Source organism: Symphodus melops (assembly GCF_947650265.1).
Source record: "Symphodus melops genome assembly, chromosome: 11".
Classification (NCBI taxonomy): Eukaryota; Metazoa; Chordata; class Actinopteri; order Labriformes; family Labridae; genus Symphodus; species Symphodus melops.
The window spans coordinates 15,965,824-16,215,897 of record NC_136701.1 but is presented as its reverse complement, the minus strand read 5'-3'; the positions used below and the strand labels follow the sequence as shown (position 1 = coordinate 16,215,897).

Sequence of the window (250,074 nt, the reverse complement as noted above, 5' to 3'; positions counted from 1 at the left end):
GTCAACTACTGAATGAGTGAAATAGCCCATTTCAACACCTTTTAATAAACCATTTTGTACGGACAGATGAAGTGAAGCGAGCTTTGTTTGTTTGGCTGCATTAAAAGCCTTTTGGTAAAAAGAAATCATTAAAAAAAAAGAATGTTTTTGATGTTATGTTAGTTATTAATTACAGTGTCCAGTCATACAGTGTTTCTAACAGTGTAAAAGTCATTTTAAAGAGACGTTCACAGAATGATTGTTCGCCCTTTCGCTGTGTGGAGCAACCCGTCTTTACAAGCGTTGCTAATGTGCATGATACATCATCGATTAGAAAAAGAAGGTGACCTCTCTTGGAAAGAATTTCTACTTTTAAGTACACAACTCGAGCAGGGAGGGAGGCTGCTCCTGACCTTCCCAGGTTTTTAAATATTTCAGCGTGTTTGAGATTGTGTGTATTCCTATATGAGTGTGTACTCCACTTTAACAATGAGTCAGTCTCCTATCTATTTTCGCTGTTCCAGGACTACCACATGCAGAGTGGATTTGCTTGTCTGGCAGTATATGGGAAGGGGTTTTTGCTAAAATGCAGCTTACCCTAGTCTGACATCATTCTACTTTCCATCTATGAGCACGTTTGTTACAGCAGAAGCCCCTGGCTCTCTGTCTTTGGAAACCCCATGTTTCATGTCAAACTGTAGCATCTTTTGTTAATGTTTCAGCTGCACTAATACACCGTCATTGTGACATTTGCTATATTTTGTACAGGCTGTTGGTATAAAAATATGCTTTGTATACAAGAAATGTATTCAATAGAAATCCTTTTTTTTGCCTGGTTTACTTTGACCCTCCTTTGTCTTTTCCCCCACTGTATGGAATTCTCTTTTTCCATGTAACTTGTTTCATCCTGCTTTCATTTTATCTCCTTCCAGGTCCCCCCACCCCAGACGATATCCCGATCAGGCCTGCTGGCCGGCGTATTGTAGTGCCCCCCGGTGGTCGTTCCAACATCACATCCCTCAGCTAAACAGCAAGAGCTGGAGGAGGGGATGCATCCAGAAAAAGGACAGCAGCCAGAGTGCAGGGTTAAGGGTGGGAGGGAGTGTGGGAGGGTAAGGGTAAGGGAAAGGGAAGGGGGTGGGGGGTGGGGAAGGAGGAGATGCATAGGACCATGATTAGTTCAAAGTTAAAAGAGCAAAACACTGAATCCTCATGCCTTACCTGTCACAATGCTACCGTGCTCGGATGAGAACAGTATCCCTTTTCCTGGGATGGTGGTTTTAAATTGGTACTAAAGTTACCATCAGAGCACTTAACACTTAACAAGTTGTAGTCTCACTTTTTACCAGTATAGAAAACACCAAAAAATGCAGTTAAAACTCGTCACTTGGTGCTTCGGTCATGGGAAATGAAACCAGTAAAGCTCATGTAATCACATTCAACCAGAAGACAAAAAACGAACTGTCTTCTCAAAGGAAAACAGATACTTCTTCTCTGACTGTTGCTGCGGTTCTTTCATCCTGGTCAGCTTTCAATGTCACCCCCCTTTTCAGTCACCTGCTTTCTCCACTAGTCAGTAACACATTAACACTAGATCCCACATTAGCCAAGTAATATCATGCAGTACCATTGGTTAGCACTAGGTGGCATTGTATGTATGGTGTATGTAATGTAGCTTTGTGACTGATGTTGTTGCAGCCTGTTTGGGTTTACTGGAACATGTTCAAGGTTTTTATCAAATCTTCCAGGAGAAGTGCTTCTGGATGTGGAGCTGCATGGACCACAAAAAAAAACATGGGTGATGTGATCCATGATCCTTTTGCACCAGACTCCTCCCAGTGTTTGATGAATACCTTCCTCATGATGTATTGATTGCATAAATATTGATGTTAAAAACTTTCCCTAAAAGGATTGTTTTCGTTTTCTGCATCCATCCATGGCTCTACAAAGAAGAACATTGTAAGAAACTGTCCTTTGCATATGCTTCTAGCTTATTGCATCCTGAAATGTCATCTTAAAAAGGGGAAAAGATACAAAAAAAAAAAAAGAAATAATAAAAGGCCTGTTTACAGAAAGTAACAATAAACCGTCCCTTGTAGCTCAGCCCTAACTTGTAATGAAGAGCTTTGCAGTTGGAAGAAAACAATGGGAGAAAAAAAACCAAGAAAAATCAGATGCAATGAAATGATAAGTAACAAAACCTGCTTAAAGATAACTTCACCTCCAGCTTTACTTTTCCATTACAAACTGGGCTCTCATTTAAGGAGAAGAGGAACACCGTCATACCCGTGTCATGCTAACACAGCCGTCTAATGCAATCCTGACCAATACTAATTCAAGGTCAGCCTGAAATAGCTGTGGGTCCACTTACGTTTACCTTAATAACTCTGGATCTCATTGTGTTTAGGGTGTTAAGAGCTCTTTTTTTATGACACTGCTGTTTCCCCAAAAGGAAGCAGATTGTGGTGCAGTAAGGGAAGCTTTTTTTTTTGCCGCTGTCCCGCTGCTGGGGAGGGAGGGAAGGAGATGGTGTTATTTTTATTTTTTGGGGGGGAGGGAGGGAGGCAGTGGTGTGGCAGACTGAAAGGCAGGAACAAGTGGTGATTTGTTGTATTTATGTTAGTTTGACAACCTTTGTTGTTGTTGATTTTTTTTTTTTTTTTTTTTTTTTTTTACTGATGTATCAAAACCCCGAGATGGCAGGTCAAAAGTTATGGTGTGTTGTGGAGGTATGATTTGTTTCCTGAATAAACATGAGTTGCAACTGATTGACTAAGAACCCTCATTTCAATTATAAAATTAAGAATCTTAAGGTGTGTTTGACGGGCACCTCTGAATAAATCAACGCTTCTTTAAGAAGTCTCTATATATTCATGAAATGAAGAAGTGCCAATAATAAAATCAGCAATGCTTTCAACACAGTTTCCATTAAATTGTAGTCCCTCTGATTAGAACAAAAAACAATCCAATGTGTCAGTAGGCTACTGTGACTAACTGTGAGAAATTCATACAGGTTTTTAACCACACATAATCCCAAACAACACTTGAGGAGAGTCCAAACTATGCCTTTTTCGAAGGGCAGGTGAGAAAAGAGTCAAAGATAAGACTAATGAAAAGGCACGTGTTCAAATATAGCTCTAATTCTCTTTTTAATGGGGGGTCAGCTTAACCTGCTGTAACTGTGGCAACTCTTAACCTGGTGGTGACATTTTCACATTCGTGAAAGGTTCATATTTCAAACATTTGTAAAATGACTAATGAGCCACTTGACTAAAACAAAATGCCACGAGCAGAAAAGGTAAATGATAGTAACAAATGATACAGCAGCTTTTTGTAGTTGAAAGTATTTAAGCTAATAAAGCATTAGGCAATGTTGAGGTCGCCTACTGACTTTCCTTCACAAGAGTTTTCATTTTAATTTAATTTGGCTGTGGATGAGGCCTACGTGATTTGTTTACATCCGCAAACATAATGCAATGATGCATCATTTTAGTCTGGCAAATTTACAGTATGCCTAGGCCTATTACATGGAGATTTTTGAAATATATATATATATTTAATAGCTCCGTATTAAGGTTTTGTCTTTACAAATTGCTGCTTTGCAATTTAAGCTCATCACTGGATTTGCAAGAGTCATTATGTAAAGCAGTTAGATATAGCAGGGTGTTGTGGTACACAAAAACAGTAAAGTTGAAGTTAATTTGCATCTGCAACTCTGTGATGGCCGTCTTGGAGGTGAGAACTTCGTCAACCAAATTAAATCACTATTTCATCTCCTATGTTTCATCAGCTGGGCCGCTCCTTATCACTAAGTGATTACATTTGGAGTATATTATTATCATTTGAAGTTAGATGATGGGGTAAAAGCAGAAAGAATTTCAAATGATCTCACCCTCACTGTGAGCTCCTCCTGAAAACAGGGTGCGTTGTTTAACGGTGAGTTGATGTCTCGTGAAATCTTTGGAATCAGTCAGACGGCAGAGATGGCAATCGTTGGATGCAGACTGGTTTACGAAAAAGCTGAGTCAGCAACCTCAATCCAAACAGCAGGAGTGTGTCTTTGTAAAGTGACTCAGTAAAAATAAGTGGTGAGGACACTGAACATCAGTGGTTATTGTCATGTAGTTATATTAAAGCTTTGCCTGTGCATTCTGTGGTTTGCTGCTCTTATCGGTGGTGTTTCCAGGCAGATTGCGGACACATTTATCAACTGAACTCCCCTTCAGATCGGCCATTAATGCTGTACAGTAATTAAATGCTGCCTCAGCAGAGCCCACTGAGGGGAGAAGTGACTGTGACTTCTAGATGACCGAGGGAAATTGTCGACAGATCTGTTAAGTGTGGAGATGTCTGGGTGAGAGACAGAGAGAGGAATAAGTAAAGCATATGGAGGATGACTCATGCTGAGATTGCATTATCCAGGAATACCCCAAGATGCATGCAGAGTGGAGGGGGAATATTCCTGCCAACACTTTTCAGATTACACCTGACAATTAAGATGGAGATGATGAATGAGTTTTGTTTCTCCTTCTGTTGCCTTTCATAAAAAATATATATATATATATATGAGATGCTTGTCCATGAGGAATGGAAAGGTTTTTTTTCTGTGTTTTAACATCAGTATTAGGACGCCATCCTTATGTATGCTACTAACTGCACTTCATTTCAGCAAACACTAGGGGGCAGCATGACATTTAAAATTTTAGTGTATTCATACAGCACATATCATTGGCCAAGTCAAGGCCAGCTCAGGGCTGAAGACCCGAATTGTAAAACATCTTGTTTATAGTCTGTAAAAAGACTTATACTTAATTAAATACAGTCGTTTGGCACGAAATAAAGAGCACACAATAGTCAGATTGGTTCAGAAAAAGAAAGTCATTATTTAAGGCACACCTCAATAGTTTGCAACTCCACCACATTTGAATACAATGAACACACAGTGACAACTCAAGGACAACAAATAGGAATAAAAATCACAGGTGTGGAACAGTTCTGTCCCCTGGCTAAATAATTTTCTTAAATAGAGACTTTGTTGAAGATGGCATTACCTGGGTAAAATATCAATGATTACTATGTTGTTTACTTTTTTCAAGTTTGAATCTGCCTCATCAGATAACTTCCATTAACTCTCGAGAAAACCTTTTTTTTTACACTTGAAAGAGTAAGAGCTAATCAAAGTACTATTTTCTCCCAGGATAAGTCCATCTACCTTACTATCTCACTATATCTTATAACTCATACAGGAAACCTCCTTTGGATGTGTAAAATTACATCAATGACAACAACAACAACAACAGCAACAACAACACAAAGGTAAGTCAAAACATTGTATCGACTTCAAATAGAAAAGTTCCAACAATTCTGAACTGAACAGAGTGAAATATGTCTTAAATATAATAAGTATGCTTAAAGTGTTGAGTCATGTTGTAGGTAGAAGAGTTTCAGATCGAAAGTATGACTAAACGTTATTATAGGAATCACATTTACTCACAGTTTGTGAAAAAAGGTTTTTACTACCTACAGGTGACGTTTAAGGGAGTTGTGTTCCATTTGATGTTGTAAGGCCGAAAACTGAGAGGCAAGTGTGATATCTTTGACATGGTGTGAAAACAAGTCTACAGGAAGGATGAAGGTTATTGCTGTGTCTGGTATCTATTCATTACTTTCATTATTTCAAGTATCTGTAATAAGAATTTTCCCACCAATCGGTTGAATCCAGCGTTTTAGTTGCAAGTCATCGTTAAATACATTGCAGTTACAAATCTACAGACTTAACTGTTGCCACTTACAGTATGTAGTTGGTTGAATCCAACAACAAAAAAAGAAAAAAAAAGAGGGAAGAACTAGGGATGTAAAGATGGATCGTAAAATCACAATATCCTAAGTGTCTGCAGCTGTGGACCAGAGGCGGTTGACAGCGGCAGAGGTGGAGGTAAGGGCTTGGCTTCTCCAAGACAGAACATGAAAGAAGTTAGAAGATAACAGACGAGACAAAAAAAAAACTGTGCAAATATTGTCAGAAGACAGGGGACTACAAATATAGCACAACCGACATGATGCAGCATTTAATGGACGAGCTCCAATCACCTCCCCTTGTTGGGAGAAAAAGCCACACCGCACTGACGAGCAGGTTAGCGGCCCCTTAACCCTTTATTGGGCAAGTGGTAATTTATGTACAGATTACATATGGCCACCCTTCTGCACCTCCGTAAGGTCGAGAAGCAAGTGATCCTCACCCAGCCAATCAGAAGAGATCACCCTACATCACTGATCCTGCTATTGTGGCATTTGAACCAAATATGGTAACTTTGTACATTTTTCTACATGGAAAAAAAATGTTGAGGTCTATGAAGGGTTATGGAATCTTTTTCACTCCTAATTTGTCTAAAGTCTCCTTTTGTAAGACAAATCGTGAGAGAATCGTATTGTGAGTCTAGTGAATCGTTACATCCCTAAAAAAGAACGTCTAAATCAATGAATAAAAGTTAAATTTGAACGAGATGGTGAATAAATAAATGTCTCTTATCTGGAACTCACGAAATCCTTGCCTCGAAAAAAAAAATCTCTAAGGGAACATGTATTCACTCACAGTTTTAGATTTTTTTTGTCTGTCTGTGCATAAATGCTACAGTAGATGAAGAAGCATGTGCAAAGCAAGGTTCAGTGCAGACCATATAACATCTGCCACGTACAATTTATCGATGTTTTTGTTGGTATAAACGTTGATTTCAAGACGCCATTTTTTAAAGGCAGAAGTTAATCTGAATAGTCAGTGTTTATTAAACAGCATTTATCTACTTAATTTTTTTTTAACCTTAAACAAGCATCGCCATAGAAACACAGAAGGTAAAGAATAGATCATAAAGCTTAATATTTGAACCGTTACTTTTAACTGCATTTAAAAATGTTGTTTTGGCTCAGTGGTCACTTAAAGCATACACAAATGAAGGAAACGTTTTGCTTCTATCAGCAGCTGATGCAGCCTGGCCATCGCATCCACTAAAGTAATCCTACTCTCTGTTAAATTGACTAGCAAAGCTACAGTGTGCATAATGGCCATTGCAACCAAGTATCTGCCGCTATTATAAAGTGAGTTCATTCATGCTCAAGCCTACAGTTCATCTCTGTGTTTTAAATGCTGGAGGAATCTGTGGTTGCTGTCTTTTTACCTCTCCATTTGAATGTTTTGTACTCTTTAGTGTCATGCTCCAAACCTCTGGTCAAACCACACAGGACAAAACAATCCATTTGTTGTATTCATACTTGCTCCTGTAGTGCTGTAAACAAAACAAAAAAACAAAAAAAAAACATTGTTGCGTTTAAATAATTCTCCAGGAAGGCCAAGCTAGCTGAGATTTCAATCTGAGTGTCCCGTCCAAAGCAGCAGCAGCGGCAGCAGCAGCACATCCAGCTTCCAGCATTAGATGACCACATCAGAGTGGATTTCCTGCTCGAGCGGGGCAGGGGTGGCCTTGTTTCTTTATTGGCAAGGGAGTGTCCTCCTCTTCAGGTCTGCATGTTGTCCCCCATTTTTTTGTTTTTTTTTGTAGGTCAACCAGACTTAAGAGCACCAGAGCGATGTCCAGGAGTGATGAGTATGTTCGTGATGGCAAGAAAGCAGAAAGCTGGGCTGTTGCTTTTAGGAGTCCATACTGTATCTCTCCTGGAGTTCTGCAGCTTCTCGTAATGTCGGGGGGGGGGGGTTTTGTGGACAGTGAAGCACAAGCACATCATGTATTTGTGTTTGTATAGATGGTAGCGTGAAGCATGAACACTGAAGACTGATTCTGAGTGCCTGTGCTGATGAAACAGGAAGTGCCTGCGTGTTAATGTCAGATCTACAAGCTGTGGAAAGGTGCAAGTGATACAGGGCTTAGAGGGGGGGAGGCGGGTCAGGAGGACTATCCTGATAAGAAGGCAGAAGGTTCAACATTGTTGTTCTGGCCGTCCTCTATTGCCTTGTTCTTCTCACTCGTGGACAGTTCCGAGGACTCTGAGTCCACCACTGCTTTCTTAGACCTGTTGAGTAAAGAACACCTCATATTAGTATCAGAACAGATGCCAGCACCTGAAAGAGCATGAGAAGACGGCTCGATTAGAAACAGAATCAATCATAGTCCTCATCAGAGATTTTTTTTTTTCTCACATTCTGCTCGAGTTCTCTTGAAACAAATGATGCCCAAAGTCTGCATCTGTTGATTTCAGCTCTGTGTTCACGTGGACGGAGCTTCCTTCTATTCCGTCCATGGTGATCTGTACCCAATACTTTATAATGTCTTACTTATTATAATATTATTTTATTACAATTAAAAATTCACATGACAACTTCTCAAACTATTTGAAACACTAGTGTACTGACATGCCTTCTGTCTAGTGCTAAATGCTAAGCTAAAGAATGATGGAGACAGCCAGCAAAAGGTTGCCATCGGCCTTAATTTTGTGTTTTTCTGCTTTTTTTTCTTCTGCTTTATTTTCGTTCCTGGCTCCCCGTTGCATGAGTTAACATTAACACCTATTTTATAATGTGCTAATGCAAATCAGTGGTCTATGTTAACCATGACTTGCCTTTAATGTACTCATTTTTGGATGAACTTCCATGAGTGACTCATTTTCATAAACAGGATCTTGGTAGTTTTGGGGGATGCTACCTCTGCCAATCGCTATTCATTTGCTTTAATGCTACACCCACAGAAGGCCATATCTTTAGTCATAAATAGATGGATACTGTCCTTTCCTACATGCTGTCCTACACAAGCCAGCAATGGAAACGAACAAAAAAAAGTCTACAAAACACCAGTAGAGTGCTCAAAGTATATGTTCAATATTTTGTAGACTGTTCTTTTGAGCCAAAGCATGTTGAAATGTTTCTCAGCACTGACAGTTGTGATGTTCCTTCAAAGTTCATACTGTCGCTACAAAGAATCCGCCACAATTTTTATAGAATTATTTGTTGCTGAGTCTGGAGGGCAGGTAATGAAAGGATTCCTTACTTTTCTCTATTGAAGACGATGAAGTCTCTCTGGACGTTATCCAAACGCTGCTGCAGCTGACCATTCTGGAAGAGAGACGGACGTTAACAGCAACGTAAAAAAAAGAAAAACGCAACCGCTGACATTTCTGTAAAGGCAATTTTGATTAATCATATGTCCTTTTATTCTGAAAAAATAACTTTCAAACAAAAAGCAGTACACACATTTCTTCCCTCGGATCATGTTCTTTAGTGGACACTTGTGCTCTGATGTCTCCACCTGCTCCGTATACTCAGACATATTTTTGCCCCTTTAAACACCCTCTCACTTGGCTCTGCTGGGCCAGGCTGTTGTCGCAACAACCACTGTAGTGCCAGTACAAGTAGAAAGGTGCTTTCTCACTCTCTCAAGGAGGCAGCGAAGAGAGCGATCATATGTACATCGTGATTACGACACGGTGCTCTGTGTCCGTCTTTGTGTGCGTCCAACTAGCAGACAGCCGAGAACATGCGAGTTAATTTTCTTGTGTTTCCAAGAACAACCAATGTTTACCATCGTGCATATGTGCACACACAACACCCACATTTAAACAGCGTTAAAACTCTCAAAAGATATAATCCCCTTCGGTCCGCGAAAATATTGCTCAGACTCTTGCGGCGAAGCTCCACATCGTCAAGGACAGCCACACGTGAAATAACACAACGCAAAGTTTGGGGGGACATGCTGCTTCCCAGCACAACCCTCCAGTCAGATCAGCTCTTAAAACTCCAAACACACGCAGGCTCCTGGATGCCTCCTCAGGGTAAAAGTGGCTGACTCCCTGCCCAGAGCTGTCAGTCACACGGCCCAGCAGAGAGGCTATGTACAGGTGCTGTCACAGCAGGGGAACAGCCACTGGCACACACAAAAAAAAGCCATCGACTAAATGAGAGCAGGAAAATAGAGGGAAAGAGAGAGACGAGAGGGAGCTGTGTATATGCATATTAAATGATGAAGGGAAGGAACACAAGGTGACAATGTGCATTGTGTTGGTAGTTATCCATGCATGCATAAGATAGCAACAGAAGGAAGAGGTCTATGATTAGCATTTATGCTAATTTTAAGTGAAAGTTTAGTTTTTTTGGAGGATTTAGGTGAAAGGATTCAGTCACAGCAGTATCACAGCGAGAAAATGGCCAATTACCATGGAGGCAGTCGAACCACAGCGTCACAAGACAGACACACGTGAGAATAAGGTGTCCTCGTGTGTGGCTCGATAATGCATGTTACCCAAAAAGGACTAAGCATCATATCAGCAGACAAAGACAGAGCAGTGCTACTGTGTGCCATCTGTCAAACATCCGTGATGGATTTCATAAAGACCAAATGTGACTGATAAGAAACCCATTATGACGAAGCTTCGCTCTCATGCTGTCAGGATGACACATTATCAGATTTTACAAGGAATGACGAGACCTCAAATAACCTTCATATAACCTTTACCTGTGAACAATTTAATGCCGACGTACATTTGAGGTTTCTCTTCTCTTTTTATGTCGTCATTTAAAGACTTTGCTTTTAAAGTTAAAATATGGTGATTGGTGCCTGTAGCTTCCTCAGGTTCGCCTCGCGTTTTTGGTCACAATAAAATACAGTAAAGTTATTTTAAGGGTATACAAAGGATGTTTTGTCTTTTAGAATTCTAAAACAGTTTTTAAAAAAGTAATCATTTAGAGGTTTAGCCCTTAGCTATGTTTGAATAGCATGGCTTCACTGGATTGTATACGTTGTAGTGGAACACAATGCTATAACCTATAAGCTTTCACCTGCACACAACACGAGTCGTCGTGCTGTCGTAAAATATGTCCATACCCCCTTCTGATCACTTCATCCAAGAGCTAATACACACATCTATCTGGGGAGTTATGTCACTGTTCGTGCAACTTCAGGTTTCCTCCCCTAACTTGGCACACTGAAATCATAAAGGTAATTTGTGAGGGGGTCAAAGGGACTTTGGAGAAAGCGTCTCAAACAGCTAGATGTCGCCCAAAATGAAAACAGGAGCCTTAAGAAAATTACAAAACACACTGAATTGACTTTCATAAGAATTGAAAAAATGTCCTCTGTCTGGACTTTCTCTCCTGGTGAGTCAACCAGGCTTTCTTAGTGCTGATGTACCATTTTGTTCTGATTCAATAACTTTCACATCTTTTTGATGTCCTCTCTTGATCATTGTAATTTAAAAGGAAGTAGCTTCTGCCCTTTTGAAAATAAGTAAGGAAGGATGGGTGGAAGAAGGGATGGAAGAACGGTAACAATGTGTTAGCTGTAAACACCTCAGCGCATATTTCTCTCTCTCTTTCACGACTGCTCTCTCTCTCTCTCTCTCTCTCTCTTTACTTGACACTGTTAAAAAGACAGTTCAGAAGCTAATTGCTCCAACTGCCAGATTAAACTTTCCTTAATGAGTCAAACCAACAGGGAGTGCTCTACTGGACGGGAGCCTGGCAGGGACATTTCTCATTGTCCTGATCCAGTCTTACTGTGCGTCTGAAGCTGAGTAAAACCTTTTTCATTTATTATATATTAATTAAATTTCACTGCTTAAATATAGCCTGAAAGAAGTACAAATCAGTTTACATTTAAATGATCAAAAAAAATAATATATATATATATATTCCTGAAGAAAATTGTTGTTTAATGTAAAAATCTATGAAGAACAAGTTGTACTTTCTGGGCTTCAACTGTTTCACTGCTTGTGATCATATTTCTGTTCTAAACTGCAGACGGCTTCTGCTTCTTCTCTTTTAATTAGTGGCAAACCCGGAGCTGTACCCCTGCGGTCCACATGCTGCCCTCTGTGTCCTCCACCGTCCACCATTGCTTTACACGAGTCTAATATTTATTACTTTTGTTTCCAAACACTTCAATGCATCACAACTAACTTTTTGAAATCAAATTTCCATTTTTCTTTAGGAGAGTGACACTAACAAAGCTCAATCCTGTCATAAAACTCTGTCAAATGTGAAGCTCAAAACTTCCCTCATTTCCCTTTTTGTGTGATTTGAAGTGATTTGAGTTTTCTTCTTTTTAGTGCTTTAGTGCGTTTAATACTTTTATTTCACATCACTGCTTTGACTAATGTACTATGAGAGACTACAAAGTATCAAACCACACCCTGCCTGACAATCCAGAAACAATGCTACAATCCTTTAGGACTCTCAATATGATGACAGTGTTAAGTACATATGACATGACTCATTTCTCTTCATGATTAGGCTTATCGGTCAGTCTAGAAACCTGTAACCACGGGGAGGTTTGAGCCTCTCAAACAGCCACAGGATCCATCTCCCTGTCATATCTGCCACGCCCTTATTACCTAATGATGCATAACTCTTTGTCCCAATGTAATGAAAATAAATTAGTTGTATAAAGCCCCTGTACAGAGTTCTACTTACAGTACAAATGAGCTATAGAGAGAAGACAAGTTTTAGTAGCAGACTGTAGGCATGATCATTTTTTCTGTAAAAATGGGCTCTGATGGGGATTCCTTGTTTAGTGAAACAGTCAGGTGGATACTCGGTAAAGCACCACTCTGGGGGTTACAAAGCAACCACCTGCCAGCAAGGCAATACTCTATAACTACCACCAACAATTACTCTGCTGCAACTTTTAAAGAGCAAATAATACTGTCATGCTTTTGTTTTGGTATGATCCTCTTGAGTGTTCTAAATTGATGTGAAATTCAGTTATTTCAGTCATTTGTGCAAGCAGAAATGTAATATTATACTAGAGCTGGGTATTGTCCACAACCTCACAATTCTTAGGGTCATGATTCGATACTAATTCGATATTGATCAATATCCTTCGATATCGACCTAATAATGACAGAAATGCCCAGGTTACTAATTACAGTACTTTCTGATTTTTGTTCAATCATGATGTGAGTATTATTCATATTAGTTTAGGAAAAACTGACTCAAAATTGTATTTTATCATTGCGTTATTTTTTAATAAAGAATAAAAGTACCGTGTGCGGAACTACAGCAGGACCCACAGTGCCCCCTGGAGTGGGGTGTCATTACAATCAAAGGATTTCCCTGAATAGATTATGAATTGGGGGAAAAATAATTTGAGTGCATTGATGAATTGTTAATTTTACCAGCCCTAAAATCTACTGAGTAGCAATTCAGAACAAAAACTGTCCTACAATATCTTAATGCTTAACAGTGTTTCCTTTTTTATGTTTAATTTATAACCGTATATAGAGAGACTCATGCATGTGCATACATCGACTATTCTGTACTCGTCTCTGTTAACAGTTTTGAGTGATGTGTGTGTGTGTGTGTGTGTGTGTGTGTGTGTGTGTGTGTGTGTGTGTGTGTGTGTGAAGAAGTCTGCCAATTTGTATTGTTCACACAGCACAAGTGAAATGTTCTGCTCTACATTATCTGTGATTTAATTGAGCCCATTTTATGCTACATTATGAGCGACAGGGAGGCAGAGATAAAAGAGGAGCTAGAGAAATGAGTGAGGATGGGGACTTAGGCTGGATGGTGGTTGGGTGGGGGTGACAAATGCAAAATAGGGGAAGGACTTTGAGGATAAAGAAGGAGAAATAAGGTCAGAGAGGAAAAAGGAATGAGGAGGGACAGGAGAAATACGCAAAGAAAATACAGAGCAGCCTCAGGGTAATGAGTAAGAAGCTGGGATGGGACAGACATTAGTGCAACTAGCTTTTTTCATTTCATATTGATCGAATTCAGAAATGCTGCACAGACCTCTCTCTCTCACTCTCGCATACATCAACCTCTTTCTGAGACTCTCTCCTTCATGCATCCATCACAAGTGGCCTCAGAGGCATATGGTAAATGGTTTTGGAAAAGCTTTGCACAAACATATTTACAGACAGTAAAGCAGTTTTCTTTCTGATAGAGAAGACATGAATCCAAACATGTTAATCAAATGACTGGGAAAGAAAAAGATGTTTTTGGAAGTTGGTATTTGAGACCAACGGTCGATCTTTTGGATAATAAAACTTCCTTTGCTAATGAGGAGAGAAGGGTTTTCTTAGCTGAATGTCTGGATACCACTCACTATAGTTAATGTTGAAAGAGAAAATAGTATGTTAGAGCAGGATGGGTAAATAAATAGAGGATACAAAAACAATCCGGAAAACCAATGAAGTAAGACAAATAGCAGACCTGGAGCAAATGTTAAGAAGCAATCATGAATCCGATAACAGAAAAGTGTTTTTTTTTTATACAAATCTGTCAGGTTTTAGTCAAATCAAGAATGGGTTGAAAAATCTACCCGGACTCTTGCAAAGAGAGGAAGTAATGATCGGTTTTAAACCATAACTTAATGCGTCACAATCTTACCATACTCCTCGTCAGCAAATAGTTTAAAGATTTTTTTCCCCAAACCGTATTCTCAATCTTTGTGAAGACCTGCCAACAAGCACCAGTATAAGTGGGTGATCTAATCAGACATTTTTTTAACACAAGTGATCCTTTCCGTTTGAAAGATTTACCGCTGGTTTCCCTTATGTCTAGTACCTTCACTTCCTCTCATGCCATAAACATAACAAATGTTTCCCTGAAAGGCTGCTATCATTACTCTATTAGAATAGGACTCTTTGTCTGAACGGGCCGGCGGATGACGAATGTTGTCGGGCTGCGCGGTGAAAAATCACTCATATATTCACACAGGCAGGTTTCCACAAGCAGCTGTCAGCTTTCACAAAGCATGGCGCACTTCGGGCCAGCTGTGACTTCTTATTGAAGGCCGGTAAGGTATGGGAATTCTACGCCACACAAATTGCTTCCCCTTCTAGAAAGAGTCACGTGAACACTTTTAATGTGCAAAGAGTGGGAGAGGTTCCAAACTTGTTGACTGTCTAATGAAATGGGCTTGTGTTTCGTGTGCGCAATAGGCCTGGTTGTGTGTGTGTGTGTGTGTGTGTGTGTGAACACTTTGTGCAGTGCAAGTTTTAGCTTACTGATGAAAGCAGGCTAATAAAAGAAGCCATTTGATTTTAGCTCAGTGTTCAGTGCAGGATCTCTGAGCTTTTACTGTCTCAGCGGGATGTCTTAAGATTTAAAAAACTGGACAGGAGCCCAGAATACAGTGTGGCACTCACCCCATTGCGCTAATCAATTTACTGCTCTACTCTAAGTACACGTTTGCAGATAAACAGTGCTGACTTACTGCTGAAAGGTACTTAATGTAACCACTCCTGTGGCAGTAAAAAACTAGCAGAAAATTGTTTTGGTGTTGAATGCTTAAATAATAGTTTGATCTTTCATTGTATCTCTGCTGCTCTGATACAGTGGCAGAGAATCAGGACTGACACAGTGAAACCAACATGATTTTGTCACTTTAGCTTTACAGTAAGGGGCAAATTTATGAAAAGCTGTGTATGTGTCACCAACAGTTCCCGGTGTAGTGGATCTGACTTTGTGGTTTTTAAAAGGTACCATAAAACATCTCCAGATAGTCTGCAAGTCATTCCTTCGCATAAAAATAAAACAATAGTTATTTTATGCTCACTTCAGGCTTTCTAGCAGAGCTGTTTATTTATTTGTTTGCTTATATTTAAGAGCGACTGCAGACCTTTAAACAGCTACAGTATATTGTGTAACTTCTGAGAAAGCATAATGACTATACTTAGGGCCATCCATGTGAAGTCCTAGAGACAGGGATGAGGTTAGGCAGCAGAAGTGCAAGAACTTTTTTCCTGTGAGATGTCACAAGATTTTCCTGAAGGCAAAGATGTCTCGCCCTAATTTTTAACCCAATATATAAACATTTTAACCCAAAACCTACAAACATTGATTTAAAAAAAAAAGAAAACAGCATGTCAGAAAAATCATAGGAAACTAAGAAATGTGCATAAAAAAATGCTCACAATTTCACATGATAAAAGTCGGTAACTTAAACGTTCGATATGTGGAATCGATGCAAATGTTCACGTTAAAATATCTCATTTAGAAAATGACTAAACACATGATTTTGTTGAGTACTTACATTAACTAATATATTTCCAACAGTTATCAAAGCCAGAGAAATCCCATCCAATGATTCCCCGCCAGCCTCAACATCATCTTTTGTTGCGATTAAGAGCCCCCTGGTGGTGGAATTTATTATTATATATTTATATATATATATTTATTTATATATATATTATATTGTGCCTTTAATCCACATAGACCTCTTTCGTAAAATTCCACACCCAAACACGAATGCAGCGGCTCTCAAAAAAGAATAACAAGTGTTTATCTCAATAATTTAAAATATTTCAAAGTGCCCAAATGAGGAAGCCTTTCCACAAACACATTTTCGCAACTTTCCTTGTCATATGTTTTCCTTCAAGCTGACGGCAGCAGAGGTCATACTTTGTACTTTACATGCAAGGAAACGCAACAGAGTTGAGTTTTTGTTTTAGCAAATCTTAAAAAACAAAAAAAGACTACCCTGTCTGTCTAGGTCCCACTGACTGCTGCAGCAAGTCACAAATAGAATGTTTTATATGGATGTGTTTATGCATGTGTAATCTATATGTGCTCGTATTTCTCCCACGTCTCTCATTTAGCTGAGTGATCAAATTAACCTTTCAGAGCTTTTCACTCTGTTTTGGTATAAACACCCAGAGGACAACAGATGATTTATGTGGACAGAGTAAAGGACTGAAAAAACAAGAGTGAGGTGATTGCATTCATTGCCTTCCCCCAATACGCTTAGCAGTCAGACGGGCCATTTGTTCTGATGAAGGTGAGCGAGGACAGAGCTCTAAAATGTGTACTCAATATTCTTAATAGCGCTCCAGACACACTTAAAAGACAAACTAAGGAGTAACTTGTCAACTGTAACTGGGCCAAATGGTAGCAGCGGTCAGCTTTCTTTAATGAATAATGATGAACACTGAGAACAACACCTTCGAAGAGAATTGTGATGCACTGGAGCCAGGATAAAGCAAACTAAAAATGGGCTGAGATTCACGTTTCGTCTCTCAAACAGAAATCCTTTTGTGATGGATTCAAGTTGCAGGTGTCTCTTTTTTTTTAACCAAAGTCTTTATCCATCTTGATGTGTAATTATTGTAGTTTATTTCATTCCATTTAAAAGCCGTACCTGTGGGGAGCCATCAGATCCCTGGTCCTTGGTTTTCCTTGCTAGCCGTTTCTTCTTCTTGTGAAGGGGTTTAGACTCCAGGATCATTTCTTCCAGCTCAAATGTCGGGTCACAGTTTAGTCTTCGCCTCTGCGGACAAAGAGAAACATTCATGCATACATTTAAGAGACAAACCATTTATCTTTTGAGAGTCCATTTGTTATATTTGATGGTAACATTTTACCAAATAGCAATTTTGAAATAAACACAAGATGTGCCCCAATGAAAGGACAAGCTCTATGACACATTGTTGACACTGCAACCAAAACAGCACTGCCGCCTTCAAAAGAGGCTCCATTAATGCAATCTCCAGATATTGACAACACCAGTTATGATTACCTGACAACGTGGCCCTATTGGTCTACACAACTCAACCGATGGGCAACAAGAGCCAGGACATCACCAGGGTTGTCATGTTGAAAGTTCCCTTCGGCATTGTTTTGCACAATTGTTTATCTGTACTTTTTTTTTTTTTTTGACATTACGAGAACATACTGTAAGTCATTATGGACTGCATGAGTCATCTTTTTTTCACGCTTGTTTTGTCCATCTCAAAGTTTACCTTCATGTTGAAGTGGTGTGAATCATGCACCAATGTAGGGAATGTTTGAGATGTTAACATCAACTGGGATAAATACAAATCCCTCTGCATCCAACTACCAACCATTTTGATGTTTATACAGCTCCACCATACAGAGTGATGAAATCCACACTTCAACAGGAAAGATCGAGGCTCAAACAGCATCAAACAAACAAGCGACACAGCAGGGTGAACTCTGGGAAGTTGGGAAACAAAACATAATTGGTGAGATCGTCCTGTCTGTAAGGGACTAAAGGAAGAGGATCGGCCTATAATTAGATTGAGAGACACTGTCAATTCCCCATCGATCCTCCGTGTTTTTCCTCTGCTGTGCCAGCCTGGCCCCTGGGGGATACCCGCTGCTCTGCAGGCGTTATAGACTGAGAATTAGATTAACTCATGGAGTCCTCTAGTCACTTGTGTGTGTGTTTTCCATCTGCATTTATGCAGTTCTGGCTTATAGGTGTTGTTAACTTGCACATACAATATTGTACGTTAACAGTTTTGTATTATTTTGTTGTTGCCTTGATATGAAGAAACAACAGAGACGGCTACATGTATATAATTTAGTTCTTTACTAAGACTGAAAAGGGAGACAACATGTTGCTTTCTTAGTCTTACAGATGCCTTTCAATGGCAGGGCTTAGTTGGAGGGAGTGTAGGCCAGGATTAGAGAATTTAAGTAAGGAGGAGCCGTTTTTTGTCGCTGTTCTGTAAGCGTGCAGTGGTGTTTTGAATTGAATACGAGCGGTAACTGGGAACGAATGGCGGCAGATGTACAAGTTATGTGCGGTTCTGGTTTTGACCAGTCGCACTGCAGTGTTTCAGATCATCTGCAGGGGTTTGATAGCTCATGCAGGAAGACTTGGGATCTACCCTGTCCAATGAATGGATTTGCATGCTGCAAGTATCTGATATCTGATGAGTTTTTTTTAATAGTCCAGGTTGAGTGCTGTGCATGTAAACAGCTGTTGCATGTCCTACTAAGTGGGAGGGGGTGGTGACATTTATACCCTGCGACCATTGCACTGTGCAAAGACTGTATACATGCAACATTTTCTTCTTTTTCCTCAATCTTTGAGTAGTCTGTAAGAAGATTGCTCTGTTTGCTTGATCTGTTTGTACTGAGACACGACCACAGAAGGATATAGATTGAATCATCAGCATTTGGCCAAACAGAAGTCAAGTGAATGTACTGATTTCATTGAATCTGTGATAAATAGGACTATTCAGTTTCATTATAACACACTGTAAAACCAGGAAGGCAGACTTTGCAGGGTTTTATGTAGACGCATAAACAAAATCTATTGTCCTTAGATGCCGAGTCATCATTATTCTTTCACTGTATTGACTGAGTGATCTTCTGAAACTTAAAGTCTTAATTTCCCCCCAAATAAACAGGTCAAAATGAGAGGATGGAGAATGGAAGGGATGCCAGATTACATCCATCACTAACTGAATGCCTTTAGGCTCACTGATATGACGCAAAAAGGATGCACTACTCTAACTGCATAACAGTGCGGTTCCAAACGCTTTTATATACAAATGACATCAGCTGAGGATTTATACTGCCGATATGGAACAAACTACATTTTAACTGTAAAGACGCCACTTTTCAGCTGAATGAAAGCCATTCCCTGATGCTACTTGCATAAGCACAACCAGCTGACTTAAAAGGTTAAATGGTAGTTCTTGCTAGGTGACACGAGAATTACTAGTCGAATCATAAATGTTTGTGTGAGTTAGCCGACAATGCTGGTCAAATGTTTTCGCTCAAACTTCAACACGGCCACCAGCCACTCGCTAGGTGCGGTCTCTCTCCTCTGGCTCTACTGCCTCGATGTAAACAAGCACAGTCAACAGATACGAGCAGCATGCCAGGTCGTATTTTGATTTGGCAAAATTATGATTAAAAAAGTTCGTAGGCTGTATGCGGTTAAAGTGGCACATCCACTGAAGCAAACAGACTGGATGTTAATTTGCAAGGCGGAGCTGATACTGTAGCAGCGCTAACATTAGCCACAGCGCAACACCAAATGACATTGTTTACCCACAGATAACTTTGAATAAACTGTGCTGACTTTGAAGTGCTATATAATAATTTCTTACATTTAGACTTGTCGGTCAATCTGTATTTAAATTTCCATTTAACTAACTAGGAAACAAGTTGCTAGGAACATCCTGACTAAAAGCTTGTTAAAATATATTATACTGCAATATATATATCTGCAATATATATATCCAGCTCCACTTTTCTACTTAAATAATTACTACATGCATCACCAAACTCATAACAATGATCCAGGGACCACCTGTGGTGCTGCAGGTCTCCATGCAGTGGCCTTTTCTGCCTTTGTCTGTGCCTAATAAGTTCCATTAACACACATGAGCTGCTTATTTTTTCTTAAGTCGATACACTCAGTGGGAGACCCAGCACAGCCCAGCAGGGGGTGGTGTCGACAGCTCGGAAAGATAAGATAAAGGGTGGGGAGTTCTGGCTATGTCTGTTTTTTTTCACTGCCTTCGGGAAATACTGGTACGGGAATACATTTGGGAGAAGGCTAAAAAGAAGGAGACGTTCCAGGGATTTTTTTGTTTTTGTTTAATAAAAAAAAAAAAGAGCTTACGTAATATAAAAGATGGAACCTTGTTTAAAATGTGGCATCTGTCTGATATGTTTTCTGCTTAGACTTGAGCCTTTTATGGGCATCTTACTGCGGTAGCCTTTAGTTCCTTCTGTGTACTCACATTGGGAATAAAGCCTGGAGGAAGCAGTTTGCTGAGCACAGCGTCCCAGTTGACATCTGACATGTAGTCAAGATCCTGGAGCTCAGCTAGACAGGAAATGCGCTTCTGGACATCTATACACAGCAACTGAAGAAGACAAAAAAAAGAAGAAAAAAAAAGGATTAGAGTAAGAACATTTATCCATGTGGGGTGACATGGATAGAAAAGTTACAGGCAGGAATCCCACTGAGACCCCTGAGAGGACATTGTTGCCCTACAGGATCCATCCGTCTGAGAATGAGGATACTGGGGCAAAAGAGGAGGTTGGGGTAAAAAAAATATTTTGGGAAAGGACATTAGAGGATGAAGTCGCAGGAGAAAGTGAGATGAAAATGTGATAAATACACATCGGGAGCAAGTGGTGATGAGGAGAATTCAAGAGGCTGTGAAGGATGAAGGACAAATATATTGCGATTGGAATTCCTCGACTATACTCTCACTTTCTGTACACCCCTGTCTCACTCACTTATACACTTTTACACACACACACACACACACGCCCTCCTGGTCCCTCCCACATACACACAGTCACATGTGCGACCAGAATGCCAATGAGGTTCGTAGAGTCTGAGCACGCAGCAATGCAACAGTTAGACTGCAGTGGATGGCTGCCGTGACAAAACCAAACGCTACAGCAAACAGCATCGCCAGCAGCATAACAACGCAATAAGAACAGATTTGGGATTTTTATTGTGTATCTTAAAGATTTTACAACATGCCCACCACATCAAATGACAAAGAATAGTTTTGATGTGAGTGCCGAGCTTTGAGCTGCCCTGAGTGAGTTACTTTCCTTCACTTTATTTACCTTCAACCCCTTCACCTTGTACTCTGCGTCTGTTGTTCCAAAAACACATATTCCTCTTTTGGAATACCAATTGGACTGTTATTTTGATTCCGAAGTTGCACTGCATGCTCTCAGATATTCATAAGCAGATAAACCAATAGTGTACCAAGTGGGGGTTGCAACAATGAATCTGATCCCCTTATTAGAATTCTGAGTACACACCTTGTTAGCTCGAGTGAGGTCCTGTTTTCTCAGGCCTGCTAATTGTTTTCCCACAGGGATTAAATAATTCAAGCCCAAAAGCGAAATCTACACTATCTCCTCAAAAAAAAAAAAAGGGCACCATAAAAGAGTTCACTCTTTTCTGTTCAGTATTCATGACAGCTCCTGTCAACGTGAAAAACAATTCACGACAGTATGCTCATATACATGGCGTGATATTGTTAGAGTAGTCGTCTAATGTGAGAATATGATACTGCAAGGTTTCAATAAATGACCAAATGTTCTTGACCGAAAACAAATCTGTTGTATGATGTGACACTCTTATTCACAACCACTTGACAGAGGTGACATGAACAGTATTTAAAACCTGTGGGGCATGTTCACTTGAAATACTGAAGAGAATAACCACAAACAGATGCAATACATGTTAAACAACTTTAAACTAATGGTAGCATTGTATGACTTTAGCTTACATAGAATACATCATTGGCAAAACTGAAGGATTTTTTATTTTTTTAACAAAGCTCTGAGGATTTATGGCTAAGCTAAATGTGCGCGACATTAAAGGCAGGGTTGGTCATGTTCTCCAGATACACTTTTTAAGAGTTTGGTTAAAATTGTCCTGACAGTAATTAATAATTCACGTGCTCTGAAAAAGAAATGAAAAAAATCTGTCGTCTGTAGCAGTTGTAAACGCATAAAAACTTTGACCAATGTCGGCACTCGGTACACATTTTATGAACCAATTAAGCCTCAACTGCTTCTGGTCCAATGGCGCAAGTGCATGTAAGTGAGGGGCGGGGCTTTTAAGGCATCACAGAGGGTGAGTGAAGATGGAGCACGGAGCAAATGCTACTTTCAAAATCATGCTATTTTTTTTTATTTTTTAACTGTAAATAACCTACGCTGCCTTTAACTTCTTTGAAATCTCACTTCCTTTCCTTGTGCTGGCTAATACAGCATGTAGATGTGGATAGGGTACAACCTTTGTAACCTTTGACCACAAATCCTCAAGCCGAAGCGAGGAAGGGTGCGCACACGTGGACACTATTCAATCATGAAAGGAGAATGAATCTGAAGTCAGTCAGTCAGTGTGCCTGGAAGAGAACAGACGTAATCTGAGGAAGATATTTCTGGTGTTTAAAAGGCGCAAGGTTTTTAGATTAAAATGTTTAAAATAATCTTCAAAAATGGTCATACATCTGGCCTTGAAATTGGGCGACGTAGAGAATTAACTTTATGTCATGATGGGATATTGGGTATAGTCTGCCTCCTTGCTGTCAAAGTATACAGTACTTGCAGTGTATGCATACTGTGTTGCACACATAGCTAATAACACCCTGTGTCCTCTTGTTAATATCAGATTCCTCAAACGCACTCCTCCCACTATTACCTTTCCTTTCCCCCCACCTCTCTGTATATTTTATGTTTTGAGGGGATAGCAATCATGAGATCACGTGAGATAAATTCATACCCCTATCATGCATGTGCTGCTCATTTACCTTTCTGAGAAGAGACTTCATCTCCAAAGACCAGGCTGCTGGGTAGCAGGGATGGACTTTGTGGAAGGTCTGAAGGATCTCATTAGACGGTGTGCTGGATCTCATCACATAGGGACGCTGAAAAGAGGAGAGGAGAAGATTCAGTGCAGATTTCTTATATTTACAGCGATGCACTGCCTGGAGGCCATTCTTTGATAAAGTGCTTGTCTTAAAGTTTGTTCCACAGTCGGTCCTCCCAACCCTCTCTTTTTTTCCCCCTCCTCTCCTTGTGTTCACCTTCTGTGAACCCATTTACGGCACTGATGAAAACAAACGGTGGAGGAAACAGGGAATAATGGGCTGTTCTCAAAACACTGCTTAAACTCTCTTTTAGTACGAGAGGCCTGTATGCGGGTCAGAAAACTAGGCAGAGTCTGCTGAGTGTCCTTCTTCTGCCTCCAGTCTACATCTCAGACACTAAAGTCCTTCCACTTGAGTTGGAGATTGAAACAGGGACAAGTATCTTCAATATTGGGCTTTTTGGATTGTATGTGTATGGTCACATATTCACGTTTTGACCTAATCCAACATGAAACAAATGTCTGGGATATGTAACAATATTCTTCAATATTGGGAAAATACATCTGAAGTGGGATATGTACAAATACTTAAGTGTGGTTGCTTTAACTTACACTTTTACTTTACCACTGTGTAGCTGTCATTTTACGGCTAACTGTACATTAATTTGAGGGACGATGACACTTTCATGGGACTTCTTTTGATATGAAAAAAAATGGGTGAAAGCATGATCTGATAAGTAACATTTACGAATGCAAAACAGAAAAAGCAAGCTACAAAAACAGGTTTTTCTAATTCATTGAGTCCAGGATTTTTTTTTGCTCATCTGCAATAATTGAAACAATTAAGTAAGGTCCTTTACCTGCTTTTTGTAAACATAACAATGAGCATGGTCTTGTTACCTGCTCTTTTGTTAATGTTAACAGACAAACAGTAAGGTCCTTTACCTGCTTTTGTAAAGTGTCTCGAGATAACGCCTGTTATGAATTGACGCTATATAAATAAAGATTGATTGATTGATTGATTGATTGAAACAATTGCAATTTATTGGACAGCCCAAAATGTAATGTCATGTTTTCGATTCATTTAAAGAGAAATCTAGCAAAATCCCCAAAGATACTCTGCCAATGTTAATTAGATGACTTTTTGAAATACAAGACACCCATTACTGTATATTCCACTCCATACAAGGCATATATACTGTAAGGTATCAGATAATCAGAATAAATAATCCCTTGCCACAATTGCTCAAAATTTTCCGCAGCGTCTTAAAAGATTTGATAGCGTCTTTTACTGTTCTTTGTAAGCCCAAACAGGGGACTAACTTTATTTGATCTATTATTTATTTCTGTAAAGCAGAGAGGTGGATTGTTCTGATCAGGATCCAGTACTCTTTGTCTCTGTCAGAATCTCATTAGATGATTTGATGCAGTAGCAGCAGATGTTATTTTTGAAAAGCACAATGTGCTCTCTGCCTTCCCCTCACTCGGGCCGGCTAATTTTAAAAAGAAGAAGAAAACAAACCAAAGGCAGGACGTGGAGAACCAAAGTGACAATGATTGATTTGTGGTTCAAAAGAATTGTTAGGCTTCCTGGATTCAATCTAATGAGAAGTGTTCGGGCTTGGCAGGTAGGCGCTGTCACCTTGCGAGGAGTTAAATGGTTGGAGAGAAACATGAATGAAGTGAGAGGAGTGCTGAAGCTTACAAGAGAGAGATAAGATGAAGCAAATGTGTGAGAAGGGATCGTTGGGTGCCCGGAGCTGGATAATAGACAGCTCGTTCTCCATTTTCAACAGCCAAATAATTCTGCACATCCAACAGGCCAATTTTTGAACGCCTGGAGACAGATTCACGTTTTGGAGACGGCGATGAAATGTGCCAGTCAGAGAGAGGTGTCGAAGAATGTCCCTGAGAGACAGAGGGGTGAAGCGATAATGAATTTTCTGGGTGGGAGTGAAGGAAAGTTTCGGAGAAAGGTTTACATAAAGGTAAAAGTGAAGACTGAGGAAAGGGTGTACATGGGTTTAATGTCAAAGTCAGCCGAGGTGAATGTGGAGACATTTACGTGTTTGCTCAGCAAACCATCGCTGAATGAGTGAAGGATAAAACTTAAAAGCACTTGAGAAATGAAAGTACACAGCTTTAAGGTAAAAGAGAAGACTAGGTGTGTATACCATGTAGGTCAGGGAGAGGACAACGCCTATTTTAGAAGGGTTAAGAGAAGGATTTGAGGTAGAAAAAAAGAAAAGCCCTGGGGGAGGACTAAAGATATTACTGTGGGCGTGAGATGTAACTCGGAGGACAGAAAATGGGCTGAATGCATTTTGCATGTCTGATGGAAAGTTATGCAAAAAAAAAATAAAAATACTAATAAGGAATTTGTTTCAGCAACACTTCACAAAAAGCTCAGCCTCTGGATGTTTTAATCCTCATTGTTTCAATTCTTCATGTATGGGCAGAAATTCTGTATCTACATTTCAAAACAAACAAATCTGCAGAACTCGTCAAAATGAATGATAAAAAAAAATGTCCAGTGTTTATTAGCATAAAAGGTTTCACTTCTCCAGATGTGGACAGCGCCAAAACTAAATAAATAATATGCTGAAAAAAATCCATTCCAACTGTATTTTAAGTCCCATTCGTTCCGTGAAAATACATTTAAAAACCTATCCTGGGTGATGTCAGCTCACAGGTCGATTTAATCAAAGCTTCTATTCCTCTGGATTGTACTTGTACTCTTTTTTTTGTACCTGACATGTTATATGTAGTGCACTTGCACTGGGGCCGGTGTATGTGTGCATTCAAGTTACCTGTCCTCTCATTAGCTCGTACGCTGTGATGCCCAGAGACCACCAGTCCACAGAGAAGGAGTAGCCAGGATGGGACCCCTCGAAGCTCTGGAAGAGCTCCGGAGCTGACAGACAGAAAACGTAACACAAGAAAATAATCAGGTCTGTGCTGCTGCGGACACCTTTAATTTCAGATTTGACCATAGTGTGTTTTGATCCCCTCGTTTTATTTTTATTGGCACTTTTGTTGGTGATAGTTGATTTAACTTCCACCATTTTAGGTGAAAATATTTACCTATGTGTTAAAGTTGGATATGGAATTGGCTTTGATGACAACTGAAAAAAGTGAGGGAGACTCGAGCTGATCAAAAGGTTTTGGAAAGATTACAAGATCTGGACGTTTTAGTGAGGTGTCACGTTAAAGAAGATGAAAGTGAGACTCTGAGAGCAGCTTTAAGTTTTTGCCGTTCGTTCGTCAAAATAACTTTTACATTTTTTGTTGCTCTGGGATGAAAAGAGACTTATTGTAATAATTGATCCCTGATTTGGAGCCAGTATATAAATCGTAGTTTCTTCTTCTATCATGATTAATTAAATAGATTCTCTTGGCAGGATGAGTAATCAAACCCTTTCAGCAGTTATTTATGCATCTTATTTGTGTGTGTGTGTGTGTGAGTGACAGTGTACACACTCAGGTTCATGCACACCGACACACAGAAACACACTTCCTCTATGCGTCATGACAGATTTGCTCCCTCGTGCTGAGGAGAAAAACGTGTAGTTTATCTAAAGAAGCCTCAGAAAATGGTTTTCTTCTCTCCAGAGTCCCCATGAATAATCTATTAGACCTCAGAGTATTCTCCTGAAATGTACTCGCATGCGGTTATAAGATTAGTCTTCGTCATGCGCACACACTTAATGTTCAAAAAAGACAAACGCACACTCTCAAAGACGGGCTGCCCTGTCATTGTTTTCCTTAAAATCCTTTTAACTGATTGCTCAGAGGTTAGACACACATTGACCTAAAGGCTACCGCTCATTAAAGTTCTGAGAGCATGACATCTGAAAATGAAAATATATATTTTTTTTTTTCTGTGCAGGTTTTTTGGGCCGATGCAACTTTAATAAATAAGTCTCCTACTGTAAAAGTTATTGCAAACTATTATGCTTATTTACTCTGAACCATTTTTTTAGGGAAAAAAAGTTTAAATTTGGAAATAACGTCATATCAATAACTGAAATCAAATCAACGTTGAGAATATAAGCATACAATTTAAAGGCCGACTATGTGTCATTTTACACACAAATACAGCAGAAATCCAGTCCTCTGAAAATAACGCTGAGTCATGACTGTCCACAATGAGTGTGACACCCGAGTCGCGCTGTCGGTGATGCTGTCTGAGCTGTATCTACACTGCGATTAGATAGACGGGACAGCCGGCTTATCCCCTCTTGTATAGAAGTTGTGTGAGTGAGGGACGACAGAAAAGAAGAGTAACATGCCAGACTCACTGCTTATTTGAATGTCATGTAAGCATTTTTAAATCATGGTCATTTCTTGTAAATTGCAATGCGAAGCTACGAGCAAACGAAAGAGCGCTACCGTTAGCCTGCTAGCACAACAATGCAGCTCGAGTTGTTTTGGTTTCATGCTGGTGCTCAACGGCGACATCTACTGGATGAAAAAGTTGCATATTCTTCCTTTCGGGGGAGGAAAAGAGGTGATGGTGAGGTCTCCATTTGATGTCCCTTAAATTAAAATCTTTTCAACTTGAAAAGCCTCTGAGGCTAAATAAAGCCCTCTTAATAGTTAACCTTCACTGTGGAGCATTCAGTCAATACACCGCCCACTCAGTTTCAACTGTGTCTGGATTCATGTCAAAGGTTAGTTACCATTGAAAGATGAATCGGCCCAACGTGCTGGAGGTGTAAAATACGTTGTTCTTTAATGTAACATTGGAGAGAATAATCTGCCTCTTCTACTTAAATCTCACATAACCTCTACCAGTTTGCCTGCTCTCAATCCTTATTTATCATCTCTTCATCAATCATTTCATAATTCCTAATGAATCATGGGGGTTATTTCAAGCGACTCTTGACAGGATTAATCTTAGAAATAAAGCCATAATCCCAGAGTGGAGATACATGCTGTGTTTGTTGTATGTTCTAAACACTGAGTGATGACACTGGAAAAAAATTGAGAGGAGTAAAAGCTGATCTCAATTCTGATTTCTAAAAAGCAAAAAGGAGGATGTGTCCTGCAGTGAAAGCTGGCCTCACTACAGTCCCTTGACTGTTGGGATAAGCATTTATAAGCCTGCTCAGTCGAGTTTATTGTTGTTACGTTCCGTGGTTCCTGTAGATTAATTGTCAACCGTTTCCTCCGGCTCTGTCTCTTGACACACACTGGTCAAAAAGTCGTTTCTTACCCATGTACGGTTTGGTCCCAGCGATGGACGTGGCTTTCAGGTCGTCTTTGACAATGGCTGCGATGTTGAAGTCTGTCAGATGGACGTGCCCTGAAAAAGAAAAAAAGGAGAGACTTCGTGAACTCAAAGTGGGACAGAGGTCGTTCTTGATAAACATCTAAGTACATCACTTGTGCGATCCATGTACAAGCTGTACATTCACAGATCTGTGTTTACACAATCATTAGTGACTGTGGCCCCCCCCTTAAAGCTGAAAGCTTTTTGAAATTCAATTAGACAGCTTGCTTTCCCTTCGAAAGTATCCTTCTTGGTATGTCACTTGAACACAGCAGGATATTATCAGGAGAATTCACCTCTGGGGAGTTGGAGTGGGTGGTGACGTTTTTATCCCTGCGATCGGTGCACGGTCATAGATTGAATGTACTGTATGTGACAGTTACCATCGGCGTACACATTACAATGCTGCAGTACCTTTTCTATTCACCAGTATGTTCTTCTCCGCTCTTTAGTTGTAATTGTGATACTGTAGAAGGACACGTAGCATTGACATAAAGGCAAACATTCGCACCATTGTATAGTGGACTCTGTTGCTGTGTCGTGTTTTTTTTTTTTTTTTTTTTTTTTAAACATCATAGCTTGAGTCAGGTTACCACCTCCCACAAGTCCAACAAGTATTGTATAGAGTCCGACTGTGAGATCAATGTGTGACCAACCTGATCCGGAGAATGTCAGCTGCAATCTTTACATCAGAATTTTCAAGGGTGCATGTGTGAAAATGCACAAAGCAAGGATGAAAGGGAATACGAAAACAACGCAATCCATTGAAATGCCCCTTTTTAGATCATACTACTCTGACATCGGCATCATTAAAAGGCATCACATTCAAATTAAACGCGGCTGAATTAATGGAATTAAGCGTGTGTGGGATGATGGTGTGTCTGAACTGAAAGTGTGTTTTAACTCAACCTCTCAAAGTCAAATCACTGACCTGTGCCTCGCCGTGCTGCAAGATAGCCCAGAGTCTGCCATGCACACTGAGCCACCACTAATGAGCTGAATATACAGTTTAGGGGAGTGTGTGTCATACCGGGTGAGGCAGCAATACAAAGCAGGAGAGTTTTGCCGCAGAGTGATTGTTCGGACGGATGGTTGTCCCAGGTAACCACACAAACATATATAATATGACGACATACAACCTTTAATCTTTATATAAAAAAATCTATACTCACCCTGAGATACTTAGCCTTAATGATAGCATTCTAGAAAAATCCCAAACTCCTCTTTATTCTCACCTCTCTGGGTTTTTTTTGTTTGTCATTTAGCATTAATAGGCTTTTTCAATCTGTGGACCTTTTTTTTTATTCCGCCCTTTTCTCTCGCTACTTCTTTTCATTTCGCCTCCCACACTTTCCTCTATCCTGTCCTTATTTTCATGGTTTTGATTTTTTTTTTTTTTTTAACCACAAAAGCCCCTGAAGCTGCTCCCTGCTGCTTTATGCGCTGACTTCTTCTTCCTTCTATGTCCTCTCCTCTTCGGAATATACACACAGCATACGCCGTTTTTAGTGCGCCGTTGTATGAGTGAAGCTATACGTGATGCAAAATATGGAGAGACTTAGCTCAGTGCAGTGCCAGTAGCAGAAGCATAGTAGAGGCTTTCTGAGGTGCAGCAGGACTATAAAGCCAGTTTAGACTCTTAAGAAGAGCTTGAGTACGAGTCGTGTTTTCATATTTAATGATCCCTCCTGTCCCTGTCAGATACTGGTCTTCTCTCCCTTTCCCTTGTTCTGCCTTCCTATTTCTCAGCTTCGCAGGAGACAGATTTAGGACAGGAGTTTTACAAAGTCGCCAGCGGGGGGAAACAGATGACTATCATCAAAATGTTCAGATACTGAGCCAGAAGTATCGAGGGATAATATCACGTTTTAATACCACACACAGGTGTCATTTTAGTCAGTGTAGGATGGCAGTGATGAGTCATTGCTATGTTTGTTCTAGTTAGACGTTAGCAGCATCAGTCTCCAGTGGCCTGTTGCCGAAGCTTTTAGGCTCATGGGATTCGTCTTGTTTAATTAATTTGTTGACAGTGTTTCTTTATATTTGACATTTTTAAATTCTGTTATATATTTGTAATTGCGTCTTATATTTGATTTGTATTTTACCTGCTTGCTAGTTGAGCTTTATTTTCCTTGTTAGCTATTTGTGCACCAATACACCAAGACAAATTCCTTGTATGTTGTCAAGTACTTGGCAACAAAACCTCATTTTTTAATGGCGTATATGTAAGGAGCTTGTGGGACTCAAGCTGTACTCTACACTGTGAAGTGGCCTTAGACACACGAAAGTTGAACCCTAAATAACTCAGGGTCAAAGTCTTTTGAGCAACTGTGTGAATGTTATCAGCGCAAATCATTGTGAACAATTTTTTTTAATGCATAGTCAGAGTGTATAGAATTATTCAGCGTATATTTGTGTGTGTGACAGAAGGAAAAGCTGCTGCAATGCTATCGACATTATCGTTTCAAAGCACGTCATTCTTCCTTTCTCGGTAGCACTTACTGAGATTTGCTTCAAATGTAAAGTGCGTTATAGACGCAATGTATTCATACTTCTAAATATTATTCTCAATTTTAAATGTTGCCCTCTTCACCAGACTGCGACTTCAAATCCTGAGTGTACATAAAAAAAACAAATGACATGTATTTGAATACACCTGGTCCAAAGCAGGACCAATTTCCTAAATTCATATAAAATCTTTTAGCTCTGTCAGCTGATTAAATCTACCCCGATGACATTTCATGAGATTATGTTTTTCAGCCTTCAACTCGTTTCCTGCTTGTGAACGTTTGACTGAGTGCAGCCTGAACAATGGCTCAGCAGGTTTCCTGATGGCTTAGTTATCTAACATGTTTTACAGGGATTACCTCCATAAATGTTGAGGTTTGTCTGATCCTTCCGACGTTTCACTCTCTGCATATCGTTTCTATTAATAATTTCTCTTTCCTCACTGCTGACTCAATACACTCCCACCACTGATAACTGCAATGTCATACTGTGGATACGGTATGAGTAAGTTTATTCGGTCATTTGAAATATTCAGACTAAATCAACTTTATTACTCTCAATAATAATACAACTAAATAAACTCCATTACTCTCAACTGGAACTGAAGCAACAGAAGTTACTTTAAATTGTTCTGTCTGCACAGTTTCCAACTCATGTATTGAGTTTGCTTTAACAAAAAAACTGTTGAGTGATTTCACTTCAGAGCTCAAAAAAAAAGGAAGAAACAATTTCTTGCTTCTTTCAGGCATGTAAGCGTCTACACACTATCATGGATGAACTTAAGCAGTAATAGAAATGACCCACTGCTCGGGAAATTGGTGGGCAGTCCGTACGGACTTGGGTTGGGAACCAGAGGGTCACCGGTTCGAGTCCCCGTGCGGACAAAATGTGGACATTTTTCTGGTTGCTGGAGAGGTGCCAGACTACTTCCTGAGCACTGCTGGGGTGCTCTTGAGCAAGGCACTTCTCCTCCCCACCCAGCAATAAAGCTCCTGAAACATTATATAGTAATGTTGAAATTTGAGTTTGAGCATTCCCAGTTCTGTCCATCAAGTCAGCAGCGAAGTTAATTGTTTACTTGGCACATGTACATGGGGTCATACTTATTTCCATGTTTTTTTTAAATAGCCAAAATCCAACCATCATTTGTCCAAATGGTATTACACGATAGACCAGCCATCATCAGGTCTTCCTGTCATAGTGATAACTCATCTCAAGTCGGATTAGGTATTGACAGGCAGGCCAATAAACTTCACATTTCAAATTCATATAATGTTGTTTTCTGAAGGGTCCCGTGGGTGTCGTTGTTGAAAACATGTTCAGACACCTCTGTTGTTTGGGAGGGGAGAGGGAGAAGTGAGCCGAGCGTCCCCTCGTTTCACCTTCAGTTCCTGCGTGTGTGCATGCAGCTCACGGTGACTAACCCAGGAGCTTCTCTCAGCGTCCTGGGGGCCACGCGGCGGTTTAGAAAAAGACGACGTCACACGTGCGTGAGGAAATTGTTTTTCTCTATTTCACAGAAGCTCCCAGAGGAACCCAGGAGGAACGGGTCAATTCTCGTTTGTAAAATTGACCGGTGAGCAGAAGCAGCCTGCTTCCCCCTCCTCTCGTACCTCGTGTTGTTTTCAGACATAATCGGAAAAGGAAGACTACAGGTCTGTTCGGAAAAACAGCAAGGGTAGAATCCATGAGGGGAAAGAGAAGTGCTTTTTGAGATAAGACGAAAGGACACCAAGACAAAATAGAGAGAAAGAAAGAGAGAGAAAGTACAGTTGAGTGTTGTCCTTTACAAACCAGCCTGAAAAAGCTGCCTCTTCATCTCTTTTCTGTTTCTCTTCTTCCAACAAACAGTATCTTTCTTATCCACAAATGATTGCTTTCTACCATCACTTTCTGTTGCCTGGTGGCTCTTCTCGCTCAGTTTTATCTTTTCATCTCGGCTCTTTCGCTCTTTGTTTTCTCTCAGCCTGCACCGACAGCAGACCTGACATCGAACATGTCTCTGTTTCCTAAACTCCTTAATGCAGACGTGCAGTGCCATCTGATACTGTGTTTATGTACCCTTTAGAGCAAAGCATTCGGACACTTCAAGTTTTGGAGGTGCTCTCTTTATGCTCTGTTACGACTAAGTTACAACACAGGATTGTTTGACGCTGATTTGATACTACAATTTTCTTCGACTCCATCATTTAACACAAATCTATCTATCTGCATATCTGTTGTATAACCCTTGCATGGTTTGCTGCTACAGTCAGCTGTTGGTTAGCTTTAGTCGAACAAAAAGACTCTGAACAGACTGTTCAAAGGAAAGCACATGGCTTTTTTTTTAAAGGAGTTACTTGCTGAATTATTAGATTGCTGGGTCGCAGTAACTTCCTGTAAAAGTCCTCTTTGCTGTGTGGTTGCCAGGACAACCAGCAGCAACTCATTTTGTTCACGTCCTCATTCAAAAAGGTAGCTGAAATGATCTTTGTTTAGTTTGTATTTCACATTTTTAAGATGTTTATTGGCGGTAAGAAGGTGCAATTGAACAATCATAACACATAGTCAAGCCTTTCTTAGAAAGCTTGTATTTTTCAACATCATTACATGAATGACTTCAATGTTTCACATACTGATGAATACATTTATGTGGCTTTGATTTATAAGCGTTCCCCTCCCTGTAACATGCGTGTAGCGTTGTGTGTTTGCACGTGTGTCTATTTATGTGAATTCAAAACTAGAAGCTATGATGACACTTAATCATTCACAACAGGAGTTTCACAGCACAAGGAGCCATGGTCATAAATATCACCCTGTTCTCTTCGCTCACTACATCCCTCCATTTTATTTCATCAGAGGAAAAAAAAGAACAGCATCACAGTGGACACGACATAAATGTGAACTCCGAGTTGCATTTGTTAAAATGAGGTGTGAGGTATTTATATTAATGCTGGGTTGAAGCCCTGTCTGGAAACACCTGCCAACTCTTTGATCCGTGCAGAAGTGACCCCAGGGATTTTTTATTTTTTTTAAATCCTCGTTCATTAGCAGCTTAGTCGTGAATTTAAGGCACTGAGTCACATCACATGACCTTATGTACACAATCATAAAACCAGATTCATATATTAAAGGTTTACAAACTCTGAAAAAAACCCAAAACATGCTTCTTTATTTATCCGAGAATGAGAGAAGGGGTCTTACCATACTCGTCCAGTAGTATGTTGTCAGGTTTGATGTCTCTGAAAGAAAAAAAAACACAAACACAGACCAGATGAGGAAGTTGTTTTCTGTAATTTCTGATGAAATGTTTAAAATGTGTGTCATTCCGCTATAGTTTGATAGTCGTGACATTTAAAAAAAAAAAAAAAAAAACTCTTAAAGAAGACGGGCCCAAAGTCTTCACAAAGTAGTTCTTAAAGTATGGGCCGCTTAGACCACTGCACCTTTAAGACTCAACTATGTAGTCGTGGCGACACGGCACAATGATTAAATAAGATAATGTGTGGATTGATGGATTTAGTAGTCTACATTAGAGTAGCGTGTTGAATCAATATTTGACCATCCAAGCTTTCAGGATGTACACAATACACAAAATCTGAATGAATTGCACTAAATTAGAAATATTATTATTGTAGTTGAGAAGCAACGCTTTCTCACTCAACATGTGAGCGTTTAAACTCTTGGACGGGCCTCACTGTAAAGGCAAATGTTTGGTTGAAGTAGAAACGTGTTGTAAATAAAGGTGCTGTGTCAAACATGAGGAACCACGGATAGTCGTAGAGAAACAGGGACTTACAGCAGCACTGTAAAATGCGCTCGTGATTATTCAGCACACATCTTGTTGTTATTGTATTATTGAGTTCATTGATCACACTGTGTGTTTTGCTCGTATCCCACAGGCCTCTATAGTCAACGTCAAAATACTTATTTTGTTGGTGTTAAATAATCAAATCAGTTATTTGTTGCTTGTTCTGCTTGTAAAGATTCAACACTAAACACCGAGCTTTGCAGCCTCTTTAGGGAAAAAAAAAAAAGGGTTGAGAGGTTTGATGTGTTTGCAGCACTGGATTCTTAAACTACTCATTAAATCATATAATCTCAGATAGGACATGGATTCAACTCCTCCACTTTAAGTTTGAAAATGAAACTATGGCCGGCTAACGGCACTCCTGTGTCACCCTATCGACACACATATCATTTAGTCCCATGAGATACTTTATTTTAATAGCCTAACATGTAGTCACTTGCAAGATGATTTATTTTGATTTGTTGCAAGATATATATATATATATAAAATAAAAATAAAAAGGATGCACCGATCGTAGAGAGTCATGGCATCCTTGCTCTCCATCTATGGAGAAATGAGGAGTAACTGTCCAGGGGTGTCTTGTTGGGATCCGCCCCCTCACATCGCGAGGTGATAGTGACCAATGCCCCCCCCCCATCAGGTTTGGGAGCAGTGTGGCAGGACAGAGCATTGACTCAGAGCAAGAAGCTACATAGCACGTACATGTGTACAATAAAGAATAAGCACACATGGCTATTGTGTTCCAGAATGATACTTTCTTCAGCTCATAAATAAAACCACGCGTGTCAGTCTGATGTCTTACTGACTGCTCATGACATCTGAGTTTCTGTAGGTGGCGCTCTCCTCTTGTTCTGAGCTGTGAGACCGGTTACACTGCTCCTATTGAAGTACTGGGATCTGCCCCCACTTATTGTAAGCAAAGCCTTTTGTGACGTGAGGTCAACACATACTGCTTCATCTCGTGTGCCAGAGTAATAACCAGAATTGTTTGCACGGGTCACCTAAATGAAAAGCGTCAGTGAACAGCCGGCTGACTCATGTGTTGAATCATTTTCACTGACTCACAAAATATTGATGTATAACGCGACAAATAAAAACTTCAAAATGTTGCAACCCTGTACACCATGGTGGGTGTGTGACGATAAACAATGCATCGCGAATGCTGCTGAGGGTTCAGAGGGGACAGCAGGTTAATCTGTGGGAGGAACGGAGACACCTGAGAAGAGGAACAGGTGCAGACTTGAGGCTCACAACTTTTTTTCTTGTTTTTATTTCTCCATTTGTGTTTTCCCCTCACTCTTACACAGAGCAGCAGCAAAAAAAAAGAAAAAAAAAAGAAGGTCACTGGTGACAATGAACCACTTCAAAGAACCATCCACTTCCCAATGACGTCCCTGAAAGCTGTTATACATTATTCTGCTCTTTCTGCTCATTGTCCCTGATCTGTCCTTTCTGTCTTTTATTCATCGTCCAACATTTTACTAGTACATAACTGTCCATTTGCACGCAGAAGACTGGAAAAGGCATCCGTAGCCACCGTCAACGCCTTCATTATACGTACTGTGTGTGTTATTGTCCTCCTAACCGTCCATTACTTGAAGCCCTGCGTGTAGCTGGAGCCTGAGTGAGTTCGTCCTCAGCTCCTCCCTGTTCTCTCGTCTCTGGAGCGTTCACCCACAGCTCTTAAAAATGCTTTGAACTGGAGAGATGATATTCAATATTCAGAGCCCTTCTCAAATGTTGCATTTGTGCTCGATGATCAAATAGCATTTATTTAAGGAGTGGACACACCCTGAAAATTAAAATCGGCATTACAGAACGAAGACGTGTAAAGTGCAAGACTGTGTACAGAATTATGGTCCGGAGTCGAGGAAGTACCAATCCCACAAGCACAGGACCCAGCTGCATTCACATTATGCTGGATGCTGGAGGCAGAGGCACATTTTTTTCGACGTTTTTTGGCACCTCTGTGCTGGTTGAACGCTGATCAACACAACTGTAAAGTTTAGTATCAAACATGTCACTTTACCTGAACTCTCTCCACCTATTGTCTCTCCGTGCGGCTAACAAGCCTGCTGTCAAAAGGCTCGCACCAAGCGTGGTGAATGTGAGGGTTTGTAAGAAGAAAACAACGAAAAACTAATTAGGTGATTTTAATTGGCAGGAAAGGTGAAATAAAGTTTAGCACAGATTTAAGGTTTTTCTTTTTTTTTTTTTTACCTGTTTGTAAACAGGCCAGTGGGGGATTTTAGTGATTGACCTGTACCTGTACAGTTGGGATTAACAGAGTGACCTTCTGTAGTAGGAGAAAGTAAAAAAAAACTCAAAGCATATTTTAACAAAAATGAAAAAGACATACTCTCAGCGCCAAGAATTGAAGGATGCTGACTGGGATAATCAAGAGGACAGAAATGTGCTGGTGGAGAACAACTATGCGATGACTGCAGCTCTGTAACACACACATATCATCTTTATAGCAGTCTCTTATGACAGCTGAATCATTGTGCATCCTCACTGTTGGACAGCCAGCGTCTCGTCTAATTAAGTCCACCTCCCTGTTGGAGCCCAGCAGTATTTAGCATATCAAAGGCCACACTGACCTGTGTTCCGTGTGTGTCTGCCTACTGCCTACACCTACACTGTCTTAAAGGCAACCTGTGGCATGAGCTCGGGTAGGGGGTAAGAAAGGTCGATCGTGTAACCCTTAATTAGCTGACATTTGCCTCAAAGGCTGGCACCGTGTGTGTGTGTGTGTGTTGGGGGGGGGGGGGGGGGGGGGGGGGGGTGTCGCTGCTGAGAAAGAAGACTGTGGGCGAGAACAAGGAAGTGTCTTTTATAGCTAAAGGCCACTCTGCCATTGTGAAGCCAGCAGACAAGGAGGGAAGGGTACAACGGGCTTCGGAAATTAAGTGTGTCACAACACCCAGTCTGTTGGCATTGAGTTGATTCTGATAATGGCCACGATTGTCCAGTACCTATGGTAACTCAACATCTTCTGTACTGCACTCCAGGCCCCTGTCAGATTTTCAATGCAGCCATGGTTGAGAGCTGTTCTGGTTTCAAAGAACCGCTAACACAAGCAAGGCTGCAACAGATAGAAAGAATATGACCCAGCAAACACGTACAGTTGGGGCCCATATGGGCCTCACTTGGGCTGGTTGGGCTTTGGGTGGGCATGGGCTTAGAGTGGGCTTTGTTGTTGGGCCCCACATGGGCAGTAGGTGGGCAGTAGACCCTGTCAACACACCCATGCGGGGCCCATGTGGGTCAGATATGGGCTGGTGAATGGGCCCCATCTGGGCGGCCCAGCTGGGTCCCGGTTAGTTTTATCCGGGGGTTCCATGGTGGCCCCATGTGGGCAAGCCCAGATGGGATCAAGGTGGGCATTACATGGGCCCTAGCTTAGACCCACATGGGCAACCCAGGTTTCTCCCATCTGGGGCCCAAACTAGCTGGGCCGATGTGGGCTTATTATGGACTTTTTCTAATAATTGTTTGGTTTATGGACAGGCTAGGGACACATATTGGTATTTGAAAACCCTGTTAAAATGTATTTTGCAGAATATGAGACATTTAAAGGAATACCAGAGCTTGAGAATGAGAGCCAATGTCAAGAAGAGGAAAACAACAATTTTAAATGTGTTTCAGGGAAGTGGCTCTGACATTAAGGTGGTTCATTACAATAGAAATATTGCTTGGTTTCATTAATCTAACCCAGGCTGATTTATCTTACAAAGACAGGATATAGGCCTACTCTAATGTGAATGTAATGCAAAATGTTCTGTTCTGTTTTTAAGTTGGTGAATTCAAAAGCGGTTCTAGCCTCTCCAGCTCGCAAAACTTTACACATCCCACTTCTATTGTTGGAGTTGTTTATCATACAGCATATCAAGGCAAGCAGTGCCAGCCTCCTTCAACATTGTTAATGTGGTTATTTTCCTTTAAGGGGAGATTAAGTGGGCATGACACTTTGACATTTCATTTTATATGGGGCTCTTTGTGAAACTTTTCCTAGTTTAAGATGAGATAACACTTTATTTTCACAGAAATGTGTCTTGCATTACAAGCTCAGAAATCCCCGCATGTCAGTTAGCTCACATCATACTCAAAAGACCGAAAGTAAAGAATAGCATCAGTTACTTTAAAAATCACAATTCAGCAGTTAACTAACAAAGCCAATCGGACAAAGAAACATAAATCAGTCACTACACCTTTTTTTTTTTTAAAGTAAAAATGAAGATAATTCCATCATCACATAACTATGACAAAAAAAGGACACCAAGAGCAAGTTCCAAACTGTGCCTTAAAATTTATTTTGCTGTGATCTTTTTTGTGCCCTATATGGATTTAAACCAGCAGCTTCAATATGTAAACTACTGTACCTAGATAAGACAATAATTAAAACAATTTGAATAAATGAAAGTCTCCAGCCTGCTTCATGGGCTCAGCACTGTGTAATTCACAGCAAAATAAAAGTGCAATAATTTATAAACCCCAGAGACTTACAAAGCCTATTCCAACACTCACAGCCAGTACAGTCTCTATGTTGCATTCAACACAATGATCCGTAAATTAACATTTATTCTCCTTTCCCAGAAGCTCACTAGACGAATTACCCGGCGATTAGCGACTAAAGTCTCTACCCACAAACAAAGTCCTAATCTAAAGTAGGTCAGATGGCTTTGTTATGCTGGTAATGTCTGGGGGAAGGAGCAGTGCTAATATTCACAGGATATTTTCCTTTCCTTGTCTCATCAGGAGACTTCTGTTTACCCTGCGTTCATCGCAGCAGCAGGAGGCCTCGGATTTGATTATAGCTATTAAAAAAAACATTAACAACCTGTGCGACAACGTTTTCTGAAGTTGTCAGATGGAGCAATTCCATTCATGTATATTTCCATTGATAATATTATTTTCCTGTACAGCATATTTAGTATTAAATGACTTTTACAGTTTGTTACTGTATTTAATGTGTTAATGATTGAAAGCTTGATTCTGCATTTCTAACTTGCTCTACCCTCTTCTAGTAAAAGCTAGAGTACGCACTTTTAAATCATTGAACTGCATGTTTTTCATTCTCGTCTGTTTTTATTATCCTGTTTATCTGCCATACAGAATAAATTAGTGCTGCAAAACAGATGGATCTGCTGCAGCCCCGGTCACAGCACCTCTGCGTGAGGACGGGACAGTTTGGCTGGGTGACACCTCAACCATCTGCAAGCGTTTACCACTGTGAACAGAATGCTTTCAGGGATGACACAGCAAAAAGGTGAACGTGTTGAAAGAATTGAACTACTATATGAGAGCGTTTGGGTCCTAAAAATGTTGGTTAATCAAGATTCTGAAAGGCACTTTGAGGCAGCAATTTGTAATCATCAGCCATTCTTTGTTACTTTGTAAAAACTGCCCGCCTTTGTAGATGCACATTTTCCTGAGTAGTTCTCAGAGCGCCTTGTATCTTATTATCTATCGGAGTGGAAAGAAAGTGAGGAAAACATCATGAAAATGAAAAGCTTTACATATAAATCGACAGCTTGGCTGAAATCACAAGGTCAAAAAGAGAAATGGAAAGAGAGAGAAAGAAGTATCTAATGAATAAAGTATACAGTATGAGGAAGAAGAAGAAGGGGTAAAAGCTTTAGAGTAATTAAGTGAGTCGGATAAAACGCTGAAAAAACTGAAATTGTCCCTACTGTACAGGGGCAGTGAAAGAAAAAAAAAATGTACGTGGCAGTTCTGGATAAAACGATTAAATGGGGAGCTGAAAAGAGATTAACAAGTGAAGGGGGGCAGTGATGTTTGAGTTGAGGGTAAATTGAGCGTGTATGGGTGAAAGGAGTAAAAGGAGCAGTAGAAAATGAGAAGAATAAAGGTTAAAAAAAAAATTAAAAAAAAGTCGGGGCTCTCATGAGTGAAGGGTGACAGGGAGGGCCAGGAAAGCTCAGTGCAAGTTGATCCCCTCTGCTTTTCTCTCGGTTGACTGACCCTACAAGCTATTAGTAGGATCTAATGGCCTCATTACAGCCAGCCATCAGAGGCGCAGGGGTAACTGAACCCTGTACCTGGTCATGTGATACTGTACTGATACTGGAGAGGGACAACACACCTGAGAGCAGAGGCTTATACGCACACACGTCATGTGACGACACGGAATAACACTCCATTTGTTTAAAGAGCTTACAGAAACATGTCCCCAAACACTCAAACGCAATATTTCCTGCATTAGATCCAAGAGGCTTTTCATGGAATAGTTCCAATAATAGAAACAAGTTATTATTCACATTTGATTACAAAGACACTGACAAACATTATGTCCGTCCACATGTCAGCTCAGTAATGGAAAGCACGCCAACCACGCTTTACCCTGCAGTTCCATCAGGAGAAGTCTGACCTGAAATAAAAGCTGCATTTCTGTTCACACACTTTTTTTTTTCTTCAATGGTGTATTTGAGATATGAGCACTATGTACATGCTTTTTTCCCCTGTAATATGACCTTTGCTTTATTTTATTGCATTTCCTGCAGATATTGTTGTCCTAAGAAGCAACAAGTTAAAAAGAAATATGATTCACAAGAGGTACAAACTGCTTTAAAAAAAAAAAAAAAAAAAATCTTTTATCAAGACAATGAATGCAAAAGGCATTAATCTCGCTATAAAGTTCCATGTTATAATTCTATAAACTGTGAAATGTATATGAATGAATGAATCTTGTATTTTTCTGTCTGGCCTCAAATGGCCCATTCCTTCTGGGGTTATTCAGACACCTTTTAGCGAAAACATTTCCTAATGGCAGCACACTGACACAAAATGAAACAAATTAAAAATGATATCAAGATAAAGGTAACAATTCAACACCAACACACTGGTATAACAAATTCGCTACCTCATACGAAAGGGGAAAGAGTCAGAGATGTTTATTCAAATGAGTCTTTTGAAGGTTTGTTTGAGGATTTAAAATCCTGAAAGAACTCGACGTTTCAACAGAAATAACAAAGAAAGACTAATCTTCACATTTTGAGGCTTTTTGATTTTGTAGATTTCTTTCTCTCCAATAGATGAAGAATGACACTTTTTCCACTGTACCTAGGCAATTGTTATAATCTGACACATTTCAGACTATACAGTAAAAAGTAATCAAAGTAAGCATTATGCTTGAATACCCAGCCCTGCTTACATTATGACAGACCGTTTCTGCTCAGGCTCAATGAGATATGAATAGATTGTTCTCAGTCGCATGAAAATCATTGAATACCCACTTTAGTTCATTTTTACAGAATTCATAACTTCTGCAGTGGAATTGGAGTTACTGGTTTTCTGAGCTCAGATTGCCGGCAGTCTAATCAGAGCCTCTTTCATGGCTCTGCTGCTTTAGTAGCTCTCTGCTCCACTTCAGAATGAAAGCGCGGCGCTGTTTGGGATCGTGCCTCTCCCTCTCTCTGTCACAAAGGAGAGCTGGAGGAGCTTGCGGTGGCCCCAGAAAGCCCGAAGCTCAGCTCAATCATGCACTCCAAACAAGCACACACACACACACACACACACACACTAGTGCTTGTGCACAGAAATATGCACGCTCCCAGATGCACGCAGTGTCAGAATCCCTTAGTTCTTAGTACCTACGCCCACCAGCCACGGGAGAGCGAGTCAGACAGCCGCTGCCTTTGAACGTGAATTAAAAGCCCAACCAGACCCTCGGAGGGTAAGAGCTCCCGCCCTGCAAAACTACTGTGTGCCTCACTCACTCTTTCTTCTATCTGTTAAAGAGAAATAGCTCTGACAAGTGTGACAGCGGCGCAGGTGTACATGCGTGTGTCTTTCTCCTTGTTTGTGCTCATGGGTAAACATTGTGTGTTTGCGCGCGTGACAGTCGCAGCTCTCCAGAGCTGAGCGATGTTCATTCCTAATTCATTATCACAGACCAAGTGTGTCAACGTGACAAAAGTCGGATTTTTTTTATTTAATTTTGGGGGGGGGGTCGATAGAGGCGGAGAGTGCAGAAAGCAGCCAATCGGCACTAAAATGCCAAAGCTCACATCATAATTACGGGTGATGAATAATTCACTGAGTCAGAAACATTCAACGAGTGCTACACAATTTTTTTTTTTTTAAATTAGGTAAGCTCTCTCCACCCTCTCTGCCTGTAGCTCCATCTTTCGGTCTGTCTTCCTGCCAAAGTCTCTCTCTTTTGTCCTACAGGCAGACTCGTGAGTCAGCTTCACAAGCAGGCAATTACTGATGTTTTTGAAACAGACTAGCTGGTAAACATTCTATCATGTTCGAGAGAGAAAAAAACATCCTCCCATTCAGCTAATGTGCCGCTTGAGCTGAGGAAGATTTTGGATGAAGTTTACTCCATTTTTTTTTTTTTTTTTTTACTGTCTGGAAAATCGGAGCACAAGAACCAGCTGGCACCTTAATCTGTATTTATGAAATATGAGGGAATAGTTCACCCCACTGTTTTTTTTTCTTCTTCTTTTTCTCCCCCTGCTGGAAAATAAAACATTAACGCACACCATGAATAAGGAATACTTCACTTGAAGACATGACAAAAGCTTGAGGAGCTGATGCAGAGTAAGAGCAATGACGTATCCCCTTCTCTCCATGCAATCTGAAGAGCACATTTTATCTCTTTGTTCCAAGAACTAGACACAAGCAGATCTATGGAGACTGTTCACCTTCAATTAACCAGAAAGGTGAATTAAGACCATATTCCCTCTGGGCAGCTTGGCACAAATCCTCTCGAGGAGAAGGGGATGAAGGAGCAAATAAATTATTTGAAGCAGAGCCATGTCTTGCGTCACTTTCCCCAGAGAAAAAAAAAAAGCCCTACCCAGCACGACTGACAACTAAGAAGTCAGAAAACGGGAGAGCTTGGCAAAGAAGTAAAAAAAATACTGTAGTAAGAGAAAATTCTCACAAGAGGGAAAAAAGGGCAGAGTGATAATGAGAGAGATTAGGAGGTGAAGAAGGGCACTGTATATTGTGTGTGTTTGTGTATGTGTGTGTGTTGGAAAGAGAGAGGGAGGAAAGAAAGGGGGAAGAGATCATAGTCATCCTTGGATGAGAAAGGATTGGCGCTTGCTACAGCGGGGTCTCCTCACGCTTCAGATAGTTTGATTGGAATAGGAATCTGAACTGAACAATTTCCCATTTGTTTCCCCAGACCGTTTGTTTCCGTCTTAAGTCCCTCCCCCCTACGCTGTTTTTATCGTTGTTATTTTTGAACACTCCTGGTGCTCGAGCAACTATTAGCTGGAAGATCAACAGCGTTGATGGAACTCCAAACAACCCAATTTAAATGCTTGCGAACATATAACCAAGTAAAATCCAAAACTCCCATGGCATCCTGTCAACATACGTTTACAACAAAAAATAACAAATCATCGTATTACCTGCTCTAAACTAATACCTTGATACAAGCAATAAAAAATGCATGGCATCATAGCACCTCTCAGGGTTACTGTGTAAAGTATTGAATATTCAAATCCATGTACCACAACATGAATGTATGTTTCGTATGTTCCCTTCTGCAATCATGACTTACTGAATGGCTTCTGTCTCGGTTGTTAGACGTCTGTCTCCATCGATCAATCATCCATAAATTAGCCCCTTAACCACTTTAATTTGCCTTGTGGTTGCTACAGTACGTGAAACTCTGAGGCATAAAGAGCGTCTGCTCGCTGACACCATTAGGCATTTCCATTACAGAGTTTTCAGGAGGCAACATAATGCACTTGAGAATTCAGCCGGAGATTATTGTTGTTGATGTCAATAGGCTGTGGTGAGGCTTTCATACGCACATATACACACACATACACACACACACACAGACACACACACACACACACACACACACACACACACACACACACACACACACGCGTCTTCCCTTGTCACACACTTGCCATTTATCTTTCCACTTGTTTAGAACGAGTCATCGAGCCTCTGAGGAGGTCGTCTAATTGAGACTCATTCTGTTGTTAATAATTCAAACTCCACAGAGAGCATAGGGTTAAAAAAAAAACACACAAAAAAAAAAAAAAGGCCTGAATAAGATTGAACCGGACGTATGAAACCGCTGGGGTTGATCGTATTGTAAACATAATGACTCAAGTGAGGCGACATCTTCAAACATTAAGAATAAATGTCATCTCATGCTTGAATACAATGAGATGACATTTTGGCTGAATTAGAAAATCTATGAAATTACCTTCTTTTGGGGATGTAATGTCATCATGTAATGGGAAATTATGGGTAATAAAATAGCTAGCAGGTTTCAGATATTCTGTAGCGATTTTATATGTTTCTCCTGTTAATATTATTTTAACCGAATTTAATCTCTGCCCTCCCGGAGCAGTTCAAAATGTCTTTGAAAGAAATCCATGAGAGAGAAAAACATGAATAGTCCCATATTTTTGTGCACTGTTTCTCCCGAATGCATTTGTAAAGATAATCTTAAGTACTAGTTTGGTAGATCATTTATTGACCCTTTACAAGTAACAGCGGTGGTGCCACACATTTCCCTTATGTCAGCACTTTAGCTCCTTACATAATTACAAACTTCATCAAAATGTTGTTGTAACCAATGTGGATGGTAGCCAAAAAAAATTGGTTAAGTTTTCAAGAGACAGTAAACTTCCAACCCTAACTGAGAATGAAGTAAATCAAGTTGGCAACAATATCTGAGGAACTTTACACGTTCCCTGATCCTGTATTTTATGCTAATGCTAATGCTAGTTTTTAATACCATCATTTGTTTTCCCTAGGTCTTCCTTTTCAAGGAGATAGTTTGATACCACTTTATTACCACTGCACTTATAAAGCTAATGTAGACATCTGGCCACCATATTGAAGCAAACTACTTCCATATATATTCTGTCATAGCCATGATCAAAGTCATAAATGAGATCATAACAGCATGATCTAGTTCCATGTCATTATCATCATTACTTCCCTCATCATCTTCAAACTCGTTGAACGGAAATAATTAAGAATGTGTAAGTCCATCAGGAACCCACACACACACACACACACACACACACACACACACACACACACACACACACACGTCACTCATGGTACCAAAGTCAGCACGTCCACATCTGATCTGAGTGAGGATATTATACATTCAATTTCCATAGAGATGAGCTGAGTTACTTTCAGCTCCTCTTCCTATCTGAAACTAATGAATGCAGATTGAAAAGATGTTGATTCCATCTAAACAAACACTCCCAACACCTGCGCATCAAGTGGGGAAGTCTTTCTCTTTTAGCACTAAAATGGAAAACATGATTTAAATATTCATATTCCTCCATGGACAGGATGAATAAGAAAATTAATAATGCGTCCAATTTATATCCTTCACTGTCTTTTTCCTGTGGACAAGAGCAAGTGGTCCACTTTATGTTAAATGGCGTAATTTGTTATCTGGGGGTGTTGATGAATGACTGTTCTCTGCTACAGTGAAGTTTCCAATTAGTCATGATCTGAGAAAGCCTCTATTTCTGTGTTTACCTCTTCGCTCCCTCATCAGACTGGAGGAGTAAGCTTTGGCCAGTGGAAGGAAAATGAATATACTATAGAGATTGAAGCAGAGCACTGGCCAGGCATTACTCAAGTCGGCTATGTCATAAATATCTGAACAGTGAACGTCATTAAAAGGCGTTATGTTGTGCTTTAATAGCCTGTGGTTGTTTAAGAAGGATTTTTATACCCCAAGTCCGCCTACATGTTCTAACTAATTTGCATCAGCAGCTTTTGTTTAATTCTGCATTTTAAAATGAAATGCTCTTCAGTGTATTTCATGGATCCTTTCTATAGTCTACACTAAAACATAATTTCTGTTTTTTTCTGGGTTTTTTTGTTCCCAGGAAACTGATTAAGGTTAAAAAGGTCATGGTTTTGGCTTCATTTAAAAAAAAAAATCCATTAACATTTCCTCACCTCATCAAGTGGTTCAATGGCCTAAAAACCCGCCTTTGAAAGTGGTTCATTGAATATTGTATAGCAGCAATCTGTGGAAAAAAGCCTGTATTTTTTTGAAAGAGATGAGATACTAGGATCAACTTGAAATGCATGTTGTAAACCAGGAATCAATGTTGTGAGATGTCAGAGTGCGTTGGCTCCCAACAAAAGTAATCTAAAACAAGTCTATTTAAAAAAAAATAATTTTCAGAAAACAAACAAGTTATTTAGGAAAAGACACGATTTTCATTTATTCAGATTAGCAAACATCAAGCATAAGAGAATTCTCAAGTTGTGATTCTTGTCTTCACTGTTTGTATATAACTAAGGTACTGGTGTATACTTCAAGGAAAAAAATACAAGGAGGGTCTTTTTAGCTTTGACCTTACTCAATATATTAAATGCTTTTTTGGCCCCATCATTGGCTGTAATAAGATTTTCCAAGCCCTTCAAGTCACTCCAATAACTTAAAATAATAATATTGGGTTGTAGCCATGTCTTTCTTGGCCAAGCGAGTCTGTGGTCCTGCCATAGCAGCAGCTATTTCTGCCTAAAAAGCACTTAAACTGCATTCTACAAATGAAATGAGGCATCGACACAGCAGCGTCGACAGAACTGGTGCACATCCTGATGGTCATGGTCTGCAGCTCAAGGTAAACTGTTGTGTCAGGTGTGACCTTGATGTCAAGATAGCTTGACCTTTCTGCACAGTGGAGGAGAAGTCATATTATAAAATATTATTGAAGTGGACAGCCAAGGAGAGAAGAACACCGGGTTACTTCATTCTCAAACTGTGATGATGGAAAACAAGCGAGAGAGACTGAACGAAAGGGTGGCGGGGGATGCATAATCGGGAAGAGCAAACCAGTCAGGGAGTATTTCTCCAGTGTTAGTTGTGTAGATAGAAGTAACCAAAAATCAGTATCTGTAGAATTAAAACACACTGCAACATAATAAACTACCCAAAAATGTTTAAGAGGAGGGGAAATCCCAGAAAACATCCCACCTGTGTATGATACGCTTGCTGCGGAGGTATCCCAGTGCCAGGGCCAGCTCGCAGACGTAGAGCTTCACTGTGCTCTCTGAGAAGTGGACATTCTGCTGGAGGTGATATCTCAGGTCTCCTCCCAAGAGCAAGTCCACCACCATAAACATGTCCTCCTCGTCCTGGAAGGAATACCTGCACGGGGAAAAAGTAGATCAGTCGAGAATGACAATTCAAACGGTACAGCAGGGACTGCCATGGACACTAACTGCAGAAGGAAAATGGTCGATGATTATCACGGGGTTGAAAGAAAGAGGGGAGGAAAAATCAGAAACGAGACAGAACAGAGATGAAAAAAAGTTATGAGAATATGAGTCAGCAGAGAGTGATGTTTGGTAGTTTAGTGAATAAAGAGATGATAGTGAGGAAGACTTAGAAAGTGACAAGACGGCCACAACTGAGTCACATATTTACCCACAGCGTGTATAAGATACCTCCCCAAGAGTTAAAAATAGCACCTTTTGGTTTTGTGGTGGGGTAACCAATGCTAGAAGACATCTGAGCTAACATTTTATTTTGTTGACTGTCTGGATGGCTGCAGCATTAAAGACACAACAATTCATCATCGATAGAACACAATGACAGGTGCAAGCTGAGTTCACGTCAGCCGTGCACTCCTCAGGCAAATCAGCTTTTAGAAGACAAGAGCAAAAGCTCATTGAAAAAAAAAAAAAAAAAAAAAAAAAAAAGATTGAACAAGAGCACACTGTTGTTTCAACCTCATGATGATCTCTGATAACACAACCTCTTCCCCAAGTCTCTAAGGGATAGACGTTGCTCTACTCCGCGTAACTCGAAGCTAGACATATATGCCGAGTCATGCCAGAGGCAAGGCAATGCTCATTATCTTGTCTTCAAGGCAAACAAGCTGTCGCAATCCTTTATTATCGGGTACACAAGTCGCTGAGACAGTAAGGCGACAGCTGAGACAGGTAACACGAGGTTATTGTCTGAGCATATTTAGTAAGCCTTAAAATATACGTTTGCTTTTCAGGTCTGCAGAGACCCATTTGAACGACTGTACCTTCAAGAACCTGCGCAAGTTCAAAAGGTCACGTAAGTCGGAACAGTTCCAAATAGATGCCTCGAAAGTGCATGAAATAAAATACAAAAATATCAAGTGTTTTCTTCCAATTTTCCAAAAAGTATATTGATGAAAATCAAAACAGAGTTCAGAAATATGAAGATGCTACAATTTAATACTCAAAAAGTGATTTATTTTTAACATTGTGCACAGGGTTTTATTTTTTCTGCGTTACAAAATTAGTCCTGAGTTCCTACCTTAGTTTGTTTTTCTACTTAATGTCGTTTTCTTGAATATTTTTAATCGCTTCATAGCCTTAATTTATACCTACAAACCTATAGGGGCGCCAGTAGCTTAGTGGTATGATGCCATGTGAGGTCATCCATTTATTCCTCCATCAAGCCCTGGCATGTAAGGGCAGCCGCACACTCCACTGCAGAAGCTGTTGCACAAATCGTCATTGATTTTTCACACTGAGTGCCCCTTTAAGGCATCACTTTCTCACTCTCTCTTCTTAACGACGAGCTAATTAGTTTCTTTCCCACAAGAAAGTAATTCATGCAAAAATCATATTTCAAAAGTTGCTGCGGCCAACATTTCCAACCTTGCCTTGAGCAGTGCTTTGTGTGCAACACGAGCCGTAGATCTGCTGTTTCAGATCTGCCGTCAAATTTGGGAATAATACCGCCGCCCCTCCACATAGTCCTGATCTGAGGTGGGCTACAATTCTGCTGAATGGCTGTGCATTTTTACAGTCCATTACGGTTTCCACTTGCAGAGACTTCCCTGTTCGGACCATAATTCAACCTTCAGTGACCGAGGGTAGTTTTCTGCCACGTTGGTGAACTCCCTTCCTCAGGGGGCCCGACTCCAATAAACTGGAGGTGGTGCTTTTCTTGCGGTGGATGGATGGGCATTGATTGAGCTGACTCAAAACTGTCTGCTAAGGCTCAGATAATGCTGAGACCACTTAACATCTGATTGCAGATGGCTTCCGTGTTTGGAAAGACTATCTGTTAGATGCCCGTCCTGAAGATGCACACACATTTGCCAAAGTCACAAAGAGGTGTATGAGACACACTGGCACACACACACACACAAGCACACACACAGTGCTGTCCTCCTTCCTGTCAACAGTGTTGAGGAGGGAAGGAAGGAACACATATGAACCAGTAAATATTATTCTGTGTTATTACATGAGCACATCAACACACTGTTCTCTATTCCCAAATATCAGCTCTGGAATCATAATCAAAAAAATGAGAGGAGGCCAGCCCTTCCCACTCAAAGTGTATAATACAAGAGAAGCTGAATGGAAGCAACCAGCTGCAATGTTATCTATCATTCAGACAAGCTGCAACGGCTGAGCCACGAATGCCGACGCAGAGGTTTCTTCAAAGTTTGGCAAAGTATATATATGTGTATTTAAGTGTGTGTGTGTGTGTGTGTGTGTGTGTGTGTGTGTGTGTGTGTGTGTGTGTGTGGCATAAGAGAAGGAGAGCATATTGGGAGTATACTGATTTAAGTTTATTTAAAGGATCTTAGTACATTGATGGCAAAATTGCAAGGATAGCTTAAGTCAGGGCGTACCAGCATATACTACAATTTCTCTTTCAAATGAATTAATTGAAGCCTAATGACATGATGTGATTATAGTTGTACACATGTCCTGAAAAAAATCATTGTGACACATACGGCCTGTGTGTTATACAGCACAGTCTGTATGTTTATGTACACGCCTCACTATCATGAGCTACTTTCCAGTAACGTTTCTGTCTGACAATCGCCATGACAGTTTCTGACATTGAGCAGGTGACACTGAAATGAAAGCGAATCTGGCAATATTCGATTTGGCCTTTTCACATTAGACAGGATTGTCTCCGCTGGACTGTGTTCACATTACACACACTGCTCACTGCCTGAATACACTTTAATGACCATGGACTGTAAATGGTTATTACACAGTGCGATACAGCAGGTGGCAGTGTGCACATAGTTGGTTTGCAAATCTGCCAAGAAGCAGAAAGAAGAAGTAGCAACTATGGCAACCACTCGTTGACTGCTAACTGTGGACAATTGTGTAATTTATGAGACACCATCAATGACCGTCTTCCCACTTCCACTTAACCCGTGCAGCTCAGAGGAAAAAATGGGTCCGCGCTGTGTGGATAGTTAAGAGACAGGAGCCATTCAAAATGTTGTCATACAGCTGTCCACTTCCTTGTTTGAGCACGGTTGTGCTCACATCTCCTGCAGACTGTATTGTCGGGCACGGTACCCGAGTATGGCATTCACACTTATCAAATGAAACAAACTTTGGGGTCAAGTGTACTCATATCGGGGGCCAAGGTCACTGTAGTCAAACCACTCTTAAAGTTTCCATCTGTGAGATGATGAGCTTTGAAATTCCGAGTTTTAAGTTGCAAAACTCCTATACAGCGTCTTTGGCATCAAAATGACGCTCGACTATTTAAAAAAGTGTTTCGTTAGAAATCCTTTCAAAACCCGCAAGAAGCAAGAATGAGAGCTGGAGCAACTTAATACATTAAGGAGGCAGAATTACTGAAAAGCGACGTATTCTGTGGAGAGGGGTTCCCATCGAGAGTCTCCAAAATCTTGAGTGAGAAAAATATCAAAGACCTTCTTCCATTAGATGTAATGGAGAGATAACTGAGGTGACAGAGTGGATCTGTGTGTGTGTGTGTGTATGTGTGTGTGTGTGTGTGTGTGTGTGTGTGTGTGTGTGTGTATGGAAATGAGAGAAGTGTGTTGAGAAATTATATGTGACACTTAAAATAGACCACATTGTTTTAAAATGAAAGCAGTGCTTCCCTTTGATTTAAGATTTGTAGTTTTTGGTGCCGTTCAGGACTTCGCTCAGAATTAGGGAAACTTAATTTGAAGCCTCGTTTTAAGTTGGACAGATGAACTTTGTCTACACAGTGAAATGCTCTTTTGACGCTCTGATAATGTGTTAGATAACTGGAAATCTGATGGCCAGAACCAGGCTGGCAGAAAACTGTGAACAAAGATCAGTAAACAAGCTTTTAGTGATTTAATAAGGGCACTTTAGTTTTCTACATGGACTACATTTTATTGTCTTTTAGCCGTTTGATTAACTCTCTTTGTGTCTCTTTCTTCTCTGTCCTCGCCTCTGTCACTCTTCTCATGTCTCTCTCTTGATTTATTTTTTTCTCCATTTCACATTATCTCTAGAAACTTCTCTTCATCTTTACCATATAAACGTGTTCTTTTAAATGATTCTTTTATCACTAATGGCTCATATTTTCACCTTACATTTATCCATTCCTTTTTTCATGAGAGTACATTTTTTACATGTCATAACATTGTCATTTTCTATCAAGTTAACTTGAGTTGTCGTTTACTGATGATATTCCCTTTTCATAAATTTCATTTTGAAATCATGTTTACCAAAACCATTATTCTTGCTCTGAACTGGAGTTACTTATTTGCAGACCTGTGCTTCATTTCTCCATATTTGTGTTCAATACAGGATTAACACCGTGCAAAGCCATCTTTCACTGGGTTTAAGAAAAAGTAAATGTCTGTATGAACTTTTTAAGAGTCCACATTTTATGACTCTCTCCACAACTACAGGATGGTAGAAATGCTTAGGTTGGGGTTGTTAAGGAAGGGGCGCAGCAAGTCCATCCAGTCTATCAGTACTACACGTGTCCTCCAAAGACACAGCTCTAGTGGAGTAGAAAACCAGCTCTCATGCTTGGCTGATGTTTGCGTGTTTTCTGTCCCACAAGTCTTTGCACCAACAGAGAAAAGCCATGGTGGTAAAAGCAAGGAGGGACTTTGCTGTTGTTGTCAGGGGAAGTCAGTGTTTCTGACGACCAAAAAAGATGAACTGACTCCGACTGTTCATCCCAGACCCTCCGATAATTGTAATAAACACACCTCACAAGCAAGAACCCAGACCTGCTCTCTGCCACTCAGCAGCATGTCTGAGAAGTAAGATAACCATTTCCTTTTCTGATCAGAAAGTCAGCAAAAATCAATCAATCAATCAACTTTATTTATATTGCACTTTTTATACTGTACATTTAAATGTAATGAAGATGTGTCACATGTTTAAAAGCAATAGAGAGACACATATTAAACAAAGTCTACTTACACGAAATGTAAAAATACATCCTTAACCGTCTTTCTGCATCTCATCCCATCTCCCCCTATCCCACTTTCAAGCCAAGCGCAGTTGAGCAGACGGCTGTTCATGCGTCATGAGCCCGGGTCTGCTGAAGATTTCTGCCCACGCTCTGACAGATTAAACTGGGCTGTTGTAATCCAGCAATGAGTAAGGTCTTTTACCTGCTTTTACAAACATAACAATGAGCATGGTCTTGTTACCTGCTCTTTTGTTAATGTTAACAGACAAAGAGTAAGGTCATTTATCTGCTTTTTGTAAAGTGTCTTGAGATAACACTTGTTGTGAATTGGCCCTATACAAATAAAGATCGATTGATTGATTGATATGATTGTGAGACAATGATACACGCGATATCTGATTGACTGAAGAATATCAAACGTCCATCAAAGTTCAGAGGACAGGATTCATGTTCGCTCCTACGATCCGATGTTCCTTTCATGCTTCATCCTTTTAACTTCTTTTCACCTCGATCCACCATTATCTCCCTGCCTTCCTCTTATGACTCCGCCTTTATCCTGCTGTCAAGAAACGTCTGTTCAAGTTCCCCTCCTTCAAGTCGTAGACACCAGCATGAGTTAAGAATGAGTCAACTGGGTTTTGAAAAAAATAGTATAAAAATGACGGTTTTTGGCAACCAGCAAATGTTCCTTTCAAACAACAATTTTATTGCCATATCTACATTTTGTCACACCTTTCATGTGTGTGGGATATAGATGACAGCGTTACTGTACTCAATTATTTGCTTTTCATGCACAATATATTTGTATTGCTTTACATACTGCATAAACGTTATTATAACCGTAAATCAAGCATCCTCCCTCTGGTACGGCTCACCTGCTGCTACAGAGTCTTTATTATATGCTTTTACAACAATACAGTAAATTGGTCTCTTATGATTATAACACATTTTCTTTCTGTCTCTGTGTTTCCTTCCCCTCTCTCTTTCTCTCTCTCCCTGACATGGCCTTACAGCCAACGCTGAAGGTGTTGGAATACGAATGAAGCCTCCGCTGGCCTGCTGCCACTGCTGTCAAAATGAATTAGAAATAGTAGTTATTAGGTTGTACGTCTCAGGTGGAGGTCATCAAAGTCCCTCTAGTGACATTTAATATGACAACATAGCGTGTAACAGTGTGACGAATATGATTTAAAGGAGACTCGCGTCACGTAGAAGTCTTTTGTCCAATGTCGACCGCCGTCCTCGGTTTTGTTTCTCAACAAAGATTGGAGGCGGCGCTGACCAAGGGAGCCAATTGAAACTTTGATTCTGTTACCCACTTTAATCTTCGGACACATGTTAACATTGTTACACAATTACCCAAATTGAAACGAACGCCAGGGTTCATGGAAAATGGTAGAACACATTGTCGAAATTTTAGAGAATATGGATGAACGCATGAGCAGGCAAAAAAAACTGTCAAAATCCATTTAAGCTCATCTTTTTAAAAAAAATCTATATATGCTGGGCTTTTTATAGTCTGAAATCAGGGAGAAAGAGAGTGGGGAACGACATGTGAGAAAGGAGCCACAGGTGGGATACACCCCCCCCCCCCCCCCCCCCCCCCACGTCCATAATACATGGGGTGCGAGAACTAACCATCAGTTACTGTATGAGGTAATCCTTTTTAGACAGGTTTTTTTAAAGATTATATTTCGTGATCTGTTCTACCTAAACTGCAGCTGTATAGTGTCATCGCCAAAACGGCGTGTCCTTACTTCATAGCTAAATAGAAGGATGATGGATCAGACTTGGAACAGGTTGTCAAGCATCCATTAGCAGCTGTTGCTCGATGCCTCCACCAGCTTTTTGGATAGACGGCGAGGAACAGCAGTCAGAGTGCAGATTAGCACCTGTGCATTATGTTGAAATGGTGCAGACTGTTCATTAGACCTGAGGGCACCTGGTGTCTCACTTGTTCTCTTCTTTTTGCCAAACACTCTCTCTCTCTCTCTCTCTCTCTCTGTTTGTCTTTTTTTTTCAGTTTTTAATTCAGTGTCTGCATCTGCTCCATCAGACATGCTTTTCAGTGTGACCTTTCGCTGGCCTCCAGCTCGTCGGCCTGATGGGAGAGCGTGCTGCACTGAGCTTTTAGAGACACAGACACCCGAGGGCCACTTCAGTAATGGAAGTCTCAGGAAACCGCAGGGGCTCTGAAGCTAATGGTAACACGTCTTCACGGAGAGAAAAAAAACAAAAACAAAACAACACTTTTTTTCCCCCTTCTTTTCAAAGGTAGCAGCTGTGACGAGCTACAGCATGCACTTATTTAAAAACGGAACGCTTTCGCAGTTTTTAATTCACAAAAAACATAGGATGCTCCTCCCAGAAGGGAAATGTTTCAGACAAACAATTTATCCATTGTTTTAAGTGAATTTTAAGGTTTTATGTCAAATCAGCACAAGTTTTCATGCAGAAATGTTCAACAAAAACATTCTTAAACAATAAGCTAAAAACCAGATATCAACATCTGTTTCCCTTCTTTAAAAGTCAGAACATGTTAGTATCCGTTTATACAATGTAATATCAATGGTCTCCTTAAGGGGGACTTACCTGAACACTGTTAATGAGGTAAACTAACTAAACAGCCTCAATGTCAAATAACGTTTTGTTTATAGAATTCACTTTTTTAGTACCCAAAACAGAAAATCATTCCAATCTGAGAAAGAAAGTGACACGAGACTTTGCTGTCTTGTATAGAAATGACAGTGATGAAATATTGCATCCACCTTTAACACGCAAACAAACCTGTGCCTGACCCAACCCAAGCACAGCCGGCCACCGTGACGTGGTAGATCTATGCTGACAGCCCCATCGACCTTCCTCCCACCCCATCTCCTGACACCTCCTTTGACTGACAGCTCCCATCACTCTGTGGTTAATGCTGCCTGAGCACACAAGCGTCGATGCACATTACGAAATACACACACACACACACACACACACATACACAATTTCCCAACAAAGAGCCATAAAAATGAAGTTAAAGCCAAGTCTTATCATCCTGCGTGTATAAAAATGTTTCCTTCGGTAAACATCACCTTCCTCCTTTGTTTTAGAAACTTTCCGTTAATTGGTAATTCAGAACATCATCAGCATGTTTTCTTAGTCATAACCACCACTGAGTCTGTTCGCTTTCATTCCAGCAGGTCACCTTGACATCATGCCAAATATTCGACGTGCTGCTTGCCTGCAGTGATTAAAGTATAAGGAGAGTGTGATGTGCACATTTTGCAGATACAGTTTGTACCTTAAGTACAAGCAGATGTTCTTCTTCTTATTATTCTTATTGCTCAGTATTGCTGGAGGCTAGACATAGCCTTTCTTTCAAAGTCTACGCTATACTTCAGCAGAGTGCATTGCCTTGAAAGTACAACATCTAGAACATTATCTTCTCGACTTGACTTTTTGTATTTCGGACGCTTGGAGGATTTCTTCTCTTTTGCCTTTGTGAGACGTTATGTCCTATCTGTTTAGTTTTTCTTTTGACATAACGCACACAGAGAATACCACTGACTGGTGCATCATTCTGCGTGGAAATGAAACACATTTTGAGATTACATCATAACTGTGCAAAATGGGGACGCCCTGAAGCATGTATTACTTCTGATGTTTCAGACCTTTTTATTACTTGTCCTTTTACGCTTCTATAACATTATTTTTTTACAATAACATGTTACATCACTGCAGTTTTAAGTGTCCCATAGAATCGTTAAACACAGCTTATGTTATTTAATCTTAACCTAGCAGCTATGTTGCATGCCCCATCACAGCGGACTGGGGTTCAAATCCAACCGTGGCCCTTTGCTGCATGTCATCCCCCACTCTCTCTGCTTCCAACACTTCCTGTTTCTCTTCAGCTGTCCTATCTACTAAAGGTCAAAAAGGCCAGAATAATAACTTTAAAAACAACTCTTCACCAAGTTGCCACTGAATGTAATTATTCTGTTTAAAGTGTTTGCCAGAAAATCAATTTGGCAGAAATCAATTTGGTTGAAAATTTAAATTTGCATGAAGTTCTAAATCAGTCCGGTACAACCCTTACTGTTTATTCTCACAGTTTCAATCCCTGATTGTGTATTAATACCATTTCTTTGTCTGTGTGATTAGCAGGAGCAGCTCAACCAACAACTCTCCTATTAAAACAACAATGGAAAACAAGAGTGGGAAATGATGGCTTAGCAGCATCTCTTGAAACAAAACTATTGTGCCAGTTTGCATTTATGGAAATCTAAAAACTGCAGGAACCAATTTATTTTTCTTAAACCACTTCTTGGCTTTTTTTTGACCCGCACAAATGTTCTACCTAAGTGAGACCAAACACAGTCGCTACCAAACCAGAAGTTCTCTCACCCTGACATTTCCTCCATGAATAACCACCTTAACTCAAAAGTAGCAAAAAAAGAGTTCAAAAAACAGAAAACTTAAAATGCTAGCTAGCTAGCATTGCCTCCTCTCTCCGCTTCGCTCTGACAAAAAGGACAGAAAGAGAAAATTTTTTCCATGAATAACCACCTTAACTCAAAAGTAGCAAAAAAAAAAGAGTTAAAAAAAAACAGAAAACTGAAAATGCTAGCTAGCTAGCATTGTCTCCTCTCTCCGCCTCGCTCTGACAGAAAGGACAGAAAGAGAACATTTTTTCCATGAATAACCACCTTAACTCCAAAGTAGCAAAAAAAGAGTTCAAAAAACAGACAACTGAAAATGCTAGCTAGCTAGCATTGCCTCCTCTCTCCGCTTCGCTCTGACAGAAAGGCCTGAAAGATACTTACTCTGCATTAGAGCAGTGCACTGCCAACAAGGGCTCCCCTTGCACTAACTGCAGCGCAGGCACAACGGGCTGCCCCTCCACTGCTGGCACATCACTACACTGACTGTACCACAAACACTTGACACCACAGGTTAACGTCTGCAAAATCTGAATACAGTTTTGTGCTTTGTTGTTTACATGGGGGGGGGCAAAAAAACTTAGTTTATTGCACCTGTCCCCCAAGTGAATTGTCATCTGTGCTGTGTACAGTGAACAGACACCTGAGGTCAAGCTGAAAGAAGATGAGGTGAAGCATGTGGTGAAGGAGGACAATGAGAAGAAAGGAGGAAGGGGGGGGGAAGAGGAATGGGAAGGATGGAGAGATGGAGGTGGATGAAAAGAAGACAGACGATGAAGATGAAGAGGGACAGAAAGAAAAAATCAAGCCCTCGCTTTTGCTGCGTGTGGCTGCGTCAGTGTGGTTCATACGCCTGCAGGTAATCTGTCCCTGCCTCTGACCTTGAGAGCTTACCTCAGGACAATCATAACTTACGCCAACTCAACACAGCAAGAGAGAGAGAGAGAGGAGAAGAGAGAGAGTGGGCACAGCGCTGATCCAAGCACATCTCTGGAGGAAATCTCTCCCCCCCCCCCCCCACACCCACCCCCTCCCCTCACCCAGGATGGTTTACGCTGCCAAAAGCATTAACTTCCAACCCTTTTTTTTTTTTTTTTTTGGTCCAACACAGTATGCAATCAAGCAGGAAAGCAAGCACTGGCATTGTTTGTCTGAATGAGTCTCTGCACTGCACTTCTCTTTATCCTTACATTCCCCTCCTCTCTTGTTATCCCTCTCTGTCTGTGCTCCATTTTCCAGAACTATAATGTCTTTTCCAATCCTCTTGTCTTGTTCTCTTTTCTTACTCATTTCCACCATGTGAGGATTTAGCTTTGTTTCCCCTCAAATGAGTAATTAGAAGACAAAAGCTATTGATTCTGCTATGGCAGATTTTAAATGATATGCAATGAACAATTGGATGGAGGACACGGCTGGGGTGAAACTTCTTTGAAATGGTTCATACTGCAAGGCTCGTATTTAGCCATCCTACATGCCACCGAATAATCCTTATGTTTATATATCAATAACAAACAAATAAGTGCCATTAAAGACCTAGTACGAAACAAAGCACCGTGTCCACCTAGCATATTTTCTGGCTGTGCGCTCGAGAGCGCGTTTGCTTGCAGAGAAGAAAAGCGCTACACGTCCGTCCTGTCTCCATGACAACAGTTTGTTGATAACTGCCACTGTATGAACAACACGGCTCCGTAACTTTTTACTGCTTGTTTTATTTTTGAATTTTTTTTTATTTTTTTTTACCCAGCAGACACAGAGTATAGAGGATCCAGCGACAAGATACGATCCATAGGAAGCTAAAACACGAGGTAATCTCATACATACTCTCTTCCTGCTCTCTCTCTAACCTTAACATGTACAAGCCCACACTCAAAGCATGGGCTGAAATCCGCTTCTGGACCAATGGTGCTTGTGCATGTAATTGAGGGGCGTGGCTTTTAAGGGAGCACAGAGGGGATGCTACTTTCAAAATCATGCTAGTTTTAGAACACCACCAACCCTGCCATTAAGTCCTTAAAGCATTTAGCGTGGAATAGTGTATATGGTGCCATGCTTTAATTACATTTCTAAACTTTTATGAAGTGATATTAAATCTTTAAGATGCCTTAATGTTAGAAGTTAAACTACACATCCATGAAGGCAGACTGCATGCACATTCTTCATGTCTGTCAGTGCCCCAGTTAGCTGAACAGGTGGGCAAAAGTCTAGACGTGTCTCTGGGTAAAACAGAAGAAGAACTAATGATTCATCCTCCAGTTCTATTTTAAAATGGACTTCCCTATTGTAGTTATTATCCGTAAGTTGTTGGAAATGAATGCCATTCTCCCTGTCATTCTGCTCAATGGTTAAAAACCAGAGTGGCTTGATCCCAAACGTGACAGAGTGGAAGCGTTTATCAAGAATTGATGACGCCTTTCAGCTGGAAACTCAACAAGCCGTACTTATCAGGCATCTCAAAAGTACGATTCTCTGGTGTTTAGTAAGCTCAGGCTTTCACAGTGTGATGAATGAAGACCTGAAATTACCTGATGAGTCATCTTAGATTAGTTTGAATGAGCGTGCACAGTGTTGAGGGAGAGGCTTCCTCAAACCCCTGGATGCGCCAAGGGGGGGAAAAAAAAACGTGAAGAAGCTGCCAGGAGAGAGGAAGGGTCGTGCCCGAAAAAAGTTGAGCTTGGATCAGTGAGCAAACTCGACTTTGCTTTTAGTGACTTCAAAGGGTGGGATGGTGCAGATGGAGGCTTGGGAGTTCAGTTCACAGGAAGACACCTTCCTGAATGCATCTGCAGCATTGGCACAGAGTTCTTTTTTTTTTTTTCTTTTTTTTTTAATAGGCGATGATATTTTGCAGTCACTGATGATGGACGGAATACAATCACCATAAAAACAAAACACATGACACAGAGTGCACCACAAAATCATTCCAAATGGCTGCTGTTGGCTGACAATTATAAACACAATCTTTTGTAGAGATGACCTGCTCAAGTGGAAATGCCTCTTAGTGTGCTGCAGAAGCTTTTTATATACATATTTTAGGAAAGGAAGAATATGTTCTGTCAAAGTCACTTAGTGCTGAATTAAACATCACCTCGGTTATAAGTCAGAAAATAGCACACTTCCTCAAGTCTGTAAGATTCGATTCACACAATCCTACAGACTTCAGCACATGAGAAATGATATACTGTACGGCAGCAGTTTGTATTTGCTTACCAGAAGTTCACCAGGAAAGGATGTTCAAGGTTCTGCATAATCTGCAGCTCTTTCAGGACATTCCTCACTTCATTCCGCTCCACGCATTTCAGCTTGTTCATGTACTTCATGGCGTACATCTTCTTAGTGTCCTTCTTCTGCACAATGCAGACCTGACGAGAGCACAAAAAGGTACATTTCGTCACTGTCGGCTTTTAGAAGCGTCCTAATTTGGATTTCTGAAAGCTCTAAAACAGCATCACAAACACAAAATGCTTAACACTAACTGGCCCTATGATTAACGACTACTTCTCTTTGAGATAGTAACAATATTGGGCTATTTATTTTCCTCCATGTTTTATCAGATTTATTTATTAACGTGCACGATGCAAATATTCGGACACTCTTGTCCATCTTTGCTAGCCTACTCCAACAGTGGTGTGTTTTCAGCCCTGTGCCCCAGGTTTCCCGTGAGCGTTACCGCCCAAGTCACACAAAGTGTTATAGTGCAACCACCAGAAATGTCGGGCTATAACGAGGCCGCGAGGAAACTTCAGGATTTCTCTTTAATCTCTGCGATCAGCGGTTTAATCCTCTTGTAAGGCGTTCAACTTTTCACACCGGTATGTTTTTGCATTTAGATGGGAAACGTCGTGTGAGCGTTCATCAAAACTGCCAACGGGGATATGTAGATGTGTCTTTTGGAATTCATCGAAACGCTTCCAAACGACACTTAATGATTCTCTCATCAGTTGAAATCGACTGTGAGTGTGATGTGAGGTAGGGAAACGCAGAAAATGACACCTGCTGCAATCTGGGAAGCTTTCTGACATTCAGTAAGAAGCTATACACGATTACCTCTACTACAACGTGAGTGAGAATAGACACTGTTTTTCTTTTTTTTTTTCTTCACGATGCAATGGTGTCACACCCTGTATTTATTTGTAGAGCCTGTCTGTTCTACGGGCGTCAATAAGCCAGTGATTACTGCCATCTAAGAGAGTGATCTGTGGACCAGCTGGCTCCGTTAATCAGCCAAACCCTGATCACATCTCTCCTCCCATTGAGCGGCTTGTTGTTCACTGTGATCATACTTCTTATCTGCTGTTGGACGGAGTGAAGATGTGTGTGTATATGCATGCATGTGGAAGTGTGTGCGTGTGTGTCTCGCTGTATGTGATGTAGATTACTCTGAACCGTATGGATTAACAGCACGTGGAAACATTTGCTATCATCTCCAATGTGTATCCGCGGGGTTCTACACTATTTGCTTTCAGCTGTTTATTATTATGACTTTAGATTTTGGATTCCTGGTCTTAGAAAATTCATTTGGTTATATCCACATGGGTTTGGGAAGTCATGATTGGAAGGCATTTTTCTCGAGTAGGAAATCTGGAAAGAGCGGAGAATGACTGTTTTTATTTATCACGCGTTTGGAGTAGGTCTTTTGTGAATGACTTTTCAATACTGGATCAGTTTTCGACAGTTTGAAGGATTTGATGGGAGACGTTGAAATCCTGCTAATATGTAATGTGTCTTGCATTACAAGTAATGTATGTCCTACCTGTACTCCTCATCCACATGTAAACCTAATTATGTTCTTTGTTTTGTATGGAACACTTGACTGCAAATGAAGTGTTTTTTACCCCTTCCAATTTAAAAAAGAGTACACTTTGACAAACATGGACTTACTTTTCCAAAGCTTCCTTTTCCTATTGCCCTCAGGATCTGGAAGTGGTCGAAATTCACTGGAAGGAAGAGGAGTTGAAAATGTATGAATACGAAACAACAACAACAACAACAACAACAACAACAACAACAAAGGGAAACAGTTTCACAGGATCAGGACAGAGTCTCATATTTGCTGCATATCTGAAACTGGACTTCACATACATTGACTTTAATGTTGGCTTATGAAGAAAGAAAATAATTATGCACAAAAGTGTAAATATGGAGTCCCAAAAGTCCCAATAATTCAAAACGTTGATATTGTGTGCACAACTTATTATCCTGCGATGACAATGTAATTACCATGTGGGAACAAGTAAGATGAAAATGAGATAATTAGTGTGCACAAGTTCTTTTGTTCACACAATATAGTTACAAAGATAATAAGTTGTTCCCAAATGATAATAACTTGTGCACACAGTTTAATTACATCGTGCGCGCAAGAAAATATATGTTTTACTTTTTGAGACTTCAGGGCCTCCGTACTTTTCCGATGGATGCGAAAACCAAATAGAAATGTCTCTCTTTTGAATTAAACTAGGTCTATAAATCTTTATTCATGGAAGTCGATGAATGGATTGCATCAGCGCACAGTAGGCTCACTCGGTGGCTGGCCTGAACAATGCATACACTTAAGCTGGAGCAGATGGAGGTCTCCAGGGCAACTACGGGTCACTGACATTATAACGCAGAAAATTGAAATAAGCTTCGGCGCAAAGTACTCTTTTATGATTGTTGTATTTTTTTTTTTTTTATTCTGCTGAACAAAAGCCTTTTTTTTTTCATTGCAGCTACACTCTGCATCATTCTCTTTTCTACACACTTATAGAACTATATGGTCTCATACACACAAGCGTGCACACACAGTAACCGAAGCTTAACTGCCTGTCTCGCTGTCCTCCGTCTATCGGCGACATTTATCGCCAATTGAGAGCGGATGGGGCTGTTTGTTTCTGGCTGCCATGGCAACCAGGACAGAGGATGCAACATCTGCTGGCCATTCCCTGCACTTATCTCGCCATGAACACACACACGCAAGCACAAACAGAGAGGCGCACACTTCCATTCAAAATGCGTTCAAAATCCCCCCCCCCATAAAAAAAAAACTTGCTGACTGAAAGCATCACCTGCTTCTCTTGCAACACACACATAGACACACACACACACCCTTTGCCTGCAGTCACTGGATCTATCGGATGTGACAGTTAATGATATGCTCTGTTAGTCACGTATCACTGGTGCTTCCTCCATACACACCATCTATGCTGGAGTGTTTACACAAGCCAGTCTGAGAGGGACCATATGAGGCGCAGGTTATTACGCACACAGCCACACAGTGTTGCAGATGACAGTGTGTACCAATAACGTACACGAAGACGCACACTTCAGATAAACATGCTAATTTTCCCTGCGAAGCTACTGAGAGATTTTACTCTGATGTTTTTCTTTCCCATTAGAGTTCGATGTGGCCATGAATGAGAGAGAGAGAGAGAAAGAGAGAGAGAGAGAAAGAGAGAGAGAGAGAGAGAGGGATAACGACACAAAGGGAGAAAGGGAAAAAAAAGAGAGCGAGAGATGGAGATTTAAAAGGAGATATAAAAAGTGCAATAAAGCAATGCAGACGGAGAAAGAGAGAGATTTTGGGAGATGGATTCATATTTTACGAGCACATTTATGAATGGTTTTTTTTTTTTTTAATGCGGCTGTATTAGATGATGGACACATGAGTAACAGAGCGTGTAATGATTGAAATCTTCACGAGTGGAATTGACGCATTGACAGCCTTTTTTCACGGCTTGAACTAACCGAGGAGCTCATCTGCTAGTCAATCTGAATGTGACTGACACATGCTAATCAGTTGGGATTAAACTATCCACGCTTGTTCAGCGTCGACTCTCACGCCGTGTCTTATTGAGTACGTACAGTACGTCACGAGTAGTTTGCCTCCTTCTCTGCATACGCTCACACAAAGTCGACACAAGTTGAATGTGCTCGCCCCTTTTTTTGTTGCCCTCCTGCTCCTTATGCTTTCTGTGATTCTCTCCACAGAAGTCCACAATAACCCTCGCAGACAGGTGTTACTGTTACGCAGATCCTGCTAAGGTACTTTCAACACAAATGTTTGCAGGCAGTCAGTCAGTACACCATAAGTGACCATAAAAACGTCAGTCACATGTGACCCTCTCTGTAATTAGTGATTTTAAATTATTCATCTGGCTGTTTTCCGGGGGGTTTTTTTGTCTCCCCCTTTACACAAACAAATCCCAAGAAAAAGACCAAAACCAACAATATTTCATTCTGTGCCTCAATGCTTTCCCCTAAAAAAAAACAAAAAAAACAATCAGCCCCAAGCACAGTTATCCCATATGGACACATTATTTTTTGAAAGCACACAAACCAAACAAACTGAAAAAAAAAAAAAAAGTCAGTTCATTCCCCAACAGCTTGATATCATTTTAGTTCAGTTGTTTAAAAAAAATCCGAAACATTTGTCGGGGAGAGTTCGTCAAAGTCTTCAGAGATCTTCCACGTACGAGGATTTGACTGAAACTCACTTCATTCTACGTCAGAATAAAAAAACATTTTTGTCCGTGTCTTTAAAGATCATGAAATACTGATTTCATGGACATCTCACTTAACGAGGCAATGTGTTGGCTTTGGTCAAATTATTCGGGAAATGTGTTTACGGACGGGCATATAAACTGTGATTTTGGCTGTTGCGATTAAAGATGTGGCCATTGTCCTATTGCTCCCATGGGAACAAAAAAACAGTTTTCAGAATTAGCTGGCTCTTCGTCAGCATCCTTTCTCTCTCCATTTACCCCTCTCTCCTTTCATTTCATTCCCGTCGCTCACACAGAAGCCTGTAAATCACTTGAGGAACCACTAACATCGGAACATCAGAGCTCCCGCTGTTGCTCCGACAACTGAAACAGAACCCATGGGTCGTTGTGTCCCTGCCACGTGAATTAAGCATGATCAGCAGTAAACAGGACCTTTTCCATTAACCAGAGACCGCCACATACACAAGGTGGAGGGAAAGTCTGTGGCACACAAGGAACACACACACACACAGCTCCCAGAGGAGATAAACGTGTCATGACAGAGTTCACCTTCATGCACTCATGTCTCTGTAAATCAAATATTATGGGCGGCTGAATATGAACTACGCTGTATGCATCTGTCTCTGCAATGACGTCAGCAGGGTAGCAGTGAATGGTTAATTAACTCTGCACATACATTTCCTGAAGAACCAATAACAATGTCACAAGTTCAAATGGTGCAGCAGTATGGAGTGCAAGGTGACAGTGGGTAGAATTGCTCTTGAATTGTCACAGTCTCACACAAATGTATCTTTCCATCTGTCCATTTCCCGTTTGGGGTCGCTGGGGGCCGGAGCCTATCCCAGCTGTCATTGGACGAGAGGCGGGGTACAAGCTGGACTGGTCACCAGTCAATCACAGGGCACACACATGTATGACTTTGAGGGAAAAAAAAGAAAAGAAAAAAAACCCCTTCTGTATGGAAGGCTTAGTCTGCAACCAAAGATTATATTTTATTTAGAAAACCTCGATTGATGGTGGTACTGTGTTTCATCACTCCACCCATCCAGTCCATCCATTTTCCAGCTCCTTCTTGAGGGATAGGAAGGAGTTCCCAATCAAGAGGAAACGTTTAATGTGGGTCCCCGGTCTCCCCGTGGGTCTCCTGCCAGTTGCTAAGGCCCCCCCCAAAAAAACCTCTTAGGGAAAGACACCAAGAGGCGTCATTCTTGGAAAGAGAAGCTGCTGCAGCTCTACTCATGCTCCCCTTTGAAAGTTTAAGCGCGTTTCCTCGTATATCAAAGGGAGCCACTTTTACTTTTAATCCTGAATAACTTCATATTTAAAAGTGTCATGCGGTTTTCTGAACCTGCAGAGGAATTTGTGTTGAGAAATTAAAATGTGTGTAGATACGCCAACAGAGTGTCGCCGGTGTCTCCCTTTGTCACACTGATGGCAAAGAACAACGCTGCTGCATCTTTGAACATCTCATTTCACTCCTAGAAAGCTTAGCTGATGATCCAAAAGTAATAGCCGCCTTCAGACATTTCACTTTTTATCGTTCCTCTCAGCTCTCGTCAATCACTTTGTGATCTATAACACGTGATGAGATCTACCGGAAGGTCCTTTTTTTTTTTTTTTTTTTTTCTTAAATAAAAGTGGGATTTAATTTCAAACAGCAAGTTAAGTACTCTCGGCTTAAGACAGTACAAACGCTCAACTAAAAGCCTTCGAATTAAAGAAAAAAGCAAAAATATTAGAGTTCTCAAAAATGTCATTAAAATGTCATTAATCAGGATTAACTATTGAAACATAATTAATTGCGAAGTAAAGCGATTGACAGCCCTAACACTACAGGTAACACATACAGGACACTTATTGAAACAAACCAACATTCTCATATTATAGCCTCTGTAACCTTGATGCAACCTTCCTGAAGTGTGAGTATAAACGTCATTCTTTATAGCTGCTCAGATGGGTGAGTGCATTATTTAAAAAAATAAAAAAAATAAAAAAAACTTGAACTGTCTGGCTGGAGGATCCTGCCTGTGCGCTCTTCGTCAGACAGGGTTTACTTTATTGCGTATTTTTCTTCTAACTCAAAGTTACCTATGCTCCTGCCCTCGTTGAAACCTCCTCCTCTGCTTTTTTTTATGAGTCAGACAGGTGTAGCGTTGCATTAAATCAGAGTACAGCAAGCCTTCGTTATGAGCAACTTTACCAGAGCAGCACGCTGTATGAATAAGCAGCGAGGGGTTAAACATGAATAATGATTTCCTCACTGATGGCGGTCGACTGCAGTGAAGAGGAAAAAGCCACACATGTGGATTTCATTAGCGACAAGAGGTAATTTGACACAATCGGGGTGAAAAAGTGTGTCACCGAATAATTAAATACCATTTTCAAAAGACAAGCAAATAAGCTAACTCTAAAGAAGATTAATGGAATTTTAACTTTCGTAAATAACTCAATCATGTAGGATAAAAAAAAAAAAAAAACACCTGTTTGCTCCACAGTGAAGTCAAACGACCTGACTTCTGACTCATGCGCTTCTTTGACGTCTTTGGAATGAAGCCAGAGTGGAATTCATTTCACAGAGATCAATACTTTCACATTGTATTATCTACTCCTGCCACCAAGAAAACAAGGAAATACTTCCAAAACAACTACTCCTCCAATTAAATTATTTCTGCTTTTTTTTTGATTATCAGCTCAACAAGTCTGAAGATAGTTCAAAAAGAAACGGCCTCACAATGATTCCAACAGTTTCCTCTAATCCCAAATCGGAAACGTTACCACCAGAGCAAAGCTTCAGAGAGCGACGCCTGAAGAGTTTGAGTCTGGACATAATAAATAGTAATGTTGTCAGAGGGGCGGATCATTTGGCTCCTACAACTCCCAGCAGCAGCCGCTTCAAATACCCCTTTAGAATGTTAAAGTTCAGTCATATTAAGAAATGGGCTGAGTTGTGGGTGCTCATGTGTTATGTAAATGGTTTGATGTTATTACGTCTTACACAATCCAGGAAACAATGGATTCACGTCAAGTTTGGTACAAAGAATCAACAGACTATAAAACATTTTTTGGCTACATACTGTACTGTGTATGTGTGATTACTTCTGATTTGTTCAAAGTAGCATCACCTTCACTTCATATGAATATCCCGACATACTGATGATTAAAAAGTGTGTCACGTCAGGAAAACCGATGTCTAAAAAAAAGGGACGAGGCACTTGATAATGCGACTGATAAATGATTAAAATTGATAAAGTTCCATGGACACATTTCTAACATATCTAAAGAACACATTATTGGCTCACCCTTTTATTACGCTTCAGATGAATTCACCACGAGCAAAGTACATGACAAAGGCTGCAGAAAACACCCTGGACACTGTCAGACTGGGAGAAGTCTGACTACAACTTCAAATTACGTGTTACCTAAATTCACAAGAATTGAGCCACAAAAGTAGAAAAAAAACAAAAAAGCCAGAAAAGAAAAATTGTGTTTTTCTTACTCACCATCGTCAGTGTCGTCAGTGACCGGAGCCTTGCTGGACTGTCCGAGCCCCATGACTGCTCCTTGCACTTCTCCTTGTCCTCCTTCTTCTGCTCCTTTAGCTCAGTTCAGCATCCAACGGCCCCTCTCTCTGTCTATGAGACGCACTCATTGCCTGGTCAACACTAGCCCATCACACACACACACACACACACCTATAGTCTCACGTGCTGGACTGATCAACCCTCTCTCTCTCTCTCTCTCTCTCACACACACACACACACACACACACACGCAGCAGCTGGCTCCGTTTTGCTGACTTGAACAGGTCCTGTCTCCCTCTTAATGCTCCACCTGGACACAATCACACATCATTGCAGACACACACACACACACATACAGTAGAGGGCTTGGGGGAACACTAAAGGCACTGAAGCGCTCAAATACACACACACAGCACACTCAGGCAGCAAGTCTGTGTTTCCTGTCCGTCTTCACTGCTGTTTAGATGAACACAGGCAGACAGATGACTCCTGCCCGGAGGAGGAGGAGGAGGAGGAGGAGGAGGAGGAGGAGGAGGAGGAGGGTGGGTGATGCGTTTGTGGCTGTGACCCTCTGTTGAATGAGAGTCTAACCTGTGAGGGAGGCAGGAAAACATGACACCATCAGCAGAGGGAGGAACAAGTGGAAAGATAGAGCTTGTGAGAGAGCACCTTATCATCAATGTTCAGATTGATAATTATACACAAAATGTTCTACCGGTAGATGAAAAAAAAAAAAAAAGTAGAATCAATAAAAACGAGGCTAGCAAACTTTGAGAGTCTGAAAAAGTATCAGAACAGAATTGATGTTCATAAGGACTTCTTTCATTCTTCATACTTAATAATAGTAGGAGAATACACAACCAACGCTGAGCTAAGTGCAGGATTTATTCCCTCTAGTTGTGTTTCAATTTCATCGCACTGCATCCTTTATTTTCATACGACATCTTCTGTCTTCTTCTGTTTATCAACCTCGTTCGTGTCATAGGCGCCACAGTGTTCAGTACTGTAGTGATGCCATGAGTCAAATTGACAGGGAGATCTGTTTGTTGTTTTTTTAAATGTACATATCAATACTTGGCTCCAACAATTTGATAATTGTATCACATGAGCCAGGGTAACAATATGGCAGTATTGATATTTTAGTTTTGACATATTAATCCTTTATGCTTTCGTTCCGCCTTTGTTCCTTCCCTCTTTCCATCGTCTGTCCTATATCAATAATTTAATGGTTATATCTTAATAAGAAGCTCTACCAAGTGCAGCACTGTCTGCAGCACATGTGTGATGAATGGTATGATTTGTTTTTCCCATTATGAGTACTAAACTGGAGGCTTTTTGATTTATAGTTGGCTGCTGTTCTGGCTGTGCACTGAATCCCTCGGGCTGTCCTTTTCATTATGTGACATTTGATGAGTTTTGCACCTATGCCTCAACACATTCTATCTCAAGTATAACATTAAGCCTTGATGTGATGTTGAGAGGGATGTCAGTGCATCACGTCAGCATCTTAAATATCAACCTATAAGAGTTGAGAGTGTGAAAAACTAAGTTTTTATAAGTTTTTTTTAATGCATTTTATCCCCTATTCTACAGTACTGCCTCCTTTTCCATATTGGCCATCGGACACACTTCTAAAGCAGATTCAATGACTGCATTTTTTTTTTTTCAGGTTTTGAAAGGCAAACTTCCTGTGATCGCAGCAACATTTAATTCACCAGGGTAAACCTTTGTCATAAACGTCATTCCCCTGACTGCATGATAAGGTCATCATGAGCATATAAATACGAATTTCCCACAGGGGTTGAATGATGTATTCAAAAGTTCGGGAAACCGCAGTGCTGTGCTGAGCTCCCCGCAGAGGACGTTGTGCTCGGGAACCCTTATCTGATCATTTGGGAGCGACATGCATTGAATAGAAATAGTTCTCCTCTTACACACACACACACACACACAACCAGACACGCACCACGCACCCCGTCCGCCTATATCCATGCGGGGCAGCTGTGGACACCTACCTCTGTGAATGGGACCATGTCCAGCCCGGTCTGCTGCAGAGCCGTGAGGAGACAGGGGGGGAGCAGCAGCAGCAGCAGCAACAGTGCACCTCACAGCGTCACTTTGTCCAGATCAGCTCGGACGCAGACGCACCGGGACACCTTCCTCCCGAGAAACGGAAACCACACGGCGAGACGTGACGGGCGAGAATGGAATCGTGCGAAATCCGATGTTGCTGAATGAAGACAGGAGAGAGGAGAGAGCGGGAGCTGAAATGGGGTTTAATGGGGATAAACTGCTCAGCGACTGACCTCCTCATTGCAGGCTGGGAATGAACTGACTGCTGCTGGCCACCCGCGTGCGTCTGGCGGGCGAGGCACGTGTCACAGGCTGCCCTAAACTGACGTGCTTTTAAGGGAGAGGGTCCCCCCCCCCCCCCCCCCCCCCCTTTTATTTTTATTTTTTATCATTCAATCATATTTCATTCATACGTATTTTATCAATAACAATAAAAAGATAAAGGCGAATTCGCATTTGTGTTTTCAGAGCTAAACAAACTGTTTGATATTTGAAATCGTGATTGACCTACGAGTTATACTAGTTCACTCTTTTGGGTTTTCAAGTAGACCTAAAGGTGTTTGTGGTACCAACAATCAACTGGAATTACTTTACAGTCACATATATCCCCGTAGATATTTTTGATTTAAAATAAAGCAATAAAATTGCTTTAAATACCAACTTTTCTTTTCTCGGAGTCTTTTTTTAGAACTGCGCCCCCTACAGCTGATACTAGTGAGCCCCCCCCCCAACATCCAAATGCACCATCTGTGATATTTTTCTTAAAAAGTATCTGAGCAAGTGTTGTACAAATTAAGTAGTCATTGATTTCGAAAAGGTATCAATTATATTATTTAGTTTTTTTTACTTATAATAGCATAGAGGAGGAGCAGACTGTACTCTTAAACTTTTTTTTATTTAAAAAGAGCCAACGTTAATCTCACAAGGAGCATGAACTTGACAAGAAAAGAATATACTTTAAACAGGCAGGAACGTCAAGCAGAACCAGACTCACTGATGGATAGCCATCTGCAAGGACTGGTTTGTCTCAGAGGGGAGATTTAAAGATGCACTTTCAAAACAGACTGATGCCTAGATTTGCTTTGAATTTCTTGAAAACAAAAAAAAACCCCAAAAGTTTATGGGATAAACTCACTCTCTCCCCCTTGCCTTTTAATACTACTATTTCTATTTCAGTGTTTGGTCATATAGAGGAAGGGACTTTGAAATAGAGGATCATGGTGTTGTTTCAGAAATCCCACAGGGATATTAGAGGATAACTACCAGAATGATCAGTGAGACAAGATTTTCCCAAGAAATGTGTAATAAAAAAGGACTTCATTTCATGTATGTTAGATCTATGAGCTCTTGTGCATTAATGAGCAGCTCTTTCAAACAAGAAAACGTGACTTCTGGGACGATTTCTGTCGTCCAATCTCTTATGAAACATTAACTTCAGAGGCCATTAAGACCTCACTGTAAAACACATTGGACCATTCTAATGACTGCATGGTCACCGGCGTCCCCTGATAACTGAGCAGGCCAAGGTCGAGGAGGACGTCTGAGTGTTGGGACTGTGGGAGCAGAGATATGCTTACACTGCACACTGCACATTTCCTTCCTTTTTATGCCTCTCTGTCATGCCAAGACGCTCTCAGTATGGGCCATCCATCTTTATATGAAGGGTGGAGACAGACCTTCAACTCCCCACACGCGCTATGAGAGGTGACGAGCATCAGTCAAAAGCAGGCCAACACTTTATCCTGTGTTTGGCATCATCAGGAAGTGTGCTGCTTGGTTAGATGAGATGAATGATGACAGTGTCATATCACAGCTGGACAGAGACCGAGGAAAGCTACTTAACCTGCAGGAGGCCTCTGCCAGGGCCAAGGCTGTCCTAGTTTTATTAGAAATGACATTTTTCTTTTACCTGTAAAGAGATCAATCACAGAAAAAGACGCTTTTGAATTGATGTCGATTGTTATCAAGGAATAAAACTATGTGAAAAACTTTTAACATGAAGGACAAACCCTTCGAGGATGCGCAGGAAGATAAGTTTAACTCAGTGTAATTAGCCCCATCTAGTGGACATGGATAACATTGCATGACATGAAAGCAGCCAAAAATACGACCATTCTGCAACATTAACCTGGAACCATAGCCCCCCAATTTGAAAAAAAGCCTCAATATGCCATATAAAGGTATTGGCTTTTAAAATGATTATGTTCTAAATTTTCAAATTCCAACAGAGGCTATTTGTACTTCGGTAGACTTTCTTTAATTCAAGAAATATTTAAAGTTTTACAAACAGGAGTTTTATTTAACATAATTTCTATTTCTTATGTGTACATGACACTTCCTTGTAATCAGCTTCTTGGTAACATTAAGATAAGCAGCAGTGCTAAATGTTATTTTAGACACGAGAAGCTAAAATATAGAACTCTGGTGGTTTATGCATCAACTTTCTGTATGTGCTCATTTATTTGTTTTGCTTCCTTATCTTCTCCCTTCCTCTGAGGTAAAAAAAATAATAACTCAACACTGAAAGCAGCACACCTGCATCTTTATGATAAAGGTCCACGTATACTCTGTGGCGTAGTAAAATGAAGACAGTCGTTTAAATCTTGTGTTCTGTTTTTGGCTTCAGGAATGTCTGAATCTTTAGACACCAGGCAGAGTTATTTATAAAGAACATTTGTCTTTGAGTTATCTCAGTGTGCTCTGAATCGAAATGCAACCAGCAACAAAAAAACATATCTGAATACAGAATATAGGAAGTATTAAAATGTCTTTATTTCAATTGTCTATTTAATTCAGTGTGCACTATAAGGATATACAGTCATATATATATATATATAGCTGCTTCCTTTAGATGATGATTCACATTCTGAATATTTCATCTTTGGGTACTTTACAGCCAGTGTTTGGATTTTTTTGTTTGATTAGTTTAATTTAGTAACATTTGAATTGAGGACTAAAAACATCTGGGCACATGTGCAAAGAAGATCTTGTTAAAAAAATATTCCTTTGCCCTCCATCTGCCTTCCACTACTTTTTTGTTATCTTAATAGTAAAATATTTGGATTGAAAAAAACAACAACCCATATTTATGTGTTAATGGTATGTGTAAACGCTCCTCCCCTGAACCTCTTACAAAGAATAGTACTTTCTTCTCGGACGTATTGTGTTGCCGCCTGTCATTCCTCAGCAGTGTCTGTGTCAGTCTGGAGTAAACAGGGGGGGTGTTCAAATCTGTCTGAATGCATACGTGGCTGCATGTGTGACATTTGGTCACACAAACAAACAATCAGAGGTTTCTGTCAGAGCTGAAGGTGACAGGGAGTCATGGCAGTCTTTAATCACTTGTTGCTCTTTTCCTGCTTGGTTCCGCTGGTTCTGAGCTCCCCTTTCTTCCCACCAACGTGCTACTCTAAGGTGCTGAGCATGGCACGGGAGAGCACCCAGTGGGCTGCACACCTGAAGAGGGCCTACGAAACTGTGAGTCAGCAGCTGTATTATCAGTCTTCATTGATTTCAGTTCTGTGGTTATTGAAATGAACAATTTCAAAGCGTTGATGCTTCACTATTTCTATGTGCTGCTGTCATGCTGTATTTTCACTTTTTAGGTCTTTGTGGTGTGTTATTTGTTGGGTGTTTTGTATAGTGTTTTGGGGGCGGCACTGCGGCAGTAGCTCAGTCTGTTGGGACTTAGTTTGGGTTCAGTGGGGGTGGGGGGGGTGGGGGGGGGGTGGGTTGCCAGATCAAGTCATAGTGAGGACTTAATATGGAAGTTGGTCTAGTATAGCTGAAGAGGTGCCAAGGTAGTTCCCTACCAAGGTGCCCTTAAGCAAAGCATTAAATCCTCAACAGCTGTGGCATGCTCCTGTGCAGCAGCCCCACTCTGACATCTCTCCACTAATGCATATCCACAGTTCCTGTTTTTTGCATGTGTGTATTTTGGGTCTGTGCTTGTAAGAAGCATGTCTCTCAATAACAGAGAGAGACCAGAATTTCCCTCAGTGAGGAAAAAAGTATGTCAAATTAGAAAAGAAAAAAGAGTCATTCTAAGGTTAACATTGAGACCATTTATGTTTCATTTATTTATTTATTATCTGAATAAATAGAGATTAGTTTATTTGGAAAGGAAAACTAAATTCTAAATAGCCTAAGAGCCTAAACCTAACATTTCTCAGACTATAGGGACATTTGGAGTAAAGGTTGGTGTAATATCTCGCAAATTTTAAATAGTTGTTCCTTCCAGGGTTACTGCATGGCCCACATGCCAGATCTCTACCTGGATGTCCATGTAAGTATGACTTTAAATGATCTTTGATTGTGACCAACACATGTTTATTGTGATTACAGATGTTTAGAATTGCCAAAGTTAAGAAAAAGTGAAAACACACACATGGAAAGAAAATGATCCTTACATTTAGTCCGTCTTGAGATCTCTGTCTGTTTTTAAAACTCGACACAAACATCTGTGGTATTTTGACTGCAAACCTCAGCTGTAAATCAGACTCGGACACTAATTACTACTCCTGCCCTCAGAATGCGTGTGTGATGTACAAAATGAGGACCTACATCTCCCTGATAGAGGAACTGCGACAGCGGCGCTGCGCTTACACCCAAGAAGTGAGGAAGCTGGGGTACACTCTGAAACAGCTCTTCATCTTCATGTCAGAGAAATGTCACGGGGTAAGACCGGACTAATGGTTCAAGTTGAAGAAACTGAGGTGAATTGATTAGGATGTGCACATGACTGCAAATAAATAGAAATAAATGTGCATAAAGTGAACTGCAGTCAAAGATGATGTAGTAAATAAACTTTTGTACATATTCGCTGTGATTGTTGAGTAACAGGCTTTATGATTATTGCCTCATGTCTGCAAAAAACTAGTTATGTATAAATGTGCTAATGACAGTTTTATCTTATCATTCAAGTCATGTGTGACTGTATCATTATTATAAGCTAATAAGTAAAATTCTTATGTATAGCTAGCTGTAGTCCGTTTTTCTTATGTTGTGTTATTTTATTCATAATCAGTATTTTTTATATTGTGCAATTTAAATTTAATGAACATGTGATCACACAAAAAGAAGCTATTAACTGTATATCCACTGAGTTAGAGTCTAGTTGACTGCAGCCTGACATGGAACAGAAAAATGACAGAAAAACAACGATGTGATGCATTCACACTGCCGGCTGGTTAATGGGTCACTCAGTGGGTCATTTCACAGGATTAAACAGGCTTTATGAAGCAGATTATGAAAAATGTTTGGTTCTCGGTGGATTTTTGATCCTGCAGTGCACCTGAACCATCACGTAAGGCACATCTGGGTCTGTGCCTGTTTTTTTTGTTGTTTTTTTTCATAACAGACTGACATGAACTGTCAGTGCAGACCAGGCCATGGTGTCTGCTCACAGTGACACAGTTAATTCCCTTTAATTGTGGTCAATTAAGTGAGCGACGATGATGATAAAATGAAAAGCCTAAGCTCTGATTTAGGTCAACTACAGAAAGGAAACATTTGCACTTTACACATGCCATGTGGTGACCTGGAATTGTAATGGTATACTAATGTGAAGCCTGAAAAGATAGTTTATTGAATCGTTAATACTTCATAATCTAACATGGGTTTTTTTGGTTTTTTTTTTATAGGACCTGGTGTTCACCAGCTATGACTGTGCAGCGTTGGAGCGCTAAAACATTCTATAAATCCAATATTACAGCGTGCTCAGAGACCTTTACACTCCCTCTATGTACATCCTTTAAACATCTGCCATAATTGAAGCACCGGTGGCCTTGCAGTTAGTGTGTGGGCCTCATGTACAGAGGTATCATCCTCCAGGCAAGCGGTCCCTGTACGAATCTGACCAGTGGCTCCTTTCCTGAATGTCGTTCACAATTCACTCTTTCTCTCTCTATCTCTCTTTCTCCCTGATGTCTGATTTTATACTCTGTATCTCTAAAAATAAATGCATAGCAAGCCCAACCTTAAAACCTCAGCAATGGGTGAAAGACACAAGGTTTATGTTACACTTAAATATATAATTATTTTATTTTTTATCATCTTTTTAACACTTATTAAAAACATATCCTCTGTTTTCTGACTCTGAGAACATTTCATGTAATAAATATATAAAAAGGCCTTTTTTCCCCCTCATTATATCTCATTATATTATCCTCTCTGTCAATAAAAGAAGTGCATTAAGAATCTCTGCTCAGTGATCTCAAGATCAGTGATGTATGGAGGAGCAAGGCTGTGTGTGTAAAGCTTTAAAACTTTCAAATTGACAGTGAACTTTCTATCATCGGATCTTCTATTTTGCATTTCGTTTGTTTCTAAATCATCATTACTCACTATTTGCTTTTGTCTGAATGGTAAAAAAACCAAACACTTAGCTATATTAGTTTTGTATTCATTGAAAGTATCCACACAGATTAGAGCTAAACCTCTGTGGGCTTGTATGGACATGTTCCATCTTGTCTCTTTAGTGTATCTTCTTTGGGGATTTACAGGAGTTCGATCAAATCAGTTCTAGATGGCAGAGATCATTTGACAACACCTTTTTAATAGGTTTGAATAACTAATGTGTACATACCTCATGCCAAGAGTGGAAAACACACATACTGATGAATATTGTGAAACAGAAGAGTCAAACAGACTTTTGTTTTCCAGCACATTAAAACAGCTCAGTGATGAACTGATGAGCAAGAAAAGCATGACATCACCTCACACTGCCACCAATCTTCCTTTCCATCACTGGTGATTTAGTACTTCATTGTTTGGCCTATCCTTCATAGAATTGTAAGAGAAAATGACTCATGCAAATGAGATGTGATGAAGGTCAGTGAGTTTCACTCTGAAATATTAAATGTCAGTGGAGTTCACAGACAGATATTCCAGAATTGAAATATTCTGTAAATGTCAGTGTTGTGTTATATTAAGACGGACATGAAATGTCACAAGACTTGGACTCAATCTAAATTGTAATATTTATTCTACTCTTTTTCTAGTGCATTCTCAAACCTCACTCATTTTATAAACAGCAGTTTATAACACACGTGAACATCAGCTGTGTCCCACCCTCATACTTTACCTTTGTAAAGTTGTAAGTGTGCAAACTGATGGCCTAGGACGCTTTTGCCCTTACTAAATATTACAATAGCCAAGAGTTGTACTTGTTTGTAAAGTGCAACTGAAGGGGAAGGACTGAGGGAAGGGAAGGAAACAGGATCATCATGTTTAAATCTCTTTCCTGTTGTTTTTAATGATATTGTGTACACTATAGATACCAAGGTAGCTTCAGGAGAATAACCTTTGGATCCACACACGGTACATGAGTCCTTTCAAACTACAAAAACACCATCAGCCAAGTCAATTTATCATTGAGTTGACCCTGCCACTAGAGGACGCTACAACTCAAATGTAAACCCCTTGGCTACTGAGCAAGTTAATGAGTCAGCAAGCCACATTGAAATAATAAAAAAAGACACCATGAAGAAGCAGCAGGACGATAGGTTGTGGTTAAAAAAGCTTCAGGCTACACATGGGTTTTGGATTTTCAGTAGCCTACACTAAATTGCGAAACTGTCACACACAGTCTCAACTGTTTTGTTCTTTAAGAAACGTAAATAAAAACAAACATTAAAAACGACAAAACAAGAACAAAAACGTATATGTAGGGAGCAGCAGCTAAAGGAAGTAATCATAAAGAGCTCTGAATGATGTCCAGCGTTTGAATTGACGTCCCAGCTGTTGGATGCGCCTGAGTGCGGAGCCGCCCATCACAGACCCGGACGTGAAGTCCGTGTACATCATCAGCGCTGCAGTGACTACGACCTGCTCTTTTCAAAGGAACTACATTTCCATGATGGCAGTGGGCTGGTTTGTTGAGTAACGAGGTGGGGCTTTTGCGCACACTTTGAAGCAACAAGTCACCCTTACTGACTGACTGACTGACAGACAGGCAGGCAGGCAGACGGAGAGGAGGTCACTCCATCGTGTTTCAGCGGCAGGTGGTCACCGCGCATACAGCTTCACCGCAGACTGTGAATGGGAATATTACCACCCTGGAGACAGAAACAACATTTGCGATGGACTGACTAGAATAACGACGTTGATATAGATACAGACTCTTGCTTCATCGGTAGAAAAGTGTTGTTGATTTGTGTACGAGCCACGCGTCTCTGCGTGCGTAATGCTCTCCGTTTAGAGCCCTTTGATAATCTTGTTTTTATTTTATTTTTTAAGTTTCAGCTGGATGCGTTTTAGTTGTAAATGATGGCATTCGCTAAACTGAGCAAAATACTGCGTATTCCTACGATTGAAATAAAGAAGAAAGTGAAGCAGTACGAGCACGTTCACCGGGACATCAACCCAAACGACTTATGGGAAATAATCGGCGAGTTGGGCGACGGTGCGTTTGGAAAGGTTTACAAGGTGAGTGAGACTTCAGACACACGAGGCACCTGTAACCTCGCAACTCTACTTGAGAGACCTTTTCGTGATTCTTCATCCAATCTCATGTCATGAATTTTGCCCACCTGTTGCTAAATTAAGCTGTCAGAGAAGCTTCTCTATTCTTGAGCCATCGTCTCCTCCCAAACTCACAATCTAATGATAAAGATGTTTGGAGATCTTCTCCAATAAGATGTATGTGATAGCCTCCATCTCAAACGTGAAGTATTATTAAACTGTGATGCACATATCTGGATCTTTCTCATCTTAAAGCACTGTGTCTGATTGTCTGTTAATGTTCCACCATCCCAGCATTGCTGAGACTGTGACTACTATTTTAACAATGTTGTTGGTTCAGTTTTACACTGCATAATGAACTCAGGTTGACGTCACACTCTGGCTTTGGGTGTCATAGAAAAAAAAAAGTGGTATACGTCATATTGACTAAAAGAAAGTTAATGTACTTTATTTGTGGCTTGTGAAATTATTTTCAGACAATTTTTACCATTTTTTTTCATCGTCACAGTTTTACTTAAGTACATCAAATAGAAACTCCTTTCACGTCTTTGGTTCAATACAGTAAAAAAAAGCTGTTTGCCTACTTTTTTAAAAAAGAGGATCCAGATTGAAAACAAAGTTACAAGGTTGAAGACAATTACATAAACTGTGGATTGAAATGTTTCAATACATCTCTTTATTTTTTACAAGACATTGGTATCAACAATCAAACTCCTCTTAATGGAAGAAACTTATTTATGTCAGCACTTTATTTAAGGATAACCTAAAGATATGTTAAAAATACCAGATTGTTGCCATAAAGGGCCCGGTTTGGCACCAATGTAGGTGATTGAATATAGTTCTGATCTTCAGTCCAGAGAGGAGAGACACATCTCCCCCCCACGCCTTGCTGTGAGTGTGAAGCAGCCAGAGTCTGTGAAAGCTCTCTTCATTAGTTCAGTCCTTGACTGTCAAAGCCCTCAGCAGCAGCAGCAGCAGCAGCAGCAGCAGCAGCAACACTTTTGGCTCTGAGGAGTTATTTAATTTGGATGTTGGCTGCTCCGTCCCCTCTGTGCAGCCTGGTACAGTCACTCTGTGTGTGAGCTGCCCACTGCAGCACAGTGAGAGTCTTTGACACTTCAGGGGCCTCAGTGGAAGAAGTGATGCTGCAGAACAGAAAACGTAGCCTTTTAGTAGATGACTCCACCTTATGCAGGTATTCAGTTTGTGCCGGACTGCATACAGTATGGAAAACAAACTGCAGCATATATACCTCCACAGTCCATCGTGGTCTGTCGTGATCTCCCACGCTTTATCTCCACGTTCAAAGACAGCGACTTGGAGATGGAAGAGTGACTTGTTAGCTCTCAAATGAATAAGAAATTGTAAAAGTGATGCATTTAAAGCATGTGGTCTGCACATTGATTTACATAAATGTACCTTTTTAAAGGTTTCACTTGGCCTCTCAGATGAGACTGATGGAACTTGAGGTGTTTTTATTTTGCAGAAAAAATGAATTTGCCACGCTGCTCTCAGCTCCAAAGTTGTTCAAACTGTTTTTTTTTCAAACTGAAAGCCTTAAAGCAACAGTTGAGCTGCTGCTCATCGATCTGTCGGACGTCATCCTATTTGGCTACGCATTCTAGTGGCGTACGTATCCCCTCGATGTTTGCACTTTCTTACACAAATATACAGCCTCCGCTTTGGCTCCTGTTTCTGCCCCTCGAGTGCCTCGGAGGAAGTCAGATCCACACCTGCGTGTGTCAGATGTAGCAGGGAGGGCGGAGGGCGCCGAGTGGGAGCAGATGACAGCCAAGAGAGGAAGTCGTGGGACTTCTTCAGGGGGGGGGGGGACAGCTTCCTCTCGCAGCTCCTTATCCCCCTTAATTATCAGCACATCTGTGGGACGGGAGAGGCCTCGAGTGGTGAATCGCACATGTTTTTCCGTTGTTCAAAGTGTGTGATAGAGAAGGCGTATAGAGGGGAGGAGAGTAAAATGTGAGTGAAACTGTTGGGGGTGTGAGACCAAATGTAAAGTTGAGAAGGACACAGATAGTGTTTTTATAAAAGCTAAAATCCTATCATGTAGTACATGGCAGTGGATTACCGCTCTGGAAACCTAATCTGTTCTCGATTTCGTTCAGAAATAGATGCTGCCTCACCCTAACCCTAAGAATGTGTAAGTAATGAATTTAATGTAAAGCAGCCCCTCAGCTGTTAAAGTACAACAGCAGTAAAACACAGTATCTGTTTGTTGGTATAGCCTTGCTGTGTTAGCACACAGCTAACTGAAATGCAGCTTCCTTTTTTTGGAGTTGTTCATAAACTGCTGCTTTTATTTTCACATGAAGCTGTTTGGTTTACAATTGAACATTTTTCAGACAAAGCTCATAACCGTGCAAAACAGCACAACTTTTTTTTTTTTTTTTTTTTTCAAGATTTATTTTTGGCCTTTTTGCCTTTTATTATAGAGGAAAGTGGACAGAGGCGGAAATCAGGGAGAGAGAGTGTGGGTAGTGACATGCGGTTAAAGGAGCCACAGGCCGGACGTGAACCCGGGCCGCCCGCGTGAGGACTGAGCCTCAATACATGGGTACGCGTGCAGTGCCTCTGTGCCACCAAAACACCACAACTTAACTTTAACCCTAGACCCTCTCCACTTTCTGCTCATGACAGATGAACGTGTCACTTCCTGTTCCCTCAGTGTGTCAAAGGATGCTTTCTGTGCTATGCTTTCCGAGCTGTCTGTGCATGCTTGCACTCGTTGGAGAAGTGTGTGAAGGTGTGCGGCCGAAGCATGAAACGGAGAAGTTGCATGGTTCCCCCTCTCTAATTAATAGGCCGCGTGCCGCTGAGCACATTACCCTGCTGTTGCCGCTGAACTGTTTCCATAGACGCACACATGCTGTGAGGTTACACTCTGTCACACTCCCATTGTGAGTTGGAAACTCGGGCCATTTTATCGCCGTAGATGTGTAATGTGAAAGACAGTGTGCTTAACCTGGACTTAAACTCTGCAGGGAACTTTGACATGGTAACGGTACAGAAATGAACTTGTACTGTTTGAGATCAGTTTAAATAAAATTCAGCTTCCAGTCGTTCTTTACTCTGCGAACCAGGATTATACCTTTCAGTCTTTTTTGTGTTAAGACTATCCATTATCCATCCATTATCTACACCGCTTGTGGGGTCGTGTGGCTGGGGCCGATCCCAGCTGTCATTAGGCGAGAGTCGGAGCACACCCTGAACTGGTGGCCAATCAATCACAGGTCTGACAAATGGAGACAGACACACTTTCACACTTACACTGACAGGCACCGATTTCTAAAATCTCTCCCGTGTGTTTTCAAAACTAATTTTAAGATTCTTTTATTGGTTTTTAACGCTCTTAATAGTCTTACTCCCACTTATTTATCCCATTTGCTTTTAACTTATGAGCCTACCAGAGCCTCCAGGTCTTCAGGAAGTGGTCTTTTAGTTGTTCCACATGTCCAAACTAAAACCTATGGCGAGGCCACGTTTTATTACAACGGCCCTCGTCTGTGGAACAGTTTACCTGGAGACCTGAGGGCAGAACACGACGTAAACCGTTTTAAAAGCAAACTCAAGACCTACCTTTTTCAGTCTAGCGATTTAACTCAATCTCATTATCTCAATTACCGGTAGTTTTATTACATTTTTAACCTCCAGTGTTTCCTCATTGAACTATTAATGATGGAGTTTCCTCGGTCCGTCAGTACCTGTTTTAATCTCGTTATTTTACCTTAGTATTTAAATTGTGGGATGGAGTTGGGGAGGGAGTTGTTTTTGCTGTTTGATTTTTTTTAATGATGTAAAGCACTTTGTGATGCATCTTTGTATAAAAGGTGCTGTACAAATGAAGTTTCACTGATTGATTGACATGTCTCTGCAATTTCGTGCCACCAGTAGAAGGAAGCTGGAGTACCTGGAAGGGAACCCATGGACACATTTGGGGAACACAGAAAGGCCTTGCCTGCTGAGGGATTCAACCAGCAACCAAACTTTTGCACCATCTTGCAGCCCAGACTGGGGATTTCAAACACTTTTAGTTGTCTCATTGAATGCACAAAAGGGACTTATACTGCTGCCCGGAGTACATGTGGGGACGATTGGAAGTCACACAGACGCACATGGTAGCAATCTGTTTTCTTCCTGTCTAACGCGCCGTTAATGTCAAAATGTCTGGTTGGATTAAGGCCCGAGAAAATGACATGGTTAATGTGAGGTCAAATATGAGGGGATAGACTTCTACCTTTGATTACAGACAATATAATAACTCTTCTGGGGCGAATTGTTGTTTGGACTACTCCTTGTAAAACTTTTGTTTGTTGTACTACATGACTAAAGGTTCTTTCTCCGAGTGTCTCGTAATGTTAGGGTAGGAGCTCTACAGTTACCTGAAACCACTAAGGAAGGCAGACACTGAAGGGTTGCTTGTTTGCAGGATGAGATGAGTGACAAAGCATTTCATTTTTGATGCCTTTGGTATGAGAATTTTATTTTTGTTCAAGGATGTAAATTCTGCAAAGAAAAAAAGAAAAAAAAAGCATGAAGTGTTTCAAGAGTATGTCCGCTTACCAGATGTTGAAGAGGAACTTGAATGCACTGTGTCACTAACAGGAAAGAGGTGTTGAATGTCTATAGCCATGACAGATGGTGGAATGAAAAGCTTATGGAAAAAGATACTCGGAACACGATTATCTTCTTCGGTCAAGTGAAAGATGAAACACTGTTGGGGTCAGAAGTGAGGAGGAGAGGGAGGAGGAGGAGGAGGAGGAGGAGGAGGGGGCACAAGGTTGCAACATCCTCTTTGCGATTGGAAGACCACGAGGTTCATGTCGAAAGCTACTGTCATGGCAGTGCCACAAAGACGTTACTTCACTGAGACAACCGTCAAGAGCTGCCGACGCTCTGGGTCTAATCTCACGGAGCAGCTGTGCTGACAGTGACTGATAGGAGCCGTGACACGGTGGGCGTGTCCTTCGTCGGTGGGATGACAGGGTTTGTGGCAGAAAGTGTGTCCCTCTGTGCTTACAGGCGTTTGCAGCTGCTTGAAAATGACCAGGGTCCGACTTGAGATCATAAAACTTTTGATTACACCGACAAAAAACATTACAATCAATGCAGTCACAAAACACTCACAGTGGCCGAACATTTTCACTTGGTAATTTTCTTCATTGGTCTTGTCAGCCATTTCACAAGCTGTCTCAGGTTGGTTTTTGGTTTTGGTTAGCGAGCTGTATCCATGTCAGCGGGAACTCTAATGTGTTGCAACTTTTCTGCAAACTGTATACAGGAAAGATGTCCCCTCTTGTGAGATCAATGCTGTGACATATGCTTCACAAGGTCTTGAATGAGTTTGGCTGCACGATCAGAGAGAATGTAAGCCAGTGGTTTCTTTTGTGTTGTCGTTCCTTTCTTTGCTCGCAGTGGTGTATGTCATGATTTCCTGCCTCACTGACCTGCTTTGGTTCATCTGACTGTGTTCACTTGGAAGGTGTTTTTTTTTTTTTTTTTGAATGTGGGACATTTTTGCGATGTTGATTGAAACGTCCACATTCCAAGTTGGTCCGTTGCCCAGTCTCTGGGTTGAACTCTGTGCTGTGACGCCCAGTGACTTTTCTGTGTGTACATTTAAATGCGGACAGAGAGAGTTAGCGACATTTACTTTTGAAGTCACAGGTACCATCATTTAGGTGTGCTTTTCAGATGTGGCCCTTCATTCTCACACAGCACCAACAACTGACATTCTCCCCAGACGAAGAACAAGGGTCGCTTAGGCAACAACTATTTTGTACCATGTTTTGCTCTTTTGGGTGTAGTGAGTAATACCTGATGGCCTAAGATGAGCATTTTAATCTTTTGATGAAGTCAAATCTTTCTAATCTGAATATGTGCTTGTTCAAATGTAGGGCACGTTCTTTGTGAATGAATCAAAGTGAAACTAGGTAGGCATGTCTTCTCCTGCCTCCGCGGCTATTAAACACCCTTCATGGACTGAAAGTCTACACGAGTTTTTTTTTTTCACATTCGTTTTCCAACGTCCTACTAAAACCTGTAGCCAATTCACATTCTTTTCTTGCGCACCTTGCTTCTTGTGAATGAGAGATCATCACGCCCACAGGCGTCTCCTGTCAGAGCGGAGCTTTTATCAGCTGCCATCATTATGCAGGAGCTGAGAACCACATTCCTGTTTCTTAGACACACGAGGAAAGCTTGACGGAGCAGTGGAGGTTTAAAGGTTTATGATGGGGCAAAGGTCTTGAACATAAACATTCCCCCTAAAGGGAGGGTGTGGAGTTCTGTGTGTGTGTGTGTGTGTGTGTGTGACTGTAACGCAGCATTTAAGAAGAGAACTTGCGTGTCCCAAGCGGTATGGTTGTTCAACCTGTAGGTGATCGACCTCAGGGACAGTTCTGTGTTTTCAGTTACAGAAGGTCATCTGGTCCATTGACATCATGATTAATCATTCAGAGTTATTTTTAAAGATAGCACCGTTGAAGTAATTTCTTAAAATGAAAAAAAAAAGGTGTCATTGCCTTACCTCTCCTCTGTCTTTTTTTCCGCGCTGTACTTTTTAGCAAACACGCCCACAGTGCTCATTAAGCCAACATGGACACGGCATTTAACATTATAATTACCAGCGTGATTGATTTGGAAAAGTCTGTTTTTAAAAAAAAAAAAAAAAAAAAAAAAAAGGTTTAACCTCTTTTTATATGTTGTGTGTTTTTTGTGTTTACGCTGGCAGTGTATACAGTGTGTTTGTGTACCGACACGTGGCTCTCCTAACATCTGCTTTTCTCTGAGAAGCCGGGTGCTGTGCTCGTCTGTCATGGGTGACGTGCTGCAGACGGACTGTTACTGAAAGCAGAAGGGTAAATAAACGTGATCGTTTCGAGGGTGACGTACAGGCCGAGCAGAGACGACAGGAAAAACTTGGTGCGGGGGACAAAAGATGGATAGTTTCACTGACTATTAAACAGGCAAAGAGAAGAAGAGGTGTGCTGTACAAGTGAGAGAATATGTGGATATTTTGAAATGAGACGTTCATGGTGCTTTTCTCAGTTCCATAAAATAAAGGACTTGGGATCCAATTATTAATTCGTATTAGATTGAGCTGCATTGTACTGACTCTATTTAAAATAAAAGCCGAAGTATCAACACTCTTACTGGATGATCTTGTAAAAAAGAGATCCACACTTCTGAAAATGTTCATGAATTCAGAGAAAAAGAATTTGAGTTGAGGTGCAAATCACTCATTTCCTCTTTTGAACATGATTTGATTCTTTGTTAGTTTGGGTCCGAGCGTTTCACCTCTGTATTTGTCAAATCGTGTGTTAAACATTAAATGTTCCCACTGCAAGAAAAAAAACAAGTTGTTTGGAACTATCGCATTTGGTTAATCCAGCATTTGTACTGTAGGCGTTATATTCAAGGGCTGTTGCCCCTAGGTTTACAGCTTTCGTTTCATGCACCCCCCCGTAATGTAATGGTAGGGGAAAGTGTACATTATTAGCTATAACCTGGAGTCACATACAAAGGCCAGCTGTCTATAAGCACTATCAATTCTGTCTCCGAAGAGTGTGAATGCATCTCTTTCTGTGCCTGATGGGGCCCTCCAGATAATCCCTTTTCAATAAACCACATGAAAGCAAAACCAACACTTCATAGCAAAAAAAAAAAAAAAAAAGAAGGACCACGCAGAGATCTTGTGGTGTGAAAACTTGAGAAATGGAGCAGAAACGAGTCCTTCGAATCGCCATGGAAACCAGACCCAAACAAAGCCGAGGACTGTTGTTTGGTCGTGGAGTGAATGGTAAGGAGTCAGGGGATTAGAAGCTGTGACGTGTTGTTTTCCTTTAAGGATATGTCCAGCACCTATAGAACACTGCCTGTAATACTGTGTATAAATATGGACGATTAGTCGCCATCTCCTCCCGTTGAACAAGAATGAAGCCAAAAATACTTCCTGCGATGGGTGCTGAGATAATGCTCTGGCTCATTTGGGGCCAGAGATGTTGCAGTCGACTTTGGATGATTGGGCCACGCTCCGCTTGTTCTTCTACTCAACTCGTGGCTAAAAGGGCAGAGATTCCTCAGGTCTGCGCGATCTACACCAGAGCAGGTTCTTCTGCCTGTTCGAAGCTGACACCCGTCGTGATGCAAAGTTCAGTGACTCTTGTGTTAGTATTCATTACATTTCACCCACCTTTCCTCCTCTACTTTTGCTAATCCAGTCCACACAGCGCCACAGGAGCAGCATTTAACAACGGAGCTGTCAATCATGGCATTATCCCTCTGTTCAGCTTCAAATAACCAATACAATCTAAACTGCTCAGAAAGTTGGACTGTGTTCATGTGACTTATATTACAGTCAATTTGTTGGAGTTTTTTTTGACTCCATTTGAACTCTTGATCCCGGTTAATCGACGATGACGATGCTTGACTTACAGATCATCAGGAGGCGTGCGTTTCATTTGAGTAACACCGTCTCTCTGCTCGCCTCTACGGTTACCTATAACATGATTCAGAGCGGAAATTTGAACATACTTTCATCTTTTATCTCTTAGAGGAATGATCGGAGTTTCCAGCCTTTTCTATTCATCCATTCATTCTCAGATGGGATGTCTGGCAGTTATAGTTGTACATGCTATGATACTGCAGGTTAGCTTGAAGCTTCATATTTCCTCTCGTTTTACAACGCATGACATGATGTCCAGGGTAAAATCAGACTTTTATGAAATATCTTTTATTGAGAAAATATTCCTTTTTGCTTCCTTCAAATGCTGTGACATAAAGTGTACAAGTGCGTCAATGATTCCAAAATGTCAGAAAACATTTCCATGCTAAAAAACAAAAAAAAACAAGTTTAGGCTACTTGCTGTTGAGTTTTAAGGAAGAATGATCCCACCTTCTTGAACCATTTCCTGATTTGTGCACGTACGCGCAAACGACAAATACTTCCAAACATCCAGACACACACACACTCTTGTGATGTCTTGGAGGAAGTCAGGGGTTCCCACGTGAGAGACACAATGAGGCGCCTCGCTGTAATTTCCTCTCTGTGCGGTGTATACAGTCGTGAAGGTGCACACACGTAAACAAACAAGCATGTTTTGCAGACTACACTTGAGGACCTTCTTTGACGCAATGCATTCCTGGCTCCTCACAAAAAAATGCACCATTTATAAATGCACAAGTTCCCTCTGTCTCTAGTACCCTCTTTGTCCACTCCCTAAACCATCTGAAGGCCGGGAGCGCATTCCTTAGCTGTGTTCCCACTGAGATGTAAAAGTCGTGTGTGTGTGTGTGTTGGGGGGGGGGGGGGGGGGGGGGGATGTATTGTGAATGTCCTTCTTAAACTGGGTGAAGGAGCTGGCCACAAAAAAACGACAGAAACCGATGACAACCATCAGGCTGTTAGGTAGCCATCATTCGTTATGCTTGTTAATCTGACGCATGATAAGATATGAAATAAAAAAAAAAAGTTTCGTGTTTTGTATTGTTTGTTTTTAACCCTGCTTCTGAGGTGCCTATAAATTAATAAATGTATGATTATTATTATTCACAAGGAGCGCATTTGATCAGAGAGGAGGCGAAAGGAGAGAATCTATAAGTTAGTTGTCATGGTGCCCAGTTTTTTCTTCGATTAATTTTTGGTGTCTATCACATCTATCAAAGAGGATGGTGGAGAGAATGACAAAAAGGCAAAGTGCTGAGGGTGAGAGTGGAAGCTGCCCGCACTTTGATGACTTTAGCCTCTGCAAAAGGACTTTTCATTGCCCCATCATAGCAAGTTAAATGCACCTCGTGTGTTCAATATAAAATCGTCAGTTTTTTCTAGATTTATTGTTGGGCTTTTTATGTCCTTAATTTTTAGACACGGAACAGTTGATAAATCCAGAAATCAGAGAATGACAGACAGCAGGGAATGACATGCAGGATGATGGACTCAAAGCTGGGTCGCCCACCTCGACAGCCACAGCCTCTATACATGGGCGCACCAAGAACTAGGTTACCAGCGCCCATTTACAGAGTACATTGGGGAACATAAGATAATCTCTAATGTTGTCTTTGTGTCGGTTAGCATAATTTTGTTTTCTTTTCCGTCCTCTTTTTTTTTTTAATCTGTAGCGTAAATGGCAGAAGAAAAAATGTTAAGCTAGCCTTGTCATATATACTGCTTTATGTCTGTAGCCACCTCAACTGGAAATCAGCCCCTACACAGTAAAGATGTGGAGACTGACAGTCTCGGTGCAGGAGCGGAGCGACTAGCAGAAAGCTGAGATGTTCGCAGGGAAGTGAAAGTGTCTGGTGTCTCTGTTTACTGTCGGGGCTTGTTAACCAACTGACTGATGGTTTGATGGCAGGAGGAGACGTCCTGTTGACTCACACTTTGAGTTGCTCTGGTGGTGAGGGGAGGGGCGGGGGACAGTTCTATTTGACAAAGTCACACAGGCACACATAGTTTCAGTGTTTTTTTTGTTGTTTTTTTTTTCTCGGACTAAGATGACTTGGAGACTGTGCTTCGATTTGTTTAGTCAGATGTTTTCCCACAGCCTGTGTAAAGCGTGGTGGAAGCGTTACAGCAGGCTGGTTTAGTCTGCCATGTTTCTACAGGTCGATGAGTGAACACAAGTATGCACACAGTAATGGTGTGTCTCCTTCTATTCCTAAAACATGACATGTCACTGCCCACACAAGTTTTCTCATCGTTGCGTCAATGTTGAAACTGACTGTTGCCTTTGATTAATTTCACACATTTATCTTTCTAAGAGGGATTCTGTTAAATTCATAAATACAATTTAAACCATTTCATGTATTTTACCGGAGTTAGCTCGGAGCGTATCGCCGTTTATTGTCCGACAGCAGGGCCCATCCATGAAGTGACGTATCTGTACATTTCAAACACACATACACACAGAAATGACAACATGTTAATAATGACTATAAAGCTACAGACAGAACGTGTACCATGTAGCTCTCCGTCTAATGAGACTGTAGTTGTCAAAAATCTGCAGTATTAGAGCGTCCTCTTGACGTCGTCTTTGTGTGACGTGTTTTTGACAGTAGTGCATCTTGGAAATCAACAGTTTGACTGTTTTTAAATTTAAAGTGCATCTCTGGTCTTGCTGGTGCATTTACGGACCTACATGTGTTGTTTTTTTTTTCCTGCAGGCGAACATTTATCCACATAATCTCATCAGTCAGCATTCACAACATTCTGTCTCCTTTTGTTTCGTTCGCTCGTCTTTCACTCTGCTTGTTCTGGAAACCGTCGAAAACACCCAGAGTGACTCAAACAGCAATCTCTCCATGTTTACGTTCAGTTCCCTCTATTACTCAGGATTTCTAGGAATTCTGCGTCTCTGTGTGTGTCCTTTTAGTCGCCACACTGATACTTGAAGCTTTTTGTGGTTCCTTCTTTCCCCCAGTTACTGCAGGGAGGGTGTGGAGTTTCCTGTTTTGTCTCTAAATGTTAGTCAACATTTTAATTGCTGTGAAAAGGTTCTTTACATTTTGGATTCATGTTGGTTGCAAGACCAAATTTGTAGTCTGGGTTCCATCATTTCAAATTTATATTATCTTCCCACAGTATTAGGGGGCAGCACTGTCGAGGTGCCCTTGAGCAAGGCCCCGAACCTACACCAGCTCAGGGGGCGCGTCCCATGGGGGCAGCCGCCGCACTCTGACATCTCTCCATTAATGCAGGTCGTGCGTGCGCGCGCATGTGTGTGTGTGTGTGTACCCCTCTAAAAATATATATATATATATATATATATATATACACTCAACAAAAATATAAACGCAACACTTTTGTTTTTGCTCCCATTTGTCATGAGATGGACTCAAAGATCTAAAATTCATTCCAGATACACAATATTACCATTTCTCTCAAACATTGTTCATAAATCTGTCTAAATGTGTGATAGTGAGCACTTTTGCTTTGCTGAGACAATCCATCCCACCTCACAGGTGTGCCACATCAAGATGCTCATCAGACACCATGATTAGTGCATAGGTGTACCTTAGACTGTCCACAATAAAAGGCCACTCTGAAATGTGCAGTTTTGTCTCACAGCAAAATGCCACAGATGGCGCAAGCATTGAGGGAGCGTGCAATTGGCATGCTGACAGCAGGAATGTCAACCAGATCTGTTGCTCGGGCATTGAATGTTCATTTCTCCACCATAAGCCGTCTCCAAAGGCGTTTCAGAGAATATGGCAGTACATCCAACCGGCCTCACAACCGCAGACCACGTGTAACCACACCAGCCCAGGACCTCCACATCCAGCAGGTTCACCTCCAAGATCGTCTGAGACCAGCTACTCAGACAGCTGCTGAAACAATTGGTTTGCATAACCAAAGAATTTCTGCACAAACTGTCAGAAACCGTCTCAGGGAAGCTCAACTGCATGCTCGTCGTCCTCATCGGGGTCTTAACCTGACTCCAGATCGTCGCCGTAACAGACTTGAGTGGGCAAATGCTCACATTCGATGGCGTCTGGCACGTTGGAGAGGTGTTCTCTTCACGGATGAATCTCGGTTTACATTGTTCAGGGCAGATGGCAGACAGCGTGTGTGGCGTCGTGTGGGTGAGCGCTTTGCTGATGTCAATGTTGTGGATCGAGTGGCCCATGGTGGTGGTGGGGTTATGGTATGGGCAGGCATCTGTTATGGACGAAGAACACAGGTGCATTTTATTGATGGCATTTTGAATGCACAGAGATACCGTGATGAGATCCTGAGGCCCATTGTTGTGCCATACATCCATGAACATCACCTCATGTTTCAGCAAGATAATGCACGGCCCCATGTTGCAAGGATCTGTACACAATTCTTGGAAGCTGAAAATGTCCCAGTTCTTGCATGGCCAGCATACTCACCGGACATGTCACCCATTGAGCATGTTTGGGATGTGCTTGACCGGCGTATACGACAGCGCGTACCAGTTCCCACTAATATCCAGCAACTTCGCACAGCCATTGAAGAGGAGTGGACCAACATTCCACAGGCCACAATTGACAATCTGATAAACTCTATGCGAAGAAGATGTGTTGCACTGCATGAGGCAAATGGTGGTCACACCAGATACTGACTGGTTCTGAGTCCCCAGACCCTCAATAAAGCAAAAACTGCACATTTCAGGGTGGCCTTTTATTGTGGACAGTCTAAGGTACACCTATGCACTAATCATGGTGTCTGATGAGCATCTTGATGTGGCACACCTGTGAGGTGGGATGGATTGTCTCAGCAAAGCAAAAGTGCTCACTATCACACATTTAGACAGATTTATGAACAATGTTTGAGAGAAATGGTAATATTGTGTATCTGGAATGAATTTTAGATCTTTGAGTCCATCTCATGACAAATGGGAGCAAAAACAAAAGTGTTGCGTTTATATTTTTGTTGAGTATATATATATATCAAAAACATATGTTGAATGAGGTGTTTCTGCGGTTCTTTTTTTTTCACACCCTGTTTATATCACACAGCTGCACCCTTTATCAGCTCTGCTATTTATGGCTCCTGTAGTTTCGCCGTGGAAAGACTGAGCTTAAAAAGGAGGAGCTAAAATGCAAGAATCAATTTTTACTGCCCTTGCTTGTGCATGCTGAATTATATATTCTAACTCTCTGTTGTTGTTGTTTTTTTTTTCAGGCCAGGAACAAGGAGACAGGAGTTTTGGCTGCAGCAAAACAGATCGAAACAAAAAGCGAAGAGGAGTTGGAGGACTACATTGTCGAGATTGACATCCTGGCTAAATGTGACCACCGCTACATCGTGAAGCTGCTTGATGCATTTTACCATGACAACAAACTGTGGGTAGGTACCACAAACATCCGGTTAAGACAGCCAACATCAAGTGTAAACCACATGACTTCAGTTCTTCTCTTTCTTTTTCCTCCTCCTTCGCCTCCCAAATATAGAATAAGCATAGAACAGTTTGCACATTACACTCAGTGGAAAAAAAAAAGAGAATGACAATCAATCGATTAGACCTAAAGTTTGTGCTGCTGCATTAGAACACAGAGTAGTACAGAATAATTGACTACATGGAAATTATCTTCTGTCTACACCATCCTCAAAAGTTGTATTGTGTAATCTGTAGATCTTAACAGCATGTTTTCTTTTCATCTTTCCCAAACTGAATCACAACACACAAACCTGAAAGATCAGGAAGTACTCGTTCACACAGAACTTTTGACCTGATGTGTTGGCAGCCTTGTAAGATGTTTCTGTCACTGCCTCATTATTGTGCTGAATCAAAATCTAATCTCCTGCTTATGAAGACTCTGTTGAGAGAGAAAGAAGAAAAGAAAAAAAAAAAAGGATTGCAAATGGAAGTGATCACATAAACCCCCCCCCCCCCAGGGATGGCAAAATCATCAGAAATGAGCCAATCCTCACCCTGGTGTTGCAGCAAGACTGAGGCTGGGTTTCAGTTCAGTGTGTTTTGCTCTCAAGTTGTTTCGCCTCCCCGCGCTCGCTCGCTCGCTCGCTCTCTCGCTCACTGGGTCAAGTGTACAACTCCCTCTGTAATCTCTCACTTTGTCTGGCCAAGTCAAATAATAGTGACCTCATGCTGGGACTCGGCCTTGAATTTCTAAGGGATTAGACTAAAGATAGTTGTGTCAGTATTTTTTTAACCTTCAGCCCGCCATATTATTATAAAGACAACATTTAGATCTGGTGGTGTCTTTTAATGTAGGGACATCATTAGGATTAAGTGAATTAAGCGAGTAAAGTCCCATCTTCAGTTATGGAAACAGCAGAAAATGTTGTGTTTATTGTTTCAGTTTGGCTTACTTGTGAATTTGCCAGCGCTTGCTACAGGTTCAGGTTATTACAGCAAACACTGTAAAAAAAACAAAAAACAATACGCAAGCGTGTGCTGCAGTAGTGTTGTATTTCAGGTTTCACACAAACACCTGCAGCTCACAGTAAAGTCGTGTACCCTGCTGAGTCACCATGCAGCTCTTCATCTTACAGTTCCTTTTTTTTAAAGCCAAAAAATATCAAATATCTATCTTGTTGGACAAATTCTTAAAGTTCAACTCTGGATGTGTTCTAGTTAGCACTTCACCACGACTCTATGTTTCACCAGTTGGTCGCTTTCATCGGGGAATATTTGTAGTTTAATTCAACCGGGATTAGCAGTGCAGTTGTTATGCATGTTGTTAAGAGGGCAAACAATACAGTCAGGTCTTTATCTATAAGATTAAGTTTTGCTGCACTACATGCTCTACATTGTTCTCCTCTAAGGACATCGAGTTTAGCAAAAGGATACATACTGAACAGAGGAAGAAACATTTAAAAACAAAACATAAAAAGACTTTTAGTCAAAGTCTCTGAGTAAAGCTAGTCATACTTGTTTTGGACGTTAGAATTCCTTCGTGTAGAACGCAAAGGTTCCCCATCACTCGCAGCCAGAGGCGTATGCTGATAAGTCACATGTACAAATAGTTCTTCCTGCAGCATTATGACCACAGGCTTCCTGTTTGTGTGTGGCTGTGACTTGAGAGTGTCACTTTTGGAGCTTTACTATCTCCTTTTCAGAGTCTTTGATTTTGATAATGTATTCTCCTACTTTAGGTATTAATCATAAGCGTTGAATAATTCTACACTATCTGTAATTCAGCCTGCATTGTAAGAGAAAGCATACTACCCTGTGGTAGCGTAGGAAATAATAACATCAACTAGGACAAAGTTAAGAAGCGATGCACAGTGAGAGTTAGCTAGAATCATCTTGGTAATTAGCTTTTTGGTTAGCGGTCAGGCCTCAGTTACCCCGGACTGGATGCACTGGGCCGTTGACTGACGTAGCGACCCACCCATTCTGCTTTCTACAGAGTGAGACAGTAATAGAGGAAGAAAGGAATGAAGCTAGAAGCAGAGAGAGAGAGAGAGAGAGAGAGAGAGAGAGAGAGAGAAAGACAGTGAAAGAAGGGCTGTTTGTTCCCTACCATGAACAATCTGCTCTGTAGGCTAGAAGGGGCAGCCAGACCCGCAGCGTGAGAAAAGGAGGGCCTTTAACATCCAGACAGAACCGCTGACATCAGCGTGCCGAGAAGGACGAAAAGTGAGGGAGAAGGAAAGAAGAGGGAGGAGGGCACTTAAGGCAGATAAGAAAGAGACGATAAACATGAAACAGAGTTCAACTCATCATTTAGAGGCAACGTTAAACCGGCATGTTTAAGGGTGTCCTAAACGCCAATAAAATTCATTGTCCAACTTTCATATAGTGATACCTATCTAGTGCAGCTTTACTTTGAAGTATCACCTTCACTTACTTCTGCTGCAACCTCAAAACTGATGAGCTATGGGTTTCTGCAGTGTTACTCTGGTTTATCTGCAGTAAAAAAAACCCTGCTTTGGAAGAGAATTTGCTTAGCAACATTTAATATGTTGCCACTTGCTTTGGGCACAACAAAGCACATTTGTCTTTGTACCATTTATGTTGTTCTGTTCGTCGAAAACTTAAAGGGCTTGTGCAGAATCTAACCAGCTTGGTAAAACTTGCACAGCATGCCTACAGTACATGCTAGATTCTAATGAATAAAGATATATAGAATGTTAGCCTAACATTTGGAGCCTCATGGTTAGGGTTGATGCACTTTTTCAGGGGCCTTGTTGCCAGTGAACAGCGGTGTTAATGGAATATGTTCCCTTTTACACTTTTGGTTTGAGTGGGTGAGTTTAAAGTAATCCTTTCAGTCGTACACAATACATGTGCATTTATCTCATTTTCAAATGAAGAGTTTAAGTTTAAAAGTACAACTTGTATTTGTACCAAATTCCCTTGAGAATTTCAAGTGTGTGTGTGTTATTTGTTCATAATCCTTTGTAAACTCTTATTTTGTTAAGGAAAAGACACAAATAATTTAGTTGCATGCTGCTAATTGTGACTGTCTTTTATTTGCATACAGTACTTTCAGTGGTTGCTAGGAGATTTATGATGACACAGAGAAGCAAATTGATTTGAAGTCAGTGTGTCGTGTGTTTGCTAGCAACACCTTATATACACAGAGCATTGGGACATTAGTCATGTTCATAGAGTGTCGGAGTGTAAGTGTGTCCCTTTGATTCACATTTAATTGTTTAGGGTTGCCCCAGTTGCTGTCACTGAAGTACAGATGGTTTCAAGAACGCCGCAATGTCAAAACCTTTGTCGTATTTTTTTTAAGTGAAGTGATGTGTTCTGGTGTTTTCACCTCCTTAGCTCTACCTGAGCTTCGTTTTTACCAACACTTTCTTTATTTCAAATCCTTAAAGAACCTTTTTTTTTTTTCAGTGGACTGTCTCTGATTTCCGCTTGTATATCTCTTAAATCATCTGAATCTCATTTAGAGAGAGAGAGAGAGAGAGAGAGAGAGAGACTGATTTGTGTGTAGACATGTTCAGCCCATAGAGGGTATTCTTCATATGCAGCCTGACCAGTTGGGCCACATTCTTATACGCAGCACATCATCAGGAATCCTTCTGGCAGGCTGCGGAGACACTGAGGAAAAGCATAAAGCAGTTGCTGCTGAGTCTGGCACACAGTGTAATGTACAGCTGTTTAGGTTGGGCGGTGCAGTGTGTTGTGTCAACCAAAGAACAGTTATTTTAAGCACACGAGAGAATTAAAGAAATGGGTGTTTGGCTGGTGGCGAGGTTGGATGGGGAACGGCCGAAATGTGTGATAAACCACATTAGTATAGTGTAATGGGCTTACATACGTGGTCGTATCAACATTTGCTCAACACTGGGAGGTAAACTGTTAAAAATAGACGTTGCTGACCTGGTTTCATTTGTAAGCCAACGTCTTTTTATTGGTCTGGGTTTAACATGCTAAAGTCAGGACAATACAAGGAATGCAGTCTGAGAAGTTTCTCCGTCTATGTTCTTGTCAATGCTGTCCTTCCTGGTTGAAAGTGGGCGTGTCGATTTGGGGAACTGATGATGTCACTCTCGATGTTTGTTTGACCCATCTTGATTTAAGAGTATAAAAATCTGAAGCTGAAAGCGACCAAGGCAGATGAGCTGAGTGTTTTGACACACAAATGCGTTCATGGGTGTCACTCTGATTAAAGAAAGGGCACATCTTGTCCGTCACATAGCAAGCTAATATGAGAGTTCTAGCAGCACAGCGTGAAGCGAACAGGCCAGACGACGTTTCCTCTGAATGTCATTAAAGTCGATGTGAAAAACACACAAAAAAACAAACTCTCAATCAGTCTGTCAATCTTTACAACATTGTTCCTGCTGGAGCTGCGTGCCAACGTTGACATTCCTCATCTTCCTAAAGTGTGTGTGTGTGTGTGTGTGTGTGAGTGACGTCAGGCGAGTGTGTTTGCACAGAGGTATGCATCGTTTGTGCACCTTTTTGTACTTTTTAATTCTCTGTGTGTCTTTGTCTGGACTGAAACTCCACACCCTGTCCAGTGCCAGGTTGCTGCTTTAACAGTGTTGTCATAGCAAGCAGTGGTTAAACGAGAGTGACATCACAGAGCAGGTATGCTGCATGTCATCTGTAGCTGACCTGTGACCACTGTCTATTGAAAGATGATCAGCAGCAACAGTGTGTCAGGAAATTCTATGGAAGTCTAGTTTTCTAATTTACCATTCAGAGCTTTTTAAAAAAAAACAATTTAATTTAACTTTTTAAAGATTTTTTTTGTATGTATGGATATTGTCGTGTGTCTTGTGTGTGCGTGTGTGTGTGTGTGTGTGAGAGACAGAGAGAGAGAGAGAGAGGAAATGAAAGTTGAATCTTAGAAGTTTCTTTTGCCAACAAGACATCCTTTCGATACTTTAAGCATGTTTTCCTCTCTGTTGTTTTCACATGACTGTTGAGCTGGTATTGCACTTTTGGCACCGTGTCCCAGGAGGTGCGTCTGTAGTTGCAGTCTGGCAGTTTATCACACACTTCAGGCCGAATCCAGCTGTGCGAAGTGTGTGTACTTCGTACATTCACCGCAGATGTTAGGGAGTGTTTGACTGAATGAGAGCAGTGGGGGAGGGGGGGGGGGGTTCCTTCAGATATGACGTACCAAAAACATTGCACGCTGACAGTACAGACAGAAATATGTGGATGTGTATCTACGATCTTGATGAAGACAAGAACACTCGTCAAAATACACATACTGTACACAAATCAACAACTTAGGTACATTTTCAGCTGTACAAATCAATAACTCAAAAAATTCAAAACTGCTACTGTCATGATGATATTACACACATGCTCAGTCACTCTTTTATTTGGTTTTCTTTATTAAATGTATCCACAAATGTTTTTTAATTTTCACCCAAAAAAAGTGAAAATTGGAATGCTACCCCGCCCTAGGTGTTTTTGTTTTTGTGCTATTCATAGTTGCTGGAGTTGTTTGTGCATGTTATTTATTAACTTGAGCTCATTTTACTGCTGCAGTTCATTTAAGGCTTTCCTGAACTACCTTCAGGTGTAAGTGCCAAAGCTGTATGGTCCACACGTGTGTTCCATGAGTCCAGTGAGAGGCGGTCGGAAATTCGTCAGCAGTACTTAAAAACATCAAGCAACTGCATGAAAAGGAAAAAAAAAAAGTTGATCAAAAAAAGAAAAAAGAAAAAAAAAAAAGTGGATTTTACGATTTTTAAACCCAGAGGCGGAATTCTTGTTTATGCTCTGACATGCTACTCGATGCACACATGCAGGACCGGTGAACATGTATTGAGTGTCAGATTGAGGAGGGGGCTGCGTACAGGTGGTGTCCCTGAGCTGTTGGAGGTGTGGTGCCTTTCTCAAGGACACCTTGGCAGCACTCAGGAAGTGAACTGGCGGCCAATCAGAACAAACGTTCATACTTTTGTCCTTACCTGGACTCAACTGTGGCGACCCTCCACTTCTCAAACCCAGGTCTCTACAGACTGAGCTCCCGCTGCCCCCATTATACCTTTTATGATAAATAAAGACAAATCCCTGAAGGTTTACTGCTGTCTGTTGTATGTTTATACTTGTGATAATCACTTGTGATAATGTAACCCTTTTCACCTCCTTCCCCCCAGATTATGATCGAGTTCTGCCCCGGAGGTGCTGTGGATGCCACAATGTTAGGTAAAGCCTCACTCTCTTTTGCTCTATGTTTTTCATAGCACTCCACCTCCCTCTCAGTCATAAGACTCGGGTTGTACATCAACAGCAGAGCTTAGAATAAACCTACACCTTCAGCAAAGACTCCGCTTCCATGCTGCTGTTTTAACACACCAGTCCCATAAAGTAAAGAATAAAAAAAAAAAACTGCATTGATAACGATGCTGTTTTAAATGCTCAGCACATGATCATTGTATTGAGAGCTCACTGTCCTGGTGTTGAATGCTTTAAAAGCAGTCAGAAAAAGTTGAGTCCTCCAGTGTGGGAACCCCCCCCCCCCCCCCCCCCACCCCCCCCCCCACCTCCCCCCGGTCTGTTTTCAGTGGGTAATCCACATCCTCCTAACAGTCTGAAGCCCCTCTGCAGCTAACCAAACACAGACACAGCAGAATAAAGTCTGCAGAGCTGAGCTGCCTCTGATGTGTCAAATCTTTTCTGATCTGGGTTTACTTATCCAGCAACCATATCTGAAAGACTTCACTGATATCTTCCACAGGTTTACCTTGTCTGTTTTCTCTCATGGAGTTCCCACACCAGATCAGTCGTGGAGACTTTGTGTTGCTGTGCTTGTCTGCAACTCAGACATGAAATGTGTCATACCAGCTTTTTTTTTTCCTTCTTTTTTTTTTTTTTTTCTCGCCTCTTCCTCAATTAAATCTCCATCTTCATTCCTCTGCTTCTGTCCCTCCTCCCTAATCAGAGCTGGACCGTGGACTGACGGAGCCGCAGATTAAGGTGGTTTGTCGCCAGATGCTGGAAGCTCTGGTCTACCTGCACAGCATGAAGATCATCCACAGAGACCTGAAGGCTGGAAACATCCTCCTCATGCTGGACGGGGACATCAAACTTGGTGAGGGATTTCATTATTATAGTTTTGCGAGCGTGTAAAGCTACAGGAAGATAATATTTAGCATTTCAAGCAAATCCTCCTGAAGTCTTAACATTGACCATATCAGTCATCTATACAAGTGCTACAAAAGCAGTGTGATACTCTTTTGGGATATTCTTATTTAAAATTCTAGAACTACAAAATGTCCCTTTTTATAAACGTGTTCATACACTGAATGCAATAATCCAGCAGGTTCATCCAAAATAAAATACGACGTGTTTCAACTAATTTAGAAAGTTGTGGTTTGATCAATTGTGTAGTCTGTCTCTTCATTTGCATCCCATCGCATCCCAAAGATAAAAAAACACTTCATAGCCAAAATGATGCGAGGAGAACTCACATATTTCCATTGCAGGTTACACACACACACACAGTGAGAGGCCCAGTCCCCCTCCTGTGCTGCTGTAGGAGGATCATAAGTGAGCGTTGCGTGGGAAAACTGCATGCTTCGAATTTTTGCATATTTTCATTTTATTGGATTTTTTTTGGAGAGTTCTCTTCATTCTTCACATTGCGCAGCTGGTTTGTAGTTCCAAGCTCATCGCCAGAGGGCTTGGATTTAAGTGTCATTTCCAGAAAAGGGAAATTGGAGCATAACAATACTGTACATATAAATATACATTTTCATGTTATTTTTTTTGTCATTGAAAATACTTCTGTTAAAACAAAGTCACATTGTCTTGACATGTATTTTCTGTAGCATAAAAAAATCAAAATGTCGGGCTCCCTGTCATTTTGCACTCAGTCGTAACCAACAAACCATAGATCTTCACTTTTGGGGGTCTAGTAGAGTGTTCATAGCTGCACTAACGTATATTTCAATTTTTATTAAAAAAAATGGTGAAATGAAAATGGCAGGAAAAAAGACTATTAACATGATGGGCCTATTCCCTGTTTCTTTATCAAAGCAATGATCATTAAACAAACCAAGACCAGTGCAGAATAGTCTCTTATGATGTAAAATGTGGTGTGCAGTAGACCTTTCATATTCTGTTTGTAGGAAGTAGAATTTCTTCCTGCCAAAGGTTTAGGCTGCAACCGTCCAAATGATACGTTTGACCAGGAAGTTGGAAACATTTGAATTGTAGTCTGCAAAACCGAGACAGTCACTTAAGTACCAGTAATAGAACTTGCCAGTTCGTAATTGAAGCAGTCAGTTTGCTGCCCTGTGACTTCAACGCTCAGGTCCCTGCCAAACACTTCTCAACCCTGAGCAAGCAGCAAGTAACATCCTTACTTCCACAGCAAAAAAAAAATGTGTGCAGCCCAAATGAAAACAACAGCCCTGTAATCTGAGGGCCACGCTGGGGAACAAGGGCAGCTTGTTTTGGGAAACGGGCCTGCCATAAATTCTGGCTTTGTATCTCTGCTCATTACGATGTCATGACAGTTTTACAGCCTACAAAACTATCTCTTTGATGTAAAGGTTTCAAGCTGGCTGCACTCCAAATGCATCTCGACAACTTCACCTGTCTCAACTCATGTTTTCTGTGTTCATTCATGTAGCGGATTTTGGAGTGTCGGCAAAAAACACCAAAACCTTACAAAGAAGAGATTCCTTCATTGGAACACCATACTGGTGAGTATTTGAAGCACAATGAGTTTTTAAAGCCTATTAAATCTACCTGTTTCGTATGAAATGTGCCATATAAATAAGGCTGACTTCACTATACTTGGACATTACGTTACATCAGTTCCCTGTTTAAGGCTTTAGCGATTTCTTCTAGGGCTTTCTCCTTTTATTTGGTAACACAGATAGATCTTTTGGCATTGTACAACATTAATTCTAAATATTTCTATATCCTCATGCATAGACTTACTGTAGATCTTTATTCTTACGTTATATCCCTTTACTTAGATGTTATATCGTTATATTCTGGGTAGGAGCAATTGTAACACTCCAACAAAGTCTTTCTGATTCTGGCATGTGGTAGAAATGACCATAGTGGAGTAGAATTCAGGTAATTTTAGATTTGTATTTCACACAGTATCAATGGTTTATTTCATTCATGTTTTTGTGGATACTGAATAAATCTCTCAACTGTGGTTTTTCCATTCAAAGCCAAAAATTCAGAGGCTTTAAGGAAAAGAGTTAAAGCGTGAAATGTGAAATGTTCCGTTATTTTTCTTCACGAGAAACTAAACGAGCAAAAAAACATTCACAAGGGCTTGGCTTGGCTCGGTGGTCAGAGCGTGCGTCCTCTGTTAGTTGGACTTCGACCTAGGCCCTTTGCTTCATGTCACTCTCCGCTCCCTCTCCTCCCAATGTTTTCTGTCTCTCTTCAGCAGCCATGTTCAGTAAAGACAGAAATGTTCCAATGAAAATGATAAAAAAAGCAACAACACATTAAACACATAAAAGCATTATGTTGTGTATACACACACACACACACACACACACACACAGAGCAGCAACTCAACCCAGAATTTTAAAGGGGTCATATTATACCCTTTTTTTCACCTTTTCAAACAGTCCCATGTGCTCTAAATGAAACATCTGTGCTGTGCTTTCATTCAAATGTAACAGGAATCAAGACCCAGTGGAGGTTTGTGACCCTGTTGAAAGCAGCTCTCTCAGAACGCTCTGTTTTGGTGTGTGTTTCTTTAAATGCAATGAGTCCCCCTGACGTTTCCTGGTAGACATCACTCCCCTGTAGAGAGAATAAAAATGGCAGACCTGTCCAAAAGTGTTAGTCCAGGCTGGAGGTGGAGTCCATGGGTGGAGATACCAGGGGAGGGGAGGGTATTTTTTACCAGAATCCAACTTGTGATGTCACAAACTGGGAAATGTAGAAATTTGAGGTTACGTTTAAAAACACTGCAGAAGTGGATTGTTCATAATATTTCCCCTTTAATCAACCATTGCTGTAACAATCACACTGCTATCTCCTCTATACCTGAGCAGATTGGAAAGGTACCCTTGAAGTGTGAGTCGCATTGAACCTTGGTCCACACTCTTATCCCCCTCGTCAGCTGCTGCTAGTCAATCATTGACTCGATTGCGTTATTTTTGGTCAGCCTCGTGGCTGTGCCCGTATTACTGATAGAAAGTTATACATGTGTTTTTACTTTTTTTTTTTTTTTTTAAATGAGTACTGATTAGCAAAATAAGAGGCAAATATTTGTTTGGTTTTTTTCTCTTGGGTAAATCTGAGACTTTATGAAGCCCTTATGGAGATTGTCAGCAAACAGGCTGACTGGGTGAAGCGTGCTCTATGTTGACTCATGTAAACAATGAGAGAGAGGAAAAGCCCTCCTTTTGCCTTTCAGTAATCATCACTTAGTCATTTCCTGCCGCTGCCCATGGATTACTGTCCTAGATACTGCAGTTTTTATTTCTTTTATACACAAAAAACACATTTAGTTTGCTTTTTTTGTTTAAATATATTTTTCTTGTGAAACCCTTTGCCACACGCGCTCATGAAAATTGTACATACTGAACTCAACATTCCATACACTTTAACATTTCTCCCCAGAAGGTTTATCATACGCTAAAGAGCAGGAGTATGGAGAACACTCTCTCCTCTCCAGCCAGACAATCCCTGCACGTGTTCAGGATAATCATAATTGTGTCTTAACTTGTAATCGAGGATTCAGCTTCCTGTGATGTGTTCATGCCCTTGGATCTATTACTCATCCCGGTTTTTGGATTCTGTCTCAGGATGGCCCCAGAGGTGGTGATGTGTGAGACAATGAAGGATGCTCCGTATGACTACAAGGCGGATATCTGGTCCCTGGGAATCACTCTGATTGAGCTCGCCCAGATTGAACCTCCTCATCATGAGCTCAACCCCATGAGGGTGCTGCTGAAGATCGCCAAGTCAGAGCCACCAAACCTGGACCAACCGAACAAATGGTGATCAATAAGCAAGCATTACAAATTAATCTAAATTCATACATTGAATATTGGATTATTAATGACACATAATAGTGTGAATAGTGTATTCCCTTGCAATGAATTGATTAGTTTTGACAAAGCCTATAATCATTATAGTCTCCATGGGCTTCAATACAACTGTCCGGATCTCACCGGATCCTTTCATTTTATCCTATTAACAATTTCTTTCTCACTCAGTGTACGGTAATGTACTATACTGTAGGTACTCCGTGTACCACGCTGTCTTCCCCATCTCCTCCTTCAGTGCTTTTTGCCCTTTGCAAGCCTGCAGCAATGACTCAGCAGAGAAGCCGGACCTCGGCATTTGCCAAACTATAACTTTCCCCTATCAGTTTTTACGAGTCTGAATGCTCCAAAGCAGCAAATGTTAGCGCAGTAGAAGTGGAGTTATCAGGTGCTGAAAGGGGATGTGGGGCTGACTCATCCTCCCTGTTGAAGCTCTGTACATAAAATGTTGTCTTTTTTTTTTTTTTTTATAAGCTGTTGTAGTTCTACCTTCAACATGTCCCTTGCTTTTTCTTGTGTTACCCAAGGTCTTCAGAGTTTAAAGATTTCCTGAGGAAATCTTTGGATAAAAACCCAGAGACCCGTCCGACTGCATTGCAACTCTTGGAGGTAGGCTTTGATACAATGTGCCGTTGTTACCTCGTCAGTATTATACAAAGCTGCACCTCGGTGTATGTCGGGCCGTTGTACTCACATTGCCCTCATCTTGCAATTACATTACACAATTAATTTGCTGTTCAAAAGACCTTGAATGGTTATCTCTGCTAGGGAAGTTTCAGACTTTTGTTTGTGATTTCTCATTTAGATTTTTTCTTTGGAAAATCGTACGAGGTTTCTTGCATTAGAACGTCATGATGAGCTTTAATTCATGTTCCTCAAAATCCAAAATCCCTGGCATGAGGTTGAGGCAAAAAAGTGAACAGGGTGTGGATTAAAACCCAGAAGTGCAGCGCCTATTAAAATTCAGAGCCATGGTTTCCTGTCTGTATCCCACAGCTGAGGGGGGAATGCCAACTATTTACATTCTCGCTCTTATCCAATAGCATGTCTGGCTAACCCCTGAGCTCGCCACCTCTGGCCAATTACAGCGAGGCAGATATGAAAACTCCTCGACCTGGGCCCGCTGGGAATTCTGCATGTGTTCTCTAGTGTGTGTGTGTGTGTGTGTGGGGGGGGGATTGTTGGGTGCGGTCCGGTTTTTGGTGCTGTGCTGGAGGTTTCAGATGTTTATCTTGCCTGCCGCTCCTCACGGCTGTCAGATAGTATTTAGTGCAGATAGTTGTGCAATGGATGTCATTTTTCCGGGAATCAACCATCGGGGTATGTGAAGAGTTTTACATCAGACTTTAGTCAGTGGGGTGTGTAAAACAGATGAAGTGCAAAAAGGGAAAAATAAGCTGGTGCTAAACCCGGGAGGTTTGGTGCGTAACTGTATGACTGCTGTGTGTGACTGTATTAAAAGGATTGCCTTGCGTCTGTGCAGCATGTGTGCTTTTATAGATCGTAAACAAAACATCATGATACAGTATCAGTCACTGTTGCTGCTGGGAGACCATCTGGATGACTTGTACTTATTATACCGAAATAGAAGATCCTACATCATTTATCATGGTCTGATTTTTTTTTTTTTTTCTTTATTTTTCCGTCGGTTCCAATCATCCATAATATTGGATGTTTTCCTGCTTCTGATCATAGTGTCCCTCCATGCTGGGTGATTTTATCTTGGGTGAATTCTTGCTATTTTACCTCTGAGCCTAGGCTTAGTAGTGGTCCTGTAACATTGACGCACACAGACACAAACAGACACACATATTTATCTTTTTAACGTGTGCGAAAATCTGTTTATTTATTTATTTATTTTTATTGTTATCCATTTTCAAGCCCTGAACCATCACTCGTTCACGAGCTATGTAAGTAAGCAGCGCCACATACCCTGACCTTGTGGGTATTTATTTTTTTTAACTTTTTTGCTCTTGGCTCTGTTCATATTTTCTGCTTCCTGTTTTTGGGCTACTGTAACAACAACATTTCTCCGTTTGGGAGATCAAAAAAGTCCTTATCCTTAAATCATTCTCTCAAAATCAAAGAAAAAAAGATGCCACCCCTGGACTCTTGAAATTCCTTTTGAAAGTTGGCATCTTGTCAGGTTTTTCACAGCATTGCAGTAATCCTGGGGCATTTGTCGGCACATCCCATGATTATCCTGACAGTATAATAATATTGTAATATAAGAAAGAGTGTGGTCTCGACCTGTTTCTTTTTGTAAAATGTCTCCAGATAACATTTTTTATAAATTGATGTTCTACAAATAAAGACTAATTGTTCTGCAAAGGAAATATACTAAAAGCTAAGTATGCCACTTTCTGGGATACAGTTGTCTCTGTTTCGTAGAAAGGGTTGGCTCCTCAATATGAACTTTGAAAACCTTTGGTCTGTTCAAATGTGCCAGGGTCAAAAACTTCAAAAACCTCCCACGGGGATCAAGGAGGGAGGACTTCCCCTGTAGTGCTCTAAGCAAAGAAAGCTGTCCCTGTTGCTCTGGATAAGCCACCAAAAGAATAAGCAACACTTCTCCGTGGGCAGCAGCTCCTGTGAGATCCTGACATTTTGAAAGAGAGGAAGTCAATGCAGAAAGTATGATCATATTAATAAGAAAATATGTTGTACAAGAAGGTTTGATAGAAATATCAAACTGATAAGTCAGAGCTTTGGGAAATTAAATTCAACTAAACAAGTTGTAATTATGTTGACAGAAAATACTGCTCATCTTACCTTAACCCTTAACTTAAACTTAATCATTTTACCCATAACAAGAAGTCTTAACCTCCCAACCTCATCTTGAAGGAAGTGAGGACTGATATACTCACTCAAAATCTCCATCTGTATAAAAACACTCTACTACCCTCGCTGCCCAGGTAACTCTGCACTCATTCAGCTCCCTGCTCTGGTCCCCTAATGGACCATATTGTTCACATTTAACCTTTTCACGCCCAGCCATGCATGTAAGTCCCACATTCACCAGCTTCACTGGCTCTAAAAGCAACATGAGACCTGAAAGAGATGACATTTGCTCCACTGATCCACATCTTGATCCATGATGGCAGTTAAAAAAAAAAAAAAACAACCCAAAAAAAACAAAAAAAACCCCACACACGGCTAGGTTTCAGAAGTTTGCTTTTCTATCTCTTCATCTGTCTGCTTCAAGATGAGGAGGTTTACAACGAAGCGTTAAAGGTTTTAATGCAAGCTTAATGCTCACATGTTTGTTACTGTTGGTATTCACATGGCATCAAAGGTAGAGAAGAGTGATTTTTACCCAGTTATTAACTTTACTTAAATCATCTTCACCCACCCTCTGTGCTCCCTCAAAAGTCCCGCCCCTCACTCACATACACTAGCGCCATTGGTCCAGAAGCAGATACGTTTCTTTTTCTTTTTTCAGAGCATATGAATTAGTATTTACGTTCATGACCTAAAGACAATTTTAAACCAACATATTAAAAAGTGTATCTGGAGAAAATTACCTACCTTGCCTTCAAAGATGTCTGCTTGGGTAAGATGTGGTAACTTAAACATCTTACATGATAAAAACACTTTTGTGGTTGTTTCTATGGACTTATAGAGGATACGGCTAAAATTGCAATGAAGAGTTATTGCATTGGTATGTAAAACTAACCTTAAATGTTGTCATGTCTAGAGACCAGTATTGATTATTAAATGATTCTATAAACAGCATTTATTAGTTTTTTGTGTTTTTTTTATTCACAAAATTAGAAACGAATCAAATGCTTTCATAGCTTTTTCGTGGTATTCCCTTATTTGTTCTACTGCAGTGCAAGAACTGGTGAGCTTGCCCTCAGCATTTATACTTCCTGATGAAACGAATGCTGTTGTTTGTCATTGCTGTTAAAAAGCTGAGGCCTAATGTACTTGACAAGGGCAAGCTGCACACAATGAACTGTGGTAACACACAACAAACGTGCGCACACTTCATGGTCCAGCACGCCTTTTCCCCTGTCGTCAGCTGTTCAAATTAAATTACTGTGTTGTGCAAAGCATCTGAATAATTGATGATCAGTGTTGTATCCCGGCAGAACTCCACTCTAACTACTTTTTATTTAGCTTTTCATTCTCTGTGCACTCAAACTTCTTCGTGACTCCCTTCAAAATCACACTTTTTTTTTTCTTTTCTATCAGTTATTAAAGTACAGGTGTTTGCAGTTCTAAGGATATAATGTCAGGTTCCATCTGTTACATTAGTGTGCTATTAAGGGGGCTTTTGTTGTAGCTGTTCCAGGGGTGGCAGATAGAGTTTCTCCTGCAGTGAAAGTCCTGCAACCTGGTCCCTCACAGCTCCATGTGCTAGCTTATGTTGTGACACAAAATACACTATTTTCCCCCAGCATTCCAGTTAACATGTTCTCCTATGTTAATGTTTTCTCCTAAAACAGTGAATTGTATTTGCAGTAGTTTTTTTTTTTTTTCTTTTTTCTTTTCTTAATGTCGTCAATTCGGGTCCTGTACCAACAGAATACCTCAGGCAACAGTTTCATGGTTTAATGATGCTCAGATCCATGGACCATATGGTTTTACGGTCCTGCGGTCGTGTCAAGCCTTTTAGTCTCTCTCCCTCTTCAGAGGCAACAGCTAAAGTCTCTGCAGCCGACATAAACTGTTCAAGCTTTGTCAAAGGAGAAAAACAAAAACAACATGTTCTTGGACTGCTTGCTGTTTGACCCTCAATCACATTCCACCTGCTGATGAATTTAACCATCCCTACTCTGTCCCTTCTGTCCACAGCACCCTTTTGTGCGATCTGTGACGTCTAATCGCCCTCTGCGGGAACTGGTGGCTGAGGCCAAAGCTGAGGTCATGGAGGAAATCGAAGACAATAGAGAGGAAGGAGAGGAGGACGACGGCATGGAGCTCACTGTGGTACCAAAGCTGTTTCTTTATTTTCCTTTTCTGTCCTTTCATTTTCTTCTATGTCATTGTTTGTTTCTCTTGTTTCAAAGTAGAGAGGCCGGTATCTGCTCTTCCATTAGCTTTCTTTTGAAAGGTTTGTACATAAAACTAGGGTCAGCAGTTTGACTAAGGTCAGAGATGGGATGGTAACTGTAGTTGTTGCATTTGTCCAACAGGATAAACACCTTTTGTTAAGGAATACATTTGTTTAGGTCTTGCTCCACGTATGGAGGCAGGCGACACCTGTGGCTCCTTTTTCCCTGAATGTCTTTCCCATCTCTCTCATCCTCATGTCCTATCTAATAAAAGCAAAAAGCCCAAAAATGATTCGAAAACAAAGATGGAGTTGAATCTCTGAAAGGCGTGCCATTATGTGCACCCAAATCCTACGCTTTCAATTCTTTTGTGCTCTTCATTTCTTCTCTTTAATTTCCCGCATAAGAAGTAACAGCCAGAGGTCGTTCATAAACCAAAAGTGTTGACACAATAAAATAAAGTGACATCGTACAAAAGTGACTGCCTCGTGTAAAAACAAAGGAACAGAAACCGGAATCCTGACATTCACCCACACCCACACAGGGTTAAATATAGGTGCTGCACTCCACCTTGATCCTGTGTAGAAACTCTGTCCCCTCACGACCCCTCAGGGAGTCAATTATTCATGGTCAAACATTGTTCTGTTGCTATAATGCGACCCTTAACTAAAGACAGACGTTACGCAGTACATGAATGATGGAAGGATTACAAAAAAGGGCTCTCGCTAACAGGAAGTTGTGACCTGCTGAATGTGTTGGTCATGTGTTAAATATGGATGTTTTGACTCTCCATGAAGATGAATGTTTGAACTCTTATCTCTTCCTCCCCCTTTTGTCAACAATTGGAGTGCTCACATCCAAATTTATTGAAGTGAATAACTTGTCTCCGGAGTGGTGACATAGGTTGAAACTCGTCCAATGGGTCATTTCTGCTGGATGCTTCTTTTGAATTTAACAATGTATCATTGGACTACTTACAATATGTTTTCAGTTCTGTTTACTGGGAAAAAAACTTGACTCGTGACTCATCTTTTCCTGTGTGTTTTGGGTTATCTCAAAAGAATCAAATTAAACAATGAGGGTTTCAAACAGACGATGTTTGTACATAATAACTATGGTTGCATTGTAATTTGCTCTTTAAGTCCAGATCTTTCACCTGCAAGAAGAAATAATTTCTGTCATGCATCAGATTCCTCCAGCTCCCTCTGCTCCGTTAACTTTATCAATACGGTTCTTTAACTGTCTCTACCAGCAAATGGCACTCCTGTACCCGCAGTTGCATTATATTGACGCAAACAGCTACAAGGCCATGAAAAGAGCAGCCAAGCAGCTGACTGAGAGTTTATCTCCTTCTCTATATCACACACAAGCCAGACAGAGATGTTTGCTGAGACATTAGAAAAGGCTGAACCTGATCATAAAGATGTCTGCTGGTTTTGTTTACCTCTGGTGGTAGTCAGCAGAGAGAGAGAGAGAGAGAGAGAGAGAGAGAGAGAGAGAGAGAGAGAGAGAGAGAGAGAGAGAGAGGCTCAGTTGATGGTTAGCTGTTCACATAATTCTGAAACCTGTTCGTAAACTGTTGATATTTTAACACTGGTAAACATATATTTTTAGGCCCCTTAATACTTTATGTAGGATTTTCGATTAACATTTGGTACAGGCATTTTGTTTCGTAAGTTTTTTTGTTCTGAGGCTATGTTTTAAAGTCACAGTCAGACTCATCTGAGGTGTCTGAATGTGTTGAAAAGATTTACATAGTGATAAATATGTTACATAATCGAGTCACATGGTATGTATGTCCAACCCTTATTATCATCCCCTTCTTATTTTCAAGTATGGATAAGAACAGGGAGCATTACATCTGTGTGGCATTACAATTCTTGATTTAACATTATGAACCATACACAAAAACATTTTAAAAAATGAATCAGAATCAAAACTGCTTTACTTTACCAAATGCTCAACAGAAATCATTCATATGTATTGTAATTAATGCCATTAAGTACTCCCTGTTCCTGGTTGTCATCCATGATTTACACAGACTTTTTACTTTTGTAATTATGACTGTACTTATTGTACATTAGATAGCTGTCTAAGCAACAGTGACAAGTAGTCTTAGCAGGATTTACAACATTCCATTAAAGCTATAAGGTTACTTCACTGAAGGTGGGGTGCCTGAAGGACTTTAGACTTTAGGCTATAACTAGAGGTTAAAAACATTCTAAGTTTCAGTGTTTTATCATGGGAAGAGCAGATGTTCAAATAATGAGCAAGACTATAAAGAACAGTCACAGACTTTAACATCAAGCTTAGAAGTTTAAATATTCCTTTAGACATAAACTAGTTATTTACCTTAGCTTTCTGAACAGGTAGCCAAACAAGCATTTAGCAGGGTGTAAAGCTAACGCTAGTTTTTAGCTTGATGCTAAGCAACAGCACTTGTAAGGGCCTTAAAAACCTTCAGTTGACCCCTTTTATTCCTTGAAGACATAAATAATATCTGTTAGGTGGTCAAAAATGTTGAAAATCTTTTTGACTGAAAAAAGCAAAGACCAAAATGTAACCTAGATAGTCTTATAACATCAAAGGATTTTGTCAGTTGCATGACAACACCTCACTTATCCTACCTTTGATTTCTTTAGTCTCCAGGGAAGGAGCCATGCCAGACCAGTCAGACCAGTACGGAAGGTGACCAGTCTCCGGTCACCTCAAGCCCCACCACGCCCTTCCCCACCACACCAATACCTTTACACGGGCAGGATTCTGAGCCAGAATCACCAACAGAGGACCAGGCAGGCTCTGTCATGGTGGTCCCTGTTCCCATTCCACGGCAGAATGTCCCCCACAAAGCTCTGGAGGAGGCAGAGGAAAAACTTGCAGATGAAGTCACCAATGGTTCAGAGAAATCGGAAAGCGAAGTGTCAACGAAGACTTCCAACTCGGATTCAGGAATTGAGGATGGCAAGAGCACACCAACACCGGAGGGGGAGAAGGTAGCCTACTCATTAAAGATTTAAAATGCAAAAAAAAAAAAGTTATTTTAGAATAATTTATGGAGTTTATCCAAATTCACAATTACAAATATTGATTTCAAGGTGGCAGAGGAGGCCCCGGAGCCAGAACAGAGCCCATCTCCTCCCCAGGATGAGGCATCTGAGGAACAGGTTGAAGTCATCGTAGATTCGACAGACCCAGAAGAACCTAAAATCCTGGTGACAGAGGAAGAGAATAGCGTCGTAGCTAATGGAGGCATAACGACTACGACTACTACAACTCCCACACCTTCTCCAGAGCCCTCAACTACTCCTACCCCGGTACCCACACCCCGCTCAGGGCTGAACGGAAACCTAATCAAGGGAACCCCAGAGCGGTCATCGACAGGGGAAAACTCTGAGAATATCGCACCTTATGTCAATGGAGGGATTATCACCAAACGGTCCTCTTATTCAGGCAGCATGGCTTCAGAGAGCTTGGACATGTCCATCAACAAGGAGATGATATCAATGTCTGCAAGGGTAAGTCACCATGAACTAAAACCTACTGAACTCAAAGAAATACTTGATGCAGAAATTAATTTGTTGATGCAGGAAAGATGAGGTATTTAGACATATCCTTCATTCATTCAAATGTTTGAGAAGAATGTGTCTTTTGAGGGGAATTGGAAGAGTACTGAAGTGTAAAAGAGGTACAGAGACAACTCCCTGCCTCAGTAGGAAAACCACTCCTTGGAAAAACTCTTTCTCGGCACCCACAGAGGAACTGAAAGTGCATTGTGTTGTGTTTTGGGGTGTGGGTGTTAACCATCTGAGACAGAGGAGAGCCTGTCTTCCATTAGGCTTGCAGTGCACATTGCATTTAAAGAAGATGCTGGCCAAAGCTCTTAAAACCAACACAAGTTATTTTCAATTGGTTGTGGGTGATAGTGAAAATGAATTTATTTGTTGAAACTTGGCTGGGTTATTGAGAAACTTTTATTTTTTTCTTAAACACTCGGTGAATCCTCAAAACTAACTCTCCAATGTCTCAGTTGTCGTCATCTCGAGGTTTTTAGAAGTTTACCTTGTTTTTGTTTTGTTTTTAAATACACGTTCAACTTCTGAAATAATTGCATTGCTTTTCTTACACTTTTTCTTAATCATATTTTTTTTTTCTTTTATGCATTAAAGCACTTTTCAAACTTTTCTACAATTTTATATAAGATGGCTATTAAAAGTAACAAAATAAGAAGTAAAATAGTTACTTGGAGAGCAACATTTTATAATACAAATTTGTATTCCCCAAGAGGGGAAAGGTCGTTAAAAAGCTGTTTGGAAAGAGAAGAGAGAGACCATTTTATTATCAGACACTTAGCCTTTCTGCAGCAAAATATGCAACATTCGCCATTCATCAGGACCAACGGTGCCCTTTGTGTGGGCACAGTGCAGTATTCAGCAGTGTGAATGGAAGTTTCTGTGCAGCTCATTGTTGCTCTGCAGCTTCTGGATGCTTATGGACTGAGCATGATTGAAATCCTATTGACCGGTTGTAGAGTACTGTCTGTTAGTTGCATGTTAAGTTTTTCCAGAACAGATTTTTTTAGCAGCCTGCAGTCAGAATGACTCGGCTATATTTGTTTTTTCACAGGACACTTACAGGTCTGTGTGTTTTGCATGTTTGAAAATGAGAACTGTGTTGTTTTTTTGTTTTTTTTGTGAATGAGTAGCAATGGGAAGTTCAGTCACGTGGAGCCTCATTCTCAACATGAGCTCAGCCACAGAATGACCCACATGTCCTCTGATGGTAGTGCCATTATGCACTTAATCACACACTCAAACACAGGCACATGGATTTACTGTTATTGTAAATGTGTCAGCCAGCTCTAAAGAAAAGAAACAGAACAAAACAGGTGAAAAGTAGCATCAAGTGGTTCCAAAAGCTCCTGTTGTCGAGTATCTTGATTAACTGTTGAGTGTTAAAGATCACATAAAACATGAATTCCTACTTAATACTTAGGTTTCCTCTTTTCCTCTCATTTTCTACAGTAGCTGTAAACTGTTTCTCAAACAGGAAATTATAACATGCTAACATGCTCGTGCTTTGAGCTACAGTTCGCAGTGTTTGCAGGGTAAACTGTGATCAGTTTGGTAAATATTGTCAATGGAGGCGGCTTTAGATAGAGGACATTAGAAACTTAACTTAGTTAGTCTCGTCTAGTGAGTTTATTTTTTTTCTATTCCAGGGTCAACTCACACTCTTAGATTGAACATTACATTTATGTCACCCCTAACCATATTTGACCTGTGATGTCTTGCTCATACTTCCGACATGAGTGAGTTTTTTAAAATTTAGATCACAGACACTATAAAAGAGGTCAGTGGCCTGATTTGTTATGTTGATGACAAGAAATGGAAAATATTTTTTTGTTTACATGTATAGCCTATTAGAGAACTTTTTTTTGTTTGTTTTTTTTGTGCCAAAAAAAGAGTTGAAAAATACTGACAGGATTAGATTGTGTTGTCAGACAGAGTTACTTCCTGGATGGCGCTCCCGATGACAGTGACAGATGGAGCATCTTGCTGATTGTTACAGTAGAACCAGACTGACAGGAACATTAATGGCTTTGTCAACACTCATTAACCCACAGCTGCCTCTCCTTTATCCAGATACAAAGACAGAAGCATCAGAAATACATGTTTTTATAAAGTAACTCTGACAGGTCAACATTTCTTGTATAGTAAAGCATATATTAGCTAATTGTAGCTGAGCGAGGAGATGCACATGGCTTGATAAGTGTTGCTCGGGGCAGAGTTTGTTGAAGCTGAAGTCTAACAAGTTAGAAAATATTTAAAAAAATGTGTGGTGGAGATTAAAAACTAGTGAATTTAGCAGACCTTAGTAGCTCGCTAATATTACATGTGTTTGGGACTAGCAGTCTGAGTCAACTTTAGCCGCTACTAGCATATCACTTAATCTCAAATGGAGTTGTTGGCTAAAGTTACATCGTGAACACACGCACATGACGGGGCTATTAGTTCCACTGCATACATTTTGACCCTTACACATTTTGTTAATGGTCATGCTACATTTATGAAGTGTTATTTTAAACTACTTAAACACTTAATGAATGTGTTGCCTCACTACTCATATCGACCTACAAACTCTATTCAACCCGACATGTCTCTTAACCAGTAACTAACAACTGAGCCTTCAAGCAGAGGTTCATTGTAGCTTCAAACACACTTGGAGTGACGCAGGTAAATAAGTGCAAGGACTTATTTGTCTTGTACTTTATGTTTGACTTAATCTCATTCTCTTTTGTGAACCTTGCCCCTCTCTGTCTTCCTCACAGGACTTCTCCAGTAAGACACTGAAGCGAACCAGGAAGTTTGTTATTGACGGTGTGGAGGTGAGTGTGACCACCTCCAAGATCATCAGAGATGATGAGAAGAAAGATGAAGAGATGCGATTCTTGAGGTAAGTGATTTTCAGCTCATAAAGGTAGATATGGTACACACATTTTAAATTAGGATCTCAAAATGTGCAGTTGTATAGGCCATCTGTGTCTCCCATTCTTTTCTATCTGCTTTATTTCATGGAAACACAGTTCATTTTCATTCACATTGGTCTCTGAGGGGTCTCTAAACTAGAAAATGGCCTGTTGGATTTTTGAGTTAACTTCAAGGTCTATTTAAAGCATCCTTCTCTGTGTGCTTTAGCCCCCTGAGATTAGCCTTTTGTAAATATACAAACTGTTTTGGAAAAAGACTAATGTCGTTTCTTTTAAAGTTTGCTACAGGGAGTCTTGATGAAACAAGTTTGCATAAAAAGGACAAACATAAACCAACTCCATAAATTATTATTGTTTTTTATTTTTTTAATAATGTGTAATAGAAACTGAACTTGTTTTGATCCCCCTAGGAAGGTCCTAGTGTTTTACTACTGCCCTCTGGTGGTAGAAATATGATATTGCATGTATGACTAAATACCAACAGGCCTGGTTTTAACTTTAATTTATTTTTATGAACAATGCTACCATTTATATTTAAATGGATTTACATTCCTAAGATGTTGCAATTGTCTTCTGCCAAAGAAAATATATCTACTCTGTTGACTCACCTATGTAACGTTTATAGAATCACAAGTCATAAAATCAACTGAAATGGGATTATACATTTTATTGACTTGTTTTTGCAGCATTTTAAACCATGGTTGTGTAAATGTTAAAAAAGATTCTACTGTTTTCAGGCGCCAGGAGCTGCGTGATCTCCGTTTGCTGCAGAAGGAGGAGCATCGTGCTCAGGCTGGTCTAAATGCTAAACTGGAATCACAAAGAGAACAAATGCAAAGACGCTTTGACCAGGAAATGAATGTGAGTCAAAGCACGCAAACAGAGTTACTATTGTAGTAGGTACAACTTAAGCATGACTTAATGTGTGCCACCAGCTCAGCAAAACATCCTACAGTTGAATAGTTTTCATTTGTGCTGCGGTGACATTTTCTTTTTCCCTGGCATCTTTATGATGCGTTTGTTTCTTTAAAATGCTCCCAGGCCAAGAAGAAGCACTACGATGGGGAGCTGGAGAACTTGGAGAAGAACCAGAAGCAGACCATAGAGAAGATGGAGGCAGACCACAATGTCAAACTCAAGGAAGAGACCAAACGCATCAAGGCAGAGCAGGATCGCGAATACCACAAGTTTCAGGATCAGTTAAAACACAAGAAAAAGGAGGTACGCCCACGTTTCTCTATATTTATTCACATTCTAACTTCAGTGCAGCAAATCAAAGCAGGATCCAGTGTCAAACACGGTTAATAATAAAGCATAAATGTGCCTTTTTTTTTAACATGTGTAGGTGAAGCAGTCTGTTGACAAGCTGCCCAGAAGCCAACGTAAAGATTCCTTGAAGCAGATGATGAATTCTTTCCACGAAAAGAAGATTAAAGATGTAAGATGTCTCTAATTTATTTTAATGCATACTTCACTGTTAAACTTATAATATATTGTATCACTCTTACACTATAATCACTTTTTCTTACCTTCCCCTCCCTTCGTGGTTTTTTTGCGTTTCAGGAGAATAACTTCTTGGCAGCTCAGAAGAACCACCTGGACAACACGCTGCAGAGAATCATCTCCAACAACAAGAGAGAGATCGCAGAGACTGAGAGGGAATGCCTCAACAGGAAACACCAGCTAATCAGAGGTACACAATCTGCCTGGTCCGTTTAAAAAAAATCCAATGAACCACACATCAAACTAGTCTTATCATTTTTGAGACTCGCCAACTTATCTTCTCTTAATAACACACGTCTTTTGTTTCCTCCTGACTTTGATTAGAGCGTGAAGCCACGATGTGGGACATGGAGGAGAAGAACCTGTACGAGAGACACCAGTTGTTGAAGCAGCAGCTGAAAGACCAGTACTTCCTTCAACGGCATCAGCTTCTCAAAAAACACGAGAAGGTAAATCAGTGGATGACAACACGTTTGACACTCAATTTGCCATTTTTATTTTTCGAGTAAATCCATTGAACTCATCCTAAAATTGCTTTCCAAGTACAACAAAAGATTACGTTCAACTAGACAACATGTTTTTTTTCTTCCTGTGTTCTCTTCAGCTTCCGTGTGTGTCTTCATAGTGAATAAGTGTAATTTTTGTGTAACTTCAGGAGCTGGAACAAATGCAGTGCTACAATCATCGGATGATTGAGATTCTGAAGGCTCGCCAGCAGCAGGAGAAGAGTCGGATGCCGAAGATCCAGCGCGGTGAGGCTAAGACGCGGATGGCCATGTTCAAAAAGAGCCTCCGCATCAACTCTACAGGCAGTTCCTCAGAGGACAGGGAGAAGATTAAACAGGTAAAAGGGGGAAGCAGAGTTTTTTCTAGCTCCTTGTATAAGCCTCTAAGGTATTTATTTACTGTATGTCTCTCTCTGTCTCTAGTTTTCCCAGCAGGAGGAAAAGCGACAGAAGTCGGAGAGGCTGCATCAGCAGCAGAAACACGAGAACCAGATGAGAGAGATGATTGGACAGTGTGAAAGCAACATCAGAGAGCTGCAGCAGCTACAGGTGAATAATCTAGGGAAATGTTTTTTCTCTTTTCTATAAAAAACCTGTTTTATCCTGCAAGCAAAGGCAGATTGTACAGTTTATTCCATCTACACGTAAACACAAAGTGTTAGCACATGTAAACAAGCGGCTGTGTTTGTGCTTCAGAATGAAAAATGTCACCTGTTGGTCGAGAACGAGACGCAGAGGCTCAAATTTTTGGATGAACAACACAACCAGCTGCTGAAGGACTGGAGGGATCAGCTGAAACCCAGAAAGAAGGTACAGTATGTGTTTCCTGTCACACAGCACATTTCGGATTGCCTTTTTTTTTTTTTTTTTTTAATTATTATTATTTGCTTGTACCACACCCGATCCTGACGCTGTTTGGTACTGCTCCACACTCTCCCCACCCATTTCCTGTCTCACAGTAGTTGTGTGATTGGCTGAAGGTCAAAAAGCCCCACAATTATCTCTATAAAACAAGACTTCACAAACAACAGGAACAGAAACTGTAGTGTTTCCAAAACTATAATTACACTTAGAACATGTTTATTTGTAGTCTATGTTCTGACTGACTTGTAGTTGTTCATCTTTTTTATTTGAATCTTTTTTTAAAAAATTGGTATATAATAGAATAGTGTGTTTATTGTCATTATAATTGTACAACACAATTATTTGACTTCACCTTAAAGTGAACACAGCTAAAAAAACAACAAGAGAAGAAGAAATAAAAAGTAACTCTCATTCAGGTAAGATGGACTATGTATGGTAGGAGTTATTTACAGTAACAGAATAGATTATATATAGATATTGCAGAAATATAAAATAAATATTTGCAAAGTATGAAATGTAAACTATTGCACAAATATAAATGAATATTGCAGTCTGAAATGTAAATATTGCACATGCCAGTGTGTGTGTGTGTGTGTGCTTGCACGTGTGTTGAGGGTGGCACGGTCAGCGCATGTCCAGGTTCAGTGTGGTTATGTCTTTGAATCTGTTTGTCCGTGCTCTGACAGACCTGTAGCGTCTGCCAGAGGTCAACATGTGGAACAGACGAAAGCCGGGGTGTGAGCTGTCTTTTACAATGTTTTTCGCTCTGTTCAGGCAGCGCAAGTTGTAAATATCCTTTAGGGAGGGGAGAGTACTGATGATGTTATCCTCTGAGGATGTTTGGCATTTCCATTTAAAAAAAAAAAAAAAATTGGCCTTATTGGTTTTGCCCAAATCAAGTATTCCATATTTGAAAAAAAACAACAACAAAAAAACACAAAAACTATTGAGAAATAAACTTAATGGAAACAAACAGAACTAAACTAACAATACACTTTGGATTTGTCTTGGACAGGGATCTCTTAAAGAAAGAGAACTTGTATCTCAATGAGGAAAAAGATCGATTTTAACAGCAGGGAAAAACCAGTCTCTTAATTTTGAACCTTAAGAAAAGTCCCACAGACACCACGAGCGTTCACTAGTGAACACTGGCCAGCTGTGGTTAAACAGGGAATTACATGTTGTTGTAACATCTGGCCCAATATAGCCAGAGGCAATGACACCTCTGAAGGCTCTCCTTCCTGCTGAACTGAGCTGATGTACTCTGAGTCTAGATACCTGCTGTAATAAAATCACAAGTATTACAGGGGTATTGATCATCCAAACTATTTTTCAGTTTTTGATTTTTAAATATAAATGCTTTAACAAAATGAATAAAAACAAATAGTCTCTTGTTCTTTATTTTTATGTTTAACAAAAACGTCATCTTTATTCTGAATATACAGTTTAGTGCCTGATGCTTATTGACTAAAGACCACTGAACACTGTACAGAAAGTTGGTCCTGTATTAATCAAGCATTCATCTACCTAACTGAATTATAGTACATTAAACGTGTAAATAAAATAATCTCTGTAATTTAGCGAGCTCAAGTATTCTAATGCTTGTTTTGGTTTCCCGCTTTCTTCTCCGCCGACCCTCTCAGGCACTCGAAGAGGAGCTGAGCATGAAGAAAAGAGAGCAGGAGGCTTTCTTTAGGATGACCGAGAGCACCGATTGCCCAAACCCAAGTTCACCTAACAAACTGTCCAGGTTTGTGCCTTACCAGGACTCTTCCACCACGTAAATAACTGCCGCCGTGACGCTGCGCAGTATGTCCTGTCCACTGTTAGCACCGACACATAACCATAAAAAACACAAACTGACCTGCTGCCTTCTTTTTTAATTTGCTCGGCCGCAGGGTCGAGGGATCCCTTTTTGTTTCGTCTTTGTGAATATTTATGTTTTAACTCGTGTTCTAAGGTGTTTCTTTGACAAGAAGACGCGATTACAAGCCTGTGCTTTCAAAGAGTTTCTCTTTGCTTTTTCTGTTAACATTGTACTGCTCACCAGTGATCACTCAGCTCCCAACATGGGAAAAGAATTCACTTCCACATTAAGGGAAAGATTTATTTATTCATTTTTTTTTTTAAAAAACCTGTTTAAACCGTAACAAAGCACTTTCTACCGATCCCAAAATATCTGCGACGTCTTCCAAACACAACGACCAAAAAAAAACTCACACCACGAGTGTAACGATTTACCAAATGTTTCCCGTTTGAGTTTGTGAATGAGCAGCTGAACTCTGCCTTTTATTTATTTCAAGAACAACCTTATCCAGATGTGTCACTGTAAATGCTAAGTGAAATATTTTCTCTTGTTTTAAACCAACGCCAATCATATGAAGAATGCGCTTTTATTTCGTATCTTGTTTCAAATAAGGGATGAAGCTTTATCAAGATCAGACTTTTATTTTTATTTTTATTTTAAATGATTACTTCAAGGTGAGATTTTATCAGATGAGGAAATCGAATTCTTATTCACAAAGTGTTGCTTTTGTAATGTATATATTCTTTTCTGTTGAACTTTTACTGTAAAAATCAGTCACACTGGATGAGAACTGACAAAGCCAAAGCGAAATACTGTTGTCTTTTTTTTTCTTTTAAGGATCTAAGGAAGTTTAAGTTTGAATAAAAAATTATATATTGATGATATAATTGTTGTACCATGTGCAGTGAATGCACCGCCTGCTAACCAAAGTGCAATATTCCACGTACGTCTTCGAGGTTCTTTTTCTTCCACGTTGCCTTCCTTTGCACTGAGAGGAGGAATACGATGAAGAGTTCATCTTCGAAAAACAGATTCATCACTTGTTTGAATGAAAGTAACGGCTTGACCTTAGTATTACATCCTAATATATCCATTTTTAATCATTTGTAAACGCAATAATTTCAGAGTTTGACTTTCAGATGAACACAACTCTTCATATCGTTTGAAAAGGGAGAGCAACACTTCTGTCTGCAGCCAAATGCTTCGACATGTTGAAACTTTAACAATCCTTACGTTGGCAGCGACGGAGGAGATTGTTGCATGTTAGGTGAGGGTTTCTTTTTAGTTTTTGTCCCACAGATTTACATGGAGAAAGTCAGAAATCAGGTACATCTTAATCTCTCTCACAAAGTTGTAAAATTACTTCTTCTTTTTTTTCTGTCCTGCTAAATCTATGCCTTCCCCTCTGCCTCGGTTTACATGACATTATTTGAATGAAGGGATTGTGAGTGTGAATGAAACTGTATCCAAAGGAACCACTGTTGTAAATAACTCTTAATAAAAGGCAGATTTTCTAAATGTGGTGTACATTCTTTTTTTTCTTTCTTTTTTTTAACATTGGTTAAAGTAACACCATCAAACTTCATAATTTTCAGTCCCTAAATCATGACATCTGAACAGCTTCATGGTAAATCTGATATCAGCACACATTTAGTGATAGCTGCCAGTGTATGAATCTCATAATGCTCCAGTTTCCTCAACACTAAAACTGAAGGGCTTTGCTTAGAGAACAGATGGATATTAGAGGTTCAAGTTTATATTACAGGTAGTTTAATTTTTTATACTAAAGACATATCTTTATACTACTACAGCAAACTGTTTAAAGAAGACCCAAAAGGTATTGTGATAGGAAGGTGATCCCAACCAACACAATTCAAAGCTGCATTTTCTTTTTGTCTCTTGAGAGGGTGGCCAAAAAAGGCTTTGTAACTAGTTGTTACATTAAAACATGTTATTATAATGTATGTACATTAGCCCAACATTTAATACATTTTGGGCTCAGCATTTTGTTACATTCTGGGTTTTGTCACATTTTTTTTAATAACATTTCAAGTCTTACATTTCGGGTTCTAACAAGGCTGTTAAGACTTATTGGACAGTTTTACTTGTCATGAAACACTTCCAGAGTGTGTTTAGTGATGTTAACTTTTCTGATTTAAAGAAAGACAAAACTAGTGCGTAGATAGAGGATTCAAGGTTTCAGATTTTTGACTCAGGACATAAATAAACTTAGACATAATTTATTTATTTTTTTTCTTTATTTGAAATTCCAAATTGAGACACATTACAACAACTGGAATAAAAAAGCAGACACTTTTTTATTGACTTACATAAAAGGAGACTCAAATGCAATGAAAAAGACAAAAAGTAAATAAGATTACAATACTGAAATGATGACATCATCAACCAACTGGCCTCGCACTTCACTGTACCTTCCTCTTTTGTGTCCACACACCATATCCGAACCGTCATTTTAAGGTTTGTTTAAATAACTTTTTCCTGATCCATATCTAATTGATGTTTAAGACACAGGTGAAAGGTGGAGTTACATTAAAGCCACTACGAGCAGAACAGTATCAGTGTTCCAGCTTCTAGTCTTGTCTGTTTGTTTTTCAACATAAACTTGCATGTGATTTCCAATGTTAAAAAACTTTACACATATTCAGAACTGATACGATAGACAACAGTTTCTGAACAACTTATTACAAAGTTTGCACTGGTTGCTTCACCTGGCGCCTGGGAGATGTCATGGACATGTTTTTTTTTTACGTACACATGGTTTCTATTTCGTGCACCTGTTTTCTAAACTGAGCACATTTAAGTAACTTGCATCAGGTTTAATTTCATTTTAAACCTTTTTTAAGCCTTGAAAGTCATTGAGGTTTCCCTCATAGTTTGAGATCATTGCCCAAGAGAAACAATTCATTTTTGGAGCTAAAAAGCCAAAAGCAGATTTTCCAAATTCAGAGTAAACTCTTTTACTCTGGTTTAAATTTCTAAAGACAAATGTGAAAGCTTTACCGCAACACGCACGATTTATAAAACTGGTGCGAATAAAACGCTTGCGTGAATGACTAAATCTCGTGTGCAAGTTACTAAAATAGAAGTAAAAAAACGTGCGTTAAAAAAAGTAAACGTATCCACGTCACCTCCCAGGATCCATTTCTCCGAATACATTTCTTGTGACCTCATTTTGTTTATTTTTTTTAAACAGTAACACACCCTTTTGTACCTTTTGTAAATAAGCCTATCACACAAATCAACCAACCAACCAAGTTCCAGCTTTGCTCACTCTTCCTCTGATCCCATCACCAAGTAAAAGAAATGACGTATGGGCTGTCAAAGCAAAGTGACAGCAGCAAAGATATGCCTTTCATTTCTATACAATAAAAAATAATTTTCTATACTGACCATGCTTGAAACCAGTCAAGCATTCATGTAAAACTTTACTTTTGTACATTGGTCACACTTTGCTGTTACTGCATATAAGCACCAAACTTCGGTAAAGAACAGACTGTACATTTACAATACTGTAACTCATTGCACAAATCACTGTCGAGCTCCAATGTTCTTTTCTCTTAGGTCAAGCATCAGGTACAGGTTTGCAGATTTGTCGCATCCCACATTCCTTTTTTTTTTTTTTTTCGAGGGATGAGAGATAACACCATGATGTGAAATACTTTTTGTCACCTCGTAATGTTGACCTCTAACTGATGGATATTTGTTATAGTGAGTAATAAAAAAACAACAACAACACAACGGTGAAATAATAAGATGCACAATTGAAAATCTCCACTTCCTTCAAGCATGTGCAAACTTTAAAACCAACCTCATTTAAAATGTTTGAAAAAGTGCACATCTGTCGCTGCGGCAATAAATACGCAGTCAACAAAGAAAGCATTACAACAGCACATCAACTAATGGGCGTGTTTCTCGTATAACAAACAGCACTTCTACTTGGCAAAGACGTCTCTTTAAGTGATTGCTTCTAGCACTGGAAAGCCCAGATATATAATCATTGAACTGCCTCAGTGAGTTCATGTGCGGTCGTAGTCTAAGGGACAAAAGGCGTTTTTTTTTGTTTTTTTTTTCCCTTTCTGCTGGATTTCTGTTCCAGTAATGTAGATTTCAGATGTTAATTCAAATGTTTTTTTTGTTTTTTTAAAGATTCCAACATAGGACTTTGTCTACAGTTGCATACAGTATATGTAGAGTAAGCACTGAAGCACTTTGCATATAACATCGAGGCACCATATTATAGAAGGCAAGGGCGGAGATACGTTTACTGCTGCTCTACGAGGCTCGACTTTTCACCTACGATTTCGTGTAACACTGAGATAAACAAACAAAAAAGGTAAACATCACGAGACCCAACAAGGCCATATGTTATTGCTGGTTCAGTTTAGGTAGAATATTATCATCAAAAGTAACAAATAACAAAAAAAAACGTGTATCAATTAAAAAAAAGGTACCTATAAATAAAAAAGCTAATGAGCTACAAAGTAGTGATATTTCTTCTTTTAAATTTTTTTTCTTTCTTTTAAGTCGTATGGCAATGCTTTTTTGAGAGCACCTTTGTACTAAGGTTTCTTGCTCAGATAATTCGAGGGGATCCAGCCCTCCGCTTCCTCTCCCACATTTTTACAGAACCACCAGCCGCTGCTGTTTTTTTCCAGAACCTCAAACACTGCTCCCACCTTGAAGCCGGACGTGTTTTCATCGCCTTCGAAGTCGGCCACGGCCAGATACAGCTCGTCCTTACTGGGCTCTTTGAGTAAAGGCGGGAGCTTGTCCTTGGGTGGGCCGGGCTTCTCACTCTTCAGCTGGGGTTTGGGAGGAATCGGGACTTTGTTCGCTTTGGGTTCGTCCTTCTCTTTGTTTGGAGGAGGCAGAACGAACCCTTTGGGCTTAGGGGGAGGGGGTCTGCTGAGTTGGGCTGGTCCCTTGGGGACGTCCTGGGCGTCTTTCAGAACAGGTGGAGGTTTGAGCTCGGTCGGGCTGGATGGGTACTCCTTCTTTGGAGGGGGAGGTCTCCTCGGAGCCATGATGGGGGGTCTCTGAGGGGGTTCCTTGTGGGGAGGCACTGCTGGTTTAGCAGGGGGTGGTGAACTCTCATGGCTGTGACCATTTATGTGTTTAGGGGGGAGTTTGGGCTCATCACAATTCTTACCATTATAAGCTGTAGGGATATGCATAGGGGGAGCGCTGGGGGGTGGACTGGGATGGGAACTATTTATTGGAGTGGAGGTGCCATTCTGATGGTTCACCTCAGAGCCCACGTCTGCAGGTTTGGAAGGCCTCAGCTTGCTCCTCAGGTTGGTGATGTCCAGTTTGTTCTCTGCTGGAGGATCTGGCTTGGCAGCTGGAACAGGCTTAGGCCTAACCACTGGCTTCGCTTTCATGAACACTGCCGGGCCTGCTGGTTCTGGTTTCTCCTCCTGAACGTCTGGTTTTGGTTTTGGTGGCATTTTAGGTACAGGCTTCAGATTGAACTTCTTCACCTCTTTGGCAGAGATCTTGTGTCCACATTCAAGACCCATCTCGTTTCGTAGGTGGAGAGCTTTGCTTTTATCGTCTTTCTTCGTCTCCGACGGTTTGTCTGGTTTGAAGGGAGCTGCTTTGGGTGGCACCAGTGGCATGATGACCCCGGGAGCCGGTGGCTTTGGGGGCAAAGGTTTGGAAAGTTCAGGTCTTGATTTCTCTCCCACTTCTATTTCAAAGCTTTTATTGATGGATTCTCTCCGTGGAGGTAGAGCAGGTTTCTCCTCGACTTGTGGGACGACTGGGGCGGGAGGTAACGGTGCAGAGAAGGCAGTGGCTCCCTTGCTGGCACTGGACTTCCAATCCCTTAGCTTAGGCCGGGCACAGGACTCAGTGGCTGAGGTTGGCTCATCTGGTAAAGGCTTGGACCAGCTGTCATCTGTGGTCGAAACAGTTGAAGAACCGCCATCTTCAAGTCTTAGATTTTCCATCTCATTGGGCAGAGGAGCAAGGAAATTGGGCCGCACGGCATTACTGGTCTTTTTGTATTTGTCGATAAAGTTGGCAGGGGCCCAGCCCTCTTTTTCCTCTATCTGGATGTACCACCAACCACTGCCATTCTTTTCAATCACCTGGTAGGTAAAAAAAAGAGACATTATTAAGCTAAAGTTTAAAATGAGTGTCTATTTTTAAAAACCTAAGGAAATACCTGACCCACCTCAACTTTTATTCCAGCTTGGAAGCTGATCCCATCAGGGATGGTGGTCTGGAAGTCTGCGATGGTGTAGAACTCTTCCTCAACCTGAGGGGGAACAGGCGGCTTGGGTAGGTTTGTACCACGAGGCTGAGGGACGTACAAGACGCACACGAAAAAGTTCAAGTGTTAAAAACATTGTCATCTTTCTTCAAAATGCAAAGGAGAAAATGAAGACTTGTGTGGGAGTTCTTACAATGGTCAGATCTCTGCGCGGAGGGGGTCTGTGCCTGAGTCCCATTTCTGTCGAGGGAAAACGACTTTAGGTGATCTATGGATTTGGTGAGTTACACATTTTCACATCGGCAGTGAACAGCTAACGTAAAGGTGATATCGTGTCATGCTAACGCTAGCTGGGGGACAATGTTTATAACAATATACAAAAACAGCACATTTACTTATTGGATTGGCATTATTTGTCAGCATAATAAATAACAACAAAAAACTCAACATGTGACAGCAGCACAGTCTAAATCTTATTCACTTTTTTCCGAGAAGAAGGAGAGTCGGTTTTCTTTATGGCTGTTGTCTCGGTTCTCTTTGGCTGCATTGTTCTGCTGGTTCTGTTTGGCGACTCCCTCCAGGTCATTGGTGCTGGCATGTGCAGCCCCACCTGCTGACTGCTTCTGGCTCTGGATGTCGGCCTTCTTCAGGTAGGAGGCTGGGGCCCAGCCCTCGCGCCCCTGATACCTGTGAGGAGGTGAGGAGGACACTTAGAGACGGAAAAAACCGAAATGTTGATCGTGACCCTTTCAAAGCATTACCTGATCTTCCACCAGCCCTCCAAGTTCTTCTGAATCACCTCGACTATCATTCCTCTCTCCAGGTCAATCTCATCCTGGTCCCTTGCAGCGTATGGGTAAATCACGGAATACTTCTCCTCTGCGCTCACAGAAAGGGCAGTTTTGTTCAGTATTATAAATGAGGATTGAAGACAAAAATGCTCACAAACAGGAAAAGAAAAAATGAAGGCTGATGAAGAGTAATAGCTTGGGGGGGGGGGGTGTGTGGGGGGGGGAGCAGCACACATTTATGGGACTTTTGGCTTTCAATGGCTGCGAGCATTTTAATTACATCGCAAGTTACAAGTTCTCATTCCAGCAAGGGCAACAAAATATGAAGTGGTCCATTTATGCACTTAGCGAAGCATGTTGTGTTCTGTCCTTGTCAAGACTGCGATTTGGAATAAACTACTGTCATTGCTGCACATGTGCATTATTCGGATTTCATGAGGCAAGGCTTGAAGCAGTGTTTTGTGGAGTGAGAAGATGTAAGACACAAGTGAAACACATACATCCCGCACACATATTAACCACAAACAGAACTCTTATCTTACTACTACTCATCGTATTATTTTGCCATACTATAGCATACTATTACTGTATATATGTCACAACAACTTTAACGCTGGCTAATTGAAATGACACGTTATTTTCTGATCCACATTTTCCATTTTGTATGATCTTAAAGGAACATCCACTGTGCATGCAAAGGGTTTTACTCTCCATGCTTGGATCACGCAAACAAACGTCATGCACACCCATGCACAAGGCTGTATGCAACATGTATGCACACGTATTTAAAGTAGCGGGGGGAGGGGGGGGGAGAGAAGAAAGGCGTGCGCTCCACCTTGCCCAAAGCCTGTGCCGAATAGATCCCCTAAAGTTCTGCGTCGACCCATGTGCCTTGGCAGTGACCAGAACCTCCGAGGCACTGACGTCCCAGCACAGTAAGTGGGGCAAAATAGGAAGTGAACATAACATATGCCGTCTGAAGGAGGTTTTCACCCTCAATAAAAGCATGAACAGTGATGGCTCCCCTTGCAGATATTCCCACCCTCTCGAAGGCCTGGTGCAATCCGGCCATTTTTATTTCTTCTTCTTTTTTTAACGGTACAGATTCCATTGAAACGATGATTTGCTATTTCCCTTTGCACGATTTGACCTCTCCCACAAAGACAGGGCAGCCAGCTGAGAGTCCATTTTTAAACACTCCTAAGTCTTGCCAAGACTTAAAATGTGGTTTGTAATTTGCATATTGGCTGGGTTGCCTCTGAATTTAGCCGGGCTACTACCATGCACTGTACGTTATAATTACAGAATCACTCTTTAACCTCTACATCTGGCTTTGGCCCTGATTTATCTGTATTACTTACATATCATTTGTCTAAGTGGTCTGTAATCTAGGAATTCAAACATATTTGGATTGCCTTTCTTCAGGCCAAGACACCAGGAGAATACGACCCACATCCAAACACAGCATCTATTGCCATCACAGTGGCAGGTTTTGGAGTCAACGGCTCTCCAGGATGTCGGATTTGTTTTGAATCTTATCTTCCACCCTGGTCATCTGCACACCTCTTTTTTTTTTAATGAAGTTTCAGCTTCAGTTTCAGGATTCATATGAAGTCTAAGAGTTAAGACTTCACGTCCAGATGGAAATCTTTATGTACCTTCTTCCCCTGGAATAGTGAAGTCGTCAGGGTCATCCTGTGCCTCCAGGCAGGTTGCAGGTACCCAGCCCTGGGCATGCTCTGAGCTTACAAACCACCACCCTATAAAGTAGAGGAAGAACACATTCAAACACAGTCACATGCAAACTATCTGGGGGGGAAACTGTGCAGTGTAAGTCTTGTGATTCACTGTTAAATAAATGTATGTGTTTTTTTGGAATATTAAACAGATAGGCCAAACACAAGTATCTCCCTGATAGTGAAAACTATCTGAAAGCAGTTTAAACTTTTACCAACTTTCCAGAAAAAAATAATAATTTAAATGATATTCCAATACTGTTGCGCAGAAAGGGAAGCTTTCGGAGCAACGAGAACCAGTTGGTGGCAGTAATTCCCAGCCTGGTTTCATTCATCAAATAGTCTGACCCCAAAGATTGGAAGCATTCCTGAAAAGCTCATTTCCTGTTGTTATTCAAGTGTGAGGTTAAACGAGAGTCATTCTGCAACACAGATCTTTCAAGTCTTTTGTTTTTTTTACTAGTTCAGAAAATCAGAAGCCTGAATGACATGTTCAAAAACTTCAAACATTTATTTTCATCCTCAGCTGAAACTCAGTCGTTGCATTATGACTTTTTAAAATGTCTTTTAAATGTTTCCAAATGTTTTTTTTAAAAGTGCATACAAACAGATGGATACAAAACACACCACGAAGGGGTTTCCCAGCAAGCTCCTGTTATTCACTGAACTGTTGTTTGGAAACACTTCACACTGATTACTGATTCCACTATTTTTTTTTTTTTTTTACACCACCAACCTCTTTAAAAAAAAAAAAAAAAAAAGAAAAAAAAAAGGAACTTCATGCTGTGTAGAAACCTTACCGGACTCATTTTTCTCGATGACCTCCACCACTTGACCCACGTGCAGGCTGACCTCAGAGCTCTCCTGCTTCTCGTAGTCCGTCACCGCCACATACTGGTCGAGGAGGAGAGGGTCTGCTGCGGTGGAATCTCCTGATTGAGGGCAGAAAGCGAAGACAGCTCATTGATCCCCCTTCAGCTCCTTTGTGAGGCGAGTTCGAGGAGGAAAGTCCTGATAACGTAAATAAGCCTCCACTTGTTACTTTGATGTGGAATTAAAGGAATAGTCGTGAATTTGGATTTGTTTGGCTTTGTAGCATTGACCTTCCGTCTCATTGACAAAGGAGAATACCACGATTTCATATTTTATTTGCACTAAAAAGAACTTCTTTTTCTTCCAAAAGTGCTTCTGAAGAGTAGTGCAAAGCTTAAATCAGTGGAGGCTTATCTAGAGTATAAAGACTCACCCCGACATGCTGATGTGATTAGATACACGGCGTGAGAGGAAACAAAGCGCTAACAGAGAAAAGATGGAAGGTGTGGACACGTTGGAGTGAAGGAAAGAGGATTAGAAAGAGTAGATGGGTTTTAATTCATAATCAAGATGGCTGTGATTTCTACACAGAAACAGACCAACACCACTAAGACCCACCACCGATGTTAGCAGCAAGCTCGCTTGAGAAAAAAAAAATCGACTTAACGTCGGAGGCTTCACTGTGTATTCATCAGCTTAATGTCGAACACGTTTTATCAAACATAGTTAGTTGTTTGAAATGCCCGAATCCAAAAATTACAGAGGTGGCAAAATTCTAATTATCTGGTTGTGACAAAAGCGGAATCAGCAGATCTTTCCATTCAGTGAGCAGATTGTGACCTATGGGCATAATCAAAAACACGACGTCATCATGTGATTGCGAGATGAAAGCGTAACTCTTTAATTCATCTTTTCTATTCTGCCACAACACACTTCAAAACAACCAAGGAGTGAGCCATAGTGTACATGATCATCAGCTACATTACACGTTTCCCTCATTGAATCAATGCAAGCCCCCAAGCCTTACAACAGAGCCACATCCCACCTGCCTAGGTCAATGGGGGAGGGGGGGAGGGGGGGTGAGGAGGAGGGGGGGACAGGCCACTAGCAGCCTGCCGGGTCACACACACAGCACGACCAAGTGTTTACTACCTCGCTGTAGGAAAGTAGTCGCTCGCTCCAAAATCCCTGATGGAAAGGAGAATGAGTAGAGAAGAGAACTGAAAATATGTCATGGATGCACTTCAGGGAAACAAGATAAACGGAGAGGAAAGAGAGAATATGTATCAAGGTTCAGTGAAACATGGCAAAAAGGAGATTCGTTGTTACCAGTACTCAAATCTTCAACTCCAGGAACACATTCAAGAGGGGACAAAAAAAAATACTGTACGACTCTGACTGCATCAGCCAACAGACCTTGTTATTAAAATCATGACCACTAGAGGGAGATCATTTCCTATCAAAAACTTTGGATGAATAGGAGAGGACTTGCCCATGAGAGAGGGGGGAATAAAAACTGTCGTCCCATATTACCAATAAAATAAAAAGAAGCAAATGTTATTTTTCTTCCTTTGCACTTATTTCTATCAAAAGACAAAATCACATCAAACCAAACGAGCATTGTCGCGTCTTACCTGACTTCTTCTTCCCAATGGGTTCCCTGTAAACAGAAGAGGAAAACGTCCTTTTGTTACAAGGAATTTGCACATTTCATTTCTTCTCGTTCACTACAAACATCATCATTATGAACAATCAGTTGAATTACATCATCTCAAGAATGTCAGAAAGCATCTTCAAACTTAATGGTGTTGTCGTACTTAAATTGGGTCTTTGTCTGAAGACCTGCCCGAGGCCCCGGTCTCATCTCTTGTCCTGGTTTCAGATTGGGTTGGACTTCATATTTTTAAATCAAGACCGGTCGAGACCACCACTGATAGGCTTTCTTTCCCCCCTAAAGTCATTGAATCTCACTCTCACTGTCGGACAGTTTATATCTCTAATTGATACTTTGCAGCTTTGACCCTAGCTTATTGTTCCAGTCCATGATTCTGGATGTTAAATACCACGGCTCCTACCCGCCAAAATACGGGCAGAAACTTCTACAACTTGAGTTGGAAACAGGCACTAATGATGCTTTCAATTAACTTCGAATGGATTCAGATTGATCTGCTTTTGAGCCGTTTCATTAGTTTTTTTTTTAGTTTTTTTACGTTTGTCAGATTGCCACAGCAGAGTACTTTCTGTAATTACTCCAGAAATGAATGAACAATAATTGGAAACATTACCATTGTCTGTTAGATGTATTAAAATGCTTCACAGTCATGGGGGGGGGGGGGGGGGGGGGGGGGGGGGGAGAAGAATGAGTCTGACTCTCCCTCTCTGATAGCGGCCCATGTGAATAGAAAGCCTCTGGATAGCCGATCCCTGAAATGTAGTCTGATGTTAAATTCAATACAGCATCTGCTGTGTCTGGTTTAGACATTAGCCAGATAAATAGACCATCTCTCCTCAGCAGCAGTCAGGAGCTGATTCAATGTCCAGATGCCCTGATGGTGGCTAATGCTCAGTATTTTCCTCCCCCACTCGCCCTTCCCCTCCCTCCATGTTATCTAAATATTAGTCTCTTACTTTATGGCCTTTTTATTCATTCATTTTTGTCTTGAATCTTCCATGTTTACTTAATTCACTCCTTCATCTTCCCTTGTTCATTTCCTTCGCAACATGAATGCTCTTAGCCCCATAACGAACGGTTCCATGGGCACAACTGTTCACTACTGAGGCTGAAGTTTCGATAAATCTTTCCCGATCAGCTCTCCCAATTAATAGACTTTATAAAGAAATCCCCAGCCTCGCTAACAAAAGCAGCAATAATGCGTTAACACAGAGCACAGAGAATGTGTGTATGGGATGTGTGTGTGTGTGCCTTGTTTGCTTGTTTGGAGCCAAGGTGAAAGCGGGGTCAGGTAATGCACCAGACTTTGCCAATGACCTTGATCATTAGCCTAATATGATCATCAACGTATAAATGGGTTTACTGTGTCAAATCAAATGAACCCTCCGACTTCAACTCTCATGGGAACGGCCGAGCTGCGAGTCATATGGCGTCCGACGACATGAGAGCAAATCCGAACTAAACAATACGAGGCTTTGCCTTGAAAAAGACGGGAAATAATAATGTAACAACCTTCTGTGGCAGGATATTATCTGAATGTAGTGAGTGGGAAAATGAATCATATTTTGATGTTGTTTCTGGTAAGTCATGAATTAATGTGATGCACAACGACACGAGTAGAGTGACACTGCACATTCTGGGATGGCTTTAGTGTATGAGACTCAGAACCCCTTTGCGCTGTCTAACCTGCTGTCATATAATAAATGTGCACATCCTGATTAATGGTGTGATTGATGTTCTTTATCTCCCTCCCCTACTTTCTCATTTAAACGCACGTCTCCTAGTTTAAAATGAGCTCCTCTTCATTCTTATTCATCCACTTATTCTTCCCCGACCCTGCTTTGTCCGGTCTATTCGTTCTTCTTTGTCTCCTTGAATCTTTGACATCTCACCTTTAACTTTTGGTTCGATTTCTCTCTCTGCTCGTGCACCTTTCCTTAAACTGAACGACTCCTTCTCGCCTCCCTTTCCCTCTCCTCTTACGCCGCTACACTTTAGGGGAGAAAGTCTGGGATGTCCCGCTCCAGCGCAGTGAGATTTACTGGCCAGGATAAATCTTCTCCCACAGTGGCTGGTGTGTCTGAACAACAGACCCCGCTGTCAGTCAGCCAAACAACCGGCTGCACAAGCAGAAAGCCAGTAATCCAATTTCAATAAAGACAAACCAAGGTCTTTCTATATTCATCTGCCTGAAGTAAATGCTCCATCTCTATCCTGCCTCTCCAAACACATGCCATGGATGTTGTACAGGGAGGGAGGGGGCGTGTACTTGGTAACCCGCCCTGTGGAGGGACAGAAGACGTTTTTGTGCATACACTGTACATTGATGGCACGCATTTGGAGGGGTTGATTTTCATGAGGAGGAGTTACAGAGAGCACGCTTATTGTCACACTTAAACATACCTGCATAAGGAGGACATCTGTCCCCATTAACACGCCCGAGAATGTTGAACACAGTTTCACATTTTCGGGCAAAAAAGCAAGCAAACTCAGAAAACAGACAAGACTGCCACGGACAACACCTTTCAAAGTGACGTCAAATCCATTCACATTATAGAAGATAATATGGCAGCGAGCCATCTCATGCCTGATCCCTCTTACAGCATCCTGTCCTGTTAATTGTCCTTGAGTAAGATCCCCCTGATGCTCTCTTATTGTAAGTCATCACTGATTGACAACAGCTTAATGCAACGAATATGCATGTACATTCTGTGCTGTGTAAGACAAGATGTCTTCATACCTACATAATAAAATGTTCTGGTAACACTTTATCGTAACCATCATCTATAAAGGGTAAATAAGGGTAAATAGATAGTTAATTAACCTTTAGTTAATGTTATTTACCGTTAACAAACAATGAAATTATAGTTAATGTTTTTTAATGAGTTGTAATGCTACAATTGATGTTATAGCAACAGTTTATTGATGCACACATTATAACTTTTTATACACTTTATAAAGTGTTTGTTAATGATTAATAAAGGATTAGTAAACCTTGATGATGGTTTATAAAACAGCTATAAACATTGGACCAGATATTTGTGAATGGTTTACGACTGTTTTATGAAGTATCTATTAATGTTTTTTGGACGTTATTGTAAAGTTGGAACTGAAGTTTATAATCCCTTAGTAACGCTTTATAAAGCATCTATAAACATGTTTTAGATAGATAAACAATACCAACCATCTTGTTACACAGCGAATGTGTAACACATCACATTTGCACATCTTTCATTCTTTGGGTCAGATGCACCAGGTGGTACAGGATGAGAAAAGTGAGGTGGCATTTTGCAAATTCCCTGACTCAACCATTTAAGTGACATTAAATGTCAAGGAGATTCGGTTGACGAGTGGAATATGAAAGACGAGCGCTCAGCCACACTCTTCTCGCTGCATGCGTCAGGCAGGTGTGAGCCAGTCTCTATACTCCCTGAACAGAGCTGTGCCACAAGGGTGTGTATATAGTTGTTCTGATTATATATTGCAGTCTGTGACTGAAGATACTGACAAATCGAAGAAATCCAACCACAACAACACAAGTTAGTAAAATATCTTAATCTTATTTATTTATTCTTTGAAAGAAATTGCTCCAGTTACATTTTTTCCAATTAAAATCTCTATTCTTTGCGTGGTAGCATGCTGCTGGCCCTATGTGCACTCCCAGCATATTTTCACAGGACTCAATTTCCTGCTGACTCTCAATGCCCGGTGCTGCACATGTGTATGTGTGATGACAAAGAGGTTAGAGCTAATATTGCAGCTGACAGCTGTAAGTGAAAAAAATCCTCTCCCGGGGTCAAAATGTGAGCACCATATTACGGCCTCTATGAAACCAGCCACCCGTAACCTCTACTGCCCTGAAGGTGCTCGCAACCTTAATACCAACACATTTGTAACCAGGACCTGTGTGCAAAGTTAAGTGTGTGTCGACACATGCTTGTGTGTGCTTGACACTGGCATTCACTGCCTGCTGATGTTATAGTTCTGGCACATAGTAACTGTCGGCACTGGCTGTGATGTAATGGGTTGAGTGAGATTTTGCAAGAAGCGACGGTGCAGGTCTGCACACATTCAGAGCAATCAAGCAGTGTTAGCTGTCTGGAGCTATTATGCTCATATGCTAACTCAGCGAAAAACAAACGAACCATTAGGTGCGTTTCTGCACGAAAAATCAAACAGGAAGAAGTGCAAGAGTGTGAAATCATATCCATAAGAGGGTTTAATGAATGGTCATTACCGACATGCTGGGAGAAAAATGTGGGCAGGATGTGACATGACATCAGTTAAAGGACAAATGTTTTCATTGTTTGTGAGCCTGAGGGTCACTACAGTTGAGGGAATTCTCTTTGTGTGTGTGTGTGTGTGTGTGTGTGTGTGTGTGTGTGTGTGTGTGTGTGTGTGTGTGTGTGTGTGTGTGTGTGTGTGTGTGTGTGTGTGTGTGTGTGTGTGTGGCACTTACTCCTTGGGTGGGTTGAGGTCTTCAGGTCTGGTCTCAAAAAACACTCTGACTTCTTCACACTGGGAGATGTAGACTGGCAGCTGAATGAGAGCCTTCAGACAGAAAAAAAAAAAAAAAAAAAAAAAAAATTTTTTCACCCAACAAACAGACGAGTTAAATCACAGGGTGACAAAGACGTCAACCAGAGGTTAAATGTCGTCTTCAATCAGTCTCTGGCCTCCACCGAGTCATAGAATATGCAATTGCTCCACCGTTTAAGGGCACTTTTAGAATACATGTTGGAGCATGTATGAGTGTCACAGGGTACAAAAGACATCGGGTTTCTTACTGCAAAAAAAAAAAAAATCACAACATATATGTACAATGCCATTGTGCCATTACAGATTCTCCTCAAATATAGATAAGATAATGTCACTGTGTGATACGAAGCTGCCTCGATTTTAGATCTGCATATTCCACCAGAGGAATAAAAACCTTTCTTTCTTTGTAGAATAATACATTTAGAAAATTGTGTCTGGGATTGATTCTAGTTTTTCATATTTATCATACTGATCGTGAATGGTTTTAATTAAAAAACAAAAAAACAAAACAAGATGGTATGATTCACTAAACTCACGATACGAAACAATTCACGATACAATTTCACGAATTATTTAACTTACGAAATTAGACGGTAGACAATTTATGACTGAAAAAGATTCCTTTCGGGGCTGAAAACCGGCTTGTGAGTGTAGTTTGGCCTGTCAATGTTTTCTGGTGACTAGAGCTTATGATTGTGGTGTCCATTAAATGCTGCATCATGATGGTCGAGCTATTTTTGTCGTTTCTGTCTTCGGATCTTTTTTGCACAGTTTTTGTCTCGTCTGTTATTTTTCACCTCTTTCACGTTCTGTCTTGGAGAAGCCAAAACGCTTCCACACCTCCGATTTAAAAGACGGCGGTGCGTCCTAAATTTCTAAATCTCGCCCAGCCGCAGCCAACCACCTCTGCTCTACAGCTGCTGACACCCACAATATTATTGCGATTTCATTTTCACGAGTACCGACGTGAACCTTCACACCTTTGAATGGATCTTCCACAGTTTCACGAATAATCGTTTCTTCCCTAATCATTTCAGAATAAAAGTCCATCAATAATAAGTCACGTTAGTTTGTCATATGAATTCCTGTTTTGAAGTGTTTAAAACCGACCAGCTTGGTTCGTTCCTCTCCCTGTTTCTTCGTTAATTGATCTGTCTCGCCCCCCCCCCCCCACCCCAGCTCTTCTTCCAGCTCTGTGGAGGATCACCCGCTGCAGAGACATGAGTCCTGACAGCACGGTCGGAGATTTAAGACGCAGTCACTTTAAGCTCTCTCTTTAAATGGTTTGATTGGTTTCTAGCCCTTTTTTTTTTTTGGCTCTCTCTTGACTCTGTGTTTTATCTGCTTCCCCTGCTCTTTCAGAAAGAAAAAAAAAACCAAACAACAACTAAAAGGCAGCTGTGAAAGAGATAACCACCTTAACAGCTTCATGACTCAAACCAGACGACAGGAGAACTGTCTCCAATGACCCCGAGGTAGCCATCTCTCATGCAGCCGAGAGAGCCCACGCCCTCTCCTGTGGCTTTGCAGGCAAAGCTCAATGCGATCCATCAAGCTTCCTCTGTTGGCCTCTACCTCTGATTTTAATACTCCTAAGTGTTTCCCTTCAGTCCTTTAAGGGAGCAGAGTCTGTATTCTCTGTCACACTGATATAACGTCAGGACTGACGGATACGGAATGGAAGCCAAAGACCCATCCAAGGTGCCCTTGTCCCATTTGCCACATCCACCTTGTTATACTTATGAGCATGAGCCAATGCCAGCAGTGTGTGGAGGAAAAGCAGTGGGACTCCTGCCACGGACAAAGTCTTACTACTGTTTTGCATTAGCTACAAAGTCATGCAGAGCACGAGTGTTGCCACATAAAGGTTGGTGATTCATTGATCGTGTGATTTTGCTGGACTGTCATTATTCATGGGACCTCAAAAGCCATTACGATAGACTCCAACTATAAGCAGCTGATTTAGGAGTTCCTATAGGTTACCTCCTGAGGTCTCCCTCCAATCTCTACCATGGCAGCTAAAGACGCTGCTCTGCCTGAGGTCAGAGTGCATTCTGATCCGGCTCTCTTCTCCTTGGATTTATTCCTCTGCTCGTGTCAGCCTGCGGGCCCCGTCCACTCATTACAATTCTCCCCAGGGAGGGAGACAGGAGGGGGGGGGGGGGGGGTCCAGGGTACATTACATTACAGCAAATGGACTTTATGAGTGTTCTTTACAGCAGGCCGCATTAAGGTAATTGTGTGTGCCTGTGTATGTGTTTGAGTGTGTGAATGCACAATGCACACACGTGTGTTCTTGAAGGGGAAGAATGCGAATGGAAATGGAAATGAGAGATTTTATTGTGCGCTCCCATAAATGTAGAGTACATAGCCACAGGATCTTTTCTCTTTCGCACAGCCTGTGTGTTAGGAAATATACGTTTTTGTCCATTAATGCATTCCAGGTTCAGATAAAGACTGCTCGTGTGGGAACAAAGGACATTTTGAGGTTTTCATAATGCAACATCTTCATGTTTTTCCCTGACTCAAACACCCCACTGGTTAAAGAAAATACACTGTTTTTGATGCGACACATTTGAAACCCAGATACATTTCTAGTTCAGCACTATACACTGGGTAAAACAAACAACCCCCCCCATTCCATGTTTTCTTTCTCTCTTTCTTCCTTTCTTTTTATTTGACTGTGTTTCCTGACTTCAATAAAAACATAACCCTTTACAAGGAGGGAAATTCCATATGAGTCAGGTTAAAGCCTCAGCTGTGCCGCAGAAGGCCTGACTCAGCTCTTCTCGAAGAAAAACATGAATTCTACCTCGTCAACCTGACTGTGTCGGGGTGGATGAAGAGTTTTCTTCTCGCAGAGTTCCGATTTGGTTTTTTTCCCCCTCCTGCATTAACAGTAAAACCCTGAATTATATACATTTGGAGATAAGAGCTCCCATGCTTTATTCCGACAAATTGTTATCAAGTACGTGTGATAAACCCTGAAGAGAAGCTCTGATTTAAAGTCACTGTGTAAGGATTCTATTTATTTACATGTGTTCCATTTGATCTCGTAAGTGGGACATTTCCGAGATGCCAGTCGATTGCGTCATCCGGAGAGCCACTCTACTTCCAGAACACATGGAACGCAACATTACACTATGAAAATATTAGAAGATTTTTTTTTTCTTTGTCCTAAAAGTTCCCAAATTATCATCATTTACTAACATCAGAAGAAAAAAAACCGTAATGCCTCTGCTTGAAATGGTTCTTTACTGCTGCTGTCTCTACATGGATGCCAATCAAAAGACTATTCAGCTCAACAACAGGTATACAGATTTTTATAACTTTACTGCCGTTCCCAAAAAGCTAAACTAAATTGACTGGAGCAACAGCACTGCTGCTGCTTAGCTATTCCCGTAAACATCCACATCCACACCCATACGCACGCACCAACATCACTGTCCCTCCCCCAAGATTTTACTTTTCACCTAAGTGGTTAAAGATGTTTCCTACACCAGCTGTACATTCCTTTAACCCCAGACGACACTTGGTGGAGTCACGGCCCCCCCCCCTCCATAATGTTGATCATTCACTTTTGTCTTCATTCCGACCGTTTATGAAGCAGTGACAGGCCTGTCATAAGCGTCTCATCAGAAAACATACTTGTGCTGTGAGGGTTTCCTGAGCCTCTTACTGTATGTGGAGAAGAAAAAGGGATCCAGTTGTAAAACAGCACCGTTGACAACACATGAAAGCAGGAGAAAGGCCTTAGTCAGAACTCACTTGTGAAAACATCCTCAAATTTCACCTCTCAGAGAGACAGAAAGAACTGAGCATGTATGGTTAAGAGGCCATAAGGAGCGCGCGCAAAACTCAACAAAAACACAACCTATGGGCTGTGGATGTGCTGACTGGAGCAAGCTCAGCACCAGCGAGCTCTTTGATGCCTTTGGCATTAATATTGCGGGCAGTTAGCACCACAACACAAGACCTAGCATCAGCTTATCCTCCCTGATAGTTCTAAATACCAGGGCACTGGTTCACTCAAATCATGTGACTTTGTGGCCAAGAGACTTTTGTCTGATCATCAAACATAATGACTCCCCCCCCCCCCCCCCCCCGGTTGAAAAAAAGACCGGCTCCATGGTTTACACAGACACACAATGGCAACCTAATTTAGAACGATGGAAAATTTGAAACTTTTGCAACACGTTTAATTCAAGGGCAAAAAAAATAAATAAAATAAACTGTGTACCGTTGCTTAGGAGCCCAACATCAATCATAATGCATTTTTCTAGCCGGCTGTGGCTACATTTCTATCAAAATGAAGTAATTAGTTGTTAGCAATTGGCAGTTTTATGGTTGCAGTTCTGCTACAGCAGAGCTCACGGTTGTACAGTTTGCATTTCTTCCCCCTCTTTTTTTTTTTTTTTTTTTAAAGTGAAGTCATTAATATTGTTTGAAAAGCAAGTCATGTAATAGGCTGTTTTACAGTACGTCTCTTTCAACTGGTAAGGAGAACGTTTGCGTTTGAAAAAGAGGGGAAAAAAAGACCACCAACACATTGACACATTTCCTTTCTTGTTGAATGTCTTTCGAGTTGTGGATATATACTGATATCTTCTTTCTATTGAGCTACACAGAAACTGCTTCCCCCCCTCATACACATTCATTCATCCCTTGAGAGAAATTCTCCTTTTCGTTTGTCTGCTAGCTGTGAGGTCACAGTCATCTGCAGAGCCCCCTGGGGAGCTTTAAGGACACCTCCGCATGCTAGATGCCTGCTGTCACAGAGGTCGAGCAATGAGAGTTTAGCATTGCACTGAGCATTTACAAAGGTAAAGGCAACAGCATTATTCATAAGGCTCTGGCTGTGGCTGTTGTGCGAAGGTGCAGAGTGACTATATGCTTCACTTTAAGAAGCATATAACCATCTTTTACGCATTCTACTCGACTACAGCTGTACTGTCTCACTGACATGGAAGATATGTTATACACTTTGGACACTGGATTTCGACACGTAACTATAAATAATGCAACTGGCCAACAGACAGTCGTGTTTGTCATATGCAAACAGACAACATGAAAAGATTGTTTTCCTGCTTCCTGTCTGACCGTCTTTCTACTATGTCCACTGTACTTTTAAACTTAAATCTGGTATTTTGCGCACAAGTTCTCAGTTCTTCCTCATCACAGATTTCCATTTTAAAGTACTAAAACTGTCAATGTACTCACCCTGCAGTACTCATTTATGGGCCGGAGTCTTTTCATGGCCACATCTCTGATATGGCTCCTCCTAAACAGGATCTTTCCTGAAATAAAAGTCATAAAAAAAAATAAAAAAACGGACTGAGAACACAGCAGAGACCTTGATAAATATTGTTAATACATGCACCTGCAGTAAATATGCATATACATGATGGCTGTTTCAGATAATGTTCTCGCCAAGAGCAACTTCAAACACTAAGCAGTCCTATGAAAGGTCAAGGAGCGGATGCTACAGAAATGGTTTTTGAATTAGAATGCAGACACAATATACAAGGCTGACAGCACACCGGGTGGTTAAAGAGCGAGGTGAGCGGCTGGCCTTTTCCAGTTATGAATAAATGATTTGGGGAAAACAAATGACGTTGATATGACAGCTTTAATGCTACTCCCCCGCTCTCATCTGGAGTGACAAATAAACAAACAAAGGAACTGGCAAGTCATGGTCCCGAGAACAGTGCCTCTAAAATGGCTCAAATACATTTCCTCAGACATTTGGAGTGAAGACGTAAGATCCTGAACACCAAAGTGGCCAAGTTGTTAACAGCTCTGAATCCTCTCCATCAAGAGGTTAGTGTATTTGTTCAGAGTGTATTCCAGTGGAAACATGAATCTATTCAGAACTGCAGCTGAAGCTCCACTTTTGATCCATGGTATTAACAACTGCTGTCATGTGTCCTTAACCCATACATCCAAAACTATACATGAGTTATATGTTGGTGTAATGTGATCATTGAATATTGAAAATACTTTGATGCATGCACAACAAGAAGGTTTGTCTTTCGTTTCTGATTGGAAAAAAACGCTATTGAAAACATCCGGATGAATGACATCTTAGATTTTATTAAGCCTTGTTGTTGTTGCCCACAAAGCTTCTCTCTCTCTCTGCCCATGTGTCTGCTCTACTCTGCCTACTTCCTTCAGCATCTTGCTTTATTAAGTCACCAAAATATACAACTTGTTTCAATTTTATAATAATAATAATAATAATATTGTGACTGCATATTGACGACACTTGTTGATGTGTGAATATATGATTTAAAGTCAATGGACCAGAGAATGATTTCTGCACCTATCAGCTACATTACAAAATTCCTTACGGCTAACAGAAGGGACAAACCAGGGGTCGTTTGCTTTTGACAGACCTTTTCAAAAATGAGGGGAATGTGTTGGCAGCAAATTTACATATTTAAGATTCTCAGAAGATATGTATTGTTTATAAGTGAGTTGTTTTTTTTTTGTTGTGCTTTGAAATGTTTCCAACATCTACTTGTTGGAATGGCATGAAACTCAGTCTCTGTTGTGTTGGCACAATGTTGCCCCGTCACGAAATTAAGGTCAGATCCAGATCATGTAGTATGGCTTGATTCATTTCATTCCTTTAGATCCAATCAACTTTCATCCAGTTTACAGCTTGGTAAAATAAGCATTAACAGAACTTCACAGAGGTACCGTGGTCAAAATTCACTCTTACGTTATCATACTATTCAGAATCTGATCAAAAAGGCCTTCAGAGGAAAGAGTTGAAAGTGAATATGGTCTGATAAGCCACATTTCTCGCCAAATCTGTGCTGAAAAGTGGAGTAAATGAAGCAGAGATGAAGAGTTGGAGAAGACATTACAAATGCCCAAAGTGTCGGCAACATCTTTGCCAGAGCAGACGAGAGGACACACTGTCTGGACTGCTCACAAAAACTAAAGGGATTTGAAAGCCAGCTCTCTGGAGGCCTAGAGTAACTTCTCTCTCTCTCTCTCCATCCCCCCCTCCCCTTCTCCGTCTCTATTTTTCTCTCCCTCCTCAAACAGAAAGCTTTCTTGACGGTTTTCCAAAGCTCTCAGGGGTCAGGAGAGAAGCACTGACTCAACACTGCCCACTCTGTATGCATGGCAGCTTATGGGTGCAGCTTTGGAAAAGGGCTGCAGTTTGGTTTAGGGAGGGAGAAGAGAGAGAGAAGGAAAAGCTGCTACCCCCGGAGCCACGGCTGACGCAAGGCAGGCTTTATGGCAAACCTCAGAGCCAGCATTGACCAGAGGTATCAAACAACTCTTGTTTGAGGAGGGTGAGCAACGTAGACCGAGAAAAGAGACACAGACAGGAACATGGGAGGGTTTTTTTTCAAAGTACCTCACACTGAGAACTGGGTCTTCAGCTCTCCCCTCTTAATCGCTGAATCACCATCCATGAATTCTTCTTATTTCTTCGCCCAATTTAGCACTTTAGAGACATTTCAAACAAGCTTTAGACTTATTATTTCGATTCTACGAAGATTTAAAAAAACGGAAGAACTTGAATGATCTTTTACTTTTCTGCTCCATTACTTGATCATCCACAGACCTGACAGCTAGAAACAAAGACCTGGACATAGTTGAAATAAAATCTAAGATGAGTTGACTATTTCTTATTTATCAAATAATCTGCACGTTGAAAGATGCACTAGTAAAATAGTAGACGGCAAAAATTCTACACGTTAGCTAGTAAGGAGGGAAATACTAGTGAGGCTCGGAAATGTTTTCTAGTTAACTTGTAATAGCTAAATGTCAACTAGTCAGGGAGAGAGCAGTTGTTACCTTCCTCGTTTACTAGTAATGCCCCGTACAGTTTACAGGTAAACAAATAAGTGCTTCGATGTCCACTAGTTAAATTAGCAGGTGTCTTTTTGGCCTCTGCAGCAGCTCCCCCTCGCCCAGCTGCCCGAACCATCAACCAAAAGAGAAGCGCACGTTCTGCCTTTGCCAGAGTGATCTCAAAACACAGATCACGCCAGTGCTACCTGCCTCACATGCAGACATGTAAATGAGGTCTTACTAGCCTTTAATTTAAAATAACCAGACGGAGTCATTTTTGACCCCAGAGGACAAAATATGTATGGATATTACGAGAGTTAAGTAAAAGGGAAAAAAAAAAGTATGATGAACATGTCGAGTCATAGATCTCTACTTGCCAAATGATTTTCAATGTATCAAATTACGTACAATTTGCCAATCTTAGAGTTGAAATTTTACTATTGTACTTGTAGGCTTTCCTCAACACAGCAACAATACATGTGAGCTTCTGAGGCAAATGTGAAAGACCGACCTGTTTGTGTACTGTAATTACTGTGTTTTTGAGTAAGTTGCTGACTAAGGGCAGGAAAAACCGCAAAAGACAAGTCTGCTCCTGGTACACCCCTTCAAGTAGACAGGAGAGAGAGAGAGAGGGAGAGAGAGAGAGAGAGAGAGAGAGAGAGAGAGAGAGAGAGAAGCAGTGATTGCTTTCCCCTGCAGACAGGGAGATGAACGTGATATGAATGAAGCATAAGCAACAAGGTCATGGTAACTGTTCAGTTATTTTGTTCTTCTCTGCCCTTCCCAGAGGACTGACTTAGGAATGTGTTATTCAGCTCCAGAAACATATTTGACCTGCCCAACATACTGAACCTCCTACTGTGGCAGGGACAGAGTAGCTGAAAGAAAAACAAATATGTCGCAAGATTTATCATTAAGGGGAAAAAGGAAAAAAATGCTAACTTAATCACAGCTCAATCTCTATACTAAACTTGATAAAGGAATATCTCTTCTCCAGTGGTGGGACCCTGAAGACGCATACATGCATATCTGTACCTGAAGTACAGACTCACTGTCAAAAGACATCAGCTGTTTTTCAAAGGCTGAACTTGAGGCGCTCTGAAAGCATGTCTGGGCTCAATGAAACACATTTGACACTCTTCATCAACTCTTTTGAAGCTCTTAAGCATTGTGGGAGGTTTTCCGACCTCAAATTGACTATTAACAGTCTATTATGAAATTATATGTACATATACGAACTTGAAAGGTTTATATTGGCAGGTTTCGTACTTTTGAGACTCCCTTTTCAGAGTTTAAAGGATGAACTTTGGACATTATACAGATAATACAAAATTGGTGTGTCCACAAAAGCACAGCAGACATCCTGCACTATGCCCACATGCAGACAGCCACTTTGCTGATGTGGAGATACCAAAGGATTAAAAAAAAAAAAAAAATACAGCTTGGGGCCTTGAAAAAAACCAAACCTAGAAGCGGAAACCACTTCCACTTGTCTTGTTTGGTTGGTCCCAGCCCACAGTCCAGACGTGAAGTGAATGACTTCCTTTACTCTTCTGTGAACCAGACAATTATTAGCTTGCTATACGACATACTGGGTTCTTTGGTGAGCTTTATTACCTAATCTGGGATATAAGACGAGCAGAAGTCTTTTTCTTAAACCTAAATTTATGAAACCACTGAGAATTGTTTGTGTCCAACAGTTCCTAGAGTGGGTCAAGTAGAGTCCAATCAGCATTTTAACTTTTGGTGTCCTAGCTTCTTCACAAGACACAGGTCGTAGACATAGCAAGAGTGGATTCATGCCTGCTTCAGGGGCCCTTCAGTAATCATTTCCTTTCGAAGAAAACATCCAAAACCCTCTAAACCCTCCAAAAGGAGCTCCAAACAAAACTGGAAGACAAGCAAATAATAATTTATCGAAGGAGACCGGCTTTAAAAGAGAAATATAGAATTGAGGGGTCTAATAGTAAAGCTACGCTAAGCTAACAGAAATGAATGCGATGCAATAGTATGTCTGGATATTATGCTTTTTTTTTCTGGCTTCAATATAGAGATGAAAAGCAATGTTTTCCTATCTGTCCTTCCTCTTCCCCTCCTTCTACTTAGGGTTCATCAAAGAGTCTTTGTGTGTGTATTCGTGTGTGTGTTTTGTGCATGAGTGTATTCTCTCAATGAGTTCCAGACCTTGAACGCCACGAACAAATCCAATCCCCCACTCGCCTGAATCCTAGTAGGGGATATGAGGGTTGGGTTTTTGGGTGAGGCTTTCTCCCTAACTTTCAGCAGTATCTAAATCTCTCACTGGGTCAAAAGTGGTTTGCGTACTCCCAAAGTTATTTTTCCCCCCCCAATCTCTTTTTACTGACACAACTAAGACAACTGAGAACAAGAACCTCACTTTAGCCAGTCAGGTTTTACACAAGGTGATGATTCAGCCAGAACAATAGCGCAGCTACCCCACCCTCCCACCCCCAACTTAAACACACAAACAAAGAAAATGCGCAGAATGAATAACTGTAGTCTCCGCTGGTTATATGCGCTTTGAGATCAGCTGGGTCAGCTCAATGTTTTCACAGGTTTTTTGGTTCACAGAAACAGTGTGGTTGTGATCAAATCTGCTTGCAGATAAATATCGAAGTTGCTCCTTTTGAGTGGAAATCCTCTGCTTAGTTCAATCATCACCTCTCGGTGAGTCGACGCTTTCCATATTCTCAAAGCACGGCAATTTTTTTTTCTTTTTTAGTGCAGAAGTCAAAGAAATCAGGACTGAGGTCAGAAGACAACACGAAACAGTGAAGGAGGAAGACTGAGTGACGAAAGAGAGAAAATGTACGCGTTCAGAGATATGTGGTTTGGGACTGCACATTTTGAAATCATGTAACCACTTATTTGTCGAACAATTTTTTTCTTATTTTGCACGTTGGATGATTAACGTTTCATTAATACATGTACGCAATTTGAAAACACAGGGCGCTGGCGGCCTACATTGTTTCATGTACCACACATGCAGCAGTATTACCGGTAGTCTTTTCAGTCGACAAACCTGTGGCTCCTTTCCCACCTGTCACTCTCCACTATCTCTCCCCTGATTTCCAACTCTAATCACTGTCCTTTATATTGTCCCGACACAGGCATGATATGAAGCACTTCTGTGTGGTGTTTGTGTGTGTGTGTGTGTGTGTGTATGTGTGTTAAGGCCTTGAGGCACATTATGTGTAACTCTTACCTGGTAAGAATGGAATGATCCTACGCTTCGGGTCTTTCTGGCCTCCTTCCACCGGGAATTTATCCAGCAATTCCATCTGAAACCACACAATTCATTATTATCATCATTATTCAGCATTATTACTCACAGACACACACACACACAAACCTACAAACGCACACACATATATAAAGTATATACGAACACAAAATACATGTGCTACATAAAATTCTCAACAGGATAGCCGAGGCCGGAGAGGAAGGGTTTACATTTTTACAAATCAGCAGTTTCTAGAAGGAATTTGGCCAATAAAAGGAAGGTCTGCCAATGATTAGGAATGTCCTGAGCAGATGGCACAGTTTTCCTTCTCCCTCTCATATGTTGCGGCACAGAGGGATTGTTAGCAACAGAGCGCCGCTGACATAATGGAACATATGTGTTTCCATCATTTGTAAAGACTAGTACAGAGCAGTTGGCCCTTACAGTTTACTTTAAGTGTCTATTTTGCCTTTTTGTTTTTACTTGATTATTCTCTTCTAAACAGAAATCTCTTAGTTAAGTTCAAGGTGCACGCCTGTGTGTGTGTGTGGGCGTGCGTGTGTGTTTGTGTGCGTGTGTTCAAAGCTGGGGGTTATAAAATGACACCTGGCCATCCTCTGCAATGAACCTCACGTGCTCTCTCTTTTCTGTCATGCACTTCTCTCAAAGTGGTTTTGCACATTATCTTAACTTATGGACCACGTTATGGTGCTGAAGGTAAAATCACGTGAACTCACCTAAAAGACTTAGGACCAGGAATAAACAAAAAATGTGTGACTCACTATGGGAAAGACCAAAGAGTGTGTGGACATTACTTGCACTTGGACTGCAAAATGCAGTACTTGCATAAAGAGAAGTCTTTTTGTTCCAAGGAAATTTCTTGGAAAGAGGATGTTGATATGTAGGTCACCCAAAGTCTGACTTGATGTGAAGCAATACAACAACTAATTTGACCAATCGCTTAAAGCAAAAGGATGTTTTGTGTTTCATCCAAAGCTAGCAACAGGGGCTTTAACTTTCTGTCTCACTCTCTCAGTTAGATACTGTTTGAATGCATTAAGAAGCTGACCAATGCATATTTAGGCGCGTATTACTTAGGTGTGTAGATCCTGAAGTACGTACTAATTTATAACTAGACCTTGAATCCATGGATCAATGAATCCTGAATCCCATCGTGACCCCAATAAATCGAAAAAGAAACAAATCCTCGGACACCCAAAGATTACAAGTGCTAATATTAATACTCACCTACATGTGATTCTGATAAATCCCCATTAAAAAAAACAAAAAACAAAAACAAACCTTCTCTTAATTGCTCATTTAACTACCCAGCAGATGATTATCAAGTCTGTACAAGTACTGTGTGTTACTGACACATCGCTTCCACTGACTGGAAAAAAAAAAAAAAAAAAAAAAGAGACTATTCAGAAATTGAGAAAACAACAGGATTTGTGTTGTCAGTTGACTTTAGAGAAGGACAGGGTGGTGTGTAATGTGAGGTGAGGTGATTGAGGGGTTATGGGAAAAGGAGAAACCTTTGCCAAATATTTCCTTTTACTTTCTATTGACAGCCAGCCAGTGTCTCCTCTACATGGAGCCAAAGAGGTGTTGTAGTTGCAATAAAACAAAGTGTGACATAAAGTGTTAACCACCTTAAATCACTAAAGTGTATGAGATTTTTGCAGAATTTTATTTATCCATCTAAAGTTTTGACAATACAGTAAATACTTACTTTGTATAAAACTGTAATTAGTTATTCAGTTACATGACGTGCAGAGACGCCAATGAGGGTCTAATCCATTACATTATCTCTGTCTCATAAGGCAGCAAACTAAAGAATCAACAGGCAAGGTTTAACTGACAGACAGAAGACAGCCTTGCAACCATAGTAACCCACTCTCGTAAGCCATGGTGCACAAGCCAAGAGAAAATAATAACCAGAAGTCGGTGCATATGCAATGTCATGGCATGATTGTCAATGAAAAAATGGTAACCATTAAAATATCCTCATAAATTCCTATAACACACCTGTGTCATTATCTTAGGGTTAACTGATGCTTCATACGTTACTTTGGAGCACAGCAAATAAACCTCAACAACCACTTTCCTTGTAAAGTCACTAGCTAGAATATAAACTGATATATAAGTCATCCTTACAGATAATAAGCCAACATTTCAGAAAATCCCAGATGTGTGACAATTCACATCCCTGCTTCATTTCTTGTATAACTCTTGCTGAAATCTATCCTGTAAGTGTCCATTTTTTATTTCAGTTTCTATTTTTGTTGCAATCGCCTAATTCCATAAGGACATTCAAAAATGTCAGTATTCTGGTTATTTAATATCATTTATACTTTTTTTCTTCACAAGAACCTTCCAAAGTTCAGTTTGCAAAGAACCTTCATGATCAGAGCAAGTGATGTCATCAAACCGTGACGAAGCTCACGCTCAAAGCTTGGCCACTCGTCCGGAAAAGAAACTGCAGAGCCCACAAATTTCACTCCACATACACAAAAAGGCATCTAAAAGTAGGTATAGCAGTAATCCTGTGCTTTGTATTTTGACTGTATACTTGAACCGTCAACGAAAAGAAACATTTCGGAAGAAATTTCAGTACACGAGAAGAGAGGACATTTGTTCTCTTTTCTCTTTTAAATGGCGGTCATGGCTACATTTCTGACACTAGCGACATGAAATGAACATGTTTGCTTCATTAAAGCCTTGTGGGGCTCGAGGGAGGATCCGTTTGATGACAGCAGAAACAGGCTTGGCACACTGACTGAAGTTTTAAGTGGTGATTTTCAAGTGACATTCAAAGAAAATCTGCTGAGTCACCCAGCAGCAGTAACCATCACCATGGCAACACACCGCTGTTTGAGATGAGCTAATCAGCGCTCGTTGACACACACACACACACCCAAAGTACACACATTTCCACTTTTGCTGCATTTTTACAAGGCTTTTCTTCTCAACTCCTCCTCCTCATCTTCAACCAACTCAATATCACCTTCTTCATCATCCTGATTATTCATCCCCCAACCGCTTTTACAAATTGAACAGCAACTCAGTCTAGCCTCAGCTGTTCAAGACACAGCTCGAGCAGCTTAGTGCGAGCTTTTCTACGCCATTTTCATCATCGTTCATGCTCACATTATCCACCTTTTTAGACGCAGCACTGGAGAATCAATGCAAGCTCTTACATGAAATGTTCAATATCTTTCATGCTCGCATCGTTCACATTTTTAAACGCAGCACTATCAGTTTAGCGCAAGCTGTTTCCAACAATTTCAGCAACTGTCGTACGAATATCATACAACTTTTCAGATGCAGTATCTGGTTCGGTGTTGGTAATATTTTCGATATCTTCCATCCATTGCTTACAAGATTCAACCTCTTCAGACGCAGCGTTGTAGAAGTAAAGCACCGATGTTTTCAGCATGCGGCATTTTTTCACTGTACAGAACAAATGTATGTTTGAATTTCAGGTCTTGGAATTGAATAGATGAGTGTCAATTTAAGTGACTTCTCCTTTTCTCTGAATGCCGTCGTGGCTCCTCCGTAAATAAGACAAAGAAAAGAATGAGGGAGGAAAGGATTTATGAAGACCTGAGAAGAGGTGAGTGAGTTCACTTTAGTCTTAAATCTAGATGCTTCTTAAGATCCGCTCAAAGAACACAAAAGGAATTCAAAAGGACCAAAAAAGACAACTGAGCTGTTTCATCGTTGACAGCGAGTACCAACTTAAGACCAACAGCCAACCAGAGACACTCATTCAAAGAGACGAGAGATAAACAGAAGAGCCAATACCCCACACACTGTAATTGTTCCCATATGTCTGAGTGTGAGTGCAGACACACCCAGTCTGTGTGTCTACTCTGAACCTTGCATCTATACTCTGTAATCAGAGCCACTCAAACAAGAACAGGCATCTGGAGAGAGTAAGGATGTCTCTTCAAAGTACCAGATACTTCACGAACCCAACATCCAAAATCCATGCACCACAAAGAGGAGCACGAGTCAAGCTTCACCTGACCTCTGACATACTGTACTGCAGTTGTAAATTATATTGGTCGAGTTCATTTAAGTAGCGTAGAAATGGCTGCTGCATGAGAAAGTTTTGAACATATTATATACTGATCGAATGTCAAAAACATCTCTCTGACATTAGAGTAATTGTGTCACAAAGGAGTGGCGTGAAATTATGGCTCATGGTGTCATTCACTTGTCTGTTACAACATGATAGAAACTGGCTTCAATAAACTAAGCCTTTTTTTTTTTTAAACAGTTTAAAAGTTTGAAAACTGTTGCCACGTTTCTGCTGTTAATTGACTTCATGTCGGCCAGCAGACCTTGTTAGGATGTGAGAAATGAAAAACAAACCCTCCAATTGTCCAATTAGCAGTCTGTTAATATGGCCAGTAATGCTCTTACATTTTTAAACACTGTTGTTTCCTTTACCAAATCTTTGCTGATTCAGACAAACGTAATCTTCCAAGGGGTTTTAATTTGTCTCAGCCATTTCCGCTGTAACCACATTATCAGCCTTCAAAATAAAGATTTTCTGAGACGCACCAGACTCTCTTGAATGAGAGTGTGAGAAGCGAGAACAATGCCTGCTCTATTTGCAACAAGTCTATCTTTAAGGCCCTTGTGTGTGTGTGTGTGTGTGTGTGTGTGTGTTTTTCCTCTCAATCCACTAAACCTTGATGTCTGAGATCATCTTAACTCTTTGCAGACAACCACATACCGGATTGCTGACTTGTTAGTCAACTTATTAAACATTTTGAGAGCGAGGAAATTCAAAGGATGTGGCTCAAAATGTTGGTGGCTTACTGCTGCAGAGTGAAATGAACGTATAATAAACACTCTTGAAAAAGAGTGTTTTTCATCCAACGAGTTTCTCTTCCTGGTTAAATAAAGGTTATAATAATAAACAGTAGGAGCTTGGAATTAAAACATGGGTTAACGTTCATTGAGGGTAATATTTGAGATAATGTACTGCAAAGAAATCTTTTCAATTTCTCAAATATACCATCTCACTTTTTTAAGGTGTTTTCCCTATTTTCAGAGACACGGAGGAATGAAAGCCCAGTGTGAGCTGTTCAGGACTTAATGGACGAACGGACCGATCCTTGTGTAAAGGACATATATTTAGTTCAGTATTTCACACTCTGAGTGTTAAACTATAAATAATAGTAGCTGCATAGTTGGCATACCACGGGCTGAATTCAGCATTGAGAAAACAATAAAATAATAATTTGCTTTTATGCTTCAAACTTCATTACTCTACCATACTGCCAGAAACTTTCAAAAGTATTTTGTTATACAATTGTTAAGTCGTATCTCTTAGCATGTCACATTAGCCAGAAGGCACTCTTCTATCACAAGATCAGAAGCACAGATCCACAATCTTGCTGACTGGGATACTATCTGGATCAGACTCCTTGTGCGTTTTGGTTTTATTGCTACTTAAAGCGGAGACGTGCATGCGATGGGAGCGGCAAGTGGGTGACTGATTGCATACCGTCTCTCAAGCAGCCAACCACAACAGGCCACTTTCCCCCAAAAAAACACTTCAAAGCTTGTCATTGGACAAGCACCGCGAGTCACGCTGACCAGTCTTAACAAAGACAGGTCAACAACAAGCGAACGCAGAGGCGCTGCTTGTCAACAGGCAAGGGCAGGTAACTCCTTGGAGCCCCAGGCCAGTAGGAGGACCCCTGATTGCTTACACATTTTAAACCACAGCGTTGCCTCAAATTGTGCTAATTTTGCAACGACAGTAGAATACCTCCCTAATAGGGCTCCATCTGACAGCACTTACTCTTAATGCCCTGCTAAGAGTTGCATTCATTATTGCTATCAAATTAATAATGGACGTTGGTAGGAGGGGCCCCCAATGAATGTTTACCTAGGGCCCCAACAGACCCTTAAAAGTGCCCCTGAGCGAATGGTAAAGAACTGTAACCCACAATGCTGTCAATGTATAATCTGAATTGGATCACTTGTATCAATATCAATTAATTTGTCTCAACTTGGATTTACTTGAAACTTAGACAATTCATTCATTCAGATCATCATTGTTTCCTTACACAAAGCCAGTTGACGTCATCCAGATGTCTTACACGTACACTGTTACAATCGTGGTATGGTAAGCTTCCTTTGTTCCATTTCCATATCTAAAGTTAAAACGCATTTTGGGTACTTGGAGTCGAAAGAACACAGACGTCCTGAGGATACGTGCAGTGGATTTCACCTTGAAATGGCCGATGTAACTCGGCAGAAATGCACATTATTGCGATATTGCTTGAGAAAAAGTGGCAGATACTCCCCTTGAAAAAGTTGTGTTACTTGATTACTGCAGCTGGAAAATATGTGACAGCTGTGCAACTCTGAATAAGCACAAAGAGACTTCTTGGATTTTCCTTCCAGCTTTCGAGCAAATGTGTATCCTATATCCAAAGCAGCTGAGAAAGCTGGAAAACTGAGCTTGTGAAGTTCAGTTGACACGTGTGCAGCATGGAAACTCTTTTTGTTCGACATGGAATTAAAATTTCGCCACACGGATGACCCCATGGCAAAAAACAAACAAAACAGAACGCCCTAGTTTTGTCCGAACGAAGGGGGGGGGGGGGGGGGGGACCAACTACAGCTTTGATGTTCAAATGCTGTTTGCTAAATCAATTCTCTCTGTATTCAACAGCTTGAAAGAAGCTATGAGCAAGATAGCATCAAGTGTTATACCGCCATGAAGACCTCACCACCATGCCGAAAAGATACTAAACTAACTGATGCTACTTATGGACCGCTTCCACTTCGAAACTCTGGTGTGGGTGTTACAGGAAAAAGGTGGGTGAGAAGTAGCAAAAAATATCTTAGGCGAGAAGAACATCTGGCACTTGGCCTGGTATTCTGCGGCAGAGAATGCCCTTAAAATTGCTAGACATTGGTCGATAGGGAGAACACAGCATTGCGGCAAAAAGGAATAAGAATCTTCGGTGTTGTTAATTCTAGATCTTTCTGATCATTTTTGACCTCCTTTTCCAACTTGGTCATGATAAACATACAGCGGACCCCTGCCCAAGGATCTCCACGTACATGGTACACTTGTAAAGCACTAACAGATCTGAGATATAACTGGGCCATGGAGAGCTTTAAAATGAGTCATTGAAATATTTTAATCAACTCTATAACATACAAGGAGCCAAAAATTGTGAAAACAGGTGTGATGCGATGATCAAGCTTAATTTTTCGGCTTAATAGCTTGGATCATTTTTGTTAGCTATAATACTTGGTCAATATTTTCTAAGTGTCGCGTGACTGGTACATGTTACAATCTAGAAGTTGGACTGAGAGAATAAACACAGTCAGTGGTCAACAATAAAAAGAAAACAGCACATGTAGCCTGGGTACGGCATCCACTGCTGGGGCCAGCTGTGTTGACGGGATGTGGTGAATAATGCTTCCTGTCTGGCTCCAAGGCTTTGAGACTGTGTTGCAGTGCTTGTTGCTTCTTAGTTCTGAATCACAGGACGAGCCAGCCGCATCAAACCACAGAAGGATGGATGACCAAAGCAGGGCGGTAGGAAGAAAACATGAGATATAGAGTGCGGGAGGTGACAGGAAATTAAGAAATCGTAGTGAGAGCAGCAGAATGACTCGGCTCTGCGTCACTATCCTTTATAGGGGCACCTTGGATGACACCTGATGATGTCAAAACTGCTTTAAACTGCGTCGACAGCGATAAGAAAACCTTTCTTAAAAAGCACAAAAGAAAAATGTCAAATGAATCCCAGGAGAACGCTGGAACGCAAACGATTTGTAATCCCCTTCATCAATGTAAACCTGACGAGATTCTGAACATTACAACTTGCCACTTTCCTTTAAGAAATACCGCCGCTGCCTCAAGGTGCCTTATACTACCGCAATGCTCACAGGTGATAAGAGCGGGGATTGTATTGTCTCCAGCTGGCTTTATCTACATCTCCCTTACCAGTAAGAGCCCACCCACAGGCTGTCGACACAGCAGGAAGCAGCTGAATGGCAGCGGGGAATTGCCACGGCTGAAAATATCTCTAATGAGCTCATATCACTCGATGCCATTGATCGGGTAATGCAAGTGTTCAGTCAGTGATGCAAGTAGTACTTTGACCTGGTAATAAGACCAGTGTGGATAAATGTAGCCTTGCTGTGACGTTGTTAAAAATGATGAGTGATAGCGCTCCGCGTTGCGCGCCCTCTGTGGATCTTTAGAGGGAGTGAGCAGACGAGCTGCCTTCAAAAGTTTCTGTTGAAAAGATCGTGGCACACGAAGTGTTGATCTCTGTGACTGCGTTTCCTGTTAATCTCTGGAAGCAAACATTGTGGGGATTATTCTAATAACACCAGCAATGTGTCTACCACAGAACAGGAAACAGGTCTTGCTCAACATGATCTTCGCTCATTTCACTTAAAAAAAAAAAAAAAAAAAGTTCATCACTATATTTCCACTTTGGCATAGCCTCAAAATCCAAGCTCTTTACGATAAAAAAAACAATCAAGATTGTGATATAAACTGGTTTATAATTAAGCTGTTGGCAGCTTATGAATAGGCTTTAGTCAAATGAACGGAGTTAGCGCTGTAATAGTTTACACTCTTCTGGTTAACATTACATTTGCAGCCTTAAATAAAACCTCCCTGGAGCGTTGGGATTCTTGCTTTCACTGCTCATACTTTGACCATCCTAATCAATTAAAAGGAATCTAATCCAATTACGGTCGACAGCATGCTTTGCTTAAAATCGACTGTGTGCTCATTAAAAGCATTTGCCTTTTCCGGCGTTTCCTGGAGTCCATGCACTCTGAGCTCAAACGTGGCCAGGGCCCCGTATCCATTACCTTTATAAAAAAAAAAAAAAAGAAAGAAAGAGGAAAGGAAACTAGGATACTAATGAGATTCCCTCCTTGTGCAACACACACTGCCAGTGTGACGCTCGATGATGATTCAGACATTTCTGTGGTCATCAGTGCGGTAGTTGAATTCATCACTGTCCTCTATTAACCTCATCGGGACATTTTCCGACTCCTCTCGCTAAATTTAATTACCAGTGTCATAAGGGTGGAGCATGGAGAGACTGGCGACAAGCACTCGGCCTACAGAGGGACAGTGCTGTGTGAAGTCAGATCCTGACTTATTCTTACTTATTCTCATCTGCCCTTACAGCTACAGTCTAAAAAAGACAGTAACACAGTAAGACAGTACCAGCAGACACACTAACACACATTGACACACACACACACTCGCATGCTTACTCACCTGCAGGTCAAAGAACTTGCTGTAGCGTCTGTAAATGACTTCTGTGCTGCCATCGCTCCAGCACACTTTGATGATGTAAACCTGGAAAAACAGAAAACGGGACAACATTTAACAAACGCACAATTTGATTTTTGACATCAAATAAGACCGTCAGGCATCGCTCCAGACTCATTGTGCTATCACATTTTAAGTGGTGTGACTCCCAGAAAGGGTCGGAAAATGAGAGGACAGACCAGGACTGTTATCAGAAACCATAGCAGCACTTACTCATATCATATGTTGACATTAATGGAATAGAGATATCCAGTAATATTATAGTCCAATGCATCCTGTGAAGTTTTAAATAGAGCAAGCTGTTCAGAGCGGCTAAGAGAAGTTAGGAGACGTTGTTGTTTGCTCATGAGTAGATGTGCACTGCTTTTAGACGTGCAACTTGTACTTTACGTCTGTCTTGTTTAAAAACATCAGCTACCCGACCCAAAGCATCAGGCCCAATAGTTGCAGTCTAGAGGAAACTCTGGGTCAAGCTCTTTACGTTTCCCAAACAAGAAGAAGACGAGGAGAGAGGAAAGGAGGTGATCGGAAACTCCCCGGTGGCCTGCTGTGTCTGGCTGAATGCTGCTGGCCCCACTCCCAGGCCCTTTCCCCTCTTTCTTTCAAGGCACTGGAGTCAGATACAGCCAAGCATTGGCCAAGTACAGGAGCTACACGAAACTGGCCAGCGAGCCTTATCATAAAAACAAACAAACAAAAAAAAAACAGCTTATACTCCAAAATGTGAGTGTGGGCTGAATGTACAGAACAGTGACCTGAGAAAACAAGCCAAGGTATTTTTAAAATCAGGTTTATTTTGTGGCAAACACAACTATTTCGAAGGGTATTTTAGCCTTAGCTTGAGTCAATACAGACTAATAAAGACAAACAGGCTTCATAAACAACAAGTACCAAGCCTGCAATGGCAAATGAGACTAAAAGCCATAGCTCTGAGGATTACAAGGAGAGCCATAACTTGAAAAGCTTTTCCGACCAATAAAACACTGTCACTGGCAACAAGAAGCTTTTATATATTTAGTTCATTTTTTTACTTCATATTAAGAGTTTTTAAGCTTTTATTTGCACACTACCATGTCAGGATTTTGGTCAGGCCTGCATGTGTAGAGATAGTACCAGAGGCCAAAAACAGCACAAGACACACACCGGAGCACAAACGGACAGATGGAGAAGACACAGGACCTCGAGGACTCGGTGTCCTTGACCGTTCACACCCACGGCCGCGCACGGTCTGTTGGTCACTTAACCCTAGGCATCATTTTCACACATAGAAGGGTGCAACCAATACATGCACGAGTACACACACACACACACACAGGCACACACCATGTACATGGAAATAACACGAACACCTGCTAAGGCCTTGGCATTTGCTCTAACTGTTGGCTCTCTAGAACATGATGTCATATGTGTGACTTTAGACTGACCATTAACATTTTTGCAGAGAAATTCACCCACATGTATTGTTCTAATATATTACTTTTCAGACAAGATTGATGAAAGCGCCACCGTACTGTGAATTGCACTGAGGCAGACAATGGGTTTTTTTGTCTTCCTGACATTTATGTCTCCCACACAAGGCGTGCAGTGCAAGTGGAAAAAAGTTAAAAGTGTGTGTGTGTGTGTGTGTGTGTGGGGGGGGGGGGTGTCTCTTTTCCCCTCACGCTGATGTGATCGGAAAAAGAGACCCCTTAAGTGGCACAGACGGATAGATTCTGTTAAATGAGATAACCACATCTTTATCACCTGACATCTCTCATAGATCTCAGGATGCCATCACTTGACATGTCCTCCAGCAACTCAACACTGGAGAGAGTGTGCATACATGGCGTGGTTATCAAAACATTTAGCATTTTTTCATGATGGATAAAAGAAAAAAACAGCTATTTAAAAACACTGTACTAATAAACCATGGCCATAAAACCATAAATCTAGGCCCTGTCCAGTGTAAACTATGATGCCCTATGACTTCCTGGTTGCCTATTTTAGGTTCTTTTGTGAGTAAATGTGTGACCTCAGGCATCAAGTTGGCTAGTGTTAGTGTGTCTGTGTGTGTGTGTGTGTGTGTGTGTGTGTGTGGGTGGGAGGGGGGGAGGGGGGAGCGGCTCCTTCAGGTAGCCCACTTAAAACAACAATAGGCTATTTAACTTTAACTTTACCTATAGAAGTGGCCTACAAGACAAAGTTTGATGTTAAATCTTTGAACCAAACAAAACAGCTATAAAAACAGAGCCTAGGATACTGATACTTACTTTGAGGCAGTCAGACCAAAGTTAGATTTGTTTTATTACCATGTAGTCTATGTATGGTTTGTTGAGATCTAAACAAATCACTTTAATAAACTGGTCGTGGTTCTGGCTGCCTCCATCAGATTTGTCTTTATCTGTCCATTTCGGCTGACGTGTAATTTGACACTCTCTTTGTTATTACTTTGCCCGACAGGAAAGGGAGACACACTGCAACGTACCCTCGATCTGTTGCTCGCTTCCCTAAGCACCGAAGCATTTTGCCTTTGTGAGCATTAAAGGACACTTACGTAGTGTTTGTTCGGATTTCTTCTCTTCTGCACATCTTGCACTGTTACTTCTTGCACGGTGCGCCGTGGCATGATGTCCTCGTATTTGCGCCTCCCGTTGAAAGAGAAAAAGCAAAACTCCCGGTTGCCTTCAACGAGCTTTCAAACCGGGTTGACAAAGTTTACACGGCGATGTTTCTCTTGTCATCCGCGCCGCTCCGATACGTGACTCCTTGAATGCAACAACTGTTATTTGTTTGTTTTTTACCGGAAAGCTGTCTACGTCAAATTTCCGATACAACATTCAGCCGCTCAGAAGGCAGAAGTTAGTAATCGGTTCTTCGTTTCCTCCTTTTTTCCCCTTGCCCTGTCCCGCTGACTGCTCCAACCAAACTCCCAGCCTATCCCGGCTCGCCCACTCCCAGCAGAGCGACTGGGACGTTTCATTGAGCTCCATGGACCAACCCTCCAGCGTCACAGCAAACCACACGAGCTGCAGGATCAACCTGAACATTTTGACCCACATTTATCAAGCACATTTGACATGTGGGCTATTTAAAAAAAAACACAGAAACTATATTGGCTGCACTGGAAAGTCTGTGGACCCCAAGAAGATTAACTGTGCTCGACAGCTAATGGGGATCATAACGAATAAATAAACACAAAGTAACATACCTTGTATGAAAAGTCAATCAAAGTTATCTTTGAGGCATAAGTAGATCATATAGGCAAGCGATTTACTAGGTGACATTTTCTTATTTACTAAACGTCTATTACAACTTCAGCCTAACTTTCCAGGGATGTTATAGGGTGAATTTAAGGGGAGTGGGACCATTTTGAAATGTCATCTATTTCCTTTATCAGATTTCTTACAATGAATAATAATAATAATAATAATAATAAAATTCTTCAACACATGAAACATTTCTAAAGGCCTAAAAACTGAAAATGTTACCCCTCCATCTCAGGAGAAAGAAAAGTTTCAGCATTTTTCACACTTTCATGACAACTGGTCCAAAACAGTTTTGTTTTTTCTTTCAGTAAAATTTAAGTTATTGGGACAGCACATTTATTGTGAGCATATTTATATAGTGCTTGAAATCAAAATGTTCTGAAACATGTCTTACTAAGTAAAGTAGTGTTCAACCTGGACAAATTAGATTTTATAAGGCAATTTAAGAGTCACAGTCCTCCGGCTTGTCCATGAACATTTTTGTGGTCGATTAGTGGTTTGCACAAAGTTTGGAACTGCTCATTTGGAGGATACAGAGGAAACACAAAGTTGTTATTTTTTTTATTTATTTCATTGTTGATTATTTCTCTCATTCGTAACGCCCTTTCAGTACTATCTCAATCACTAAACTTCATAATCACCACCAACCATAGCCTTAAACTAAGACATCATTGAACTATTTAGCTATTCCCTTCAGCTTTATCTGCAACAACTAATCTCCAGAAATGTTTTTTTAAAACTTTGGACAACTCTTTTCCAACACGTTTTAGCTCAAGGCTTTAAATACACGTACCTTTGGTGTCTATACAGGTGTCAATACAGACTGTAGGCCTATTTGTTTATAATTGTATACACTGGTTAGTTTGAAGGTAAATTGTCATTAATGTTTAAGTGAGCTCGGGTTAAAGAGCACTTTTCCTCGTGTTGTGTGCCGCAACCTTTTAAGCAGATTGTGGTGGTTGCACCCACTATTGGCCGATGTGAGAATGTCTTGACAGAAATCAAACTTTCATGACGACTAAATGTTATAGAAGTAGTCGTAAAGCTCACTATGTATAGTTTTTGAAACTGCAGGAAAATAGACCACACCTGAAACAGAAAACCCACTTCCATTTCATCAGCATGCCTTAATCACTCCCTTCGCATCCCTCTCCCCCTAACCCCTCTGTGTTTCTTCACTTCTCTCTTTGTCTAAATACAGGAACCATGGGGGTCCATGCAGACAGTCTTCCAGTCATCTGACCTTGCATCACTCAAATTACAATAAACTTTGTAATGTGTGGTCTTTGTTAGTGAAATGGACAGTGACATCATAAGCTGCATTTGAAGCAAACTCCTCATAGATGATCTGTTGAAAGTTTTAGTCAAAGACTATGTCTCTACTGTAGGAAGCCTATTAACTCTCCCTAATAAACTTATTATGTGGAATTGGGGGGAAAAGGAGCAACAGTTGAACTTGACTCATTAAAATATCACATGATGTCTCCACATTTCCCCGTAAGTCTCTCGAGTCATGAGATGGTTTCACTGGAAATGTACACATTTTCATTCAGAGAAATTATGTCCAAGTATACAACAGCTCATTGTTTTGTTGTATTACCAGCACATAGTATTTACCTTAAAGTTTCATAGTGAGTGTTCTCCTTAATTATTTCATAAAGACTTCCAAAAATGTTAAAATTGATGGATGAAAGAGAAAATGTCTGAGGATGAATTGGGTTTAACGTGTCATTTTGTTGAGATACAGCTCCATCTTGTGGCGTAAGGTACTCATTGCAGTTATACTTTAAATGTGGCAGTTTTTCCCCTCTGAATTGATGATCTGATTAATAAGAAATGACAACATTATGGAATAAATGTCAGGATTCAGGACTATCTTGACAAGTTACAGAATAATGGAGAACATTGAAGAATATTCTCTTTGACACTGTTTGAAAACATGTGACATCAATTTCAAATCCATTTGGGGGATGGGAAATGAAAACCACTCTCGCGCAAAAAGAAGAAGTGAAAGTCAAGAATGCATTGCATCATTCAAATATAGATAAGAGGTTGTATGAGTTCATGCTTTGGGTAGATGTATTAGTCAGAAAAAAAGGCAGAGGAATACAAATAAGCACAACAGTCATGAATGATAATTTCACAAATATAATTTTCTTTCTGGTTACTTCAAGAAAAGAGCATGACATCACCTGGAAAAATATGTCACAAAATATACAAAAGATTAAAAAAAAAAGATCATCAGGCAAACTAGCATTTGTAAGAATTATGCACTGAAACTGATTTGAGACGCTGTTATTAGAATGATTACTGAGGAAGACCATATCTTTGTACAGCTTATTCAACAGAGGATAACGAGTTAAGACTGTTGAATTCTTGCCTTTATCATTTGCTCTAAATACATCTTTGTCAAAGCTATTAAGTAAATAATTACTCACAGTCAGGTCAGAGAAAAGTTAGAACTAATTAAGGGCTTTTAAGGTTTGAGGGGGTCAAAGTTTGTTGTATGACAAACGACAGTCATAGTTTGTATTAAAGGTGAATTTCAAAGTGAGGGAGTTTGTGCATGGGAGACTTGGAGATCATATGAAAGGTGAAGGGTCAGTGCCGTCACACATTTGCAGCTCCAGGTGTGACGTGATTCCAGAGAAGCGTTCCTGAAGTGGCAACAGATAACCCAAGGCTTCTCCTTTAACCACGGGGCCGATGTAACGGTAAGGACGGATGTTGAAGATTTTCACACAGTACACTGGATGAGACAGATACAGAAATAACACATCATGCTTGGACTTGTGGAATCGTTTTTCTTTAATGCTACCTTTTTCTTCCAATAGTTTGTCCTGTAGAGAATACATGGTGCTGAGTGTAGGTCAAAACATAGCTTTGAACACAGGTTATTGTCACATCTTTCATTGGTTAAATTTGTTATATAGCTGATTCAAATCGTTCTTGAATCCTGTGACAGTCACAGAAAATGATGGTTGCAGTTGTGTTTAATGACCCCTCAGATGAGAGTATAGTTTTGAACTCACATGATGTGAACATGAATAAGTGGTTTATATTAATCCATGAATTCATTTTTAAAACAGTGAGAGAAAAACTGTTTTCCACTTACCTTGGGCAACTGCTCCTAAACGCTATACAACATTCTTAATGAACATTATAGGCTAACAAGTTGTACTAATGTATAGCAGATCCATGTCTGGGGCCTGCAACAAATAGACCCTTGAATGTGGAGACAGCAGACTACTATAGCTCATATTATAATCCCTAATGGATCAACATAGGCCATTATCTTTTCCCCAGTCTGCAGAAAAAAGACGACAACAAGTGAGCAGCCAACTTAGCAGCAAACAACCTGAAAGTAGGCTAGACTACAACTCAACACCTTCATTAAACCCTACCAGCTTCTAATGATGAGTCTCTCAGCATTAATGTGGGCATCATGGCGAGGTAATGTGTCCCTGTGATGTCTAATCATGTCTGTGCTTTACCCTGAGATGAAAGGAGCGGACAGTACATGTGTTCTGCTGATAATAAGGTTCAATTAGGGGTAGAGGCAGAATGAGGACTAATGATGTTTACTCATCACTCTGATGCCTTTTTAACTCTCAAAAAAATCACGCCTGGCTCATGCAAGCATGTTTGCAGACACAAATACACTGTGCATTACAAAAGCATGTGAGGGCTCTGCTGCCAGGCTCCACAAACACCAGCGCTGTTGAGATGCTTTGTTCTGTAGTAATGGGCCTTTGTGGGGGTCATTACCAGCCTTTGATGGGGTTTCACATGCAGCTGGGTGATGATGTTAGAGGTAAAATGGAGTTCAATTGAGTCCTAGCCCCTCTCTATACCTCGTCTAATCCCACTTAATCACTCCTTCTTCTTATCCCTACCTAACGCCTCCACCATAGTAACCCAACATCACCTATACCCTGTCGATGGCTCCATACACAACAGGAAATTACTTTTAAAGGTTACGTGACAAGATAAAAGTAGGTCAATAAAATCTGCTGTTTTAATTATTATGTCCATTGTTCTTTTATATACTGTGGAGCCGGGGAAATTGTCCCCAAGGAAATTAAGTGATGTAGTCCTTGGGATGGCAATGTTAGCAAGCTAGCTGGTAAAGCTACCACTTTGTTCCTAACACACACGCACATATGTCTCTGAAGAACTATTGCATTGATTTCATTTTGAAAAGATATTCATGGTGTCCTCTTCCCTGAGGATGACTCCTAATGTGTGGTGTGTCTTGTAGTTTTCAAAAGAAATGGACATAGCCCCTGTGACATCACGTGAAGCCTCAGGTTGGGCTTTGGCAATCTTCTTTTTTTCTGAAACTGAAAGTGATATTTTCAGAGTGTTTAAGAGTTGTTTAAGGCCTTCTCAGGGTGTATTCACACTTAAGCTTGAAGCATTGAGCCTTAAATAAGAATCTATTCAGGTTTAGTAGAATCTGACTCCTGGGCAGCAGTGCTACTTAATACAATACACTGTCGAAAACACAAACAAGTCAAACTTCCAACTTATTTTGTAAATCATCCCCAGATGTATCACACTGTTTTGCACAAATATTTAAACACACTGAATTATCATTTAATGGCATCATAATTTCCGGTTCACTCAATGTCATAACAACTGTGAAAAACATTTTTTTTGCAATTTGTTGCAGATATTAATTTGCTTTGTGGACTTTGCCTCTATGCTTACTAACTTTTAATTAAGCGCTGCCACGGTTCTTTGAAACAGTTTGTTTTATCTTAGTCTTTCAGATTTATTATGCAGTCATTATTAGGTAAATTTACTCAGCAATTAATTGGACATTGGCACCCAAGAGCCTCGATTTTCCTGTTTGAAATATATCTACTTTTTGATGGAGGGATCCTATTCATTTCACAATGTGATGAATAAGTTCATGAAGTTTCGTTCTCTACTGCATTGAATCTCAGGTGCTGTACTGACACCGCTCTCTTCTTACCATCATTCAGAAGTTTGACCCCATCAAACGTATTCCCAGCAGGGTCTCTCCAACTCACTGGACCTGCCAGAGAGCCTGAGAATGGAGTGTTGACAATACCATAGTCATCACAGACAAGGTCCACAGCTTTATGTAGCTTGTAACCCCTGTAGGAACGGCAGTGAGGGAAGAAAGAAATCATCATTACACAGCTGTCTTTCAAGAACTGTTCTGCAGTCTGTTTTACTAAAGTTAAAAGACTTAATCCCTTCTTCTCTTTGAAGGGGAGATTATGCTATGTCTGTTTCATAAACACAGTCAGAAATGTCAGAAAAGCCACTTAGTGAACAGGTTAGGAGAATAAGCAGCACCAGAAACACTATATTATCAACTCCTTTGCACTCATAAGCCATTTATGTGTCAGCATGAGTTATTTTCGGCTAAAGCACAAAAAAAAAAAAAAAAAATCACAATTTACCTTCTGGAGTTAAAAGTTCCACAGCCGTGCACATCACACGCCCTCACTCTGTTCTTGTGGTGTCCTGCACAAAAGACTGTCCAAGCTCCAACTAGAGGAAAAAAAGTAATTCCCCCCCCCATAATACGCGATTTAAAGGCTGCTGCTGTGCATACCAAATAATGAAACATAAACATATGATTATAATAAAGATATTTTTACATCCACTGAGCCTGAGTCACCTCTTTTCATTCATATGGATATAAAGCAAGGCTAATTACAGCATGACTATTCAAATGTGACGCACTAAGGTTATTTCAGTGGTGTGACAGATTGTGATACAATTTACATCCACGTCGACACATTTTTATAATTCAGGCAGGAACAAACTGTAAATCCCTAATAAATCTTTACTTGGCAAATAACAGTATGTGCACTATACTGTTCTTTGCAAAGTAAAGATGTTTCTATCTAAATAAGTCTGTGTGCTGGATGTCTATGAACATTTTCCTGCTTTTGTAATATTTTGTGTAGTTTATGTGCGACTGCGTCATTATACCTGGCGTACAACACTGCTGTGTTTTGGCCCCTGAACACTTGTCTTCCAGGTACCGGCCTTGGCAGATATATCTGTGTGGCTGGCAGATGCCTCCCAGTCTGGTGCAGCTGATGTCACTTCTTGGTCCCATGGAAACTCTCTGACGTCCTGTCTTCTTTGCCTTCTTCCTCTGAGTTACTGGCTTAGGTCTCCTGACATCTGGTTCTGTATAATTTCTCGTCACCTTGATGTCACTGTCAGGGCGTTGCAGTTTTTCACCTTTACTCACTTCGTGTTCGGTAGCACAGCTCAACAGGACGCCTTCAGAGGAGATGAACACATAGGGAGGGACAGGTGGAGTAAAAAAATGAGAATTTTGTTGAAAGAAAACTACCCTATAGGAAAAGGGCATTTGTTTAGAAGTGAGTTCCTCAACTACAGTCAGAGTCATGGTTCAGTTATTCATAGTGTGTTTTCAGTCTGACAGAATACTAATTATCTTGGCCAGACATGCGTCTTTGATCTTCATTAACTCCATTAACCTCAGAGGCACAGAGCATATTTCAATCATGCTGCTGCGGCACAAACACACACGCTGGTCTCAATGACTGAAAGAAGCCGCTTATCACTAGAAGGCCTTAATGCTGGGGAGACGCCGGTCGGGCAGTATAGCTAGCTGTGGCATGGAAGAGCAATTTTCCTCAGCTTGTGATCTAAAATTAGAGATGGAAAAAACTTTTGTGACCAAAGTGCCTGCTGCCTGTGTAGGCTTGTGGCTGTTACATTATATGGCCGCATGCTAAAATGTTCTATCGGTTGCCACATATTTTATCCATTTTTTCGTGCACCTTTCATGGTGTGATAATGACGTTACATGGTTAGAAATGTGACGTGAAGCAGAATTAGGCTAACGGAGTGCGAGTTTATACCCAGGTTGCTTATCTTATAATTAAGGGCTGGCTAACTGACGGGGCTGACACCCAGGATGCACATTTTAATGTATAGGTCTAATATATCCATCTGATTAAACAAAAGCCTCCTATATACATAGGTTTGGACTAAAAAAAAACAATAGTTATACTTCATAAAAATCCAAAAACACATTTATTATGTATTAGCCAGAAAAGGCTCTCTCTCGCTTCAGAGCCCTGGCAGAACTGTTGGTGCATGTTTCTTTAAACAAAAATGGTTCTTTTAATTAAGGCAGTAGTGGTTATTCTTTAGTTTCTATCTAAATAAAATAAAACACAAAACAATATTCAGGAGTACTAAGGGACAAGATGTGAAAACATGACCTCTTGTTCTGTTGAGGAGGGCTTAAAGCAGCTGCTGCAGTAATTGTTTTTATATGCTTGACTATGAAAGCATTCTCCCTGTGGGTGCAATACTATCAAACACAAATGCAGTGAACTTTAACAGTAATAAAAAGAGATACATTTATTAAAACAGAACACTCTACCAAAACAAATGATTGCAAACACAGGAGCTAATATAATTCTTAATTTTGATTGGCTATGACCTGGTATTAAGTCCTCTTGACATACATTTCCAGGGTACCTGCATTTTGAGACGTGCACCCGCTGAATGCCATGATCCATTTTATCCCTGCAACAAGATGGCTCTCTCATTTTCATGTGTCTCAACAGTCTCCTCAGAGATTGCCATAAGCTTTCACAGTTAGATGCAATTATGAAATGTTGCATTAGGCATTCAATCGTGCTTTAAATGTCTCATCCACTTGCACCAACACACAGTCATTCCAGCAAAAGGCCCAACCCCCCCCTAAGGTTTATGTTTGCAGGAGTTTACAGTCCTTTAATAGGGCGCAGTTCATGCTAATCTCCAGGGGCAGGCAAATATTTCGAAACCATTTATTGTTTCTATAATAGCAATCTTATTTGCGAGCACTGGAAGGGCAAATAGCGATGAGTGTGCCGTTTCAAGATTATTGCATGGGGTTGTGTGTAGAAATGTTTTGCATGCATATATGTGCTTGTGCCACGGTTATTACTTTGATGCAGTAACTCAAAAATAAATACTACAGGCAAACTGCATTGGGATGCAGGTATGGTTTACATTTTGCATGCAGTTGGCAACTTACAGCAGACTAGCAGAGCTGCAGTGACACAGACCGTCGAAAGAGTTCTCATCTTCAAGAAATCAGGTCAGAACTCAATGATCTGCTGAATAAGAGAAAATGAAAAAAAAAACCCCATCATAGATGTGTTAATCTCCTTTAAAGCAGCAACCTCCGCTTAATTGAAAGGTTGTATAAAGGTAATACTTCACAAGTTATTGAATTCATATAGGTATTAATGGGAATTGAAACATCTTGTCCCATGAGCAAAACACAAGTTGACACAAGACAGTAGCCTAATATTCTATTTTCTAGCCAGAGGAAGTAAAATTGTACATACATGTAAGCTTCTGTGCAGCGGCTCGCTCGCTCGGTTGATACACAAAGCAGCGACTGTCAAAAAACCAGCCCACTGTGGAAGCTATGAGCCTGGACCACAGGACTCCCTCCCCACTGTCAATATTGATATTGGACTTTAGAAAACATGCCCATTCACTTGCTGGAAAAAGGCTGACTTCATTGACTTTTTGTTGCTAAACTGAAAGTATACAGAGCAAGTTATTGGTCTTCGGGAAAAAAGCAGCTGAGATCCTTATCATGATCTCTTTTTTAAATTGCTTTGTTTTAAAAACAGCAAAAAGTAAAATCTCGATACATTTTGAAAGTCCGAGCACATGTGATTACATGGTGCATATGCATTTTATTTTTTTTATCAATGTATCTTTTCAATGATTTCAGTAAAGCCCTCTGGTGAAGTTCTTGTTGTTTTTTAAATGTGCTTTAAATAAAGTAACTTGTCGCTTTCCCTTTCAGCACATCACACTTTTATTTAACTTTAATTATACTTATAACTCTGTGAAAGTTCTTCAAAGGAATGTATTGCAATTGCTAATTGTAATGTTTATACTATTAATAGAGACACAATTATTGTCTTACTCAGAGGGACAGTCTATCACAATTCTTCACGCTATTTAATTGCATCCCTGTTTTGCGAATTTGTGTTTATCATGTCCTTATTTGTTTTCTCAATGATGTTGAAATGGGAAATAGAATTACTGTCTGATTGACAGGCATTTCAACAGTTAATACAATGTCTACCGCTACACAGTTGTTGTCATTTCTTGCCTTGATTCTTTGTGCCAGTCTATAAGCAGTAGCATGAGATATTAAAAATCTTCATTTTTTCAGTTTAAAGTGCATTAAATATTCAGAGGACACAGGCAGTTAAGACTAGAAATCATTTCATGGCTTCCTGATTTTACCTCAAATATAGTTTGAATATATATCGTAATGTCATGTCAACAAAAAAATATTCTCCATTCATCATCATCAGCCTGACAATGACTATTATGAGATAATGAGCTTTAAAGACGCAAACACAATGCAGCGAAAGTCAATCAATGGTATGAATTATTTCCCCTCCCAGTGGGAGGGTGACATGTACGAGCATGGGTGAATGTATATATCCAGTGTGTGGATATAGGGTACTTCAAAGAGACTGCTGGGAGGAGCATGTACAGAACATCAAGTTTCTTATAGCTTATGAGCAGTGGCCATTCTAGAGTCTCTTGGGGCCCTAAGAAATAATCAATTGGGAGGGGGTGGGGCCCTCCAACCAGCGTTCATCGCCATCATGTCTGCCAGTGTCCCGACCATTACCCCTCTTTCTCTTTTTTCTATTTCCTTTTTCTCTCCGAGAGATGGATCATTTCTCTTTTATTTGCTAACTTTCATTAGCTAGTTTGCTAAATCTGGTATGAAGCATCTCTTTTCTTCAGAGACTAATGTTTCTTTATTTTAATTTTTTTTTTACAATGTCCCTGATTCAAATAAACTAATAAACTAAACCATTTATTTGGTTAACCTGCAACACAGCTGGAGCTGGGGAGGGTCTTTGTTTAAGAGAGCAAGCTGATGTCCTTTCAAAGTTGCTGACAAAAACAATCTTGTTTGAACAGGTATTGCCGATTCAAATCTGAATGAATACTGAAGTAAGTAATGATGTAAACCGATGTGAGTCTGAAACATGCCTTTCTGTTGTTTTCAAAGGTAATATCAGCAATCTAAGTTGCGGCCTTTTACTGCACTTACAAGAGGATAAAGGTTGATGGAATTTAATATCCTTATTCAAATTTCTCCCCATTTGTATGTCCCAGTGTGTCTTACCCTACTGATGTATGGTGGTGCGGCTGAGGTCACTGTAGAATATGAATGCTTTTATTCTGATTCAGAGCTGGTTACTATCTCTGAATTACAATTTATGGAGTGTATGGAAATGAGCTCCATTGTGACCTGTAGAGAGTTAGGCCCCAGCCAGACAGCTTTTATAATCAAATATCTGGACGTAGGCATACAATGATGGACCATATGGCATCTGAAAAAGGAGAGAGTGAATTATGGGACGAGGGAGACCAATAAAAGACGGAGAATAAGGGGAGAATAATGAGGGATGGCGCAGAAGTGCTCATCTGTGAGTGAGAGATGGAGCGAAGAGAGAGAGAGAGAGTTTGATGGAAAAAGGGCCAAAAAAGGCACGTCGAGATCGAGAGAGAGAGAGAGAGAGGGGGGGGGGGGGGGAATAAACAAAAATGAGGAGGGCCAGACAAACTCGTCAAACAGAAGGGTAGAAAGAAGCAGGGGAAGCTCCAGCCCTCTGTTCACGCAGAAGTAAAGGCGCGTGTGGACTTTTCGAGAACCCTTTGATAAACATGGCTACTTAAATAGAAACACCCGCCGCATTCTCCAAACTCCTGCGAGGATAGGACTGACATTTCATTTCGCCGTCTCTGTCAGTTAGCTCTGGCATTTCAACGAGATGGAGTGGAGATGCCACAAGTGTTTCCTAGCAACAGTTTGCTGCAAAAAAAAAAACAAAAAAACCTCACTCCCTCCCAGCTTTCCTACTCGCTCTTTAAACACCCTCCTTCACTGAGTTGCAGCAATGCACCACTCGCCTCAGACCTGAAATACATTCTAATTCTCTCTTCCTTCCCTGCCTCTTTTTCCCTTCAGCAAGCGGTCGGGCATGCTTCAAATGACATTCAGGCCCCTGTCGTCAGTGAAGAGAAAGCACACATAAAAAGGCTTTTTTTTTTTTTTTTCTGTGAAGGTTGAGGACACGGCAACTGAGAACTTTTGGCAGACGAAATATTGAAAGAACCCAGCGTTATTTCACACCTTTGCAAGCCGCGCTGTTCCGGGAGTGAGCCAGACTTTTATACTCATTTCTTTCTCATTTTTGCCACTCAGGTGAAAGATCTACACACAAAATCATGCCTGTGAAAAGACTCTGTGGTCCATTAATGGATCACATCTCAGCGAGTTTAAATAAGCTCCTCTCTACAAAGCGGCTCAGTCACTCCCACTTGGCGGTGTTGATTTGTAAACATATTCCTTTCCTTTTTTTTTTTTTTTTCTCTTCTTTCTCAGCAACAGCTTGAGCAGACAAACTGAGATCCGTAGGGCAGTGGATAGAGTCCCTGAAGCCAGCAGTCAGGGGGCATCAAAGTCTGAATTATGTGTTACTTACTAAAAGCATTTTCATGTCAGCCAAAGGGAGGGCTTTCAGAAGGCGTTCGTAGATGGACTGAAGTCTGGTCACACGTCTCTCTCTCTCTCTCTCTCTCTCTCTCTCTCTCTCTCTCTCTCTCTCTCTCTCTCTCTCTCTGGGTCTACAGGGGACAAAACAACAACATTAGGCAGAGCATAGCCGATAAAATATACAAATGTCAACCCATGTCCTTAACCTCTCCTGTGAATTCCCTTAAACCTATACGGTACAAAAAGCGTCAAGCTGAGGGATAACAACGAATGTGAGCAGAATCTTATGGGCCCATCTACAGCACCTCTAAGGATTCTGCTCCATCGAATAAAAATAAAGGACTGATTTCATCCTTATTCCAGTGCATTAAATCACCTCATATTTCACAATGTTTACCTGCGTATGTGCATGTGCAGCGACAAACATCGTGTTTTCTTTGTTGGCGTTTGAAACTTCACATTTATGGATTCAAATGTAACCCTTTTTCGTCAAATAAATTGCTCCGTTGTTCCCCACCACATTTCTTCTTTCGAGACAATCACGCAACAAATACATGAGTAAAAGAGGGGAAATATAAAACCACATTTGATGTAGTTAGGATGTAAAATTGGAACAGAAAAAGAGAAAAATACATTATATGAAGGAAAGTGTTTCAATCCGGCAGTACATGTGGCCGCAGCAGTAAATGTGATAGGCTGAGGTGATGAATGTCACATATGTCACGGCCAATCGTGTACGGATCAAAGCGCAGGTGTGATGATTGATGGGTCATTTCGGAGGAGAGCGAGAATATCAAACGCAGCGGGGAGAAAGTCTTAATCCCATCCCTTCTCTTTGATGAAAAGGTACGCAGCAAAAGAGGGGGTGGAGCGGGGAAGAAGAAGCAAAGTCGCTTGTAAAAACACATTGCAGTCAACCGTATTAATATCGGAAAAGAAGGGCAAAGAAGAAGAACTTTTAATTGCTTGGAAGAAAGAGTTTGGTTCAGGTGAACTCCGTCATACGCTGAATATTCACACTTTAATACCGCAGGATGAAGGGATAATGAAACAAAGTCATTCTACAATTCAGCCCAAAGATTTCCAATGAATGTCTCACACTTTGTAATAATAACGCTTTATCTGCTGAAAAGGAAGAGAGACCACGATATTCCCTTCATCAAGAAGCTCATTTCAGGTGCTAAATGTGTCAGCCGCTGCTGGATTGATCTTTGGAGTCACATTTATGAGTAAAGAACACATTTTCACACGTTTTATTGAAGAAGTAAGAGAGGACAATACATCAGAAGTAAGTTTAAAAAGTCTACCCTGCCCCAATCTAACTTTAAATCTCATTCAAGCAACATCTCATTTAAAGTCTGTTCATTAAGAAGTACCTAATTACACCCACATTATCTATAATTACAGTGTTTTTACTTCACGCTTCCAAGATAAAACTCCTTCAATGCAGCTTCAAAGTATAATTAGCCCTTGTAAGCACCTACCTCACACATAATTAGAGGGAAATTGATACTAATACACCTGTCTACCACGCAGAGGAAAAAGTAGTACCAACAAAGACGCCAAGTGAATCTTATCGCAGAGATGATTAGATTTGAACTGAACACAACAAGCAAATGCCCCTGATGAGATAAAAAATCTAGAGACTGAAAATGCAAGAGAGAGAGTGTACCAGTCGTGTCACGAGTCATTAGAAGTGCACATGTGCAATTTATGGGGAGAAAAAAAAAAGCACGGCTTGAAACTTCTCCCGGCGACAGAGAACTGATGGTGCTTTCACAAAATGACTGGTTTGTTACTAAAGTATGGACAGCTGCAGCAAAAAGCCCCAGCTACAACATGGACTTTAAACCTCCTTAAAAAAAAAAAAAGAACCCTGTGTCCACCGGTCTACTGTGATGTTCAGTGGGTTATTGAAACACAAACTCTGATCCTGATGAGCAAAAGGAGGCAATGTTTTTCCCAGCAGCGAGAAAAAAGAGAAAGAGAAAAGAAATGAAGAAGTGGAGGAGACAAACAGGTCCCTGTCCTCAGAGTAAAGGTGTTAGGAATATCCTAAGGAGTTCAAATGTTCCAAAGTTTTCTTTCGTTCTTTTTTTTTGTGGGACCAGATTCTATTATTTTTTTTTTTTTGATGGATGGATGGATGGAACGTATTTCAATGGAACATATTTTTGGAGCTGCATACTGAGGAAAGTTTACTGATTGAGGTAAAAATGATCTGAATGGATATCTTAAATCCTGCAGAGAGTGAATTGAAAAGAAGGTTTGGGAAAAAAATCCAGTAAAACATTTTATTTGTGTGCTGGCTTTATGTGAGGGGTTGAAGTGATTTCAGGCTGCATTTCAAAGAAGTTGTTGAATTTCCCTCTTTTGCAACTTTGAATAAATCATTAGTTATGCTTCTTCACAGAATTTTTAAAGAGCTATCAAATAAAACCCAGAGACATGCTCGTTTTAGAACATTTATATCCCTCTGGGCTTTCCCTGTTTTTCATAGGCCCCATTCAGGCCCCATCCGAAGTTGCTCTACAAACCTTTATCACGTCTTTAGAGATATGTGTTAAAGTAAGAGATTCCTTTTTCACTGGGCAGTAATCCACCAGAGTCACAGTCACATCTATCCATGTGAGGATACTCATGTTTAGTTTGGCCAGAAGATGGCACTAATAATCCATGAGAAGAGACCACCGATGCAGACAGAAGGCACGTTGCAACAGCGGCAAAAAAAAAAAAAATCATCGGTTAATTACACCGCACTCTCATGCCTAGGAATGTGATCATTCAAAGAGTATCTAACAGGATAGAAGTGCAGAGAGAGATTAGAGAGATACAAAGAAAGAGAGAGAATGCAGGTAGAGATAAAAAAAAAAAAAAGTTTTATTTTGTTATAGCAAATTATTGTGTCACTGTGTTTGCTCGCTAATAATCGGCCCGCATCACCTCAATTAGTCACCACAGGGTTGGATGGCTTTTTCTCTGTTACTCTGACAAGGTGGGTCAGTTTAAAGAGAATCACTGACCTACCTTCAGAGGAGGGCGCATAGGACTAAGATCTCTAATAGGCCTTTCTCAACACAGATTCATCGAGGGAGCCAATCAGTGTCACGCCAATGGGCCACCATGGTACAGTACTAATGAAGTCTGTGCCTTGCTCATGGTGACAGCAGCAGTGATTCTGTGTGGCCTAAAGCAGCTCTTCATAAAAAAAGCCTGACTGCACGTTCTACCACTGCCAGCACCGTAGTAGCACGACACCCTGTGTTGAATTAAAGGTCATCCATACCAACTGTGATCATGTTTCAATGTGAAGTAAAGAAGTGGATACAGACTAAAAGTGACGTGCGACAGGAAAATGCAAGCGATGCAAATTATCGGACATGCGCGACACGTTCTCAACTTATTTTACGAGGTAGTTCGTTAAGTGGCCCGAGATTCCTATCATGATGACGTATAGGCTGTTCTAGTATCACTCTGGCACATGCATGGACCTCAGTCGAGTACAATTTTCTGTTTGTTATTGTCTCTTTTTAAAAAGATTACAGTGGAGGTCGCTTATAAGGAGTATAGCACTTAAGTTCAAGACAAATCACCAAGGGGGACAAGAAAGAACCATAACATAATGTGTCTTTAAGAAACCTAATGCATCGTGTTGTGTCGTTTCATAACATGTTGCCAGGTATTGTGTCTTGTTATATATGTTTTCGTGTTGTGTCTTATTGTGTTGTGTCTTATCATATTCCATGCTTAATAGCATAGGTTCTTCTATTCACGTCATTATTTTCAAGATGAATCCATTATTTGCTTAAAAGACGTCAAAAATGTATCACACAGGAATCAAACTAGCGTCTCTGGTAAAAAAAAAAAAGTCTAGTGTTCCAGTGTTTGGACATACTAACTCAAACCTAACTGAGACTACTGAAGACTAAAGCCTTCAGAAGAGCTACGGCTGTTTGTAGTTTAGCTCATAAATTTCCACACTCCTCAGGGCCAGAAAAGACAAGAGGACAAAAAAACAATACCCAACATGGGGCGCTATTGACTGAGTGGTTAGGGTGTGCGCCCCACGTACAGAGGCTATAGTCCTCATAGTAGGCGGCCCGGGTTCAAATCCGACCTGTGGCTCTTTTCCTGCATGTAATTCCCCATTCTCTGCCCAATATCCAACTCCATTCACTCAGTCTCTCCAATAAAAGCACAACAAGTGTGATGTTCATAGGCTTGTGATCATTTTTAAGTGTAGAGAAATATTTCCATAATCTGAGCAAATTCAAGTCCAATCAGGGGAGTTGTATTGTATAGACCCAATTTGGTTTTGATGTCCTGTTTAGAGCTCTTAATGTTGATGGTTTTTCTCGGCAGGTCAGTGAGAGCAGTGGTACTTTCAAGGTTGCTTGACTAGTTGAATTAAGCTAAATTAGTTGACCGTTAACTGCCACTAAAAGCAACAGCACTGCCATAGGCTACATCAGTTCTTGAGAGTGGATTACATCATTTAAAAAAAAAAAAAAAACTTCAATACTGTAACAGTCACAAGTAAAATTGGTCTTCCACTTTCCCTTTTCTTACGCTCAGTAATAACATTGTTTTTCCCTCTACCCTATCAGCTGTTTAGTATTTTCACCACATTACCTATGACTGTTATACTATTTCACGAACATCAGCGTCAGTGGTATGAAAGATGGAAGGTGGAAGAAATCTTGAAAACTCTCCAACTGCAACGTTGATGAAAACATTGTGGTTGCACAGACTCAGGTCAGGTCAATCAACAGATTTCATCTTTGAACTAACATATAAATGACAGAATATAATTTAAACATGTCCACCAATCAAAATTCAAAACCCTTTAAAGTCATGAAAAAAACGTTTGCAATGGGGAGTAATAGAACGAAATCCCATTATTCCGATTCAGTATGAATTTTCTGTCATTGACAGGTTTAAACTGAAATGTAAACATAAAAACAGCATGTGTGAGGTTAAAGAAACCATGAAGGTAGGTTTAAACAGTAACACACTGTTTAGTTCGGGATTTATGAGGGACTTCAATCACATCTCCTGGGGATAGGTTGTTTTGCTCACCCATCACTGCAGACCACCACTTTAAGCAGGCTTTTTGCAATTTCTCTGACAGTGTCTTATTGCCTCAGATGGGTTTATGTTGCACAGAGTAAAAAAGCAGTAGTACATCTTATGCAGATGTTCAAGGGTACATTGCATGTGAGAATGAATGGCAAAGGATTAAGAATAAGAATCTGTATTTGAGATCTCGGAAAAGAGAGCCAGGAGGTTTTGCTAAGTGAAATAATATGTTAGATAATGTTACATGGAGTCTTTACATTTGCCAATACCACATAAACCGGATGTCGTTTGTTGCAAGGACATTGCAACAAGGGTATTCTCATGAATGTACATAAAGGTACATTGATGTGTGTATGTGAGTAGAAGAATAACAGAAGCAGGGAGCGAGAAAAACAGAATGACTGTCAGCTAATGGTCAAACAGTCGATACAACCATGAACTTGAAACATGGACATTGTTAGCAGGGGTCATTTGTGTCACCACACTCAGACATAGGTCGTATAAAGAAAACACAGGGTTTCTTTTCTGTCCATTTAACACAGGGAGCAATGACCAACTGGGTGGTGAAACCCAGTGCGTGTTTGTGTGTGTGTGTGTGTGTGTGTGTGTGTGTGAGAGAGAGAGAGAAAGAGAATGTATCCTAATTATGCTGTACTCCCATGGTGGTAATGTTCTCTCTTACCCCATGTAGGCAAATGGTATTTTGTCACTGGAATCACCAGAGGTTTGAATATCTCACAGAAAGGGACAATAAAGTAGGGTCAGAAAAATCCATTATGGGATATGCAAAACAATTCACAGACTTCTGTACAGTCAGTGACTTACACAGTGTGACAAAAGAACACAAGCTGCAGCCACACACAGCCTTTAAAAGTCTCAAGGGACAATATCGTTGTCATAAAAGGGATTTTTTTCCCTGGTATTTTCAAATGTTGTTCCTTTTCTTTTCAAACCTTGACAAGAAAATAACTGTTTTTTCTAATTCTTTAGCAAAAGAAGCCATCACTGTGGCTATATGAACAGATCAAAGTCTGCACCAGCATTGTCACTTGACTGAAACTTTACAGAATTTAACACTTACTGGGAAAGTAAGTTTCTGTTTTTGTCAAATCTTCCCGTCAAAGCTTGAATCAAAGTTTTATTTGGTCAAATGAGCTGTTAAATTAAATATCTAATACAGATTACAGATACAATGCAACAGCATTTACAGCCACATCTTTTTAGCAGGCATCCCCAAAACAATCTGGGAGTTACACATTTGCAATCCCCCCCCCTCCCAGAGGAAGAGCATCCTTTTATCCGTCTCTGTCCCAGTTCTCCGCATAGAATGCTTTGTGCTAAATAAAGACGACGCAGGCTTTAGGGTTCCATCTGAGGAGGGAATAGGACAGAGAAGAAAGTTATGTGACAGGGAAGACAAGACGATCTTGAGACCTGAAAGAAAAGTTGGAAAAAAACAGGGACAGACTTTTGGATGAAAAAACAGAATTCCAGGGGGCAGGAGTCACTGTGTGCTGTGCAACTTGACCCCCACTCAGTTAGGATTGTGTCAGCGGATGGGGAATGGGGTGGACTGGTATACAATAGGGGGTGACATGCATCACCTAACGCGGCTGTTCTCTGCAGCAGTGTCTACAATCGTACTTTTCTGAATTTACTTTTCCAACTTTTTCTTTATACATATGATATATTAGTGCCTGTTGGGGGGAATGCAATAACATGAACAAATCCAGTAGCCACAAGACAGAGTTGATATTAAAAACATGTCAGCAAACTGGCTTGAAACATGCATTGAACAGACACAAAGGAATTTTCGCTTTCAGTCAGCGTGCTGTGTTGACAATCTTGGCTGTGTCTTGATCTTTTCTAGCCCCTGAGGGAACTAAATGGCTGTGTGTTTGCTTAATGTTTTACCATGTTAGTTTGTCTATGTGACGCGCAGTGCTTTCTGCACGAACAATGTTGAGTTATGGCTGCTGAAAAACAGTGAAAAACCTATACTCAATTGTTTGAGTTGAAGGCCATCCAACCAAAAACACAGACCTGAAAGATGTTCGATTCGCTCCTTTCACCAAAAGGATCTGCATTGTTTGTTTATGACACTCTATAGGTTTGCTTCCAATGAAGAACCCCTTCACATAACACCAATTAATTCAATGTATTTACATTTAAAAAACGATTCGATTTACAACCTTTAGAAAAATAGGTAAAGGGTTTGAAAATTGCAGAACCAAAATAGTCCAAGAGACACACAATGAAATATTCACAACATTGCAACATGATAAAACTCACCTCATAAATCTTCTTTAAGGAGAGACTTTATACAGAGTGAATAATGATTCATTTCACAAGTATAGGAAAGATTCATGAGAAATGTCATTAGCAATTAAATGATGCCTTCATTTACTCTGAGGGTACTGAGGCCGACAGCAGAAAAGGATACCTAATCTAGTCTATACACTTGATGGTGGTGGTGAGTGGACTTAGAAGATGCTGGCCATGGACATTGCTGCGATGGAATGAGGGTGACTGGGTGAGAGGAGGGTCACAGAAGTCTAATTAAAAAGACAACCTGACAGTGAAGGACAGGAGTCTGCAGCAGAATGGTTGGTCAACAGCGGTCATGGCAGAATCTGATTGTTTAGTGCTTAGAGAGTAAACCCCTAATTAGCCGACCATCTGAGTAGAAAGACAGAGGGAGAGTTACATAAAGGAATATTGACTAATGAATGAATTTATGAATGAGAATAAAACACTCATCCCTCTTGAACTTATGCTGAGTTTCATTTAATTACCAAAAATGCAGATGTAAATGTTGCACATGCTATTATTGAATCAAAAAGTGGTTGAATACTTACCAAAACAAACAACCTAAACTAGATAGATAGACAGACAGACAGACAGACAGACAGACAGACAGACAGACAGACAGACAGACTGACTGACTGACTGACTGACTGACTGACTGACTGACTGACTGACTGACTGACTGACTGACTGACTGACTGACTGACTGACTGACTGACAGACAGACAGACAGACAGACAGACAGACAGACAGACAGACAGACAGACAGACAGACAGACAGTTAGATAGATAGATAGATAGATAGATAGATAGACAGACAGACAGACAGACAGACAGACAGACAGACAGACAGACAGACAGACAGACAGACAGACAGATAGATAGATAGATAGATAGATAGATAGATAGATACTTTATTGATCCTGAGGGAAATTCAAGTAACACAACACTTTTAGTGTAAGTTACCATGCCATTTGCTGTCATGCTACCATTTCCTCTGAACATAAATGAGTTAGTGCCCAAGGCCCATAATCAATATAATCTATCCATGATACTTGGAGTGCAGGGTAAGAGACGGTGGCGCTTGTTGGAGGGCAAATAAATTGAGTGTTGGCAATCGACCCATATGAAAGGCAAAGGTTCGCTTTTATACACCTCTACCGATTAGAAATGACAGCAAGCAAACCAAAGCAACACTTCATTATCGTTCACTTTGAAAGTATCAAACAGACACTACCAATGAAAAAGCAAGAATACTCCAAAAACTGGATGAATTCATGTTGGGAAAGGATTAAGATGGTAAGGAAAATACAAAATAAAATAATAAAATCGGTGATATTGAAACACATACAATCATACAGAAACACACCCTATGTCAAGCATGTATATGTGTTGTAACTTTCCATCACTTGTGCTCTTTCACAAAAACACAGAATCAAACACACACACACTTGTACATGTACACACTCACACAGACATCATATCTCTGGTGTTCACCTTGACTTAACAGAGGGCTGCCTTCATAAATCCCCTCTTATCTCGGGTCTCAAATGGACTCAGATATATGACCGTGGAATCTGCTTGAAATATGTATGCAACACTATCAAGAGCAGTGATGGGCAGACCTGTCCAAACACACAAATAAACACACAAGTGTGCACAGATAGAGGCCACTGTCAGAAGAGACGACCCCACGTTTGAATGTCTTGGAATAAATTGTATTGCAGAGGTAAATATTTCCACGGTAACAGCGCCAGTGTGGAAGGCCATATAGTGGACATGCATCCATTTATTTTCCTGTTATAAAGAGTTAATTTCAGTTGTTTTATCTGGATCATCTCATTATGTCCTATTAACCTTGTTTTTTTTGGAATAACACAATCATTTTCTGGCAACAGAGTAAATAAAATGTACCATTCCTAATGTAGGCCATCTAAGTTCATTCTGTTGGCTCAATCAAAACGGATTTGAATGTACATGTATCAGCTTTCACTGTATGTGCAAGTTGTTTGCCATGCGTATTCTAAATATTAGATAAGCTGCAAAAAAGTTGAAGGCTGTGAAAGGGACAGGAACTTAAAAAGTGAAAAAAATGTCTTTCCAATATTTTATCATGTACAAAGTTTCTACATACATCTTTATGAGGAAAAACTATCAGACACTTACACAGGCATCAACCTTCAATACCCTTCTCCCTAAAGGCCTGTACTAACAACCCTCAACAGAGGAGTACGTGGAATGAAGAAGAACGTGCGTGAGTTGAACAAGTAAGGTCAAAACCAAACTCTTTTGGGAACCAAAAAAGAAGTGCAAAGTTGCTGATGCAGGAGGACTGAAAATAAGGAGGGTGGTTCATCGTCTAAAGGGAAAAAGACGTTTGCAGAACAACCTCAGGTGTCTCAGACTTTCAGGAGGACAAGAGAGTCTGTGCAGGACTTTACTATTTTAAGGGTAGTTTCAAGGACAGGAAAACAGGGGATTGGAATTTGATAAAAAGAGTCCCATGTGCACAGAGGGCATGTAAAGAGAGCCATTTCCAAGCGTTAGAGGACCAAGGGATGATCCTTGAAAGCATGTAGGGGAAACAGGGTGGTGAACACTGAGGTTGGAGCCTTGGTATCCAGAGGGACAAACCACCTGGAGAGCAAAACCATTGGGTTTTGACTCTGCCCCGATGATTAATAGAGCTGTCATGTATAACAAATGCACCAATGTGTACGTGCCCTACTTCAAAATAGCAAAAAATTCTACATTCCTTCTCCTATTGCACAACTCATCCAACTAATCCTTCCATAGTACATCTCCTGTATCTCTTGCTGTCCTGTAGTTGGAGTTCTGCCAGTTTAATGTCTTTATTTGGTTATAAAGATCCTCTGTGCTGACAGTGTGCCTGTTTTAATCTGTACTTGCACAGGGACTGTCCAGGGTACAACAGTATCGAGTTTTTGTGACACTTCAGTCTTTTATCAGTGCATTTAGGACAGACATCAATTAGGGACAACCAAGGCAGAAGTAACCAGCTTTTCTGTTCCTGGTAGCTTATTATGTTGTAAAGCATCTTTAAAAAAAACAAAAGCAAAAAACCAAAAAAAAACCAGAGTATGATTCCATTAAAAATAAAATCATTTACAAAATAAGAACTGAAACTTACTTAACATGGTGAAAAGCATATACTTTCAAAATTGGAATCATTACTTTTTATCAAGTAGGCCTACATGTAAACATGCAAGGATTATGACTTGGTGTTTTGGTGCAAAACAATTAGCAAAGAAAAAGAAATAGCTAACAAAGTAAGAAGCTATTAAACAGCATTGCTCCTGCAGACAGGGAACTTAAAGATAATCAGGTCTTAAAAGATTTATTTGATTTGAGATTTACAATATAAAAAGTGATGAAAAATATATGATAGAATATAAAATACACACAATTTACAGGTGCAATGGAGGAGCTATAGTTGTGCAGGTATGTGTGTGATTTACAGTGCAAAATAACTTCCAGTATACATTTATTTTGATTGTATCGTCACTAACATGGTCATTAACTTTCTTAAGGTGAGGATGTCGTAATAAGAAAGTACTATATCATACAAAATTAGGCATTAAAACAAGATTTTTACTCAAAGAACTTCTAAAGAAGGCATTGACTTTCACTTATTATTAATATGGAACTTTTGCTGCCCTTAAGTAACAGTTTTCACTGAGTTCAATTCACGGATGTATGTTTCAATAATGCTTTTGTTTGCCACTGTGACAATCTCAAACGTCAGCCTTTGTCTGGTATGATGAAATAATATCAGGAAGTGACATCAAACTTTCGTGGGGCTTTAGGTGAAGCCAGCAGCTACAAACAACAAAGGTCCATTACTTCATTTTACATGTTGTGCCATTTTCATTTTGACATTTTGGAATAGTTCAGTAGTCTGAGAATAGGCCTCTACCAACAAGCCACAAAATATGGGGATGGGCTTATAATAAGAGATCAATAAATGGTATCCAATGACAATACGTAAAGCATTTTAGTCTATAATACAGTACATGTCACTACCTGTTTTTAGAATTAATAGTAGCATTCTCCATTTAGGGATTTTTTTTCTCCTGTTGCACTGTTGTATTTGCTTATTTTTGTCTTCCTTTTTCCTGAGTCATAAGCAGGGCCTTTAACTTTGAGGTTTTGTCCCTAGAGGTGCGACTATATGCCGCAGTTCCTTCTTCTGTGTCTAATTCAGATTCATTTCTTGTTATGGAGTCCTTCTGAGCTCAGTCCCCCTCAGGGTCTGTGAGGCTGCATGGAGCAAAATGTTCTCAGCACACAAGCACACACATTATCCAAAGTCATAAGCTGCTGGCACATTATGTGGTTCAAGTTATTCATCAAATCTGGGAGGCCTATGAATAGTTTAGGTTACATGGTGTGGTTTGTTTTTTCAGTACAAGAAGTTAAATAATATAGTGATTACTTGTATTTCTTAATTTCTTCTTCTCATGGTTATGTAAATTGAGAAAATCCTACAGAGAGTCAAAGAATTGTAAAGTTTGTCAGTGTGCACCGTCCTTGGAAACTCAAACACAGACAGCCACAATGAAACAAGCTGCCAGAGGGATGAACACCTCCAGTATATTCCTGGAAATGATGGAGGAGGTGAAAGCGAGAGGGCACTGAAGGAACTTAAATGCTTGTGTATGCTGAAGATTTGTCTGTGATCCCATAGTTTACTTGCTGTAATAGGCCATTTATTTGTTACAGTCACTCAAGGGAGTTGCTACATCAAAGGTTAGCAATATGCAAATTGTCCCATTTCACCTGAATTGCTCACCCTAGCAGAAAGCACTTTAAGGAGCTTTTTTTCCCATGACCTCATGAGACAGAGATGCTAAATGGAATTTATGCGACCGTGAAATCCTTGTCACCACATAAAAGGGGTCAGTCTTGTGCCGCGAGGCAAAGACACATAGTGAATGTAGTTCCCTCTGAAATAATTTAGTGTGAGGTTGTCAACATAATGCACATGAAAAAGTTGACGCGTTGAGTGCCTCATTGTGTAACATTGTGTCACTACAATTGGATTTCTGATTACATCGATTGTTACCAAATTCAACTTGTGAACTTGCCATTCTGACTTGTCAAGGAAAGCTCAAAAATGCTTTTAATATGTCAATCCTGCTGTGTTTTAGATTTAGAAATCCATTAGAAAACGGGACTGTCATATAATTGTTAACCAATCAATCAATCAATCTTATTTGTACAGCACCTTAGGAAAGTTACAGTGGCAAGGAAAAGCAGACAGAGGCGTCGAGCAGAACCGTATATTCTTGAAATCATACAGTGTATCAAGATCGAAAAACACTTGACTACAACAGCTAAAGTTCACATTTAACAGTTGACCAGCCATCGTTACCATGTCTATTGTTACATGAAAAATACACGATGTAAATTCAGAGACAATGTAAATGTTAGTTAGCTTATAGTAAGAAACTGATTGAAAGCTTACATATGAAGATAGTCATAACATTAGTATTTAACGACGGTTCCATTAAGATCTGATTCTGCTGTTCAACAACTTCCAATTAACATAATAATAATAAACCACAAAGTGGGACGAACAAATCATCGAGGTGTGGACTCTGTTACTTGACAGAGGCCTCAATAACTAGCTATGAAGGGAGTACAAGTATTTTGTTGATTACCTTGGACTCATCCACTAATTTGGAGGTAGAATCACATGACTGCAGAAATGCACCTCTACTTCCAGAGAGTGTTGGGTTGCAGAGGTCTGGATTTAAACTTTCATCCCAGGATAGGAGGATCTCTTCAGCTATTTTTCAGTGACATTGATTCACTTTTATCATAAGCCAACATAGCAAATATGCCACAACTTCACATCGGTCAAAACAAGCTCTTGTGTCAATCCAAGGAGTGTCTTGAATGATGCTGGGATCTAGACAGCCTATCAGTAAGCCATCTCAATACCTTACCTTTAACGCGATTTTTATTACCATACCTTTCACACTATTTTTATTTCGTCCTATGTCTATTTTTATGTGTGGCGCTGTCTTTATGTGTAGATGTTACACACTATAATACATATTCCCGCAAATGTGTCTCCTTGTCTTGCTTCACTTACGGAAGCAAATGTGTCACCTTATGTCGCGTCTCTTTGTGCAACTCAGTGCTCATTCAGGTGCGTTTGAACTCTTCCAGAGGAACGTGTTAAGCATTGGGAGATGAAAGTGATGGCTCATGTCAGCCTTTTCAGCAGACAGTGGGGGCAGATCAAAGGCAAAAATAAAAACCCAAACAAACTGGGAGACGAGGAACCTTCGCCTTGGCTTAGTCACTGGAGGCTGTCTGGAGCATGACAAGTCCATTTACGCGTCCTAGAAAGAAGACGATAGTCTGGTAAATACACACCGGCACACTCACAAAGCAATACACTGACAGAAAGCAGACAGTAACACAAAGAGAGCGGAGTTCAAGGTTAGTTGCAAGCTTTTATCATCCTCTTTAATCCTCCAACATTTAACATTAAGGCGTAATTCCACTGGGTATGAGGTAACAAGCTTACCTTACATTTCTCATACAACATCAATTATTTTCAATTGCTTCAAACGTTTTCACTGAAGTTGGGTCTTCAAAGTGTCCTTCAGGTCACAACACATACATGAACCACAACTACACATTGCCTCAGTATTACAACTGCTAAGTTAAAGACAAGTCTTTGTTTGAACATTGTTGACCCTGGGTTTGGCTTTCAGGGCCAGCTGTTTTTTTTGATGGAGTGAGTATGTGAGAACCCATTCACAGCCAAAGAAGAACGTGTGAAGACTTTGGCCTCACTGCATAAAGTTTAGTACTTGAAACTTTGCCTTTAACAAAAAAAAATTAAATGCCTATGAAACAAGTGCATGATACAAAGCGAAGATGACTGTTAACACGAAAGAATAAGAAGAATTGTAGTTACAAAAATGTATTGCAAAGCTCCAAGGGCGGTCACAGACTGTAAATGGGTTATGTTCACACATAACCACACACTTGTGAACTTGCGCACACATCGATTTGATAGTGGACGTTGGGGACATGTCATCATGGCTGTAAACCTGAAGTTACTTTCATCACTTGCTGAGGACACTCAGCAGAGGATTCACTGTACACTGTTTTTTTTTTTGGTTAATAAAACCACCTACTTTTTTCTTCTTTTACTTGATTTAGGTTGATTTCTCCTTCTCTTTTGTAAAAAAAAACAACAACAACAACAACAAAAACACAACAACAAGCAGTTTATGTTCCTCTAATGCCTTTTTTCATAAAACCGTAAAGCCGCTCCTAAAAAGAAGGCCTGATAGAAAATAAGAACAAAGTCGCATTAACTAAGATGCCTGTAGTTAAGCCCATAATCCCTGTCTAAAGATCAGCACATTGCTACATTCCTCGCCTTAAGGATATGTGTGTTTATGTATTTTGTCACATCTCTCAGGTCAAAATTAAAGGCTTTAACCTACAAAATAAAACCGATAACATGATGGAGAGTGCAATACCTCGCCAATTTCCTCATATGAAACAACTGTCACACCAAAACACCGTAGCCTTCTGCTCCCCAAGTGCAAGAAAAATGTCCCCTACTGAATGTGTTTTTTTCTGCTGTGACTTACAGCCTTGTGAAGTGCAACATTTCCCCTCTTGTGGGTTTTTTTTTTTTTTGAAAGATAAAGGACTGAGAGCTTGCACTGAAACTCCATCTCTGTTACTCTTTATCTTTTCTCTCACATCATCTCTCTCTCTCTCTCTCTCTCTCTGCTGCTCTCCACCTTCTTAACTCTCTCGTCACGGGAACATCCTCCAGACCAGACGGGAGAAGCTGTCATCACGCATCCTGAGAGACAGATTGCGATGAGCACCACTTCTGACATAATAAGTGGGAGCCATTGTAACTGACTAGCATCAGGAATGTGAAATGTGTTTGAGTGCGTAGCGAGGGGGTTGGGACATCACTGTAGAACAGTTGTTGTCTAAAAAAAATGTAGGCCTGCATGGTAGAAAAAAACCCAAACAAAACAATACAATGACATTGTGCAATACTGCAATAACAATATGTAATGTGGTTAAATTAGCGGGCTCAATCTTCTTCCGACTGCATCAAAATATGTTGAGGTCTAATTCTTGTATTTTTTTTTTCTTCTTGTATTTATTGTGAGAAATTCAGTGTTGTGATGTTGTTGTTGTTTTTTTTTTAAGCTAATATTGCTTTATTAATGAAATTAGGATTTACTCTGCCCCTCTTCAGATTCAGATTTATTGTCCTTTGCAGGAAATTTGCTTTCACCCTCGTACGAGGGACACATAGGACCTCAAGATACATAAAGACATACATTACATCCTCTTATACAATAAGAGCATTTAATGATACTTTTGCAGTTTTGCAAAGAGGTGTCCAGAAAAGGCAAAAGGCAAGCAGCATTTTCTCCTTTGTTGCCATGCTATGCTGTATATCTGGTGAAGAATCTGAAGGCAGAAAAACATAACCATACCGTCATCATGGTGCACTGGCACCATTACCACATTGATCGCATTATGTGTTTATTACGCACGAGAAATGTGCATGTATTCAGTGCGTGGTGAGGCAGAGGGTCATCACTTTGACAGCTCAAGGACCAGTTCTGCGCTGGATCACTGATGCAGGGAAGAAGTGACACACAGCCCTGACTCCCCCGAGCTCAGAATAAAACAAGCAGTAATGGAGTTATCTTCATTTACATCAGATTTGTTTTTACTTTTCTTATGCTTCTTTATGCTAGCCCAATAGTACAGTTGCGTAGGATTTTGCAGCATCTAGCAGTGACATGACTAGTTGCAGCCAACAACATGCCTAATCCAAGCATATAAAAGAAAACATACACTGGCTCCATAAAACACACAAGGCACTATCTTAAATATTTTTTTGACCTCATTGGCTACTGTACACATTCGAACACTGAACATAAACATCATATCCTAATTGTGCCCATCGCTACTCCTTTATTTTACACATTGGTCCTTTATGAACAAATTCGTAACTCAATTTGTCTGGCAAGAAAGTGTTTATGACAAAAGTACACATTAGAGCATTTTTCCAGTCCATTAAAAGTTTGGAATTGAACCAACACAAAACCCAGATTTGGATTCAATTGCTCATCACACAGCTGGACGAACACTTGAATGCACCACGGAGGCTCATTCCGCCTCATTTACACATTACTTAACCACTGTAATCCACAGTTTAATAAATGAAACGATACCATCGTGCTGTCTGTGTGTGAAGGACGTGGACTAAAAGGAGTTATTACAAAGACACTCTGGGAAGCCTTTATTCATGGATTCTATTCCATCTAATGGGAAACTGGTGTCGGAATTGATTTGAGATATAAGAGAGATTTTTTCTCTGCTTTGTCAGCAAAGTATTTGTCTGATGAAGTGGAAACACGGCTCTGAGAAACATGACATTCATCTGTCCTGCCGGGAAAAGCAAGTTATGCCAGGATCTAATTCACACGCTCCCTTCATCTGACCCTGAAAGCAAGTTAAGAGATGTTTTGAGAGCATTCTCAAGAAGATTCAATTTTATGTCAAGCTAAATCTTCTCATCTCCTGAGGTAGAGAAAAGCGCATGTTGTGTTTCATTCCGGGCCAGTCCTTCAAATGTAATCTAAAATACAAGTTACACAAACTTTGACACATGTAAAATCAGGAATTTCTTTGAAATGACATAAATAACTTAAATTCACTTTAGGTGATTCTTTAACGTCCTTTTGGGACAACAGAACAAGCTGTAAAAGCAAATGTGAAATAGTCAATCTTAAATACCGTAAATTCCGTACTATTGAGCGCACCTGGATATAAGCCGCACCGGCTAAAAATAAGTAAATAAATGTATTTGTACATATATAAGCCGCACTTGATTATAAGCCGCAGGTGTCCACGCTATAACAAGAGCTATTTACACAGACGTAGGCTACCGGTAACATCCGCAAATACTGTAGCGTCCGTACGGACGTTAAAGGACGACGAGAGCGTTCAAATAATAACCCGATCAATGTCGGCCGTGACCACGCCGTTTACAGCAGAGAGCAACACATAACTTGCCGTAACAATCCAACTCTCTCCCCCAGCGTTCTCTCATACAGCCACTCAACACGTTCTCGCTGGTGCATTCACTGACTCTCCACATAATCGGAATTATGAACACATTATCAACTACCGATTTTACAACATGAACCGTTACAATACGAAGCCTAGCCGACGGTGTCTGTAACACGACTGATGAAAAAGATGACCGTAATATATTTCACAAGAAAAAGTCCATCCATTCACTGCCTCAGAAGGACTTCATTACTCACTTCCTCAGTCTCTGTTGTCGCCGTCAGTGTCATCTTAACGTGCAGCAGCTCTGTTAGCTTCTTTGACAGCCAGCTCGATCGCCTTTAACTTGAAAGCTGCATCATATGTATTTCTCCGTGTGTTTTCCATCATGAGGGTGCGTGCATGAAGCGCAAAATGACTGATATTAAGATCCGACGTGACGAAGTCAAATGTTTTTGCGGCAGAAGCTCATTGTCCCCCATAAAAAATCCATGCATTAGCCGCACCGGAGTAGAAGCCGCAGTGCTCGAAGTGTGAGAAAAAAGTAGCGGCTTATAGTCCGGAATTTACGGTAGCTGTTGTGGCGATTGCAGTAGCAAAGCACGATTTCCATCACTTCCAGACATGGATAACTATTTGTATTTACTTGGAGTTGTGTCACTTAGTTTTCAGTCATGTCTAGCACAGAGGGCAAAGAGAGCTTGGGAATATGGCGGCCACCATTTGAGGCTTTGTGGAGCTGCAGCACAGGCTTGTTAATTTTCCATCACTTCAGATTGATGCATATTTACATCAGTTGACAACCACAGAAAAACTGAGATATGAAGTTAAAGTGCACTTGGGGTCCTTATAGCACCCACCACACTAATTCAATCACTAAAAACAGCCCACACTTCCCTTTGATGATGACACTGGGATGAAAGGCTACAAACATAGAGAGTTATGTATTTTTGTTGTTGTGGCAGGGTCAACAATGCTGCCATTTGAACAGTGGAGGGCAAGAAATTCTTCATCTTCAAAGCAAAGGTAACATATGTGATAAGCTCATTGTCAGCTATCGCTTTCAGTCAACACCCTGGTACAGCTAAAAAAACAGCAAAACATTTAAAAGCATCAATCCACAATCTCCTCCTCTGGGTTTTCTTTCTCAGATGGGATCTGTAAAAGCACAAACTGGACTCTTCCAAAAACATAAATAAAAAAAGTCACCTGATTAAATCATGTAGGCGGTAGCAGAGTCCAGTAACTTGTTTCTTGAAGACATTCTTGGCTGCCAGGTGAGTGGTTAAATAATGTTTAAAAGAAAGAATCACAGAGAGTCAAATGATACTTCTCTTCGATTCTAAATTTAAAGCCTAAGGTGCATGACATTCTAGAAAGAGTGGAATTTGAATCACCCTCTGCTGCCTACACGATGCAAGGCTGAACTACGACATATTGTGTTTGATTTCTTTGACCAGAACATGTGTATTTTCCTTCTCAAAATATAAGAATGAGCTTTTTACTCATGTCAACAAAAATGACAAGTACACATTTTCTGTTGGTACTCATGGTATTCGACAATGCTCATTCAAAATTCTGTGTAAAATGTTGATTCATATCGTCTCAGAGGCAATTTGCCTTGAGCATCCTTTAAATCTGTAGAGATTACAGCACTCAGGGACGTATCAAAACCCTTCTACATAATGTATCCTGATTTTCTTGCCTTAAGTTAAACCTGACATTGGGCGTCTGAAATGGAACAGCCTGTGGTCACAGGCCTCCCCAGTGATCAGCCAACAAAAGAGCTGAGATGGCGGATCAATGTGAGTTAATGTTATCTCCCTTACTGCCCGCAGCACACAGGAAGGAGATGTCAGTGAAGTAAAGTGATTCACATTTGGTGTTGGACCACAGCTGGGAGCTGTAGAGTGTACAGCCAACACAGTTCTGAAAAAGATTTAAGAGGTCATATACAACAGGTACTGTGGTGTAACTCAATATTTAAAATCCTATAGGAACTTTTTTTTTTTTTTTTTTCATTTTGTCCAGAAAAACGTTGTGTTTGAGTTGGAAGGTTGTTGAGCAGTTGTGAAAGTATTAGTTGTCCAGCTCCTGCTTAAGTCAGAACATGTAACCTCACCAGTGTTAGGTGGGTCTCCCCTTTCGATTATTGATTAAACCTGATTTACCTCCATCATAAGTTATCTTGGTGGAATCTTCATAAGGTGCTTGGACCATCTTAACCAGCCTCTAATCCGAGTCAGGACTAGATTTTTTTAAACCCTGCAGCCTTTTTGTAAAGGTAAAGTTTGACTCAAAATGCATTTAATTTTAATCACCTCAATATTTTCTTCTGGTTTGTTTTTGCAGAGCCTAGACATTTTTTCCTCAACATTCTCTACCTTTTCATCCTCTCCTTTTATTTTCTGTTGCCTACAGCAAAGTCACATCAACTTTGCTTTTTTTGTTGTTGCAAGAACTTTACTAGAAAACACTGGAAATGAGTTTCACATGAACAGCTTTGTTAATTTTTGGATAACAGATAGCGGTTGCCAGAGTGTTTTATGGTTTGATAGCTCCTAAGTTGATGCAGTTCCTAAAAAATGGAAACCACACATTGTGACGACACTCTTTATACATCTTCTACACAACAGTAACGTCTTTGCTCGAGGTTTTCTTCCAGGTTGGAACAGAGGGTCTGTTTTTTAATGAGTTTCTGCCTGCTTGACTAATTACCAGCCCACTACAAATCAACTGAGCATGAATGGAAGACAGAGTAGGGAGAAGGTTGGTTCCATAAAATGTCAAACATTCGTTAAACCCACATTTGTTAATACAATTTTCTATCTTTATACTGTGTTTGTGTGTGTGTGTGTGTGTGTGTGTGTGTGTGTGTGTGTGTGCGTGTGTGTGTCTATGACTACAGCTCTGTTAAGTGGTGTCGAATTGTTTTGGATTTTTTAAGTCCTGTACACACTGATCCCAGCTGCTTGTTAAACAGACAACATGCGATGATGAAAACAGTGCTGGCATGTAAAGTGGTCTGTTAGCTGGATCTGTATAAACAAATTCTGGATGGATGCCTGGCTGCAATTTAAATGGCAAGTCATGTCTAGACAAGATAGTGATGCTCATTGAAAGAGAAAACATACTACCTGACATGCTAAGAAGGGACAATTGCCTGAGCAACATCATTACATCAATGTGTATTGTTTCCCACAGTGTGTATAACTTGACTCAACACACCTTCTCAATTAAGGAAGTCATATTTAAGAATAGGTTAAAACAAGGTTATTTAGATCACGTTTTAACTTGTCTGCAGCCACATTTGAGAGTCACTTTTTCTAAAATAACTGAAGTATTGAACATAATAATGTGCAATACTCGTATGAAAGTTGCCATGGAAAACATGCTAGCTATTCAGCCTCTAACTACTCAAAGCGCACCTACCGATTCACCCCCATTCACATACTGATGGCAGAGGCTGCTATGTAAAGTGTCCATCAGTATTAACTTATCCATTCGCACACCGCTGACTTAGCAGCAGGAGCTCAAAAACAAAATGGACATGTGGCTGCAGGAGTAGGGCATCGAACCCTGAACCTTCCGGTTGAGAGACGACGGCATTTACTACTGAGTCACAACCACCCTTGCTCAGAATACATTGCATGGCATTGTTTCCAATTCTTTATCTAAAACATTCTTAATTTCTAGATATTTTCCCATTTTAAACACCCTACAAAAATCAAAAAATAAGGGATGTGAAAAGCACTATTTAAATGTGATTCCACTCAAGCTGACACATTGTTTTTTGACTGGTGCATACAGTGTGCCCTTGTTTGCATTCTGTCTGCTTGTTTGAATATTTTTTTTGTCTCAGAGTGTGTGTGTGTGTGTGTGTGTGTGTGAAAAAATAAAGGCCCCCTCCCTGCTTTTGCCCTGTTACATGCTGGCAAGCTAACGTATGGCTCGAAGCGTTCCCAAGGCTTTGTTCTAATTGGTTCTCTACAGGGAACATTGATGCTTCCATGCATCCCATATTGCCATCACTTACTACATCCAAGCATGCCAGTTAGCATTAATCACGCACACACACACACACACACACACACACACACACACACACACACACACACACGTGCGCAGACGCACACCCATATACACTTACAATGTAACAAAGTTTTTTTCATGTCTGTTGCATTGGGCCTTGACTCAAATCAAGCTGTTCACTGCAAGCTCTAGTTGAATTGTTGGCATAAACAGTTAGTATATAGTAAAGTGGTACTCTAGAGGCCCATGAACACACAGAAACTCACAAACAAACACAAACGTGCTAACACGTTGAAAAGAAAAATGTGAAACAGAGCTTGAACATAACTCTTTGGTCTGAATACATAATGTTCAAAGCATTTTCTAAATCAAGGATACATAATTAAGACAAACATTCTGCTGAAGATATCGTCATTTGGTCTGTGTAATATAATATATGACTTATATTAGCAAGATGTCCAAAATGTAACTTAGCCACAAGTTCTAAAGTCCAACTGTGAGATATTACTCTATAGTACATTGACAACAACTTTCAAGGAATTAAGCCCTGTGAGAATACATTTGGCAGCCTTTCAAAGCTCTGTGCAGGTTTGACAGGTGGAAATATGTACGCTGTGTTACAAAGCTGAGACGCAGCAGATGGTGAGACTTCCATAGGGGGACTCCAAGACATAGAGACTTGTCAAAATTAAAGCCAAGGAATCAGCAGAGGCACAAAATTACACTTTTTAAATGAATTCTCAAGAAACGCTCAGAATAAATTAGTTGTCCTAAAACATACATAATCAGGACCTGCGGGAGTCTTAAAGCCATTAAAAAAAAAAACCTCATTAATGTGTAACATTTTCTCCTTAATATCTGTTTGGTTCTCTTGTAGAACATAAAGTTAGAAGGAGGTCTACAGAAACATTATGTTCAGAATCTGAACAACAACAAATGCATTGCAACTGATTAAGTGGCTTTAAGATGGGGTTTTATCACAAAGAAGTCTTGTTAACAACATAGTACTGTTTCTATAGCTATATCCGTCTTCAGCTGGGGCCTCCTCTGAGAATAAAGGATCGATCCGTTACCAGCCATCTCTCTTCCAACACTGATTAAGTCAGGTTGGTATGCGTCTCCTCCACTTGTAAGACAAATAAATTATAGTTGATTCCAACTGGACAACTGTGATTGAACAAACATCAGAACACATAGAGCATGTGGGCGGGCGATCGATCCCCAGCAATGCCAACATGCTAATGTGAAAGGTAATTAAGGCCGACAGACTAACAGGGCTGCTGACCTTAAAACTGAGGATGTGTCCTTCAGCACGGAATCAAGCACTCCTGCAGAGCCACAAAGTGAACCGCCAGTGTTTAATAATGTACACAAGACCTTCTCTAAATCACAGCTTTTAAGGTTGGTCACTTTGACATCTGAGTCTGTACACTAGTCCAACAAAAACGAACTATCTGGAATCTAAAAAACAGCACTTGAAGGGATACTTGACCTCTTGAAACATGAATCTGTATTCAAATGGGGTCATTGTAGTAGAAATGCGAAATCAAGTTTGAAGTCTGTGCCTTCTTGACCGAGAAAACGCAGAAAGTGTCTTTTTTGCTCATGTGGATGAAAGACAGTAACTCCCAGAATGCACAGCACCGCAGGCCACTCCCACTGAAGATAGGGTGCTCTACTTACAGTCTATATGACCGGTTCCTCAACTAATTCTGGATGATTGGAGAATGTTAATCACCTGTGTACTTGTCTTTTCCTCTGCTGATTTGTTGCTGTGTGCAAAAACACTGACACTCTCCTTTCTAATGCTCTTATACCGGCAAAGCAGTTGGGTAAACAAGTGATGCAAAATGTAGCAAACTCACATAAATCCTGTATCCATTTCACCTTGTGCATCCTGAGCCCTCACCTAGACGAGAACAGAATACTGATGTGGAACATGCACTAATGAAGGCTCTTAGCGGAAGTCTCAAGTACTTCACATTTTTTAACCTGATGACAAATGCACTGGACCTAGGGACAATCAATCTGCACTGACTTTTTGTAACATGGAGTAATTGATAAGCAATGTATTGCCATGAGCTACAACATACAGTATGAGGCAATGGCTTCCCAGTGTTCTGTTCATATAGTCAGATCTGATTCATTTCTCTCGTCAAGAAAGATTTGATTGAAGCTGGTATCGAGAGAAAAGACCGTCTGCACAGGAACTCTCCCTTTGACATGTAAATTAACAAACCTTCACATTGGAGATTTTAACAGCATCTGCCTGAGAGACGAAAAAAGGATGGAAAGACGCCTTCTGATGAACTGAAAAAAGTGGATTAGGAGAGCCTGAGAAACAATACAGCACCCACAGAGTCAAAGCTTTGTTTGTTTTTCCTGCCATATTGTAGGCTGACATTGAACACTAGGGGGTAGATGGGTGTTTCGAAAACGTGTATTATAAGTTTAAAATGGCTTATTTCTTGCACTCATGTGGGATTTAGGGCTTTGGTCCAACATAGAGAGAAGGGAATATCAAGCTGAGGAAATTTAATTTATTTTGCTGTCATGTGTTCATGCAATCATAACAACATTTTTCAAAGCTTTGTTTCTCTTTTACTGTATGTGGATTATCAAGCCTGTAAACCAGTCTATTAACATCTTGACCATCTTCCTCTTATTAGACTGGCACAAACTGAAAATAGGCTCTATGTGAAGCACACATTTCTGATGCATAGCTGATTTTTTCAGCAGGATAATTTTTCCATTTTTCAGCTAATTTTATGCTACTAGCTAACTACAAAGTGGTCACTGGTGGATTTTGAGGTCACAACTGTTATGCTTCATTGATCTAAGCAGCGGATTTGAAATGCTAGTGAAACCATAGCTTAATAAGTTCTTTATTCACCTGTGTACCACTGTAGTCTCATTTAGCCACTGCCGTTTTAAGTATGTATAAAAACTCTAAAATTCACAAGTGGGGGTCTGAGCTAACGTAGTTTATCTCAGCAAACAAAACACAAACATCTCTAGGCGTCTAAACACAAACCTATTCAAAATCCTCATTGACTATTAGAGTTCGGATTTAAATATGAGGAATTTGGGGGGCGCCTATTGAGGAGCCCTGTCTTATACTATCCATGCCTGGGTGTTTGCGTTCCCTTAAGTTGTAGCTGAAAAGCTAAAAATTGGAGCTGATTGGGGTGCCTAATATCTGAATTAGCCAGCTGGGGGAGTAGCAGAGAGATTATGAAAAGAATCCCTGACAGCTTCAATGTCATTGGTTGTTTTTGTTTTGATTGAGAACCACCTGTCGGCAAAATTGACATATTTCTGACTCATCCTTTGTTCCATGATTACTGAAAAAACCCTATGATTGTCTTGTATACTGGAAATATTCATAGCTAACACTGTCTCAGGTATCTTAGCAATCAATTGTAAAGTGTTTATATGCTGGAAGGACTGAGAATGCTGTTTTCTTCCCGCCGGAATGTCAGCAGCAGCTAAAGTAATTTAAAGGGCACTCAGGATTTCTTGTAGAGCGTGCGTGTCTTGAAGATGGGCGTTTCAGATAGATCAAATAAAATGAAGAACCTTCACAATGCTCTGTCAAAACATTGGCTCCTATAAATGTGCTTTCTGAATCAAGACAAATACTGACACTGCTTATACCGATGTGGAATTCGATTGTCAGAATGGATTGTTCACCAACATCGTAATGAAGTTCAATTTAATAGACTTCCTCGAGACATCTGTTACTGAAGGTTTAACTGGAAACCCATGCATTGACATCAGGAAGAAGAGTGACACATTCAGTCAGGAGAAGAAAATTAGCATGCTGCTACGCTTTCTCAGTCACTGATGATTTGTCTAGTTCCTCGGTCTCTATTCCTCTCCCTCCCAGAAGGACCGTTTGTCAGAAGCTTAGCACCCTCCCTCATTGCCTCTCTGAATCATACCACTATTTGGGCTTGAAAAGCCTCCAACCAACTTTAATTTGTATGGAAATAGAAATTCTGTTACCCAAGATAAAGTCTGCGTTTTGCAGAATATTTAGAAGACCAAGCGAAATAAACAATTTCAAAGGTAAACTGACCATGTAAAGGCACTTTATATAGGTCTAGTAGGCCTTTGGGCAAAAATATGGCGTGCAAACAGACTATGAAGTGCACAACTGGAGTGTGTGAAGGGAGGGATCATAGGGATTTTTTTTTCTGTGTGCATGTGTAGGCTTTAATATGCGCCAAGGACACCACCTGTGGATGGTAATTCAGGACCTTCTTTAAATCTCTAGTGCCCTCTCTAAATCCACTCTAATATGAATTTGGGAAGAGAACCTTACTCAAACTTTGTCTGTGCATAAGAATGAGCTAAGCCCTCATTTTTCTTTATCTGTGAATATGTGTTAATATGGCTTGGTATTCGCAAGACTTTGAAAATTCCCTTACGTATTCCTCGCTAACTGTCCGATACTCCAACATTCCGAGAAGGATATCAGCAGAGATCACCTTGACATCATTTTATTGCCCAGGTTCAATTAAGAGGGCCACAGATATATTGCTTAAATGTACAAAATGAGGGTTGTACATGCTTTAAATGTTTAAGGAAATCATTCAAATCAACTTGGAAAAAAGTATCAGCAAGTGCACCGCTCACTCCAGATAACAGAATGATGTATTCATTTTACAAATATGCCCTTGGGTAGGATAATATAGAAATAGAACACTCTTTTCATGCCATACCCACTGTGAGCTTGGAGGCAGCCATCTCAAAATACTTGAGGGATACAAGAGGGAGCTTTCAGACACTTGGGTATGCTGGTTTACACATGTATAATGCATCACATATAGGCAAACAAAAACATGTCCAAGATTTGGCAAATTATTTTTGCAAAACTTTGTTGCACCTTGCCTTCTGTGGGAACACTTTACTGGTCCTATGGCGAGCAGATGAGCCTGAAGAGCTGGTGTCTTAAGCGCTCATGCAGAACAATGATGTGACATGAGAAACCAGGAGACAGCTGCCACAAGACACTGGAGCTGACTTGTCAGTAGCCAACTGAGACGGGAACTACGGTCCTCCTGGACACGCATATATACATTAACTTCCAAGGCATATGCTTACACACACGGCACACAGAACAGCATGCCAAGACATTTTGAATCGTGTCTGCACTCAGTCAAATAGAAAAATAGCACGGACAGCTACTGGCGCACAGGGGAAGAAGTGAAGTATAAGTAATGAAAGACGAGACACTAGCAGTGTGAGTGGACAGATTAAAGACAGTTGTTGGATGAGGGTATGCTCTCTGTTGTACCGACACAACAGGGGTTGGGGGAATGGCGTCGTGGATGGGTTGCACTTATAAAGTCCTCCAGGCAGACGATCAGGGTTCTCGTACAACTTGGGGTTCCTGTCCTGAAGGTCCTTACCTACACCCTAGGTGTAGGTTTCCTGCAGGGTCTTACCTACACCCTAGGTATAGGTAAGAAAGATTTTTTTTTTTACCACCCCCCTGAAACATTATCCCAATTAGACCGCTGTCAATTATGTGCAAGAGTCAATTTAAAGTGTCAATTTCCTCCAAGCCACATTGTCTCAGAATAGCACAGAAAAAATGACAATGAAAAGATCATTTATTAAGCTGAATGTTATCAATTAAAAGGCAATTAGTTTTTTTTTTGCTGGGAGAATATGCAGAGTTACTCAGGTTCCTCTGTTTCATCAAAATCTGGTGATTGCTTGTTAACATTGAGCAATTGATTCATAGTTAACTTGATTTGAAAGTGCAGAGTGTTGAAGAATGAGAGCGAAGTTAGAAGAAAGACAAATAATGAACAGAGCTGACAGATGGAGAGAAATAGCAGGCATTACATAATAAAGGTCATCAAAGCACAGAGTATGAAGGCAGATCATTCCTCACATGCATTTTTAGATGAATTCATATGAAACGTTTGATAGTTTCCTTCTTGAAGGACTTGCTTTCTCCCACATATTCTCATTGGGTTGTATCGGACTACCTATCATTACCATTGAAGATAATATATATTTAATATCTCTTCAAAAAATGATCCAGCTAAGGTTTGTGCAGCATACAGAGTACACATTGAAAATGAAATTGTGCTGCAGAAGCAAACCTCGGAAGAAGTCATCAGAACAAGAACAGCATATTGCCTGAAATAGAATTGACGGACTGACTTAAACTGACAGTACACTTTATCAGCATGAGGCCAATGATTAGAAAGCTTCTTCCACTGGATCAATATGTTCAGGCTCCATATAATTGGCTTGGCCCTTACCTTTTTCATTCAGGGGGCTGTGGCAGTAATTATGGCATGCTTTAAGACACTATAAAGATTGACTTATATGCTGTCGCATTCTAGATTTAATGATGTTATCATGCTGTCTGCTAACTCATTGAAGCCTGGCCTCATGCTGGGATAGGTAGATGAACAGGTTGGAATACACTGATAATGCTGACCTTTTGTAGTGTGACCTCTTGTCATGGATGAAGCTGCAGATATAATTGGCTCTGCGTGGCCACAGTCGATGAGAGAAGACCAACTGAGGGAGATGCATGTTACATAAACAAGATTGCCATTAGAGGGTTTTTAACATGAGCCTAAATTAGTCCTATACTGATTCGTTTGATCGTTAATCTTTCCCTGCTGCCATCGCTTTCATTCTAACTGAATATGTTTTCATTTAGGTGGGGAAAAAAAAAAATCTCCAGGTGTGTTCAATATTAAAATTATTTTGTATAGCGAAGGCAATTTGTGCCACGGTAATGGCCTGGCCCCTTTGCTCCAAGCCTATTCCGTACAGACGAGGTGACTGGCCACAGGCCATTGCGAAGCTTGTAGCTCATTTTCGCCGGCCAAGCCAGGGGGAAAATTATATGCCAGCTAATAAAGACTCAAGGTGCAGCAGCAGAATCAATAAAATGGACAAATGTCTGCATTTGGATAAGCATTACTCTGACAGATTGACCTCAATCAAATCTATTAAATGGAATGATGGAATTGCAGACATGCAGAATACCTTAATATATGTTTAAGTCTGTTTTTAAGAGCCTGAGCTTAAATGTCAGACTTTTGTAGCTGATTTAAATTCTATATGGTAAAGTTATCATATGGGGAGTGAGTTTACTATTCCATGCTTAGCTCTCTTGCTTGTCAAGTCTTCACTGAGCTAAAATAAGACTTGTGTGTGAGAGGAATTCATTAAAAGTTGGAAGAGTTTATAGTGACTTTGAGTGGGGGTTGATATATACCGGTACCTTAACATTGCAGTAACACTAAAATTCAATTTCAAACGTGTCATTCCAGCTTTAATGAGATTTTTCAGGCCTCTACTTTTGAAGACAAACTTAAAAAAAAGGTTGGCATACTGACTTTCATAATAATATAGTACTTTAAATGGAAACATGAAACACAAACACTCAATGAGGAGTTCTGTAAAAGTAACACTTCACCACATTCTTAATATTTCACTAATATCGAGCTGGAACGTGAACGGCTAATGTTACGACTCATTGCTTTGTCTATGATTTTGTTTTACAAACCTTTGACGAATCATTATTGGAAATCCCTCTAAATTAATAAAAACTCATCTGCTCACAAGCCTGTAGCTGCATGAAAACAATGATTGACTCTGCTTTACATATGACTAGCTATCCCACATGGGTCTAACTCCATGTAATATTTATGATAGATCCCGTTCTACAAATAATAAATAAAGCACAGTCCTGATCACAGGGAGAAACTAACCGTGTCTTTCATTCTTGGGTCTGCTCTTTTGACCTACAGCATTGAGAGAATGCATTGGTACCTCATGCAGGACGATCTGCTAATTTATCTCTCACGTCTCATAACTTTCATGCTAATCCAAACCCTACTTTCCCTTCCTTTGATTATCGCCTTGCATGGTAAGATATTTTTACCAAGTGAGTTAGGAAAGAAGAACCACATATAGTAGTGGTTGTAAAAGCAAGTTGTAATCTCTGGACAATACACTGAGGAAAATAAAAAATGTGAACAAATTTGTCAGAGAATGGTCCTCAAGTTATCCAATTAAAAAATTCAGCCTGAATATTGAGTTTGTTTTATTGTATTTGTTAATGGTCACTCTATAAAGAGACAACAGTGTCTAGGTGAGTTAGGGGACCAGGTTGCAGAAATCACTTATGAAGGTATGTGGACCCAGATACTGCTAGTTCTACTTATAATGTAGACTTACTGTAAAACATACTGTTTGCAGGCTCTCTGACAACCCTCACTGGACGGGTCTCCTTTAAAGATTGACAGTGAGGTTTAACTCATCTGGACTGACTGACTGTGTATACAGTATACACATTAAGCAGTTAGCTACTTGCTTTCACTCACTTGTCTTTTGATAGTTAATTGTCATCTTAGTCCTATTTTTATTATCTGCTTGTCTTGTCTTGTTTTTTTTTTTTTTAGATACACTTAATTGAAGTTACTTTTTTTTTACACAATGCACATGTATGCTATTTACTGCTTGTGAACACAAGCACTACTTCAGCTACTAACTGTATTTTATTTCTAACATGACCTACATACAGTGAGGCTTGGTGTACAATTTTTCCCTGCAACATCAAAGCAAGATCCCAAGACGAACAAACTCTTTAATTTCTTTCCTGGCTGAGGCCTCACCGGATGGCTCGAGAGGTGAAACAGGGCCAGCAGTACTGTGGGACACAGAAAGAGAGAGGTATTCTCAGAGCAGTGTAGGGCCCATTAATTATTCTGGGACTTCCAATGATTGATGTACTTCCGTTGATATATAAAGTATCACTTTGGTGAAATTTAAAGACATTTCAAGAACTGATATTTGAAAAGTTGAAGTCTCTCTCTTCTGTCAGTAGATATAAGAAATTCTGTTCTCTAGTGGCAGTTTGTTTGACTTGTAGTGCTGGTCTTGGTTGCTTGTCAGAGTCATTTTATTTCATTTCATTTTAGGAGGGGTTTCACACTGAGTCACAAAAGCATCATCAGGACAAAGAATGAGTGATATTAGATAGATAGATAGATAGATAGATAGATAGATAGATAGATAGATAGATAGATAGATAGATAGATAGATAGATAGATAGATAGATAGATAGATAGATAGATAGATAGATAGATAGATAGATAGATAGATAGATAGATAGATAGATACTTTATTGATCCCGAGGGAAATTCTGCATATCTGGGTGCTATGCAAAGTTTTGATATAAATTTCCTTGTATTTGGACTAATTGCATTTAGACTTCTGGATAGAAATCAGGTAGGATTTCACCAATAATCCAATAATGTTAAATCTCAATGTGCTGTAGTATAATATAGTGTGTCCTTAAGGAATATATCCAAACTGTGGTCCAACTGTTCGTTTCGTTTTAATTGTGACAAGGCATAAACATGACAAGACCTAAAAAATATTTTCTTGCACGTTGACCATGTACATTAATTGTCAGCGTGAAAATATTACCAATAGAAACAAGTGTATATAAACAGCTCGGACAGAAAACGTTCCCCTCACATGACAATAAATCAGAATTCATGAGACATTAAAAACGTTAAAAATACTTCTACAAAATTAACACAGTCGAATGATTTCAGAAAATGAGCTTGCTGCCTTATTACGAGATGGGACTTTGACTCTCTCTCTCTCTCTCTCGCTCTCTCAGTGCATGGATGAGCAGATGAATAAGCTCCATGTCTAATTTACAGATGATTTCTCCCATTAATCTGCAGTCTGCAGATGTTGTTAATTTATTTTACTCGTCTAACCTCCTGTTGTCGCAGCTGTTAGAGGTTGGGAATGGAACTTTGTGTTAGTGTGTGACTGGGAGCACGTTTGTCTGGGTATAGTACATATGAACAATCTCTGAGCATATGTAGGTGTTGGCTTGCATACATTTTATGTGTGTGTGTGTGTACATGTGGTGCATGTTTGTGTGTATCTGTGTACCTGGATGCGGTGCCAACTGAGCGTGGTGTTAGGGCAAAGGAACAGGTGGAGCACAAAGTGAGACATGCATCGCAAGCAAAGCCAGGTACCTCTCTTTGAACTGCGGCTACTACAGGACGTGACCAGACTGTCTTTGCCAAATTCTACACACTCAACTACAAGGAACTGAGTGTGCATTTTCCACAGCACGTGTACATCTGTGTCATGACATTTTGACTTTAGTCAAACCAGTGACAAAAAGTTGATGGTAAGCAGCTAGACTGTAACCCTACCAGCTTATGCATGCTAAAGATAGCAATCTATGGTTCCTGTGTTTCATATGTTTTTAGCGGTGATTTTTGCCGTTGTAAACTACAGCTGTTGTTTCATTTCAAAAAATGGTTTATCTATGGTCATTATTTTTCCTCGAATGAGGTATGAAGAATGTAGAAGGAAAACATGAAGGGTTGGTAAATTTTGTCATCCGAAATAAAAAAAATAAAATTATAATCACCAATGTTAAAGGTTTGCACACTGCATAAAGATCTAAAAAACAGATTATTATGACAGATGTTTCTTCCTCTACTTATTGCTTTTTCAAACTTCCCTAATCCTTTTTCTAATATAAATTATTGGCTACTTCACACACAACTTTCATTACATGAGCCACGGGAGTCTATATCTGATCTAAAAGTGGATATTTGCACAGATTAAGTGAAGACAGAGACAGATGGAGATGTTTCTGTGTCCTGGCGTGTGTGTGGATGAAGTATTTCAAGTATTGTTTTAATTACTTCACATTATTAAAGAAACAGACATCAAGATATCATTGAGTTCATTTTTGATATCTGATCACTCTTTTTAGCGTCCCCAAATGAAAAACTCAAAAACAACAGGAAAACGTATTAAATTTAAAACGTTTCTAAATGCTGCAATGAAACATTCCTACAAGGAGTTATCTTATTGCCCCTTGGGGACAAATAACAGTTTTTGAATTGAATTATGTCGTGTTCAGTTTTGTATCCTTGTGATACAACAACCATAACAAAATGTGATTTTCCAAACACAACATGCAGGTGCTGTGTATTTTTTGGAAAAATGGAATACTTCAATTTCTATTCAACAAAGTCAAATCTCCTGAACACATAAGAGCTATAACCAGTCCCAGAAGATTTCCAGGTACATATGCCTCTTTAAAGACTGAAAGAATGAGTCTCACTCTAAACTCCACACGTGTGCTGCCATTGATCCTACTCTAAGCTTTCCCGACCTCTAAACTGAAAGGTTAAGAGCTAATCATATTGATAAGTCAATGGCTCCATTGATCCTGCTCAGAAGGTAATTGGGTATTACTCATTCAAGTTTACACTAATTAACAGAATTAGAGGCAATAGAAGCCTAGCAGTATAAGAGGCAGTGCTTGTTATTATAGACTCCCTAATTGCCTCTGGAGAAGCTTCCTCATTAGCTTCACAAACAGCCACAGAATGCTATGGAAAGGTGCGAGCGAGCTGGGTCGAGAGAAGGTCAACAAGAGGTCAAGTCACTTTTTATCATCACAATCAACACTGGCTGTTTGTAATCAAAATGCACTGCATGGGCTCAGCATAAGTATGTCAGGACATCCTCTCAATGTGCACTAATTAGAAACGCTGACTGACACAAGGAGAACAGCTTGAGGCCTCATCTCACAGCATGGGCTGAATATATTGATGGCTATGTTATGATTTCCATATAGCTCTCTTTTCTGGATCTGTACAATGACCCTTCTATTTCTCCCACATTACTGTGTATTACAATTTAAAAGTATGCACATGTCCCGCAGAGTTAAGTCATTATCAACACTACAGATTCTGGCAGTAAAATACCATAAGACAGGTTTTTTCTTGTGGCTTATATGCTATGTTTAACTGATTTAATATGAAGAGATAAGATCCCATCTCTAACTTTCCCTAAAACAACATGAATTGTATTCATGTATCCATTTGATTGATTCTCATGAATCTTACAAAATACAAAAATGATCCAGGAGCTCTATCAGCAGGAATATGACAGCTCACATTCCCACACACATCAAACACAAATGGCAGAGGATGCTATGTAAAATGCTCATCAGTATTAACCCATCTCATACACGTTCATGCGCTGCTGGCTATGCCATTGGGAGCAATTTGGCGCGCAATGCCATGCCCATGGACAACGAATGTGAGGACTGCAGGATCCCCCCTGCTGATTATGAAACACCAGCTATATTAGACAGTCTGTTTGTGTTAGGTGCCTGTTTTTACATATTCATGTGGGGAAACTCATTTCAAAGTACTGGAGTCAGTGAGGTAAATTTGGCTTCAGTTAGGGTCAAAAATTGCTGTTGAAGTTCTAAATGACATTGTTGACCGTGTGTCTGTTCCTTGGAAGTTTAGTTACTTTGAATTAAAAAGCAGAGTGTCTTGACCGGAAAAGAACAGAGAGACCGATGGTGCTGTCATACAGTGTCTCACACAGTGAGTCTCCATCATACACAGTGTTTCACACCAATTGCAAAACCTGCTGCGGGGCTGACGCCTGAGGCAAATAAACGAAAACATGACAGAACCTGCATGAGCCAAAACTGCTCAAAAACAACACAGTTTCCATGCCACAGCAGAACTCGGTGATAGCATATCTGTGGGAGGCTGTTACCTGGGAGTTAACAGCCGCTAGTGTAGCATCTGAGCCAAGCAGAGCCAGTGAGGCCATATGCACAGACTGAGGGGGGGCAGAGCCGCAAAGTCATGGTCCTGTGGTCAACTGCTAGGGCCGAACTGTCCGAACATATGGAGACGAATAATGTGAGTCTCTTGAAATAAACTCTGGACTCCCATCGCCTGCTTGAGCAGTATGTCAACAATAATTTATTATTTGACTCTGGGTTATATTCCAGGAATACACTTTTTTTCCCGAAAACTATTTATGCCTCACAAAAGCACAAACTAGAGTACAATCTCTTTAATGAGTCGCACCAACACGTCTTTAAATTATTTATCACGATTTTACTCAGCTAAATTGTTTCTATTTACTCAACTACTGCTACAAGTAATCTCTTTCATCATTTATTTCTGTCACAAATCTACTCAGTGCAAGACCCGCCTGGTTTTAGCAGCTTGTGTTAAGCCCTGACATTTGTAAAACTAGACCTGGCATTTGAAAATCATTACACCAAAGGCTATGTAATGGCATAATTGAATATGAAATACAAGCATATACAAAGCATGGACCTGATTGCACAGAATGAGAAGTGAAAACATTTTCATTCAAATACAACTTTAACTTATTAGCATACTGACAGTTCTTTTGACCAGCAGATGGAAATCACTGGAAACTAGGGAAAAGCATTACCATTGACCTTTGCATTGCAGCCCTGTTTCATAACCTATACATCAAAAGAAAAAAAACAACAGCAAAAGAAGCAAAATGATTGTTGTTTGGAGCAACACAACACAGCAATCATATTTGAAGGCTAGTTGAACTGGTATTAAAATACAGCATTACAATAAGTGGCCCATTAGGAGCATTGGAAAGCAGTGCCACTCTTTGCTGCTGAAATAATCAAGGGACCCACTCTGCCAGTAATAGAAGCTTTGATGCACTGAAAATGTTTTTCTAAATAAGATGCTCATCTATTCGTAGCTGAACAGAACGCCTTTCCCAGATTGGATACCATATGCACTACTGACCTTTTCTAAAGGTCAGTTTATAGGATTTTTTTCTCTGTTTTATTAAGTTTAATAACGTGTTGACTTGCACAAACAGTATATTACATCTATTCCTAGACAGAGAAATTTGTTTCCAAGTATAGCTTTAAGGAAAGTGTCAGGCATGGCGTATACCTACAAAATAACCTCGACTTTAAGAAATATCAGCATTACTGTATGTGTGTTGTTGTTTGGGGATCACTCCTTGTAGGACTTATGTGTACTGTTTTTAATTTAAAAACCATGTAATGTGTCCTCTATATATTTACCCAAACATTAAGTTCATAAAATGTTTTTTATAGAACAGAATCTCAACAATTTTCAGGAAACAAGGCAACACAATACTGCAACCAGCTTAGTTTATGATGTGTGCTGCTGCCCTCTTGCCCATGTCACCTTTGTGAAAAAGAGCTTGATCTTAATGGATTAATTACCTAGATTTGTAAAAATAAATATCCAATTAAAAAAAACAATAAATAAATGTGTTGCTGTTTAGAAGAGGCAGAGTGTCAGCAGAACTCATTCCAGAATTCTTTTAAGAAAGAAAGTTTTACCTTATTTGAAAAGTCACCTTTTGAGATGACATAAAAGAACGCTGAAAACTTGAGGCATTTTTCAGGGACTGAATGAAACACACAAAGGCAAATTATTGCAGGTACAAGTAAGAATGTGAAGAACTGCGTGACACTGGCAAACCTTGGTCTGGCAGAAACAACATAATTGAAAGGATCGTCTTGGATCTTTATTGGCTCTGAAAAATATCAGTAACAAAGAGTCAAGGTGACTTCAGATGAACACATTTCATATAGAGGCATCCAATCTCACATTTAAATACGTGTTGAGGTCCCAGTGAGATGGAGAAGATTAAAGCCATTATTCACCAGCATGTTAATACAAACTAGAAATGGAGATAGCATTATTTTGTCTTGAAGAAGCATATTTCTAGGACTATCTATTTCCTTGGATAATAAGAAACAAAAAACATGGCTGCCAAATCCTGGGCCAATTGCAATGACAATATCAAACTCACAGCTTGTCATTATATTCCCACTGGCCTGACAGCATTTCACATTTCCTCAAAGACTAGCAGCATCAACCTCAACCTGTTCTTACCTGGCCTCTTTAACTCATAAGTTTAGCATGGGAGAACAGTCATCAAGAACTCATTAAAGTCATTGACAATAGTTGTATGTGAAAACCCATTTTTTTCCTCTGAATTGGTACTGTAAGGGAATCAATATTTTTCAACATGTCACACTATTCTAAAGAAATGTAACACTGGAAAATAGTTTATTGTTCAGATGGTTGACTTTTCTGGGTAAAACAAACATCGTAGTCCTATCTGAAATAATCTCTCCATGTGTCATGTTGTCATGGGAATCCAAGCCAGCTCTCTGGGTCTCCTGTTAGGTAATGGAAACGGCTCTGGCACAAACACAAAGCAAGTGTGTTCTGAATGCAAAGAACCCTGTATCAGTTTCTAGCCATCAGGAACGCGTCGACACAGCGGTTGGCGAGAATCCATGGATTGACAGAGCAGATCTCAGCAGACCTCCCGACTCCCTTTAGACGACAGGGAAGTGACATTTAGATTTGGCTGATGGCGGTGTCAAACTGCGTTGGAAGTGAGCACATGGACAAGCTAAGCTGTTCAGCGTATATGCATCACTTTAAGATTAGGAACAGTGACGTTTGAGAGGGAATAAGACGGGTGAACACAAGGATTTCTTGACAGAACATTTCTGTCTGTCCATTTTATTCTCTCCCGAAAATGACATGCTACTCCATTATTATTAAAAACACTTACCTAAACATGTTAGTTGACTTCTCCTATTTGTTTTGGGGGATTTTTTTTTCTCTGGTAAAACAACGTTTCATTTTTTGTCTAATTCCAAAACATCTCATTTCAAAAAGTCAGAGACAGAGGAGGAGACAGGAGAGAGAGAGAGAGAGAGAGAGAGAGAGAGAGAGAGAGAGAGAGGGAGGGAGATGAAGAGGTTGAAAGGAAAGAGCAGGAGAAGGAATCAGTGAAATGCATGTGGACCAGAGTCTCTCTCTCTCTCTCTCTCTCTCTCTCTCTCACTCACCATAGCCTATACCAAACACTTAATATTCAGATACAGAGCTAAATTCTAAATAAATGCATGGTGCATGGCGCGGGAGCACCCCTGCTGTGTTGTACAGTATATTATCAGCTACAGCTTATACATGGCAGGCTGCTATCAGTTATAAAAGGGGACAGAGCTTGTGGCAGATTGTCAATAATACAACAAATGGTAATTATGGTAATGGGAGTCGGAGAAATTGTCTGACACAATAATCAATAACTCTTACAATGATCATGACAGACTGCATAGTAAGCTTTATTGTACATTCGTCTATAGCCATTGTGTCTTTCTTTATTCTGGATTTTTCAAAATGAATTCAATTGTTTGGGTAAAAAAACAACAACTTTCACCTGCGCTGTTTTTGTTGTCATGAGAATGACCTGATTGAGTATATCTCTTTACTGAAAAGTGGCTCAAGCCCATTTCTGAGATATATTAATTCATTGAGGCTTACGAATGTGGAATCCAGTGTTCGGTTATTCACAGCAGGGAGAGATCAGAGAGAAACTAAACATCCAAAAAGTTGCAATGATCTGCTAGGACCTGCTGTGCTGTAGGAACATTACATAATTTGTGGTGCAACGAGTAATTGAAAGTTTGGAATATCCTGGTCGAAAAAATGCACAAGAATGATTTTTGTCCTTAAAATACTTTTTGTTCTCCAACCCCCCCAAAAAAAGAATCAGAACCACACTTTAATGAAAACTGGAATCAATAAACACAACCAGAATCAATATATTTGTAATGATAGCCAACCCTAAAGATGAGTGATAATAGCCAAAAAGATCTATCAATACCGAAGTTTAATGCTAATACAACACTGTTGATTTGATTGGAAAGCTCATGAATGTCCTCACAAGTCAAGTACTATCATGCCTATTTAACTGTTTATATTTACAAGGGGACCATTCTGGCGTGACCCAGGTTTCATCAATGTTTTCATTCAAAGCAACAGAACAGAATTATGTTTTTTGTCTCTCAGCACATGAACCAAACCACTGCACATATTTTCAGTTGAAAAATCATTGAAAGTACTTAATTTCCTTTTTCTCCAGAAAAGAATCCGTTCAAAATAACTGTGCCATGGATTCAATGTTGAGTGTGCGATGCCCTCTTTTCAGTGGCACTAATTCACACGTCTGTGACTAGAGTCAAGGTGTCAGCAATTGCATGCATGAGCACACCCGCACACACAAGCACGCACATACGAAAACACACACATACACACACACACACACACACACAAACACACTGACCATCAGTGACCACACTTTATCTTTCTCTCTCCTAGGGTTGACACAGGTCACTTTAATCTCAGTGGCAAGTCATGCGACCTTTGATATCTTTGTTGCTGACCTCTGAATGGCCTTTTCATGAGAAGTGCAGGCTGTGTCCCTCGCCTGGTAGCTATTTCCTGCAAGTATGAAGACTAGATCAAAGCAGGAGCATATCATGATGGAATTTGGCCTTTCAACTCCATTGAGTCAACCATCGCTGATTCCCAGTCTTTCTGACAAATTGCTTGTTTTGTCCTACAATTGGATCAAAAACAGTTAATAATATAATACTCGGAGCAAAGTCGTCTTTTCAAAATCGTATAAATTACTTTGAAGATTAACGAATTGTTCACATTGTATGTGCTAAATAACTTTTTATTGATTAAAAAACAAGGTGTGCATGCACTTGCACAAGTGTTAATACTAAATTAAATGAGTCTCAGGAACTGAGGAAATGACAAGCAGCAAGTTTTAAGCAAAAAACGATTTAAATAAATGAGTCACACAGATCTTCTTGTTGCTGTGATAAACCATCCTCTTTTGACTGATGATGTTTTTTACCTTTTATCCACCATGTTTTTGTCATTGATTGACACTCGAAAAGAGCTGTTATGATGGTAGCCAACTGCATAAAGACAAACATTCACAGGTAGAGAAGACGTGGATTAAGTAATCAACTCTCCTTACTTACTTCTATGAGAAATACTGTAGTTTTTTATTGAACAAGTTCAATTCTGCAACACTTTAGTAATGCAATTCAGTTGCTGGTGGAATATCTGCCTTTACATAGAGGATCTGTATTACACCACTGTCCTAGTGTAAACAGTGTTGTAAGTACTTCAATGACAGGGTGTCCACTGGTGACTGAAGTGTATTGCATTGTAGTGTATTGTTAATGCATGTCATTTTATTTTTACCTCAAATATGTAAGAATAAAATGAAAGATGGAAAGTAGAGAAACAGGTTTGAAGCTAGATACTTAACTCAGCTATTTGCATTTTCATATTGTAAAAGCAGCTTATCATATCCTTAAAAATGTAGTTACTTTGAAAATGTAACAAAGCAACAGTATCAGTGTAATTTCATGAATTATACATGTGAAACATTCAAATGTCTTATAAAGCCGATCATATATTTTGAATAGAAATTTATAAAAACCCACAGCGAGACACTTAGTCGAGTATAATCACATAAGCACCATTGCCAGTCTCAGGTTGAGTTGTAATACTGTATCAGTTCTAGCTCTCAAGTTTTCTAACCCATACTTAGAATATATATGAGAACACAATGGGATAGTAGGCTGAGAGTGAAAGGACGGCACACCTTTCTCGTCTTTTTGAAAATTAAAAGCGAGTTCTTAGTTTCCGCTACATACCACATTTAGCACATTTAACAACCTGTACTATCCCCTTGGCCGCATAATTTCCATAGAAGCAGAAATGTTATGAAGAGGGGAATGAGGAGAGAGAGAGTGATAACAGGCATCATCAAGGTCATAATGTTTTCAATCAGAGAGCTGTGCTGCTGCAGATGAGGATGTAAATGCAGAAACAATTAAGATGCAGATCACAGGACTGGGAGGCTTTGGGAAATGAGGCGTTTTGCCTAGACACACTAATAAATTCTATGTGCAACCCCATTGCAGCATGCCACATCCTTGCAAACCGGGCAGCATCTATAGACTGATTACAGAGTTTGTCCATGGTGAGTGCTTAGACAGACAGTCCATTACTCCACTTTAACATTAATCTCCATCACTGAACCCCCCCCCCCCCACCCCCCCCATCTGTCTCCTCCTCTCCTGATCCATTGTTTCTAAAATGAAACCACTCATAACATTTTTGTGGATTGATTGGGGCTCACCACTGCCATCGAACAAATGGAAGTTTGACCTAGTGATAATCCATCTCTGTTAATAGAAAATGAGCCAAAATATGAAGTAGCCTCATAGACATGGACATGGACCAATTGTTGGTCTGTCCCTTCCAATGATAAAAAAAACACACAGCCAGTGTTATCAGTCTGATTTGCGCTATAGGCTTACAATTAAGAACTTTACAGTAACCAAGCTTACTCTTTTGATTCCCTATAGAACACATGATGCTGCAACACAAACTTTTTTTTTTTTTTACCGTGACATAGAAGACATTTAAAAGAGAGCGCATTGGAGTTGTTCATGTGGCGAAGTAGCAAACAGTGTTTCTTGATGGACTGGAAACAAAACAACTCATTCTCTTCTTCCTCCCCTTTTCCAGGAAAGTTTTTCCTTTCTGTAAGACAGAATATCTTTCATTGCCAGCAACCTTGAAGACTTCGTCCAACCACATTTACCCCGTCCAATATGCCCAAACCAGCGCTGTCAAACATCCCACTGCTCTCCATCTCACTTCTCCTCTGTGTTCAGTCCAAATACTGATGGCTGCCCACAAAACATAGAGGACTTGATCTTCCCTCTGTCTTCTGTGTTCTGCCAGTTCTGCTTTGATCCCTGGCCCCTCTGCAAGAACCTGGTCAGATTTTCTCCATCTTGGCTTTGTCAGCTTGACGTCACCTTTAAACTCCAATTATTCTGTTGGAAGAAAGCTTATTTTGAGAAAGAAATTTCTCTTAACACTGAGTAAAATCCCCTCCCCTTCTTTTCACGTGAAACTTCCTCAAAATGCCAAAAAAGTTTCCAGTCATACAAAATGATTACCATTTCCAATTACAGTGTGTTTGTCTTATGAAGAATAGGGCCCCTTATATAACCTATGAACCACAGCTATACAATGGCTTGGTGAATATTGGATTATGATTCGCTTTAGGGTGTTAGTTTATTTCTGAAAATAACACAGTCTAAGTAGTTCCAGTGAAAGAGCTCACCATTCAAAATCAATGTGCCTGTTATGAATAAGCCTGTATTAAATTAGGTTTCCATAGCAACAAGGGGCAGTCAAGCCTCAGTTTAAAGTCTGTGATATTCCATAACAACCTTATATAAAAACATTCAGGGAGTTTACAATTTTTTATACCTATTCTGTAATTTTAGACTTCACTGCAAAAACATGAACATTTGTCTCCTTTTCCTTTTATGTATTTATTCATGTTTTTACATTGGCAGGTTATATTTGTATCAGCATGATAATGGCTTTGGAGGTATCCTCAATGTGGAAATCAGGGTGCATCCTGGACAGTTTTACCATTTTAGTCCATCAATATCTGTTGCTGGACATGTTGACAAGAATGTAACCGACTGTTTAGATGCTTTAATAAAGATTGCCTTGACATGTGGTACTTCTTATTAAAGAGGATCTTACAGTGGCCAGTAGGGGTCAAATGATCTGCAACTGATGAAACAACAATCATTTAGAAAAAATGTGCAACAAATTCAGAAACGCTGCACATTCAAAAGCAAATGCAAACTCAAACTGAATATGGGCATGCCCTTTCTGGTTTGGAAAACATATTTTATTGTTTCATTAGTTGCTGAGCGTTCCTACAGGCCACCGTAGGATCAGAACTGTTGGTTTGGAAATAGAAATCAAATACTTTTTTTTTTTTTTTAAATACATCGAGATATTCAGATAGGAAAGTGATTTCTGGCAGAGTCGTAACCGCTTTGTAGTAATGTCAATATTAAGATACAAAATAACAGCTGATGTGATATAAAAAAATAAAAAAAAACTAAACAAATGTCAACAACGGCCTCATGTTTAATTTAAACTCTCATCCTGCATCAGCTTTGGTGGTTTACTCCCGCCTCGCATGCCCACACTCGCACTCATTATCAGCTAAAATCCTCTGACTTCTCTCCCATCTGCAAACATAATGGTTTGCCTCCATATTTACATAACATTACTGACCATCAGTGCAGATTTGGCGACAGTGTCCCCATACTGATTGCTGTGCGCTGAGGCATGTTGAGTTGTGACCTCTCACAGGCAACACAGAAATGAGGCAATCATCTCTCTCTCTCTCTCTCTCTCTCTCTCTCGCTGTAAACCACACTCCTGTTCCAAAAACTAGTTTTCAGCATTAATTATTTACCTTCTTCACTGATGGCTGAACCTGAAAACATGATACCAGTTTGTTTATTTTCCACTGCCAGTAAGGAAAATACTCTGTTTCAGTTTCTTTTCTTTTTTTTCATCTGGCCTCGGGTTGCACTCACACTGCATATCAAGTCAGCTCAACATGTTTCCAGGACTATTTTTACCAGCTGGAACAACATAAAGTGGCTGTGTCAAAGGAGTATCAACAGTGTGAAGCCTGGACCAGCAAAGGAAAAGACTTCCTGCAGTAGAAAATGACAAAAAACACAGCCACACGTGTTTCACGTTTGATTATATTGATTTTTTCTTTAAATGTGATATCTCACGAAAAAGCGTTTGCAAAACAATTTGGATAAAAAACAGAACACGCTAGTATCTCCAAATCCTTAAAGGTTTATCTCGTTTCCACTCCACTCCCAAACGACACGTGCCTGCTGTTTAAAATGTGGCAACAAGCTGACATGGTGCTTAGTTTATCAAAAGAACAAGAATGCTAAACGCGAACATAGCAACATTGTTTACACTGTGAAATGCAACAAGGTCGGAGGTACGGTCCTATGCATGTAGATGAGACATCCACAGAGAGCAGCCTTGCGTCACAAACATATTTGAAGGCGCTTAAATTATTGTGAGACATGAACATTTTTGTTGGAGCATATTCGTGGCCTTAATTCATTCAATGTCCCAAAAATTAATCCAGGAGATTTTTTTTCCTGAAAGATATCAAACAAAAATAAAACATGGAGCAATGTTAGCCATAACATTATTAGGACGATTACTTTTGAGTTCTTCTGCCCTGAGGTGGCCAGTGATGAATGCAGTATTTATCTCACAACAAAGTTACTGCTTCATTATTTTCACCAGCACACATTGTCTCATTCCCGCACTCTCCATTTCTCCCGCTATCACATCCACATACAGACATGTCTATTTTCTACCTCTCTACCAAGTGTCTGCCCCCACATCTTTTTCAGCTGTGACTTCACAGGCTCAAAAATACCCAAAGACAGCAGACGTTGAAGGAACAATTAGAGGCTAAAAAAACCCCCCGAAACAATCTTGTCACATAACTGTGCATTTTGTGTTCAATCTGCGTCATTCTCCCACATCTGACCTGAAACTGCTGGCAGGATTTGGATGTGCATATTTATCACACATATTAACAGAAAGACCAGTTTGTTGATCTTAAATCCACACGAATAAATTAGCTCATATATGACATATAAATAGCCTCAGATGACACGTGTGTCACTCTGGGTAGAGGTGACATTGTGGGGTCGGTGGTGTGCAAGACTGGTTGTCATTGCAGGCAAAACAGTGTTTGCAGGCTTGTCAGGCCACATGACACATTGAAGCTAGATTTTGCCACAGGCTGTAGTTCAGCTGCTGTATATAGAATAAACATAGACACATTTTGAAGGCATGCCGAAGGCTGTGGAGTCTGTACAAGTGTCATTCTGCAATAATACATTTTATTAATAACCTGCTTTTGAGATACTTATTTGCAATTTGCTGAGTATAATTCTGTTCTTCCTTTTTAAATGCATCTGTTACTTATGGCCAATGAAAAATACGTCACACAAGCAAGCACACAGTACACAGTGAGGACTTCAACACTGCCACCTACAATTTTTCATGTGCACTTGAATTTCCCTCACGATCAATAAAGTATCTATCTATCTGTCCATCTTTTTTTCCCAAGCCAAATTCTCTAAAAAGGCCCCTGTTTCTTTTTTTTATGAGTGATGCCTCATGCAGTAGCTTTTATGTCAAGTCATGTTCATCTCCCAGTTTTATAAAAATGATTGTAGTCATGGAATATAAATGTCTTTGCAATCAGTATTCTGTCGGAGATGATGATGATCTACCATTAAGATAAACGGATGAGACACATTTTACTCTCACTAATGCGTTTCATACATTAACATAATATTTCAGCAGCTTTCATTTCCTTCATGCACAACATGTAATTGAAAGGTTATCAGACTATTGTATTGCTCTGTCTTCATTGGCTTAGATACTTGCAAGGACAATCCAAATAGGATTGTTTTATTATTATATTTTTATGAAGCAGGCGAGGTGCCAGGATGACAATCTCTAATGGGACCACGTCATTTTGGCTGGGCCTGTTATTATCAGAAGTTAACCATTTCCCCTTCTCATAGCCTACTATAAACTTTTGAGGAACTTGTGATGTTTCTCTGAAACATGTAGGTACAGCTTTTCATTCACCTGCCTTTTACTCATACAGCAAACCACTGCTGCCATTATTCTCTAATGCAAAATTAATTATCTTCATGCAGTCATTATGACTAACTTTATGAACAGCAGCTGTTCTGGGATCAGTAACACAATTATAGAATGTTCTGGGATCAGTAAAATATAGGTTGGCTGATCTAGGATCAGTAACACATAGGAAGGCTGTTCTGGGATCAGTAACTCAATGGTGTGTCCTGTTTATTTTTAGCTTTAGATAGTAAAGTCCAATACATCACTTGTTTCATAAATCTGTTGTATATTTTCTTTTTTCAGGAAAAAAAAAACAAAACAAGACCTTAACGGAGTAATGACTTTTTTTTATGTTGCTAGTGGGGAGAAAGAGAGCTATCATTGTTGGATGCGCTACATTGAGAGAGAGAGCGTTGAAAAATGTATCTGTGCTTTTCAAATATCTAAAGCAAGGCATTTCAAGAGAAAAAAAACACATCATTATTTAAAATCATTTTGATTTTTAAATGTATATGGTTTGTGTTATCCATTACCTATTAACACTGGCTAAGAGTTTTTCTTTATTTCTCTTTTTTTAGAAGACTAAAGTGTATGGAACGTTACACAATCAATTATTGCTTTTATGATGTAAGTTTAATGTCTGGGTTGGTGTAGGCTTGTCTTTTCTTTTTAATAATACAATCAAGAGCATAACATAACATCCTGTCAAGCAAAGACAAAAGCTTTTTGTGCGTTATGATGTTTTAAAAGGCAGACTATGACAGCTCTTTAGATAAGGTTATTTTGCTCTGTGTTTTTCTAATTTGATATGGACTTGAATGTTCCTCAAGTTTGACTTGTGACTCTAGTGTACGGCACTATGTATTTAAAAGTGCGAGAAAGAAATGATAAGTATTCACTCTGTGTTTGGTGTTTCTTCTGCCTCTGTCTCTAGAAAAGATAAAAACATGTCTGACACAAACTGGCATGGAAGGAGAAATCAAAACTTCGCAAAGGGGAAACATTGTGTTCTACTTCTTCTCACTTTTACTCTATTCTGGTTTCTCACATAAAACGCCAATGTATAAATATTTATTTTCCTTGTAGGGATTTTATGATACATTACAAGACAGTAAAAGAACTGATCGTAAAAGTTTAATTGAGGTGAAGAGATTTAATGTGACGCTTTAGTTCTCTGTTTTGGACCTTTTTTTGACATCCTTGTGTCTCTTGTCTCAACAGCTTAAGGGGGGCAAGCAGGCACGTTTGTAAGTGTCTGGGTTAAGAATGATCATTTATTTCAGTAAACGACCTTCGAATAAAAAAGGTAACTAACATTTAATAAAAAAAATATAATATATAAACAAATATTTGACATTTTATTGTACAAGAAGTGAAATAAAAATAATCCTAATTATTCATAGTTTGAGTTTGATCTGAGGTCTTCGTATTAGTTAGTTAGTTTATTGTTTATTGTTTGTATAGTTTATTTTTCACAGTTCCATAGGTTGTCATGGTACAGATTCGGATAAGGCTGTTTAGACAAACCATATAAACTTGTTATGAACAAGAAAATTAGGTCTTAATAATATTCTTTTGTGAGAGCATTGTGAATAATATTGAATGGGAAGTTGAATGCTTTGTAACAGCCATATGTCTCTCTTATATAATATCCTGAACATTTTTTTTACATAAATAAATTAAAAAAACTCCGAATTATTGGTGCTTCTTGACTTTCTATGACGCCAATTTTATATAATGTCGTTTTTATTACACATGATAGTTCCAGGGGTCTTTTATGATGTATGTCTCATTAAAACAGCTGTCCTACCAACTTTTAAAGTGACACTTTAATGGTCAAGTGGAGTCAGTTTGTATTCGACCTGAGAAAAAAAAATCCCTAATTGGCTTTAACAGAGCTTAATAAATTGTACAGATATTGCCGCATGGCCTCTTCTCTACCAAAATGACCGTTTAAATTGAAGTCTGCAAGGAGCCAAAATTGAAAAGAATGAGTGGGTGAAAAGATGTTTCAAGACCTCCAGAGACACAGCACATTTCTGTGATTTGCATAAGTGCATGCAATTATCTCTAATGAGGCACACAAAAAGGGACATAACATGCTCTTGCGAAACCCTCAGGGATATGGTCATCTACCAGAAACATTTACTAGATTTGTAAATGCTGCTCTATTAGTGAAAGACTAATGTAGTGTTGCAGAGAACCAGTGACAGCCCTGATGTTTGAGAGCTTTGATGGAGTGACGCAGGGTTGATATTACAGGATGGTTTATTTGAATTCAGAAGAATTGTGCCATTAAAAGCATGTATTTGTTTGCACGGCACTTTAATGTGACACATCCCCACTTGTAAAGTGTCATTCACAACATCATAAACAAACACTGCACCATGTTGAGCATAAAACACCAGTAAGCATTCTGCGGGAATGACATTTTTGATTTCATCTCATTTGGCATCAGTGATTTCCATCTGGTGTTGATGCTTGCTGAGAGGAATTTATGTTATTTACTAGAAAAACACAGGGTCATGGTGTGATAATGTACACACAACAACAAGAAACAAAGAAAGAACATTTCTTGTGTAATTATTTTTCTATATATATTTTTTTGTCTTTACTTATGAGTAGTTTCAGTATTTGGACAAACATACCTTTTATAGATTTGTACAACTACTGGGTTTCAGTACAAATCATCACTTTTGCCTTTTTATGACATTACTAAAAATGGTACCACTGAAGTTTTTAATGGGAGACTGTTTATTGGCTGCTTACTGAAACCCAGTATTACTCCATTACTATGATATAAAAGTATTAAGGTTTTATCAACACAACACATAATAATAATAATGATTTATACTAGGCCTGGGCGATATGACTAAAAATGTTATGAGTGATAAAAAAATATCATATCAGTTGATATTGATAACTATAACGTTAAATGTTAAATCATCGATTCATTCAAATTTGAAAGCTGATTTTTGCCCCTGAGTGAAAGTTAAAGAAACCAGATGGTTAATTATGGTTTAATTATTCTTTATTGTCAAACTATAATTTAACACCTTGGCAGTGTTCAGGGAGTGCTGCACACATTGTGCTGAAAGCCATTTGAAAGTGGGGAAAAAAATCATGTTTTTCTTTTGTTTTTGTGTATCCAACCTGCCTCTTACCTTTAGCAAATCTTATCTTTACCATTGACAAAAAAAGTAGAGCTTGTTGTCCTCAAATGGAAGTGTGTCCTCACAATGTGGCTCAAAGAACAGTCTCAATAATGCCTTTGGTACAAGTTCACCCACTTACAGTCACAATGTGTTACACTTGCACCTGGATTGTATTACACCAGAGAAAGGACTGTGACCAAGAAAAAAGCTGCTGTAAACTGCTTTGATGACAATTGAGAGAATCTGAGTTTCTAGGTCATCATTTCCCAATGGAGCCTTGTATGACTGGTGAGAGAACACAGTCATTGTTAATACTACAAATGATGCAGATAAAAAGACACATGCAGGACAAACAGAGAGCCACTCATGCTTACGGCAAATATGGGCTTTATTGTTAGTCCAATTCCTGGATTTAGAGAAGGGTTTAATGCAATGACAATGACTTGATCCGCAGTATATTTTATCTAAAGCCAGATATAACATCCCAAACTGGTTATAATAGCTTCTTTAGTCTAACACAAAGAAAACATCTGATTCAACCAGAGCAGTTTCAATACCATGCTTATAACAGATTTTCAATCTGTCAAACAGTCAGTAGTCAAAGAAAGGGTGCAAACTAATATTTGATGCTTCTCATTTTCATTGCTTGGATTTGAAGTATTGAGTTCATAAGTAGATGGGTTAAACATAGTAATTATCAACAATATGTTTCACATTTCACAGTGTTTTTTGTAAGAAAACAAAAAACTGCAACTGTTTCACAACACTAACAATGATTTGATCAATTATACCATGTTGACCGATGGTTTGTTGCTACAAACGTTGTCACAGATATATTGATAATAAGAGCTGGTTGTCTGGCCCTTTGGGTGTATATTAACCCATCTCACGCATTCTTATGGGGATAAATCAGCCATCGAGCCATTTAGTGGTATGATAGAAGGAAATGCCTGAAACATTAAGCTGCAATTTGCTCAAATACTAACCATCCAGTCATCTGAGCTTCTTGTTTACATAAGATAAATATTGCACTCAATTGTCTTAACTTTCCACTCAACTTTAAAATGCATCCAGTTTGATGTCTGGTAGTTCCACAAACAATTAAGCTAAAAAAGACAAACAACGTCAACATTTAAAGAAGAATAACTGTTTTTGTTTGTTAAGCACTTCAACATGCCTCCGAACTTATATTAAAAAATGACCAACATATTCAGCAGATCAAAACCAATCTATACTTACATGATACTTTATATTTTCTCTAAATTTCATTTATGTTGCCAACATATGTGTCGTTAAAATGTCTCATTTTTTTGAAGGAACATAATAATAATAAAAAAATCATAAAACAATGGCTATATTATTAACCACTGTGGTTAACTATGTATCTCTAAGATCTATGAGATAAATGGGTTCTATAGTATGGTTAAAAGGATTTTCATACATCATTCAACAGTTATTCCATATTTTTCTTGTCTTACAAATGTACCACTTTTAGCTGTATTTAATCCAACAAAAGCCTACTTTAATTTTTTTTTTTTTTTAATTATTACTGAACATGAATGTTTTTATTAATTTGCTGTAATGTCCAATTCAGAACTGGATTCCTTCAACGAGGTTCACTTCATTGGTGTTAATATTCATGTATGTGTGCTCCCTGTTTACGTGTGTGTTTGTTTGTGTTTCTGACCAGCTTTGCAACACTACAGTACCAAGTCAGCAAGTTAACACAGACAAACTCTGGCACAATTTAACACACATACACCAAGCCCTTTTCAGCGGTAAGTGTGTGACAGGTGGGGGTCTGAAAGCAATGAATTAGCCGGTAATGAGGGTCTGCTCTGTAATGGGGTGAGAGACTGTTGACTGAAGGGAACAAAAGGTCAAGCTGTGAGAACTGCCACAAACTGGAGATAAGGCCAAACCCAACATTAAAGCCTTCTGAAGCCTGCAGGTTAACAAATGCATCCATATTTATGTAGAGGACCAGTGCATGCATTTGTGTGTGCGATGATTGCCCAGTAGAATATTTTGCATTGATGCACATTTTATTTATGTTTTTAATCAAGCTCTGATAAAATAAGCAATCTCCTGGCTGCACCTAATGTCTAATGAATAATGTATCTTTTGTGTGCGATGACATCTTTGTTAATCTGTTATAATTCACACGTTGCCCCTTGGAGGATGTGCGGTATGAAAATAGAGACATAGACCAACAACATGGTCATGTGTATTGTTTGTAATCTATTTAAAAAGAGATCAGTGTAATTGTTGACACTTGATGTCAGCAGCCAAATGTATGCATTACTTGGCCCGTGCTCCTTCAGAGGCTTTACCCCCCAACTGGAAAGATGACTAATATGTCAACAACAAACAATGTTTCTGAAACCATCCTCACCCAAAGAATCAGAATCGCTTTTATTAAGTACATTTACACATACAGTACAAGGAATCTGTCTTGGTCTATTGGTGCAAAAACTGTATTTTCCTTTTCTTAAATTTAAAGTATTTGGCAACAGTGAATAATTGTACCGCGTGTCTGAGGATGATACTGTATATTGTCTTATTGAAATGTTATGTCCCATCTTATTGACAACTTTGATTTAAGAAGTGTAAAATACTAAGACTAATCACAATGGGCTTGTCCTTCTGATAGGAACTGTGTCATTTGTGAAGTCGCACAAAAAAAGATCTTGTAAAGCTGCCATTCACTACCTTATCAGACACATTCAAACAGGTAGTGTGCGTGCAGAGAAAATATACGTTTCCTAAGCTCTTGACATTTTTCACTGGGATCCCAAACCCTGATTCTTCCCGTCATGATGGATTCAGTGTATTAATAATAGACAGGGCCACTATTATTCTGGGACATCCAATTTAAAGTGATGAAAAAGTAATACACCGGGGCTTGAGTAAAATGAGAAATATGAGAAAAGAGATATAAAGAGGTTTCTTAGGATGTGGAGATGTACAGAATATGGTATCAGTCTAGTGAACAACTATTCCTGAGCAATTTACTAAGTGGCCACAGTACCGAATGCCTTGGCTAGACTCCTTGGAGCTGAGGCATAAAACTAAACCATTAAAAAGTATGTGCACACAAAAGCAGAACTATGTACTGAGCTAGATTTATGAACCTCTGTGAACTCTTTGTTTATTGTAATACAACTGAAATGATGTGCACATATAAAAGCCATTTGGTAAAGCTTTAGTTAAGCTTATAGTTTTTTAACTATTTTGATTGTTCAAATTTGCAGAAAAGTTGCAGGTGATTGGACAAATTTGCAAGGTCGCCCAGGATTCACAGGGATTGGTTGAATTGTTGCGATCGCGACATCCTGGAGGGACTGCAATATGTGATCCCTTCACTTGAAGAAATACAAGATGACGTCAAAGAAATTAGGCAACAGGGGGGGGCATCTCCTAACACATGTATCACCTCTGTCCCACACTGGGTGAACTAATTGAGCCTATTCATCACAGTGACTAGATCAATTTACCCTTTAAGGAAACCAGCCCCCTTATACAAAATTAAGTGGATCAAATTTATATTCCTTTTCCATCTTCCTCTCCCTCCTTATCGCTCCTTTTTCTCTCCACCTTATATTCGTCTGAAAGCCTTTGGGGGCAGTAAGACGGCACCAAGAATGTAAAAAAAGAAAGACGCGCTCACTGCCAGAGAGTGATGAGAAATCCACTCCAAGCTAATGGAATACAAAGACAACGTCTCCCTAATTTTCAATCCAATTACCTTGTGATTAATGCTTTCATGGGTGGGAGTGTTCTTCAGTGCGGTCGTCACTCACTTCATCTGATTAAATAGCCAGTTCTTTGCCAAAACAATCAAAAGCAGATTTGGTGCCGCTGCGATTGTTACTCAAGAGGGGAACTTCGTAGGAGAGAATCAGGCAGATTATAATTACATTGTTATGCAGATTACTGACACTGTCTGAGGTGGATGGTCTGAGTGTGGAGGTGCACATTAAAACCTCCCCTGCAGCTCACTGAAACTCAAGTCTGTCTATATTTTTGATGTACTATTAGAGTGGATGTAAGAGAAGCCCTTAAACCATTGGGTATTAGCAACTGAATTATCATCAGTGAGACAGAGTTTTTCATGATGCTCTTTGTTTTTCAAAATGACCTTGGCCTCTTGGAAAGGAACCTCTGCCCATTGTCATGTAAAAATACATTTTCCGAGCACTTTTTAATAGTTAATGTAGTTTATTCTGGTCTATGGATTTCAATCCAAAGTCATTGTGTCATTGTGTCATAAAGACATGAGCGTCTGGTTGACAAAGAAAGAGATCACCAGCTACACCAACGTTGTAGACATTACATTTTAAATGAATGTGCCAAGGCACTGAAGTCACATTTAAATAAAAAGAAAACAATTAAGGAACATGCCATATCCTATTAGAGCCGGAAAGCCGTGCATACACAGAGGATGCACAAACACGAGTTGCAGTGCCCTTTGAGCACCCTTTAGCCGATCAAAAAACACACAGTCGATGCCACGTTGATCGTTATTATGAGTGAACAATGTGAACATGGGATTTTCTCCTGCAATAAACACAGAATTTGCCACGCTGAAACATATTTCTGACTAGCTAGCCAGCTTAAGCCGAGAAGGCAAAAACACAGAGAGACAGCGATTCACTGCAATCAAGACGAAGAGCCAGAATGCAACAGCCCGTTTACATGCCTTGGGGCTGAACTAAAGTGTCACTACATGAAGAGAATTGAATTCTTAAGCTACTGCAGGTCTGGGCAACCCTCTCATCAGCTGGCACCAACTGTTAGCATCAAATATGCATTTTAACTTCACTTAAATGTATCAAAAGAAAAAGGTACATATTTTTTTGTAATATGGCTTAACATTTGTTTTTATTTATTACAGTATGTTTACACCTTAAAAACAGATTATCAAATACACTTAAACTATTCATTTATTAATGAGGCCAAGTTTATTTTCCTTTAAATATATTTTAAAATGATGCATCTCTATAATCAATTCTGGTAAAAAATTTCAATGTTTGACTTTAGTGAACCTCTTTTAGTGGTTGGGCAACATAAAGCTGTAAGCATTTATCACTCATCACTCATCCATCACACTGAACTGAATTCACTTTACTCTTGTGAGAGTAGCCAAGTGTGACTGGATTGTGCATGACTCCATCAATATTTAATTTCTACAAACTACAATAAAACCATGGACATCCAAACACGTATCGTTCAGGCTCTATGCCATCATGCAGGCTTTGTGTTTAGACCCCCCCCCCCCCCCTCCCTTCATGGCTTGTGCACATATTGGTGAATAATTCATACTCTGGCTTTTTGTTTGGTATCAACCAATCTATGCTTTGTCAAGAATTAAATTGATGACGAGTGACATGCAAGTGCAATAACTTAAGACTGAGAAATGACAAACTCAGGAACAGCATTCTGCCAGAAATACCTTCTATTATAAGTAGGGTGAAGTAAATCAAGAACAAAAGATTCAATTGAAAACATAACTACTAAAGAAAAAAAGAAAGAAATGATGATTAATACAATTCAACTGGGGCATGGAGACAGATCTTAACTGTCCAGTATTGAAGCAGGCTGGCTGCTTCATAAAGGTGTCTTTTGGCTGCATTGCAGATATAAAATTCATATTCTGTGGCCGAAGCTTGATCTTCCCCTTCTCCCTGCAACAGGGCCTGAACAGAATGTAATCATGGGAGAAGGGGGGATCAGTCTTGTGCTCTACCTGCCATTATGTATCGCTCTCTCTTACTAACTCTCTCTGTAACATCAATACAGGACAAAGATTTGAAGTTAGAGGTTGCTGAGGAAGGCCAGTGTAAGTTTAAATGCTGGTCATTTTATTTCAATTGACGACAAAACCAACACTGTAGTGACAATTTAAAGATCCCGAATAGTACAGCTTGAGTGCAACCATCAAATAGCTTTTCAGCAAATATAAGCTAAGAAAAACACACAGTGAGTAAATATTAACTTTCATAAAACAGGTACCCTGTCACAGTCAGAACAAGCAAACACCTTCCCCTCTATTTTTCTTCTGAAATACTGCCATCCTGCGAGGTTGTTTATGTCCTAGAGAGTACACAAAATATGCCTTAACAAGCATCTTTGAGGACTAAACCGGGCTGAAGCCAGTTACTCAAGAGAAGAGCATATAAACATACAGACTATCTGGGCCCTGTTCATTTAAAGACATTTGTAACATATAATGCATTTGTTTTTCTTGCGGTGTACAAATAAGCGAGGGGAATTAGAGTAGATTCAAACACCCTTATAATAAATGACTACGTTGCTGAGCAATTGAATGAGTAATTCTCCAAGAGTGTGAGCTGGATGTCTGATCAGCAAACTGACAGACAGACAGGGAGGCAGCTGACTGATCATCTGAGTGACTAATGTCCAGGTTAAGCTTTACTGGTTCTTTTTCCGAGCATACTAATCATGACATTGCACATGCAGGGGGAAGTGTGCGAGAGAGAGAGAGAGAGAGAGAGAGAGAGAGAGAGAGAGAGAGAGAGAGAGAGAGAGAGAGAGAGAGAGAGAGACAGATGGAGAAAAGGAGATAGAAACAGAACCAGATATTTGGGAATAGCAGGTGAGCAGAGGAAACTGTGAGGCTTCAATGGAGTGCAGCTCCAGGTTGCTCCAGATAAGACTAAAACAGGAAATTGCAATATGGAGGCACAGTGTCTCAAGTGGAATACTAAGAGACTCTCTCTGTGTCTCTCCCCGTTTCTCTTCACAAGTCTTCCATAGATGGCACTGTGCCATTGAAATGCTTAATGCATGTGCTTTATGATTATTACTGTGGTACTATACTTTGTAATGGTCATATAAAGCTGTGTAATTGCTCTAATTATGAAGTCCCACTTTCTCTCCATCTCCTACAGAAGGCAGCACACAGCCGGTGAGATGTATATTGAAAAGAAGGTACCAAAACGTCATGGGAAGGAAAATTGTAACACACATGATATTCATAACACGTTTGAGCTCACGGATTATGAAACTCTTAAATTATTAAATCACTGTTTTAGCACACCTTTCCCACGATATCTGTGAGGCTTCAAATGATTCCAGCAGGTCTGCTGAGCAGCCAGCAGGTGGGAGTGCTGGTCTCCGCTAGATGTGACAAAAAAAAGCACAAATTCACTCACAATAGCACAGTATGCGTTTCATTGTTCTGTATGAGAGGGTACCTACAGCCCTATAATATAATGTAAACCTCTCACTTACAGGTTTTTATTCATTGCTGGTCCCCCCTGCCAGGAGAAATTGCTCTCAGGTTATAATCAAACTCCACTTTTATCACAGCAAAAAGAACACGTCTCTTTGAAAGATACACAAAGTGAACGTGCCATGTCCATCACGAAGCAAATCACCTCCTTTTTTTTGGCTCAACGAGCTGTCTAGGGGAGCATTTGGGTGTTGCTGAAACTCAGAATTGGTGACATATACTGTACCACCAACTGTGACATATACATGAGTTAGTGAGAGAAAGAATGTAAATAAAAACTTTAGGTAAACATACCCATGCGGACAGTACAGTCTCAAAATGATCCACATAATGTCCTTAAGTCTGAATTGAGGCCTCTCAACGGACCACTGTCTATGCAGAGTCTGCATAGCAAATGTGTTCAATAGACTGCAAAAAAACCCCCCAAAAAAACATGAAAGTAGGTCTCAGTGACATCACAATATGGTTCCGCAAGAAGCATTTTGAAGCCCAACAATTGTGGTAGCCATAATGGAAATGCTATCTCAAACTAACTCCTAATCAATCCAGTGGCAGACAAAGTGGTGAAGTCGAGGCGGGCCTTAAGTCTCCTGGCAAAAAGCCACAACGTGCCCACATGTTAGTATCCTTGGTACGCCCCTAATTTATGCAAATATATGCAACATTCTAAGTCTAAATATAAACAAACTGCTGAACTGTAAAGAGCCCCCCTATCCCCTGTTTCCTGGATGTATTTAACCAGTGAAGCTATGAGCTATAAATACCAAAACTGTAAACTATGAACCAGACTGTAAACTATGGACTAGACATGCTAGTTGTCAGTGTCCCTCAGTTCTGTTGCACCAGATGAAGCCAGAATGATGCTGTAATTAGTCTGGGCAGTTAGGATCGGCTGGAAGAGTTGCAGAACTCATTCATGCTGCTTCCTCTAACAAAAACACATTTTTAATTTACAGACAGCAAAAGTCCCTCAGGTGGTTCCAGATCAACACAGAACAGATTCTTGTGATAGTTTGAAGAACACGTTCATGGAAATGGACGTTAAACGACAGCTTGTATCAGTGTTTGTTCCATATTCTCTTGCTGTTTCTGTAGTAATCTGCTCATACGGTCTGGTGAAATAAAATAAACTTCTAAGAAAAGATTTTAATTGAATATACTACACCTGAAGCACATGCATGTGTGGGTAATCACAGGTAGTACAAGATTCCAAGCTAGTTGATGACACCATGACATAACGATAAGTTACACAAAAGCAGAAACATTTCTAATCTAGAAACAATTATGAAGTGTGTCACTCAACTTTTCATTTTCAAATCTCATTTTATTTTCTCATTTGAAATACTTCTGAAACTCGTCTCGGCTTTCTTTCCAAAGATTTTTTCTTGCTTCAAAAACACCATTATATTGACAATTCCTGCAAGGGATTTAACCACTCAGCTTCAAATGGTCGATGAGGGCTGAACCCTGAGCTCACAGGTGGAACTTTGATTGCAACTTGGGAGGGAACAGCAACAGAGCGAAAGAGAGGAAAAGCACTTTACCACAAGAAAACTTTACTACTGGCTTATTTAACTACTTTGGCCGAGAAAATGTTGCTTTGTAAGTATCATGACTTGATTGTGAGGATGACAATTCAGATCGTTACTGCAAATGATCTGTCTAATCAAATTGAACTTTCTTAACCCCAGACCAGACCATGTTTGTGAAAACACAATGACCGCGAACTGTTGAAAATGCATATGAAGAAATTGTTGAAAATTGATCATAAAAGAGGATGACCGCGGAGCTTTTGAAATCTTTCAGAACAAAATTATGTGACCCGCCGGCTACTTTCACCACACGATGACCGCGGGCCTGTTGAAAATTGTAACAAAAAAAATGTGTTGAAAATTTTTATGAAACAAGATGACCGTGGACATGTTGAAAATGTTTATAAAAAAAGAAATGATGACCACGAAACTGTTAAGAATTGTAATAAAAAAAAAATGTGTTGGACATTGACCGCAGTTCTGTTCAAAATGTCAATGAAAACAGGATGACAGCAAACCTTTTGAAATGTTCATTTTTCATGACACAATGTTGACCGTTTGGCATTGGTATAGCGTTTGACAATTTTTTTCATGGGCGCAACCCACATACTCAGCTCTGCTGCTCAAAAGTGGCCAATTTTAAAATGGAATAAACAGGTCTTAAAAACTCTACTCTTAAAAAAAATTACAGCCAACAATAATTTTATAACAAAGAAATAATCTACCAAACACACATGTCCTTACTTTTTGTGCAATAATTATGATAACAAATGTCAACCAAGACACTTATTTATTGTGTAAACAAGAGGCAGTTAAAAAATAAACTATGCAAATGAAAAGCTGCTATAAATAACACAAAAGCCTGTATATAGAGTTGAGGTTTTTAATGCAAGACTTGTTGCAAAGGAATATTAAATCATCACAAACTCTAGCTCCCTTAACTCTGAAAAAGTAAAGCTGCAAAAAATCTTGAATGCACATGACCAACCACGAGTGAAAGTGTTTGCCTAAGTTATACTCAATGACCCTGTCAGTATATTTGATGAGTCTGGTTTTGCTGTTTGGGAACCGACCCCAGTGCTCTCACTTATCTCACTCTACCTCTTGTGTGCTAAAAACACGACTACCATTTAATACAAATGTTCTGTCTCTTCTAATCAATTCTCAGTTCAGGGATGTGCATGGTTTAACATTTAATTACCTTTAGAAGCAGAAAGGTATGACCATAGTATTAGTGCAGGACAGTGTGTCTGTGATGGCTGGAGAGAAAAGAAGTTGGGGAGAAGATCATGGCGGCTATAGTGACAACAGCATTCAGAAGAGGGTGTAAAGTAATAAATTATGCCATAGAGCATGGCAGTGTGCGTAAGCAGTGCATAACCTGTTGAAAGAATGTAATTGAAGGATAAAATTACTTTACTCCCCCTATTGTATTAAAGAGTTTCAAAGTTGCCCTCTTTGATTTCCGTTTAATTATTTCCTCATATGACCTAAGTAGCAAAAAGCTGTCTCTTAAAATGAGTGCAGAGAGCCATGGTGGCAAACAGCAGCAAAAGGGGCTGAAGTAGAATGACTTTGCCAGGAACTGTTATAAACATCGGTGCATACACTTCAAACCAAACAACTATACATCACCTGACAACAGAAACAATGGAGCTCTAAATAATGACAAAACTATTGTTTTTTTTTTTATTGTTTTTTTTTTTTTAGGGCTGTCATCCATACAATTCCCTAACTCTTTCAGTGCCAACCAGGACTTTATTTAATACAGGGTATTATGAAGTGTATAAACCACAGTCATAATACCATATTTCATTTTAATCTTAGGAAATTGTAAATTTTCCTTGACCATCAAGCTGTACCTGCGCAATGGAGTTGGGCGTCAGAGATGACATAGCCATGTCTTTGATGAACCTATTCATATTATTAGGTATAATGTAAAATATGTTGGTTTCACTTGGCTATGAGTCTACTTGAATTTTCAAGAATCTCTTTTTGATTGCCATCCTAAAAAACTACTGAAGCAATTTATCTACTGTACTAAACGAATGAGTGGAGTTACACAGCATAACTCACTCACTGAGCAGCTGTCATAAGCCTTCCTTATCAAAAACGCGTGTTTAAGTCTTTACAAAAAACAGCATCGAAGCGCTTCTGTCATCCTCTGAGCTCGTTTACAAGTTGAGTGACCTTGAAAGTGTAATTTGCTGCTGGCACAGACTGCACACACTGACGGTATAGCAAGCTTAGCTGTTGTTGCTAACTTCTTGTCATATGTTCATGGACGTTGGTCGTGTTGCTGCTGTGTTTGACCTTGTTTTTGTGGCTTCCAGTTTAGCTAACAGCTTCTCATTCATGCTTTTTCGTTTTGATTTGGAACATGCTAAGCATCATGTAGTATTGCTTCTACTGGCCCCTATTGGCTTTAATGGGAACAGCATAATGGGAACTGAGTCTTTCAAAACGGCCTGCACAGCTTTGCGGCTGTGTCGATACTGTAAAATCTGCATTGATACTCATATTGGCAAGGCGCACATGACGATATATTGGAATGTCACTTCTAAAACAAGAAAATACTGTTCTTTCTGGCAATCAAGTGTATTCTAAAGAGTATAGACTATGATATGGGAGTGATTTATGTTAATAATGATAATAATATTTGACATTCATGTTAATAATAATCTGCATACAATAAAAAGAAAGACATTTAAAGAGTAGGATGATAAAGATTGCAGGCTTGTTATTCTGTCCTGTATCTCAGAAAGTATTGCTCCCGTTTGTTTTAGAGTGCTGGAGCAGTCAGTGTAATTTAAAAGCAAGGAAAGCTGATTTGTAACACCACCTGCACAGAGCGCGGCAAGGACTACTTACTTACGTCAGGTTATATTTGCCTCATGGGCAGGAGTGGCAGGTTGCAAGGATGACTGCCCTCAATAGTGAAATGGAGGATGCAGGGAGAACAGCTGCTTGCTGACTGGTAGCACAGATTGCTACAAGTGGGTGAACACACATCGTTGGATAAACACACAAAAAGATGATCGCACACACACACACAGGCCTGAACGGGCAAATATTTGAGAGAGCGAACCAAGGACAAGCTTCTGAATGTTGGACCCCCACCAAAGAATAATTATTCATTCATTATTATTATTATATTTATACAGTCCATGCAACAGGTCAAAGAAGACAGGTGAAAAGAAAATTTGCAGTGCTCAACGTGGTCAGAAAACACAGTTCGAGGTGGAAAGATATTTCATGGACATTTCATTTAAAGCATAGCAACAGGAACTGTTTGTTTTGCACTAGCATTAAAAGACACCTCTGACACTGCTGTGGGGAAGTGATTAGAAAACAGCAAGACTCCCATCAATCAGAACAACAAACAGTAACAATGAATTTGAATCCTGTCATCTGTAACCATTCTGTTTGCCAACTACCAGATTGTCAGAACAACACTGCATTTCCCACACAACATGTTTGGGAAATGTGAATCCTACTTAGACGCTGATGTGACAAAGACTACTTTAAACTACAGAGGTTAGACATTTCAATATTTCTTACTTTGTTACATATTGATATTAAGGGTTAAATAATGTGGAAAGTCATTAAAATTATCATGACTTATGATATTTTTTCCCCCACACAGTTTAGTCTTACAGACTTTTTAAGTATTGAAATTAGAGATTGATTCATAGCCTGGATTACTTTTTATTTTTATTTTAAAAAGCCCTTGTCATGTTAGCAAAGACTAAAAAGTATTGGCGTATGTGATGGAGACAGCGCCACAATAGCAGGCGGTGGGCCGCAAAAAAAAAGTTTGACCTTTATTTCTACATTCTCTCTCTTTACTGCCTCCTTTGCCAACTTGTCTGCTTTCTCATTTCCTGGTATTCCTGTGTGGGCTGTAATTAAAGGATGTGGCTTCTTCTTCTTTTTCTTGTGGTTTAATGGCAGGTTCCAAACTTAATTTAAAGAGGTGCATACTGCCACCTGCTGTAGCTTGAGCTTACATGCCACTATTAACATTTAACATATAAATAAACACATAACAAATAATAAAAATCCTATTACATAACTCTATTTTTCAAGTATTCTATCACAGCTTTCCATGTTTTCTTGATTCCCTCTCCTGTTATTCCAAGCAATCCCACAATGTTAAAAGGTTGTGGCTAAGGGTGGAGCCTAGCTATCTGGAGCAGGACCATACCAAGTGCTCGGACAGCATAGGGTGGGATCAGGATCCTGAGTGCTAACTTCTCCTTATGTTGTGTGTGGTCCTCCCCTGTGTGTCGTGTTTGGTTTGGTCAGCTTGTTTAAATAACCCCTCAGTTCTCATTTTGTCTGGTCTGTGAGTTGCATTCAAAGCCTGTTTAGTTAGCACTATTTTTAGGTGGAGTTATTTTGATATCTTTTATCAAGTCTTCTACCTATTTATTGTGACGACACGACACAACATATTACTTTGTCTCTCTGAGGTTGATTTGTTGTTCGTTTGGTGCTACTACAACATAACACAGGTAACAAACTAAATTCTGGATTATTATTCCAGAAAAATAAACAGGAAACAAAAGGAAAACAATGACAATATAAAACAGGAAATAAAACCTAAGCAACAAGGAATAAACATACTAAACCCAATGCCACTGATACCAAAATATAATATTCTATACTGTGATATGAGCCACTTACATTTGAAGACTTTAAGGATTTAACTGCCCCATTAGGAATATTACAAGTACAAGTTGGGTAGCATGGGTGAGCTGACAGATGCACCTGCATACACCTAAAGAAGAATATCTCCTTATATAGGGTAGAATCCTTGCATTTTTGGAGATTAATTAATCAAGCAGTGGTGCCATGCAGCCTAAAGGCATGATGAGGCACAATGAATGCCCAGGACAGCCACAAACAGTTCCATTTGTCTTTGTAGTGGTAATTATAACAGCATAATAGCTCCTTGGAGACTGTAAAATTACTGTCCGGGAAACAGTGTCAACAAAACAATCATCGTCCATTGATCACATTTACTACCAGGGTGACAAGGGGAATACAAAAAAACCCCCACAAAGTCACATGGAGGACTGTTGAGCCAAAGATGGGAGTGAGTGAATTCGAGGGAGGTCAATGGGCCTCATTCACCAACCGATCTTTAGAAGAAATGTGTCCTTCAATCCTACCAGGGAACTTTTGAAGGAGATTCTGTGATTTACCAATGCTTCCTTGTGTAAGATTTCTTCTTAGGTAAGCAAAACAAAACTTAAGAACACTCAAAAACACTCTCACATACATTGAGTGAGTGAGACAAGACACAGTCAAGAAAATGACAGTGGTAAACATGTACAACAGGAGAATACAACAGCTGATTCATCAGGGATTTGATGTGAATCGGATGTTGTCAGGTTTAGCAGTACAATGTTCCCTAATTGATGTCCATTTATCAGTTTTTCCTCAGTGTGGTGTGGGGCACCACTCTGCCAGGTAGTCTCCCATGAGCTGCAGTGATTCATCTTCATACTTCATTTAGCACCGACTTCATAATGACTGTGCACTAACAAGCAACATGGTGTTGGATCTTCAAAATCAGGCAGTGTGTGAGAGCATTTGACTGTACATTGATGGACAGGAAAAGGTGCTTGAGAAAGAAAAAATGTTGCACACACTGTATAATAATCACCATATCTGTGGGCAGTATTCATCTTTAGAATACGTGGTGTGAGGTGGCTGACTGATGTTGGCAGTACATCAATAGCAGTACTGCCAACAGTATGCTCATGTCAGGCAGTAAATAAAGAGAGGGACCTTTAATGACAATATTTATGCATTTAACCTTTTTTTAACCAGGAGAAAAAAAAGAAAAAAAGTCATTGCGACTGAAAAATGTCTTTCCCAAAAGTATCCTGGACAAGACTGGCAGCACCAAAGACATTGTGGCCTGTACTGAATGAGAAAGTTCGTTAATTACAAAGGAAGAAGAAACATGAGCTAAAGAGGACCTTTTCCCATAAGCTGTTTTGTTTTATTTAAACTCCACTGTAAAGTATTTCTGAAGTGATAGGTTCTTCGCCAAATATTTAAATACTTTAAAATACCCTATATGTAGATATTTTAGTGCTACATTTGTTCAGCAGTTGCTGATACAAAGTGAATGAGCTGCTTTGCCCCTTATTGTCTAGCAAGTCTCCCACTATGAAGATGTCAAAACACGAGCAGAGCTTGCTAAAGTTGTGATTCAAATTCAGATATTTACAGGGAGAGATCAGTCAGTGTGTAAGAACTCATACGAAAAGTTAAGTGTGCACAATCACAACTTTTTTTTTTGCCAAATCAAAGTGAAAAACATTTGAATATGATGTAGGCTATATTGTATATATTTTGCTATCAGTGGATGATTCTGTTATTGGTTATTTAAAGAACCATTATTATTTTGATCCACTCAGAATTCCCTTTGGACCGAGAAAACAAACAGACCAAGGTCGGGTCATTGCGTGACAGTGACTCAGCTCTATTTGTTGTTTGTCTGTGCTAGTTCCTTTTTTTGCTGATGGCTCGGTGCTGGTAGTTCGAAATGCATTTTGCCGTTTGTATTACCTCCAGTCTGATTGAAACTGCCACATAGGTGTTTTGTGTTGTTTTCAACAACTGTGTAATGAGTCCTTAGAGACTTTCTTCGGCACGATTTGGTAGCATTTATGAAAAAAAAAAAAAGCTGTCTTTTTGATGTTGATGATGCACAGCTACATCCAGACACTGTGTGAGTGTTGTCATAGTGCTTTTCAGTTATTGGATTCTGTTAATCTCCAGATACAGCCAGTCTTCACCTGTCCATGTGCACGCTTGGTATTATCCCAGAGATCTAGTTTGTCTCAAGAATTGTTCTTATACTCAGCTTAATCTAATGCAATCGTGTCAGTGCATAAATGAAGATCATCACCTTACCAAACAGACAACTCATTCATTATCTATTCGTATTAAAATAATAATGATATATTCTTTTTAAATTATGAAAACATCGACTACTTTGAAAATTAGCAAGAAATTCAACCATTATTTCTACAATATTTGAATCATAAATGCAAAATATTTGCAAACTTATTTAGCTGGTCATCATATTTGTAATCGTTTGCAACAAATGTGTGAACAAGCAACAGTTGATTTTTGAACAGTTAGTAGTAGCTTTTTTTCTCTTTCATTTCAGCTCTGTCATCTCTCCCTTCTTTTGTTTATTCTCCTGCTGTTGCTAACCTGGTGGGATTTCTTCCTCTTGGTTAGGCCCAGAACCAGATGGTGCTCAAAGGCTTAAAGGTTCTGAATGGCACTGTTTCTGATTCGTGTATATCTGGCCGTGAGCTGCCCTCACGTGCTGCTGAAAACATCAGGGCCTGTGGTTCATGTCTGTTTATGCGGAGCGCTGATGACCTTTGGGATCCCGGCCTTCCAGTCTGCTGCACAGGGAACAAGCTGCCTGCCCCTCGGTGGACTATCATGGAAGGCAACTTGATACTTGATAAAATGGTTACGCCACATGCATACTTGTTTGTGTATGCATGTGAAAGTGCTTGACACAGGAAAAACAAACACAAGCATTGTAGCATATCAAAACTGTATGTGTATATGTAATGGATAAAAGTGAGACTTAAAAAATCATTTGAAAAATGATTCCTCTTTCAGAGACACCCCCCCCTCCCCAAACACACACACACAAACAGACACACACACAAACACACACACACACACACACACACACACACACACACACACACACACACACACACACACACACACACACACACACACACACACACACACACACACAAGAAAAAAGCAAACCACTGAAATGGGCAATTTAATATCATGCTCTGCAACTCTGAACAGTATCATCCCTTATCTGCCACGTCATGCAGGCAGCTGTGGGTTTTCAGACTCATGGTTCAGACTGCATGTGTGCCTCAAGAATTATGTGATAGGGAAAGGAAGAAAAAAGAAAAGAAACGTGACATAGATACTCAAACCATTATGGTGGTCTATATCACAAAACAGAGGCATGGTCACAAAAGTAGTTGGCCTGAGCTTGAAATCTTGACACCAGCTTTGAGCTAGATAAATGTCAGAAGAGTTCACAAGTAAACCTTGAATTCTTGAACCTTGAGTCAAATTTTCCGTTTGAATTGCCAAGGATGCACACTTCTTCAGTGCCTCAGGGGCCTATTAAAGCTTGCAATCCCAAAAGCTCCAAGGTGTCAGTTAGCATGTTGAAAAAATAATTGTTAAAGCTACTGTAGGGATGTGTATATTGGAGGTTCTTGTGGACATAAAAGGTGGAAGGTGAGTCAGACCATTGTAGTAGCAATGAGCCATTGAGTGATTTGCTGTGGAAAATGAAAAAAGACATCAAAGAACATCCTCTTGTCTGACAACTATCCTGCAGCAGCAGTTTCAGGCAATAAAAAAACTATATCTATAATAATATAATGATAATATTATAAAAGATATGAATAGAAAGGATCAACATCCTGAGGAACTTGTTTGCCTTTGCAGCTCCTAAAAAGACATTAATATGAACTTCAGTCTGCTTCATAACCAGCTAAAGAGCTTTAGGGTCTAAATGCAATAACGTCACAGTTATCTATGAATGTGACATCACGTCTCAAAGGGTCACCCAGTCCCAGAAACGATATTTAACATTCTAGATTGATCTAATTTGAAATGAATGAACTTGAATGAATACATTTTGGCTTTATTAGCCTGCAGTGAATTCAGCCATTAGGCACAGGGATACTGACTAATCATCCGAATCCCCGGCTATTCAGATGATTAGCAGGGGACGAAAAATAATGTTCATCACATGAATCATATTCCACTTAGAAATATCAGACCAATCTTTTTGTGCTTGGATTAGTTTGGGAACAATGAACATTAAGACAAAGATCCTTGAAGAGTTCTTAAATTGGCCTTAAAAACCAACAGGTTCACTTTTCTCCTCTCAGTTTTTTCAAATGTATTCAGGGAAAGCCAGTAGGTGACACTGTTCTCTGAAAAGATCATTGACTTTGTAGTGTGACTTCCAGTGTGGTTTTTAACTTTAATATTCCAGAGTAGAAAGGCCGTAGCAGAAGGGGATTTAGAAAAGTAGGGAGGGACTCACATTAGAAAAGTGGATATTTTCCCCAACCACTAATTGTCTCACTGTGATGGATTTCTGTTGAACTCTTTATCAAGAACAGTGCATTGAGTAAAGAAAACAACGTATTAATAAGGTACAGATTCATGCATGTCAGATTTTATGAGCTGATATAAAACTGCCCTGTACACTGGGTTATGGTTGGCAAAACATTTTTAATATCACAAAATTTGATTTAAAAAAAAAAAGAAGCTATGTAATCTCCTTAAAACTATGGTATCGTTCATGGTATATTGGTTGGGGAGTTTTTTTAGCCATGGATTTGGTGTACAAGCGAGGATTTACGGAAGCGGGTATGTGCTCTGCTTAGTACACATTTCTAATAACCAAGGCTTAATTATGTAATATCCATGCACTTCAATGATTGTTATATACAGTATGGATACAGTGTGTAGCTGTTGCAGGAAGTGTATGAAGTCAATGAGGATCCTGTTAATTATAAAAGTACAAATGTGTGTGTTTGGGAGAGAGAAGACCTGGCGTGCTGGCTTTTTACTTCTCAAGGGCTAATTGTCCTTCTGTGATCTCAGGCCTCAGTTTTTTTCCCCAGTCTTTCTCCTCCTACTCTATCTTTCCTATCATTGGAAAACAATTTCCCTTTCCACAGTTACCAACCACTCCAAGTGTCAACCCATTAACCACTGAAGGATTTCTCTCCTCATCTTGACTTTCCAATCCACCCCGTCTCTCCTTTCTTCATCTTCCACTCAACATGGCAGCCACATTTTCCCTCCTCTCTCACTAGCTCCATCAGGCTACCATCATGGGCAACATTTTTCCCACTCCCCTTCCATTAGCAACTGAAGGTCATCCTAATGGGGCCACTGGCAGACCAATGGAATTGCAATTTAACACAAAGACAATTAGCCACCTCTGACACACACACACACACACACACACACACACACACACACACACACACACACACACACACACACACACACACACACACACACACAGCATTCCAAAGCAATCATTCTATTCATCTCACAAATCTCTGCCTTGATCACCATCATTCTCCAGCTCTCAGTCATTCCATCTGCCATCATCCATTTTCTCACTCTGCCACTCCATCTGTCCTTTCTACAGTGGCATTGACCCTTCACTCATTAGCTTGTTACTCACAGTTGCCGGGTCAAAATATATATTTTTTTCCTCTAGAGAACAGGGATATGTCCTGCGGGCGGTTTTCAGTAAAATGTATGGAAAAAAAAGACTTCAGAAATAACTTCTTTTAAAAAGAAAGGTTGTCATGATACATTAAGTGACTTCAAACAAAATCGTACAAGTAAGATATGAAATAAAGTCAAACTAATAGAGAAAAATAGAAAAAACAAAAGGATGAAACAACTTGACTGTGGCTTGGTTAATGTATTTAGTTCATGAAAATTCAGGTTTGGCTGAATATGTACAATGACGGTTAACTTATTTTACTTGGTTAAAGTCGCTCTTTAAAGTTATTTAAACTGTTGGTACTTATCTCGGTCATTAGAGGGCTTTTCCACTTCAAGGTAATCACGTTTTTTTTATTGGAGCCATATGCAAAATTGTTTCCTGTTAAAGAGAACTCAAAATTTTGCGTTAAATTTGCGTTCAATGCCTTTCTTAAATTTTAGGCAGCTTAAGCACTTTGGTTGAAGAGAAAGAGTCATTGAAGAGTCATCTAACATTTCACTGCAATTTTGGTGTCAGTTTCCCCTCACATCATGCTTCATCATTTAACCTCTTATCACCATGCGCAGGAGTCATAAAATAGTGATGCATTAGTAAAAAGGCCATGAAAATCAGTTTATTTAAATAATTTGATATTTGGCACCAGTGATTTCATAATTGTTAAACATGATTTAGAAGAGAATTTATTGTCGTATCAATTTTGCAGCAGAGAACAAAAGACCCAGCCAAGATGTGCACATTACATTTTTGTTTTCCAGCTATCAAGCAGGGTTCATCTCCACAAGGCATCACTCATCTCAAAGAGTCAATGTAGCACGCAATGTAGTGTTTCCCATACCCATACAACACTCAGATATGGTGGCCTTGATTTGCATGGATATGCTGCTGACTCAGGGGAGGCAGGGAAGAACAAGATGCTAAGATTTTTTTTTTATGTGTGTGTGTGTGTGTGTGTGGGTATGTGTGTGCCTGAATGTGCCTGTTCATGTGCTTGCACTTAAAACAGTCTCAGCTGATGAATTGTTTAGCAGAGTTTCATTCCATCTCGTTTAAAGGCGTAATATGTCTCCCCAGGTCCTTGGTTCCGTCTAATCTCATTACAGCTGTCAAGAAAAGAAAAAAAAACCTGTCTATGAGCATCGGAGAGGCAACAAAGTACTCTGAGATAAAGCTGCTGTTTAAGCCCTTTAACGGATATTAAGTCTAATAGTGTTTGGTCAGGTTAGGTTATCTGTGGCTTTGTTTGCCTATAGGTTTGTGAAAGAGGGAGTTTTGGCTTTGTATGAAAATGGACATAGGATTTACACAAATTAAAAGGAATGATAAAGTGACTTGACGCAAGGCAGAACAGTGCTATGTGTGTGTGTGTGTGTGTGTGTGTATAAGAAGCTCCCGTTGTGTGTTCACACACCCTGCCTCTTCACACATTGGGGCAAAAAAGATTGTACCATTACTGATGCAATGTGTTAGTACACATGGCCCGTCCATCCTTGTTTGTTGTACTTTGGCGTTGAGTGGGGTTTGTGTTTTAATTTAAAGTGCAAAACAAAGTGAGGTAGGTCAATCCCAATCATGATTTACAGGTTTCAATTTTGTTTTACTATTGTTCATAATATGAATGAATAATATCCTCTAAGGCAGTGTAGAGATAAATTTAGGAATTCCTTATTGAACAAGCCAAAGCACGGAACAATCTATTATTTAATACCAAAGACAAATTCAACCATAATAAATAAATAAAGTGAACTCTTCTTCCATAATCTCACATCCCCAATAATAATGCAAACAAACTTCTGCAGTGGAGCCATGAATGTGTTTTACAACTCTGTACCTCCACCATCTTCTTCAGCCACAAAATGCCCTCTTCAGAGGATTTACTGAATTTTTATTCTGCACCATTTTAAACAAACACAACATGTAAGAAAGTCCCATGTTGTGAATATAGTAATGCTCTGTTTTCATTTACATTTCTCACAACATTACAATCCCCAATCTAAACTTTATCTTTATTTCACTGCAAGCACAAACCAACAATCAATAAGCAGAGACTACATGTAATTAAAGTAGAAGGTAGTAAACACTGACCTCTCATCACAATGCTGTTTTTTGAGTCACATTGGTTTGCATTTTTTCATTCAAAATGAAATTCACGAGTTAGATCTGTGACAAAATCAAAATCAATGACAAAAACTACTTTCACACCAAAACACTACAGACTCACTTATCATGCAGTATGCCACAATTTTAACATAAAAGGCTTGTCAGAGCTCCTTAATTTACGCTGAAAACATTCCTGAATTAGTGTCAAATCCTCCAGGCTTATGCATGGCCTTGGGCACCAAAAGTAAATAAATCCGTAAACAGCTACATATCTGCTGCAGAAGCTAAACATTAGCCATGCGCACCATATAATCCAACCTGAAATGTGCAATTTGCAACTTTGCCCTGAAGTGCTATGTGATCCACATGCTCATGAGAAATGCCAGTCGCACTCACACTGCTGAATAAAATGTATCTCCAAGCTAAAGCTCGGCTTTCTCTTTTGGCACCAGGCCATTGATTGTAGAAGCATAGATGCAGTGTGAAAGATGACAAAACTATTTTATTTATGCCATGCAGGGCAACAAACGATCATGAATAATAAGTTCTTGTATTGGATTATACACTGACAGTTAAAGTAGAATAGCGAACAGGAAAATTGGAATACTGACAGAGACAGAGGACGAAGAGAAAAGGGGCTTTCAAAAATAACTTGCACTCTTGCACAAGTGACCTTTAAGCAACAACAAGGTCTGCACAATGGAGCCCTGAACACTGAGGCCTGTTATGTCTTGGCTTATCCCTGACCTCTGAACATCTTCTCAACAATAACATTGTACACAAAAATGTCTTTCAGACGTCTTTTAATGGTTGCTAAACACATTTTAGTTTGTCATTTCCCCTTCTTCGAGGCTGTTTGAATTATAATTACGCTGTGAGAACATTTGAGGAGGATTTGGTCCCTGAAGCTGTAAACAGGTCATAATGACTTTCGGCCTTCTCATGGGAGCCATCTGAAAATGACTTCCTTAGCTTCATATTAGTGTCAAAGCTAGAGGGACTTAACCCGTTGTATAGATTGAGATCCTTGCCAGGCTCATATTACATGTGTTTAATGGATTGTCATTCCTCTGTTGAACACTGTAGAGACCATTCTCAATTCGCAAAAAAATGGCCAAATTTTGTTTTGTTTCAAATGGTAAATGATGCTCGCTAAATGTTGTTTTTATGAAGATAGAACCTGGACAAAAAAGTGAATAGATGGTCACAATAAACAAACAGGATTGGAACCTCTTACATAAATGCTCATTGGTAATCCACACTGCATTGTGATGTTACTGTTATCGAGTGTCACATGACTTACCCAGAGAATAATACCATACCTCTCATTTTAAAGTGTTAAGAGTGTTAAAACTAAAGATATATTTATCTATATACGCTGCTCAAAAAAATAAAGGGAACTCTTAAACAACACAATGTAATTCCAAGTCAATCACACTTCTGTGAAATCAAACTGCCCACTTAGGAAGCAGCACTGATTGACAATCAATTTCACATGCTGTTGTGCCAATGGTTAGACAACAGGTGGAAATTACAGGCAATTAGCAAGACACCACCAATAAAAGAGTGGTTCTGCAGATGGTGGCCCCAGACCACTTCTCAGCTCCGATGCTTTCTGACTGATGTTTTGGTCACTTTTGAATGCTAGCGGTGCTTTCACTCTCGTGGTAGCATAAGAAGGAGTCTACAACCGACACAAGTGGCTCAGGTAGTGCAACTCATCCAGGGTGGCACATCAATGCGAGCTGTGGCTGTGTCTATCAGCGTAGTGTCCAGAGCATGGAGGCGCTACCAGGAGACAGGCCAGTACATCAGGAGACGTGGAGGAGGCCATCCATGGAGGGCAACAACCCAGAAGCAGGACCGCTACCTCTGCCTTTGTGCAAGGAGGAACAGGAGGAGCACTGTCAGAGCCCTGCAAAATAGATAGATAGATAGATAGATAGATAGATAGATAGATAGATAGATAGATAGATAGATAGATAGATAGACTTCCAGCAGTCCACAAAGATGAATGTGTCTGTTCAAACGATCCAAAACAGATTCCATGAGATATGAGGGCCTGACGTCCACAGGTGGGGGTTGTGCTTACAGACCAATACCGTGCAAGACGTTTGGCATTTGCCGAAGAACACCAAGATTGGAAATTCGCCACTGGTGCCCTGTGCTCTTCACAGTTGAAAGCAGGTTCACAATGAGCACCTGTGTGAGACGTGACAGAGTCTGGAGACGCCGTGGAGAACGTTCTGACCTGGTTGGCGGTGTGTCAGCAGTTCCTGCAAGATGAAAGAATTGATGCTATGGACTGGCCTGCCCGTTCCCCAGACCTGAATCCAATTGAGCACATCTGGGACATCATGTCTCGCTCCATCCACCAACGCCACAATGCACCGCAGACTGTCCAGGAGTTGGCGGATGCTTGAGTTAAGGTCTGGGAGGAGATCCCTCAGGAGACCATCCGTCACCTCATCAAGAGCATGCACAGGCGTTGTAGGGAGGTGATACAGGCACGTGGAGGCCACACACACTACTGAGCCTCATTTTGACTTGTTTTAAGGACATTACATCGAAGTTGGATCTTCCTGTGTTTTTCCAATTTAATTTTGAATGTTACTCCAAATCTACACCCCCATCGGTTATTCAATTTAATTTCCATTGATCATTTTTGTGTAATTTTGTTGTCAGCACATTCAACTATGTAAATTGAATAACAATACTTCACTTGTTCAGATCCAGGATGTGTTTAGTGTTCCCTTTTTTTGAGCAGCATTTACATTTATAGTGTATTGACTGAGTTAGGTATTTAGCTGTTTTTAAAAAAGCTACGGTAGAATAAACTGCTTAAAGGAATGCATTAGAGGAGAGGATTCTTGTACACTCGTGCTATGATGCTATGGCCCCTCCATCTAAGCAGGACAGCTATTCTAGTCAATAAATTGTGTACAGAGGATATCAAGGCCACAATGACTATATGAACCATCAACAACTGAAAATAAAATCAAACACGTGGTCAATTCCCCTGAAAATAAACAAATGTTCTGAAATAGAAGCATGCCATTATGTAGCCCTTAGGTACAGTAAGCAAGATGCTTGACCCTTTGATGATTGTATGAAAACATTCATAGCAACACAATGCTATAAATAAGTAGTGTTATGCATGTTCCTCATGTACAACACCGTCTGATTTGGAGATGATAGATATCACAGGAGAGCCGCTGCAGATGGGAAGCACATTCATCAGATATTGCAATATGGTTAGCTGCCTGACTATTCCATTTTACATTTCATTTGCTTACCAAAACACAAGTTCACTTGACATAAATATATGTCAGAAAGTGATGACTTTCAGCCCGGTTCAGAGTTGAAGCAGGGGCAGCAGCTGGCACTTCTGGAGGAAACCAAGTCTCTCTACTTCCAGCTGGTGCTCAAAACACACTCTCTCATGATACAAAAAAAATATCCTCAGCTAGCATCTTCATCACTTCCTGCTTCCTGATATGACTCTTCATTTGTGTTTTCTCTTTTCTTACCTCTCCAAAAATCACTGAGTCCTTCACTAAGAGACACTGAATCACTGTGGTCGGCCTTGAAGTAATGTGGCTTTCTACAAAGCGTCAAACAGATGAACAAGAAAAACAGGCCTGTGTTATTGAGATAACTTAAAAGTTCAGTGTTTTTTATTCTTCCCAATCTTACCTTGGTCGATCACCATGGTAACTTGCTCTGGAGCAGGTTATGTTTGGGATAAGAGATGAGTTTGTGGAAAAAAACCCCGAACTGACCAATCAGGGTCTTGACCACATGTGTCTCGTAAGCAAATTGTGAGAGGAAAGGAGGAAGAGAACAGCAAACAGTGTTCATATAAAATATGTGATTGTGAAAGATATTAAAGATTTACAGTTATCGTCCTTCTAACACAAAGCCCTGAAGCTATTTACCTTTACCGCTTTCAATTACGTTTTAATTTTTTTAAGCCCCATACAACTCTGTATACCGTCAAGGCACAGCTGAAATATAACATCTCAAACTGTAAGATAAGCCACATTAATCCAGTTGATGAAATAATTTAAGGAAACCAAAGTGATTATTTTTGGCTAGTTAGATCCATTGGGCACTGATTAAAAAAATCATAAAAGCTTCTTTTTGCACATTCATACTATTGGCAATATTTTTTTCTGCATGTTGTTCCTCCTGCATTTGCTTTGTTTATTGAAGTCTCAAATGTCTTTTTTATATTCTAAGAAAATAACATAGTTTGCTGAAAATCTTCCATCCTGCTGAAGAAGACGTGTTAACGATTGTTCATGAAGTATCTATCTATCTATCTCATGATAATTGCTTGAAGCTAACACTGCCTCTGTTTTGTGGGTTTACTTAAGATTATAACCAGCTCTGTGTGACCATTAAGATCCATCTCCTTTGTTACTCTCAGTTCATCCACAGATATTAAAGACACCCTGGGTTTGTTGAACTCGCTTTAACAATGCAAAATAAATCCCTCATGTTCCCTTAATACAGTATGTGGTTCAAGATGTCCAATCCTTGCAGGGCAAGTTGGTTGTTCCTGAAATGCTAATAACTACCATGACGGCAAGCCATAAATGTGATAACACAACACAATCAAAAGGCTCCTCAAGCTTCAGGGCCATAAGCTATCTATCTTGCATTTGTTCTCAAGACTTAGCACCATTTATCATTTAAAATGTGAGGAAGATTAACGATAAAACAGAAACATGATTGTAAGTACAAATGCAGCATCAATGTTGGTATAACAGATGCAGCATACTGCCTCTGGATATTTATTTTCACATTTTTACAAATCAAGATCATTTTTGTTCTTTTCCTTTAAAAACAGATTTGGCACTTTTACCAACACTTCACCTTCTCTAAGGCACAAGGCTGCCCCATGACTGCTTTTGCCTGGGGAGCTATGTTCACTAAATTGGCTCTCAAGTGCCCAGCTTCTCTTGGTATCTCTTCACCTCATTTTCCTCCCCATGTTCCTTCCATCTCTCTAAATGACGTTGAAGCATAAAAAGGGGAGAAAAGGGTGAGATTCAAACAAGTGAAGCAGTTCCTCCGCTGACAGCCTGCTGGCCAGCCGTCCAAACACAGGTCAGGTGTGAAATAAGAACAGCTCAACCAGAACTCTTTTTTCTTTACACTATACGTTTGCTGGTATATTTGTGTCACTGTATACTGGTGTGCAATACATGACATACATTCAGCTTCATATGTGGTTGTCTTTTATCACTAACATGTCCATTTATTATTCAATTAAAAAAAACAATTCCACAGGAAGTATCTGGACATAATGCAGACCTGATACTTGTTCAGTTTACCATGGTGGCTACTGTTGGTCATTTTACTTAATTTACTCCAGCAGGAACATATCCTTTGAACTTTCTGCTACCTTAAGATGTCCATCATTAAAGCAACCACTGGGACTGTACCAACTTGTCACTTTGTTAAGCCCACTCCAAGTCTCACCCACTGTGTCCCCCCTGTGACATTTACTGGAATCATTCAAAAATGCAGTTCATTTTTTTTTTAGATCTCACTCCTGTTTTCTCACCAGCTCTAACTGTTTTTAATGAACCACTGCAATGGTGTTTGTGAGTCAACAACAAAATGAACAATTACATTTTTCGGCAGTTTTATGTTCATAAAATAAACCCAAGTCATGACACACGTTGGCTTTTAAGTGAATAATTATAATATTTCAAACATTTGGCAGGGCCATCATTTAACTTTCAGAAAGTTTAAATGAGACGTGACTGTGAGAATGATAGGCACCCCTGCTGATGTGAAAACACAAGGCAGCTTGTACTGATTTGGCTCTATTTTCAAATGCATATACCATAGGAACAGAAGGTAAAAATAATTTTAACAAAGCATAAAACCGCAAATCACATTATTTTTTCCTGTATGCCCTCTATGTCTGGAAAATGCTACTTATTTCATTATCTCGTTTATTAAATGAAAACACAAATTATTATTTCAGTCCTGAAAGTGTCATTAAGTTCTCTACTTAACATAAAACTGTTGCGCTATGAGATCTATATGAACATATTTAACTCTTGAACCGCTCCATCCAACATTCATGCAAAATAGGCAAACAGTGGTGCATATATAAACAGGACAGCAGACACAAACAGCCAAAGGAGGATACGTGAGCAGCCATCTGTTAGTGTGTTAGCCTCAGAGCAGAGTCGAAGGGCATGGATGTGTGGATTCAGATGCTGTGGCCTCTGTGGAAGGTTGCTCACCTGAAAGCCACAGAATACCAATGAGCATGAATACAGACACACAAACACACTGAGGAATACTTGTCAGATTGCCTAGATGCCTGGGGACCTTTCCATTCTAGGAAGGGCTTTACACAGAACCAAAATTATAAAATAGAATAAGCAAACATGCACAAACACAAACACATTATCAAAATGTTTTTTTAACAACAAAATAAGGACTTACTCTTTTAGGGTTTGTCCTTAATCAAATACCGACTCTTATATGTAATTATTTATTTCTGCATTACCCCCTTTTATGCTAAAAATAAATAGTTCTCCAACCAGATTCTTTCAATACTGCTAAGCTGAAAGCCAAGCTTTACCTGTAAAAATTAAACATCCATAACTTCCTTTAATTGTGCATCAGCGTTATTTAGATGAGTAAGGGACTTTTGCCAAACTCCTGCATATTCATAAGGCAGCAGCACAAGAGTTTCCTTTTGAATTGAGAATCAGGTATGAGCAGTCTGTTGGAAAATTGGCTTTCAAGGCCAGCTGTTGCCTTTTTTTAACAGCACTCTCTACACTCCATCTACAAGTCAGATTGTTTCTGGGTGAAAACACCTTTAGCAAGTACCTTTAATTCACCGGAGTTTTGCTACAAGGATTCTCATGTAATTGCACGCTGTCAAGAAAAAAAAAAGAAAAGAAAAAAAGATCATCACGGAAGAACTGATTGCTACACATAAAAATTATAAGTCAAATGTACATTTGGCATGGTATAAAAGAGTCAAACAGTGTATCACATATCAAGAAGTCACGTCTTTAGCTGCTCAGTTAACAGGAATCCTTCCTCTCGCACTTGAAGTCTGCAGATTTAAAGGCATCGCTGTGGAACACAGACTGTGTGAACTGTGTGACTCGTTTATGATAAGTTAAGAACATCTTTGATTAATGAAATGTATGCTCAAAATCCTGAAATGTTTTGACGCCCTGATAAAGACAGGATGATATTTCACTGTTTGTAAGCCGGCTACTTCAGAATGGTTTATTTCATTAGTATTATAATTTTGAAGTGTCTACTTTTGGTCCTTGGTCTATTTTTTTTATTGATAACTGTGTTTTGCAGGCCTGTTTTGTGCTTGGCTGGTTTATACATGATACAATAATAAAATAAAGTCAATCAAACAATCAATAAATCCAACATGCTAAACAAGTTACAAACATCAAACTGAACGAACTGGTCTGCAAAGATAGAAAAAAATGATCGTTTTTCATTTGTCTGGTTCGCCTGTCATTTAGACTGGTTTTAATATGTATCAGCTCAACTTTCTATCTAAAACAGGTTCACTTTTCATGCCATTAAGGAATTTTCATAAACAACACAGAAGTCATACACAGATGTTAAAAGGCCCAACTTTACGTCGCTATTTTCCTTAATGTAAGGTACAAACAGTGTTGTACAGTAAACCATGTTATTCAACGGGTCATGAGTCCTGTTGAACAAGAATTGGATGTTTAAACTGGTAGAAAATCATCACCATTACATTCTCAACCTTTTCAAAATCAAACAGACAACTTAATCCATGGCACTGAATATGTTTGTGAAGTTTCAATCAGATCATAATTGAGATCTAAATGACCTCTAAGCTCTGGTTATAGCTGCATACCTTCCTGTTTTAAAATTAGAGCTGGTGATTGTATTTCTGATGTTGGCAAAGGACCTGACATGACATTAACATTAATAAAGACTTACACATGAGGATGCAGTTTGCTGTAATTGTATTTCCCTTGGTTGTCAGGTTTAATATTGCATTTAATTGGATGGAAGAATAAAAATCATTAGGGATGAGGGTCCAAAGTAAAATGAAAGACCACAGTTATTTTCTTCAACAGGGAGGACAGAATAAAGGGCAACTCGCAACAAAGAATTGTTTTGCCATTGGTAAACATTTGGCATCTTGCTCAAGGACAGAAGGAAGGTTTACATTTACTGACTTTAGGATAAGGAAGCCCAAGGAACAAGCGGTAAGACGGTGTTTTAACTTTCCACACCGCTGTGCAGGTCAGGGCACTGTCAGTATCCATATCTGCAAATTGCTTGAGGGAGCTGGGGTCCATAAGGCAGTGAGCAGGTGTACCAGAATGTTCCGAATTTTACAGCTGTGTCCACATGAGGTCAAGCTAACTGGCAGGCTTAATTTCACATCATGCCTGGGGGGAAATAACCCACACTAGCAACAATTAAAGGCCATACATCAACCTACCAGATACATTAGATCATTTTAGCTTGATTGGTCATGTTATGTTAAGCCCTTTGTACAAATACGCTTTGTACACTATTTGACTAAAGTGATTACATTATATTATAAGAGCCTGGTTAATTAACAAAATATGTTGGGACTACTAGGCTCCAATGCAATTACAACTCCTAAAGTTTTAAGGTACAAAACACCCTGAATTTCATAGCAATCATTACAAAAGCAAAAGAAACCATTCACTTCAAGATTTAATATTACAATATAGTTTTTTTTAATTATTATTTTTATGCCTGGAAGCGCTGCTGCAGAGTAGGTATCAGATGAAATGATTTTCATCATGCTGCCGAAAAAAAATAAAAAAAATCCTCCTTTGTTTTGCATATTTTATGGCAAAGGTTCTCTCAGGAGGTGAAGTGTTTGATCGTTAGAATAAAAGCAGGATGTCTAGCAAATCAGAAAACAGAAATGAGTCAAGGCTTTGTCCATGTAGGTCCCTAAAAAAACACACAACAGGAGTCCTCACATGTGCCTTACAATACCTTCAGAATTGATTATGTAAACTGGACTTCATTTAGTCTACTATTATTCAACATTAGACGTGGTGACGTGGTGAAAGAAGTTTTGACTAGGAAATGGAAAGGCATCATAGTGATTCCTATAAAAGACACAAAGCAAAAGAGAGGGTAGAGCAAAGATTGCAGTGCTGGATTTTGTCAAAAAATGTTTTGAGCCACAAGTTGTTGAAGTGTTTTGAGGTTCAGTTTTCAAAGAATGTGTTTTTGGAGGAATGTGTGATAAATCTTGCTGTTTATCGAATCTTTTCTATGTACACAAAAGCTGTTTGTCACTAAAAACGACGATGTTAAAACACCTGCAACACTACATTTATATTCAACATATAAAATGTGTATGTGCACTTGCATGTTGATGATTATTCAATGTGTTCCTCGATGGTGTGGGAATAGAGAACGGCATCCTTGGCTGTATTCCAGTTTAGCTCATTATCCTGATGCTGGGATTTAATTGGTGTTCATAAATAAATGCAACAGAAACGATCCGTCTGCTCTCACCTTCCTCACTACCCCGTGTTCTGATTATAATCCACTGGTCTTTGAGGCATTATTTCACAATGGTAAGATTTGTTAAGTTGTTGTGGTGTGATCTATGATACTGCAGACTAAAAGACATCCCATTACACCCCAGCAACTTGTTACTAACAGTATAATTCTCTCTTAGTAATGTAGCAAACAATTCCCTGTTGACTTAAATCAGTCCAATTACTGCTAAAGGTAGCAACCCACTAATTAATCAAAGATGGATGTTTTTTTTAAGAGATTGATGAATTTCCCATCACACATACCTTAATTAAACTGTCCCTAGGACATGTTTCCTTTTTCTACAAGGTTCCATAGCCATCCAAATTGCCCACCAACAGTGTGTTTAAAATTAGCTTCCAAACTGACTTTTATAAATTGGATAATTTTTCCCCTGAAGATAAATTTGCCCCATCTTTTTT

The 250,074-nt window shown here is 40.0% G+C and overlaps 6 protein-coding genes across 11 annotated transcripts in view; 3 read left to right on the top strand and 3 right to left on the bottom strand.

The window, feature by feature from the left end:
• dpysl3 (dihydropyrimidinase like 3) overlaps positions 1–2,248 on the top strand; it is a 31,411-nt gene extending 29,163 nt beyond the window's left edge. For both annotated transcript variants that reach the window (XM_079355050.1, XM_079355049.1), the window contains exon 14: positions 912–2,248. In XM_079355050.1, coding sequence (XP_079211176.1) covers positions 912–1,006 — 95 coding nt within the window. In that variant the 3' untranslated portion in view covers positions 1,007–2,248. The remainder of the gene's footprint in view (positions 1–911) is intronic.
• A 4,298-nt stretch (positions 2,249–6,546) lies between these two features.
• On the bottom strand, positions 6,547–70,628 carry stk32a (serine/threonine kinase 32A). The gene is made up of 13 exons (XM_079356385.1): positions 70,220–70,628; positions 68,184–68,795; positions 62,084–62,139; positions 60,413–60,564; positions 47,580–47,753; positions 34,006–34,043; positions 28,258–28,347; positions 25,850–25,953; positions 22,981–23,097; positions 20,431–20,556; positions 17,064–17,192; positions 8,973–9,037; positions 6,547–8,001 (listed from the first exon to the last, which is right to left on the bottom strand). Exons 2-13 carry the CDS (start codon positions 68,233–68,235, stop codon positions 7,884–7,886), a joined length of 1,221 nt encoding a protein of 406 aa, XP_079212511.1. The 5' UTR covers positions 68,236–68,795; positions 70,220–70,628; the 3' UTR covers positions 6,547–7,883.
• Positions 70,629–73,436: 2,808 nt separating this feature from the next.
• Positions 73,437–75,655, top strand: cytl1 (cytokine like 1). The gene is made up of 3 exons (XM_079355344.1): positions 73,437–73,754; positions 74,518–74,562; positions 74,808–75,655. Exons 1-3 carry the CDS (start codon positions 73,602–73,604, stop codon positions 74,967–74,969), a joined length of 360 nt encoding a protein of 119 aa, XP_079211470.1. The 5' UTR covers positions 73,437–73,601; the 3' UTR covers positions 74,970–75,655.
• A 2,197-nt stretch (positions 75,656–77,852) lies between these two features.
• Positions 77,853–121,332, top strand: stk10 (serine/threonine kinase 10). 2 transcript variants are annotated; one of them, XM_079355338.1, is made up of 20 exons: positions 77,853–78,704; positions 92,404–92,568; positions 98,770–98,818; positions 99,555–99,704; positions 101,250–101,322; positions 103,405–103,599; positions 104,175–104,256; positions 108,448–108,582; positions 111,290–111,640; positions 111,743–112,162; positions 114,976–115,100; positions 115,872–115,995; positions 116,176–116,355; positions 116,480–116,572; positions 116,698–116,827; positions 116,962–117,086; positions 117,293–117,481; positions 117,567–117,692; positions 117,840–117,953; positions 119,651–121,332. In XM_079355338.1, exons 1-20 carry the CDS (start codon positions 78,543–78,545, stop codon positions 119,789–119,791), a joined length of 3,129 nt encoding a protein of 1,042 aa, XP_079211464.1. In that variant the 5' UTR covers positions 77,853–78,542; the 3' UTR covers positions 119,792–121,332. The 2 variants fall into 2 exon arrangements, with proteins under 2 accessions (XP_079211464.1, XP_079211465.1); XM_079355339.1 differs by lacking the exon at positions 77,853–78,704 and adding an exon at positions 80,577–80,717.
• Positions 121,333–123,907: 2,575 nt separating this feature from the next.
• sh3pxd2b (SH3 and PX domains 2B) lies at positions 123,908–159,007 on the bottom strand. 3 transcript variants are annotated; one of them, XM_079355341.1, is made up of 15 exons: positions 158,545–159,007; positions 155,958–156,038; positions 146,645–146,720; positions 140,824–140,900; positions 135,524–135,615; positions 131,027–131,052; positions 130,545–130,580; positions 129,380–129,511; positions 128,502–128,603; positions 127,679–127,762; positions 126,814–126,931; positions 126,534–126,739; positions 126,246–126,292; positions 126,014–126,139; positions 123,908–125,927 (listed from the first exon to the last, which is right to left on the bottom strand). In XM_079355341.1, exons 1-15 carry the CDS (start codon positions 158,614–158,616, stop codon positions 124,395–124,397), a joined length of 2,808 nt encoding a protein of 935 aa, XP_079211467.1. In that variant the 5' UTR covers positions 158,617–159,007; the 3' UTR covers positions 123,908–124,394. The 3 variants fall into 3 exon arrangements, with proteins under 3 accessions (XP_079211467.1, XP_079211469.1, XP_079211468.1); XM_079355343.1 differs by lacking the exon at positions 127,679–127,762 and having other exon boundaries at positions 158,545–159,006; XM_079355342.1 differs by lacking the exon at positions 130,545–130,580 and having other exon boundaries at positions 158,545–159,006.
• A 2,721-nt stretch (positions 159,008–161,728) lies between these two features.
• On the bottom strand, positions 161,729–170,838 carry LOC306831848 (leukocyte cell-derived chemotaxin-2). 2 transcript variants are annotated; one of them, XM_079356094.1, is made up of 6 exons: positions 170,818–170,838; positions 167,313–167,391; positions 165,233–165,532; positions 164,695–164,785; positions 164,238–164,383; positions 161,729–162,005 (listed from the first exon to the last, which is right to left on the bottom strand). In XM_079356094.1, exons 2-6 carry the CDS (start codon positions 167,359–167,361, stop codon positions 161,839–161,841), a joined length of 753 nt encoding a protein of 250 aa, XP_079212220.1. In that variant the 5' UTR covers positions 167,362–167,391; positions 170,818–170,838; the 3' UTR covers positions 161,729–161,838. The 2 variants fall into 2 exon arrangements, with proteins under 2 accessions (XP_079212220.1, XP_079212221.1); XM_079356095.1 differs by having other exon boundaries at positions 164,695–164,758.
• Between the last annotated feature and the right edge of the window lie 79,236 nt (positions 170,839–250,074).

What these genes read in the sequence shown, in the direction of transcription:
- stk32a (XM_079356385.1), bottom strand. Translation starts at nt 68,235, where the DNA reads ATGGGGCTCGGACAGTCCAGCAAGGCTCCGGTCACTGACGACACTGAC. An exon ending in TGGGACCAAACCGTACATGG is followed by an intron (nt 25,954 to 28,257) that starts GTAAGAAACGAC and finishes TCTGTCTGTCAG; the next exon opens with CTCCGGAGCTCTTCCAGAGC. An exon ending in TGAAGTCTCTTCTCAGAAAG is followed by an intron (nt 20,557 to 22,980) that starts GTAAATGAGCAG and finishes TGTCTTCTTCAG; the next exon opens with TTGCTGTGTATAGATGTCCA.
- cytl1 (XM_079355344.1), top strand. Translation starts at nt 73,602, where the DNA reads ATGGCAGTCTTTAATCACTTGTTGCTCTTTTCCTGCTTGGTTCCGCTG. An exon ending in TGAAGAGGGCCTACGAAACT is followed by an intron (nt 73,755 to 74,517) that starts GTGAGTCAGCAG and finishes TGTTCCTTCCAG; the next exon opens with GGTTACTGCATGGCCCACAT. An exon ending in ATCTCTACCTGGATGTCCAT is followed by an intron (nt 74,563 to 74,807) that starts GTAAGTATGACT and finishes TCCTGCCCTCAG; the next exon opens with AATGCGTGTGTGATGTACAA.
- stk10 (XM_079355338.1), top strand. Translation starts at nt 78,543, where the DNA reads ATGATGGCATTCGCTAAACTGAGCAAAATACTGCGTATTCCTACGATT. An exon ending in ACCATGACAACAAACTGTGG is followed by an intron (nt 92,569 to 98,769) that starts GTAGGTACCACA and finishes CCTTCCCCCCAG; the next exon opens with ATTATGATCGAGTTCTGCCC. An exon ending in CTGCATTGCAACTCTTGGAG is followed by an intron (nt 104,257 to 108,447) that starts GTAGGCTTTGAT and finishes TTCTGTCCACAG; the next exon opens with CACCCTTTTGTGCGATCTGT.
- sh3pxd2b (XM_079355341.1), bottom strand. Translation starts at nt 158,616, where the DNA reads ATGCCACGGCGCACCGTGCAAGAAGTAACAGTGCAAGATGTGCAGAAG. An exon ending in GCAAGTTCTTTGACCTGCAG is followed by an intron (nt 146,721 to 155,957) that starts GTGAGTAAGCAT and finishes GTGTGGTTTCAG; the next exon opens with ATGGAATTGCTGGATAAATT. An exon ending in GAGGGCTGGTGGAAGATCAG is followed by an intron (nt 126,740 to 126,813) that starts GTAATGCTTTGA and finishes ACCTCCTCACAG; the next exon opens with GTATCAGGGGCGCGAGGGCT.
- LOC306831848 (XM_079356094.1), bottom strand. Translation starts at nt 167,361, where the DNA reads ATGAGAACTCTTTCGACGGTCTGTGTCACTGCAGCTCTGCTAGTCTGC. An exon ending in TGCAGCTCTGCTAGTCTGCT is followed by an intron (nt 165,533 to 167,312) that starts GTAAGTTGCCAA and finishes TCTCCTCTGAAG; the next exon opens with GCGTCCTGTTGAGCTGTGCT. An exon ending in ACAGCAGTGTTGTACGCCAG is followed by an intron (nt 164,786 to 165,232) that starts GTATAATGACGC and finishes TTTTTCCTCTAG; the next exon opens with TTGGAGCTTGGACAGTCTTT.